We start from the raw sequence: 288358 nt of genomic DNA, 5'->3' as shown, positions 1-288358 counted from the left end.
TGATACAGACCCTCAAACTGATACAGACCCTCAAACTGATACAGACCCTCAAACTGATACAGACCCTCAAACTGATACAGACCCTCAAATTGATACAGTCCCTCAAACTGATACAGCCCCTCAAACTAATACCATCCCTCAAACTGATACAGTCCCTCAAACTGATACAGCCCCTCAAACTAATACCATCCCTCAAACTGATACAGTCCCTCAAACTGATACAGTCCCTCAAACTGATACAGTCCCTCAAACTGATACAGCCCCTCAAACTGACACACTCCCTCAAACTGACACACTCCCTCAACGTGACACACTCCCTCAACGTGACACACTCCCTCAACGTGACACACTCCCTCAACGTGACACACTCCCTCAACGTGACACACTCCCTCAACCTGACACACTCCCTCAACCTGACACACTCCCTCAAACTGACACACTCCCTCAAACTTATATAGTCGCTCAAGCTGATACAGCCCCTCAATCTGATACAGCCCATCAAACTGCTACAGTCCCTCAATCTAACACAACCCCTCAAACTGATACAGCCCCTCAAACTGATACTGTCCCTCAAACTGATACTGTCCCTCAAACTGATACTGTCCCTCAAACTGATACTGTCCCTCAAACTGATACAGACCCTCAAACTGATACAGACCCTCAAACTGAGACACACCCTCAAACTGATACAGACCCTCAAACTAATACACACCTCAGACGGATAAACCCCTCAAACTAATACCGTCCCTCAAACTGATACAGCCCCTGAAACTGATACCATCCCTGAAACTGATACCGTCCCTGAAAATGATACCGTCCCTGAAACTGATACCGTCCCTGAAACTGATACCGTCCCTGAAACTGATACCGTCCCTGAAACTGATACCGTTCCTGAAACTGATAGTCTCTCAAACTGATACAGTCTCTCAAACTGATAGAGTCTCTCAAACTGATACAGCCTCTCAAACTGATACAGCCCCTCAAACTGATACAGCCCCTCAAACTGATACAGCCCCTCAAACTGATACAGTCCCTTAAACTGATACAGCCCCTCAAACTAATACCATCCCTCAAACTGATACAGTCCCTCAAACTGATACAGACCCTCAAACTGATACAGACCCTCAAGCTGATACAGTCCCTAAAACTAATACCATCCCTCAAACTGATACAGCCTCTCAAACTGATACAGTTCCTCAAACTGATACTGTCCGTCAAACTGATACAGCCCCTCAAATTAATGCAATAATTCAAACTAATATATCCCCTCAAACTAATACATTCCCTCAATCTAGTAAAGCCCCTCAAACTGATAGAATTCCACGATCTAATACAGCCCCATAAAGTGATGAAGCCCATCAAACAGACACAGTCCCTCAAACTGACACAGTCCCTCAAACTGACACACTCCCTCAAACTGACACACTCCCTCAAACTGACACACTCCTTCAAACTGACACACCCCTTCAAACTGACACACTCCCTCAAACTGACACACTCCCTCAAACTGACACCCTCCCTCAAACTGACACACTCCCTCAACTAAAGACACTCCCTCAACGTGACACACTCCCTCAAACTGACACACTCCCTCAAACTGATATAGTCCCTCAAGCTTATACAGCCCCTCAATCTGATACAGCGCCTCAAACTGATACAGTCCCTCAATCTAACACAACCCCTCAAACTGATACAGCCCCTCAAACTGATACAGTCCCTCAAACTGATACAGTCCCTCAAACTGATACAACCCCTCAAACTAATTCACCCCTCAGACGGATAAACCCCTCAAACTAAAACCGTCCCTCAAACTGATACAGTCGCTCAAACTGATACAGCCCCTGAAGCTGATCCCGTCCCTGAAACTGATACCGTCCCTGATAATGATTCCTTCCCTCAAACTGATACCGTCCCTCAAACTGATACCGTACCTCAAACTGATACAGACCCTCAAACTGATACAGACCCTTCAACTGATACAGTCCCTCAAACTGATACAGTCCCTCAAACTGATACAGTCCCTCAAACTGATACAGTCCCTCAAACTGATACAGCCCCTCAAACTGATACAGCCCCTCAAACTGATACAGCCCCTCAAACTGATACAGCCCCTCAAACTGATACCATCCCTCAAACTGATACAGCCCCTCAAACTGATACAGTCCCTCAAACTGATACAGTCCCTCAAAGTGATACAGACCCTCAAACTGATAGAATCCCTCAAACTGATACAGGCCCTCAAAATAATACCATCCCTCAAACGGATACAGTCCCTTAAACTGATACAGCCCCTCAATCTAATACCTTCCCTCAAATTGATACAGTCCCTCAAACTGATACAGTCCCTCAAACTGATACAGCCCCTCAAAGTAATACCATCCCTCAAAGTGATACAGCCCCTCAATCTGATACTGTCCCTCAAACTGACACAAACCCTCAAACTGATACAGTCCCTCAAACTGATACAGCCCCTCAAACTAATACCATCCCTCAAACTGATACCATCCCTCAAACTGATAAAGCCCCTCAAAGTTTTACAGCCCCTCAAAATTAATCCCAGCCCTCAATCTGATACAGTCCCTCAAACTGATACAGTCCCTCAAACTGATACAGTCCCTCAAACTGATACTGTCCGTCAAACTGATACTGTCCGTCAAACTGATACAGGCCCTCAAAATAATGCACTCATTCAAACTAATATATCCCCTCAAACTAACACATTCCTTCAATCTAGTACAGCCCCTCAAACTGATACAATTCCACCATCTAATATAGCCCTTTAAAGTGATGAAGCCCATCAAACTGACACACTCCCTCAAACTGACGCATTCCCTCAAACTGACTCACTCCCTCAAACTGACTCACTCCCTCAAACTGACTCACTCCCTCAAACTGCCACACTCCCTCAAACTGCCACACTCCCTCAAACTGCCACACTCCCTCAACCTGACACACTCCCTCAACCTGACACACTCCCTCAACCTGACACAAACCTCAAACTGACACACTCCCTCAAACTGACACACTCCCTCAAACTGACACACTCCCTCAAACTGACACACTCCCTCAAGCTTATACAGCCACTCAATCTGATACAGCCCCTCAAACTTCTACAGACCCTCAATCTAACACAACCCCTCAAAATGATACAGCACTTAAAAACTGATACAGCCTCTCAAACTGATACAGCCCGTCAAACTGATAACATCCCTCAAACTGATAACATCCCTCAAACTGATAACATCCCTCAAACTGATACAGACCCTCAAACTGATACAGACCCTCAAACTGATACAGCCCCTCAAACTAATACCATCCCTCAAACTGATACAGCCCCTCAAACTAATACCATCCCTCAAACTGATACAGCCCCTCAAACTAATACCATCCCTCAAACTGATACAGTCCCTCAAACTGATACAGTCCCTCAAACTGATACAGCCCCTCAAACTAGTACCATCCCTCAAACTGATAGAGTCCCTTAAGCTGATACAGTCCCTCAAACTAATACCATCACTCAAACTGATACAGCCCCTCAAACTGATACAGTCCCTCAAACTGATACAGTCCCTCAAACTGATACTGTCCCTCAAATTGATACAGCCCCTCAATCTAATACCATCCCTCAAACTGATACAGTCCCTCAAACTGATACAGACCCTCAAACTGATACAGACCCTCAAGCTGATACAGCCCATAAAACTAATACCATCCCTCAAACTGATACAGCCTCTCAAACTGATACAGTCCCTCAAATTGATACAGCCCCTCAAACTAATACCATCCCTCAAACTGATACAGTCCCTCAAACTGATACAGTCCCTCAAACTGATACAGCCCCTCAAACTGATACAGCCCCTCAAACTGATACCATCCCTCAAACTGATACCATCCCTCAAACTGATACCATCCCTCAAACTGATACCATCCCTCAAACTGATACAGCCCCTCAAACTGATTCAGCCCCTCAAACTGATTCAGCCCCTCAAACTGATTCAGCCCCTCAAACTGATACCATCCCTCAAACTGATACAGCCCCTCAAAGTTTTACAGCCCCTCAAACTAATCCCGTCCCTCAATCTGATACAGTTCCTCAAACTGATACTGTCCGTCAAACTGATACAGCCCCTCAAATTAATGCAATAATTCAAACTAATATATCCCCTCAAACTAACACATTCCTTCAATCTAGTAAAGCCCCTCAAACTGATAGAATTCCACGATCTAATACAGCCCCATAAAGTGATGAAGCCCATCAAACAGACACAGTCCCTCAAACTGACACAGTCCCTCAAACTGACACACTCCCTCAAACTGACACACTCCCTCAAACTGACACACTCCCTCAAACTGACACACTCCTTCAAACTGACACACCCCTTCAAACTGACACACTCCCTCAACTAAAGACACTCCCTCAACGTGACACACTCCCTCAAACTGACACACTCCCTCAAACTGATATAGTCCCTCAAGCTTATACAGCCACTCAATCTGATACAGCGCCTCAAACTGCTACAGTCCCTTAATCTAACACAACCCCTCAAACTGATACAGCCCCTCAAACTGATACAGTCCCTCAAACTGATACAGTCCCTCAAACTAATACACCCCTCAGACGGATAAACCCCTCAAACTAAAACCGTCCCTCAAACTGATACAGTCGCTCAAACTGATACAGCCCCTGAAGCTGATCCCGTCCCTGAAACTGATAACGTCCCTGAAAATGATTCCTTCCCTCAAACTGATACCGTCCCTCAAACTGATACAGACCCTCAAACTGATACAGCCCCTCAAACTGATACAGCCCCTCAAACTGATACAGCCCCTCAAACTGATACAGCCCCTCAAACTGATACAGTCCCTCAAAGTGATACAGACCCTCAAACTGATAGAATCCCTCAAACTGATACAGGCCCTCAAAATAGTACCATCCCTCAAACGGATACAGTCCCTTAAACTGATACAGCCCCTCAATCTAATACCTTCCCTCAAATTGATACAGTCCCTCAAACTGATACAGTCCCTCAAACTGATACAGCCCCTCAAAGTAATACCATCCCTCAAAGTGACACAGCCCCTCAATCTGATACTGTCCCTCAAACTGACACAGACCCTCAAACTGATACAGTCCCTCAAACTGATACAGCCCCTCAAACTAATACCATCCCTCAAACTGATACAGTCCCACAAACTGATACAGTCCCTCAAACTAATACCATCCCTCAAACTGATACTGCCCCTCAAACTGATTCAGCCCCTCAAACTGATTCAGCCCCTCAAACTGATACCATCCCTCAAACTGATACCATCCCTCAAACTGATAAAGCCCCTCAAAGTTTTACAGCCCCTCAAAATTAATCCCAGCCCTCAATCTGATACAGTCCCTCAAACTGATACAATCCCTCAAACTGATACTGTCCGTGAAACTGATACTGTCCGTGAAACTGATACTGTCCGTCAAAATGATATAGGCCCTCAAAATAATGCACTCATTCAAACTAATATATCCCCTTAAAATAACACATTCCTTCAATCTAGTACAGCCCCTCAAACTGATACAATTCCACCATCTAATATAGCCCTTTGAAGTGATGAAGCCCATCAAACTGACACACTCCCTCAAACTGACACATTCCCTCAAACTGACTCACTCCCTCAAACTGACTCACTCCCTCAAACTGACTCACTCCCTCAACCTGACACACTCCCTCAACCTGACACACTCCCTCAAACTGACACAAACCTCAAACTGACACACTCCCTCAAACTGACACACTCCCTCAAGCTTATACAGCCACTCAATCTTATACAGACCCTCAAACTGATACCATCCCTCAAACTGATACCATCCCTCAAACTGATACCATCCCTCAAACTGATACAGTCCCACAAACTGATACAGTCCCACAAACTCATACAGCCCCTCAAACTGATACAGCCCCTCAAACTGATACAGCCCCACAAACTGATACAGCTCCACAAACTGATTCAGACCCTCAAAGTTTTACAGCCCCTCAAACTAATCCCGTCCCTCAATCTGATACAGTCCCTCAAACTGATACAGTTCCTCAAACTGATACTGTCCGTCAAACTGATACAGCCCCTCAAAATAATGCAATAATTCAAACGAATATATCCCCTCAAACTAATACATTCCCTCAATCTAGTAGAACCCCTCAAACTGATACCATTCCACCATCTAATACAGCCCCTTAAAGTGATGAAGCCCATCAAACAGACACAGTCCCTAAAACTGACACACTCCCTCAAACTGACATACTCCCTCAAACTGACTCACTCCCTCAAACTGACTCACTCCCTTAAACTGACTAACTCCCTCAAACTGACTAACTCCCTCAAACTGACACAGTCCCTCAAACTGACACAGTCCCTCAAACTGACACACTCCCTCAACGTGACACACTCCCTCAAACTGACACACTCCCTCAAACTGAAACACTCCCTCAAACTGACACACTCCCTCAAACTGATATAGTCGCTCAAGCTTATAATGCCCCTCAAACTGATACAGCCCCTCAAACTGATACAGCCCCTCAAACTGATACAGCCCCTCAAACTGATACAGACCCTCAAACTGATACAGACCCTCAAATTGATACAGTCCCTCAAACTGATACAGCCCCTCAAACTAATACCATCCCTCAAACTGATACAGTCCCTCAAACTGATACATTCCTTCAAACTTATACAGCCCCTGAAACTAATAGCATCCCTCAAACTGACACAGTCCCTCGAACTGACACACTCCCTCAACCTGACACACTCCCTCAAACTGATATAGTCCCTCAAGCTTATACAGCCCCTCAATCTGATGCAGCCCCTCAAACTGCTACAGTCCTTCAATCTAACACAACCACTCAAAACGATACTGCACTTCAAACTGATACAGCCCCTCAAACTGATACAGTCCCTCAAACTGATACAGTCCCTCAAACTGATACAGTCCCTCAAACTGATACAGTCCCTCAAACTAATACAGTCCCTCAAACTAATACAGTCCCTCAAAGTGATACAGCCCCTCAAACTGATAGAGTGCCTCAAACTGATACAGGCCCTCAAAATAATACCATCCCTCAAACTGATACAGTCCCTTAAACTGATACAGCCCTTCAATCTAATACCAACCCTGAAACTGATACAGTCCCTCAAACTGATACAGTCCCTCAAACTGATACAGTCCCTCAAACTGATACTGTCCCTCAAACTGATACAGCCAATCAAACTGATACAGCCCCTCAAACTGATACAGCCCCTCAAACTGATACAGTCCCTCAAACTGATACAGCCCCTCAAACTGATACAGCCCCTCAAACTGATACAGACCCTCAAATTGACACAGACCCTCAAACTGATACCATCCCTCAAACTGATACCATCCCTCAAACTGATACAGTCCCACAAACTGATACAGTCCCACAAACTCATACAGCCCCTCAAACTGATACAGCCCCTCAAACTGATACAGCCCCTCAAACTGATACAGCCCCACAAACTGATACAGCTCCACAAACTGATTCAGACCCTCAAAGTTTTACAGCCCCTCAAACTAATCCCGTCCCTCAATCTGATACAGTCCCTCAAACTGATACAGTTCCTCAAACTGATACTGTCCGTCAAACTGATACAGCCCCTCAAAATAATGCAATAATTCAAACGAATATATCCCCTCAAACTAATACATTCCCTCAATCTAGTAGAGCCCCTCAAACTGATACCATTCCACCATCTAATACAGCCCCTTAAAGTGATGAAGCCCATCAAACAGACACAGTCCCTAAAACTGACACACTCCCTCAAACTGACATACTCCCTCAAACTGACTCACTCCCTCAAACTGACACAGTCCCTCAAACTGACACACTCCCTCAACGTGACACACTCCCTCAAACTGAAACACTCCCTCAAACTGACACACTCCCTCAAACTGATATAGTCGCTCAAGCTTATAATGCCCCTCAAACTGATACAGCCCCTCAAACTGATACAGCCCCTCAAACTGATACAGCCCCTCAAACTGATACAGCCCCTCAAACTGATACAGCCCCTCAAACTGATACAGACCCTCAAACTGATACAGACCCTCAAATTGATACAGTCCCTCAAACTGATACAGCCCCTCAAACTAATACCATCCCTCAAACTGATACAGTCCCTCAAACTGATACATTCCTTCAAACTTATACAGCCCCTGAAACTAATACCATCCCTCAAACTGACACAGTCCCTCGAACTGACACACTCCCTCAACCTGACACACTCCCTCAAACTGATATAGTCCCTCAAGCTTATACAGCCCCTCAATCTGCTGCAGCCCCTCAAACTGCTACAGTCCTTCAATCTAACACAACCACTCAAAACGATACTGCACTTCAAACTGATACAGCCCCTCAAACTGATACAGTCCCTCAAACTGATACAGGCCCTCAAACTGATACAGGCCCTCAAACTGATACAGTCCCTCAAACTGATACAGTCCCTCAAACTAATACAGTCCCTCAAACTAATACAGTCCCTCAAAGTGATACAGCCCCTCAAACTGATAGAGTGCCTCAAACTGATACAGGCCCTCAAAATAATACCATCCCTCAAACTGATACAGTCCCTTAAACTGATACAGCCCTTCAATCTAATACCAACCCTGAAACTGATACAGTCCCTCAAACTGATACAGTCCCTCAAACTGATACAGTCCCTCAAACTGATACTGTCCCTCAAACTGATACTGTCCCTCAAACTGATACTGTCCCTCAAACTGATACAGCCAATCAAACTGATACTGTCCCTCAAACTGATAGTGTCCCTCACACTGATACTGTCCCTCACACTGATACTGTCCCTCACACTGATACAGACCCTCCACCTGATACAGACCCTCCGCCAGATACAGACCCTCCGCCAGATACAGACCCTCCGCCAGATACAGACCCTCCGCCAGATACAGACCCTCCACCTGATACAGACCCTCCACCTGATACAGACCCTCCACCTGATACAGACCCTCCAACTGATACAGACCCTCCAACTGATACAACCCCTCAAACTAATACCATCGCTCAAACTGATACAGTCCCTTAAACTGATACAGCCCCTCAGACTAGTACCATCTCTCAAACTGATAGAGTCCCTTAAGCTGATACAGTCCCTCAAACTGATACAGCCCCTCAAACTGATACAGCCCCTCAAACTGATACAGTCCCTCAAACTGACACACTCCCTCAAACTGACACACTCCCTCAAACTGATATAGTCGCTCAAGCTTATACAGCCCCTCAATCTGATACAGCCACTCAAACTGCTACAGTCCCTCAATCTAACACAACCCCTCAAACTGCTACAGTCCCTCAATCTAACACAACCCCTCAAACTGATACAGCCCCTCAAACTGATAATGTCCCTCAAACTGATACTGTCCCTCAAACTGATACAGACCCTCAAACTGATACAGACCCTCAAACTGATACAGACCCTCAAACTGATACACACCCTCAAACTGATACACACCCTCAAACTGATACACACCCTCAAACTGATACACACCCTCAAACTGATACACACCCTCAAACTGATACACACCTCAGACGGATAAACCCCTCAAACTAATACCGTCCCTGAAACTGATGTAGTCTCTCAAACTGATACAGTCCCTCAAACTGATACAGTCCCTCAAACTGATACAGTCCCTCAAACTGATACAGCCCCTCAAACTGATACAGCCCCTCAAACTGATACAGCCCCTCAAACTGATACAGCCCCTCAAACTGATACAGCCCCTCAAACTGATACAGACCCTCAAACTGATACAGACCCTCAAATTGATACAGACCCTCAAATTGATACAGTCCCTCAAACTGATACAGCCCCTCAAACTAATACCATCCCTCAAACTGATATAGCCCCTCAAACTAATACCATCCCTCAAACTGATACAGTCCCTCAAACTGATACATTCCTTCAAACTTATACAGCCCCTCAAACTAATACCATCCCTCAAACTGACACAGTCCCTCGAACTGACACAGCCCCTCAAAATTAATCCCGTCCCTCAGTCTGATACAGTCCCGCAAACTGACACACTCCCTCAAACTGACACACTCCCTCAAACTGACACACTCCCTCAAACTGACACACTCCCTCAACCTGACACACTCCCTCAAACTGATATAATCCCTCAAGCTTATACAGCCCCTCAATCTGATGCAGCCCCTCAAACTGCTACAGTCCTTCAATCTAACACAACCACTCAAAACGATACTGCACTTCAAACTGATACAGCCCCGAAAACTGATACAGTCCCTCAAACTGATACAGGCCCTCAAACTGATACAGTCCCTCAAACTGATACAGTCCCTCAAACTAATACAGTCCCTCAAAGTGATACAGCCCCTCAAACTGATAGAGTGCCTCAAACTGATACAGGCCCTCAAAATAATACCATCCCTCAAACTGATACAGTCCCTTAAACTGATACAGCCCTTCAATCTAATACCAACCCTGAAACTGATACAGTCCCTCAAACTGATACAGTCCCTCAAACTGATACAGTCCCTCAAACTGATACAGTCCCTCAAACTGATACAGCCAATCAAACTGATACTGTCCCTCAAACTGATAGTGTCCCTCACACTGATACTGTCCCTCACACTGATACTGTCCCTCACACTGATACTGTCCCTCACACTGATACAGACCCTCCACCTGATACAGACCCTCCACCTGATACAGACCCTCCACCTGATACAGACCCTCCACCTGATACAGACCCTCCAACTGATACAGACCCTCCAACTGATACAACCCCTCAAACTAATACCATCGCTCAAACTGATACAGTCCCTTAAACTGATACAGCCCCTCAGACTAGTACCATCTCTCAAACTGATAGAGTCCCTTAAGCTGATACAGTCCCTCAAACTGATACAGCCCCTCAAACTGATACAGCCCCTCAAACTGATACAGTCCCTCAAACTGATACAGTCCCTCAAACTGATACTGTCCCTCAAACTGATACTGTCCCTCAAACTGATACTGTCCCTCAAACTGATACAGCCCCTCAAACTGATACAGCACCTCAAACTGATACAGCCACTGAAACTAACACAATCCCTGAAAATGATGCAGTCCCTCAAAATGATACAGACCCTCAAACTGATACACCCCTCAAACGGATGCAAACCCTCAAACTAATACCGTCCCTCAAACTGATACAGTCCCTCAAACTGATACAGCCCCTCAAACCGATATAGCCCCTCAAACCGATACAGCCACTCAAACCGGTACAGCCCCTCAAACCGATACAGCCCCTCAAACCGATACAGCCCCTCAAACTGATACAGCCCCTCAAACTGATACAGTCCCTCAAACTGATACAGACCCTCAAACTGATACAGACCTTCAAACTGATACAGACCCTCAAACTGATACAGACCCTCAAACTGATACAGACCCTCAAATTGATACAGTCCCTCAAACTGATACATTCCCTCAAACTGATACCATCCCTCAAACTGATACAGCCTCTCAAACTAATACCATCCCTCAAACTGATACAGTCCCTCAAACTGATACAGTCCCTCAAACTGATACAGCCCCTCAAACTGATACAGCCCCTCAAACTGATACAGTCCCTCAAACTGACACACTCCCTCAAACTGACACACTCCCTCAAACTGATATAGTCGCTCAAGCTTATACAGCCCCTCAATCTGATACAGCCACTCAAACTGCTACAGTCCCTCAATCTAAAACAACCCCTCAAACTGCTACAGTCCCTCAATCTAACACAACCCCTCAAACTGATACAGCCCCTCAAACTGATAATGTCCCTCAAACTGATACTGTCCCTCAAACTGATACCGACCCTCAAACTGATACAGACCCTCAAACTGATACAGACCCTCAAACTGATACACACCCTCAAACTGATACAGTCCCTCAAACTGATACAGTCCCTCAAACTGATACAACCCCTCAAACTAATACACACCTCAGACGGATAAACCCCTCAAACTAATACCGTCCCTGAAACTGATACAGTCCCTCAAACTGATACAGTCCCTCAAACTGATACAGTCCCTCAAACTGATACAGTCCCTCAAACTGATACAGTCCCTCAAACTGATACAGCCCCTCAAACTGATACAGCCCCTCAAACTGATACAGCCCCTCAAACTGATACAGACCCTCAAACTGATACAGACCCTCAAACTGATACAGACCCTCAAATTGATACAGTCCCTCAAACTGATACAGCCCCTCAAACTAATACCATCCCTCAAACTGATATAGCCCCTCAAACTAATACCATCCCTCAAACTGATACAGTCCCTCAAACTGATACAGTCCCTCAAACTGATACAGTCCCTCAAACTGATACAGTCCCTCAAACTGATACATTCCTTCAAACTTATACAGCCCCTCAAACTAATACCATCCCTCAAACTGACACAGTCCCTCGAACTGACACAGCCCCTCAAAATTAATCCCGTCCCTCAGTCTGATACAGTCCCGCAAACTGACACACTCCCTCAAACTGACACACTCCCTCAAACTGACACACTCCCTCAAACTGACACACTCCCTCAACCTGACACACTCCCTCAAACTGACACACTCCCTCAAACTGACACACTCCCTCAAACTGACACACTCCCTCAAACTGATATAGTCCCTCAAGCTTATACAGCCCCTCAATCTGATGCAGCCCCTCAAACTGCTACAGTCCTTCAATCTAACACAACCACTCAAAACGATACTGCACTTCAAACTGATACAGCCCCTCAAACTGATACAGTCCCTCAAACTGATACAGGCCCTCAAACTGATACAGTCCCTCAAACTGATACAGTCCCTCAAACTGATACAGTCCCTCAAACTAATACAGTCCCTCAAAGTGATACAGCCCCTCAAAGTGATACAGCCCCTCAAACTGATAGAGTGCCTCAAACTGATACAGGCCCTCAAAATAATACCATCCCTCAAACTGATACAGTCCCTTAAACTGATACAGCCCTTCAATCTAATACCAACCCTGAAACTGATACAGTCCCTCAAACTGATACAGTCACTCAAACTGATACAGTCCCTCAAACTGATACAGTCCCTCAAACTGATACAGTCCCTCAAACTGATACAGCCAATCAAACTGATACTGTCCCTCAAACTGATAGTGTCCCTCACACTGATACTGTCCCTCACACTGATACTGTCCCTCACACTGATACAGACCCTCCACCTGATACAGACCCTCCACCTGATACAGACCCTCCACCTGATACAGACCCTCCAACTGATACAGACCCTCCAACTGATACAACCCCTCAAACTAATACCATCGCTCAAACTGATACAGTCCCTTAAACTGATACAGCCCCTCAGACTAGTACCATCTCTCAAACTGATAGAGTCCCTTAAGCTGATACAGTCCCTCAAACTGATACAGCCCCTCAAACTGATACAGCCCCTCAAACTGATACAGCCCCTCAAACTGATACTGTCCCTCAAACTGATACTGTCCCTCAAACTGATACTGTCCCTCAAACTGATACTGTCCCTCAAACTGATACTGTCCCTCAAACTGATACAGCCCCTCAAACTGATACAGCCCCTCAAACTGATACAGCCACTGAAACTAACACAATCCCTGAAAATGATGCAGTCCCTCAAAATGATACAGTCCCTCAAACTGATGCAGCCACTGCAACTAACACAATCCCTCAAACCGACACAGACCCTCAAACCGATAGAGCCCCTCAAACTGATACAGTCCCTCAAACTGATACAGTCCCTCAAACTGATACAGTCCCTCAAACTGATACACCCCTCAAACGGATGCAAACCCTCAAACTAATACCGTCCCTCAAACTGATACAGTCCCTCAAACTGATACAGCCCCTCAAACCGATACAGCCCCTCAAACCGATACAGCCCCTCAAACCGATACAGCCCCTCAAACCGGTACAGCCCCTCAAACCGATACAGCCCCTCAAACTGATACAGCCCCTCAAACTGATACAGTCCCTCAAACTGATACAGACCCTCAAACTGATACAGACCCTCAAACTGATACAGACCTTCAAACTGATACAGACCCTCAAACTGATACAGACCCTCAAACTGATACAGACCCTCAAATTGATACAGTCCCTCAAACTGATACAGTCCCTCAAACTGATATTGTCCCTCAAACTGATACATTCCCTCAAACTGATACCATCCCTCAAACTGATACAGCCTCTCAAACTGATACAGTCCCTCAAACTGATACAGTCCCTCAAACTGATACAGTCCCTCAAACTGATACAGTCCCTCAAACTGATACAGCCCCTCAAACTGATACAGGCCCTCAAACTGATACAGTCCCTCAAACTGATACAGTCCCTCAAACTAATACAGTCCCTCAAAGTGATACAGCCCCTCAAACTGATAGAGTGCCTCAAACTGATACAGGCCCTCAAAATAATACCATCCCTCAAACTGATACAGTCCCTTAAACTGATACAGCCCTTCAATCTAATACCAACCCTGAAACTGATACAGTCCCTCAAACTGATACAGCCCCTCAAACTGATACAGCCCCTCAAACTGATACAGTCCCTCAAACTGATACAGACCCTCAAACTGATACAGACCTTCAAACTGATACAGACCCTCAAACTGATACAGACCCTCAAACTGATACAGACCCTCAAATTGATACAGTCCCTCAAACTGATACAGTCCCTCAAACTGATACATTCCCTCAAACTGATACCATCCCTCAAACTGATACAGCCTCTCAAACTAATACCATCCCTCAAACTGATACAGTCCCTCAAACTGATACAGTCCCTCAAACTGATACAGTCCCTCAAACTGATACAGTCCCTCAAACTGATACAGCCCCTCAAACTGATACAGTCCCTCAAACTGACACACTCCCTCAAACTGACACACTCCCTCAAACTGATATAGTCGCTCAAGCTTATACAGCCCCTCAATCTGATACAGCCACTCAAACTGCTACAGTCCCTCAATCTAACACAACCCCTCAAACTGCTACAGTCCCTCAATCTAACACAACCCCTCAAACTGATACAGCCCCTCAAACTGATAATGTCCCTCAAACTGATACTGTCCCTCAAACTGATACAGACCCTCAAACTGATACAGACCCTCAAACTGATACAGACCCTCAAACTGATACACACCCTCAAACTGATACAGTCCCTCAAACTGATACAGTCCCTCAAACTGATACAGTCCCTCAAACTGATACAACCCCTCAAACTAATACACACCTCAGACGGATAAACCCCTCAAACTAATACCGTCCCTGAAACTGATACAGTCCCTCAAACTGATACAGTCCCTCAAACTGATACAGTCCCTCAAACTGATACAGCCCCTCAAACTGATACAGCCCCTCAAACTGATACAGACCCTCAAACTGATACAGACCCTCAAACTGATACAGACCCTCAAACTGATACAGACCCTCAAATTGATACAGTCCCTCAAACTGATACAGCCCCTCAAACTAATACCATCCCTCAAACTGATATAGCCCCTCAAACTAATACCATCCCTCAAACTGATACAGTCCCTCAAACTGATACAGTCCCTCAAACTGATACAGTCCCTCAAACTGATACAGTCCCTCAAACTGATACAGTCCCTCAAACTGATACAGTCCCTCAAACTGATACATTCCTTCAAACTTATACAGCCCCTCAAACTAATACCATCCCTCAAACTGACACAGTCCCTCGAACTGACACAGCCCCTCAAAATTAATCCCGTCCCTCAGTCTGATACAGTCCCGCAAACTGACACACTCCCTCAAACTGACACACTCCCTCAAACTGACACACTCCCTCAAACTGACACACTCCCTCAACCTGACACACTCCCTCAAACTGATATAGTCCCTCAAGCTTATACAGCCCCTCAATCTGATGCAGCCCCTCAAACTGCTACAGTCCTTCAATCTAACACAACCACTCAAAACGATACTGCACTTCAAACTGATACAGCCCCTCAAACTGATACAGTCCCTCAAACTGATACAGTCCCTCAAACTGATACAGCCCCTCAAACTGATACCATCCCTCAAACTGATACAGTCCCTCAAACTGATACAGTCCCTCAAACTGATACAGTCCCTCAAACTGATACATTCCTTCAAACTTATACAGCCCCTGAAACTAATACCATCCCTCAAACTGACACAGTCCCTCGAACTGACACACTCCCTCAACCTGACACACTCCCTCAAACTGATATAGTCCCTCAAGCTTATACAGCCCCTCAATCTGATGCAGCCCCTCAAACTGCTACAGTCCTTCAATCTAACACAACCACTCAAAACGATACTGCACTTCAAACTGATACAGCCCCTCAAACTGATACAGTCCCTCAAACTGATACAGGCCCTCAAACTGATACAGGCCCTCAAACTGATACAGTCCCTCAAACTGATACAGTCCCTCAAACTGATACAGTCCCTCAAACTGATACAGTCCCTCAAACTAATACAGTCCCTCAAAGTGATACAGCCCCTCAAACTGATAGAGTGCCTCAAACTGATACAGGCCCTCAAAATAATACCATCCCTCAAACTGATACAGTCCCTTAAACTGATACAGCCCTTCAATCTAATACCAACCCTGAAACTGATACAGTCCCTCAAACTGATACAGTCCCTCAAACTGATACAGTCCCTCAAACTGATACTGTCCCTCAAACTGATACTGTCCCTCAAACTGATACAGCCAATCAAACTGATACTGTCCCTCAAACTGATAGTGTCCCTCACACTGATACTGTCCCTCACACTGATACTGTCCCTCACACTGATACAGACCCTCCACCTGATACAGACCCTCCGCCAGATACAGACCCTCCGCCAGATACAGACCCTCCGCCAGATACAGACCCTCCACCTGATACAGACCCTCCACCTGATACAGACCCTCCACCTGATACAGACCCTCCACCTGATACAGACCCTCCACCTGATACAGACCCTCCACCTGATACAGACCCTCCAACTGATACAGACCCTCCAACTGATACAACCCCTCAAACTAATACCATCGCTCAAACTGATACAGTCCCTTAAACTGATACAGCCCCTCAGACTAGTACCATCTCTCAAACTGATAGAGTCCCTTAAGCTGATACAGTCCCTCAAACTGATACAGCCCCTCAAACTGATACAGCCCCTCAAACTGATACAGTCCCTCAAACTGACACACTCCCTCAAACTGACACACTCCCTCAAACTGATATAGTCGCTCAAGCTTATACAGCCCCTCAATCTGATACAGCCACTCAAACTGCTACAGTCCCTCAATCTAACACAACCCCTCAAACTGCTACAGTCCCTCAATCTAACACAACCCCTCAAACTGATACAGCCCCTCAAACTGATAATGTCCCTCAAACTGATACTGTCCCTCAAACTGATACAGACCCTCAAACTGATACAGACCCTCAAACTGATACAGACCCTCAAACTGATACACACCCTCAAACTGATACACACCCTCAAACTGATACACACCCTCAAACTGATACACACCCTCAAACTGATACACACCCTCAAACTGATACACACCTCAGACGGATAAACCCCTCAAACTAATACCGTCCCTGAAACTGATGTAGTCTCTCAAACTGATACAGTCCCTCAAACTGATACAGTCCCTCAAACTGATACAGTCCCTCAAACTGATACAGCCCCTCAAACTGATACAGCCCCTCAAACTGATACAGCCCCTCAAACTGATACAGACCCTCAAACTGATACAGACCCTCAAACTGATACAGACCCTCAAATTGATACAGTCCCTCAAACTGATACAGCCCCTCAAACTAATACCATCCCTCAAACTGATATAGCCCCTCAAACTAATACCATCCCTCAAACTGATACAGTCCCTCAAACTGATACATTCCTTCAAACTTATACAGCCCCTCAAACTAATACCATCCCTCAAACTGACACAGTCCCTCGAACTGACACAGCCCCTCAAAATTAATCCCGTCCCTCAGTCTGATACAGTCCCGCAAACTGACACACTCCCTCAAACTGACACACTCCCTCAAACTGACACACTCCCTCAAACTGACACACTCCCTCAACCTGACACACTCCCTCAAACTGATATAATCCCTCAAGCTTATACAGCCCCTCAATCTGATGCAGCCCCTCAAACTGCTACAGTCCTTCAATCTAACACAACCACTCAAAACGATACTGCACTTCAAACTGATACAGCCCCGAAAACTGATACAGTCCCTCAAACTGATACAGGCCCTCAAACTGATACAGTCCCTCAAACTGATACAGTCCCTCAAACTGATACAGTCCCTCAAACTAATACAGTCCCTCAAAGTGATACAGCCCCTCAAACTGATAGAGTGCCTCAAACTGATACAGGCCCTCAAAATAATACCATCCCTCAAACTGATACAGTCCCTTAAACTGATACAGCCCTTCAATCTAATACCAACCCTGAAACTGATACAGTCCCTCAAACTGATACAGTCCCTCAAACTGATACAGTCCCTCAAACTGATACTGTCCCTCAAACTGATACAGCCAATCAAACTGATACTGTCCCTCAAACTGATAGTGTCCCTCACACTGATACTGTCCCTCACACTGATACTGTCCCTCACACTGATACAGACCCTCCACCTGATACAGACCCTCCACCTGATACAGACCCTCCACCTGATACAGACCCTCCACCTGATACAGACCCTCCAACTGATACAGACCCTCCAACTGATACAACCCCTCAAACTAATACCATCGCTCAAACTGATACAGTCCCTTAAACTGATACAGCCCCTCAGACTAGTACCATCTCTCAAACTGATAGAGTCCCTTAAGCTGATACAGTCCCTCAAACTGATACAGCCCCTCAAACTGATACAGCCCCTCAAACTGATACAGTCCCTCAAACTGATACAGTCCCTCAAACTGATACTGTCCCTCAAACTGATACTGTCCCTCAAACTGATACTGTCCCTCAAACTGATACAGCCCCTCAAACTGATACAGACCCTCAAACTGATACAGCCACTGAAACTAACACAATCCCTGAAAATGATGCAGTCCCTCAAAATGATACAGACCCTCAAACTGATACACCCCTCAAACGGATGCAAACCCTCAAACTAATACCGTCCCTCAAACTGATACAGTCCCTCAAACTGATACAGCCCCTCAAACCGATACAGCCCCTCAAACCGATACAGCCACTCAAACCGATACAGCCCCTCAAACCGGTACAGCCCCTCAAACCGATACAGCCCCTCAAACTGATACAGCCCCTCAAACTGATACAGTCCCTCAAACTGATACAGACCCTCAAACTGATACAGACCTTCAAACTGATACAGACCCTCAAACTGATACATACCCTCAAACTGATACAGACCCTCAAATTGATACAGTCCCTCAAACTGATACATTCCCTCAAACTGATACCATCCCTCAAACTGATACAGCCTCTCAAACTAATACCATCCCTCAAACTGATACAGTCCCTCAAACTGATACAGTCCCTCAAACTGATACAGCCCCTCAAACTGATACAGCCCCTCAAACTGATACAGCCCCTCAAACTGATACAGCCCCTCAAACTGATACAGTCCCTCAAACTGACACACTCCCTCAAACTGACACACTCCCTCAAACTGATATAGTCGCTCAAGCTTATACAGCCCCTCAATCTGATACAGCCACTCAAACTGCTACAGTCCCTCAATCTAACACAACCCCTCAAACTGCTACAGTCCCTCAATCTAACACAACCCCTCAAACTGATACAGCCCCTCAAACTGATAATGTCCCTCAAACTGATACTGTCCCTCAAACTGATACCGACCCTCAAACTGATACAGACCCTCAAACTGATACAGACCCTCAAACTGATACAGACCCTCAAACTGATACACACCCTCAAACTGATACAGTCCCTCAAACTGATACAGTCCCTCAAACTGATACAACCCCTCAAACTAATACACACCTCAGACGGATAAACCCCTCAAACTAATACCGTCCCTGAAACTGATACAGTCCCTCAAACTGATACAGTCCCTCAAACTGATACAGTCCCTCAAACTGATACAGTCCCTCAAACTGATACAGTCCCTCAAACTGATACAGTCCCTCAAACTGATACAGCCCCTCAAACTGATACAGCCCCTCAAACTGATACAGCCCCTCAAACTGATACAGGCCCTCAAAATAATACCATCCCTCAAACTGATACAGTCCCTTAAACTGATACAGCCCTTCAATCTAATACCAACCCTGAAACTGATACAGTCCCTCAAACTGATACAGTCCCTCAAACTGATACAGTCCCTCAAACTGATACTGTCCCTCAAACTGATACAGCCAATCAAACTGATACTGTCCCTCAAACTGATAGTGTCCCTCACACTGATACTGTCCCTCACACTGATACTGTCCCTCACACTGATACAGACCCTCCACCTGATACAGACCCTCCACCTGATACAGACCCTCCACCTGATACAGACCCTCCACCTGATACAGACCCTCCAACTGATACAGACCCTCCAACTGATACAACCCCTCAAACTAATACCATCGCTCAAACTGATACAGTCCCTTAAACTGATACAGCCCCTCAGACTAGTACCATCTCTCAAACTGATAGAGTCCCTTAAGCTGATACAGTCCCTCAAACTGATACAGCCCCTCAAACTGATACAGCCCCTCAAACTGATACAGTCCCTCAAACTGATACAGTCCCTCAAACTGATACTGTCCCTCAAACTGATACTGTCCCTCAAACTGATACTGTCCCTCAAACTGATACAGCCCCTCAAACTGATACAGCACCTCAAACTGATACAGCCACTGAAACTAACACAATCCCTGAAAATGATGCAGTCCCTCAAAATGATACAGACCCTCAAACTGATACACCCCTCAAACGGATGCAAACCCTCAAACTAATACCGTCCCTCAAACTGATACAGTCCCTCAAACTGATACAGTCCCTCAAACTGATACAGCCCCTCAAACTGATACAGCCCCTCAAACCGATACAGCCCCTCAAACCGATACAGCCCCTCAAACCGATACAGCCACTCAAACCGATACAGCCACTCAAACCGATACAGCCCCTCAAACCGGTACAGCCCCTCAAACCGATACAGCCCCTCAAACTGATACAGCCCCTCAAACTGATACAGTCCCTCAAACTGATACAGACCCTCAAACTGATACAGACCTTCAAACTGATACAGACCCTCAAACTGATACAGACCCTCAAACTGATACAGACCCTCAAATTGATACAGTCCCTCAAACTGATACATTCCCTCAAACTGATACCATCCCTCAAACTGATACAGCCTCTCAAACTAATACCATCCCTCAAACTGATACAGTCCCTCAAACTGATACAGCCCCTCAAACTGATACAGCCCCTCAAACTGATACAGTCCCTCAAACTGACACACTCCCTCAAACTGACACACTCCCTCAAACTGATATAGTCGCTCAAGCTTATACAGCCCCTCAATCTGATACAGCCACTCAAACTGCTACAGTCCCTCAATCTAACACAACCCCTCAAACTGCTACAGTCCCTCAATCTAACACAACCCCTCAAACTGATACAGCCCCTCAAACTGATAATGTCCCTCAAACTGATACTGTCCCTCAAACTGATACCGACCCTCAAACTGATACAGACCCTCAAACTGATACAGACCCTCAAACTGATACACACCCTCAAACTGATACAGTCCCTCAAACTGATACAGTCCCTCAAACTGATACAACCCCTCAAACTAATACACACCTCAGACGGATAAACCCCTCAAACTAATACCGTCCCTGAAACTGATACAGTCCCTCAAACTGATACAGTCCCTCAAACTGATACAGTCCCTCAAACTGATACAGTCCCTCAAACTGATACAGCCCCTCAAACTGATACAGCCCCTCAAACTGATACAGCCCCTCAAACTGATACAGACCCTCAAACTGATACAGACCCTCAAATTGATACAGTCCCTCAAACTGATACAGCCCCTCAAACTAATACCATCCCTCAAACTGATATAGCCCCTCAAACTAATACCATCCCTCAAACTGATACAGTCCCTCAAACTGATACAGTCCCTCAAACTGATACAGTCCCTCAAACTGATACAGTCCCTCAAACTGATACATTCCTTCAAACTTATACAGCCCCTCAAACTAATACCATCCCTCAAACTGACACAGTCCCTCGAACTGACACAGCCCCTCAAAATTAATCCCGTCCCTCAGTCTGATACAGTCCCGCAAACTGACACACTCCCTCAAACTGACACACTCCCTCAAACTGACACACTCCCTCAAACTGACACACTCCCTCAAACTGACACACTCCCTCAACCTGACACACTCCCTCAAACTGACACACTCCCTCAAACTGACACACTCCCTCAAACTGATATAGTCCCTCAAGCTTATACAGCCCCTCAATCTGATGCAGCCCCTCAAACTGCTACAGTCCTTCAATCTAACACAACCACTCAAAACGATACTGCACTTCAAACTGATACAGCCCCTCAAACTGATACAGTCCCTCAAACTGATACAGGCCCTCAAACTGATACAGTCCCTCAAACTGATACAGTCCCTCAAACTGATACAGTCCCTCAAACTAATACAGTCCCTCAAAGTGATACAGCCCCTCAAAGTGATACAGCCCCTCAAACTGATAGAGTGCCTCAAACTGATACAGGCCCTCAAAATAATACCATCCCTCAAACTGATACAGTCCCTTAAACTGATACAGCCCTTCAATCTAATACCAACCCTGAAACTGATACAGTCCCTCAAACTGATACAGTCCCTCAAACTGATACAGTCCCTCAAACTGATACAGTCCCTCAAACTGATACAGTCCCTCAAACTGATACTGTCCCTCAAACTGATAGTGTCCCTCACACTGATACTGTCCCTCACACTGATACTGTCCCTCACACTGATACAGACCCTCCACCTGATACAGACCCTCCACCTGATACAGACCCTCCACCTGATACAGACCCTCCACCTGATACAGACCCTCCACCTGATACAGACCCTCCAACTGATACAACCCCTCAAACTAATACCATCGCTCAAACTGATACAGTCCCTTAAACTGATACAGCCCCTCAGACTAGTACCATCTCTCAAACTGATAGAGTCCCTTAAGCTGATACAGTCCCTCAAACTGATACAGCCCCTCAAACTGATACAGCCCCTCAAACTGATACAGCCCCTCAAACTGATACTGTCCCTCAAACTGATACTGTCCCTCAAACTGATACTGTCCCTCAAACTGATACTGTCCCTCAAACTGATACAGCCCCTCAAACTGATACAGCCCCTCAAACTGATACAGCCCCTCAAACTGATACAGCCACTGAAACTAACACAATCCCTGAAAATGATGCAGTCCCTCAAAATGATACAGTCCCTCAAACTGATGCAGCCACTGCAACTAACACAATCCCTCAAACCGACACAGACCCTCAAACCGATAGAGCCCCTCAAACTGATACAGTCCCTCAAACTGATACAGTCCCTCAAACTGATACACCCCTCAAACGGATGCAAACCCTCAAACTAATACCGTCCCTCAAACTGATACAGTCCCTCAAACTGATACAGCCCCTCAAACCGATACAGCCCCTCAAACCGATACAGCCCCTCAAACCGATACAGCCCCTCAAACCGGTACAGCCCCTCAAACCGATACAGCCCCTCAAACTGATACAGCCCCTCAAACTGATACAGTCCCTCAAACTGATACAGACCCTCAAACTGATACAGACCCTCAAACTGATACAGACCTTCAAACTGATACAGACCCTCAAACTGATACAGACCCTCAAACTGATACAGACCCTCAAATTGATACAGTCCCTCAAACTGATACAGTCCCTCAAACTGATATTGTCCCTCAAACTGATACATTCCCTCAAACTGATACCATCCCTCAAACTGATACAGCCTCTCAAACTAATACCATCCCTCAAACTGATACAGTCCCTCAAACTGATACAGTCCCTCAAACTGATACAGTCCCTCAAACTGATACAGTCCCTCAAACTGATACAGCCCCTCAAACTGATACAGGCCCTCAAATTGATACAGTCCCTCAAACTGATACAGTCCCTCAAACTAATACAGTCCCTCAAAGTGATACAGCCCCTCAAACTGATAGAGTGCCTCAAACTGATACAGGCCCTCAAAATAATACCATCCCTCAAACTGATACAGTCCCTTAAACTGATACAGCCCTTCAATCTAATACCAACCCTGAAACTGATACAGTCCCTCAAACTGATACAGCCCCTCAAACTGATACAGCCCCTCAAACTGATACAGTCCCTCAAACTGATACAGACCCTCAAACTGATACAGACCTTCAAACTGATACAGACCCTCAAACTGATACAGACCCTCAAACTGATACAGACCCTCAAATTGATACAGTCCCTCAAACTGATACAGTCCCTCAAACTGATACATTCCCTCAAACTGATACCATCCCTCAAACTGATACAGCCTCTCAAACTAATACCATCCCTCAAACTGATACAGTCCCTCAAACTGATACAGTCCCTCAAACTGATACAGTCCCTCAAACTGATACAGCCCCTCAAACTGATACAGTCCCTCAAACTGACACACTCCCTCAAACTGACACACTCCCTCAAACTGATATAGTCGCTCAAGCTTATACAGCCCCTCAATCTGATACAGCCACTCAAACTGCTACAGTCCCTCAATCTAACACAACCCCTCAAACTGCTACAGTCCCTCAATCTAACACAACCCCTCAAACTGATACAGCCCCTCAAACTGATAATGTCCCTCAAACTGATACTGTCCCTCAAACTGATACAGACCCTCAAACTGATACAGACCCTCAAACTGATACAGACCCTCAAACTGATACACACCCTCAAACTGATACAGTCCCTCAAACTGATACAACCCCTCAAACTAATACACACCTCAGACGGATAAACCCCTCAAACTAATACCGTCCCTGAAACTGATACAGTCCCTCAAACTGATACAGTCCCTCAAACTGATACAGTCCCTCAAACTGATACAGTCCCTCAAACTGATACAGTCCCTCAAACTGATACAGCCCCTCAAACTGATACAGCCCCTCAAACTGATACAGACCCTCAAACTGATACAGACCCTCAAACTGATACAGACCCTCAAACTGATACAGACCCTCAAACTGATACAGACCCTCAAATTGATACAGTCCCTCAAACTGATACAGCCCCTCAAACTAATACCATCCCTCAAACTGATATAGCCCCTCAAACTAATACCATCCCTCAAACTGATACAGTCCCTCAAACTGATACAGTCCCTCAAACTGATACAGTCCCTCAAACTGATACAGTCCCTCAAACTGATACAGTCCCTCAAACTGATACAGTCCCTCAAACTGATACATTCCTTCAAACTTATACAGCCCCTCAAACTAATACCATCCCTCAAACTGACACAGTCCCTCGAACTGACACAGCCCCTCAAAATTAATCCCGTCCCTCAGTCTGATACAGTCCCGCAAACTGACACACTCCCTCAAACTGACACACTCCCTCAAACTGACACACTCCCTCAAACTGACACACTCCCTCAACCTGACACACTCCCTCAAACTGATATAGTCCCTCAAGCTTATACAGCCCCTCAATCTGATGCAGCCCCTCAAACTGCTACAGTCCTTCAATCTAACACAACCACTCAAAACGATACTGCACTTCAAACTGATACAGCCCCTCAAACTGATACAGTCCCTCAAACTGATACAGGCCCTCAAACTGATACAGTCCCTCAAACTGATACAGTCCCTCAAACTGATACAGTCCCTCAAACTAATACAGTCCCTCAAAGTGATACAGCCCCTCAAACTGATAGAGTGCCTCAAACTGATACAGGCCCTCAAAATAATACCATCCCTCAAACTGATACAGTCCCTTAAACTGATACAGCCCTTCAATCTAATACCAACCCTGAAACTGATACAGTCCCTCAAACTGATACAGTCCCTCAAACTGATACAGTCCCTCAAACTGATACAGTCCCTCAAACTGATACAGCCAATCAAACTGATACTGTCCCTCAAACTGATAGTGTCCCTCACACTGATACTGTCCCTCACACTGATACTGTCCCTCACACTGATACAGACCCTCCACCTGATACAGACCCTCCACCTGATACAGACCCTCCACCTGATACAGACCCTCCACCTGATACAGACCCTCCAACTGATACAGACCCTCCAACTGATACAACCCCTCAAACTAATACCATCGCTCAAACTGATACAGTCCCTTAAACTGATACAGCCCCTCAGACTAGTACCATCTCTCAAACTGATAGAGTCCCTTAAGCTGATACAGTCCCTCAAACTGATACAGCCCCTCAAACTGATACAGCCCCTCAAACTGATACAGCCCCTCAAACTGATACTGTCCCTCAAACTGATACTGTCCCTCAAACTGATACTGTCCCTCAAACTGATACTGTCCCTCAAACTGATACTGTCCCTCAAACTGATACAGCCCCTCAAACTGATACAGCCCCTCAAACTGATACAGCCACTGAAACTAACACAATCCCTGAAAATGATGCAGTCCCTCAAAATGATACAGTCCCTCAAACTGATGCAGCCACTGCAACTAACACAATCCCTCAAACTGATACAGACCCTCAAACTGATACAGACCCTCAAATTGATACAGTCCCTCAAACTGATACAGTCCCTCAAACTGATATTGTCCCTCAAACTGATACATTCCCTCAAACTGATACCATCCCTCAAACTGATACAGCCTCTCAAACTAATACCATCCCTCAAACTGATACAGTCCCTCAAACTGATACAGTCCCTCAAACTGATACAGCCCCTCAAACTGATACAGCCCCTCAAACTGATACAGCCCCTCAAACTGATACAGCCCCTCAAACTGATACAGCCCCTCAAACTGATACAGCGCCTCAAACTGATACAGTCCCTCAAACTGACACACTCCCTCAAACTGACACACTCCCTCAAACTGATATAGTCGCTCAAGCTTATACAGCCCCTCAATCTGATACAGCCACTCAAACTGCTACAGTCCCTCAATCTAACACAACCCCTCAAACTGCTACAGTCCCTCAATCTAACACCCCCTCAAACTGATACAGCCCCTCAAACTGATAATGTCCCTCAAACTGATACTGTCCCTCAAACTGATACAGACCCTCAAACTGATACAGACCCTCAAACTGATACAGCACCTCAAACTGATACAGCCACTGAAACTAACACAATCCCTGAAAATGATGCAGTCCCTCAAAATGATACAGACCCTCAAACTGATACACCCCTCAAACGGATGCAAACCCTCAAACTAATACCGTCCCTCAAACTGATACAGTCCCTCAAACTGATACAGCCCCTCAAACCGATACAGCCCCTCAAACCGATACAGCCCCTCAAACCGATACAGCCCCTCAAACCGGTACAGCCCCTCAAACCGATACAGCCCCTCAAACCGATACAGCCCCTCAAACTGATACAGTCCCTCAAACTGATACAGACCCTCAAACTGATACAGACCTTCAAACTGATACAGACCCTCAAACTGATACAGACCCTCAAACTGATACAGACCCTCAAATTGATACAGTCCCTCAAACTGATACATTCCCTCAAACTGATACCATCCCTCAAACTGATACAGCCTCTCAAACTAATACCATCCCTCAAACTGATACAGTCCCTCAAACTGATACAGTCCCTCAAACTGATACAGCCCCTCAAACTGATACAGCCCCTCAAACTGATACAGCCCCTCAAACTGATACAGTCCCTCAAACTGACACACTCCCTCAAACTGACACACTCCCTCAAACTGATATAGTCGCTCAAGCTTATACAGCCCCTCAATCTGATACAGCCACTCAAACTGCTACAGTCCCTCAATCTAACACAACCCCTCAAACTGCTACAGTCCCTCAATCTAACACAACCCCTCAAACTGATACAGCCCCTCAAACTGATAATGTCCCTCAAACTGATACTGTCCCTCAAACTGATACCGACCCTCAAACTGATACAGACCCTCAAACTGATACAGACCCTCAAACTGATACACACCCTCAAACTGATACAGTCCCTCAAACTGATACAGTCCCTCAAACTGATACAACCCCTCAAACTAATACACACCTCAGACGGATAAACCCCTCAAACTAATACCGTCCCTGAAACTGATACAGTCCCTCAAACTGATACAGTCCCTCAAACTGATACAGTCCCTCAAACTGATACAGTCCCTCAAACTGATACAGCCCCTCAAACTGATACAGCCCCTCAAACTGATACAGCCCCTCAAACTGATACAGACCCTCAAACTGATACAGACCCTCAAACTGATACAGACCCTCAAATTGATACAGTCCCTCAAACTGATACAGCCCCTCAAACTAATACCATCCCTCAAACTGATATAGCCCCTCAAACTAATACCATCCCTCAAACTGATACAGTCCCTCAAACTGATACAGTCCCTCAAACTGATACAGTCCCTCAAACTGATACAGTCCCTCAAACTGATACATTCCTTCAAACTTATACAGCCCCTCAAACTAATACCATCCCTCAAACTGACACAGTCCCTCGAACTGACACAGCCCCTCAAAATTAATCCCGTCCCTCAGTCTGATACAGTCCCGCAAACTGACACACTCCCTCAAACTGACACACTCCCTCAAACTGACACACTCCCTCAAACTGACACACTCCCTCAAACTGACACACTCCCTCAACCTGACACACTCCCTCAAACTGACACACTCCCTCAAACTGACACACTCCCTCAAACTGATATAGTCCCTCAAGCTTATACAGCCCCTCAATCTGATGCAGCCCCTCAAACTGCTACAGTCCTTCAATCTAACACAACCACTCAAAACGATACTGCACTTCAAACTGATACAGCCCCTCAAACTGATACAGTCCCTCAAACTGATACAGGCCCTCAAACTGATACAGTCCCTCAAACTGATACAGTCCCTCAAACTGATACAGTCCCTCAAACTAATACAGTCCCTCAAAGTGATACAGCCCCTCAAAGTGATACAGCCCCTCAAACTGATAGAGTGCCTCAAACTGATACAGGCCCTCAAAATAATACCATCCCTCAAACTGATACAGTCCCTTAAACTGATACAGCCCTTCAATCTAATACCAACCCTGAAACTGATACAGTCCCTCAAACTGATACAGTCCCTCAAACTGATACAGTCCCTCAAACTGATACAGTCCCTCAAACTGATACAGTCCCTCAAACTGATACAGCCAATCAAACTGATACTGTCCCTCAAACTGATAGTGTCCCTCACACTGATACTGTCCCTCACACTGATACTGTCCCTCACACTGATACAGACCCTCCACCTGATACAGACCCTCCACCTGATACAGACCCTCCACCTGATACAGACCTCCACCTGATACAGACCCTCCAACTGATACAGACCCTCCAACTGATACAACCCCTCAAACTAATACCATCGCTCAAACTGATACAGTCCCTTAAACTGATACAACCCCTCAGACTAGTACCATCTCTCAAACTGATAGAGTCCCTTAAGCTGATACAGTCCCTCAAACTGATACAGCCCCTCAAACTGATACAGCCCCTCAAACTGATACAGCCCCTCAAACTGATACTGTCCCTCAAACTGATACTGTCCCTCAAACTGATACTGTCCCTCAAACTGATACAGCCCCTCAAACTGATACAGCCCCTCAAACTGATACAGCCCCTCAAACTGATACAGCCACTGAAACTAACACAATCCCTGAAAATGATGCAGTCCCTCAAAATGATACAGTCCCTCAAACTGATGCAGCCACTGCAACTAACACAATCCCTCAAACCGACACAGACCCTCAAACCGATAGAGCCCCTCAAACTGATACAGTCCCTCAAACTGATACAGTCCCTCAAACTGATACAGTCCCTCAAACTGATACACCCCTCAAACGGATGCAAACCCTCAAACTAATACCGTCCCTCAAACTGATACAGTCCCTCAAACTGATACAGCCCCTCAAACCGATACAGCCCCTCAAACCGATACAGCCCCTCAAACCGATACAGCCCCTCAAACCGGTACAGCCACTCAAACCGATACAGCCCCTCAAACTGATACAGCCCCTCAAACTGATACAGTCCCTCAAACTGATACAGACCCTCAAACTGATACAGACCCTCAAACTGATACAGACCTTCAAACTGATACAGACCCTCAAACTGATACAGACCCTCAAACTGATACAGACCCTCAAATTGATACAGTCCCTCAAACTGATACAGTCCCTCAAACTGATATTGTCCCTCAAACTGATACATTCCCTCAAACTGATACCATCCCTCAAACTGATACAGCCTCTCAAACTAATACCATCCCTCAAACTGATACAGTCCCTCAAACTGATACAGTCCCTCAAACTGATACAGTCCCTCAAACTGATACAGCCCCTCAAACTGATACAGGCCCTCAAACTGATACAGTCCCTCAAACTGATACAGTCCCTCAAACTAATACAGTCCCTCAAAGTGATACAGCCCCTCAAACTGATAGAGTGCCTCAAACTGATACAGGCCCTCAAAATAATACCATCCCTCAAACTGATACAGTCCCTTAAACTGATACAGCCCTTCAATCTAATACCAACCCTGAAACTGATACAGTCCCTCAAACTGATACAGCCCCTCAAACTGATACAGCCCCTCAAACTGATACAGCCCCTCAAACTGATACAGTCCCTCAAACTGATACAGTCCCTCAAACTGATACAGACCCTCAAACTGATACAGACCTTCAAACTGATACAGACCCTCAAACTGATACAGACCCTCAAACTGATACAGACCCTCAAATTGATACAGTCCCTCAAACTGATACAGTCCCTCAAACTGATACATTCCCTCAAACTGATACCATCCCTCAAACTGATACAGCCTCTCAAACTAATACCATCCCTCAAACTGATACTGTCCCTCAAACTGATACAGTCCCTCAAACTGATACAGTCCCTCAAACTGATACAGCCCCTCAAACTGATACAGTCCCTCAAACTGACACACTCCCTCAAACTGACACACTCCCTCAAACTGATATAGTCGCTCAAGCTTATACAGCCCCTCAATCTGATACAGCCACTCAAACTGCTACAGTCCCTCAATCTAACACAACCCCTCAAACTGCTACAGTCCCTCAATCTAACACAACCCCTCAAACTGATACAGCCCCTCAAACTGATAATGTCCCTCAAACTGATACTGTCCCTCAAACTGATACAGACCCTCAAACTGATACAGACCCTCAAACTGATACAGACCCTCAAACTGATACACACCCTCAAACTGATACAGTCCCTCAAACTGATACAGTCCCTCAAACTGATACAACCCCTCAAACTAATACACACCTCAGACGGATAAACCCCTCAAACTAATACCGTCCCTGAAACTGATACAGTCCCTGAAACTGATACAGTCCCTCAAACTGATACAGTCCCTCAAACTGATACAGTCCCTCAAACTGATACAGTCCCTCAAACTGATACAGTCCCTCAAACTGATACAGCCCCTCAAACTGATACAGACCCTCAAACTGATACAGACCCTCAAACTGATACAGACCCTCAAACTGATACAGACCCTCAAATTGATACAGTCCCTCAAACTGATACAGCCCCTCAAACTAATACCATCCCTCAAACTGATATAGCCCCTCAAACTAATACCATCCCTCAAACTGATACAGTCCCTCAAACTGATACAGTCCCTCAAACTGATACAGTCCCTCAAACTGATACATTCCTTCAAACTTATACAGCCCCTCAAACTAATACCATCCCTCAAACTGACACAGTCCCTCGAACTGACACAGCCCCTCAAAATTAATCCCGTCCCTCAGTCTGATACAGTCCCGCAAACTGACACACTCCCTCAAACTGACACACTCCCTCAAACTGACACACTCCCTCAAACTGACACACTCCCTCAACCTGACACACTCCCTCAAACTGATATAGTCCCTCAAGCTTATACAGCCCCTCAATCTGATGCAGCCCCTCAAACTGCTACAGTCCTTCAATCTAACACAACCACTCAAAACGATACTGCACTTCAAACTGATACAGCCCCTCAAACTGATACAGTCCCTCAAACTGATACAGGCCCTCAAACTGATACAGTCCCTCAAACTGATACAGTCCCTCAAACTGATACAGTCCCTCAAACTGATACAGTCCCTCAAACTAATACAGTCCCTCAAAGTGATACAGCCCCTCAAACTGATAGAGTGCCTCAAACTGATACAGGCCCTCAAAATAATACCATCCCTCAAACTGATACAGTCCCTTAAACTGATACAGCCCTTCAATCTAATACCAACCCTGAAACTGATACAGTCCCTCAAACTGATACAGTCCCTCAAACTGATACAGTCCCTCAAACTGATACAGTCCCTCAAACTGATACAGTCCCTCAAACTGATACAGCCAATCAAACTGATACTGTCCCTCAAACTGATAGTGTCCCTCACACTGATACTGTCCCTCACACTGATACTGTCCCTCACACTGATACAGACCCTCCACCTGATACAGACCCTCCACCTGATACAGACCCTCCACCTGATACAGACCCTCCACCTGATACAGACCCTCCAACTGATACAGACCCTCCAACTGATACAACCCCTCAAACTAATACCATCGCTCAAACTGATACAGTCCCTTAAACTGATACAGCCCCTCAGACTAGTACCATCTCTCAAACTGATAGAGTCCCTTAAGCTGATACAGTCCCTCAAACTGATACAGCCCCTCAAACTGATACAGCCCCTCAAACTGATACAGCCCCTCAAACTGATACAGCCCCTCAAACTGATACAGTCCCTCAAACTGATACTGTCCCTCAAACTGATACTGTCCCTCAAACTGATACTGTCCCTCAAACTGATACTGTCCCTCAAACTGATACTGTCCCTCAAACTGATACAGCCCCTCAAACTGATACAGCCCCTCAAACTGATACAGCCACTGAAACTAACACAATCCCTGAAAATGATGCAGTCCCTCAAAATGATACAGTCCCTCAAACTGATGCAGCCACTGCAACTAACACAATCCCTCAAACTGATACAGACCCTCAAACTGATACAGACCCTCAAATTGATACAGTCCCTCAAACTGATACAGTCCCTCAAACTGATATTGTCCCTCAAACTGATACATTCCCTCAAACTGATACCATCCCTCAAACTGATACAGCCTCTCAAACTAATACCATCCCTCAAACTGATACAGTCCCTCAAACTGATACAGTCCCTCAAACTGATACAGTCCCTCAAACTGATACAGCCCCTCAAACTGATACAGCCCCTCAAACTGATACAGCCCCTCAAACTGATACAGCCCCTCAAACTGATACAGTCCCTCAAACTGACACACTCCCTCAAACTGACACACTCCCTCAAACTGATATAGTCGCTCAAGCTTATACAGCCCCTCAATCTGATACAGCCACTCAAACTGCTACAGTCCCTCAATCTAACACAACCCCTCAAACTGCTACAGTCCCTCAATCTAACACCCCCTCAAACTGATACAGCCCCTCAAACTGATAATGTCCCTCAAACTGATACTGTCCCTCAAACTGATACAGACCCTCAAACTGATACAGACCCTCAAACTGATACAGACCCTCAAACTGATACACACCCTCAAACTGATACAGTCCCTCAAACTGATACAGTCCCTCAAACTGATACAACCCCTCAAACTAATACACACCTCAGACGGATAAACCCCTCAAACTAATACCGTCCCTGAAACTGATACAGTCCCTCAAACTGATACAGTCCCTCAAACTGATACAGTCCCTCAAACTGATACAGGCCCTCAAACTGATACAGGCCCTCAAACTGATACAGTCCCTCAAACTAATACAGTCCCTCAAAGTGATACAGCCCCTCAAACTGATAGAGTGCCTCAAACTGATACAGGCCCTCAAAATAATACCATCCCTCAAACTGATACAGTCCCTTAAACTGATACAGCCCTTCAATCTAATACCAACCCTGAAACTGATACAGTCCCTCAAACTGATACAGCCCCTCAAACTGATACAGCCCCTCAAACTGATACAGTCCCTCAAACTGATACAGACCCTCAAACTGATACAGACCTTCAAACTGATACAGACCCTCAAACTGATACAGACCCTCAAACTGATACAGACCCTCAAATTGATACAGCCCCTCAAACTGATACAGTCCCTCAAACTGATACATTCCCTCAAACTGATACCATCCCTCAAACTGATACAGCATCTCAAACTAATACCATCCCTCAAACTGATACAGTCCCTCAAACTGATACAGTCCCTCAAACTGATACAGTCCCTCAAACTGATACAGCCCCTCAAACTGATACAGCCCCTCAAACTGATACAGTCCCTCAAACTGACACACTCCCTCAAACTGACACACTCCCTCAAACTGACATAGTCGCTCAAGCTTATACAGCCCCTCAATCTGATACAGCCACTCAAACTGCTACAGTCCCTCAATCTAACACAACCCCTCAAACTGCTACAGTCCCTCAATCTAACACAACCCCTCAAACTGATACAGCCCCTCAAACTGATAATGTCCCTCAAACTGATACTGTCCCTCAAACTGATACAGACCCTCAAACTGATACAGACCCTCAAACTGATACAGACCCTCAAACTGATACACACCCTCAAACTGATACAGTCCCTCAAACTGATACAGTCCCTCAAACTGATACAACCCCTCAAACTAATACACACCTCAGACGGATAAACCCCTCAAACTAATACCGTCCCTGAAACTGATACAGTCCCTCAAACTGATACAGTCCCTCAAACTGATACAGTCCCTCAAACTGATACAGTCCCTCAAACTGATACAGTCCCTCAAACTGATACAGCCCCTCAAACTGATACAGCCCCTCAAACTGATACAGCCCCTCAAACTGATACAGACCCTCAAACTGATACAGACCCTCAAACTGATACAGACCCTCAAATTGATACAGTCCCTCAAACTGATACAGCCCCTCAAACTAATACCATCACTCAAACTGATATAGCCCCTCAAACTAATACCATCCCTCAAACTGATACACTCCCTCAAACTGATACAGTCCCTCAAACTGATACAGTCCCTCAAACTGATACATTCCTTCAAACTTATACAGCCCCTCAAACTAATACCATCCCTCAAACTGACACAGTCCCTCGAACTGACACAGCCCCTCAAAATTAATCCCGTCCCTCAGTCTGATACAGTCCCGCAAACTGACACACTCCCTCAAACTGACACACTCCCTCAAACTGACACACTCCCTCAAACTGACACACTCCCTCAACCTGACACACTCCCTCAAACTGATATAGTCCCTCAAGCTTATACAGCCCCTCAATCTGATGCAGCCCCTCAAACTGCTACAGTCCTTCAATCTAACACAACCACTCAAAACGATACTGCACTTCAAACTGATACAGCCCCTCAAACTGATACAGTCCCTCAAACTGATACAGGCCCTCAAACTGATACAGGCCCTCAAACTGATACAGGCCCTCAAACTGATACAGACCCTCAAACTGATACAGTCCTTCAAACTGATACAGTCCCTCAAACTAATACAGTCCCTCAAAGTGATACAGCCCCTCAAACTGATAGAGTGCCTCAAACTGATACAGGCCCTCAAAATAATACCATCCCTCAAACTGATACAGTCCCTTAAACTGATACAGCCCTTCAATCTAATACCAACCCTGAAACTGATACAGTCCCTCAAACTGATACAGTCCCTCAAACTGATACAGTCCCTCAAACTGATACTGTCCCTCAAACTGATACAGCCAATCAAACTGATACTGTCCCTCAAACTGATAGTGTCCCTCACACTGATATTGTCCCTCACACTGATACTGTCCCTCACACTGATACAGACCCTCCACCTGATACAGACCCTCCACCTGATACAGACCCTCCACCTGATACAGACCCTCCACCTGATACAGACCCTCCACCTGATACAGACCCTCCAACTGATACAGACCCTCCAACTGATACAACCCCTCAAACTAATACCATCGCTCAAACTGATACAGTCCCTTAAACTGATACAGCCCCTCAGACTAGTACCATCTCTCAAACTGATAGAGTCCCTTAAGCTGATACAGTCCCTCAAACTGATACAGCCCCTCAAACTGATACAGCCCCTCAAACTGATACAGCCCCTCAAACTGATACAGTCCCTCAAACTGATCCTGTCCCTCAAACTGATACTGTCCCTCAAACTGATACTGTCCCTCAAACTGATACAGCCCCTCAAACTGATACAGCCCCTCAAACTGATACAGCCCCTCAAACTGATACAGCCCCTCAAACTGATACAGCCACTGAAACTAACACAATCCCTGAAAATGATGCAGTCCCTCAAAATGATACAGTCCCTCAAATTGATGCAGCCACTGCAACTAACACAATCCCTCAAACCGACACAGACCCTCAAACCGATAGAGCCCCTCAAACTGATACAGTCCCTCAAACTGATACAGTCCCTCAAACTGATACAGTCCCTCAAACTGATACACCCCTCAAACGGATGCAAACCCTCAAACTAATACCGTCCCTCAAACTGATACAGTCCCTCAAACTGAAACAGCCCCTCAAACCGATACAGCCCCTCAAACCGATACAGCCCCTCAAACCGATACAGCCCCTCAAACCGATACAGCCCCTCAAACCGGTACAGCCCCTCAAACCGATACAGTCCCTCAAACTGATACAGCCCCTCAAACTGATACAGTCCCTCAAACTGATACAGACCCTCAAACTGATACAGACCCTCAAACTGATACAGACCTTCAAACTGATACAGACCCTCAAACTGATACAGACCCTCAAACTGATACAGACCCTCAAATTGATACAGTCCCTCAAACTGATACAGTCCCTCAAACTGATATTGTCCCTCAAACTGATACATTCCCTCAAACTGATACCATCCCTCAAACTGATACAGCCTCTCAAACTAATACCATCCCTCAAACTGATACAGTCCCTCAAACTGATACAGTCCCTCAAACTGATACAGCCCCTCAAACTGATACAGCCCCTCAAACTGATACAGTCCCTCAAACTGACACACTCCCTCAAACTGACACACTCCCTCAAACTGATATAGTCGCTCAAGCTTATACAGCCCCTCAATCTGATACAGCCACTCAAACTGCTACAGTCCCTCAATCTAACACAACCCCTCAAACTGCTACAGTCCCTCAATCTAACACCCCCTCAAACTGATACAGCCCCTCAAACTGATAATGTCCCTCAAACTGATACAGACCCTCAAACTGATACAGACCCTCAAACTGATACAGACCCTCAAACTGATACACACCCTCAAACTGATACACACCCTCAAACTGATACAGTCCCTCAAACTGATACAGTCCCTCAAACTGATACAACCCCTCAAACTAATACACACCTCAGACGGATAAACCCCTCAAACTAATACCGTCCCTGAAACTGATACAGTCCCTGAAACTGATACAGTCCCTCAAACTGATACAGTCCCTCAAACTGATACAGGCCCTCAAACTGATACAGGCCCTCAAACTGATACAGTCCCTCAAACTGATACAGTCCCTCAAACTAATACAGTCCCTCAAAGTGATACAGCCCCTCAAACTGATAGAGTGCCTCAAACTGATACAGGCCCTCAAAATAATACCATCCCTCAAACTGATACAGTCCCTTAAACTGATACAGCCCTTCAATCTAATACCAACCCTGAAACTGATACAGTCCCTCAAACTGATACAGTCCCTCAAACTGATACAGTCCCTCAAACTGATACTGTCCCTCAAACTGATACAGCCAATCAAACTGATACTGTCCCTCAAACTGATACTGTCCCTCACACTGATACTGTCCCTCACACTGATACTGTCCCTCACACTGATACAGACCCTCCACCTGATACAGACCCTCCACCTGATACAGACCCTCCACCTGATACAGACCCTCCACCTGATACAGACCCTCCAACTGATACAGACCCACCAACTGATACAGACCCTCCAACTGATACAGACCCTCCAACTGATACAACCCCTCAAACTAATACCATCGCTCAAACTGATACAGTCCCTTAAACTGATACAGCCCCTCAGACTAGTACCATCTCTCAAACTGATAGAGTCCCTTAAGCTGATACAGTCCCTCAAACTGATACAGCCCCTCAAACTGATACAGCCCCTCAAACTGATACAGCCCCTCAAACTGATACTGTCCCTCAAACTGATACTGTCCCTCAAACTGATACTGTCCCTCAAACTGATACTGTCCCTCAAACTGATACAGCCCCTCAAACTGATACAGCCCCTCAAACTGATACAGCCACTGAAACTAACACAATCCCTGAAAATGATGCAGTCCCTCAAAATGATACAGTCCCTCAAACTGATGCAGCCACTGCAACTAACACAATCCCTCAAACCGACACAGACCCTCAAACCGATAGAGCCCCTCAAACTGATACAGTCCCTCAAACTGATACACCCCTCAAACGGATGCAAACCCTCAAACTAATACCGTCCCTCAAATTGATACAGTCCCTCAAACTGATACAGCCCCTCAAACCGATACAGCCCCTCAAACCGATACAGCCCCGCAAACCGGTACAGCCCCTCAAACCGATACAGCCCCTCAAACTGATACAGCCCCTCAAACTGATACAGTCCCTCAAACTGATACAGACCCTCAAACTGATACAGACCTTCAAACTGATACAGACCCTCAAACTGATACAGTCCCTCAAACTGATACAGACCCTCAAACTGATACAGACCCTCAAATTGATACAGTCCCTCAAACTGATACAGTCCCTCAAACTGATATTGTCCCTCAAACTGATACATTCCCTCAAACTGATACCATCCCTCAAACTGATACAGCCTCTCAAACTAATACCATCCCTCAAACTGATACAGTCCCTCAAACTGATACAGTCCCTCAAACTGATACAGTCCCTCAAACGGATACAGCCCCTCAAACTTATACCATCCCTCAAACTGATACAGTCCCTCAAACTGATACAGCCCCTCAAACTAATACCATCCCTCAAACTGATACAGCCCCTCAAACTGATACAGTCCCTCAAACTGATACAGCCCCTCAACCTGATACAGCCCCTCAAACTGATACAGCCCCTCAAACTTATACCATCCCTCAAACTGATACAGTCCCACAAACTGATACAGCCCCTCAAACTGATACAGCCCCTCAAACTGATACAGCCCCTCAAACTGATACAGCCCCTCAAACTGATACAGCCGCTTAAACTGATTCAGCCCCTCAAAGTATTACAGCCCCTCAAACTAATCCCTTCCCTCAATCTGATTCAGTCCCTCAAACTGATACAGTTCCTCAAACTGATACTGTCCGTCAAACTGATACAACCCCTCAAAATAATGCAATAATTCAAACTAATATATCCCCTGAAACTAATACATTCCCTCAATCTAGTAGATCCCCTCAAACTGATACCATTCCACCATCTAATACAGCCCCTTAAAGTGATGAAACCCATCAAACAGACACAGTCCCTCAAACTGACACACTCCCTCAAACTGACACACTCCCTCAAACTGACACACTCCCTCAACGTGACACACTCCCTCAACGTGACACACTCCCTCAACGTGACACACTCCCTCAACGTGACACACTCCCCCAAACTGACACACTCCCTCAAACTGACACACTCCCTCAAACTGATATAGTCGCTCAAGCTTATACAGCCCCTCAATCTGATAAAGCCCCTCAAAATGCTACAGTCCCTCAATCTAACACAATCCCTCAAACTGATACAGCCCCTCAAACTGATACTGTCCCTCAAACTGATACTGTCCCTCAAACTGATACAGACCCTCAAACTGATACAGACCCTCAAACTGATACAGACCCTCAAACTGATACAGACCCTCAAACTGATACAGACCCTCAAACTGATAAACACCCTCAAACTGATACACACCCTCAAACTGATACACACCCTCAAACTGATACACACCCTCAAACTGATGCAGTCCCTCAAACTGGTGCAGCCCCTCAAACTGATGCAGCCCCTCAAACTGATACAGTCCCTCAAACTGATACAGCCCCTCAAACTGATACAGCCCCTCAAACTGATACAGACCCTCAAACTGATACAGACCCTCAAATTGATACAGTCCCTCAAACTGATACAGCCCCTCAAACTAATACCATCCCTCAAACTGATATAGCCCCTCAAACTAATACCATCCCTCAAACTGATACAGTCCCTCAAACTGATACATTCCTTCAAACTTATACAGCCCCTGAAACTAGTACCATCCCTCAAACTGACACAGTCCCTCGAACTGACACAGCCCCTCAAAATTAATCCCGTCCCTCAGTCTGATACAGTCCCGCAAACTGACACACTCCCTCAAACTGACACACTCCCTCAAACTGACACACTCCCTCAAACTGACACACTCCCTCAACCTGACACACTCCCTCAACCTGACACACTCCCTCAACCTGACACACTCCCTCAAACTGATATAGTCCCTCAAGCTTATACAGCCCCTCAATCTGATGCAGCCCCTCAAACTGCTACAGTCCTTCAATCTAACACAACCACTCAAAACGATACAGCACTTCAAACTGATACAGCCCCTCAAACTGATACAGTCCCTCAAACTGATACAGGCCCTCAAACTGATACAGGCCCTCAAACTGATACAGGCCCTCAAACTAATACTGTCCCTCAAAGTGATACAGCCCCTCAAACTGATACAGTGCCTCAAACTGATACAGGCCCTCAAAATAATACCATCCCTCAAACTGATACAGTCCCTTAAACTGATACAGCCCCTCAATCTAATACCAACCCTGAAACTGATACAGTCCCTCAAACTGATACAGTCCCTCAAACTGATACAGCCCCTCAAAGAAATACCATCCCTCAAACTGATACAGCCAATCAAACTGATACTGTCCCTCAAACTGATAGTGTCCCTCACACTGATACTGTCCCTCACACTGATACAGACCCTCCACCTGATACAGACCCACCACCTGATACAGACCCTCCAACTGATACAGACCCTCCAACTGATACAGCCCCTCCAACTGATACAGCCCCTCCAACTGATACAACCCCTCAAACTAATACCATCGCTCAAACTGATACAGTCCCTTAAACTGATACAGCCCCTCAGACTAGTACCATCTCTCAAACTGATAGAGTCCCTTAAGCTGATACAGTCCCTCAAACTGATACAGCCCCTCAAACTAATACCATCACTCAAACTGATACAGCCCCTCAAACTGATACTGTCCCTCAAACTGATACTGTCCCTCAAACTGATACTGTCCCTCAAACTGATACTGTCCCTCAAAATGATACAGTCCCTCAAACTGAAGCAGCCACTGCAATTAACACAATCCCTCAAACCGACACAGACCCTCAAACCGATAGAGCCCCTCAAACTGATACAGTCCCTCAAACTGATACAGTCCCTCAAACTGATACACCCCTCAAACTAATACCGTCCCTCAAACTGATACAGTCCCTCAAACTGATACAGCCCCTCAAACTGATACAGCCCCTCAAACCGATACAGCCCCTCAAACCGATACAGCCCCTCAAACAGATACAGCCCCTCAAACCGATACAGCCCCTCAAACTGATACAGCCCCTCAAACTAATACCGTCCCTGAAACTGATACAGTCTCTCAAACTGATACAGTCCCTCAAACTGATACAGTCCCTCAAACTGATACAGTCCCTCAAACTGATACAGCCCCTCAAGCTGATACAGCCCCTCAAACTGATACAGCCCCTCAAACTGATACAGCCCTTCAAACTGATACAGACCCTCAAACTGATACAGACCCTCAAACTGATACAGACCCTCAAATTGATACAGTCCCTCAAACTGATACAGCCCCTCAAACTAATTCCATCCCTCAAACTGATATAGCCCCTCAAACTAATACCATCCCTCAAACTGATACAGTCACTCAAACTGATACATTCCTTCAAACTTATACAGCCCCTCAAACTAATACCATCCCTCAAACTGACACAGTCCCTCGAACTGACACAGCCCCTCAAAATTAATCCCGTCCCTCAGTCTGATACAGTCCCGCAAACTGACACACTCCCTCAAACTGACACACTCCCTCAAACTGACACACTCCCTCAACCTGACACACTCCCTCAACCTGACACACTCCCTCAACCTGACACACTCCCTCAAACTGATATAGTCCCTCAAGCTTATACAGCCCCTCAATCTGATGCAGCCCCTCAAACTGCTACAGTCCTTCAATCTAACACAACCCCTCAAAACGATACAGCACTTCAAACTAATACAGCCCCTCAAACTGATACAGTCCCTCAAACTGATACAGGCCCTCAAACTGATACAGTCCCTCAAACTGATACAGTCCCTCAAACTGATACAGTCCCTCAAACTAATACAGTCCCTCAAAGTGATACAGCCCCTCAAACTGATACAGTGCCTCAAACTGATACAGGCCCTCAAAATAATACCATCCCTCAAACTGATACAGTCCCTCAAACTGATACAGCCCCTCAAAGAAATACCATCCCTCAAACTGATACAGCCAATCAAACTGATACTGTCCCTCAAACTGATAGTGTCCCTCACACTGATACTGTCCCTCACACTGATACAGACCCTCCACCTGATACAGACCCTCCACCTGATACAGACCCTCCACCTGATGCAGACCCTCCAACTGATACAGACCCTCCAACTGATACAGACCCTCAAACTGATACAGACCCTCAAACTGATACAGACCTTCAAACTGATACAACCCCTCAAACTAATACCATCGCTCAAACTGATACAGTCCCTTAAACTGATACAGCCCCTCAAACTAATACCATCCCTCAAACTGATACAGTCCCTCAAATTGATACAGCCCCTCAAACTAATATCATCCCTCAAACTGATACAGCCCCTCAAACTGATACTGCCCCTCAAACTTATACCATACCTCAAACTGATACCATCCCTCAAACTTATACCATCCCTCAAACTGATACAGCCCCTCAAACTGATTCAGCCCCTCAAACTGATTCAGCCCCTCAAACTGATACCATCCCTCAAACTGATACAGCCCCTCAAATTAATGCAATAATTCAAACTAATATATCCCCTCAAACTAATACATTCCCTCAATCTAGTAAATCCCCTCAAACTGATAGAATTCCACCATCTAATACAGCCCCATAAAGTGATGAAGCCCATCAAACAGACACAGTCCCTCAAACTGACACACTCCCTCAAACTGACACACTCCCTCAAACTGACACACTCCCTCAACTTAACACACTCCCTCAACGTGACACACTCCCTCAAACTGACACACTCCCTCAAACTGACACACTCCCTCAAACTGATATAGTCCCTCAATCTGATACAGCCCCTCAATCTGATACAGCACCTCAAACTGCTACAGTCCCTCAATCTAACACAACCACTCAAGCTGATACCATCCCTCAAACTGATACAGCCCCTCAAACTGATACAGCGCCTCAAACTGATACAGCGCCTCAAACTGATACAGCGCCTCAAACTGATACAGCGCCTCAAACTGATACAGCCCCTCAAACTGATACAGCCCCTCAAACTGATACAGCCCCTCAAACTGATACAGTCCCTCAAACTGATACAGTCCCTCAAACTGATACAACCCCTCAAACTAATACACCCCTCAGACGGATAAACCCTTCAAACTAAAACCGTCCCTCAAACTAATACAATCGCTCAAACTGATACAGCCCCTGAAATTGATACCGTCCCTGAAACTGATACCGTCCCTGAAACTGATACCGTCCCTGAAACTGATTCCGTCCCTCAAACTGATTCCGTCCCTCAAACTGATTCCGTCCTTCAAACTGATTCCGTCCCTCAAACTGATACCGTCCCTCAAACTGATACCGTCCCTCAAACTGATACAGACCCTCAAACTGATACAGACCATCAAACTGATACAGCCCCTCAAACTGATACAGTCCCTCAAACTGATACAGGCCCCCAAACTAATATCATCCCTCAAACTGATACAGCCCCTCAAACTGATACAGTCCCTCAAACTGATACAGTCCCTCAAACTAATACAGTCCCTCAAAGTGATACGGCCCCTCAAACTGATAGAATCCCTCAAACTGATACAGGCCCTCAAAATAATACCATCCCTCAAACTGATACAGTCCCTTAAACTGATACAGCCCCTCAATCTAATACGATCACTCAAACTGATACAGTCCCTCAAACTGATACAGTCCCTCAAACTGATACAGCCCCTCAAACTGAAACCATCCCTCAAAGTGATACAGCCCCTCAAAATGATACTGTCCCTCAAACTGACACAGACCCTCAAACTGATACAGTCCCTCAAACTGATACAGCCCCTCAAACTAATACCATCCCTCAAACTGATACAGTCCCACAAAGTGATACAGTCCCTCAAACTAATACCATCCCTCAAACTGATACAGCCCCTCAAACTGATTCAGCCCCTCAAACTGATTCAGCCCCTCAAAGTTTTACAGCCCCTCAAAATTAATGCCAGCCCTCAATCTGATACAGTCCCTCAAACTGATACAGTCCCTCAAACTGATACTGTCCGTCAAACTGATACTGTCCGTCAAACTGATATAGGCCCTCAAAATAATGCACTCATTCAAACTAATATATCCCCTCAAACTAACACATTCCTTCAATCTAGTACAGCCCCTCAAACTGATACAATTCCACCATCTAATACAGCCCTTTAAAGTGATGAAGCCCATCAAACTGACACACTCCCTCAAACTGACACACTCCCTGAAACTGACACACTCCCTCAAACTGACACACTCCCTCAAACTGACACACTCCCTCAAACTGACACACTCCCTCAAACTGACACACTCCCTCAAACTGACACACTCCCTCAAGCTTATACAGCCACTCAATCTGATACAGCCCCTCAAACTGCTACAGTCCCTCAATCTAACACAACCCCTCAAAATGATACAGCATTTAAAAACTGATACAGCATTTAAAAACTGATACAGCCTCTCAAACTGATACAGCCTCTCAAACTGATACAGCCTCTCAACCTGATACAGCCTCTCAACCTGATACAGCCCCTCAAACTGATAACATCCCTCAAACTGATACAGCCCATCAAACTAATAACATCCCTCAAACTGATACAGTCCCTTAAACTGATACAGCCCCTCAAACTAATACCATCCCTGAAACTGATACAGTCCCTCAAACTGATACAGTCCCTCAAACTGATACAGTCCCTCAAACTGATACAGCCCATCAAACTAATAACATCCCTCAAACTGATACAGTCCCTTAAACTGATACAGCCCCTCAAACTAATACCATCCCTCAAACTGATACCGTCCCTCAAACTGATACAGTCCCTCAAACTGATACAGTCCCTCAAACTGATACAGTCCCTCAAACTGATAACATCCCTCAAACTGATACAGCCCATCAAACTAATAACATCCCTCAAACTGATACAGTCCCTTAAACTGATACAGCCCCTCAAACTAATACCATCCCTGAAACTGATACAGTCCCTCAAACTGATACAGTCCCTCAAACTGATACAGTCCCTCAAACTGATACAGTCCCTCAAACTGATACAGTCCCTCAAACTGATACAGTCCCTCAAACTGATACAGTCCCTCAAACTGATACAGTCCCTCAAACTGATACAGTCCCTCAAACTGATACAGCCCCTCAAACTGATACAGCCCCTCAAAATGATACAGTCCCTCAAACTGATACAGTCCCTCAAACTGATACAGTCCCTCAAAATGATACAGTCCCTCAAACTGATACAGTCCCTCAAACTGATAAAGCCCCTCAAACTGATACAGCCCCTCAAACTGATACAGCCCCTCAAACTGATACAGCCCCTCAAACTGATACAGCCCCTCAAACTGATACAGTCCCTCAAAATAAAGCATTCCCTCAAACTACTACCATCCCTCCAACTAATATATCCCCTCAAACTAATAGAGTCCCTCAATCTAGTACAGCCCCTCAAACTGATACAATTCCCCCTTCTGATACAGTCCCTCAAACTGATACTGTCCCTCAAACTGATACAGTCCCTCAAACTGATACAGTCCCTCAAACTCTTACAACCCCTCAAAATGATACAGCCCCTCAAAATTTTACAGCCCCTCAAAATTTTACAGCCCCTCGAACTCATACAGTCCCTGAAACTGATATAGTCCCTGAAACACCTCAAACTGATACAACCCCTCAAACTGATACAACTCCTCAAACTAATGCCGTCCCTCAAACTGATACGGTCCCTCAAACTGATAAAACCCCTCAAACTGATAAAGCCCCTCAAACTGATAAAGCCCCTCAAACTGATACAGCCCCTCAAACTAATACCATCCCTCAAACTGATACATCCCCTCAAACTGTTACTGTCCCCCAAACTGATACTGTCCCTCAAACTGATACATCCCCTGAAACTGATACCGTCCCCGAAACTGATACAGCCCCTCAAACTGATACAGCCCCTCAAACTGATACAGCCCCTCAAACTGATACAGACCCTCAAACTGATACAGACCCTCAAACTGATACAGTCCCCCAAACTGATACAGACCCTCAAACTGATACAGCCCCTCAAACTGATACAGCCCCTCAAACTGATACAGCCCCTCAAACTGATACAGCCCCTCAAACTGATACAGCCCCTCAAACTGTTACAGTCCCTCAAACTGATGCAGCCCCTCAAACTGATGCAGCCCCTCAAACTGATGCAGCCCCTCAAACTGATGCAGCCCCTCAAACTGATGCAGCCCCTCAAACTGATACCATCCCTCAAACTGATACAGCCACTCAAAGTTTTACAGCCCCTCAAACTAATCCCGTCCCTCAAACTGATACAGTCCCTCAAACTGATACAGTCCCTCAAACTGATACAGTCCCTCAAACTGATACAGTCCCTCAAACTGATACAGCCCCTCACAATAATGCACTCATTCAAACGAATACATCCCCTCAAACTAATACATTCCCTCAATCTAGTACAGCCCCTCAAACTGATACAATTCCACCATCTAATTCAGCCCCCTAAAGTGATGAAGCCCATCAAACTGACACACTCCCTCAAAATGACTCACTCCCTCAAACTGACACTCCCTCAAACTGACACACTCCCTCAACCTGACACGCTCCCTCAAACTGACACACTCCCTCAAACTGACACGCTCCCTCAACCTGACACACTCCCTCAAACTGACACACTCCCTCAAACTGACACACACCCTCAACCTGACACACTCCCTCAAACTGATATTGTCCCTCAAGCTTATACATCCCCTCAATCTGATACAGCCCCTCAAACTGCTCCTGTACCTCAATCTAACACAACCCCTCAAAACGGGACATGAATTCAAACTGATACGGTCCCTCAGACTGATACCGTCCCTCAAAATTGCACACTCCCTCAAACTAACACCATCCCTCAAACTGATACAGCCCCTCAAACTGATACAGTCCCTCAAACTGATACAGTCCCTCAAAGTGATACAGCCCCTCAAACTGATAGAATCCCTCAAACTGATACAGACCCTCAAAATAATACCATCCCTCAAACTGATACAGTCCCTCAAACTGATACAGTCCCTCAAATTGATACAGCCCCTCAAAGTAATACCATCCCTCAAAGTGATACAGCCCCTCAATCTGATACTGTCCCTCAAACTGACACAGACCCTCAAACTGACACAGACCCTCAAACTGACACAGACCCTCAAACTGACACAGACCCTCAAACTGATACAGTCCCTCAAACTGATACAACCCCTCAAACTAATACCATCCCTCAAACTGATACAGTCCCACAAACTGATACAGTCCCTCAAACTAATACCATCCCTCAAACTGATACAGCTCCTCAAACTGATTCAGCATATCAAACTGATACAGCCTCTCAAACTGATACAGCCTCTCAAACTGATACAGCCCCTCAAACTGATACAGCCCCTCAAACTGATACAGCCTCTCAAACTGATACAGCCCCTCAAACTGATACAGCCTCTCAAACTGATACAGCCTCTCAAACTGATAACATCCCACAAACTGATAACATCCCTCAAACTGATACAGCCCCTCAAACTAATACCATCCCTCAAACTGATACAGTCCCTTAAACTGATACAGCCCCTCAAACTAATACCATCCCTCAAACTGATACAGTCCCTCAAACTGATACAGCCCCTCAAACTGATACAGTCCCTCAAAATGATACAGTCCCTCAAAATGATACAGTCCCTCCAACTGATACAGTCCCTCCAACTGATACAGTCCCTCAAACTGATACAGACCCTCAAAATAAAGCATTCCCTCAAACTACTACCATCCCTCCAACTAATATATCCCCTCAAACTAATAGAGTCCCTCAATCTAGTACAGCCCCTCAAACTGATACAATTCCCCCATCTGATACAGTCCCTCAAACTGATACAACCCCTCAAACTAATACAGTCCCTCAAACTGATACAGTCCCTCAAACTGATACAGTCCCTCAAACTAATACAGTCCCTCAAACTGATACAGTCCCTCAAACTGATACAGTCCCTCAAACTAATACAGTCCCTCAAAGTGATACAGCCCCTCAAACTGATAGAATCCCTCAAACTGATACAGGCCCTCAAAATAATACCATCCCTCAAACTGATACAGTCCCTCAAACTGATACAGTCCCTCAAATTGATACAGCCCCTCAAAGTAATACCATCCCTCAAACTGACACAGTCCCTCAAACTGATACAGTCCCTCAAACTGATACAGCCCCTCAAACTAATACCATCCCTCAAACTAATACCATCCCTCAAACTGATACAGTCCCACAAACTGATACAGTCCCACAAACTGATACAGTCCCTCAAACTAACCATCCCTCAAACTGATACAGCTCCTCAAACTGATACAGCCTCTCAAACTGATACAGCCTCTCAAACTGATACCGCCTCTCAAACTGATACAGCCCCTCAAACTGATACAGCCTCTCAAACTGATACAGCCTCTCAAACTGATACAGCCTCTCAAACTGATAACATCCCTCAAACTGATAACATCCCTCAAACTGATACAGCCCCTCAAACTAATACCATCCCTCAAACTGATACAGTCCCTTAAACTGATACAGCCCCTCAAACTAATACCATCCCTCAAACTGATACAGTCCCTCAAACTGATACAGTCCCTCAAACTGATACAGCCCCTCAAACTGATACAGTCCCTCAAAATGATACAGTCCCTCAAAATGATACAGTCCCTCAAAATGATACAGTCCCTCAAACTGATACAGTCCCTCAAACTGATACAGTCCCTCAAACTGATACAGACCCTCAAAATAAAGCATTCCCTCAAACTACTACCATCCCTCCAACTAATATATCCCCTCAAACTAATAGAGTCCCTCAAACTGATACAGCCCCTCAAACTGATAGAGCCCCTCAAACTGATACAGGCCCCCAAACTCATACCATCCCTCAAACTGATACAGCCCCTCAAACTGATACAGTCCCTCAAACTGATACAGTCCCTCAAACTAATACAGTCCCTCAAAGTGATACGGCCCCTCAAACTGATAGAATCCCTCAAATTGATACAGGCCCTCAAAATAATACCATCCCTCAAACTGATACAGTCCCTTAAACTGATACAGCCCCTCAATCTAATACGATCACTCAAACTGATACAGTCCCTCAAACTGATACAGTCCCACAAACTGATACAGTCCCTCAAACTGATACAGCCCCTCAAACTGATACCATCCCTCAAAGTGATACAGCCCCTCAAAATGATACTGTCCCTCAAACTGACACAGACCCTCAAACTGATACAGTCCCTCAAACTGATACAGCCCCTCAAACTAATACCATCCCTCAAACTGATTCAGCCCCTCAAACTGATACTATCCCTCAAACTGATACCATCCCTCAAACTGAAACCATCCCTCAAACTGATACAGCCCCTCAAAGATTTACAGCCCCTCAAAATTAATCCCAGCCCTCAATCTGATACAGTCCCTCAAACTGATACAGTCCCTCAAACTGATACAGTCCCTCAAACTGATACTGTCCGTCAAACTGATATAGGCCCTCAAAATAATGCACTCATTCAAACTAATATATCCCCTCAAACTAACACATTCCTTCAATCTAGTACAGCCCCTCAAACTGATACAATTCCACCATCTAATACAGCCCTTTAAAGTGATGAAGCCCATCAAACTGACACACTCCCTCAAAATGACACACTCCCTCAAAATGACACACTCCCTCAAACTGACACACTCCCTCAAACTGACACACTCCCTCAAACTGACACATTCCCTCAAACTGACACACTCCCTCAAACTGACACACTCCCTCAAACTGACACACTCCCTCAAGCTTATACAGCCACTCAATCTGATACAGCCCCTCAAACTGCTACAGTCCCTCAATCTAACACAACCCCTCAAAATGATACAGCACTTAAAAACTGATACAGCCTCTCTAACTGATACAGCCCGTCAAACTGATAACATCCCTCAAACTGATAACATCCATCAAACTGATAACATCCCTCAAACTGATAACATCCCTCAAACTGATACAGTCCCTTAAACTGATACAGCCCCTCAAACTGATACCATCCCTGAAACTGATACAGTCCCTCAAACTGATACAGCCCCTCAAACTGATACAGCCCCTCAAAATGATACAGTCCCTCAAAATGATTCAGTCCCTCAAAATGATACAGCCCCTCAAACTGATACAGCCCCTCAAACTGATACAGCCCCTCAAACTGATACAGCCCCTCAAACTGATACAGACCCTCAAAATAAAGCATTCCCTCAAACTACTACCATCCCTCCAACTAATATATCCCCTCAAACTAATAGAGTCCCTCAATCTAGTACAGCCCCTCAAACTGATACAATTCCCCCATCTGATACAGTCCCTCAAACTGATACAGTCCCTCAAACTGATACAGTCCCTCAAACTGATACAGTCCCTCAAACTCTTACAACCCCTCAAAATGATACAGCCCCTCAAAATTTTACAGCCCCTCGAACTCATAAAGTCCCTGAAACTGATATAGTCCCTGAAACTGATACAGCCCCTCAAACTGATACAGCCACTGCAACTAACACAGTCCCTCAAACTGATACAGCCCCTCAAACTGATACAGACCCTCAAAATAAAGGATTCCCTCAAACTACTACCATCCCTCAAACTAATATATCCCCTCAAACTAATAGAGTCCCTCAATCTAGTACAGCCCCTCAAACTGATACAATTCCACCACCTGATACAGCCCCTCAAACTGATACAGCCCCTCAAACTAATATCGTCCCTCAAACTGATACAGCCCCTCAAACTGATACAGCCCCTCAAACTGATACAGCCCCTCAAACTGATACAGCCCCTCAAACTGATACAGCCCCTCAAACTGATACAGCCCCTCAAACTGATACAACTCCTCAAACTAATGCCGTCCCTCAAACTGATATGGTCCCTCAAACTGATAAAACCCCTCAAACTGATAAAGCCCCTCAAACTGATACAGCCCCTCAAACTGATACAGCCCCTCAAACTAATACCATCCCTCAAACTGATACAGCCCCTCAAACTGTTACTGTCCCTCAAACTGATACTGTCCCTCAAACTGATACTGTCCCTCAAACTGATACATCCCCTGAAACTGATACCGTCCCTGAAACTGATACAGCCCCTCAAACTGATACAGACCCTCAAACTGATACAGACCCTCAAACTGATACAGACCCTCAAACTGATACAGACCCTCAAACTGATACAGAACCTCAAACTGATACAGACTCTCAAACTGATACAGACCCTCAAACTGATACAGTCCCTCAACCTGATACAGTCCCTCAACCTGATACAGACCCTCAAACTGATACAGCCCCTCAAACTGTTGCAGTCCCTCAAACTGATGGAGCCCCTCAAACTGATGCAGCCCCTCAAACTGATACCATCCCTCAAACTGATACAGCCCCTCAAAGTTTTACAGCCCCTCAAACTAATCCCGTCCCTCAAACTGATACAGTCCCTCAAACTGATACAGTCCCTCAAACTGATACAGCCCCTCACAATAATGCACTCATTCAAACTAATACATCCCCTCAAACTACTACATTCCCTCAATCTAGTACAGCCCCTCAAACTGATACAATTCCACCATCTAATACAGCCCCCTAAAGTGATGAAGCCCATCAAACTGACACACTCCCTCAAACTGACACACTCCCTCAACCTGACACACTCCCTCAAACTGACACACTCCCTCAAACTGACACACTCCCTCAACCTGACACACTCCCTCAAACTGACACACTCCCTCAAACTGACACACTCCCTCAAACTGACACACTCCCTCAACCTGACACACTCCCTCAACCTGACACACACCCTCAACCTGACACAATCCCTCAAACTGATATAGTCCCTCAAGCTTATACATCCCCTCAATCTGATACAGCCCCTCAAACTGCTCCTGTACCTCAATCTAACACAACCCCTCAAAACGGTACAGCACTTCAAACTGATACGGTCCCTCAGACTGATACAGTCCCTCAAAATTGCACACTTCCTCAAACTAATACCATCCCTCAAACTGATACAGCCCCTCAAACAGATACAGTCCCTCAAACTAATACAGTCCCTCAAAGCGATACAGCCCCTCAAAGTGATACAGCCCCTCAAACTGATAGAATCCCTCAATCTGATACAGCCCCTCAAACTGCTCCTGTACCTCAATCTAACACAACCCCTCAAAACGGTACAGCACTTCAAACTGATACGGTCCCTCAGACTGATACAGTCCCTCAAAATTGCACACTTCCTCAAACTAATACCATCCCTCAAACTGATACAGCCCCTCAAACAGATACAGTCCCTCAAACTAATACAGTCCCTCAAAGCGATACAGCCCCTCAAAGTGATACAGCCCCTCAAACTGATACCATCCCTCAAACTGATACAGTCCCTTAAACTGATACAGCCCCTCAAACTGATACAGTCCCTCAAACTGATACAGTCCCTCAAACTGATACAGTCCCTCAAACTGATACAGCCCCTCAAAGTAATACCATCCCTCAAAGTGATACAGCCCCTCAAACTGATACTGTCCCTCAAACTGACACAGACCCTCAAACTGATACACTCCCTCAAACTGACACACTCCCTCAACCTGCCACACTCCCTCAAACTGACACACTCCCTCAAACTGACACACTCCCTCAAGCTTATACAGCCACTCAATCTGATACAGCCCCTCAAACTGCTACAGTCCCTCAATCTAACACAACCCCTCAAAATGATACAGCCCCTCAAACTGATACAGCCTCTCAAACTGATACAGCCTCTCAAACTGATACAGCCTCTCAAACTGATACAGCCTCTCAAACTGATACAGCCCCTCAAACTGATACAGCCTCTCAAACTGATACAGCCTCTCAAACTGATACAGCTCCTCAAACTGATACAGCCTCTCAAACTGATAATATCCCACAAACTGATAACATCCCTCAAACTGATACAGCCCCTCAAACTAATACCATCCCTGAAACTGATACAGTCCCTAAAACTGATACAGTCCCTCAAACTGATACAGCCCCTCAAAATGATACAGTCCCTCAAAATGATACAGTCCCTCAAACTGATACAGCCCCTAAAACTGATACAGCCCCTAAAACTGATACAGCCCCTAAAACTGATACAGTCCCTCAAACTGATACAGTCCCTCAAACTGATACAGACCCTCAAAATAAAGCATTCCCTCAAACTACTACCATCCCTCCAACTAATATATCCCCTCAAACTAATAGAGTCCCTCAATCTAGTACAGCCTCTCAAACTGATACAATTTCCCCATCTGATACAGTCCCTCAAACTGATACAACCCCTCAAACTAATACAGTCCCTCAAACTGATACAGTCCCTCAAACTGATACAGTCTGTCAAACTGATACAGCCCCTCAAAATGATACAGCCCCTCAAAATGATACAGCCCCTCAAACTGATACAACCCCTCAAAGTGATACAACTCCTCAAACTAATGCCGTCCCTCAAACTGATACGGTCCCTCAAACTGATAAAAACCCTCAAACTGATAAAGCCCCTCAAACTGATAAAGCCCCTCAAACTGATAAAGCCCCTCAAACTGATACAGCATCTCAAACTGATACAGCCCCTCAAACTGATAACATCCCTCAAACTGATAACATCCCTCAAACTGATACAGTCCCTTAAACTGATACAGCCCCTCAAACTAATACCATCCCTCAAACTGATACAGTCCCTCAAACTGATACAGTCCCTCAAACTGATACAGTCCCTCAAAATGATACAGTCCCTCAAAATGATACAGTCCCTCAAAATGATACAGTCCCTCAAACTGATACAGTCCCTCAAACTGATACAGACCCTCAAAATAAAGCATTCCCTCAAACTACTACCATCCCTCCAACTAATATATCCCCTCAAACTAATAGAGTCCCTCAATCTAGTACAGCCCCTCAAACTGATACAATTCCCCCATCTGATACAGTCCCTCAAACTGATACAGTCCCTCAAACTGATACAGTCCCTCAAACTGATACAGTCCCTCAAACTGATACCGTCCCTCAAACTGATACCGTCCCTCAAACTGATACCGTCCCTCAAACTGATACAGACCCTCAAACTGATACAGACCCTCAAACTGATACAGACCCTCAAACTGATACAGACCCTCAAACTGATACAGACCCTCAAACTGATACAGACCCTCAAACTGATACAGTTCCTCAAACTGTTACAGTCCCTCAAACTGATACAGCCCCTCAAACTGATACAGCCCCTCAAACTGATACAGGCCCCCAAACTCATACCATCCCTCAAACTGATACAGCCCCTCAAACTGATACAGTCCCTCAAACTGATACAACCCCTCAAAGTGATACAACTCCTCAAACTAATGCCGTCCCTCAAACTGATACGGTCCCTCAAACTGATAAAAACCCTCAAACTGATAAAGCCCCTCAAACTGATAAAGCCCCTCAAACTGATAAAGCCCCTCAAACTGATAAAGCCCCTCAAACTGATAAAGCCCCTCAAACTGATAAAGCCCCTCAAACTGATACAGCCCCTCAAACTGATAACATCCCTCAAACTGATAACATCCCTCAAACTGATACAGTCCCTTAAACTGATACAGCCCCTCAAACTAATACCATCCCTCAAACTGATACAGTCCCTCAAACTGATACAGTCCCTCAAACTGATACAGTCCCTCAAAATGATACAGTCCCTCAAAATGATACAGTCCCTCAAAATGATACAGTCCCTCAAACTGATACAGTCCCTCAAACTGATACAGACCCTCAAAATAAAGCATTCCCTCAAACTACTACCATCCCTCCAACTAATATATCCCCTCAAACTAATAGAGTCCCTCAATCTAGTACAGCCCCTCAAACTGATACAATTCCCCCATCTGATACAGTCCCTCAAACTGATACAGTCCCTCAAACTGATACAGTCCCTCAAACTGATACAGTCCCTCAAACTGATACCGTCCCTCAAACTGATACCGTCCCTCAAACTGATACCGTCCCTCAAACTGATACAGACCCTCAAACTGATACAGACCCTCAAACTGATACAGACCCTCAAACTGATACAGACCCTCAAACTGATACAGACCCTCAAACTGATACAGTTCCTCAAACTGTTACAGTCCCTCAAACTGATACAGCCCCTCAAACTGATACAGCCCCTCAAACTGATACAGGCCCCCAAACTCATACCATCCCTCAAACTGATACAGCCCCTCAAACTGATACAGTCCCTCAAACTGATACAGTCCCTCAAACTAATACAGTCCCTCAAAGTGATACGGCCCCTCAAACTGATAGAATCCCTCAAACTGATACAGGCCCTCAAAATAATACCATCCCTCAAACTGATACAGTCCCTTAAACTGATACAGCCCCTCAATCTAATACGATCACTCAAACTGATACAGTCCCTCAAACTGATACAGTCCCTCAAACTGATACAGCCCCTCAAACTGATACCATCCCTCAAAGTGATACAGCCCCTCAAAATGATACTGTCCCTCAAACTGACACAGACCCTCAAACTGATACAGTCCCTCAAACTGATACAGCCCCTCAAACTAATACCATCCCTCAAACTGATTCAGCCCCTCAAACTGATAATATCCCTCAAACTGATACCATCCCTCAAACTGAAACCATCCCTCAAACTGATACAGCCCCTCAAAGTTTTACAGCCCCTCAAAATTAATCCCAGCCCTCAATCTGATACAGTCCCTCAAACTGATACAGTCCCTCAAACTGATACTGTCCGTCAAACTGATACTGTCCGTCAAACTGATATAGGCCCTCAAAATAATGCACTCATTCAAACTAATATATCCCCTCAAACTAACACATTCCTTCAATCTAGTACAGCCCCTCAAACTGATACAATTCCACCATCTAATACAGCCCTTTAAAGTGATGAAGCCCATCAAACTGACACACTCCCTCAAACTGACACACTCCCTCAAAATGACACACTCCCTCAAAATGACACACTCCCTCAAAATGACACACTCCCTCAAACTGACACACTCCCTCAAACTGACACATTCCCTCAAACTGACACACTCCCTCAAACTGACACACTCCCTCAAACTGACACACTCCCTCAAGCTTATACAGCAACTCAATCTGACACAGCCCCTCAAACTGCTACAGTCCCTCAATCTAACACAACCCCTCAAAATGATACAGCACTTAAAAACTGATACAGCCTCTCAAACTGATACACCCTCTCTAACTGATACAGCCCGTCAAACTGATAACATCCCTCAAACTGATAACATCCCTCAAACTGATACAGTCCCTCAAACTGATACAGTCCCTCAAACTGATACAGTCCCTCAAACTGATACAGTCCCTCAAACTGATACAGTCCCTCAAACTGATACAGTCCCTCAAACTGATACAGCCCCTCAAAATGATACAGCCCCTCAAAATGATTCAGTCCCTCAAACTGATACAGCCCCTCAAACTGATACAGCCCCTCAAACTGATACCATCCCTGAAACTGATACAGTCCCTCAAACTGATACAGTCCCTCAAACTGATACAGTCCCTCAAACTGATACAGTCCCTCAAACTGATACAGTCCCTCAAACTGATACAGTCCCTCAAACTGATACAGCCCCTCAAAATGATACAGCCCCTCAAAATGATTCAGTCCCTCAAACTGATACAGCCCCTCAAACTGATACAGCCCCTCAAACTGATACAGCCCCTCAAACTGATACAGTCCCTCAAACTGATACAGACCCTCAAAATAAAGCATTCTCTCAAACTACTACCATCCCTCCAACTAATATATCCCCTCAAACTAATAGAGTCCCTCAATCTAGTACAGCCCCTCAAACTGATACAATTCCCCCATCTGATACAGTCCCTCAAACTGATACAGTCCCTCAAACTGATACAGTCCCTCAAACTGATACAGTCCCTCAAACTCTTACAACCCCTCAAAATGATACAGCCCCTCAAAATTTTACAGCCCCTCGAACTCATAAAGTCCCTGAAACTGATATAGTCCCTGAAACTGATACAGCCCCTCAAACTGATACAGCCACTGCAACTAACACAGTCCCTCAAACTGATACAGCCCCTCAAACTGATACAGACCCTCAAAATAAAGGATTCCCTCAAACTACTACCATCCCTCAAACTAATATATCCCCTCAAACTAATAGAGTCCCTCAATCTAGTACAGCCCCTCAAACTGATACAATTCCACCACCTGATACAGCCCCTCAAACTAATGCAGCCCCTCAAACTGATACAGCCCCTCAAACTGATACAGCCCCTCAAACTAATATCGTCCCTCAAACTGATACAGCCCCTCAAACTGATACAGCCCCTCAAACTGATACAGCCCCTCAAACTAATGCCGTCCCTCAAACTGATACGGTCCCTCAAACTGATAAAACCCCTCAAACTGATAAAGCCCCTCAAACTGATACAGCCCCTCAAACTGATACAGCCCCTCAAACTAATACGATTCTTCAAACTGATACAGCCCCTCAAACTGTTACTGTCCCTCAAACTGATACTGTCCCTCAAACTGATACATCCCCTGAAACTGATACCGTCCCTGAAACTGATACAGCCCCTCAAATTGATACAGCCCCTCAAACTGATACAGACCCTCAAACTGATACAGACCCTCAAACTGATACAGACCCTCAAACTGATACAGAACCTCAAACTAATACAGACTCTCAAACTGATACAGACCCTCAAACTGATACAGACCCTCAAACTGATACAGACCCTCAAACTGATACAGCCCCTCAAACTGATACAGCCCCTCAAACTGTTACAGTCCCTCAAACTGATGCAGCCCCTCAAACTGATACCATCCCTCAAACTGATACAGCCCCTCAAAGTTTTACAGCCCCTCAAACTAATCCCGTCCCTCAAACTGATACAGTCCCTCAAACTGATACAGTCCCTCAAACTGATACAGCCCCTCACAATAATGCACTCATTCAAACTAATACATCCTCTCAAACTAATACATTCCCTCAATCTCGTACAGCCCCTCAAACTGATACAATTCCACCATCTAATACAGCCCCCTAAAGTGATGAAGCCCATCAAACTGACACACTCCCTCAAACTGACACACTCCCTCAACCTGACACACTCCCTCAAACTGACACACTCCCTCAAACTGACACACTCCCTCATACTGACACACTCCCTCATACTGACACACTCCCTCAAACTGACACACTCCCTCAACCTGACACACACCCTCAACCTGACACAATCCCTCAAACTGATATAGTCCCTCAAGCTTATACATCCCCTCAATCTGATACAGCCCCTCAAACTGCTCCTGTACCTCAATCTAACACAACCCCTCAAAACGGTACAGCACTTCAAACTGATACGGTCCCTCAGACTGATACAGTCCCTCAAAATTGCACACTCCCTCAAACTAATACCATCCCTCAAACTGATACAGCCCCTCAAACAGATACAGTCCCTCAAACAGATACAGTCCCTCAAACTAATACAGTCCCACAAAGTGATACAGCCCCTCAAACTGATAGAATCCCTCAAACTGATACAGGCCCTCAAAATAATACCATCCCTCAAACTGATACAGTCCCTTAAACTGATACAGCCCCTCAATCTAATACGATCCCTCAAACTGATACAGTCCCTCAAACTGATACAGTCCCTCAAACTGATACAGCCCCTCAAAGTAATACCATCCCTCAAAGTGATACAGCCCCTCAAACTGATACTGTCCCTCAAACTGACACAGACCCTCAAACTGATACAGTCCCTCAAACTGACACAGCCCCTCAAACTAATACCATCCCTCAACCTGCCACACTCCCTCAAACTGACACACTCCCTCAAACTGACACACTCCCTCAAACTGACACACTCCCTCAAGCTTATACAGCCACTCAATCTGATACAGCCCCTCAAACTGCTACAGTCCCTCAATCTAACACAACCCCTCAAAATGATACAGCCCCTCAAACTGATACAGCCTCTCAAACTGATACAGCCTCTCAAACTGATACAGCCCCTCAAACTGATACAGCCCCTCAAACTGATACAGCCTCTCAAACTGATACAGCCCCTCAAACTGATACAGCCTCTCAAACTGATAATATCCCACAAACTGATAACATCCCTCAAACTGATACAGCCCCTCAAACTAATACCATCCCTGAAACTGATACAGTCCCTAAAACTGACACAGTCCCTCAAACTGATACAGCCCCTCAAAATGATACAGTCCCTCAAAATGATACAGTCCCTCAAACTGATACAGTCCCTCAAAATGATACAGTCCCTCAAACTGATACAGTCCCTCAAACTGATACAGCCCCTAAAACTGATACAGCCCCTAAAACTGATACAGCCCCTAAAACTGATACAGTCCCTCAAACTGATACAGTCCCTCAAACTGATACAGACCCTCAAAATAAAGCATTCCCTCAAACTACTACCATCCCTCCAACTAATATATCCCCTCAAACTAATAGAGTCCCTCAATCTAGTACAGCCTCTCAAACTGATACAATTCCCCCATCTGATACAGTCCCTCAAACTGATACAACCCCTCAAACTAATACAGTCCCTCAAACTGATACAGTCCCTCAAACTGATACAGTCCCTCAAACTGATACAGTCTCTCAAACTGATACAGTCTCTCAAACTGATACAGTCCCTCAAAATGATACAGCCCCTCAAAATTTTACAGCCCCTCGAACTCATACAGTCCCTGAAACTGATATAGTCCCTGAAACTGATACAGCCCCTCAAACTGATACAAGCCACTGCAACTAACACAGTCCCTCAAACTGATACAGCCCCTCAAACTGATACAGACCCTCAAAATAAAGCATTCCCTCAAACTACTATCATCCCTCAAACTAATATATCCCCTCAAACTAATAGAGTCCCTCAGTCTAGTACAGCCTCTCAAACTGATACAATTCCACCACCTGATACAGCCCCTCAAACTAATGCAGCCCCTCAAACTGATGCAGCCCCTCAAACTAATATCGTCCGTCAAACTGATACAGTCCGTCAAACTGATACAGCCCCTCAAACTGATACAGCCCCTCAAACTGATACAGCCCCTCAAACTGATACAGCCCCTCAAACTGATACAGCCCCTCAAAGTGATACAACTCCTGAAACTAATGCCGTCCCTGAAACTGATACGGTCCCTCAAACTGATAAAAACCCTCAAACTGATAAAGCCCCTCAAACTGATACAGCCCCTCAAACTGATACAGCCCCTCAAACTAATACCATCCCTCAAACTGATACAGCCCCTCAAACTGATACTGTCCCTCAAACTGATACTGTCCCTCAAACTGATACTGTCCCTCAAACTGATACTGTCCCTCAAACTGATAAAGCCCCTGAAACTGATACCGTCCCTGAAACTGATACAGCCCCTCAAATTGATACAGCCCCTCAAATTGATACAGTCCCTCAAACTGATACAGACCCTCAAACTGATACAGATCCTCAAACTGATACAGACCCTCAAACTGATACAGACCCTCAAACTGATACAGACCCTCAAACTGTTACAGTCCCTCAAACTGATGCATCCCTCAAACTGATAACATCCCTCAAACTGATACAGCCCCTCAAACTAATACCATCCCTCAAACTGATACAGTCCCTTAAACTGATACAGCCCCTCAAACTAATACCATCCCTCAAACTGATACAGTCCCTCAAACTGATACAGTCCCTCAAACTGATACAGTCCCTCAAAATGATACAGTCCCTCAAAATGATACAGTCCCTCAAAATGATACAGTCCCTCAAACTGATACAGTCCCTCAAACTGATACAGACCCTCAAAATAAAGCATTCCCTCAAACTACTACCATCCCTCCAACTAATATATCCCCTCAAACTAATAGAGTCCCTCAATCTAGTACAGCCCCTCAAACTGATACAATTCCCCCATCTGATACAGTCCCTCAAACTGATACAGTCCCTCAAACTGATACAGTCCCTCAAACTGATACAGTCCCTCAAACTGATACAGTCCCTCAAACTGATACCGTCCCTCAAACTGATACCGTCCCTCAAACTGATACAGACCCTCAAACTGATACAGACCCTCAAACTGATACAGACCCTCAAACTGATACAGACCCTCAAACTGATACAGACCCTCAAACTGATACAGACCCTCAAACTGATACAGTTCCTCAAACTGTTACAGTCCCTCAAACTGATACAGCCCCTCAAACTGATACAGCCCCTCAAACTGATACAGGCCCCCAAACTCATACCATCCCTCAAACTGATACAGCCCCTCAAACTGATACAGTCCCTCAAACTGATACAGTCCCTCAAACTAATACAGTCCCTCAAAGTGATACGGCCCCTCAAACTGATAGAATCCCTCAAACTGATACAGGCCCTCAAAATAATACCATCCCTCAAACTGATACAGTCCCTTAAACTGATACAGCCCCTCAATCTAATACGATCACTCAAACTGATACAGTCCCTCAAACTGATACAGTCCCTCAAACTGATACAGCCCCTCAAACTGATACCATCCCTCAAAGTGATACAGCCCCTCAAAATGATACTGTCCCTCAAACTGACACAGACCCTCAAACTGATACAGTCCCTCAAACTGATACAGCCCCTCAAACTAATACCATCCCTCAAACTGATTCAGCCCCTCAAACTGATAATATCCCTCAAACTGATACCATCCCTCAAACTGAAACCATCCCTCAAACTGATACAGCCCCTCAAAGTTTTACAGCCCCTCAAAATTAATCCCAGCCCTCAATCTGATACAGTCCCTCAAACTGATACAGTCCCTCAAACTGATACTGTCCGTCAAACTGATACTGTCCGTCAAACTGATATAGGCCCTCAAAATAATGCACTCATTCAAACTAATATATCCCCTCAAACTAACACATTCCTTCAATCTAGTACAGCCCCTCAAACTGATACAATTCCACCATCTAATACAGCCCTTTAAAGTGATGAAGCCCATCAAACTGACACACTCCCTCAAACTGACACACTCCCTCAAAATGACACACTCCCTCAAAATGACACACTCCCTCAAAATGACACACTCCCTCAAACTGACACACTCCCTCAAACTGACACATTCCCTCAAACTGACACACTCCCTCAAACTGACACACTCCCTCAAACTGACACACTCCCTCAAGCTTATACAGCAACTCAATCTGACACAGCCCCTCAAACTGCTACAGTCCCTCAATCTAACACAACCCCTCAAAATGATACAGCACTTAAAAACTGATACAGCCTCTCAAACTGATACACCCTCTCTAACTGATACAGCCCGTCAAACTGATAACATCCCTCAAACTGATAACATCCCTCAAACTGATACAGTCCCTCAAACTGATACAGTCCCTCAAACTGATACAGTCCCTCAAACTGATACAGTCCCTCAAACTGATACAGTCCCTCAAACTGATACAGTCCCTCAAACTGCTACAGTCCCTCAAACTGATACAGCCCCTCAAAATGATACAGCCCCTCAAACTGATTCAGCCCCTCAAACTGATACAGCCCCTCAAACTGATACCAGCCCCTGAAACTGATACAGTCCCTCAAACTGATACAGTCCCTCAAACTGATACAGTCCCTCAAACTGATACAGTCCCTCAAACTGATACAGTCCCTCAAACTGATACAGCCCCTCAAAATGATTCAGTCCCTCAAACTGATACAGCCCCTCAAACTGATACAGCCCCTCAAACTGATACAGCCCCTCAAACTGATACAGCCCCTCAAACTGATACAGTCCCTCAAACTGATACAGACCCTCAAAATAAAGCATTCTCTCAAACTACTACCATCCCTCCAACTAATATATCCCCTCAAACTAATAGAGTCCCTCAATCTAGTACAGCCCCTCAAACTGATACAATTCCCCCATCTGATACAGTCCCTCAAACTGATACAGTCCCTCAAACTGATACAGTCCCTCAAACTGATACAGTCCCTCAAACTCTTACAACCCCTCAAAATGATACAGCCCCTCAAAATTTTACAGCCCCTCGAACTCATAAAGTCCCTGAAACTGATATAGTCCCTGAAACTGATACAGCCCCTCAAACTGATACAGCCACTGCAACTAACACAGTCCCTCAAACTGATACAGCCCCTCAAACTGATACAGACCCTCAAAATAAAGGATTCCCTCAAACTACTACCATCCCTCAAACTAATATATCCCCTCAAACTAATAGAGTCCCTCAATCTAGTACAGCCCCTCAAACTGATACAATTCCACCACCTGATACAGCCCCTCAAACTAATGCAGCCCCTCAAACTGATACAGCCCCTCAAACTGATACAGCCCCTCAAACTAATATCGTCCCTCAAACTGATACAGCCCCTCAAACTGATACAGCCCCTCAAACTGATACAGCCCCTCAAACTAATGCCGTCCCTCAAACTGATACGGTCCCTCAAACTGATAAAACCCCTCAAACTGATAAAGCCCCTCAAACTGATACAGCCCCTCAAACTGATACAGCCCCTCAAACTAATACGATTCTTCAAACTGATACAGCCCCTCAAACTGTTACTGTCCCTCAAACTGATACTGTCCCTCAAACTGATACATCCCCTGAAACTGATACCGTCCCTGAAACTGATACAGCCCCTCAAATTGATACAGCCCCTCAAACTGATACAGACCCTCAAACTGATACAGACCCTCAAACTGATACAGACCCTCAAACTGATACAGAACCTCAAACTAATACAGACTCTCAAACTGATACAGACCCTCAAACTGATACAGACCCTCAAACTGATACAGACCCTCAAACTGATACAGCCCCTCAAACTGATACAGCCCCTCAAACTGTTACAGTCCCTCAAACTGATGCAGCCCCTCAAACTGATACCATCCCTCAAACTGATACAGCCCCTCAAAGTTTTACAGCCCCTCAAACTAATCCCGTCCCTCAAACTGATACAGTCCCTCAAACTGATACAGTCCCTCAAACTGATACAGCCCCTCACAATAATGCACTCATTCAAACTAATACATCCTCTCAAACTAATACATTCCCTCAATCTCGTACAGCCCCTCAAACTGATACAATTCCACCATCTAATACAGCCCCCTAAAGTGATGAAGCCCATCAAACTGACACACTCCCTCAAACTGACACACTCCCTCAACCTGACACACTCCCTCAAACTGACACACTCCCTCAAACTGACACACTCCCTCATACTGACACACTCCCTCATACTGACACACTCCCTCAAACTGACACACTCCCTCAACCTGACACACACCCTCAACCTGACACAATCCCTCAAACTGATATAGTCCCTCAAGCTTATACATCCCCTCAATCTGATACAGCCCCTCAAACTGCTCCTGTACCTCAATCTAACACAACCCCTCAAAACGGTACAGCACTTCAAACTGATACGGTCCCTCAGACTGATACAGTCCCTCAAAATTGCACACTCCCTCAAACTAATACCATCCCTCAAACTGATACAGCCCCTCAAACAGATACAGTCCCTCAAACAGATACAGTCCCTCAAACTAATACAGTCCCACAAAGTGATACAGCCCCTCAAACTGATAGAATCCCTCAAACTGATACAGCCCCTCAATCTAATACGATCCCTCAAACTGATACAGTCCCTCAAACTGATACAGTCCCTCAAACTGATACAGCCCCTCAAAGTAATACCATCCCTCAAAGTGATACAGCCCCTCAAACTGATACTGTCCCTCAAACTGACACAGACCCTCAAACTGATACAGTCCCTCAAACTGACACAGCCCCTCAAACTAATACCATCCCTCAACCTGCCACACTCCCTCAAACTGACACACTCCCTCAAACTGACACACTCCCTCAAACTGACACACTCCCTCAAGCTTATACAGCCACTCAATCTGATACAGCCCCTCAAACTGCTACAGTCCCTCAATCTAACACAACCCCTCAAAATGATACAGCCCCTCAAACTGATACAGCCTCTCAAACTGATACAGCCTCTCAAACTGATACAGCCCCTCAAACTGATACAGCCCCTCAAACTGATACAGCCTCTCAAACTGATACAGCCCCTCAAACTGATACAGCCTCTCAAACTGATAATATCCCACAAACTGATAACATCCCTCAAACTGATACAGCCCCTCAAACTAATACCATCCCTGAAACTGATACAGTCCCTAAAACTGACACAGTCCCTCAAACTGATACAGCCCCTCAAAATGATACAGTCCCTCAAAATGATACAGTCCCTCAAACTGATACAGTCCCTCAAAATGATACAGTCCCTCAAACTGATACAGTCCCTCAAACTGATACAGCCCCTAAAACTGATACAGCCCCTAAAACTGATACAGCCCCTAAAACTGATACAGTCCCTCAAACTGATACAGTCCCTCAAACTGATACAGACCCTCAAAATAAAGCATTCCCTCAAACTACTACCATCCCTCCAACTAATATATCCCCTCAAACTAATAGAGTCCCTCAATCTAGTACAGCCTCTCAAACTGATACAATTCCCCCATCTGATACAGTCCCTCAAACTGATACAACCCCTCAAACTAATACAGTCCCTCAAACTGATACAGTCCCTCAAACTGATACAGTCCCTCAAACTGATACAGTCTCTCAAACTGATACAGTCTCTCAAACTGATACAGTCCCTCAAAATGATACAGCCCCTCAAAATTTTACAGCCCCTCGAACTCATACAGTCCCTGAAACTGATATAGTCCCTGAAACTGATACAGCCCCTCAAACTGATACAAGCCACTGCAACTAACACAGTCCCTCAAACTGATACAGCCCCTCAAACTGATACAGACCCTCAAAATAAAGCATTCCCTCAAACTACTATCATCCCTCAAACTAATATATCCCCTCAAACTAATAGAGTCCCTCAGTCTAGTACAGCCTCTCAAACTGATACAATTCCACCACCTGATACAGCCCCTCAAACTAATGCAGCCCCTCAAACTGATGCAGCCCCTCAAACTAATATCGTCCGTCAAACTGATACAGTCCGTCAAACTGATACAGCCCCTCAAACTGATACAGCCCCTCAAACTGATACAGCCCCTCAAACTGATACAGCCCCTCAAAGTGATACAACTCCTGAAACTAATGCCGTCCCTGAAACTGATACGGTCCCTCAAACTGATAAAAACCCTCAAACTGATAAAGCCCCTCAAACTGATACAGCCCCTCAAACTGATACAGCCCCTCAAACTAATACCATCCCTCAAACTGATACAGCCCCTCAAACTGATACTGTCCCTCAAACTGATACTGTCCCTCAAACTGATACTGTCCCTCAAACTGATAAAGCCCCTGAAACTGATACCGTCCCTGAAACTGATACAGCCCCTCAAATTGATACAGCCCCTCAAATTGATACAGTCCCTCAAACTGATACAGACCCTCAAACTGATACAGATCCTCAAACTGATACAGACCCTCAAACTGATACAGACCCTCAAACTGATACAGACCCTCAAACTGTTACAGTCCCTCAAACTGATGCAGCCCCTCAAACTGATGCAGCCCCTCAAACTGATGCAGCCCCTCAAACTGATACCATCCCTCAAACTGATACAGCCCCTCAAAGTTTTACAGCCCCTCAAACTAATCCCGTCCCTCAAACTGATACAGTCCCTCAAACTGATACAGTCCCTCAAACTGATACAGCCCCTCACAATAATGCACTCATTCAAACTAATACATCCCCTCAAACTAATACATTCCCTCAACCTGACACACTCCCTCAAACTGACTCACTCCCTCAAACTGACTCACTCCCTCAAACTGACACACTCCCTCAAACTGACACACTCCCTCAAACTGACACACTCCCTCAAACTGACACACTCCCTCAAACTGACACACTCCCTCAAACTGACACACTCCCTCAACCTGACACACTCCCTCAACCTGACACACTCCCTCAAACTGATATAGTCCCTCAAGCTTATACATCCCCTCAATCTGATACAGCCCCTCAAACTGCTACTGTACCTCAATCTAACACAACCCCTCAAAATGGCACTTCAAAATGATACGGTCTCTCAGACTGATACAGTCCCTCAAAATTGCACACTCCCTCAAACTAATACCATCTCTCAAACTAATATATCCCCTCAAAATCATAGAGTCCCTCAAATTGATACAGTCCCTCAAACTGATACAGACCCTCAAACTGATACAGACCCTCAAACTGATACAGTCCCTCAAACTGATACAGTCCCTCAAACTGATACAGTCCCTCAAACTGATACAGTCCCTCAAACTGATACAGTCCCTCAAACTGATACAGCCCCTCAAACTAATACCATCCCTCAAACTGATACAGCCTCTCAAACTAATACCATCCCTCAAACTAATACCGTCCCTCAAACTGATACAGTCCCTCAAACTGATACAGTCCCTCAAACTGATACAGCCCCTCAAACGGATACAGCCCCTCAAACTAATACCATCCCTCAAACTGATACAGTCTATCAAACTGATACAGTCTCTCAAACTGATACAGCCCCTCAAACTGATACAGTCCCTCAAACTGATACTGCCCCTCAAACTGATACAGCCCCTCAAACTGATACAGCCCCTCAAACTGATACAGCCCCTCAAACTGATACAGCCCCTCAAACTGATACAGTCCCTCAAACTAGTACAGTCCCTCAAAGTGATACAGCCCCTCAAACTGATAGAATCCCTCAAACTGATACAGGCCCTCAAAATAATACCATCCCTCAAACTGATACAGTCCCTTAAATTGATACAGCCCCTCAATCTAATACGATCCCTCAAACTGATACAGTCCCTCAAACTGATACAGTCCCTCAAACTGATACAGCCCCTCAAAGTAATACCATCCCTCAAACTGATACAGCCCCTCAAACTGATTCAGCCCCTCAAACTGATTCAGCCCCTCAAACTGATACTATCCCTCAAACTGATACCAACCCTCAAACTGATACCATCCCTCAAACTGATACCATCCCTCAAACTGATACAGCCCCTCAAAGTTTTACAGCCCTCAAAATTAATCCCAGCCCTCAATCTGATACAATCCCTCAAACTGATACAGTCCCTCAAACTGATACTGTCCGTCAAACTGATACTGTCCGTCAAACTGATATAGGCCCTCAAAATAATGCACTCATTCAAACTAATATATCCCCTCAAACTAACACATTCCTTCAATCTAGTACAGCCCCTCAAACTGATACAATTCCACCATCTAATACAGCCCTTTAAAGTGATGAAGCCCATCAAACTGACACACTCCCTCAAAATGACACACTCCCTCAAACTGACACACTCCCTCAAACTGACACACTCCCTCAAACTGACACACTCCCTCAAACTGACACACTCCCTCAAACTGACACACTCCCGCAAACTGCCACACTCCCTCAACCTGACACACTCCCTCAAACTGACACACTCCCTCAAACTGACACACTCCCTCAAACTGACACACTCCCTCAAGCTTATACAGCCAATCAATATGATTCAGCGCCTCAAACTGCTACAGTCCCTCAATCTAACACAACCCCTCAAAATGATACAGCCTCTCAAACTGATAACATCCCTCAAACTGATAACATCCCTCAAACTGATAACATCCCTCAAACTGATACAGCCCCTCAAACTAATACCATCCCTGAAACTGATACAGTCCCTCAAACTGATACAGTCCCTCAAACTGATACAGTCCCTCAAACTGATACAGTCCCTCAAACTGATACAGTCCCTCAAACTGATACAGCCCCTCAAAATGATACAGTCCCCCAAAATGATACAGTCCCTCAAAATGATACGGTCCCTCAAACTGATACAGTCCCTCAAACTGATACAGACCCTCAAAATAAAGCATTCCCTCAAACTACTACCATCCCTCCAACTAATATATCCCCTCAAACTAATAGAGTCCCTCAATCTAGTACAGCCCCTCAAACTGATTCAGCCACTCAAACTGATTCAGCCCCTCAAACTGATACTATCCCTCAAACTGATACCAACCCTCAAACTGATACCATCCCTCAAACTGATACAGCCCCTCAAAGTTTTACAGCCCCTCAAAATTAATCCCAGCCCTCAATCTGATACAGTCCCTCAAACTGATACAGTCCCTCAAACTGATACAGTCCCTCAAACTGATACTGTCCGTCAAACTGATACTGTCCGTCAAACTGATACTGTCCGTCAAACTGATACTGTCCGTCAAACTGATATAGGCCCTCAAAATAATGCACTCATTCAAACTAATATATCCCCTCAAACTAACACATTCCTTCAATCTAGTACAGCCCCTCAAACTGATACAATTCCACCATCTAATACAGCCCTTTAAAGTGATGAAGCCCATCAAACTGACACACTCCCTCAAACTGACACACTCCCTCAAAATGACACACTCCCTCAAACTGACACACTCCCTCAAACTGACACACTCCCTCAAACTGACACACTCCCTCAAGCTTATACAGCCACTCAATCTGATACAGCCCCTCAAACTGCTTCAGTCCCTCAATCTAACACAACCCCTCAAAATGATACAGCCCCTCAAACTGATACAGCCTCTCAAACTGATACAGCCTCTCAAACTGATACAGCCTCTCAAACTGATACAGCCTCTCAAACTGATACAGCCTCTCAAACTGATACAGACCCTCAAACTGATACAGCCTCTCAAACTGATACAGCCTCTCAAACTGATACAGCCCCGCAAACTGATACAGCCTCTCAAACTGGTACAGCCTCTCAAACTGATAACATCCCACAAACTGATAACATCCCTCAAACTGATACAGCCCCTCAAACTAATACCATCCCTGAAACTGATACAGTCCCTCAAACTGATACAGTCCCTCAAACTGATACAGTCCCTCAAACTGATACAGTCCCTCAAACTGATACAGCCCCTCAAAATGATACAGTCCCTCAAAATGATACAGTCCCTCAAACTGATACAGTCCCTCAAAATGATACAGTCCCTCAAACTGATACAGTCCCTCAAACTGATACAGTCCCTCAAACTGATACAGCGCCTAAAACTGATACAGTCCCTCAAACTGATACAGTCCCTCAAAATAAAGCATTCCCTCAAACTACTACCATCCCTCCAACTAATATATCCCCTCAAACTAATAGAGTCCCTCAATCTAGTACAGCCTCTCAAACTGATACAATTCCCCCATCTGATACAGTCCCTCAAACTGATACAACCCCTCAAACTGATACAGTCCCTCAAACTGATACAGTCCCTCAAAATGATACAGCCCCTCAAAATTTTACAGCCCCTCGAACTCATACAGTCCCTGAAACTGATATAGTCCCTGAAACTGATACAGCCCCTCAAACTGATACAGCCACTGCAACTAACACAGTCCCTCAAACTGATACAGCCCCTCAAACTGATACAGACCCTCAAAATAAAGCATTCCCTCAAACTACTATCATCCCTCAAACTAATATATCCCCTCAAACTAATAGAGTCCCTCAATCTAGTACAGCCCCTCAAACTGATACAATTCCACCACCTGATACAGCCCCTCAAACAAATGCAGCCCCTCAAACTGATACAGCGCCTCAAACTAATATCGTCCCTCAAACTGATACAGTCCGTCAAACTGATACAGGCCCTCAAACTGATACAGCCCCTCAAACTGATACAGCCCCTCAAACTGATACAACCCCTCAAAGTGATACAACTCCTCAAACTAATGCCGTCCCTCAAACTGATACGGTCCCTCAAACTGATAAAAACCCTCAAACTGATGAAGCCCCTCAAACTAATACAGCCCCTCAAACTGATACAGCCCCTCAAACTGATACAGCCCCTCAAAGTAATACCATCCCTCAAACTGATACAGCCCCTCAAACTGATACTGTCCCTCAAACTGATACTGTCCCTCAAACTAATAAAGCCCCTGAAACTGATACCGTCCCTGAAACTGATACCGTCCCTGAAACTGATACAGCCCCTCAAATTGATACAGCCCCTCAAACTGATACAGTCCCTCAAACTGATACAGCCCCTCAAACTGTTACAGCCCCTCAAACTGATGCAGCCCCTCAAACTGATGCAGCCCCTCAAACTGATACCATCCCTCAAACTGATACAGCCCCTCAAAGTTTTACAGCCCCTCAAACTAATCCCGTCCCTCAAACTGATACAGTCCCTCAAACTGATACAGTCCCTCAAACTGATACAGCCCCTCAAACTGATACAGCCCCTCAAACTGATTCAGACCCTCAAACTGATACAGACCCTCAAACTGATACAGACCCTCAAACTGATACCGTCCCTCAAACTGATACAGTCCCACAAACTGATACAGTCCCTCAAACTGATACAGTCCCTCAAACTGATACAGTCCCTCAAACTGATACAGTCCCTCAAACTGATACAGCCCCTCAAACTGATACAGCCCCTCAAACTGATACAGCCCCTCAAACTGATACAGCCCCTCAAACTGATACCGCCCCTCAAACTGATACAGCCCCTCAAACTGATACAGTCCCTCAAACTGTTACAGCCCCTCAAACTGATGCAGCCCCTCAAACTGATGCAGCCCCTCAAACTGATACCATCCCTCAAACTGATACAGCCCCTCAAAGTTTTACAGCCCCTCAAACTAATCCCGTCCCTCAAACTGATACAGTCCCTCAAACTGATACAGCCCCTCACAATAATGCACTCATTCAAACTAATACATCCCCTCAAACTAATACATTCCCTCAATCTAGTACAGCTCCTCAAACTGATACAATTCCACCATCTAATACAGCCCCTTAAAGTGATGAAGCCCATCAAACTGACACATTCCCTCAAAATGACTCACTCCCTCAAACTGACACTCCCTCAAACTGACACACTCCCTCAACCTGACACACTCCCTCAACCTGACACATTCCCTCAAACTGACTCACTCCCTCAAACTGACACACTCCCTCAAACTGACACACTCCCTCAAACTGACACACTCCCTCAAACTGACACACTCCCTCAAAATGACACACTCCCTCAAAATGACACACTCCCTCAACCTGACACACTCCCTCAACCTGACACACTCCCTCAAACTGATATAGTCCCTCAAGCTTATACATCCCCTCAATCTGATACAGCCCCTCAAACTGCTACTGTACCTCAATCTAACACAACCCCTCAAAACGGTACAGCACTTCAAACTGATACGGTCTCTCAGACTGATACAGTCCCTCAAAATTGCACACTCCCTCAATCTAATACCATCCCTCAAACTAATATATCCCCTCAAAATCATAGAGTCCCTCAAATTGATACAGTCCCTCAAACTGATACAGCCCCTCAAACTGATACAGTCCCTCAAACTGATACAGTCCCTCAAACTGATACAGTCCCTCAAACTGATAGAGCCCCTCAAAGTAATACCATCCCTCAAAGTGATACAGCCTCTCAAACTGATACTGTCCCTCAAATTGACACAGACCCTCAAACTGATACAGTCCCTCAAACTGATACAGACCCTCAAACTAATACCATCCCTCAAACTGATACAGTCCCACAAACTGATACAGTCCCACAAACTGATACAGTCCCTCAAACTGATTCAGCCCCTCAAACTGATACTATACCTCAAACTGATACCATCCCTCAAACTGATACAGCCCCTCAAACTGATACTGTCCCTCAAACTGATACTGTCCCTCAAACTAATAAAGCCCCTGAAACTGATACCGTCCCTGAAACTGATACCGTCCCTGAAACTGATACCGTCCCTGAAACTGATACAGCCCCTCAAATTGATACAGCCCCTCAAACTGATACAGTCCCTCAAACTGATACAGCCCCTCAAACTGTTACAGCCCCTCAAACTGATGCAGCCCCTCAAACTGATGCAGCCCCTCAAACTGATGCAGCCCCTCAAACTGATACCATCCCTCAAACTGATACAGCCCCTCAAAGTTTTACAGCCCCTCAAACTAATCCCGTCCCTCAAACTGATACAGTCCCTCAAACTGATACAGTCCCTCAAACTGATACTGCCCCTCACAATAATGCACTCATTCAAACTAATACATCCCCTCAAACTAATACATTCCCTCAATCTAGTACAGCTCCTCAAACTGATACAATTCCACCATCTAATACAGCCCCTTAAAGTGATGAAGCCCATCAAACTGACACATTCCCTCAAAATGACTCACTCCCTCAAACTGACACTCCCTCAAACTGACACACTCCCTCAAACTGACACACTCCCTCAAACTGACACATTCCCTCAAACTGACTCACTCCCTCAAACTGACACACTCCCTCAAACTGACACACTCCCTCAAACTGACACACTCCCTCAAACTGACACACTCCCTCAAACTGACACACTCCCTCAAACTGACACACTCCCTCAAAATGACACACTCCCTCAACCTGACACACTCCCTCAACCTGACACACTCCCTCAACCTGACACACTCCCTCAACCTGACACACTCCCTCAAACTGATATTGTCCCTCAAGCTTATACATCCCCTCAATCTGATACAGCCCCTCAAACTGCTACTGTACCTCAATCTAACACAACCCCTCAAAACGGTACGGCACTTCAAACTGATACGGTCTCTCAGACTGATACAGTCCCTCAAAATCGCACACTCCCTCAATCTAATACCATCCCTCAAACTAATATATCCCCTCAAAATCATAGAGTCCCTCAAATTGATACAGTCCCTCAAACTGATACAGCCCCTCAAACTGATACAGCCCCTCAAACTGATACAGTCCCTCAAACTGATACAGTCCCTCAAACTGATACAGTCCCTCAAACTGATACAGCCCCTCAAAGTAATACCATCCCTCAAAGTGATACAGCCTCTCAAACTGATACTGTCCCTCAAACTGACACAGACCCTCAAACTGATACAGTCCCTCAAACTGATACAGACCCTCAAACTAATACCATCCCTCAAAATGATACAGTCCCTCAAACTGATTCAGCCCCTCAAACTGATTCAGCCCCTCAAACTGATACTATACCTCAAACTGATACCATCCCTCAAACTGATACCATCCCTCAAACTGATACAGCCCCTCAAAGTTTTACAGCCCCTCAAAATTAATCCCAGCCCTCAATCTGATACAGTCCCTCAAACTGATACAGTCCCTCAATCTGATACTGTCCGTAAAACTGATACTGTCCGTCAAACTGATATAGGCCCTCAAAATAATGCACTCATTCCAACTAATATATCCCCTCAAGCTAACACATTCCTTCAATCTAGTACAGCCCCTCAAACTGATACAATTCCACCATCTAATACAGCCCTTTAAAGTGATGAAGCCCATCAAACTGACACACTCCCTCAAACTGACACACTCCCTCAAAATGACACACTCCCTCAAACTGACACACTCCCTCAAACTGACACATTCCCTCAAACTGACACACTCCCTCAAACTGACACACTCCCTCAAACTGACACACTCCCTCAAACTGACACACTCCCTCAACGTGACACACTCCCTCAAACTGACACACTCCCTCAAACTGACACACTCCCTCAAACTGATATAGTCGCTCAAGCTTATACAGCCCCTCAATCTGATACAGCCCCTCAAACTGCTACAGTCCCTCAATCTAACACAACCCCTCAAACTGATACAGCCCCTCAAACTGATACTGTCCCTCAAACTGATATTGTCCCTCAAACTGATACTGTCTCTCAAACTGATACAGACCCTCAAACTGATACAGACCCTCAAACTGATACAGACCCTCAAACTGATACAGTCCCTCAAACTGATACAGTCCCTCAAACTGATACAGTCCCTCAAACTGATACAGTCCCACAAACTAATACACACCTCAGACAGATAAACCCCTCAAACTAATACCGTCCCTCAAACTGATACAGCCCCTGAAACTGATACCGTCTCTCAAACTGATACACTCCCTCAAACTCATACAGTCCCTCAAACTGATACAGACCCTCAAACTGATACAGACCCTCAAACTGATACAGACCCTCAAATTGATACAGACCCTCAAATTGATACAGACCCTCAAATTGATACAGACCCTCAAATTGATACAGACCCTCAAATTGATACAGTCCCTCAAACTGATACAGCCCCTCAAACTAATACCATCCCTCAAACTGATACAGCCCCTCAAACTAATACCATCGCTCAAACTGATACAGTCCCTCAAACAGATACAGTCCCTCAAACAGATACAGTCCCTCAAACTGATACAGCCACTCAAACTAATACCATCCCCCAAACTGACACAGTCCCTCAAACTGACACAGCCCCTCAAAAGTAATCCCGTCCCTCAATCTGATACAGTCCCTCAAACTGACACACTCCCTCAAACTGACACACTCCCTCAACCTGACACACTCCCTCAACCTGAAACACTCCCTCAAACTGAAACACTCCCTCAAACTGATATAGTCCCTCAATCTTATACAGCCCCTCAATCTGATACAGCCCCTCAAACTGCTACAGTCCTTCAATCTAACACAACCCCTCAAAACGATACAGCACTTCAAACTGATACAGTCCCTCAAACTGATACAGTCCCTCAAACTGTTACAGTCCCTCAAACGGATACAGTCCCTTAAACTGATACAGTCCCTTAAACTGATACAGTCCCTCAAACTAATGCAGTCCCTCAAACTGATACAGCCCCTCAAACTGATACAGCCACTCAAACTAATACAGTCCCTCAAAGTGATACAGTCCCTCAAACTGATACAGGCCCTCAAAATAATACCATCCCTCAAACTGATACAGTCCCTTAAACTGATACAGCCCCTCAATCTAATACCATCCCTGAAACTGATACAGTCCCTCAAACTGATACAGTCCCTCAAACTGATACAGTCCCTCAAACTGATACAGCCCCTCAAAGAAATACCATCCCTCAAACTGATACAGCCACTCAAACTGATACTGTTGCTCAAACTGATACAGACCCTCCAACTGATACAGACCCTCCAACTGATGCAGACCCTCCAACTAATACAGCCCCTCCAACTAATACAGCCCCTCCAACTGATACAGCCCCTCCAACTGATACAGCCCCTCAAACTGATACAGCCCCTCAAACTGATACAGCCCCTCAAACTGATACAACCCCTCAAACTAATACCATCGCTCAAACTGATACAGTCCCTTAAACTGATACAGCCCCTCAGACTAGTACCATCCCTCAAACTGATAGAGTCCCTTAAGCTGATACAGACCCACAAACTGATAAAGCCCCTCAAACTAATAACATCACTCAAACTGATACAGCCCCTCAAACTGATACTGTCCCTCAAACTGACACTCTCCCTCAAACTGATACAGCCCCTCAAACTAATACCATCGCTCAAACTGATACAGTCCCTCAAACTGATACAGACCCTCAAGCTGATACAGCCCCTCAAACTAATACCATCCCTCAAACTGATACAGCCTCTCAAACTAATACCATCCCTCAAACTGATACAGCCTCTCATACTGATACAGTCCCTCAAATTGATACAGCCACTCAAACTAATACCATCCCTCAAACTGATACAGCCCCTCAAACTGATACAGCCCCTCAAACTTGTACCATCCCTCAAACTGATACCATCCCTCAAACTTATTCCATCCCTCAAACTGATACAGCCCCTCAAACTGATTCAGCCCCTCAAACTGATAACATCCCTCAAACTGATACAGCCCCTCAAAGTTTTACAGCCCCTCAAACTAATCCCGTCCCTCAATCTGATACAGTCCCTCAAACTGATACAGTTCCTCAAACTGATACTGTCCGTCAAACTGATACAGCCCCTCAAATTAATGCAATAATTCAAACTAATATATCCCCTCAAACTAATACATTCCCTCAATCTAGTAAAGCCCCTCAAACTGATAGAATTCCACCATCTAATACAGCCCCATAAAGTGATGAAGCCCATCAAACAGACACAGTCCCTCAAACTGACAGACTCCCTCAAACTGACACACTCCCTCAAACTGACACACTCCCTCAAACTGACACACTCACACAAACTGACACACTCCCTCAACGTGACACACTCCCTCAAACTGACACACTCGCTCAAACTGATATAGTACCTCAATCTAACACAACCCCTCAAACTGATACAGCCCCTCAAACTGATACCGTCCCTCAAACTGATACAGTCCCTCAAACTGATACAGTCCCTCAAACTGATACAACCCCTCAAACTAATACACCCCTCAGACGGATAAACCCCTCAAACTAAAACCGTCCCTCAAACTGATACAGTCGCTCAAACTGATACAGCCCCTGAAACTGATACCGTCCCTGAAACTGATACCTTACCTGAAACTGATACCGTCCCTGAAACTGATACCGTCCCTGAAACTGATACAACCCCTCAAACTGATACCGTCCCTCAAACTGATACCGTCCCTCAAACTGATACAGTCCCTCAAACTGATACAGACCCTCAAACTGATACAGACCCTCCAACTAATACAGAACCTCCAACTAATACAGACCCTCCAACTAATACAGACCCTCCAACTAATACAGACCCTCCAACTGATACAGCCCCTCAAACTGATACAGCCCCTCAAACTGATACAGCCCCTCAAACTGATACAACCCCTCAAACTAATACCATCGCTCAAACTGATACAGTCCCTTAAACTGATACAGCCCCTCAGACTAGTACCATCCCTCAAACTGATAGAGTCCCTTAAGCTGATACAGACCCTCAAACTGATAAAGCCCCTCAAACTAATACCATCACTCAAACTGATACAGCCCCTCAAACTGATACTGTCCCTCAAACTGACACGGTCCCTCAAACTGATACAGCCCCTCAAACTAATACCATCGCTCAAACTGATACAGTCCCTTAAACTGATACAGCCCCTCAAACTAATACCATCCCACAAACTGATACAGTCCCTCAAACTGATACAGTCCCTCAAATTGATACAGCCACTCAAACTAATACCATCCCTCAAACTGATACAGCCCCTCAAACTGATACAGCCCCTCAAACTGATACAGCCCCTCAAACTGATACAGCCCCTCAAACTTGTACCATCCCTCAAACTGATACCATCCCTCAAACTTATACCATCCCTCAAACTGATACAGCCCCTCAAACTGATTCAGCCCCTCAAACTGATTCAGCCCCTCAAACTGATAACATCCCTCAAACTGATACAGCCCCTCAAAGTTTTACAGCCCCTCAAACTAATCCCGTCCCTCAATCTGATACAGTCCCTCAAACTGATACAGTTCCTCAAACTGATACTGTCCGTCAAACTGATACAGCCCCTCAAATTAATGCAATAATTCAAACTAATATATCCCCTCAAACTAATACATTCCCTCAATCTAGTAAAGCCCCTCAAACTGATAGAATTCCACCATCTAATACAGCCCCATAAAGTGATGAAGCCCATCAAACAGACACAGTCCCTCAAACTGACAGACTCCCTCAAACTGACAGACTCCCTCAAACTGACACACTCCCTCAACGTGACACACTCCCTCAAACTGACACACTCCCTCAAACTGACACACTCCCTCAACGTGACACACTCCCTCAACGTGACACACTCCCTCAAACTGACACACTCGCTCAAACTGATATAGTACCTCAAGCTTATACAGCCCCTCAATCTGATACAGCGCCTCAAACTGCTACAGTCCCTCAATCTAACACAACCCCTCAAACTGATACAGCCCCTCAAACTGACACAGTCCCTCAAACTGACACAGTCCCTCAAACTGATACAACCCCTCAAACTAATACACCCCTCAGACGGATAAACCCCTCAAACTAAAACCGTCCCTCAAACTGATACAGTCGCTCAAACTGATACAGCCCCTGAAACTGATACCGTCCCTGAAACTGATACCGTCCCTGAAACTGATACCGTCCCTGAAACTGATACAACCCCTCAAACTGATACCGTCCCTCAAACTGATACCGTCCCGCAAACTGATACCGTCCCGCAAACTGATACCGTCCCGCAAACTGATACCGTCCCGCAAACTGATACCGTCCCGCAAACTGATACAGTCCCTCAAACTGATACAGACCCTCCAACTAATACAGACCCTCCAACTAATACAGACCCTCCAACTAATACAGACCCTCCAACTAATACAGACCCTCCAACTGATACAGCCCCTCCAACTGATACAGCCCCTCAAACTGATACAGCCCCTCAAACTGATACAACCCCTCAAACTAATACCATCGCTCAAACTGATACAGTCCCTTAAACTGATACAGCCCCTCAGACTAGTACCATCCCTCAAACTGATAGAGTCCCTTAAGCTGATACAGACCCTCAAACTGATAAAGCCCCTCAAACTAATACCATCACTCAAACTGATACAGCCCCTCAAACTGATACTGTCCCTCAAACTGACACTGTCCCTCAAACTGACACTGTCCCTCAAACTGATACAGCCCCTCAGACTAATACCATCGCTCAAACTGATACAGTCCCTTAAACTGATACAGCCCCTCAAACTAATACCATCCCACAAACTGATACAGTCCCTCAAACTGATACAGACCCTCAAGCTGATACAGCCCCTCAAACTAATACCATCCCTCAAACTGATACAGCCTCAAAAACTGATACAGTCCCTCAAATTGATACAGCCACTCAAACTAATACCATCCCTCAAACTGATACAGCCCCTCAAACTGATACAGCCCCTCAAACTTGTACCATCCCTCAAACTGATACCATCCCTCAAACTTATACCATCCCTCAAACTGATACAGCCCCTCAAACTGATTCAGCCCCTCAAACTGATTCAGCCCCTCAAACTGATTCAGCCCCTCAAACTGATTCAGCCCCTCAAACTGATAACATCCCTCAAACTGATACAGCCCCTCAAAGTTTTACAGCCCCTCAAACTAATCCCGTCCCTCAATCTGATACAGTCCCTCAAACTGATACAGTTCCTCAAACTGACACTGTCCGTCAAACTGATACAGCCCCTCAAATTTATGCAATAATTCAAACTAATATATCCCCTCAAACTAATACATTCCCTCAATCTAGTAAAGCCCCTCAAACTGATAGAATTCCACCATCTAATACAGCCCCATAAAGTGATGAAGCCCATCAAACAGACACAGTCCCTCAAACTGACAGACTACCTCAAACTGACAGACTCCCTCAAACTGACACACTCCCTCAAACTGACACATCCCTCAAACTGACACACTCCCTCAAACTGACACACTCCCTCAAACTGACACACTCCCTCAAACTGACACACTCCCTCAACGTGACACACTCCCTCAAACTGACACACTCCCTCAAACTGACACAATCGCTCAAACTGATATAGTACCTCAAGCTTATACAGCCCCTCAATCTGATACAGCGCCTCAAACTGCTACAGTCCCTCAATCTAACACAACCCCTCAAACTGATACAGCCCCTCAAACTGACACAGTCCCTCAAACTGATACAGTCCCTCAAACTGATACAGTCCCTCAAACTAATACAACCCCTCAAACTAATACACCCTTCAAACTAAAACCGTCCCTCAAACTGATACAGTCGCTCAAACTGATACAGCCCCTGAAACTGATACCGTCCCTGAAACTGATACCGTCCCTGAAACTGATACAACCCCTCAAACTGATACCGTCCCTCAAACTGATACCGTCCCTCAAACTGATACCGTCCCTCAAACTGATACAGTCCCTCAAACTGATACAGTCCCTCAAACTGATACAGCCCCTCAAACTGATACAACCCCTCAAACTAATACCATCGCTCAAACTGATACAGTCCCTTAAACTGATACAGCCCCTCAGACTAGTACCATCCCTCAAACTGATAGAGTCCCTTAAGCTGATACAGACCCTCAAACTGATAAAGCCCCTCAAACTAATACCATCACTCAAACTGATACAGCCCCTCAAACTGATACTGTCCCTCAAACTGACACTGTCCCTCAAACTGATACAGCCCCTCAAACTAATACCATCGCTCAAACTGATACAGTCCCTTAAACTGATACAGCCCCTCAAACTAATACCATCCCACAAACTGATACAGTCCCTCAAACTGATACAGACCCTCAAGCTGATACAGCCCCTCAAACTAATACCATCCCTCAAACTGATACAGACTCTCAAACTGATACATTCCCTTAAATTGATACAGCCACTCAAACTAATACCATCCCTCAAACTGATACAGCCCCTCAAACTGATACAGCCCCTCAAACTTGTACCATCCCTCAAACTGATACCATCCCTCAAACTTATACCATCCCTCAAACTGATACAGCCCCTCAAACTGATTCAGCCCCTCAAACTGATTCAGCCCCTCAAAGTTTTACAGCCCCTCAAACTAATCCCGTCCCTCAATCTGATACAGTCCCTCAAACTGATACAGTTCCTCAAACTGATACTGTCCGTCAAACTGATACAGCCCCTCAAATTAATGCAATAATTCAAACTAATATATCCCCTCATTCTAATACATTCCCTCAATCTAGTAAAGCCCCTCAAACTGATAGAATTCCACCATCTAATACAGCCCCATAAAGTGATGAAGCCCATCAAACAGACACAGTCCCTCAAACTGACAGACTCCCTCAAACTGACAGACTCCCTCAAACTGACACACTCCCTCAAACTGACACACTCCCTCAAACTGACACACTCCCTCAACGTGACACACTCCCTCAAACTGACACACTCGCTCAAACTGATATAGTACCTCAAGCTTATACAGCCCCTCAATCTGATACAGCGCCTCAAACTGCTACAGTCCCTCAATCTAACACAACCCCTCAAACTGATACAACCCCTCAAACTGATACAACCCCTCAAACTAATACACCCCTCAGACGGATAAACCCCTCAAACTAAAACCGTCCCTCAAACTGATACAGTCGCTCAAACTGATACAGCCCCTGAAACTGATACCGTCCCTGAAACTGATACCGTCCCTGAAACTGATACCGTCCCTGAAACTGATACAACCCCTCAAACTGATACCGTCCCTCAAACTGATACCGTCCCTCAAACTGATACCGTCCCTCAAACTGATACCGTCCCTCAAACTGATACATTCCCTCAAACTGATACAGTCCCTCAAACTGATACAGTCCCTCAAACTGATACAGTCCCTCAAACTGAAACAGTCCCTCAAACTGATAGAGTCCCTCAAACTAACACAGTCCCTCAAAGTGATACAGCCCCTCAAACCGATAGAATCCCTCAAACTGATTCAGCCCCTCAAATTGATACTATCCCTCAAACTGATACCAACCCTCAAACTGATACCATCCCTCAAACTGATACCATCCCTTAAACTGATACCATCCCTCAAACTGATACAGTCCCTCAAACAGATTCAGCCCCTCAAACTGATTCAGCCCCTCAAACTGATACTATCCCTCAAACTGATACCATCCCTCAAACTGATACCATCCCTCAAACTGATACAGCCCCTCAAAGTTTTACAGCCCCTCAAAATTAATCCCAGCCCTCAATCTGATACAGTCCCTCAAACTGATACAGTTCCTCAAACTGATACTGTCCGTCAAACTGATACTGTCCGTCAAACTGATATAGGCCCTCAAAATAATGCACTCATTCAAACTAATATATCCCCTCAAGCTAACACATTCCTTCAATCTAGTACAGCCCCTCAAACTGATACAATTCCACCATCTAATACAGCCCTTTAAAGTGATGAAGCCCATCAAACTGACACACTCCCTCAAACTGACACACTCCCTCAAAATGACACACTCCCTCAAAATGACACACTCCCTCAAAATGACACACTCCCTCAAAATGACACACTCCCTCAAACTGACACACTCCCTCAAACTGACTCACTCCCTCAAACTGACTCACTCCCTCAAACTGACTCACTCCCTCAACCTGACACACTCCCTCAACCTGACACACTCCCTCAAATTGACACACTCCCTCAAACTGACACACTCCCTCAAACTGATATAGTCCCTCAAGCTTATACAGCCACTCAATCTGATACAGCCCCTCAAACTGCTACAGTCCCTCAATCTAACACAACCCCTCAAAATGATACAGCACTTAAAAACTGATACAGCCTCTCAAACTGATACAGCCTCTCAAACTGATACAGCCCGTCAAATTGATAACATCCCTCAAACTGATAACATCCCTCAAACTGATAACATCCCTCAAACTGATAACATCCCTCAAACTGATAACATCCCTCAAACTGATAACATCCCTCAAACTGATACAGCCCCTCAAACTAATACCATCCCTGAAACTGATACAGTCCCTCAAACTGATACAGTCCCTCAAACTGATACAGCCCCTCAAACTGATACAGCCCCTCAAACTGATACAGCCCCTCAAACTGATACAGCCTCTCAAACTGATACAGCCCGTCAAACTGATAACATCCCTCAAACTGATACATCCCCTCAAACTAATACCATCCCTCAAACTGATACAGTCCCTTAAACTGATACAGCCCCTCAAACTGATAGCATCCCTGAAACTGATACAGTCCCTCAAACTGATACAGCCCCTCAAACTGATACAGCCCCTCAAACTGATACAGCCCCTCAAACTGATACAGTCCCTCAAAATGATACAGTCCCTCAAACTGATACAGTCCCTCAAACTGATGCAGTCCCTCAAACTGATACAGCCCCTCAAACTGATACAGCCCCTCAAACTGATACAGTCCCTCAAACTGATACAGTCCCTCAAAATGATACAGACCCTCAAAATGATACAGCCCCTCGAACTCATACAGTCCCTGAAACTGATATAGTCCCTCAAACTGATACAGCCCCTCAAACTGATACAGCTACTGCAACTAACACAGTCCCTCAAACTGATACAGCCCCTCAAACTGATACAGACCCTCAAAATAAAGCATTCCCTCAAACTACTATCATCCCTCAAACTAATATATCCCCTCAAACTAATAGAGTCCCTCAATCTAGTACAGCCCCTCAAACTGATACAATTCCACCATCTGATACAGCCCCTCAAACTAATGCAGCCCCTCAAACTGATACAGCCCCTCAAACTAATATCGTCCCTCAAACTGATACAGTCCCTCAAACTGATGCAGCCCCTCAAACTGATACAGCCCCTCAAACTGATACAGCCCCTCAAACTGATACAGCCCCTCAAACTGATACAACTCCTCAAACTAATGCCGTCCCTCAAACTGATACGGTCCCTCAAACTGATAAAGTCCCTCAAACTGATACAGCCCCTCAAACTGACACAGTCCCTCAAACTGACACACTCCCTCAAACTGACACATTCCCTCAAACTGACACACTCCCTCAAACTGACACTCTCCCTCAAACTGACTCACTCCCTAAAACTGACACAGTCCCTCAAACTGACTCGCTCCCTCAAACTGACACTCCCTCAAACTGACACTCCCTCAAACTGACACACTCCCTCAAACTGACACACTCCCTCAAACTGACACACTCCCTCAACCTGACACACTCCCTCAAACTGATATAGTCCCTCAAGCTTATACAGCCCCTCAATCTGATACAGCCCCTCAAACTGCTGCAGTCCCTCAAACTGACACAACCCCTCAAACTGACACAACCCCTCAAACTGACACAACCCCTCAAACTGATACATTCCCTCAAATTGATACAGTCCCTCAATCTAGTACAGCCCCTCATACCAATACAGTCCCTCAAACTGATACAGCCCCTGAAACCAACACAGACCCTCAAACTAATAAATCCCTCAACCTGATACAGTCCCTCCAAGTAATACAGTCCCTTAAACTTATTCAGGGAATCAGAAAATCATGTTTAAGAATTCTTTTATGAGAAGTTAACGTTGCTGGCTAGGCCCGCTTTTTTACCCCTCCCTAATTGCCCTTGAGAAAGTGCTCGTGAGTTCAGTTCTTAGACAGCTGCAGTCCATCTGGAGCAGGTATACCTACTGTACTCAGTGGGGCCCTGTGCTCAGCTTCATTTTTGGGCTCACCCACCGCACACCCATCCTTCCCCCTCTCCCAGAACGCAAATGCCGAAGTCAAGAAAATACACACATTGACCAGTGTGTCTTCACGTGTAAGAACCTGCCTGTGTGCAGCAATCGTGAACTAGTCCTAGCTCCACAAAAGGACACCCTGGGCATTGTCCGTGCTGAAATCTTGTTCCTGTACTGCGGCTCGGATCCCCAACTCGCTTTCCGCCTGTTTTATATCAACCTGGGCGATTAACATTGTATTAACCGCCCTGAGTATATTCTGCAATGAAAGCAAAATAACGCAGATGCTGGAAACCTGAAATAAAAATAAACCACCAGCCCTGGCCCTGCATTCGCTCCCTAACGACACCGTCCGAAAAACCTGCAGACCCAGGGAATCCACAACATCAAATGAAATGAGCGGAATTACTGAAACCTTGCTAAGTATAATGGAAACGTAATTTATTGGAAGGCTTGTTAATAATGTGGGAAGCGATTAAACACATACAGCTCCTTCTCATCTATACCGCCATTCTTACTATCCGGTCCCCAACATGCTTTGTAAGTGTTATTTTTAGTTTTAGTTCAACCACCAAGCGAGACTGCCACACAGGAACAACGACTGTCCAAAGCAGTGAATTAAGGAGTGTGACAGTAAACGTATCCGATGGGGGATGTGCAGGGAACAGGGATTTTAAAGCCAAATTCTTTTTCGGGAAACAATTGCCACCTCGGCACTGATGCAAACCGAAGGCAGCTGACAGCTAACGCCGGGAAACTGGCAGGGCTCAATCAGAACTGACCAAAGAGTCTGCAGAAGGAAGGGGTTTCAGGACAGTTTCTTTCACCTGAAGCGTTCTTGGTAAATCCAGCTTCAACTTGTTGAAAGGGACATTGGAATAAACATTTAGAATGTGGGAGAGTTCCAAAATTGAATAAACAAAATTACTTTTGGTTCGTGGAAAGGATGATGTGGGGGCGGATATAAACTATGGCGTTACTAATAACATATCAACTATAAAATTCACCACGCTTAACACATAGGGCAGAATTTTGAGTTTGAGGGGCTCTATCAGTTTGAGGGACTCTTTGTCCTTTAGCTCATGACAACTTTGTCTGTCCCCCTTTGTCCCCACCTATCACTGGCCTTCTATCCAGCTCCGTCTGCCACCCCCCACCCCCAACCCCCAACAGTATAAATTTCATCATATTTATATCTCTCTCCAGCTCTGATGAGGGATCATTCAGACTCTAAACATGAACTTTTGTTTCTCTCTCCGCAGATGCTGGAAATCTTGTTTTGTTGGTTGAATATGTTTGTAAATAAATATATACAGTGAAATGTATTGATATTGTTTAATCTCCACTCGAAATGACCAACAGAAACAGACCTTAACTATTTACTGACAGGTAAACAGCAGGACTTCACAGTTAATGTAGTCAAATCCTCCGTATAATGATTTCTCTTACTCTGACTATAGTTACTGAAGGCACTTTAGCTGTTTTGGTGCTGAGTGAACTCCCTCCTCCAGCGGAGTCCTGAGAATCTGTGTCACAAGTGTTGTATGTTTATGATCTACCTGTTACAGGGGCTGAATATTGGACTTTACAGTTTGAATCATCCACTTCGATAACTGATTAATGTTTGACAGACCAGTAATAAGCTATGATTCAGAGTCTCTACATATGTAGCCTACACCGACCTCTGGTCACAGCTCAGTGAGGTGGGTCCTCGCCGGGAAGGTTCATATAAATGAAAAACATTTGGTATAGATTTTCATAAAATGGAGATCAGCCTGAGGGCAGTAAAGTAATAACATTATTAAATTGTCACTAATGAAATAAACAGAGTACTGCCTCAAGAGATAAATCAATTCAATTTCTGAATGTTACAAAATAACTGGTGACTGTGATTCATTCTCAAGTTGCATAGAAACATAGAAACTAGGAGCAGGAGTAGGCCATTCGGCCCTTCGAGCCTGCTCCGCCATTCATTGTGATCATGACTGGTCATCCAACTCAATAGCTTTCTCCCCATAGCCTTTGATCCCTTTCGCCCCAAGAGCTCTATCTAACTCCTTCGTGAAAACATACAATGTTTTGGCCTCAATTACTTCGTGTGGTAGTGAATTCCACAGGCTCACTACTCGCTGGGTGAAGAACTCTCCCCTCATTTCAGTCCTAAGTGGTCTACCCCGTATCCTCAGACTGTGATCCCTGGTTCTGGACTCCCTCACCATCGGGAACATTCTTCTTGCATCTACCATGTCTAGTCCTGTTAGAATTTTATAGGTTTCAATGAGAACCCCCCTCATTCTTCTGAACTCTAGCGAATATAATCCTAACCAACTTAATCTCTCCTCATATGTCAGTCCCGCCATCCCAGGAATCAGTCTGGTAAACCTTCGCTGCACTCCCTCTATAGCAAGAACATCCTTCCTCAGATAAAGAGACCAAAACTGCACTCAAAATTCCAGGTGTGGTCTCACCAAGGCCCTGTATAATTGCAGCAAGACATCCCTGTTCCTGTACTCAAATCCTCTGGCTATGGAGGCCAATATACCATTTGCCTTCTTTACCACCTGCTGTACCTGCATGCTTACCTTCAGCGTCTGGTGTACAAGGACACCCAGGTCTTGTTGCACATTTTCCTCTCTCAATTTATAACCATTCAGATAATAATCTGCCTTCCTGTTTTTGCTACCAAAGTGGATAACCTCACATTTATCCACATTGTACTGCATCTGCCATGCATTTGCCCACTCACTCAGCCTGACCAAATCACACTGAAGCATCTCTGCATCCTCCTCACAACTCATCTCCCACCCAGCTTTGTGTCATCTGCAAATTTGGAGATATCACATTTAGTTCCCTCATCCAAATCATTAATGTATATTGTGAATAGCTGGGGTCCCAGCACTGATCCCTGTGGTGCCCCACTAGTCAGCTGCCTGTCATTCGGAAAAATATCCATTTATTCCTACTCTTTGTTTCTTGTCTGCCAACCAGTTTTCTATCCATCTCAAAACACTACCCACAATCCCATGTGCTTTAATTTTAGATGCTAATCTCTTATGTGGACTTTGTCGAAAGCCTTCTGAAAGTCCAAATAAACCACATCCACTGGCTCCCCCTCATCAACTCTACTAGTTTACGTCCTTGAAATATTACAGTAGATTTGTCAAGCATGGTTTCCCTTTCGTAAATCCATGCTGACTCTGTCTGATTCTACCACTGATTTCCAAGTGCTTAGCTATTAAATTTTTTATAATGGACTCCAGAATTTTCCCCACCACTGACATCAAGCTGACTGGTCTATAATTCCCTGCTTTCTCTTTACCTCCCTTTTTAAATAGTGGGGTTCCATTAGCTAGCTCCAATCTGTAGGAACTGTTGCAGAGTCTATAGAATCTCAGAAGATGACCACCAATGCATCCACTATTTCTAGGGCCACTTCATTAAGTACTCTGGGATGTAGATTGTCAGGCCCTGGGGATTTATAGGTCTTCAATCCCATCAATTTCCCCAACAACATTTCCCTACTAATACTGATTTCTTTCAGTCCCTCCCTCTCACTAAACCCTGTGTTCCCCAACATTTCTGGTATGTTATCTGTGTCCTCCTTTGTGAAGACAGAACCAAAATATGTATTTGGTTGATCAGCCATTTCTTTGTTCCCCATTATAAATTCCCCTGTTTCTGACTGTAACGGATCTACGTTTGCCTTCACCAATCTTTTTCTCTTCGCTTACCTATAGAAATTTTTAGTCAGTTTTTATGTTCCCCACAAGCTTACTCTCATACTCTATTTTCCCCTTCTTAATCAATCCCTTGTGCCTCCTTTGCTGAATTCTAAACTGCTCCCAATCCTCAGGTCTGTTGTTTTTTTCTGGCCAATTTGTGTATCTCTTCCTTGGATCTAATACTATCTCTAATTTCCCTTATGAATCATAGTTTGGCCACCTTTCCTGTTTTACTTTTGCACCAGACAGGAATAAACAATTATTGCAGTTCACCCTTGTGATCTTTGAAAGTTTGTCATTGCCTATCCATCATCATCCCTTTCAGTAACATTGCCCAATCCAACACAGCAAACTCGCCATCATACCATCGTGGTTTCCTTTATTAGGATTCAGGACCCTAGTCTCAGAATCAACGACGTCACTCTCCATCTTGATGAAGAATTCTATCATATTTTGGTTGATCATCCCCAAGGGGCCTCGCACAACTAGATTGCCAATTATTCCTTTCTCATTACACAATACCCAGTCTAGGATGGCCTGTTCTCTAGTTGGTTCCTCAACGTATTGGTCCAGAAAACTATCCCATATATATTCCAGGAATTCCTCCTCTACGGTATTGCTAGTAATTTGATTTGCCCAATCTATACGCAGATTAAAGTCACCCATCATTACAGATGTTCCTATATTGCATGCATCTCTAATTACATGTTTAATGCCATCCCAACATCGCCACTACAGTTTGGGGGTCTACATACGACCTCCAGTAATGTTTTATGCCCCTTAGTGTTTCTCAGCACTACCCATACAGATTCCACATTGTTGGAGCTAATGTCTTTCCTAACTATTGCGTTCATCTCCTCTTTAACCAGCAAAGCAACTCCACGGCCTTTTCCTTTTTGTCTGTCCATCCTAAATATACAACCCCCAGGAACGTTTTTTGCCCTAGTGTTTTTTGGTGTTACTTTGAGTTATCTAATGCCTGTAATGAAGTCAACTATTCGAAGGCATGTCACACAAGGAATAATCCAACATAATATCAAACTACATACTTGGTGACCAAAAACCTGGTAAAATTACTAGGTTTAGAGCTAGTCTTAAAGGAGGAGAAGGGAGGGAGAGACAGAAATGCTCACAGAGGGAATTCTGGAGATAAAAGCCCAGGCAGCTGAAGACACAGCCCAATCCTGTCCCTTTCAGAGGCACCTGAAAGAGCTTCTTTTCCAGTGCAGCATGTTTCATGATCTCAGAACGCTTGAAATCTTTTCAAATCAAATTTACTGGAACAGGCCGTTCAGCCCAACAGGTCTATGCCAGTGTTAATGCCCCACACCAGCCTCCTCCCACCCCCTTCATCTCATCCCATCACATATCCTTCATGGCATTCTATTCCTTTCTTCCTCATCCGTTTATCCAGCTTCCACTTGAATGGATCCACAATTTTCGACTCAATCACTCCCTGTGGTCGAGAGCTACAGCTCCTCATGTGCACAGCATGATCCCACAAACAGCAAAGGAGCGATGACTGGATAGGTTTGTTTTTAGGTGATGTATCTTGAGGGATAAATATTGGCCAGGAAACCTGGGAGAACTTCCTTCTGCACTGCTTCCAACAGTGGCCATGGGAGTTTTTATATCCAGTTGAGAGAGCAGATGGGAAGGTTTTAATGTTCCATCCTGAAAGATGTTTCAGTCTAGTAATCAACAACAACTCGCTAAACGTAGTAAACCTCCCCAAAATGACTCAATCAAGCGATTGTCAAACAAATATTGACACTGAGCCACAGATGGAGACATTAGGACCAGTAACTAAAAGCTTGGTCAGAGAGATTCATTTGAATCAAAGGAAGGAGGAAAGAGATGGAGAGGTTTAAGGCGAGAATTCAGAGCTCAGGGCCCAGCTAGCTGAAGGCACAGCCGCCAACAGAGGAGCGATTAAACTTCAAGAGGCCAGAACTAAAGCAGGACAGGAATCTGAGGGATGTAGGAGATGGAGGGTGTTGCAGGGATAGTGCAGGGTGTAGGGGCTGGAGGAGTTTACAGAGATAGGGAGGTGTATAGGAGCTGGAGGAGGTTACAGAGATAGGGAGGGATGTAGAGGCTGGAGGAGGTTGTAGAGATAGGGAGGCATGCAGGGGCTGGAGGTTACAGAGATGGGGAGAATGCAGGGGCTGGGGGAGATTACAGAGAAAATGGTGTAGGACCTGAGGAGGTTAGAGATACTGAGGGGTATAGGGGTTGGAGGCAGTTACAGACAGGAAGGAGTGTAGAGGCTAGAGGAGGCTACAGAGATATTGAGGGATGTAGGTGCTGGAGGAGTTTACAGAGATCGGGATGTATGACTGGAGGATGCTAGAGATAGGAAGGGGTGTCGGGGCTTGAAGAGGCTACAGAGATAGGGTGGGGTGCAGGGGCTCAAAATGGTTACAGTGGTCTGTGGGGAGGGGCTAACAGGCAGGGTGTAATGGGGACCTACTCACCAGGGATTGTGAAAGAATTTGAATAAACACTTGTGCTTTTTTCCCAAACATTTGCTCACAGTACAGATTGATTCACTGGAACTCCCCACCTAACAGCATTGTAGGTGCAGTTTACCACACAAACTGCAGCGTTTCAAGGAGAATGAGGAATGGGGAATAAATGCCAACCTTGCTACTGACATTCACATCAAGAAGCCGGTCACCACCAGCTTCTCAAGAGGAATCTGGGAGGAAGCAATAACTTACGGCGTTGCCAGTTTATTCCAGTGAATAAATCCCAGTGAGACTGTGTTGAGTTTTTACCATGTCATGGCCAGTACAGGTGTGTCATATTACAAACTTTCAGTCAATACCTGTTTAAAATTGTACACAAATAAGATATTAATCTCGCTGCAGCAAATCATGTGACTTTTTCCATGTGGACTACAGACAGTGCCAAGTCTCCAGAGAATACCTAATTTAATATGGACTTAAGTGTGGGTTCCTCACAGCCATTTATGGAATTCACACATCTCATTGTTTAAGGATGGAGCAACACTGAACACCTTTGGCATTTCCAGACTGCCTGTCTCCATGTTTCATACTAGACAAAAGGGAAGATCGAAACTCAATGGCATCTTTCAACTTCCTCTTGTCTCACAACGGCTTCCTCCATCCAAACTAGACTGAGTGGGCCTCTCGTAATTCAAAGGTCATGTGATCAAAGCTGGTTTCAGGTCTGCACCCTTATTAAGCCAGTGCCCAGTCATCAGCCTGTCTGCGAACCAGATTCTGAAACTAGCTGCAAGACAGCCAACGTAATTAACCTGTTCCATTTTCAAAGTTGACCTGAGAACCAACCTCCTAGATAGTTAACTGCAAAAAACTTGCAACCTGCTGTGAACCCTTCACTTTACAAGGCCCTCACTTCAACTTTAAATCATCAAATCTCTTCAACAAACTATAGGCCTGCCGTCTGAGAAACAGAAATCATAAATCAGAGACTGAATTAACTGTAATGTATAAAAATGCACTCTCTTTATCTGTGTCCAATTTTTGTGTGTGAATGTGCAGACACGATACCAAGTATGTGATGTTGCATTAATTTGATGTAAATGTGCAAGAATAAATGATGGTATTAATTTAAAACTTATGAAAGCTTGATGCTGAACATTTTAAATTGTACACACACTCCAAGAGTAAGAAAAGACACGTCACTTTCCATACAAACACACTGATTACAGGCAATAAGAAAGCAAATACATTCTGTCTGCGACATCTGTAAATGGGACAGAACAAATGTATATATAGACAAAACCATTACCCTGCCCACAAAAGCCCACACAATACCCCAGTCTCATTCCGCTGAACCCCTTACTCAATTCCACATTGCCCCCTCCCCACTTTCCCCTCTCCCACTTCCCATCTTATCAATCCTCCAAATTACACACCCTCCATTCCCCTCATTTCTCCTTGTCCATTCTCCCCTCCCGCAGTCCCTCTCCCCCTCTCACATTACCTCTTCCCAATTAGTTGAGGCATCAGCACTGATACCTGGAATTTCTCTCTATTTTTTACATCCTTTGCTGGTTTTTAAAGTTTTTACAATCTTCTGATCTACTACCACTAATCTTTGCAACATTAGACACATTTTCTTACAATTTGATACCATCCTTAACTTGCTTAGTTTGACATTGATGTGGACCCTCCTCCTAGAGTCTTTCCTTCTCAATGGAATATATCTTCCTTGAGAGTTGTGAGATACATCAATAGGTATCTCCCAGTGTCTTACCTTCAAACTACTCTCCCAGTCTACTTGTCCAAGTCTAGATTCATAAATTTATAATGATCTTTATTGAAGTTTAAAAGACTAGTTTTAGACCCAAGTTTCACAACTTCAAAGTAAATGTAATCTTTTACAGTACAGCACTCCCTCAGTCCTTCCGCTGTGACAGAGCAGCACACCCTTAGCACTTCCCTTCCAAAAGTGCAGCACTCACTCAGTACCACCTCTCCAACAAGGCTGCAGCTCCTCAGTACTGCCCACAGAGAGTGCAGCACTCCCTCAGAAGAACCAATCCAAAGATGCAGCAGTCTCTCAGTAGTGCCCCTCTGACAGTGCAGTATTCAGTCAAAGCTGCCCCTCTGACAGTGCAGCAATTCCATAATATTGACCCCCCCCCCCGCCCCGAGAGCATAGCACTCCTTCAGTACCGACCCTCACAGATGCAGCACTTCCTGGGCACACAACCTTCTGTTTCGGGGGGAGTGTGCTACCCACTTAGTCTAGCTGTTCTCAACTTGCCCTGTCACCTTCAGAGATTTGTGTACAAACCTTCCCAGGACTTTCTGTTCCTGCACCTAGTTTAAAATGGAACCATTGTGTTCATATTGTGTCCCATCATCCAAGTGGTTCACTACTACATGGAAGTACTGGAAATATGCCCCACACTCAGATCTATGGTGGGTATCAAAGGCAGGAATAACTACTTGGGGAGATGGAGCTGGACAGGTTACATGTTGTCAGCTTCTGGCATATTCCAGATCCTAATCTGGAATGAGGGGCTGACATGGAGCAAGATCTTTCTGATCCAGTTAAAACTTTCTCTGGACAAGAGACATCCAAAAGATTCATTTCATCTTCTCTGATAATTTCCCTTGTGGTAACTTGTCAAAGGTTTTCCTGAAGTCCATGTACACTGCATCCGCCACATTTCTCCATCACAGTGTATGTTACCAACACAAAGAATGCTCGGAGCTTTGACAAGCACCATCATCTCTTCTGAAATCTGTACTGGCTGCTAATTTGTTATAATTTTCTCTTGATGCAGATTTCTAATCATTTTATTCCTAAAAGTCTCAGATTGTTCCCCGACAGTGGCATATGTTTTGAACGGAGGGCTGTACAGGGACAGGAAAGTAGACAAAGAACCAAATTTCACTTAACAATTGGAGGAGTGTTAAAAATTGCAGAAACAGGTGCTGGTTTGCAAAGCACAAAACAAATAATCTGTGAGACACAGGGTCCCTGATCCACAGCAATTAATTCCTCCTAATCTGAGCCTGTGGTTTCAGTGCAACAACCCCTTCTCCTGCGCCACTGTAACTGCGAGCAACCCCCTGAACCCCCCAACCAACCGGGGAACAGACCCCTCACTAGACGCCCACTCCGCCTCACAGTGAAAGCAGTGAGTGAATTGGCTGTGAGTGAGTTGCATTCCGAGACTCTGTGCAGGTTAAACAGAGCGGATCAGAGTAGGTTAAAAATTGTGGCCTGAAGTAGAGAAACTGCAGACATTTACAGTTTTATTTACACAGTAACAATGTAGAGCCACCACGATTCACTCGATACAATCTCGAGGAAATCACATCTTCCAGGATTCATTCATCCACTCCTCCCACTGATCTCGGGAACTGATATCCCTGGATTAATGGTCAGGACCTGGGAGGACACTGGGGAAGAGAAAGAAATACATAGTTAGAGAAAGAGGAAAACCCAGCAGACCCACAACACCCTCAACAAAATCCATTAGACCCCCAACAAAACCCAGCAGACACCCGACACCTAAAACTGCAGAAACCTGGAAGAATACAGGAAGTCTAGGGGTGAAATTAAAAGGGAAATTTTGAAATCAAAGGGAGGGCATCAAAAAATAGATGCAAGTAAAATCAAGGAGCATCCAAAGATGCTTTACAAGTAGATAAAGAGCAAGAGGATAGCAAAGGAAAGAGTAGAGCCTATCAGAAGCCAACAAGATAACCTGTGTGAGGATGTGGTAAGGTTCTTAATGAAGACTTGGCAACTGTCTGTGGAAAACAGGGGACCTATGATGATACAAAGATGTGGTTCAGGAAGAAGAGTGTGAATGGTTGAATGAGATAAACATTGCGAGAGGGGAACTATTAATAGGGTTGATGTCTTTGAAAGTAGACAAATCACCAGGTTGTTAAAAGAAGCAAGGGAGGAAATTGAAGAGACTCTGACCATCATAATCATTCCTCCCTGACCACAGGAATGGTGGAAGAGGATTGAAGAACTGAGGAATTATAGACCATTTAGCTTAACATCGGTGGTGGGAAAATTACTGGAATGAATTTTGAGGAACCTTCATTTAGAAAGGCATAGGTGAATCAAGGAAAGTCAGCATGGATTTGTAAAGTGTACATCATCTCTGACTAAACTGATTGAATCTTTTGAAGGGGTAACAAGGAGGGATGATGAGGGCAGTGCAGCAGACGTGGTCAACACGGATTTGAACAATGCTTTAGACATGGTCTCATATGGCAGCCTGGGACCGACAGGGCAGTGGCAAATTGGATCCACAATTGCCTCAGTGACAGGAAGCAAAGGTTAAGGGTGCTTTTATGATTGGAAGGCTGTTGCAAGTGGAGGTTTCACAGGAGTCTGCACACGCTGCCTGCTTTTTGTAGTTTATATGAATAATTTCAATTCAAATGTAGGTGTAATGATAAAGAAGTTTGCAGATGTTACAAACATTGTCTGTGTGGTTGACAGTGAGAAAGAAAGCTTCAAACTGCAAGAAGATAGAAATGGTCTGGTCAGTTGGGGACAAAAATGGAAAATGGAATCCAACCTGGAAAAGTGAGAGGTAATGCATTTTGGGATGTGCAACAAGGCAAAGGGAACCCCCAGTAAATGGGGATAAATACTGAGTAATGTGGAGGAACAGAGAGACCTTGGAGTGTATATCCACAGACTGGTAAAGGTGCCAGGACACATCAAAAACGTGGGTAAGAAGATATATAGCTTGTTTCCTTTATTAGCTGAGTCATAGAGCAGAGTGGTTATGCTGGAACTGTATACAACATTAGATAGAGCCGAGTGGTTAAGCTACAGCTACAGACAACATGAGATAGACTAAAGCAGAAACTGCGAACAGTCTGGCCAGCACATTACAGGAAAAGATGTGACTGCACTGGAGGGATTGAAGAGGAGATTGTTTAATTGCTGCCGGGACTGGAGAATATTCACTTTGAGGAATGACTGGAGAGGACGGGGTGATTGTCTCTGGAACAGAGGAGGCCGAGGGAGATTTAATTGCACAAAATTATGACTGGCCATGATGGCGTTAATATGACGACCTATTTAGCTTAACAGAGGGGTCAAAAACCAGGGGGCACAGATTTAAAGTAATTGGTAGAAGCATCAAAGGAGAAATGAGGAAGCAGTTTTTCACCCAGAGGGTGGTAGGGACCTGGAACTCACTGTCTGAAAGGGCAGGAGAGGCAGAAACCCTCACCACATTTAATAAATTCTGGACATCAACGTGACGAGCTGTGATCTGCAGGGCTGGGCACCTAGTGCAGGAAGGTGAGATTGAGCTGGGGGGTTCCTTATTAATTGGCAGAGACACAATGGGCCAAATGGCCTTGTTCTGTGTGGTAAATTTTCTATGTTTCAATGACCCACCCAAGTAGCACCAGCAAAACCCAATCAGACCCCAAACACCAGAAAAACACATCAGACCACAAACACCAACAAAACCCATTAGACCCAAAACACCAGCAAAACCCATCAGACCCCAAACACCAGAAAAATCCATTAGACCCCAAACACCAGAAAAATCCATCAGACCCCAAACACCAGCAAAACCCATCAGACCTCAAACACCAGCAAAACCCATCAGACCCCAAACACCAGAAAAATCCATCAGACCCCAAACACCAGCAAAACCCAACAGACACCCAAACACCATCAAAACCCAACAGACACCCAAACACCATCAAAACCCATCAGACCCCCAAACACCAGAAAATCACAACAGTTCCCCAAAGACCAGCGAAGCCAACAGACCCCAAACACCAAAACCCATCAGACCCCCAAAAACTAACAAAACCTATCAGACCCCCCAAACACCAACAAAACCCATTAGACCCCAAACACCAACAAAACCCATCAGACACCCAAACACCAACAAAACCCATCAGACACCCAAACACCAACAAAACCCATCTGACACCCAAACACCAACAAAACCCATCAGACCCCTAAACACCAACAAAACCCATCAGACCCCAAACACCAAAAAAACTCATTAGACCCTAAACACCAACAAAACCTATCAGGTCCCAAACACCAGAAAAACCCATCAGAAACCAAACACCAGAAAAACCCATCAAACCCCAAACACCAGAGAAACCCATCAGACACCCAAACTCCAGAAATATCCATCAGACACCCAAACACCAACAAAACCCATCAGACCCCAAAACAACAACAAAACCCATCAGACCCCCAAACACCAACAAAACCTATCAGACCCCCAAACACCAACAAAACCCATCAGACCCCGAAAAACTAACAAAACCTATCAGAACCCCAAACACCAACAAAACCCATCAGACCCCCAAAAACTAACAAAACCCATCAGACCCCCAAACACCAACAAAACCCATCAGACCCCCAAACACCAACAAAACCCATCAGACCCCCAAACACCAACAAAACCCATCAGAGCCCCAAACACCAACAAAACCCATCAGAGCCCCAAACACCAACAAAACCCATCAGAGCCCCAAACACCGACAAAACCCATCAGACCCCCAAAAACTAACAAAACCCATCAGAGCCCCAAACACCAGAACAACCCATAAGACCCCAAACACCAGAAAAACCCATAAGACCACAAACACCAGAAAAACCCATCAGACTCCAAACTCCAGAAACCCCATCAGACCCCCAAAGACCAAAAAAATCCATCAGACCCCCAAAAACCAGCAAAACCCAAAAGACCCCCAAATAACAGAAAAGCACATCAGTTCCCCAAAGACCAGCGAAACCAACAGACCCCCAAACACCAACAAAACCCCATCAGACACCCAAACACCAACAAAACCCCATCGGACCCCAAACACCAACAAAACCCATCAGACCCCCAAACACCAACAAAACCCATCAGAGCCCCAAACACCAACAAAACCCATCAGAGCCCCAAACACCGACAAAACCCATCAGACCCCCAAAAACTAACAAAACCCATCAGAGCCCCAAACACCAACAAAACCCCATCAGACACCCAAACACCAACAAAACCCATCAGACCACCAAACACCAACAAAACCCCATCAGACCGCCAAACACCAACAAAACCCATCAGACCCCCAAACACCAACAAAACCCATCCGACCCCCAAACACCAACAAAACCCATCAGACCCCCAAACACCAACAAAACCCATCAGACCCCCAAACACCAACAAAACCCATCAGACCCCCAAACACCAACAAAACCCATCAGACCCCCAAACACCAACAAAACCCATCAGACCCCCAAACACCAACAAAACCCATCAGACCTCAAACACCGACAAAACCCATCAGACCCCAAACACCAGAAAAACCCATCAGACCCCAACACCAGCAAAACCCATCAGACCTCCAAACACCAACAAAACCCATCAGACCCCCAAACACCAACAAAACCCATCCAACCCCCAAACACCAACAAAACCCCATCGGACCCCAAACACCAACAAAACCCATCAGACCCCCATACACCAACAAAACCCATCAGACCTCAAACACCGACAAAACCCATCAGACCCCAAACACCAGAAAAACCCATCAGACCCCAACACCAGCAAAACCCATCAGACCTCCAAACACCAACAAAACCCATCAGACCCCCAAACACCAACAAAACCCATCCAACCCCCAAACACCAACAAAACCCCATCGGACCCCAAACACCAACAAAACCCATCAGACCCCCATACACCAACAAAACCCACCAGATCCCCAAACACCAACAAAACCCCATCGGATTCCAAACACCAACAAAACCCCATCAGACCCCAAACACCAACAAAAACCATCAGACCCCCAAACACCAGCAAAACCCATCAGACCCCCAAACACCAACAAAAACCATCAGGCCATCAAACACCAGCAAAACCCATCAGACCCCCAAACACCAACAAAACCCATCAGACCCCCAAACACCAACAAAACCCAGCAGACCCCCAAACACCAACAAAACCCAGCAGACCCCCAAACACCAACAAAACCCAGCAGACCCCCAAACACCAACAAAACCCAGCAGACCCATTCTCAAGAACCAGCAAACCCAATGTGCAAACATCAGCAAAAACTGGTCAAATCCATGTCCAAACATCAATGTAACCCATCAGACCCACTTCCGAAACACCGAAAACCTGTCAGACCCAGACATCGACAAAATATCAGAAGCACCGCACCCGCACCCCTCCCCCAAAGACCACAAAAACCCACCCCCCAAAACATAAGCAAAACCCAGCACACCAACATCCTAAATAGCAGCAAAATCCACAAGGGCACAGGAACTGGAGGAGGCTATTTCCTCGAGTCTGTTCCACCATTCAATGGGATCATGGCTGGTCTGTGGCCTAACTCCACATGGTCCCGTCTTGGTCCCATATCCCTTACTTTTGAGATTTAGAGATTTCTCTTAACCAACGGTATTAACAGTTGATTGAGCATCAGTCGCCTTTGGAGGAAGAGAGTTCCAAGCTTTTACCACCCTTAGAAGTGTTTCTAAGTTTCACTCTCAAGAGGCCTGGTTCTAATTTTTAGCCTGCAAACACCCAGCAATTCAGAATCCCATGAGAGTGACAACATTAAACCACAGTAACCAATTTCAGCAGAAACTCTGGGCACCTCAACTCCCTCAAAGGAAGTTGAGCAGCTGACATGAGGTCAAGGCCAGGATGAGATGTTTCCAGATGTTTCTACACACCAACCAACCCCATCCTTCACTCCCTACACGATAGCTCCACCCTCAGTACCATACACAAACAGCCATCTCCTGAAGCCCAGTCTCAAAGCTTGGTGTTGAATTGGATGAGCTGCTCTTTAGTGATTATACAGGGAGCAACAGACACTCAGGTCACATTCCAGCCACCAGATTGTACAGTTAACACCAGCTGTAATATCCCAGTTAGAAGGAATCTGCTCCCACTATTGACCAAACACTATTCATACCTCAGAAACTGGGCGAGGAATCCCCTGTACCAGAAGCTGTTAAAGGAAGGAGAGGCATTAAAAAACTGTTCATTATCAGAGAGACAGGGACAGAGCCAGTGCACGAGATACAAAGGCAGAGAGACAGAGACAGACAGAGGGAGAGGGTCAGAAAAATCACATAAACAGAGAAAGAATGGGTTATATATACAGATAAAAGTACACAGAAATGGACAGACACAAAGAGTCACGGAATGAGACAAATACAGAAAGCAAGATAAACAGAGGAGAGAGAGATTCAGAGAGGTGAGTGGTGGAGGGTGACAAACACACAAACAGAGAGAGAGAAACACAGGGAAAGGAATAGACACACACACACATGCAGACACACACACAGACACAGACACACACACACGCAGATAGCAATGAGCTATTAAGTTTATTTGACACAGAATGGAGAATGATTCACACAGTTACACACAGATCCAGAGGATGTTTGATGATCAGCTCTGTGTAGGATTGTAGCCGCTCTTCCCTCTCACTGTAAAACAAGGAATGTTCAGTGAGTGATGAGAGACTGACAGAAAATCAGAGAGAAGACAGACTGGAACTCTGAGTGAAAGGGAGAGATGGCCCCTCCCTCACACTGAGACCCTCACTCCCGCCCGGACCCGAGCCCCTCACCAATCCTGGGACCTCCCCCTCTATCATGAGCCCCTCACCACCCCGCACCCCGGGGCCCTTCCACCCACTCTCCCATCGACCTGTGACCTTACACAACGCACTGAGCCACTGAACCCCGAGACCCTTCACCTGACCCTGAGGAACAGCCCAGCAACCTGGGCCATTCCTTCATAAACTAAGATCCTCACTCCAACAGCCTGAGCCATCCCTACCCTGAGACCCTCCCCCAAACACGTAGGTTCCTCACCCACACTGAGCCCCTCACAATCCCCCACGAGACCTCCCACCCACCACCACACTGGGCGACCCTCTCTCGACCCCTCCAAAACCCTGAACCGCCAGTGAGGGGCTACCATTGTCTTTCCAATTCCTACCTTTCCTCTTATAGACAACAACAGCCACAACGGTGAGAGCGATGATCCCGATGATCCCGAGGATAATCCCAACCGGAACAGGAACCTGGGACTGAGACTTTGGTTCTGTGATATTAAAGTGAGAGTGAGTTAGGATGTGTGCGAGAGGGAGAGACGGAGAAGAAGAGAGAGAGAATGACAGAGAGAGAGTACGAGTGAGAGGGAATGAATGAGAGAAAGAGAGAATTAGTGAGAAAATCAGGATTTTGTCAGGTTATAAAGCACAAAAACAGGCCATTCAGCCCAACCAGTCCATGCTGGTGTTTACGCTCCATTCCAGCCTCCTCCCATCTTTCCTCATCTCTATCCATCATCGTAACCCTCTGTTCCCTTCTCCCTCATGTGGGTGTCCAGCTTCCCCTTAAACACGTCCACACTATCCGCTCCAACCACTCCCTGTGGTACTGAACTCCACATTCTCACTGCTCTCTAGGTAAAGGAGTTTCTTCTGAATTCCCTTTTAGATTTTGTGGTCACTATTTTATATCGATGGCTCCTAGAGGAAGAAAATCCTCTTTGTATCAACTTTATTGAAACATTTTCATCATTTTGAAGATATTAGGTCACGCTTCAGCCTGATTTTTCAAGAGAAAAGAGACCCAGCCTGTGAATCCTTTCCCAATATGTATACCCACGCATTTCTGGGATCATCATTGTGAATCTTCTCTGCACCCTCTCCAGTGCCTCGATATCATTGTTACAATATCATGACCAGAACTGCACACAGTACTATAAGGATGCTCTAACTAAGGTTCAACACAGGTTTAGCATCGCTTCCCTACTTTTCAATTCTATCCCTCCAGAATTAAAACTTAGTGCTGGATTGTTTTTATCTTATATGTCCTTCCTAACCTGCGGTGGAAATTCTAGTGATTGATGTATTTCTACCCTCAGATCCCTTTGTTCCTCTATCCCATCCAGACTCGCAGCTTCCAAGTAAGAATTCACATCCCTATTCTTCCTACCAAAATGTGCTTGCTCTCATCTGTGTTGAACTTCATTTGCCATTTATACAAGTTTATTACTGTCCTCCTGTAATGTGCAGCAGTCCTCCTCAGTATTGATTCTCCATCCCAATCTGGTGTCATCCATGAATTTAGAAATTTTGTTTTTATTTCCAAATGGTTTATGTAAATTGTGAACAGCAGTGGTCCCAGCACTGATCCATGTGGAACACCATTACCCACCTTCTGACACTCTGAATGACTATCCTTTACTCCCTCTCTCTGCTTTCTCTCTTGAACCCAGCTAGCAATCCATTCTGTCACTTATCCCCTGGCTCCACATTCTCTGACTCTATTATGGGGCAGCTTATCAGAGGTCTTTTAAAAATCCAGATAAATTAAAGTTACTGCATCATTCTTGTATACTCTCTCTCTCTCTCAAAAATAGAATAAGGTTGGCCAAAAATGATTTCCCTTTTTAAAATCCATGTTGACCATTCATATACATGTTCTTTCTTTCTAGATGTTCTTCTATTCTCTCCTTTAGGGGGGATTACATTATTTTTCCAATCGTCAGTGTTAAGCTGACTGATATTAAATTCCAGGTTACACTGGGCCCTATCACACTCTTATATCCCAGGATAGAATTAATCCTATCCCACTGTAACATTCCAGGATACACTGGATCCTGTCATACTGTACTTCCCTATATTTCACAGGGTCCTGCCATACTGTCCTATCCCAGGATTCACGGGGTCTGTCATACCAGCCTGTCCTGATTCACTGGCTTCTGTTATACTGTATTAACCTAGGAATCACAGGGTCCTGTCACCTACACTATCCCAGGATTCAGTGTTTTACATTATGCTGTACCATCCCAGGATTCACTGGTTTTTGTCATACTGTACTATGCATGGATTCACTGGTTCCTCTCATACTATATATCCCAGGATACACTGGTTGCTGTAATACTGCACTATCCCACAAATCAATGCTTTCTGATGTACCATACTATTCCAGGATTAACAGGGTCCGGTCAGATTGTATGGATTCAATGGTTACAATCATGTTGTACTATCCCACTATTCACTGCTTTCTGTCGTACTGTATGATCCCAGGATCACAAGGTCCTGTCATACTGTACTGTCCAAGGGATCACTGGTTTCTGTCATACTGTACAGTCCAAGGGTTCACTGGTTTCTGTCATACTGTATTATCCCAGGATTCACAGGTTTCTGTCATACTGTACTGTCCTACGGTTCACTGGTTTCTGTCATACTCTACTGTCCAAGAGTTCATTAGTTTCTGTCCTACTGTACTATCCTGTGATTCACAGCGTCCTGTCATACTGTACTATCTCAGGGTTCACTAGTTACTGTCATACTGTACTGTCCAAGGGTTAACTGGTTTCTGTCATGCTGTACTATCCCAGGATTCACTGGTTTCTGTCATACTGTACCATCCCAGGATTCACTGGTTTCTGTCATACTGTACTGCCCGAGGGTTCACTGGTTTCTGTCATACTGTACTGTCCAAGGGTTCACTCATTTATGTCATACTGTAGTGTCCAAGGGTTCACTGGGTTTCTGTCATACTGTACTGTCCAAGGGTTCACTGGTTTCTGTCATACTGTACTGTCCAAGGGTTCACAGCTTTCTGTCATACTGTACTATCCCAGGATTCACTGGTTTCTGTCATACTGTACTGTCCAAGGGTTCAGTGGTTTCTGTCATACTGTACTGTCCAAGGGTTCATTGTTTTCTGTCCTACTGTACTATCCTATAATTCACAGCGTCATGTCATACTGTACTATCCCAGGGTTCACTGGGTTCTGACATTCTGTACTAATTGGGATTCACTGGTTCCTGTCATGCTGTATTATCCCAAGTTTTAGAGGGTCCTATCATACTGCACTATACCAGTATTCTCAGATGTCTGTCATACTGAACTATCCCAGGATTCACTGGTTTCTGTAATACTGTACTGTCCAAGGGTTCATTGATTTCTGTCCTACTGTACTATCCTATAGTTCACAGCATCCTGTCATACTGTACTATCCCAGGGTTCACTAGGTTCTGCCATTCTGTACTGTCCCAGGATTCACTGGTTCCAGTCATGCTGTACTATCCCAGGAGTCAGAGGGTCCTATCATACTATACTATCCCAGTATTCTCTGATTTCTGTCATACTGAAGTATCTCAGGATTCACTGGGTCCTGTCATACTATACTATCTCAGGATTAACTGGTTGCTGTGATACTGGACTATCCCATGAATCACTGGTTTCTGATGTACTGTACTATTCCAGAATTCACAGGGTGCTGTCATAGTGTACTATCCCAGGATTCATTGCTTTCTGTCATACTGTACTACCCCCAGTTTCGCAGGGTCCTGTCATGTTGTACTATCGCACTCTTCATTGCTTTCTGTCATACTGTACTATCCCAGGGTTCACAAGGTCCTGTAATAATGTACTATCTCAGGCTTCACTCATTCCTGTCACACTGTATTAGCCCAGGATCAACAGGGTCCTGTCATACTGTACTGTCCCAGGATTCACTGGATTCTGTCATACTGTACCATCCTACTGTTCATGGTATCCTGCCAGACTGTACTCTCCCAGGATTCATTGGTTTATGTCATACTATACTATTGTATGATTCATGGTGTCCAGTAATACTGTAATATTCCAGGATTCACTGGGTCCTGTGTTCACTGTACTAGCCCAAGATTCATGCAGTCCTGTCATACTACACTAACCCAGGATTCTCAAGGTCCTGTCACATTGTATTATCCCAGGATTCACAGGGTCTTGTCATATTGGACTATCCCATGATTCACAGATTTCTATCATACTCTGTTTTCCCAGGATGCACAGGGTCCTGCCATACTTTACTCTCTCAGGATTCACTGGTTTCTGTCATACTGCACTATCATATGATTCACAGGGTCCTGTCATACTGTACTATCCCAGCATTCATTGGGTACTGTGTTTATTGCACCAGCCCAAGTTTCATGAGGTCCTGTCATTCTACACTACCCCAGGAATCACAGCGTCCTGTCATAATATACTATCGCAGGATTCACTGCTTTCTGCCATACTGTGCTATCTCAGGATTCCCAAGGTCCTGTCATTCTGTACTATCCCAGGATTCACTGGGTCCTGTCTTACTATACTATCTCGTGATTAACTGGTTGCTGTGATACTGTACTGTCCCAGGGTTCACTGGTTTCTGACATACTGTATTTTCCCAGGATACACAGGGTGCTGTAATACAGTATTGTTCCAAGGTCACTGGTTTTGGTCATACTGTACTACCCTTTTATTCATGGGGTCCTGTAATACTATACTCTTCCAGGATTCACTGGGTCCTGTGTTTTCTGCACTAGCCCAAAATTCATGAGGTCCTGTCATACTCCACTACCCCAGGATACTCAAGGTCCTGTCACACTACTATCCCAGGATTCATGTGGTCCTTTAATATTGTACTATCTTAGGATTAACTGTTTTATTGAGGAAGAAATATGTGCACAGATAATCTGTCTCCACTTGGAGAGGCAAGGTTTGATCAGTCTGCATGGCTGTGTCAGAGGGAGGCCATGCCTAACCAATTTGATTGAATTTTTTGAGGAAGTGACCAGAGTGGATAGGGAGCAGCTGTTCCCCTTAGTTGAAGGGTCAGTCACAAGTGGACATAAGTTCAAGGTGAGGGGCAGGAGGTTTAGGGGGGATGTGAGGGAAAATGTTTTTACCCAGAGGGTGGTGACGGTCTGAAATGCACTGCCTGCGAGGGCGGTGGAGGCGAGTTGCCTCACATCTTTTAAAAAGTACCTGGATGAGCACTTAGCACATCATAACATTCAAGGCTATGGGCCAAGTGCTAGTAAATGGGATTAGGTAAGTAGGTCAGGTGTTTCAGGTGCAGGCTCGATGGGCCGAAGGGACACTTATGCACTGTGTGATTCTGTGATACACTACTCCAGGATTCTCAAGGTCCTGTCACACTGTACGATCCCAGGATTCATGAGGTCCTTTAATACTGTACTATTCCAGGATTCACAGGGTCCTGCCATACTGCACTATCCCAGGGTTCACTGGTTTCTGTCATGCTGTAGTATTCCAGGATTCATTGATTTCTGCCATACTGTGCTATCCCAGGATTCTCAAGGTCACGTCATTCTGTACTATCCCAGGATTCATGGGGTGCTGTGTTTCCTGTACGAGCCCAGAATTCATGGTGTCCTATAATACTGTACTATCCCGGGATTGACGGGGTCCTGTCAAACTGTACTATCCGAGAATTCACTGCTTTCTGTCATATGGTACTATCCCAGGATTCACTGGTTTCTGTCATACTGCAGCAGCCCAGGATTCAGTGTCCTGACATACTATAAAATCCCAGGATTCACTGGTATCAGTCATACTGTACTATCCCCTAATTCACAGGGTCCTGTCATACTGTAGTATTCCAGGATTCACTGGTTTCTCTCTCACTGCACCATCCCAGGATTCACTGGTTCCTGTTATAATGTACTATCACAGGTTTCATCAGGTCCTGTCATGCTGTACTATCCCAGGATACTCTGTCTTGGTTACTCTAGCACAGGCGCAATGACTGTGACTCACTAAAAGTGAATATTAATTTCCCTCTCTTTGGATCCTGGGCCTCAGCTGGTCCTGGGCTGACAGCTCAGCACTGACCCTCCCTCCTGTGACCCTGGTCTGAGGCTGGGTTCTCTCTAACAGTGAGAAACAGTCTTACCGTAAATCACCACCTTCTCCTCCTCCAGCCCGCTGTGTTCCACCCGACAGGAATACTCAGCCTGATCCTCCGGATCAAACTCCATCCATTTCCGGATCTGGTAGGTCCTGTCGTGATTGGGTAAGATCCCAGTGGACAGGGTCTCCTCGATCAACACTCCGTCTCTCCACAGAGTCACCTCGATGGCTTGAGGGTAAAACCCGGTGACGACACAGGACAGCCGGTTAGAATCACCCAGACGGGTAAAGGACACGACGGGGGCAACTGAGAGATAAAGAAAGAGGAGTCAGTACAGGAACCTCGAGATAGAGTCCCAGGCAGCAACCCATTCACCGACTCCCACCCCTCACACACCCTCACTCACCGACCCTCAGACCCCCTCACTCACCGACCCTCACACCCCCTCACTCACCGACCCTCACACCCCCTCACTCACCACCCCTCACACCCCCTCACTCACCGACCCTCACACCCCCTCACTCACCGACCCTCACACCCCCTCACTCACCGACCCTCACACCCCCTCACTCACCGACCCTCACACCCCCTCACTCACCACCCCTCACACCCCCTCACTCACCACCCCTCACACCCCCTCACTCACCGACCCTCAGTCCCTCCCTCACTCACCAACCCTCACACCCCCTCACTCAACACCCCTCACACCTCCTCACTCACCACCCCTCACACACCCTCACTCACCACCCCTCACACCCCCTCACTCACCGACCCTCACACCCCCTCACTCACCGACCCTCACACCCCCTCACTCACCGACCTTCACACCCCCTCACTCACCGACCCTCAGTCCCCCTCACTCACCGACCCTCACACCTCCTCACTCACCGACCCTCACACCCCCTCACTCACCGAACCTCACACTCCCTCACTCACCGACCCTCACACCCCCACACTTACTGACCCTCACTCACAGACCCTCACACCCCCTCACTCACCGGCCCTCACACCCCCGCACTCACCGACCCTCACACCCCCTCACTCACTGACCCTCACACCCCCTCACTCACCGACCCTCAGATCCCCCTCACTCACTGACCATCACACCCCCTCACTCACCGACTCTCAGTCTCCCCTCACTCACCGACTCTCAGTCTCCCCTCACTCACCGACTCTCAGCTCCCCCCTCACTCACTGACTCTCAGTCCTCCCCTCACTCACTGACTCTCAGTCCCCCCCTCACTCACCGACTCTCAGAACCCCCCTTCACTCACCGACTTTCAGTGCCACCCTCACTCACCGACCCTCACAACCCCTCACTCACCGACCCTCACAACCCCTCACTCACCGACCCTCACAACCCCTCACTCACCGACCCTCACAACCCCTCACTCACCGACCCTCACACGCTCTCACTCACCGACCCTCACACCCCCTCACTCACCGACCCTCACACCCCCTCACTCACCGACCCTCACACCCCCTCACTCACCGACCCTCACACACCGATCCTCACACCCCCTCACTCACCGACCTCACACCCCCTCACTCACCGACCCTCACTCACCAACCATCAAAGCCCCTCACTCACCGACCCTCACACCCCCTCACTCACTGGACTCACAGCCACTCACTCACCGACCCTCACAGCCCCTCACTCACCGACCCTCACAGACCCTCACTCACCGACGCTCACAGCCCCTCACTCACCGACCCTCAGCCCCTCACTCACCGACCCTCACTCACCGACCCTCACAGACCCTCACTCACCGACCCTCACAGACCCTCACTCACCGACCCTCACAGACCCTCACTCACCGACCCTCACACCCCTTCACTCACCGACCCTCACACCCCCTCACTCACCACCCCTCACACCCGCCCGACCAACGGCCCTCACACCCCCTCACTCACCGACGCTCACACACCCTCACTCACAGACCCTAACACCTCGTCACTCACTGGCCCTCAAAACCCCTCACTCACTGACCCTCACTCACCGACTCCCAGTCAACCTGGCACTCATCGACCCTCAAACCCCCTCACTCACAGACCCTCAGACCGCCTCACTCACCGACACTCACACCCTCTCACTCACCGCACCTCACACCCCCTCACTCAACGACCCTCACACCCCCTCACTCAACGACCCTCACACCCCCTCACTCAACGACCCTCACACCCCCTCACTCAACGACCCTCACACCCCCTCACTCAACGACCCTCACACCCCCTCACTCACCGACCCTCACACCCCCTCACTCACCGACCCTCACTCACCGACCCTCACAGCCCCTCACTCACCGACCCTCACACCCCCTCACTCACTGGCCTCACAGCCTCTCACTCACCGACGCTCACAGACCCTCACTCAGCGACCCTCAGCCCCTCACGCACCGACCCTCACAGACCCTCACTCACTGACCCTCACACACTCTCAGTCACCGACCATCACACCTCGTCACTCACTGCCCCTCAAAACCCCTCACTCACTGACCCTCACTCACTGACTCCCAGTCAACCTGGCACTCACCGACCCTCAAACCCCCTCACTCTCAGACCCTCAGACCGCCTCACTCACCGACACTCACACCCTCTCACTCACCGACCCTCACACACCCTCACTCACCGACCCTCAGACCCCCTCACTCACCGACCCTCACACCCCCTCACTCACCGACCCTCACACCCCCTCACTCACCGACCCTCAGACCCCCTCACTCACCGACCCTCACACCCCTTCACTCACCGACCCTCAGAGCCCCTCACTCACCACCCCTCACACCCCCTCGACCATCGGCCCTCTTATCCCCTCACTCACTGACGCTCACACACCCTCACTCACGGACCCTCACACCTCGTCACTCACTGCCCCTCAAAACCCCTCACTCACTGACCATCACTCACCGACTCCCAGTCAAACTGGCACTCACCGACCCTCAAACCCCCTCACTCACAGACCCTCAGACCGCCTCACTCACCGACACTCACACCCTCTCACTCACCGACCCTCACACCCCCTCACTCACCGACCCTCACACCCCCTCACTCACCGACCCTCACACCCCCTCACTCACCGACCCTCACACCCCCTCACTCACCGACCCTCACACCCCCTCACTCACAGACCCTCAGACCGCCTCACTCACCGAAACTCACACCCTCTCACTCACCGACCCTCACACCCCCTCACTCACCAACCCTCACACCCCCTCACTCACCGACCCTCACACCCCCTCACTCACCGACCCTCACACCCCCTCACTCACCGACCCTCACACCCCCTCACTCACCGACACTCACACCCCCTCACTCACCGACCCTCACACCCCCTCACTCACCGACCCTCACACCCCCTCACTCACCGACCCTCACAACCCCTCACTCACCGACCCTCACAACCCCTCACTCACCGACCCTCACAACCCCTCACTCACCGAACCTCACAACCCCTCACTCACCGACCCTCACACGCTCTCACTCACCGACCCTCACATGCTCTCACTCACCGACCCTCACACCCCCTCACTCACCAACCCTCACACCCCCTCACTCACCGACTCTCACACCCCTTCACTCACCGACCCCCACACCCCCTCACTCACCAACCCTCACACCCCCACCCTCACCGACCCTCACACACCGATCCTAACACCCCCTCACTCACCGACCTCACACCCCCTCACTCACCGACCATCACAGACCCTCACTCTCCGACCCTCACACCCCCTCACTCACTGGACTGACAGCCACTCACTCACCGACCCTCACAGCCCATCACTCACCGACCCGCAGCCCCTCACTCACCGACCCTCACAGACCCTCACTCACCGACCCTGACACCCCCTCACTCACCGACCCTCACACCCCTTCACTCACCGACCCTCAGACCCCCTCAATCACCACCCCTCACACCCCCCCGACCAACGGCCCTCACACCCCCTCACTCACCGACGCTCACACACCCTCACTCACAGACACTAACACCTCGTCACTCACTGGCCCTCAAAACGCCTCACTCACTGACCCTCACTCACCGACTCCCAGTCAACCTGGCACACATCGACCCTCAAACCCCCTCACTCACAGACCCTCAGACCGCCTCACTCACCGACATTCACACCCTCTCACTAACCGACCCTCACACCCTCTCACTCACCACACCTCACACCCTCTCACTCACCGCACCTCACACCCTCTCACTCACGGACGCTCACACCCCCTCACTCACCGATCCTCACACCCCCTCACTCACCGACCCTCACACCCCCTCACTCATCGACCCTCACACCCCCTCACTCACCGACCCTCACACCCCCTCACTCACCGATCCTCACACCCCTTCACTCACCGACCCTCACACCCCCTCACGCACTGACCCTCACACCCCCTCACTCACCGACCCTCACACCCCCTCACTCACTGACACTCACACCCCTTCACTCACCGACCCACACAACCTCTCAATCACCGACCCTCACTCACCGCAACTCACACACCCTCACTCACAGACCCTCACACCCCCTCACTCACCGACCCTCACATCCCCTCACTCACCGACCATCACACACCCTCACTCAACGACCCTCACACCCCCTCACTCACCACACCTAACACCCCTTCACTCACCACATCTCACAGCCCCTCAGTCAAAGACCGTCACACCCCTTCACTCACCGACCCTCAGACCCCCTCACTTACCGACCCTAACACACCCTCACTCACCGACCCTCACACCGCCTCACTCACGGATCCTCACTCACTGACCCTCTCACCGACCCTGACACCCCCTCACACACAGACCAACACACCCTCTCACTCACCGACCCTCACTCCCTCTCACTCACCCCTCAGAAACCCGTCACACCCAAAATCTCACACCCCCTCACTCACCGACCCTCACACCCCCTCACTCACCGACCCTCAGACTCCCTCACTCACCGACCCTCAGACTCCCTCACTCACCGACCCTCAGACTCCCTCACTCACCGACCCTCAGACTCCCTCACTCACCGACCCTCAGACTCCCTCACTCACCGACCCTCAGACTCCCTCACTCATCGACCATCACACCCCCTCACTCACCGACCCTCACACCCCCTCACTCACTGACACTCACACCCCTTCACTCACCGACCCACACAACCTCTCAATCACCGACCCTCACTCACCGCAACTCACACACCCTCACTCACAGACCCTCACACCCCCTCACTCACCGACCCTCACATCCCCTCACTCACCGACCATCACACACCCTCACTCAACGACCCTCACACCCCCTCACTCACCACACCTAACACCCCTTCACTCACCACATCTCACAGCCCCTCAGTCAAAGACCGTCACACCCCTTCACTCACCGACCCTCAGACCCCCTCACTTACCGACCCTAACACACCCTCACTCACCGACCCTCACACCGCCTCACTCACGGATCCTCACTCACTGACCCTCTCACCGACCCTGACACCCCCTCACACACAGACCAACACACCCTCTCACTCACCGACCCTCACTCCCTCTCACTCACCCCTCAGAAACCCGTCACACCCAAAATCTCACACCCCCTCACTCACCGACCCTCACACCCCCTCACTCACCGACCCTCAGACTCCCTCACTCACCGACCCTCAGACTCCCTCACTCACCGACCCTCAGACTCCCTCACTCACCGACCCTCAGACTCCCTCACTCACCGACCCTCAGACTCCCTCACTCACCGACCCTCAGACTCCCTCACTCATCGACCATCACACCCCCTCACACACCGACCCTCACACCCCCTCACTCACCGACCCTCACACCCCCTTACTCACCGACCCTCACACCCCCTCACTGACCGACCCTCACACCCCTTCATTCCCCGACCCTCACACACCCTCACTCACCGAACTTCACACCGCCCTCACTCACCGACCCTCACACCCCCTCACTCACCGACCCCCACACCCCCTCACTCACCGACCCTCACACCCCCTAACTCACCGACCCTCACACCCCCTAACTCACCAACCCTCACACCCCCTCACACACGGACCCTCACACCCCTCACTCACCGACCCTCACACGCCCTCACTCACCGACCCCCACACCCCTTCACTCAAAGACCCTCACACCCCCTCACTCAACGACCCACACACCCCCTCACTCACCGGCCCTCACACCCCCTAACTCAACAACCCTCACACCCCCTAACTCACTGACCCGCACACCCCCTCACTCACTGACCCTCACAGCCACTCACTCACCGACCCTCACAGCCCCGCACTCACCGACCCTCACACCCCCTAACTCACCGACTCTCACACCCCCTCACTCACCGACCCTCACACCCCCTCACTCACCGACCCTCACTCACCGACCCTCAGACCCCCTCACTCACCGACCCTCACACCCCTTCACTCAACGAGCCTCAGAAACCCTCACTCACCACCCCTGACACCCCCTCGACCACCGGCCCTCACACACCCTCAATCACCAACGCTCACACCCACTCATTCATCAACCGTCACACCCCCTCACTCACCGACCCTCACACCGCCTCACTCACTGACCCTCAAAACCCCTCACTCAGTGACCCTCACTCAACGACTCCCAGTGAACCTGGCACTCACCGACCCTCAAACCCCCTCACTCACAGACCCTCAGTCTGCCTCACTCACCGACAATCACACCCTCTCACTCACCGACCCTCACACCCTCTCACTCACCGAACCTCACACCCTCTCACTCACCGAACCTCACACCCCCTCACTCAACGACCCTCACACCCCCTCACTCAACGACCCTCACACCTCCTCATTCATCGACCCTCACACCCCCTCACTCAACGACCCTCACACCCCCTCACTCACCGACCCTCACACCCCCTCACTCACCGACCCTCACACCCCCTCACTCACCGATCCTCACACCCCCTCACTCACCGACCCTCACACTCCCTCACTCACCGACCCTCACACCCCCTCACTCACCGACCCTCAAACCCACTCACTCGCCGACCCTCAAACCCTCTCACTCAACGACCCTCACACCCTCTCACTCAACGACCCTCACACCCCGTCACTCACCAACCCTGACAACCCCTCACTCACCGACCCTCACAGCCCCTCACAAACCGACCCTTACAGCCCCTCACTGATCTACCCTCACATCTCCTCACTCACTGACCCTCAGACCCACTCACTCACCGACACTCAGACTCCCTCACTCACCGACCCTCACACGCTCTCACTCACCGACCCTCACACCCCCTCACTCACCAACCCTCACACCACCTCACTCACAGACTCTCACACCCCCTCACTCACAAACCCGCAGACCGCCTCACTCATCGACACTCACACCCTCTCACTCACCGAGCCTCACACCCTCTCACTCATCGAACCTCACACCCTCTCACTCATCGAACCTCACACCCTCTCACTCAACGACCCTCACACCCCCTCACTCAACGACACTCACACCCCCTCACTCAACGACCCTCACACCCCCTCACTCAACGACCCTCACACCCCCTCATTCACCGACCCTCACACCCCCTAACTCAACGACACTCACACCCCCTCACTCACCGACCCACACACCCCCTCACTCACCGACCCTCACACACCCTCACTCACCGACCCTCACACCCCCTCACTCACCGACCCTCACAACCCCTCACTCACCGACCCTCACACCCCCTCACTCAATGACCCTCACACCCCCTCACTCACCGACCCACACAACCCCTCACTCACCGACCCTCACACACCGCACCTCACACAGCCTCAATCACCGACCCTCACATCCCCTCATTCATCGACCTTCACACCCCCTCACACAAGGACCCTCAGAACCCCTCACTCAACGACCCTCACACCCCCTCACTCAACGACCCTCACACACCCTCACTCAACGACCCTCACACCCCGTCATTCACCGACCCTCACACCCCCTCATTCACCGACCCTCACACCCCCTCACTCACCGACCCTCACACCCACTCACTCACTGACCATCACACCCCCTCACTCACTGACCATCACACCCCCTCACTCACCGACCCTCACGCCCCCTTACTCACCGACCCTCACACCCCCTCACACCCTCTCACTCACCGACCCTCACACCCCCTCACTCAATGACCCTCACACCCCCTCACTCAATGACCCTCACACCCCCTCACTCAATGACCCTCACACCCCCTCACTCAATGACCCTCACACCCCCTCACTCAACGACCCTCACACCCCCTCACTCACCGACCCTCACACCCCCTCACTCACCGACCCTCACACCCCCTCACTCACCGACCCTCACACCCCCTCACTCACCGACCCTCACACCCCCTCACTCACCGACCCTCACACCCCCTCACTCACCGACCCTCAAACCCACTCACTCGCCGACCCTCAAACCCTCTCACTCAACGACCCTCACACCCTCTCACTCAACGACCCTCACACCCCGTCACTCACCAACCCTGACAATCCCTCACTCACCGACCCTCACAGCCCCTCACAAACCGACCCTTACAGCCCCTCACTGATCTACCCTCACACCTCCGCACTCACTGACCCTCAGACCCACTCACTCACGGACACTCAGACTCCATCACTCACCGACCCTCACACGCTCTCACTCACCGACCCTCACACCCCCTCACTCACCAACCCTCACACCACCTCACTCACAGACTCTCACACCCCCTCACTCACAAACCCGCAGACCGCCTCACTCATCGACACTCACACCCTCTCACTCACCGAGCCTCACACCCTCTCACTCATCGAACCTCACACCCTCTCACTCATCGAACCTCACACCCTCTCACTCAACGACCCTCACACCCCCTCACTCAACGACACTCACACCCCCTCACTCAACGACACTCACACCCCCTCACTCAACGACCCTCACACCCCCTCATTCACCGACCCTCACACCCCCTAACTCAACGACCCTCACACCCCCTCACTCACCGACCCACACACCCCCTCACTCACCGACCCTCACACACCCTCACTCACCGACCCTCACACCCCCTCACTCACCGACCCTCACAACCCCTCACTCACCGACCCTCACACCCCCTCACTCAATGACCCTCACACCCCCTCACTCACAGACCCACACAACCCCTCACTCACCGACCCTCACACACCGCACCTCACACAGCCTCAATCACCGACCCTCACACCCCCTCATTCATCGACCTTCACACCCCCTCACACAACGACCCTCAGAACCCCTCACTCAACGACCCTCACACCCCCTCACTCAACGACCCTCACACACCCTCACTCAACGACCCTCACACCCCGTCATTCACCGACCCTCACACCCCCTCATTCACCGACCCTCACACCCCCTCACTCACCGACCCTCACACCCACTCACTCACTGACCATCACACCACCTCACTCACCGACCCTCACGCCCCCTCACTCACCGACCCTCACAAACCCTCACACCCTCTCACTCACCGACCCTCACACCCCCTCACTCAATGACCCTCACACCCCCTCACTCAATGACCCTCACACCCCCTCACTCAATGACCCTCACACCCACTCACTCAACGACCCTCACACCCCCTCACTCAACGACCCTCACATCCCCTCATTCACCGACCCTCACACCCCCTCACTCATCGACCCTCACAGCCCCTCACTCACCGACCCTCACACCCCCTCACTCACTGACGCTCACACCCCCTCACTCACCGACCCTCACACCCCCTCACTCACCGACCGTCACACTCCTTGACTCACCGATCCTCACACCCCCTCACTCACCGACCCTCACACTCCCTCACTCACCGACCCACACACCCCCTCACTCACCGATCCTCACACCACCTCACTCACCGACCCTCACACCACCTCACTCACCGACCCTCACACTCCCTCACTCACCGACCCTCACACCCCCACACTTACTGACCCTCACTCACAGACCCTCACACCCCCTCACTCACCGGCCCTCACACCCCCGCACTCACCGACCCTCACACCCCCTCACTCACCGACCCTCACACCCCCTCACTCACCGACCCTCAGATCCCCCTCACTCACTGACCATCACACCCCCTCACTCACCGACTCTCAGTCTCCCCTCACTCACCGACTCTCAGTCTCCCCTCACTCACCGACTCTCAGCTCCCCCCTCACTCACTGACTCTCAGTCCTCCCCTCACTCACTGACTCTCAGTCCCCCCCTCACTCACCGACTCTCAGAACCCCCCTTCACTCACCGACTTTCAGTGCCACCCTCACTCACCGACCCTCACAACCCCTCACTCACCGACCCTCACAACCCCTCACTCACCGACCCTCACAACCCCTCACTCACCGACCCTCACAACCCCTCACTCACCGACCCTCACACGCTCTCACTCACCGACCCTCACACCCCCTCACTCACCGACCCTCACACCCCCTCACTCACCGACCCTCACACCCCCTCACTCACCGACCCTCACACACCGATCCTCACACCCCCTCACTCACCGACCTCACACCCCCTCACTCACCGACCCTCACTCACCAACCATCAAAGCCCCTCACTCACCGACCCTCACACCCCCTCACTCACTGGACTCACAGCCACTCACTCACCGACCCTCACAGCCCCTCACTCACCGACCCTCACAGACCCTCACTCACCGACGCTCACAGCCCCTCACTCACCGACCCTCAGCCCCTCACTCACCGACCCTCACTCACCGACCCTCACAGACCCTCACTCACCGACCCTCACTCACCGACCCTCACAGACCCTCACTCACCGACCCTCACACCCCTTCACTCACCGACCCTCACACCCCCTCACTCACCACCCCTCACACCCGCCCGACCAACGGCCCTCACACCCCCTCACTCACCGACGCTCACACACCCTCACTCACAGACCCTAACACCTCGTCACTCACTGGCCCTCAAAACCCCTCACTCACTGACCCTCACTCACCGACTCCCAGTCAACCTGGCACTCATCGACCCTCAAACCCCCTCACTCACAGACCCTCAGACCGCCTCACTCACCGACACTCACACCCTCTCACTCACCGCACCTCACACCCCCTCACTCAACGACCCTCACACCCCCTCACTCAACGACCCTCACACCCCCTCACTCAACGACCCTCACACCCCCTCACTCAACGACCCTCACACCCCCTCACTCAACGACCCTCACACCCCCTCACTCACCGACCCTCACACCCCCTCACTCACCGACCCTCACTCACCGACCCTCACAGCCCCTCACTCACCGACCCTCACACCCCCTCACTCACTGGCCTCACAGCCACTCACTCACCGACGCTCACAGACCCTCACTCACCGACCCTCAGCCCCTCACGCACCGACCCTCACAGACCCTCACTCACTGACCCTCACACACTCTCAGTCACCGACCATCACACCTCGTCACTCACTGCCCCTCAAAACCCCTCACTCACTGACCCTCACTCACTGACTCCCAGTCAACCTGGCACTCACCGACCCTCAAACCCCCTCACTCTCAGACCCTCAGACCGCCTCACTCACCGACACTCACACCCTCTCACTCACCGACCCTCACACACCCTCACTCACCGACCCTCAGACCCCCTCACTCACCGACCCTCACACCCCCTCACTCACCGACCCTCACACCCCCTCACTCACCGACCCTCAGACCCCCTCACTCACCGACCCTCACACCCCTTCACTCACCGACCCTCAGAGCCCCTCACTCACCACCCCTCACACCCCCTCGACCATCGGCCCTCTTATCCCCTCACTCACTGACGCTCACACACCCTCACTCACGGACCCTCACACCTCGTCACTCACTGCCCCTCAAAACCCCTCACTCACTGACCATCACTCACCGACTCCCAGTCAAACTGGCACTCACCGACCCTCAAACCCCCTCACTCACAGACCCTCAGACCGCCTCACTCACCGACACTCACACCCTCTCACTCACCGACCCTCACACCCCCTCACTCACCGACCCTCACACCCCCTCACTCACCGACCCTCACACCCCCTCACTCACCGACCCTCACACCCCCTCACTCACCGACCCTCACACCCCCTCACTCACAGACCCTCAGACCGCCTCACTCACCGAAACTCACACCCTCTCACTCACCGACCCTCACACCCCCTCACTCACCAACCCTCACACCCCCTCACTCACCGACCCTCACACCCCCTCACTCACCGACCCTCACACCCCCTCACTCACCGACCCTCACACCCCCTCACTCACCGACACTCACACCCCCTCACTCACCGACCCTCACACCCCCTCACTCACCGACCCTCACACCCCCTCACTCACCGACCCTCACAACCCCTCACTCACCGACCCTCACAACCCCTCACTCACCGACCCTCACAACCCCTCACTCACCGAACCTCACAACCCCTCACTCACCGACCCTCACACGCTCTCACTCACCGACCCTCACATGCTCTCACTCACCGACCCTCACACCCCCTCACTCACCAACCCTCACACCCCCTCACTCACGACTCTCACACCCCTTCACTCACCGACCCCCACACCCCCTCACTCACCAACCCTCACACCCCCACCCTCACCGACCCTCACACACCGATCCTAACACCCCCTCACTCACCGACCTCACACCCCCTCACTCACCGACCATCACAGACCCTCACTCTCCGACCCTCACACCCCCTCACTCACTGGACTGACAGCCACTCACTCACCGACCCTCACAGCCCATCACTCACCGACCCGCAGCCCCTCACTCACCGACCCTCACAGACCCTCACTCACCGACCCTGACACCCCCTCACTCACCGACCCTCACACCCCTTCACTCACCGACCCTCAGACCCCCTCAATCACCACCCCTCACACCCCCCCGACCAACGGCCCTCACACCCCCTCACTCACCGACGCTCACACACCCTCACTCACAGACACTAACACCTCGTCACTCACTGGCCCTCAAAACGCCTCACTCACTGACCCTCACTCACCGACTCCCAGTCAACCTGGCACACATCGACCCTCAAACCCCCTCACTCACAGACCCTCAGACCGCCTCACTCACCGACATTCACACCCTCTCACTAACCGACCCTCACACCCTCTCACTCACCACACCTCACACCCTCTCACTCACCGCACCTCACACCCTCTCACTCACGGACGCTCACACCCCCTCACTCACCGATCCTCACACCCCCTCACTCACCGACCCTCACACCCCCTCACTCATCGACCCTCACACCCCCTCACTCACCGACCCTCACACCCCCTCACTCACCGATCCTCACACCCCTTCACTCACCGACCCTCACACCCCCTCACGCACTGACCCTCACACCCCCTCACTCACCGACCCTCACACCCCCTCACTCACTGACACTCACACCCCTTCACTCACCGACCCACACAACCTCTCAATCACCGACCCTCACTCACCGCAACTCACACACCCTCACTCACAGACCCTCACACCCCCTCACTCACCGACCCTCACATCCCCTCACTCACCGACCATCACACACCCTCACTCAACGACCCTCACACCCCCTCACTCACCACACCTAACACCCCTTCACTCACCACATCTCACAGCCCCTCAGTCAAAGACCGTCACACCCCTTCACTCACCGACCCTCAGACCCCCTCACTTACCGACCCTAACACACCCTCACTCACCGACCCTCACACCGCCTCACTCACGGATCCTCACTCACTGACCCTCTCACCGACCCTGACACCCCCTCACACACAGACCAACACACCCTCTCACTCACCGACCCTCACTCCCTCTCACTCACCCCTCAGAAACCCGTCACACCCAAAATCTCACACCCCCTCACTCACCGACCCTCACACCCCCTCACTCACCGACCCTCAGACTCCCTCACTCACCGACCCTCAGACTCCCTCACTCACCGACCCTCAGACTCCCTCACTCACCGACCCTCAGACTCCCTCACTCACCGACCCTCAGACTCCCTCACTCACCGACCCTCAGACTCCCTCACTCATCGACCATCACACCCCCTCACACACCGACCCTCACACCCCCTCACTCACCGACCCTCACACCCCCTTACTCACCGACCCTCACACCCCCTCACTGACCGACCCTCACACCCCTTCATTCCCCGACCCTCACACACCCTCACTCACCGAACTTCACACCGCCCTCACTCACCGACCCTCACACCCCCTCACTCACCGACCCCCACACCCCCTCACTCACCGACCCTCACACCCCCTAACTCACCGACCCTCACACCCCCTAACTCACCAACCCTCACACCCCCTCACACACGGACCCTCACACCCCTCACTCACCGACCCTCACACGCCCTCACTCACCGACCCCCACACCCCTTCACTCAAAGACCCTCACACCCCCTCACTCAACGACCCACACACCCCCTCACTCACCGGCCCTCACACCCCCTAACTCAACAACCCTCACACCCCCTAACTCACTGACCCGCACACCCCCTCACTCACTGACCCTCACAGCCACTCACTCACCGACCCTCACAGCCCCGCACTCACCGACCCTCACACCCCCTAACTCACCGACTCTCACACCCCCTCACTCACCGACCCTCACACCCCCTCACTCACCGACCCTCACTCACCGACCCTCAGACCCCCTCACTCACCGACCCTCACACCCCTTCACTCAACGAGCCTCAGAAACCCTCACTCACCACCCCTGACACCCCCTCGACCACCGGCCCTCACACACCCTCAATCACCAACGCTCACACCCACTCATTCATCAACCGTCACACCCCCTCACTCACCGACCCTCACACCTCCTCACTCACTGACCCTCAAAACCCCTCACTCAGTGACCCTCACTCAACGACTCCCAGTGAACCTGGCACTCACCGACCCTCAAACCCCCTCACTCACAGACCCTCAGTCTGCCTCACTCACCGACAATCACACCCTCTCACTCACCGACCCTCACACCCTCTCACTCACCGAACCTCACACCCTCTCACTCACCGAACCTCACACCCCCTCACTCACCGACCCTCACACCCCCTCACTCAACGACCCTCACACCTCCTCATTCATCGACCCTCACACCCCCTCACTCAACGACCCTTACACCCCCTCACTCAACGACCCTCACACCCCCTCACTCACCGACCCTCACACCCCCTCACTCACCGATCCTCACACCCCCTCACTCACCGACCCTCACACTCCCTCACTCACCGACCCTCACACCCCCTCACTCACCGACCCTCAAACCCACTCACTCGCCGACCCTCAAAGCCTCTCACTCAACGACCCTCACACCCTCTCACTCAACGACCCTCACACCCCGTCACTCACCAACCCTGACAACCCCTCACTCACCGACCCTCACAGCCCCTCACAAACCGACCCTTACAGCCCCTCACTGATCTACCCTCACACCTCCTCACTCACTGACCCTCAGACCCACTCACTCACCGACACTCAGACTCCCTCACTCACCGACCCTCACACGCTCTCACTCACCGACCCTCACACCCCCTCACTCACCAACCCTCACACCACCTCACTCACAGACTCTCACACCCCCTCACTCACAAACCCGCAGACCGCCTCACTCATCGACACTCACACCCTCTCACTCACCGAGCCTCACACCCTCTCACTCATCGAACCTCACACCCTCTCACTCATCGAACCTCACACCCTCTCACTCAACGACCCTCACACCCCCTCACTCAACGACACTCACACCCCCTCACTCAACGACCCTCACACCCCCTCACTCAACGACCCTCACACCCCCTCATTCACCGACCCTCACACCCCCTAACTCAACGACACTCACACCCCCTCACTCACCGACCCACACACCCCCTCACTCACCGACCCTCACACACCCTCACTCACCGACCCTCACACCCCCTCACTCACCGACCCTCACAACCCCTCACTCACCGACCCTCACACCCCCTCACTCAATGACCCTCACACCCCCTCACTCACCGACCCACACAACCCCTCACTCACCGACCCTCACACACCGCACCTCACACAGCCTCAATCACCGACCCTCACATCCCCTCATTCATCGACCTTCACACCCCCTCACACAAGGACCCTCAGAACCCCTCACTCAACGACCCTCACACCCCCTCACTCAACGACCCTCACACACCCTCACTCAACGACCCTCACACCCCGTCATTCACCGACCCTCACACCCCCTCATTCACCGACCCTCACACCCCCTCACTCACCGACCCTCACACCCACTCACTCACTGACCATCACACCCCCTCACTCACTGACCATCACACCCCCTCACTCACCGACCCTCACGCCCCCTTACTCACCGACCCTCACACCCCCTCACACCCTCTCACTCACCGACCCTCACACCCCCTCACTCAACGACCCTCACACCCCCTCACTCAATGACCCTCACACCCCCTCACTCAATGACCCTCACACCCCCTCACTCAATGACCCTCACACCCCCTCACTCAACGACCCTCACACCCCCTCACTCACCGACCCTCACACCCCCTCACTCACCGATCCTCACACCCCCTCACTCACCGACCCTCACACTCCCTCACTCACCGACCCTCACACCCCCTCACTCACCGACCCTCAAACCCACTCACTCGCCGACCCTCAAACCCTCTCACTCAACGACCCTCACACCCTCTCACTCAACGACCCTCACACCCCGTCACTCACCAACCCTGACAATCCCTCACTCACCGACCCTCACAGCCCCTCACAAACCGACCCTTACAGCCCCTCACTGATCTACCCTCACACCTCCGCACTCACTGACCCTCAGACCCACTCACTCACGGACACTCAGACTCCATCACTCACCGACCCTCACACGCTCTCACTCACCGACCCTCACACCCCCTCACTCACCAACCCTCACACCACCTCACTCACAGACTCTCACACCCCCTCACTCACAAACCCGCAGACCGCCTCACTCATCGACACTCACACCCTCTCACTCACCGAGCCTCACACCCTCTCACTCATCGAACCTCACACCCTCTCACTCATCGAACCTCACACCCTCTCACTCAACGACCCTCACACCCCCTCACTCAACGACACTCACACCCCCTCACTCAACGACACTCACACCCCCTCACTCAACGACCCTCACACCCCCTCATTCACCGACCCTCACACCCCCTAACTCAACGACCCTCACACCCCCTCACTCACCGACCCACACACCCCCTCACTCACCGACCCTCACACACCCTCACTCACCGACCCTCACACCCCCTCACTCACCGACCCTCACAACCCCTCACTCACCGACCCTCACACCCCCTCACTCAATGACCCTCACACCCCCTCACTCACAGACCCACACAACCCCTCACTCACCGACCCTCACACACCGCACCTCACACAGCCTCAATCACCGACCCTCACACCCCCTCATTCATCGACCTTCACACCCCCTCACACAACGACCCTCAGAACCCCTCACTCAACGACCCTCACACCCCCTCACTCAACGACCCTCACACACCCTCACTCAACGACCCTCACACCCCGTCATTCACCGACCCTCACACCCCCTCATTCACCGACCCTCACACCCCCTCACTCACCGACCCTCACACCCACTCACTCACTGACCATCACACCACCTCACTCACCGACCCTCACGCCCCCTCACTCACCGACCCTCACAAACCCTCACACCCTCTCACTCACCGACCCTCACACCCCCTCACTCAATGACCCTCACACCCCCTCACTCAATGACCCTCACACCCCCTCACTCAATGACCCTCACACCCACTCACTCAACGACCCTCACACCCCCTCACTCAACGACCCTCACATCCCCTCATTCACCGACCCTCACACCCCCTCACTCATCGACCCTCACAGCCCCTCACTCACCGACCCTCACACCCCCTCACTCACTGACGCTCACACCCCCTCACTCACCGACCCTCACACCCCCTCACTCACCGACCGTCACACTCCTTGACTCACCGATCCTCACACCCCCTCACTCACCGACCCTCACACTCCCTCACTCACCGACCCACACACCCCCTCACTCACCGATCCTCACACCACCTCACTCACCGACCCTCACACCACCTCACTCACCGACCCTCACACCCCCTCACTCACCGACCCTCACACCCACTCACTCAGCGACCCTCACACCCCCTCACTCACCGACCGTCACACTCTCTGACTCACCGACCCTCACACCCCCTCACTCACCGACCCTCACACCCCGTCACTCACCGACCCACACACCGCCTCACTCACCTACCATCACACCTTCTCAGTAACCGACCCTCACACCCCCTCACTCACCGACCCTCACACCCCCTCAGTCACCGACCCTCACACCCCCTCAGTCACCGACCCTCACACCCCCTCACTCACCACACCTCACAGTTCCTCAGTCAAAACCCCTCACACCCCCTCACTCACCGACCATCACACCGCCTCACTTACCGACCCTAACAACCCTCACTCACAGACACTCACACCGCCTCACTCACCGACCCTCACTCACTGACCCTCTCACCGACGCTGACACCCCCTCACAAACAGACCCACGCACCCTCTCACTCACCGACCCTCACACCCTCTCACTCATCGACCCTCACACCCCCTCACTCACCGACCCTCACACCCCCTCACTCACCGACACTCACACCCCCTCACTCACCGACACTCACACCCCCTCACTCACCGACCCTCACACACCCTCACTCACCGACCCTCACACCCCCTCACTCACCGACCCTCACACCCCCTCACTCACCGACCCTCACACCCCCTCACTCACCGACCCTCACACCCCCTCACTCACCGACCCTCACACCCCCTCACTCACCGAACCTCACACCCCCTCACTCACCGAACCTCACACCCCCTCACTCACCGAACCTCACACCCCCTCACTCACCGAACCTCACACCACCTCAATCACCGCACCTCAAACCACATCACTCACCGACCCTCACTCACCGCACCTCACACAGTCACTCACCGACCCTCACACCCCCTCACACACCGACCCTCACAACCCCTCACTCACCGAACCTCACAACCCCTCACTCACCGACCATCACTCACCGACCCACACACCCCCTCACTCACCGACCCTCACACCACCTCTCACCGACCCTCACACCACCTCACTCACCGACCCTCACACCCCCTAACTCACCGACCCTCACACTCCCTGACTCACCGATCCTCACACTCCCTCACTCACCGAACCTCACACCACCTCAGTCACCGACCCTCACACTCCCTCACTCACTGAACCTCACACCACCTCAGTCACCGACCCTCACAATCCCTCACTCACCGACCCTCACACCCCCTCACTCACCGACCCTTACACCCCCTCACTCACCGACCCACACACCCCCTCACTCACCGACCATCACACCTTCTGAGTCACCGAACCTCACACCACCTCACTCACCGACCCTCACACCCCCTCAGTCACCGACCATCACACCCCCTCATTCACCGACCATCACACCCCCTCAGTCACCACACCTCACACCCCTTCACTCATCGACCCTCACACCCCCCCACTCACCGACCCTCACACTCCCTCACTCACTGACGCTCACACACCCTCACTCACCGAGCCGCACACCCCCTCACTCACCGACCCTCACACTCCCTCACTCACCGACCCTCACACTCCCTCACTCACCGACCCTCACACGCCCTCACTCACCGACCCACAGAAACCCTCACTCACCGACCCTCACTCAGCGCACCTCACACAGCCTCACTCACCGATCCTCACACCCCCTCACTCACCGACCCTAACACCCACTCACTCACCGACCCTCACACCCCCTCACTCACCGACCCTCACACCCCCTCACTCACCGACCGTCACACTCCTTGACTCACCGATCCTCACAGCCCCTCACTCACCGACCCTCACACTCCCTCACTCACCGACCCACACACCCCCTCACTCACCGATCCTCACACCACCTCACTCACCGACCCTCACACCACCTCACTCACTGACCCCCACACCCCCTCACTCACCGACCCTCACACCCACTCACTCAGCGACCCTCACACCCCCTCACTCACCGACCGTCACACTCCCTCACTCACCGACCCTCACACCCCCTCACTCACCGACCCTCACACCCCGTCACTCACCGACCCACACACCGCCTCACTCACCGACCCACACACCGCCTCACTCACCGACCATCACACCTTCTCAGTAACCGACCCTCACATCCCCTCACTCACCGACCCTCACACCCCCTCACTCACCGACCCTCACACCCCCTCACTCACCGACCCTCACACCCCCTCACTCACCACACCTCACAGCTCCTCAGTCAAAACCCCTCACACCCCCTCACCCACCGACCATCACACCCCCTCACTTACCGACCCTAACAACCCTCACTCACCGACACTCACACCGCCTCACTCACCGACCCTCACTCACTGACCCTCTCACCGACGCTGACACCCCCTCACAAACAGACCCACACACCCTCTCACTCACTGACCCTCACACCCTCTCACTCACCGACCCTCACACCCCCTCACTCACCGACACTCACACCCCCTCACTCACCGACACTCACACCCCCTCACTCACCGACCCTCACACCCCCTCCCTCACCGACCCTCACACCCCCTCCCTCACCGACCCTCACACCCCCTCACTCACCGAACCTAACACCCCCTCACTCACCGAACCTCACACCCCCTCACTCACCGAACCTCACACCACCTCAATCACCGCACCTCAAACCACATCACTCACCGACCCTCACTCACCGCTCCTCACACAGTCACTCACCGACCCTCACACCCCCTCACTCACCGACCCTCACACCCCCTCACTCACTGACCTTCACACACCCTCATTCATCGTCCCTCACACCCCCTCACTCAAAGACCCTCACACCCCCTCACTCAAAGACCATCACTCACCGACCCACACACCCCCTCACTCACCGACCCTCACACCACCTCACTCACCGACCCTCACACCCCCTAACTCACCGACCCTCACACTCCCTGACTCACCGATCCTCACACTCACTCACTCACCGAACCTCACACCACCTCAGTCACCGACCCTCACACTCCCTCACTCACCGAACCTCACACCACCTCAGTCACCGACCCTCACAATCCCTCACTCACCGACCCTCACACCCCCTCACTCACCGACCCTTACACCCCGTCACTCACCGACCCACACACCCCCTCACTCACCGACCCTCACACCCCCTCACTCACTGACCTTCACACACCCTCATTCATCGTCCCTCACAACCCCTCACTCAAAGACCCTCACACCCCCTCACTCAAAGACCCTCACACCTCCTCACTCAAAGACCCTCACACACCCTCACTCACCGACACTCACAGCCCCTCACTCACCGACCCTCACAGCCCCTCACTCACCGACCCTCACAGCCCCTCACTCACTGACCCTCACTCAACGCACGTCACACAGCCTCACTCACCGACCCTCACACCCCCTCACTCACCGACCCTCACACCCCCTCACTCACCGACCCTCACACCCCCTCACTCACCGACTCCACAACCTCTCACTCACCGACCCTCACTCAACGCACCTCTCACAGCCACACTCACCGACACTCACACCCCTCACTCACCGACCTCCTCACTCACTGACCCTCACACCCCCTCACTCACCGAACCTCACACCACCTCACTCACCGACGCACACACCGCTGCACTCACCGACACTCACACCCCCTCACTCACCGACCCTCACACCCCCTCACTCACCGACCCTCACACCCCCTCACTCACCGACCCTCACACCCCCTCACTCACCGACCCTCACACCCACTCACTCACCGACCCTCACATCCCCTCACTCAACAACCCTCACATCCGCTCACTCACCGACCGTCACAATCAATGACTCACCGACCCTCACACCCCCTCACACCCCCTCACCCACCGACCCTCACACCCCCTCACTCACCGACCCTCACATCCCCTCACTCAACAACCCTCACATCCGCTCACTCACCGACCGTCACACTCAATGACTCACCGACCCTCACACCCCCTCACTCACCGACCCTCACACCCCCTCACTCACCGACCCTCACACCCCCTCACTCACCGACCCTCACACCCCCTCACTCACCGACCCTCACACCCCCTCACTAACTGACCATCACACCTTCTCAGTCACCGACCCACACACACCCCTCACTCACCGAACCTCACACCCCCTCACTCACCGAACCTCACACCCCCTCACTCACCGAACCTCACACCCCCTCACTCATCGAACCTCACACCCCCTCACTCACCGAACCTCACACCCCCTCACTCACCGAACCTCACACCCCCTCACTCACCGAACCTCATACCCCCTCACTCACCGAACCTCACACCCCCTCACTCACCGACCCTCACAACCCTTCACTCACAGACCCTCACAACCCCTCAATCACCGACCCTCACGCACCGCACCTCACACAGTCACTCACCGACCCTCACACCCCCTCACTCACCGACCCTCACACCCCCTCACTCAAAGACCCTCACACCTCCTCACTCACTGACCCTCACACCCCCTCACTCACCGACCCTCACACCCCCTCACTCACCGACCCTCAAACCCACTCACTCGCCGACCCTCAAACCCTCTCACTCAACGACCCTCACACCCTCGCACTCAACGACCCTCACACCCCGTCACTCACCAACCCTGACAAACCCTCACTCACCGACCCTCACAGCCCCTCACAAACCGACCCTTACAGCCCCTCACTGATCTACCCTCACACGTCCTCACTCACTGACCCTCAGACCCACTCACTCACCGACACTCAGACTCCCTCACTCACCGACCCTCAAACGCTCTCACTCACCGACCCTCACACCCCCTCACTCACCAACCCTCACACCACCTCACTCACAGACTCTCACACCCCCTCACTCACAAACCCGCAGACCGCCTCACTCATCGACACTCACACCCTCTCACTCACCGAGCCTCACACCCTCTCACTCATCGAACCTCACACCCTCTCACTCAACGACACTCACACCCCCTCACTCAACGACCCTCACACCCCCTCACTCAACGACCCTCACACCCCCTCATTCACCGACCCTCACACCCCCTAACTCAACGACCCTCACACCCCCTCACTCACCGACCCACACACCCCCTCACTCACCGACCCTCACACACCCTCACTCACCGACCCTCACACCCCCTCACTCACCGACCCTCACAACCCCTCACTCACCGACCCTCACACCCCTTCACTCAATGACCCTCACACCCCCTCACTCACCGACCCACACAACCCCTCACTCACCGACCCTCACACACCGCACCTCACACAGCCTCAATCACCGACCCTCACACCCCCTCAATCATTGACCTTCACACCCCCTCACACAACGACCCTCAGAACCCCTCACTCAACGACCCTCACACCCCCTCACTCAACGACCCTCACACACCCTCACTCAACGACCCTCACACCCCGTCATTCACCGACCCTCACACCCCCTCATTCACCGACCCTCACACCCCCTCACTCACCGACCCTCACACCCACTCACTCACTGACCATCACACCCCCTCACTCACCGACCCTCACGCCCCCTCACTCACCGACCCTCACACCCCCTCAAACCCTCTCACTCACCGACCCTCACACCCCCTCACTCAATGACCCTCACACCCCCTCACTCAATGACCCTCACACCCCCTCACTCAATGACCCTCACACCCCCTCACACAACGACCCTCACACCCCCTCACTCAACGACCCTCACATCCCCTCATTCACCGACCCTCACACCCCCTCACTCGACCCTCACACCCCCTCACTCACCGACCCTCACACTCCCTCACTCACTGACGCTCACACACCCTCACTCACCGACCCTCACACACCCTCACTCACCGACCGTCACACTCCTTGACTCACCGATCCTCACACCACCTCACTCACCGCCCCTCACACCCCCTCACTCACCGACCCTCACACCCACTCACTCAGCGACCCTCACACCCCCTCACTCACCGACCGTCACACTCTCTGACTCACCGACCCTCACACCCCGTCACTCACCGACCCACACACCGCCTCACTCACCGACCCACACACCGCCTCACTCACCGACCATCACACCTTCTCAGTAACCGACCCTCACACCCCCTCACTCACCGACCCTCACACCCCCTCACTCACCGACCCTCACACCCCCTCACTCACCGACCCTCACACCCCCTCACTCACCACACCTCACAGCTCCTGTCAAAACCCCTCACACCCCCTCACTCACCGACCATCACACCGCCTCACTTACCGACCCTAACAACCCTCACTCACCGACCCTCACTCACTGACCCTCTCACCGACGCTGACACCCCCTCACAAACAGACCCACACACCCTCTCACTCACCGACCCTCACACCCTCTCACTCACCGACCCTCACACCCCCTCACTCACCGACCCTCACACCCCCTCACTCACCGACCCTCACACCCCCTCACTCACCGACACTCACACCCCCTCACTCACCGACCCTCACACCACCTCACTCACCGACCCTCACACCCCCTAACTCACCGACCCTCACACTCCCTGACTCACCGATCCTCACACTCACTCACCGAACCTCACACCACCTCAGTCACCGACCCTCACACTCCCTCACTCACCGAACCTCACACCACCTCAGTCACCGACCCTCACAATCCCTCACTCACCGACCCTCACACCCCCTCACTCACCGACCCTTACACCCCGTCACTCACCGACCCACACACCCCCTCACTCACCGACCATCACACCTTCTGAGTCACCGAACCTCACACCACCTCACTCACCGACCCTCACACCCCCTCAGTCACCGACCATCACACCCCCTCAGTCACCACACCTCACACCCCTTCACTCATCGACCCTCACACCCCCCCACTCACCGACCCTCACACTCCCTCACTCACTGACGCTCACACACCCTCACTCACCGAGCCGCACACCCCCTCACTCACCGACCCTCACACCCCCTCACTCACCGACCCTCACACTCCCTCACTCACCGACCCTCACACGCCCTCACTCACCGACCCACAGAAACCCTCACTCACCGACCCTCACTCAGCGCACCTCACACAGCCTCACTCACCGATCCTCACAACCCCTCACTCACCAACCCTAACACCCCCTCACTCACCGAACCTCACACACCCTCACTCACCGAACATCACACCCCCTCACTCACCGAACCTCACACCACCTCAATCACCGCACCTCAAACCACATCACTCACCGACCCTCACTCACCGCACCTCACACAGTCACTCACCGACCCTCACACCCCCTCACACACCGACCCTCACACCCCCTCACACACCGACCCTCACACCCCCTCAATCACCGACCCTCACAACCCCTCACTCACCGACCCTCACACCCCCTCACTCACCGACCATCACTCACCGACCCACACACCCCCTCACTCACCGACCCTCACACAACCTCACTCACCGACCCTCACACCCCCTAACTCACCGACCCTCACACTCCCTGACTCACCGATCCTCACACTCCCTCACTCACCGATCCTCACACTCCCTCACTCACCGAACCTCACACCACCTCAGTCACCGACCCTCACACTCCCTCACTCACCGAACCTCACACCACCTCAGTCACCGACCCTCACAATCCCTCACTCACCGACCCTCACACCCCCTCACTCACCGACCCTTACACCCCGTCACTCACCGACCCACACACCCCCTCACTCACCGACCATCACACCTTCTGAGTCACCGAACCTCACACCACCTCACTCACCGACCATCACACCCCCTCAGTCACCACACCTCACACCCCCTCACTCACTGACGCTCACACACCCTCACTCACCGAGCCGCACACCCCCTCACTCACCGACCCTCACACTCCCTCACTCACCGACCCTCACACTCCCTCACTCACCGACCCTCACGCCCTCACTCACCGACCCACAGAAACCCTCACTCACCGACCCTTACTCAGCGCACCTCACACAGCCTCACTCACCGATCCTCACACCCCCTCACTCACCGACCCTAACACCCCCTCACTCACCGACCCTCACACCCCCTCACTCACAGACCCTCACACCCCCTCACTCACCGACCGTCACACTCCTTGACTCACCGATCCTCACACCCCCTCACTCACCGACCCTCACACTCACTCACTCACCGACCCACACACCCCCTCACTCACCGATCCTCACACCACCTCACTCACCGACCCTCACACCACCTCACTCACCGACCCTCACACCCCCTCACTCACCGACCCTCACACCCACTCACTCACCGACCCTCACACCCCCTCACTCACCGACCGTCACATTCCCTCACTCACCGACCCTCACACCCCGTCACTCACCGACCCACACACCCCGTCACTCAGCGACCCACACACCGCCTCACTCACCGACCCACACACCGCCTCACTCACCGACCATCACACCTTCTCAGTAACCGACCCTCACACCCCCTCACTCACCGACCCTCACACCCCCTCACTCACCGACCCTCACACCCCCTCACTCACCGACCCTCACACCCCCTCACTCACCACACCTCACAGCTCCTCAGTCAAAACCCCTCACACCCCCTCACCCACCGACCATCACACCCCCTCACTTACCGACCCTAACAACCCTCACTCACCGACACTCACACCGCCTCACTCACCGACCCTCACTCACTGACCCTCTCACCGACGCTGACACCCCCTCACAAACAGACCCACACACCCTCTCACTCACCGACCCTCACACCCTCTCACTCACCGACGCTCACACCCCCTCACTCACCGACACTCACACCCCCTCACTCACCGACACTCACACCCCCTCACTCACCGACACTCACACCCCCTCACTCACCGACCCTCACACCCTCTCACTCACCGACCCTCACACCCCCTCACTCACCGACCCTCACACCCCCTCACTCACCGACCCTCACACCCCCTCCCTCACCGACCCTCACACCCCCTCACTCACCGACCCTCACACCCCCTCACTCACCGACCCTCACACCCCCTCACTCACCGACCCTCACACCCCCTCACTCACCGACCCTCACACCCCCTCACTCACCGAACCTCACACCCCCTCACTCACCGAACCTCACACCCCCTCACTCACCGAACCTCACACCCCCTCACTCACCGAACCTCACACCCCCTCACTCACCGAACCTCACACCCCCTCACTCACCGAACCTCACACCCCCTCACTCACCGAACCTCACACCACCTCAATCACCGCACCTCACACCACCTCAATCACCGCACCTCAAACCACATCACTCACCGACCCTCAATCACCGCACCTCACACAGTCACTCACTGACCCTCACACCCCCTCACACACCGACCCTCACACCCCCTCACACACCGACCCTCACACCCCCTCAATCACCGACCCTCACAACCCCTCACTCACCGACCCTCACACCCCCTCACTCACCGACCATCACTCACCGACCCACACACCCCCTCACTCACCGACCCTCACACCACCTCACTCACCGACCCTCACACCCCCTAACTCACCGACCCTCACACTCCCTGACTCACCGATCCTCACACTCACTCACTCACCGAACCTCACACCACCTCAGTCACCGACCCTCACACTCCCTCACTCACCGAACCTCACACCACCTCAGTCACCGACCCTCACAATCCCTCACTCACCGACCCTCACACCCCCTCACTCACCGACCCTTACACCCCGTCACTCACCGACCCACACACCCCCATACTCACCGACCATCACACCTTCTGAGTCACCGAACCTCACACCCCTTCACTCATCGACCCTCACACCCCCTCAGTCACCGACCATCACACCCCCTCACCCACCGACCCTCACACCCCCTCACTCACCGACCATCACACCTTCTGAGTCACCGAACCTCACACCACCTCACTCACCGACCCTCACACCCCCTCAGTCACCGACCATCACACCCCCTCAGTCACCGACCATCACACCCCCTCAGTCACCACACCTCACACCCCTTCACTCATCGACCCTCACACCCCCCCACTCACCGACCCTCACACTCCCTCACTCACTGACGCTCACACACCCTCACTCACCGAGCCGCACACCCCCTCACTCACCGACCCTCACACTCCCTCACTCACCGACCCTCACACTCCCTCACTCACCGACCCTCACACGCCCTCACTCACCGACCCACAGAAACCCTCACTCACCGACCCTCACTCAGCGCACCTCACACAGCCTCACTCACCGATCCTCACAACCCCTCACTCACCAACCCTAACACCCCCTCACTCACCGAACCTCACACACCCTCACTCACCGAACCTCACACCCCCTCACTCACCGAACCTCACACCACCTCAATCACCGCACCTCAAACCACATCACTCACCGACCCTCACTCACCGCACCTCACACAGTCACTCACCGACCCTCACACCCCCTCACACACCGACCCTCACACCCCCTCACACACCGACCCTCACACCCCCTCAATCACCGACCCTCACAACCCCTCACTCACCGACCCTCACACCCCCTCACTCACCGACCATCACTCACCGACCCACACACCCCCTCACTCACCGACCCTCACACCACCTCACTCACCGACCCTCACACCCCCTAACTCACCGACCCTCACACTCCCTGACTCACCGATCCTCACACTCCCTCATCACCGAACCTCACACCACCTCAGTCACCGACCCTCACACTCCCTCACTCACCGAACCTCACACCACCTCAGTCACCGACCCTCACAATCCCTCACTCACCGACCCTCACACCCCCTCACTCACCGACCCTTACACCCCGTCACTCACCGACCCACACACCCCCTCACTCACCGACCATCACACCTTCTGAGTCACCGAACCTCACACCATCTCACTCACCGACCCTCACACCCCCTCAGTCACCACACCTCACACCCCTTCACTCATCGACCCTCACACCCCCCCAATCACCGACCCTCACACTCCCTCACTCACTGACGCTCACACACCCTCACTCACCGAGCCGCACACCCCCTCACTCACCGACCCTCACACTCCCTCACTCACCGACCCTCACACTCCCTCACTCACCGACCCTCACACGACCTCACTCACCGACCCACAGAAACCCTCACTCACCGACCCTTACTCAGCGCACCTCACACAGCCTCACTCACCGATCCTCACACCCCCTCACTCACCGACCCTAACACCCCCTCACTCACCGACCCTCACACCCCCTCACTCACCGACCCTCACACCCCCTCACTCACCGACCGTCACACTCCTTGACTCACCGATCCTCACACCCCCTCACTCACCGACCCTCACACTCACTCACTCACCGACCCACACACCCCCTCACTCACCGATCCTCACACCACCTCACTCACCGACCCTCACACCACCTCACTCACCGACCCCCACACCCCCTCACTCACCGACCCTCACACCCACTCACTCACCGACCCTCACACCCCCTCACTCACCGACCGTCACACTCCCTCACTCACCGACCCTCACACCGCCTCACTCACCGACCCTCACACCCCGTCACTCACCGACCCACACACCGCCTCACTCACCGCCTCACTCACCGACCCACACACCGCCTCACTCACCGACCATCACACCTTCTCAGTAACCGACCCTCACACCCCCTCACTCACCGACCCTCACACCCCCTCACTCACCGACCCTCACACCCCCTCACTCACTGACCCTCACACCCCCTCACTCACTGACCCTCACACCCCCTCACTCACCACACCTCACAGCTCCTCAGTCAAAACCCCTCACACCCCCTCACCCACCGACCATCACACCCCCTCACTTACCGACCCTAACAACCCTCACTCACCGACACTCACACCGCCTCACTCACCGACCCTCACTCACTGACCCTCTCACCGACGCTGACACCCCCTCACAAACAGACCCACACACCCTCTCACTCACCGACCCTCACACCCTCTCACTCACCGACCCTCACACCCCCTCACTCACCGACACTCACACCCCCTCACTCACCGACACTCACACCCCCTCACTCACCGACACTCACACCCCCTCACTCACCGACCCTCACACCCTATAACTCACCGACCCTCACACCCCCTCACTCACCGACCCTCACACCCCCTCACTCACCGACCCTCACACCCCCTCCCTCACCGACCCTCACACCCCCTCACTCACCGACCCTCACACCCCCTCACTCACCGACCCTCACACCCCCTCACTCACCGACCCTCACACCCCCTCACTCACCGACCCTCACACCCCCTCACTCACCGAACCTCACACCCCCTCACTCACCGAACCTCACACCCCCTCACTCACCGAACCTCACACCCCCTCACTCACCGAACCTCACACCCCCTCACTCACCGAACCTCACACCCCCTCACTCACCGAACCTCACACCCCCTCACTCACCGAACCTCACACCCCCTCACTCACCGAACCTCACACCCCCTCACTCACCGAACCTCACACCACCTCAATCACCGCACCTCACACCACCTCAATCACCGCACCTCAAACCACATCACTCACCGACCCTCACTCACCGCACCTCACACAGTCACTCACCGACCCTCACACCCCCTCACACACCGACCCTCACACCCCCTCACACACCGACCCTCACACCCCCTCAATCACCGACCCTCACAACCCCTCACTCACCGACCCTCACACCCCCTCACTCACCGACCATCACTCACCGACCCACACACCCCCTCACTCACCGACCCTCACACCACCTCACTCACCGACCCTCACACCCCCTAACTCACCGACCCTCACACTCCCTGACTCACCGATCCTCACACTCACTCACTCACCGAACCTCACACCACCTCAGTCACCGACCCTCACACTCCCTCACTCACCGAACCTCACACCACCTCAGTCACCGACCCTCACAATCCCTCACTCACCGACCCTCACACCCCCTCACTCACCGACCCTTACACCCCGTCACTCACCGACCCACACACCCCCTCACTCACCGACCATCACACCTTCTGAGTCACCGAACCTCACACCACCTCACTCACCGACCCTCACACCCCCTCAGTCACCGACCATCACACCCCCTCAGTCACCACACCTCACACCCCTTCACTCATCGACCCTCACACCCCCCCCACTCACCGACCCTCACACTCCCTCACTCACTGACGCTCACACACCCTCACTCACCGAGCCGCACACCCCCTCACTCACCGACCCTCACACTCCCTCACTCACCGACCCTCACACTCCCTCACTCACCGACCCTCACACGCCCTCACTCACCGACCCACAGAAACCCTCACTCACCGACCCTCACTCAGCGCACCTCACACAGCCTCACTCACCGATCCTCACAACCCCTCACTCACCAACCCTAACACCCCCTCACTCACCGAACCTCACACACCCTCACTCACCGAACCTCACACCCCCTCACTCACCGAACCTCACACCACCTCAATCACCGCACCTCAAACCACATCACTCACCGACCCTCACTCACCGCACCTCACACAGTCACTCACCGACCCTCACACCCCCTCACACACCGACCCTCACACCCCCTCACACACCGACCCTCACACCCCCTCACACACCGACCCTCACACCCCCTCAATCACCGACCCTCACAACCCCTCACTCACCGACCCTCACACCCCCTCACTCACCTACCATCACTCACCGACCCACACACCCCCTCACTCACCGACCCTCACACCACCTCACTCACCGACCCTCACACTCCCTGACTCACCGATCCTCACACTCCCTCACTCACCGAACCTCACACCACCTCAGTCACCGACCCTCACACTCCCTCACTCACCGAACCTCACACCACCTCAGTCACCGACCCTCACAATCCCTCACTCACCGACCCTCACACCCCCTCACTCACCGACCCTTACACCCCGTCACTCACCGACCCACACACCCCCTCACTCACCGACCATCACACCTTCTGAGTCACCGAACCTCACACCACCTCACTCACCGACCATCACACCCCCTCAGTCACCGACCATCACACCCCCTCAGTCACCACACCTCACACCCCTTCACTCATCGACCCTCACACCCCCCCACTCACCGACCCTCACACTCCCTCACTCACTGACGCTCACACACCCTCACTCACCGAGCCGCACACCCCCTCACTCACCGACCCTCACACTCCCTCACTCACCGGCCCTCACACTCCCTCACTCACCGACCCTCACACGCCCTCACTCACCGACCCACAGAAACCCTCACTCACCGACCCTCACTCAGCGCACCTCACACAGCCTCACTCACCGATCCTCACACCCCCTCACTCACCGACCCTAACACCCCCTCACTCACCGACCCTCACACCCCCTCACTCACCGACCCTCACACCCCCTCACTCACCGACCGTCACACTCCTTGACTCACCGATCCTCACACCCCCTCACTCACCGACGCTCACACTCACTCATTCACCGACCCACACACCCCCTCACTCACCGATCCTCACACCACCTCACTCACCGACCCTCACACCACCTCACTCACCGACCCCCACACCCCCTCACTCACCGACCCTCACACCCACTCACTCACCGACCCTCACACCCCCTCACTCACCGACCGTCACACTCCCTCACTCACCGACCCTCACACCGCCTCACTCACCGACCCTCACACCCCGTCACTCACCGACCCACACACCGCCTCACTCACCGACCCACACACCGCCTCACTCACCGACCATCACACCTTCTCAGTAACCGACCCTCACACCCCCTCACTCACCGACCCTCACACCCCCTCACTCACCGACCCTCACACCCCCTCACTCACCGACCCTCACACCCCCTCACTCACCACACCTCACAGCTCCTCAGTCAAAACCCCTCACACCCCCTCACCCACCGACCATCACACCCCCTCACTTACCGACCCTAACAACCCTCACTCACCGACACTCACACCGCCTCACTCACCGACCCTCACTCACTGACCCTCTCACCGACGCTGACACCCCCTCACAAACAGACCCACACACCCTCTCACTCACCGACCCTCACACCCTCTCACTCACCGACCCTCACACCCCCTCACTCACCGACACTCACACCCCCTCACTCACCGACACTCACACCCCCTCACTCACCGAACCTCACACCCCCTCACTCACCGACCCTCACACCCTCTCACTCACCGACCCTCACACCCCCTCCCTCACCGACCCTCACACCCCCTCACTCACCGAACCTCACACCCCCTCACTCACCGAACCTCACACCCCCTCACTCACCGAACCTCACACCCCCTCACTCACCGAACTTCACACCCCCTCACTCACCAAACCTCACACCCCCTCACTCACCAAACCTCACACCGCCTCACTCACCGAACCTCACACCACCTCAATCACCGACCCTCAAACCACATCATTCACCGACCCTCACTCACCGCACCTCACACAGTCACTCACCGACCCTCACACCCCCTCACTCAACGACCCTCACACCCCCTCACTCACTGACCTTCACACACCCTCATTCATCGTCCCTCACACCCCCTCACTCAAAGACCCTCACACCCCCTCACTCAAAGACCCTCACACCGCCTCACTCAAAGACCCTCACACCCCCTCACTCACCGACCCTCACAGCCCCTCACTCACCGACCCTCACAGCCCCTCACTCACCGACCCTCACAGCCCCTCACTCACCGACCCTCACGCCCCCTCACTCACCGACCCTCACGCCCCCTCACTCACCGACCCTCACGCCCCCTCACTCACCGACCCTCACGCCCCCTCACTCACCGACCCTCACGCCCCCTCACTCACCGACCCTCACGCCCCCTCACTCATCGACCCTCACGCCCCCTCACTCACCGACCCTCACGTACCCTCACTCACCGACCCTCACTCCCCCTCACTCACCGACCCTCACACCCCCTCACTCACCGACCCTCCCACGCTCTCACTCACCGACACTCACACCCCCTCACCCACCGACCCACACACCCCCTCACCCACCGACCCTCACACCCCCTCACTCACCGACCCTCACACCCCCTCACTCACCGACCCTCACACCCCAGACAACCCCTCACTCACCGACCCTCACACGCCCTCACTCACCGACCCTCACACCCCCTCACTCACCGACACTCACTCACCGACCCTCAGACTCCATCACTCACCGACCCTCACATCCCTTCACTCACCAACCCACAGAACCCCTCACTCACCACCCCTCACACCCCCTCACTCACCGACGCTCACACCTCCTCATTCACCACCCGTCACACCCCCTCACTCACCGACCCTCACGCCTCCTCACTCACTGACCCTCAAAATCCCTCACACACTGACCCTCACTCACCGACTCCCGGTCAACCTGGCATTCTCCGACCCTCACGCCCCCTCACTCACCGACCCAAACGCCCCCTCACTCACCGACCCTCACGCCCCCTCACTCACCGACCCTCACGCCCCCTCACTCACCGACCCTCACGCCCCCTCACTCACCGACCCTCACGCCCCCTCACTCACCGACCCTCACGCCCCCTCACTCCCCGACCCTCAAGCCCCCTCACTCCCCGACCCTCACGCCCCCTCACTCACCGACCCTCACGCCCCCTCACTCCCCGACCCTCACGCCCCCTCAATCCCCGACCCTCACGCCCCCTCACTCACCGACCCGCACGCCCCCTCACTCAACGACCCTCACGCCCCCTCACTCACCGACCCTCACGCCCCCTCACTCACCGACCCTCACGCCCCCTCACTCACCAAACCTCACGCCCCCTCACTCACCGACCCTCACGCCCCCTCACTCACCGACCCTCACGCCCCCTCACTCACCGACCCTCACGCCCGCTCACTCATCGTCCCTCACACCCCCTCACTCAACGACCCTCACACCCCCTCACTCAACGGCCCTCACACCCCCTCACTCACCGACCCTCACACCCCCTCACTCACCGACCCTCACACCCCCTCACACACCGACCGTCACACCCCCTCACTCACCGACCGTCACACCCCCTCAGTCACCGACCCTCACACGCCCTCAATAACCGACACTCACACCCCCTCACCCACCGACCCTGACACCCCCTCAGTCACCGACCCTCAAACCCCCTCACTCACCGACGCTCACACCCCACACAACCCCTCACTCACTGACCGTCACTCACCGGGACTCACACAGCCTCACTCCCCGACCCTCACACCCCCTCACTCACCGATCCTCACACCCCCTCACTCACCGACCCTCACACCCCCTCACGCACCAACCCTAACACCCCCTCACTCACCGAACCTCACACACCCTCACTCACCGAACCTCACACCCCCTCACTCACCGAACCTCACACCACCTCAATCACCGCACCTCAAACCACATCACTCACCGACCCTCACTCACCGCACCTCACACAGTCACTCACCGACCCTCACACCCCCTCACACACCGACCCTCACACCCCCTCACTCACCGACCCTCACACCCCCTCAATCACCGACCCTCACAACCCCTCACTCACCGACCCTCACACCCCCTCACTCACCGACCATCACTCACCGACCCACACACCCCCTCACTCACCGACCCTCACACCACCTCACTCACCGACCCTCACACCCCCTAACTCACCGACCCTCACACTCCCTGACTCACCGATCCTCACACTCCCTCATCACCGAACCTCACACCACCTCAGTCACCGACCCTCACACTCCCTCACTCACCGAACCTCACACCACCTCAGTCACCGACCCTCACAATCCCTCACTCACCGACCCTCACACCCCCTCACTCACCGACCCTTACACCCCGTCACTCACCGACCCACACACCCCCTCACTCACCGACCATCACACCTTCTGAGTCACCGAACCTCACACCATCTCACTCACCGACCCTCACACCCCCTCAGTCACCACACCTCACACCCCTTCACTCATCGACCCTCACACCCCCCCAATCACCGACCCTCACACTCCCTCACTCACTGACGCTCACACACCCTCACTCACCGAGCCGCACACCCCCTCACTCACCGACCCTCACACTCCCTCACTCACCGACCCTCACACTCCCTCACTCACCGACCCTCACACGACCTCACTCACCGACCCACAGAAACCCTCACTCACCGACCCTTACTCAGCGCACCTCACACAGCCTCACTCACCGATCCTCACACCCCCTCACTCACCGACCCTAACACCCCCTCACTCACCGACCCTCACACCCCCTCACTCACCGACCCTCACACCCCCTCACTCACCGACCGTCACACTCCTTGACTCACCGATCCTCACACCCCCTCACTCACCGACCCTCACACTCACTCACTCACCGACCCACACACCCCCTCACTCACCGATCCTCACACCACCTCACTCACCGACCCTCACACCACCTCACTCACCGACCCCCACACCCCCTCACTCACCGACCCTCACACCCACTCACTCACCGACCCTCACACCCCCTCACTCACCGACCGTCACACTCCCTCACTCACCGACCCTCACACCGCCTCACTCACCGACCCTCACACCCCGTCACTCACCGACCCACACACCGCCTCACTCACCGCCTCACTCACCGACCCACACACCGCCTCACTCACCGACCATCACACCTTCTCAGTAACCGACCCTCACACCCCCTCACTCACCGACCCTCACACCCCCTCACTCACCGACCCTCACACCCCCTCACTCACTGACCCTCACACCCCCTCACTCACTGACCCTCACACCCCCTCACTCACCACACCTCACAGCTCCTCAGTCAAAACCCCTCACACCCCCTCACCCACCGACCATCACACCCCCTCACTTACCGACCCTAACAACCCTCACTCACCGACACTCACACCGCCTCACTCACCGACCCTCACTCACTGACCCTCTCACCGACGCTGACACCCCCTCACAAACAGACCCACACACCCTCTCACTCACCGACCCTCACACCCTCTCACTCACCGACCCTCACACCCCCTCACTCACCGACACTCACACCCCCTCACTCACCGACACTCACACCCCCTCACTCACCGACACTCACACCCCCTCACTCACCGACCCTCACACCCTATAACTCACCGACCCTCACACCCCCTCACTCACCGACCCTCACACCCCCTCACTCACCGACCCTCACACCCCCTCCCTCACCGACCCTCACACCCCCTCACTCACCGACCCTCACACCCCCTCACTCACCGACCCTCACACCCCCTCACTCACCGACCCTCACACCCCCTCACTCACCGACCCTCACACCCCCTCACTCACCGAACCTCACACCCCCTCACTCACCGAACCTCACACCCCCTCACTCACCGAACCTCACACCCCCTCACTCACCGAACCTCACACCCCCTCACTCACCGAACCTCACACCCCCTCACTCACCGAACCTCACACCCCCTCACTCACCGAACCTCACACCCCCTCACTCACCGAACCTCACACCCCCTCACTCACCGAACCTCACACCACCTCAATCACCGCACCTCACACCACCTCAATCACCGCACCTCAAACCACATCACTCACCGACCCTCACTCACCGCACCTCACACAGTCACTCACCGACCCTCACACCCCCTCACACACCGACCCTCACACCCCCTCACACACCGACCCTCACACCCCCTCAATCACCGACCCTCACAACCCCTCACTCACCGACCCTCACACCCCCTCACTCACCGACCATCACTCACCGACCCACACACCCCCTCACTCACCGACCCTCACACCACCTCACTCACCGACCCTCACACCCCCTAACTCACCGACCCTCACACTCCCTGACTCACCGATCCTCACACTCACTCACTCACCGAACCTCACACCACCTCAGTCACCGACCCTCACACTCCCTCACTCACCGAACCTCACACCACCTCAGTCACCGACCCTCACAATCCCTCACTCACCGACCCTCACACCCCCTCACTCACCGACCCTTACACCCCGTCACTCACCGACCCACACACCCCCTCACTCACCGACCATCACACCTTCTGAGTCACCGAACCTCACACCACCTCACTCACCGACCCTCACACCCCCTCAGTCACCGACCATCACACCCCCTCAGTCACCACACCTCACACCCCTTCACTCATCGACCCTCACACCCCCCCCACTCACCGACCCTCACACTCCCTCACTCACTGACGCTCACACACCCTCACTCACCGAGCCGCACACCCCCTCACTCACCGACCCTCACACTCCCTCACTCACCGACCCTCACACTCCCTCACTCACCGACCCTCACACGCCCTCACTCACCGACCCACAGAAACCCTCACTCACCGACCCTCACTCAGCGCACCTCACACAGCCTCACTCACCGATCCTCACAACCCCTCACTCACCAACCCTAACACCCCCTCACTCACCGAACCTCACACACCCTCACTCACCGAACCTCACACCCCCTCACTCACCGAACCTCACACCACCTCAATCACCGCACCTCAAACCACATCACTCACCGACCCTCACTCACCGCACCTCACACAGTCACTCACCGACCCTCACACCCCCTCACACACCGACCCTCACACCCCCTCACACACCGACCCTCACACCCCCTCAATCACCGACCCTCACAACCCCTCACTCACCGACCCTCACACCCCCTCACTCACCTACCATCACTCACCGACCCACACACCCCCTCACTCACCGACCCTCACACCACCTCACTCACCGACCCTCACACTCCCTGACTCACCGATCCTCACACTCCCTCACTCACCGAACCTCACACCACCTCAGTCACCGACCCTCACACTCCCTCACTCACCGAACCTCACACCACCTCAGTCACCGACCCTCACAATCCCTCACTCACCGACCCTCACACCCCCTCACTCACCGACCCTTACACCCCGTCACTCACCGACCCACACACCCCCTCACTCACCGACCATCACACCTTCTGAGTCACCGAACCTCACACCACCTCACTCACCGACCATCACACCCCCTCAGTCACCGACCATCACACCCCCTCAGTCACCACACCTCACACCCCTTCACTCATCGACCCTCACACCCCCCCACTCACCGACCCTCACACTCCCTCACTCACTGACGCTCACACACCCTCACTCACCGAGCCGCACACCCCCTCACTCACCGACCCTCACACTCCCTCACTCACCGGCCCTCACACTCCCTCACTCACCGACCCTCACACGCCCTCACTCACCGACCCACAGAAACCCTCACTCACCGACCCTCACTCAGCGCACCTCACACAGCCTCACTCACCGATCCTCACACCCCCTCACTCACCGACCCTAACACCCCCTCACTCACCGACCCTCACACCCCCTCACTCACCGACCCTCACACCCCCTCACTCACCGACCGTCACACTCCTTGACTCACCGATCCTCACACCCCCTCACTCACCGACGCTCACACTCACTCATTCACCGACCCACACACCCCCTCACTCACCGATCCTCACACCACCTCACTCACCGACCCTCACACCACCTCACTCACCGACCCCCACACCCCCTCACTCACCGACCCTCACACCCACTCACTCACCGACCCTCACACCCCCTCACTCACCGACCGTCACACTCCCTCACTCACCGACCCTCACACCGCCTCACTCACCGACCCTCACACCCCGTCACTCACCGACCCACACACCGCCTCACTCACCGACCCACACACCGCCTCACTCACCGACCATCACACCTTCTCAGTAACCGACCCTCACACCCCCTCACTCACCGACCCTCACACCCCCTCACTCACCGACCCTCACACCCCCTCACTCACCGACCCTCACACCCCCTCACTCACCACACCTCACAGCTCCTCAGTCAAAACCCCTCACACCCCCTCACCCACCGACCATCACACCCCCTCACTTACCGACCCTAACAACCCTCACTCACCGACACTCACACCGCCTCACTCACCGACCCTCACTCACTGACCCTCTCACCGACGCTGACACCCCCTCACAAACAGACCCACACACCCTCTCACTCACCGACCCTCACACCCTCTCACTCACCGACCCTCACACCCCCTCACTCACCGACACTCACACCCCCTCACTCACCGACACTCACACCCCCTCACTCACCGAACCTCACACCCCCTCACTCACCGACCCTCACACCCTCTCACTCACCGACCCTCACACCCCCTCCCTCACCGACCCTCACACCCCCTCACTCACCGAACCTCACACCCCCTCACTCACCGAACCTCACACCCCCTCACTCACCGAACCTCACACCCCCTCACTCACCGAACTTCACACCCCCTCACTCACCAAACCTCACACCCCCTCACTCACCAAACCTCACACCGCCTCACTCACCGAACCTCACACCACCTCAATCACCGACCCTCAAACCACATCATTCACCGACCCTCACTCACCGCACCTCACACAGTCACTCACCGACCCTCACACCCCCTCACTCAACGACCCTCACACCCCCTCACTCACTGACCTTCACACACCCTCATTCATCGTCCCTCACACCCCCTCACTCAAAGACCCTCACACCCCCTCACTCAAAGACCCTCACACCGCCTCACTCAAAGACCCTCACACCCCCTCACTCACCGACCCTCACAGCCCCTCACTCACCGACCCTCACAGCCCCTCACTCACCGACCCTCACAGCCCCTCACTCACCGACCCTCACGCCCCCTCACTCACCGACCCTCACGCCCCCTCACTCACCGACCCTCACGCCCCCTCACTCACCGACCCTCACGCCCCCTCACTCACCGACCCTCACGCCCCCTCACTCACCGACCCTCACGCCCCCTCACTCATCGACCCTCACGCCCCCTCACTCACCGACCCTCACGTACCCTCACTCACCGACCCTCACTCCCCCTCACTCACCGACCCTCACACCCCCTCACTCACCGACCCTCCCACGCTCTCACTCACCGACACTCACACCCCCCTCACCCACCGACCCACACACCCCCTCACCCACCGACCCTCACACCCCCTCACTCACCGACCCTCACACCCCCTCACTCACCGACCCTCACACCCCAGACAACCCCTCACTCACCGACCCTCACACGCCCTCACTCACCGACCCTCACACCCCCTCACTCACCGACACTCACTCACCGACCCTCAGACTCCATCACTCACCGACCCTCACATCCCTTCACTCACCAACCCACAGAACCCCTCACTCACCACCCCTCACACCCCCTCACTCACCGACGCTCACACCTCCTCATTCACCACCCGTCACACCCCCTCACTCACCGACCCTCACGCCACCTCACTCACTGACCCTCAAAATCCCTCACACACTGACCCTCACTCACCGACTCCCGGTCAACCTGGCATTCTCCGACCCTCACGCCCCCTCACTCACCGACCCAAACGCCCCCTCACTCACCGACCCTCACGCCCCCTCACTCACCGACCCTCACGCCCCCTCACTCATCGACCCTCACGCCCCCTCACTCACCGACCCTCACGCCCCCTCACTCACCGACCCTCACGCCCCCTCACTCCCCGACCCTCAAGCCCCCTCACTCCCCGACCCTCAGGCCCCCTCACTCACCGACCCTCACGCCCCCTCACTCCCCGACCCTCACGCCCCCTCACTCCCCGACCCTCACGCCCCCTCACTCACCGACCCGCACGCCCCCTCACTCAACGACCCTCACGCCCCCTCACTCACCGACCCTCACGCCCCCTCACTCACCGACCCTCACGCCCCCTCACTCACCAAACCTCACGCCCCCTCACTCACCGACCCTCACGCCCCCTCACTCACCGACCCTCACGCCCCCTCACTCACCGACCCTCACGCCCGCTCACTCATCGTCCCTCACACCCCCTCACTCAACGACCCTCACACCCCCTCACTCAACGGCCCTCACACCCCCTCACTCACCGACCCTCACACCCCCCTCACTCACCGACCCTCACACCCCCTCACACACCGACCGTCACACCCCCTCACTCACCGACCGTCACACCCCCTCAGTCACCGACCCTCACACGCCCTCAATAACCGACACTCACACCCCCTCACCCACCGACCCTGACACCCCCTCAGTCACCGACCCTCAAACCCCCTCACTCACCGACGCTCACACCCCACACAACCCCTCACTCACTGACCGTCACTCACCGGGACTCACACAGCCTCACTCCCCGACCCTCACACCCCCTCACTCACCGATCCTCACACCCCCTCACTCACCGACCCTCACACCCCCTCACGCACCGACCCTCACACCCCCTCACTCACCGACCCTCACACACCCTCACTCACCGACCCTCACACCCCCTCACTCACCGACGCTCACACCCCCTCACTCACCGACGCTCACACCCCCTCACTCACCAACCCTCACACCGCCTCACTCACCGACCCTCACAACCCCTCACTCACCGACCCTCACACCCCCTCACTCACCGACCCTCACACCCTCTCACTCACCGACCATCACACCCCCTCACTCACCGACCCTCACTCACTGACCCTCTCACCGACCCTGACACCCCCTCACACAATGACCCTCACACCCTCTCACTCACCGACCCTCACACCCTCTCACTCACCGACCCTCAAACCCACTCAATCACCGACCCTCACACCCCCTCAGTCAACAACCCTCACGCCCCCTCACTCAACGACCCTCACGCCCCCTCAATAACCGAAACTCAAACACCCTCACTGACCGACCCTCACCCCCTCACTCACCGACCCTCACCCCCTCACTCACCGACCCTCACAGCCCCTCACTCACCGACACTCACACCCCTCACTCACCGACCCTCACACCCCCTCACTCACCGACCGTCACCCCCTCACTCACCGACCCACACCCCCTCACTCACCGACCCTCACATCCCCTCACTCACCGACCTTCATACCCCTCACTCACCGACACTCACACCCCCTCACTCACCGAACCTCACACCCCCTCACTCACCGACCTTCACACCCCCTCACTCACCGACCCTCACACCCCCTCACTCACCGACCCTCACACCACCTCACTCACCGACCCTCACACCACCTCACTCAACGACCCTCACACCACCTCACTCAACGACCCTCACACCACCTCACTCACCGACCCTCACACCCCCTCACTCACCGACCCTCACACCACCTCACACACCGACCCTCACACCCCCTCACTCAACGACCCTCACATTCCCTCACTCACTGAACCACACACCCCCTCACTCACCGACCCTCACACCCCCTCACTCACCGACCCTCACACACCCTCACTCACTGACCCTCACATCCACTCACTCACAGACCCTCAGACCCTCTCACTCACCCACCCTCACATCCTCTCACTCACCCACCCTCACACCCTCTCACTCACCCACCCTCACACCCTCTCACTCACCCACCCTCACACCCTCTCACTCACCCACCCTCACACCCTCTCACTCACCCACCCTCACACCCTCTCACTCACCCACCCTCACACTCACCCACCCTCACACCCTCTCACTCACCCACCCTCACACCCTCTCACTCACCCACCCTCACACCCTCTCACTCACCGACCCTCACAACCCCTCACTCACCGACCCTCACACCCCCTCACTCACCGACCCTCACACCCCCTCACACACCGACCCTCACACCCCCTCACTCAACAACCCTCACATTCACTCACTCAATGAACCACACACCCCCTCACTCACCGACCCTCACACCCCTTCACTCACCGACCCTCACACACCCTCACTCACTGACCCTCACACCCCCTCACACACCGACCGTCACACCCCCTCACTCACCGACCGTCACACCCCCTCACTCACCGACCCTCACGCCCTCAATAACCGACACTCACACCCCCTCACCCACCGACCCTGACACCCCCTCACTCACCGACCCTCAAACCCCCTCACTCACCGACGCTCACACCCCACACAACCCCTCACTCACTGACCGTCACTCACCGGGACTCACACAGCCTCACTCCCCGACCCTCACACCCCCTCACTCACCGATCCTCACACCCCCTCACTCACCGACCCTCACACCCCCTCACGCACCGACCCTCACACCCCCTCACTCACCGACCCTCACACACCCTCACTCACCGACCCTCACACCCCCTCACTCACCGACGCTCACACCCCCTCACTCACCAACCCTCACACCGCCTCACTCACCGACCCTCACACCCCCTCACTCACCGACCCTCACACCCTCTCACTCACCGACCATCACACCCCCTCACTCACCGACCCTCACTCACTGACCCTCTCACCGACCCTGACACCCCCTCACACAATGACCCTCACACCCTCTCACTCACCGACCCTCACACCCTCTCACTCACCGACCCTCAAACCCACTCAATCACCGACCCTCACACCCCCTCAGTCAACAACCCTCACGCCCCCTCACTCAACGACCCTCACGCCCCCTCAATAACCGAAACTCAAACACCCTCACTGACCGACCCTCACCCCCTCACTCACCGACCCTCACCCCCTCACTCACCGACCCTCACAGCCCCTCACTCACCGACACTCACACCCCTCACTCACCGACCCTCACACCCCCTCACTCACCGACCGTCACCCCCTCACTCACCGACCCACACCCCCTCACTCACCGACCCTCACATCCCCTCACTCACCGACCTTCATACCCCTCACTCACCGACACTCACACCCCCTCACTCACCGAACCTCACACCCCCTCACTCACCGACCTTCACACCCCCTCACTCACCGACCCTCACACCCCCTCACTCACCGACCCTCACACCACCTCACTCACCGACCCTCACACCACCTCACTCAACGACCCTCACACCACCTCACTCAACGAACCTCACACCACCTCACTCACCGACCCTCACACCCCCTCACTCACCGACCCTCACACCACCTCACACACCGACCCTCACACCCCCTCACTCAACGACCCTCACATTCCCTCACTCACTGAACCACACACCCCCTCACTCACCGACCCTCACACCCCCTCACTCACCGACCCTCACACACCCTCACTCACTGACCCTCACATCCACTCACTCACAGACCCTCAGACCCTCTCACTCACCCACCCTCACATCCTCTCACTCACCCACCCTCACACCCTCTCACTCACCCCCCCTCACACCCTCTCACTCACCCACCCTCACACCCTCTCACTCACCCACCCTCACACCCTCTCACTCACCCACCCTCACACCCTCTCACTCACCCACCCTCACACCCTCTCACTCACCCACCCTCACACTCACCCACCCTCACACCCTCTCACTCACCCACCCTCACACCCTCTCACTCACCCACCCTCACACCCTCTCACTCACCGACCCTCACAACCCCTCACTCACCGACCCTCACACCCCCTCACTCACCGACCCTCACACCCCCTCACACACCGACCCTCACACCCCCTCACTCAACAACCCTCACATTCACTCACTCAATGAACCACACACCCCCTCACTCACCGACCCTCACACCCCTTCACTCACCGACCCTCACACACCCTCACTCACTGACCCTCACACACCCTCACTCACTGACCCTCACATCCACTCACTCACAGACCCTCAGACCCTCTCACTCACCCACCCTCACACCTTCTCACTCACCCACCCTCACACCCTCTCACTCACCGACCCTCACACCCTCTCACTCACCGACCCTCACACCCCCTCATTCACCAACCCTCACACCCCGTCACTCACCGACCCTCACACCCCTTCATTCATCGACCCTCACACCCCCTCAGTCAACAACCATCACACCCCCTCACTCAACGACCCTCACGCCCCCTCCCTCACTGACCCTCACACCCCCTCACTGAACGACCCTCACCCCCTCACTCACCGAGCCTCACATCCCCTCACTCACCGACCCTCACACACCTCACTCACCGACCCTCACACCCCCTCACTCACCGACCCTCACCCCCTCACTCACCGACCCTCACCCCCTCACTCACCGACCCTCTCATCCCCTCACTCACCGACCCTCAAACCCCTCACTCACCGACACTCACACCCCCTCACTCACCGACCCTCATACCCCCTCACTCACCGACCCTCACACCCCCTTACTCACCGACCCTCACACACCCTCACTCACCCACCCTCACACCACCTCACTCACCGACCCTCACACCACCTCAATCAATGACCCTCACACAACCTCACTCAACGACACTCACACCACCTCACTCAACGACCCTCACACCACCTCACTCAACGACCCTCACACCACCTCACTCAACGACCCTCACACCAGCTCACTCAACGACCCTCACACCCCCTCACTCACCGACCCTCACAACCCCTCACTCACCGACACTCACACCCCCTCACACACCGACCCTCACACCCCCTCACTCAACGACCCTCACATTCCCTCACTCACTGACCCACACACCCCCTCACTCACCGACCCTCACACACCCTCACTCACCGACCCTCACATCCCCTCACTCACAGACCCTCAGACCGCCTCACTTACCGACCATCACACCCTCTCAATCACCGACCCTCACACCCTCTCACTCACCCACCCTCACACCCTCTCACTCACCCACCCTCACACCCTCTCACTCACCCACCCTCACACACTCTCACTCACCCACCCTCACACCCTCTCACTCACCCACCCTCACGCCCTCTCACTCACCCACCCTCACACCCTCTCACTCACCGTCCCTCACACCCTCTTACTCACCGACCCTCACACCGCCTCATTCACCGACCCTCACAACCCGTCACTAACCGACCCTCACACCCCTTCATTCATCGACCCTCACATCCCCTCACTCAACGACCCTCACGCCCGCTCTCCCACCGACCCACACGCCCCCTCCCTCACCGACCCTCACGCCCCCTCAATCACCGACGCTCAAACACCCTCACTGACCGCCCCTCACCCCCTCACTCACCGACCCTCACCCCCTCACTCACCGACCCTCACATCCCCTCACTCACCGACACTCACACCCCTCACTCACCGACCCTCACAACCCTAACTCACCGACCCTCACACCCCCTCACTCACCGACCCTCACACCCCCTCACTCACCGACCCTCACCCCCTCGCTCACCGACCCTCACCCCCTCACTCACCGACCCTCACATCAACTCACTCACCGACCCTCACACCCCCTCACTCAACGATCCTCACACCCCCTCCCTCACCGACCCTCACGCCCCCTCCCTCACCGACCCTCACGCCCCCTCAATCACCGACCCTCACGCCCCCTCACTGACCGACCCTCACCCCCTCACTGACCGACCCTCACCCCCTCACTCACCGACCCTCACCCCCTCACTCACCGACCCTCACATAGCCTCACTCACCGACCCTCACTCACCGACCCTCACACCCCCTCACTCACCGACCCTCACCCCCTCACCGACCCTCACATCCCCTCACTCACCGACCCTCACATCCCCTCACTCACCGAACCTCACATCCCCTCACTCACCGACCCTCACATCCCCTCACTCACCGACCCTCACCCCCCTCACTCACCGACCCTCACAGCCCGTCACTCACCGAACCTCACAACCCCTCACTCACCGACCCTCACACACCCTCACTCAACGACCCTCACAGCACCTCACTCAACGACCCTCACACCACCTCACTCACCGACCCTCACATCCCCTCACTCACCGACCCTCACATCCCCTCACTCACCGACCCTCACATCCCCTCACTCACCGACCCTCACATCCCCTCACTCACCGACCCTCACACCCCCTCACTCACCGAACCTCACAACCCCTCACTCACCGACCCTCACACACCCTCACTCAACGACCCTCACACCACCTCACTCAACGACCCTCACACCACCTCACTCAACGACCCTCACACCACCTCACTCAACGACCCTCACACCGCCTCACTCAACGACCCTCACACCGCCTCACTCACCGACCCTCACACCACCTCACTCACCGATCCTCACACCCCCTCACACACCGACCCTCACACCCCCTCACTCAACGACCCTCACATTCCCTCACTCACTGACCCACACACCCCCTCACTCACCGACCCTCACACCCCCTCACTCACTGACCTTCACACACCCTCACTCACCGACCCTCACATCCCCTCACTCACAGACCCTCAGACCGCCTCACTTACCGACCATCACACCCTCTCAATCACCGACCCTCACACCCTCTAACTCACCCACCCTCACACCCTCTCACTCACCGACCCTCACACCCTCTCACTCACCGACCCTCACACCCTCTCACTCACCGACCCTCACACCCTCTCACTCACCGACCCTCACACCCTCTCACTCACCGACCCTCACACCCTCTCACTCACCGACCCTCACACCCTCTCACTCACCCACCCTCACACCCACTCACTCACCGACCCTCACACCCTCTCACTCACCGACCCTCACACCCCCTCATTCACAGACCCTCACACCCCGTCACTCACCGACCCTCACACCCCTTCATTCATCGACCCTCACACCCCCTCAGTCAACGACCCTTACACCCCCTCACTCAACGACCCTCACACCCACTCACTCAACGACACTTACGCCCCCTCCCTCACCGACCCTCACGCCCCCTCAATCACCGACCCTCAAACACCCTCACTGACCGACCCTCACAACTCCTCACTCAACGACTCTCACACCCCCTCACTCACCGACCCTCACCCCCTCACTCACCGACCCTCACCCCCTCACTCACCGACCCTCAACCCCCTCACTCACCGACCCTCACCCCCTCACTCCGATGCTCACATCCCCTCACTCACCGACCATAACGCCCCCTCAATCACCGACCCTCAAACACCCTCACTGACCGACCCTCACACCTCCTCACTCAACGACCCTCACACCCCCTCACTCACCGACCCTCACCACCTCACTCACCGACCCTCACCCCCTCACTCACCGACCCTCACCCCCTCACTCCGACCCTCACCCCCTCACCGACCCTCACATCCCCTCACTCGCCGACCCTCACATCCCCTCACTCGCCGACCCTCACATCCCCTCACTCGCCGACCCTCACATCCCCTCACTCACTGACCCTCACATCCCCTCACTCACCGACCCTCATCCCCTGATTCACCGACCCTCACACACCCCTCACTCACCGACCCTCACACACCCCTCACTCACCGACCCTCACACCCCCTCACTCACCGACCCTCACACCCCCTCACTCACCGACCCTCACACCCCCTCACTCACCGACCCTCACACCCCCTCACTCACCGACCCTCACACCCCCTCACTCACCGACCCTCACACCCCCTCACTCACCGACCCTCACACCCCCTCACTCAACGACGCTCACACCACCTCACTCAACGACACTCACACCACCTCACTCAACGACCCTCACAACACCTCACTCAACGACCCTCACATCACCTCACTCAACGTCCCTCACACCACCTCACTCAACGACCCTCACACCCCCTCACTCACCGACCCTCACACCGCCTCACTCACCGACCCTCACACCGCCTCACTCACCGACCCTCACACCCCCTCACACACCGACCCGGACACCCCCTCACTCAACGACCCTCACATTCCCTCACTCACCGACCCACACACCACCTCACTCACCGACCCTCACTCACCGCACCTCACACCACCTCACTCACCGACCCTCACACCCCCTCACTCACCGACCCTCACACCCACTCACTCAACGACACTCACACCCTCTCACTCACCGACACTCACACCCCCTCACTCACCGACCCTCACACGCCCTCACTCAACGACCCTCACACCACCTCACTCCATGACCCTCACACCACCTCACTCAACGACCCTCACACCACCTCACTCAACGACCCTCACACCACCTCACTCAACGAACCTCACACCACCTCACTCAACGAACCTCACACCACCTCACTCAACGACCCTCACACCACCTCACTCAACGACCCTCACACCCCCTCACTCACCGACCCTCACACCCCCTCACACACTGACCCTCACACCCCCTCACTCAACGACCCTCACATTCCCTCACTCACTGACCCACACACCCCCTCACTCACCGACCCTCACTCACCGCACCTCACACCACCTCACCGCACCTCACACCACCTCACTCACCGCACCTCACACACCCTCACTCACCGACCCTCACACACCCTCACTCACCGACCCTCACACACCCTCACTCACCGACCCTCACACACCCTCACTCACCGACCCTCACACCCTCACTCACCGACCCTCACACACCCTCACTCAACGACCCTCACACACCCTCACTCACCGCCCCTCACTCACCGACCCTCACACACGCTCACTCACCGACCCTCACACCCCCTCACTCACCGACACTCACACCACCTCACTCACCGACACTCACCACCTCACTCACCGACCCTCACACCACCACACTCACCAATCCTCACACCCCCTCACACACCGACCCTCACACCCCCTCACTCAACGACCCTCACATTCCCTCACTCACTGACCCACACACCCCCTCACTCACCGACCCTCACACCCCCTCACTCACCGACCCTCACACCCCCTCACTCACCGACCTTCACACCCCCTCACTCACCGACCCTCACATCCCCTCACTCACAGACCCTCAGACCGCCTCACTTACCGACCATCACACCCTCTCAATCACCGACCCTCACACCCTCTCACTCACCCACCCTCACACCCTCTCACTCACCGACCCTCACACCCTCTCACTCACCGACCCTCACACCCTCTCACTCACCCACCCTCACACCCTCTCACCCACCCACCCTCACACCCTCTCACTCACCGACCATCACACCCCCACATTCACAGACCGTCACACCCCGTCACTCACCGACCCTCACACCCCTTCATTCATCGACCCTCACACCCCCTCAGTCAACAACCCTTACACCCCCTCACTCACCGACCCTCACATCCCCTCACTCCCCGACCTTCATACCCCTCACTCACCGACCCTCACACCCCCTCACTCACCGAACCTCACACCCCCTCACTCACCGAACCTCACACCCCCTCACTCACCGACACTCACACCCCCTCACTCACCGACACTCACACCCCCTCACTCACCGACACTCACACCCCCTCACTCACCGACCCTCACACCCCCTCACTCACCGACCCTCACACCCCCTCACTCACCGACACTCACACCCCCTCACTCACCGACACTCACACCCCCTCACTCACCGACACTCACACCCCCTCACTCACCGACACTCACACCCCCTCACTCACCGACACTCACACCCCCTCACTCACCGACACTCACACCCCCTCACTCACCGACACTCACACCCCCTCACTCACCGACACTCACACCCCCTCACTCACCGACACTCACACCCCCTCACTCACCGACACTCACACCCCCTCACTCACCGACACTCACACCCCCTCACTCACCGACACTCACACCCCCTCACTCACCGACAATCACACCCCCTCACACACCGACCGTCACACTCCCTGACTCACCGACCGTCACACTCCCTGACTCACCGACCCTCACACCGCCTCACTCACCGACCCTCACACCCCCTCAATCACCGACGCACACACCCCCGCACTCACCGACACTCACACCCCCTCACTCACCGACCCTCACACCCCCTCACTCACCGACCCTCACACCCCCTCTCTCACCGACCCTCACATCCCCTCACTCACCGACCGTCACACTCCCTGACTCACCGACCATCACACCCCCACACTCACCGACTCTCACACCCCCTCAGTCACCGACGCTCACACCCCCTCACTCACCAACCCTCACACCTCCTCACTCACCGATCCTCACACCCCCTCACTCACCGAACCTCACACCCCCTCACTCACCGACCCTCACACCCTCTCACTCACCGACCATCACACCCCCTCACTCACCGACCCTCACTCACTGACCCTCTCACCGACCCTGACACCCCCTCACACAATGACCCTCACACCCTCTCACTCACCGACCCTCACACCCTCTCACTCACCGACCCTCAAACCCTCTCAATCACCGACCCTCACACCCCCTCAGTCAACAACCCTCACGCCCCCTCACTCAACGACCCTCACGCCCCCTCCCTCACCGACCCTCACGCCCCCTCAATAACCGACCCTCAAACACCCTCACTGACCGACCCTCACACCCGCACTCACCGACCCTCACCCCCTCACTCACCGACCCTCACAGCCCCTCACTCACCGAACCTCACAGCCCCTCACTCACTGACCCTCAAACCCCCTCACTCACCGACCCTCACACCCTCACTCACCGACCCTCACCCCCTCACTCACCGACCCTCACATCCCCTCACTCCCCGACCTTCATACCCCTCACTCACCGACCCTCTCCCCCTCACTGACCGACCCTCACCCCCTCACTCACCGACCCTCACATCCCCTCACTCACCGACCCTCACACCCCCTCACTCACCGACCCTCACACCCCCTCACTCACCGACCTTCACACCCCCTCACTCACCGACCCTCACATCCCCTCACTCACAGACCCTCAGACCGCCTCACTTACCGACCATCACACCCTCTCAATCACCGACCCTCACACCCTCTCACTCACCCACCCTCACACCCTCTCACTCACCGACCCTCACACCCTCTCACTCACCGACCCTCACACCCTCTCACTCACCCACCCTCACACCCTCTCACCCACCCACCCTCACACCCTCTCACTCACCGACCATCACACCCCCACATTCACAGACCGTCACACCCCGTCACTCACCGACCCTCACACCCCTTCATTCATCGACCCTCACACCCCCTCAGTCAACAACCCTTACACCCCCTCACTCACCGACCCTCACATCCCCTCACTCCCCGACCTTCATACCCCTCACTCACCGACCCTCACACCCCCTCACTCACCGAACCTCACACCCCCTCACTCACCGAACCTCACACCCCCTCACTCACCGACACTCACACCCCCTCACTCACCGACACTCACACCCCCTCACTCACCGACACTCACACCCCCTCACTCACCGACCCTCACACCCCCTCACTCACCGACCCTCACACCCCCTCACTCACCGACACTCACACCCCCTCACTCACCGACACTCACACCCCCTCACTCACCGACACTCACACCCCCTCACTCACCGACACTCACACCCCCTCACTCACCGACACTCACACCCCCTCACTCACCGACACTCACACCCCCTCACTCACCGACACTCACACCCCCTCACTCACCGACACTCACACCCCCTCACTCACCGACACTCACACCCCCTCACTCACCGACACTCACACCCCCTCACTCACCGACACTCACACCCCCTCACTCACCGACACTCACACCCCCTCACTCACCGACAATCACACCCCCTCACACACCGACCGTCACACTCCCTGACTCACCGACCGTCACACTCCCTGACTCACCGACCCTCACACCGCCTCACTCACCGACCCTCACACCCCCTCAATCACCGACGCACACACCCCCGCACTCACCGACACTCACACCCCCTCACTCACCGACCCTCACACCCCCTCACTCACCGACCCTCACACCCCCTCTCTCACCGACCCTCACATCCCCTCACTCACCGACCGTCACACTCCCTGACTCACCGACCATCACACCCCCACACTCACCGACTCTCACACCCCCTCAGTCACCGACGCTCACACCCCCTCACTCACCAACCCTCACACCTCCTCACTCACCGATCCTCACACCCCCTCACTCACCGAACCTCACACCCCCTCACTCACCGACCCTCACACCCTCTCACTCACCGACCATCACACCCCCTCACTCACCGACCCTCACTCACTGACCCTCTCACCGACCCTGACACCCCCTCACACAATGACCCTCACACCCTCTCACTCACCGACCCTCACACCCTCTCACTCACCGACCCTCAAACCCTCTCAATCACCGACCCTCACACCCCCTCAGTCAACAACCCTCACGCCCCCTCACTCAACGACCCTCACGCCCCCTCCCTCACCGACCCTCACGCCCCCTCAATAACCGACCCTCAAACACCCTCACTGACCGACCCTCACCCCCTCACTCACCGACCCTCACCCCCTCACTCACCGACCCTCACAGCCCCTCACTCACCGAACCTCACAGCCCCTCACTCACTGACCCTCAAACCCCCTCACTCACCGACCCTCACACCCTCACTCACCGACCCTCACCCCCTCACTCACCGACCCTCACATCCCCTCACTCCCCGACCTTCATACCCCTCACTCACCGACCCTCTCCCCCTCACTGACCGACCCTCACCCCCTCACTCACCGACCCTCACATCCCCTCACTCACCGACCCTCACACCCCTCACTCACCGACCCTCACACCCCCTCACTCACCGACCCTCACCCCCTCACTCACCGACCCTCACATCCCCTCACTCACCGACCCTCACATCCCCTCACTCACCGACCCTCACATCCCCTCACTCACCGACCCTCACATCCCCTCACTCACCGACCCTCACATCCCCTCACTCACCGACCCTCACACTCCCTCACTCACCGAACCTCAAAACCCCTCACTCACCGACCCTCACACACCCTCACTCAACGACCCTCACACCACCTCACTCAACGACCCTCACACCACCTCACTCAACGACCCTCACACCACCTCACTCAACGACCCTCACACCACCTCACTCAACGACCCTCACACCACCTCACTCAACGACCCTCACACCACCTCACTCACCGACCCTCACATCCCCTCACTCACCGACTCTCACATCCCCTCACTCACCGACCCTCACATCCCCTCACTCACCGACCCTCACCCCCCTCACTCACCGACCCTCACACCCCCTCACTCACCGAACCTCACAACCCCTCACTCACCGACCCTCACACACCCTCACTCACCGACCCTCACCCCCCTCACTCACCGACCCTCACACCCCCTCACTCACCGAACCTCACAACCCCTCACTCACCGACCCTCACACACCCTCACTCAACGACCCTCACACCACCTCACTCAACGACCCTCACACCACCTCACTCAACGACCCTCACACCACCTCACTCAACGACCCTCACACCACCTCACTCAACGACCCTCACACCACCTCACTCAACGACACTCACACCACCTCACTCAACGACCCTCACACCACCTCACTCAACGACCCTCACACCACCTCACTCAACGACCCTCACACCACCTCACTCAACGACCCTCACACCACCTCACTCAACGACCCTCACACCCCCTCACTCACCGACCCTCACACCCCCTCACTCACCGATCCTCACACCCCCTCACACACCGACCCTCACATCCCCTCACTCAACGACCCTCACATTCCCTCACTCACTGACCCACACACCCCCTCACTCACCGACCCTCACACCCCCTCACTCACTGACCTTCACACACCCTCACTCACCGACCCTCACATCCCCTCACTCACAGACCCTCAGACCGCCTCACTTACCGACCATCACACCCTCTCAATCACCGACCCTCACACCCTCTCACTCACCCACCCTCACACCCTCTCACTCACCGACCCTCACACCCTCTCACTCACCGACCCTCACACCCTCTCACTCACCGACCCTCACACCCCCTCATTCACAGACCCTCACACCCCGTCACTCACCGACCCTCACACCCCTTCATTCATCGACCCTCACACCCCCTCAGTCAACGACCCTTACACCCCCTCACTCAACGACCCTCACACCCACTCACTCAACGACCCTCAAACACCCTCACTGACCGACCCTCACAACTCCTCACTCAACGACTCTCACACCCCCTCACTCACCGACCCTCACCCACTCACTCACCGACCCTCACCCCCTCACTCACCGACCCTCATCCTCTCACTCACCGACCCTCACCCCCTCACTCACCGATGCTCACATCCCCTCACTCACCGACCCTAACGCACCCTCAATCACCGACCCTCAAACACCCTCACTGACCGACCCTCACACCTCCTCACTCAACGACCCTCACACCCTCTCACTCAACGACCCTCACACCCTCTCACTCAACGACCCTCACACCCTCTCACTCACCGACCCTCACCCCCTCACTCACCGACCCTCACCCCCTCACTCACCGACCCTCACCCCCTCACTCACCGACACTCACCCCCTCACCGAACCTCACATCCCCTCACTCACCGACCCTCACATCGCCTCACTCGCCGACCCTCACATCCCCTCACTCACCGACCCTCACATACCCTCACTCACCGACCCTCACATCCCCTGATTCACCGACCCTCACACACCCCTCACTCACCGACCCTCACACCCCCTCACTCACCGACCCTCACACCCCCTCACTCACCGACCCTCACACACCCTCACTCACCGACCCTCACACCCCCTCACTCACCGACCCTCACACCACCTCACTCAACGACCCTCACACCACCTCACTCAACGACCCTCACACCACCTCACTCAACGACCCTCACACCACCTCACTCAACGACCCTCACACCCCCTCACTCACCGACCCTCACACCGCCTCACTCACCGACCCTCACACCGCCTCACTCACCGACCCTCACACCCCCTCACACACCGACCCGCACACCCCCTCACTCAACGACCCTCACATTCCCTCACTCACCGACCCACACACCACCTCACTCACCGACCCTCACTCACCGCACCTCACACCACCTCACTCACCGACCCTCACACCCCCTCACTCACCGACCCTCACACCCCCTCACTCACCGACCCTCACACCCCCTCACTCACCGACACTCACACCCTATCACTCACCGACACTCACACCCTCTCACTCACCGACACTCACACCCTCTCACTCACCGACCCTCACACGCCCTCACTCAACGACCCTCACACCACCTCACTCAATGACCCTCACACCACCTCACTCAACGACCCTCACACCACCTCACTCAACGACCCTCACACCCCCTCACTCAACGACCCTCACACCACCTCACACACTGACCCTCACACCCCCTCACTCAACGACCCTCACATTCCCTCACTCACTGACCCACACACCCCCTCACTCACCGACCCTCACTCACCGCACCTCACACCACCTCACCGCACCTCACACCACCTCACTCACCGCACCTCACACACCGACCCTCACACACCCTCACACACCGATCCTCACACCCCCTCAATCACCGACCCTCACACACCCTCACTCACCGACCCTCACACACCCTCACTCACCGACCCTCACACCCTCACTCACCGACCCTCACACAACCTCACTCACCGACCCTCACACACCCTCACTCACCGACCCTCACACACGCTCACTCACCGACCCTCACACCACCTCACTCACCGACCCTCACACCACCTCACTCAACGACCCTCACACCACCTCACTCAACGACCCTCACACCCCCTCACTCACTGACCCTCACACACGCTCACTCACCGACCCTCACACCCCCTCACTCAGCGACCCTCACACCACCTCACTCAACGACCCTCACACCACCTCACTCAACGACCCTCAGACCACCTCACTCAATGACTCTCACACCCCCTCACTCACCGACCCTCACACCCCCACACTCACCGATCCTCACACCCCCTCACACACCGACCCTCACACCCCCTCACTCAACGACCCTCACATTCCCTCACTCACTGACCCACACACCCCCTCACTCACCGACCCTCACACCCCCTCACTCACCGACCTTCACACACCCTCACTCACCGACCCTTACATCCCCTCACTCACAGACCCTCAGACCGCCTCACTTACCGACCATCACACCCTCTCAATCACCGACCCTCACACCCTCTCACTCACCCACCCTCACACCCTCTCACTCACCGACCCTCACACCCTCTCACTCACCCACCCTCACACCCTCTCACCAACCCACCCTCACACCCTCTCACTCACCGACCCTCACACCCCCACATTCACTGACCCTCACACCCCGTCACTCACCGACCCTCACACCCCTTCATTCATCGACACTCACACCCCCTCAGTCAACAACCCTTACACCCCCTCACTCAACGACCCTCACACCCACTCACTCAACGAAACTTACGCCCCCTCCCTCACCGACCCTCACGCCCCCTCAATCACCGACCCTCAAACACCCTCACTGACCGACCCTCACACCTCTTCGCTCAATGACCCTCACACCCTCTCACTCACCGACCCTCACCCCCTCATTCACCGACCCTCACCCCCTCACTCACCGACCCTCAGCCCCCACTCACCGACCCTCACCCCCTCACTCACCGACCCTCACCCCCTCACTCACCGACCCTCACCCCCTCACTCACTGACCCTCACCCCCTCACTCACCGACCCTCACCCTCTCACTCACCGACCCTCACCCCCTCACTCACCGACCCTCATCCTCTCACTCACCGACCCACACCCCCTCACTCACCGATGCTCACATCCCCTCACTCACCGACCCTAACGCACCCTCAATCACCGACACTCAAACACCCTCACTGACCGACCCTCACACCTCCTCACTCAACGACCCTCACACCCTCTCACTCACCGACCCTCACCCCCTCACTCACCGACCCTCACCCCCTCACTCACCGACCCTCACCCCCTCACCGAACCTCACATCCCCTCACTCACCGACCCTCACATCGCCTCACTCACCGACCCTCACATCCCCTCACTCACCGACCCTCACATACCCTCACTCACCGACCCCTCACATCCCCTGATTCACCGACACTCACACACCCCTCACTCACCGACCCTCACACCCCCTCACTCACCGACCCTCACACCCCCTCACTCACCGACCCTCACACCCCCTCACTCACCGACCCTCACACACCCTCACTCAGCGACCCTCACACCCCCTCACTCACCGACCCTCACACCACCTCACTCAACGACCCTCACCCCCCCTCACTCACCGACCCTCACACCGCCTCACTCACCGACCCTCACACCGCCTCACTCACCGACCCTCACACCCCCTCACACACCGACCCCGCACACCCCTCACTCAACGACCCTCACATTCCCTCACTCACCGACCCACACACACCTCACTCACCGACCCTCACACCCCCTCACTCACCGACCCTCACACCCCCTCACTCACCGACCCTCACACCCCCTCACTCACCGACCCTCACACCCCCTCACTCACCGACCCTCACACCCCTCACTCACCGACCCTCACACCCCTCACTCACCGACCCTCACACCCCTCACTCACCGACCCTCACACCCCTCACTCACCGACCCTCACACCCCCTCACTCACCGACCCTCACACCCCTCACTCACCGACCCTCACACCCCCTCACTCACCGACCCTCACACCCCCTCACTCACCGACCCTCACACCCCCTCACTCACCGACCCTCACACCCCCTCACTCACCGACCCTCACACCCCCTCACTCACCGACCCTCACACCCCCTCACTCACCGACCCTCACACCCCCTCACTCACCGACCCTCACACCCCCTCACTCACCGACCCTCACACCCCACTCACCTCACTCACCCCCCTCACTCACCGACCTCACACCCCCTCACTCACCGACCTCACACCCCCTCACTCACCGACCCTCACACCCCCTCACTCACCGACCCTCACACCCCCTCACTCACCGACCCTCACACCCCCTCACTCACCGACCCTCACACCCCTCACTCACCGACCCTCACACCCCCTCACTCACCGACCCTCACACCCCCCTCACCACCCCTCACACCCCTCACTCACCGACCTCACACCCCCTCACTCACCGACCCTCACACCCCCTCACTCACCGACCCTCACACCCCCTCACTCACCGACCCTCACACCCCCTCACTCACCGACCCTCACACCCCCTCACTCACCGACCCTCACACCCCTCACTCACCGACCCTCACACCCCCTCACTCACCGACCCTCACACCCCCTCACTCACCGACCCTCACACCCCCTCACTCACCGACCCTCACACCCCTCACTCACCGACCCTCACACCCCCTCACTCACCGACCCTCACACCCCCTCACACACCGACCCTCACACCCCCTCACTCAACGACCCTCACATTCCCTCACTCACCGACCCACACACCACCTCACTCACCGACACTCACACCCCCTCACTCACCGACCCTCACACCCCCTCACTCACCGACCCTCACACCCCCTCACTCACCGACACTCACACCCTCTCACTCACCGACACTCACACCCTCTCACTCACCGACACTCACACCCTCTCACTCACCGACCCTCACACGGCCTCACTCAACGACCCTCACACCACCTCACTCAACGACCCTCACACCACCTCACTCAACGACCCTCACACCCCCTCACTCAACGACCCTCACACCACCTCACTCAACGACCCACACACCACCTCACTCAACGACCCTCACACCCCCTCACTCACCGACCCTCACACCCCCTCACTCACCGACCCTCACACCCCCTCACACACTGACCCTCACACCCCCTCACTCAACGACCCTCACATTCCCTCACTCACTGACCCACAAAACCCCCTCACTCAACGACCCTCACATTCCCTCACTCACTGACCCACACACCCCCTCACTCACCGACCCTCACTCACCGCACCTCACACCACCTCACCGACACTCACACCCCCTCACTCACCGACACTCACACCCCCTCACTCACCGACACTCACACCCCCTCACTCACCGACACTCACACCCCCTCACTCACCGACACTCACACCCCCTCACTCACCGACACTCACACCCCCTCACTCACCGACACTCACACCCCCTCACTCACCGACACTCACACCCCCTCACTCACCGACACTCACACCCCCTCACTCACCGACACTCACACCCCCTCACTCACCGACACTCACACCCCCTCACTCACCGACACTCACACCCCCTCACTCACCGACACTCACACCCCCTCACTCACCGACACCCCACCCCCTCACTCACCGACACTCACACCCCCTCACTCACCGACACTCACACCCCCTCACTCACCGACACTCACATCCCCTCACTCACCGACACTCACACCCCCTCACTCACCGACCCTCACATCCCCTCACTCACCAACCCTCACATCCCCTCACTCACCGACCCTCACCCCCCTCACTCACCGACTCTCACACTCCCTCACTCACCGAACCTCAAAACCCCTCACTCACCGACCATCACACACCCTCACTCAACGACCCTCACAACACCTCACTCAACGACCCTCACACCACCTCACTCAACGACCCTCACACCACCTCACTCAACGACCCTCACACCACCTCACTCAACGACCCTCACACTACCTCACTCAACGACCCTCACACCACCTCACTCAACGACCCTCACACTACCTCACTCAACGACCCTCACACCACCTCACTCACCGACCCTCACATCCCCTCACTCACCGACCCTCACATCCCCTCACTCACCGACCCTCACATCCCCTCACTCACCGACCCTCACCCCCCTCACTCACCGACCCTCACACCCCCTCACTCACCGAACCTCACAACCCCTCACTCACCGACCCTCACAACCCCTCACTCAACGACCCTCACACCACCTCACTCAACGACCCTCACACCACCTCACTCAACGACCCTCACACCACCTCACTCAACGACCCTCACACCACCTCACTCAACGACCCTCACACCACCTCACTCAACGACCCTCACACCACCTCACTCAACGACCCTCACACCACCTCACTCAACGACCCTCACACCACCTCACTCAACGACCCTCACACCACCTCACTCAACGACCCTCACACCCCCTCACTCACCGACCCTCACACCCCCTCACTCACCGATCCTCACACCCCCTCACACACCGACCCTCACACCCCCTCACTCAACGACCCTCACATTCCCTCACTCACTGACCCACACATCCCCTCACTCACCGACCCTCACACCCCCTCACTCACTGACCTTCACACACCCTCACTCACCAACCCTCACATCCCCTCACTCACAGACCCTCAGACCGCCTCACTTACCGACCATCACACCCTCTGAATCACCGACCCTCACACCCTCTCACTCACCCACCCTCACACCCTCTCACTCACCGACCCTCACACCCTCTCACTCACCGACCCTCACACCCTCTCACTCACCCACCCTCACACCCTCTCACTCACCCACCCTCACACCCTCTCACTCACCGACCCTCACACCCCCTCATTCACAGACCCTCACACCCCGTCACTCACCGACCCTCACACCCCTTCATTCATCGACCCTCACACCCCTTCATTCATCGACCCTCACACCCCCTCAGTCAACGACCCTTACACCCCCTCACTCAACGACCCTCACACCCACTCACTCAACGACCCTCAAACACCCTCACTGACCGACCCTCACAACTCCTCACTCAACGACTCTCACACCCCCTCACTCACCGACCCTCACCCCCTCACTCACCGACCCTCACCCCCTCACTCACCGACCCTCATCCTCTCACTCACCGACCCTCACCCCCTCACTCACCGATGCTCACATCCCCTCACTCACCGACCCTAACGCCCCCTCAATCACCGACCCTCAAACACCCTCACTGACCGACCCTCACACCTCCTCACTCAACGACCCTCACACCCTCTCACTCACCGACCCTCACCCCCTCACTCACCGACCCTCACCCCCTCACTCACCGACCCTCACCCCCTCACCGACCCTCACATCCCCTCACTCGCCGACCCTCACATCGCCTCACTCGCCGACCCTCACATCCCCTCACTCACCGACCCTCACATACCCTCACTCACCGACCCTCACATCCCCTGATTCACCGACCCTCACACACCCCTCACTCACCGACCCTCACACCCCCTCACTCACCGACCCTCACACCCCCTCACTCACCGACCCTCACACCCCCTCACTCACCGACCCTCACACCCCCTCACTCACCGACCCTCACACCCCCTCACTCACCGACCCTCACACACCCTCACTCACCGACCCTCACACCCCCTCACTCACCGACCCTCACACCCCCTCACTCACCGACCCTCACACCACCTCACTCAACGACCCTCACACCACCTCACTCAACGACCCTCACACCACCTCACTCAACGACCCTCACACCACCTCACTCAACGACCCTCACACCCCCTCACTCACCGACCCTCACACCGCCTCACTCACCGACCCTCACACCGCCTCACTCACCGACCCTCACACCCCCTCACACACCGACCCGCACACCCCCTCACTCAACGACCCTCACATTCCCTCACTCACCGACCCACACACCACCTCACTCACCGACCCTCACTCACCGCACCTCACACCACCTCACTCACCGACCCTCACACCCCCTCACTCACCGACCCTCACACCCCCTCACTCACCGACCCTCACACCCCCTCACTCACCGACACTCACACCCTCTCACTCACCGACACTCACACACCCTCACTCACCGACCCTCACACACCCTCACTCAACGACCCTCACACACCCTCACTCAACGACCCTCACACCACCTCACTCAACGACCCTCACACCACCTCACTCAACGACCCTCACACCACCTCACTCAACGACCCTCACACCCCCTCACTCAACGACCCTCACACCACCTCACTCAACGACCCTCACACCACCTCACTCAACGACCCTCACACCCCCTCACTCACCGACACTCACACCCCCTCACTCACCGACACTCACACCCCCTCACTCACCGACTCACACCCCCTCACTCACCGACACTCACACCCCCTCACTCACCGACACTCACACCCCCTCACTCACCGACACTCACACCCCCTCACTCACCGACACTCACACCGCCTCACTCACCGACACTCACACCCCCTCACTCACCGACACTCACACCCCCTCACTCACCGACACTCACACCCCCTCACTCACCGACACTCACACCCCCTCACTCACCGACACTCACACCCCCTCACTCACCGACACTCACACCCCCTCACTCACCGACACTCACACCCCCTCACTCACCGACACACACCCCCTCACTCACCGACCCTCACACCCCCTCACTCACCGACACTCACATCCCCTCACTCACCAACCCTCACATCCCCTCACTCACCGACCCTCACCCCCCTCACTCACCGACTCTCACACTCCCTCACTCACCGAACCTCAAAACCCCTCACTCACCGACCATCACACACCCTCACTCAACGACCCTCACAACACCTCACTCAACGACCCTCACACCACCTCACTCAACGACCCTCACACCACCTCACTCAACGACCCTCACACCACCTCACTCAACGACCCTCACACTACCTCACTCAACGACCCTCACACCACCTCACTCAACGACCCTCACACTACCTCACTCAACGACCCTCACACCACCTCACTCACCGACCCTCACATCCCCTCACTCACCGACCCTCACATCCCCTCACTCACCGACCCTCACATCCCCTCACTCACCGACCCTCACCCCCCTCACTCACCGACCCTCACACCCCCTCACTCACCGAACCTCACAACCCCTCACTCACCGACCCTCACACCACCTCACTCAACGACCCTCACACCACCTCACTCAACGACCCTCACACCACCTCACTCAACGACCCTCACACCACCTCACTCAACGACCCTCACACCACCTCACTCAACGACCCTCACACCACCTCACTCAACGACCCTCACACCACCTCACTCAACGACCCTCACACCACCTCACTCAACGACCCTCACACCACCTCACTCAACGACCCTCACACCACCTCACTCAACGACCCTCACACCCCCTCACTCACCGACCCTCACACCCCCTCACTCACCGATCCTCACACCCCCTCACACACCGACCCTCACACCCCCTCACTCAATGACCCTCACATTCCCTCACTCACTGACCCACACACCCCCTCACTCACCGACCCTCACACCCCCTCACTCACTGACCTTCACACACCCTCACTCACCAACCCTCACATCCCCTCACTCACAGACCCTCAGACCGCCTCACTTACCGACCATCACACCCTCTGAATCACCGACCCTCACACCCTCTCACTCACCCACCCTCACACCCTCTCACTCACCGACCCTCACACCCTCTCACTCACCGACCCTCACACCCTCTCACTCACCCACCCTCACACCCTCTCACTCACCCACCCTCACACCCTCTCACTCACCGACCCTCACACCCCCTCATTCACAGACCCTCACACCCCGTCACTCACCGACCCTCACACCCCTTCATTCATCGACCCTCACACCCCCTCAGTCAACGACCCTTACACCCCCTCACTCAACGACCCTCACACCCACTCACTCAACGACCCTCAAACACCCTCACTGACCGACCCTCACAACTCCTCACTCAACGACTCTCACACCCCCTCACTCACCGACCCTCACCCCCTCACTCACCGACCCTCACCCCCTCACTCACCGACCCTCATCCTCTCACTCACCGACACTCACCCCCTCACTCACCGATGCTCACATCCCCTCACTCACCGACCCTAACGCCCCCTCAATCACCGACCCTCAAACACCCTCACTGACCGACCCTCACACCTCCTCACTCAACGACCCTCACACCCTCTCACTCACCGACCCTCACCCCCTCACTCACCGACCCTCACCCCCTCACTCACCGACCCTCACCCCCTCACCGACCCTCACATCCCCTCACTCGCCGACCCTCACATCGCCTCACTCGCCGACCCTCACATCCCCTCACTCACCGACCCTCACATACCCTCACTCACCGACCCTCACATCCCCTGATTCACCGACCCTCACACACCCCTCACTCACCGACCCTCACACCCCCTCACTCACCGACCCTCACACCCCCTCACTCACCGACCCTCACACCCCCTCACTCACCGACCCTCACACCCCCTCACTCACCGACCCTCACACCCCCTCACTCACCGACCCTCACACACCCTCACTCACCGACCCTCACACCCCCTCACTCACCGACCCTCACACCACCTCACTCAACGACCCTCACACCACCTCACTCAACGACCCTCACACCACCTCACTCAACGACCCTCACACCACCTCACTCAACGACCCTCACACCCCCTCACTCACCGACCCTCACACCGCCACACTCACCGACCCTCACACCGCCACACTCACCGACCCTCACACCCCCTCACACACCGACCCGCACACCCCCTCACTCAACGACCCTCACATTCCCTCACTCACCGACCCACACACCACCTCACTCACCGACCCTCACTCACCGCACCTCACACCACCTCACTCACCGACCCTCACACCCCCTCACTCACCGACCCTCACACCCCCTCACTCACCGACCCTCACACCCCCTCACTCACCGACACTCACACCCTCTCACTCACCGACACTCACACACCCTCACTCACCGACCCTCACACACCCTCACTCAACGACCCTCACACCACCTCACTCAACGACCCTCACACCACCTCACTCAACGACCCTCACACCACCTCACTCAACGACCCTCACACCCCCTCACTCAACGACCCTCACACCACCTCACTCAACGACCCTCACACCACCTCACTCAACGACCCTCACACCCCCTCACTCACCGACACTCACACCCCCTCACTCACCGACACTCACACCCCCTCACTCACCGACTCACACCCCCTCACTCACCGACACTCACACCCCCTCACTCACCGACACTCACACCCCCTCACTCACCGACACTCACACCCCCTCACTCACCGACACTCACACCGCCTCACTCACCGACACTCACACCCCCTCACTCACCGACACTCACACCCCCTCACTCACCGACACTCACACCCCCTCACTCACCGACACTCACACCCCCTCACTCACCGACACTCACACCCCCTCACTCACCGACACTCACACCCCCTCACTCACTGACACTCACACCCCCTCACTCACCGACACTCACACCCCCTCACTCACCGACCCCCCAAACCGCCTCACTCACCGACCCTCACACCACCTCACTCACCGAATCACACACCCCCTCACTCACCGACCCTCACACCCCATCACTCACCGACCCTCACACCCCATCACTCACCGACCCTCACACCCCCTCACTCACCGAACCCCACACCCCCTCACTCACCGACCCTCACCCCCTCACTCACCGACCCTCACATCCCCTCACTCACCGACCCTCACATCCCCTCACTCACCGACCCTCACACGCCCTCACTCACCGACCCTCACACCCCCTCACTCACCGACCCTCACACCCTCTCACTCACCCACCCTCACACCCTCTCACTCATCCACCCTCACACCCTCTCACTCATCCACCCTCACACCCTCTCACTCATCCACCCTCACACCCTCTCATCCACCCTCACACCCTCTCACTCATCCACCCTCACACCCTCTCACACACCCACCCTCACACCCTCTCACTCACCCACCCTCACAGCCTCTCACTCACCGACCCTCACACCCCCCCATTCACAGACCCTCACACCGTCACTCACCGAGCTTCACACCCCTTCATTCATCGACCCTCACACCCCCTCAGTCAACGACCCTTACACCACCTCACTCAACGACCCTCACACCCACTCAGTCAACGACACTCACGCCCCCTCCCTCAACGACCCTCACGCCCCCTCAATCACCGACCCTCAAACACCCTCACTGACCGACCCTCACAACTCTTCACTCAACGACCCTCACACCCCCTCACTCACCGACCCTCACCCCCTCACTCACCGACCCTCACCCCGTCACTCACCGACCCTCACCACCTCACTCAACGACCCTCACCCCCTCACTCACCGATCCTCACATCCCCTCACTCACCGACCCTCACACTCCCCTCACTCACCGACCCTCACACTCTCCTCACTCACCGACCCTCACACCCCCTCACTCACCGACCCTCACACCCCCTCACTCACCGACCCTCACACACCGACCCTCACACCACCTCACTCAACGACCCTCACACCACCTCACTCAACGACCATCACACCCCCTCACTCCCCGACCCTAACACACCAACCCTCACACACCGACCCTCACACCCCCTCACTCTCCGACCCTCACACCCCCTCACTCACCGACCTTCACACCCCCTCACTCACCGACCTTCACACCCCCTCACTCACCGACTCTCACAGCCCCTCACTCACCGACCCTCACAGCCCCTCACTCACCGACCCTCACAGCCCCTCACTCACCGACCCTCACAGCCCCTCACTCATCGACCCTCACACCCCCTCACTCACCGACCCTCACACACCGACCCTCACAGCCCCTTAGTCAACGACCCTCACAGCCCCTCACTCACCGACCCTCACACCCCCTTAGTCAACGACCCTCACACCCTCTCAATCAACGACACTCACACCCCCTCATTCACCACACCTCACACCCCCTCACTCACCACACCTCACACCCCATCACTAACCACAGCTCAAACCCCCTCACTCACCGACCCTCACACACCCTCACTCACCGACACTCACACCCCCTCACTCACCGACACTCACACCCCCTCACTCACCGACACTCACACCCCCTCACTCACCGACACTCACACCCCCTCACTCACCGACCCCCCAAACCGCCTCACTCACCGACACTCACACCCCTCACTCACCGACCCTCACACCCCCTCACTCACCGACCCTCACACCCCTCACTGATCGATCCTCACTCACTGACCCTCTCACCGACCCTCACACCCTCTCACTCACCTGCCCTCCCACCATCTCACTCACCTGCCCTCACACCCCCTCACTCACCCACCCTCACACCCCCTCACTCACCGACCCTCACACCCCCGACTGATCGATCCTCACTCACTGACCCTCTCACCGACCCTCACATCCTCTCACTCACCTGCCCTCCCACCATCTCACTCACCCGCCCTCACACCCCCTCACTCACCCACCCTCACACCCCCTCACTCACCCACCCTCACACCCCCTCACTCACCCACCCTCACACCCCCTCACTCGCCCACCCTCACACCGCCTCACTCGCCGACCCTCACACCCCCTCTCTCACCGACCGACACACGCCCTGACTCACCGACCTTCACACGCCCTCACTCACCGACCCTCACACCCACTCACTCACCGACCCTCACACCCCCTCACTCACCGACCCTCACACCCCCTCACTCACCGACCCTCACACCCCCTCACTCACCGACCCTCACACCCCCTCACTCACCGACACTCACATCCCCTCACTCACCGACCCTCACAGCCCCTCACTCACCGACCCTCACAGCCCCTCACTCACCGACCCTCACAGCCCCTCACTCACCGACCCTCACAGCCCCTCACTCACCGACCCTCACAACCCCTCACTCACTGACCCTCACAGCCCCTCACTCACCGACCCTCACAGCCCCTCACTCACCGACCCTCACAGCCCTTCACTCACCGACCCTCACAGCCCCTCACTCACCGACCCTCACAGCCCCTCACTCACCGACCCTCACAGCCCCTCACTCACCGACCCTCACAGCCCCTCACTCACCGATCATCACAGCCCCTTCGTCAACGACCCTCACAGCCCCTCACTCACCGACCCTCACACCCCCTTAGTCAACGACCCTCACACGCTCTCAATCACCGATACTCACACCCCCTCACTCACCACACCTCACACCCCCTCACTCACCACACCCCACACCCCATCACTAACCACAGCTCAAACCCCCTCACTCACCGACCCTCACACCCCCTCACTCACCACCCCTCACACCCTCTCACTTACCGACCCTAACACCCCCTCACTAACCCACCCTCATTCACTGACCCTCTCACCGACACTGACACCACCTCACTCACCGACCCACACACCCTCTCACTCACCGACACTCACACCCTCTAACTCCACCCTCAGAACCCCGTCACTCCCTAACCCTCAAATCCCCTCACTCACCGACTCTCACACCCCCTCAGTCACCGACCCTCACAATACCTCACTCACTAGCCCTCACACTCCCTCACTCACCGACCCACACACTCCCTCACTCACCGACACTCACACCCCCTCACTCACCGACACTCACACCCCCTCACTCACCGACACTCACACCCCCTCACTCACCGACACTCACACCCCCTCACTCACCGACACTCACACCCCCTCACTCACCGACACTCACACCCCCTCACTCACCGACACTCACACCCCCTCACTCACCGACACTCACACCCCCTCACTCACCGACACTCACACCCCCTCACTCACCGACACTCACACCCCCTCACTCACCGACACTCACACCCCCTCACTCACCGACACTCACACCCCCTCACTCACCGACACTCACACCCCCTCACTCACCGACACTCACACCCCCTCACTCACCGACACACACACCCCCTCACTCACCGACACACACACCCCCTCACTCACCGACACACACACCCACTCACTCACCGACACTCACACCCCCTCACTCACCGACACTCACACCCCCTCACTCACCGACACTCACACCCCCTCACTCACCGACACTCACACCCCCTCACTCACCGACACGCACACCCCCTCACTCACCGACTCTCACACCCCCTCACTCACCGACACTCACACACCCTCACTCACCGACACTCGCACCCCCTCACTCACCGACACTCGCACCCCCTCACTCACCGACACTCACACCGCCTCACTCACCGACACTCACACCCCCTCACTCACCGACACTCACACCCCCTCACTCACCGACACTCACACCCCCTCACTCACCGACACTCACACCCCCTCACTCACCGACACTCACACCCCTTCACTCACCGACACTCACACCCCCTCACTCACCGACACTCACACCCCCTCACTCACCGACACACACCCCCTCACTCACCGACACTCACACCCCCTCACTCACCGACACTCACACCCCCTCACTCACCGACACTCACACCCCCTCACTCACCGACACTCACACCCCCGCACTCACCGACACTCACACCCCCTCACTCACCGACACTCACACCCCCTCACTCACCGACACTCACACCCCCTCACTCACCGACACTCACACCCCCTCACTCACCGACACTCACACCCCCTCACTCACCGACACTCACACCCCCTCACTCACCGACACTCACACCCCCTCACTCACCGACACTCACACCCCCTCACTCACCGACACTCACACCCCCTCACTCACCGACACACACCCCCTCACTCACCGACACTCACACCCCCTCACTCACCGACACTCACACCCCCTCACTCACCGACACTCACACCCCCTCACTCACCGACACTCACACCCCCTCACTCACCGACACTCACACCCCCGCACTCACCGACACTCACACCCCCTCACTCACCGACACTCACACCCCCTCACTCACCGACACTCACACCCCCTCACTCACCGACACTCACACCCCCTCACTCACCGACACTCACACCCCCTCACTCACCGACACTCACACCCCCTCACTCACCGACACTCACACCCCCTCACTCACCGACACTCACACCCCCTCACTCACCGACACTCACACCCCCTCACTCACCGACACTCACACCCCCTCACTCACCGACACTCACACCCCCTCACTCACCGACACTCACACCCCCTCACTCACCGACACTCACACCCCCTCACTCACCGACACTCACACCCCCTCACTCACCGACACTCACACCCCCTCACTCACCGACACTCACACCCCCTCACTCACCGACACTCACACCCCCTCACTCACCGACACTCACACCCTCTCACTCACCTACCCTCACAACGCCTCACTCACTGACCCTCACTCACCGACTCCCAGTCAACCGGGCAATCACCGACCCTCAAATCCCCTCAATCACAGACCCTCAGACCGCCTCACTCACCGACCCTCACACCCTCTCACTCAACGACCCTCACACCCTCTCACTCAACGACCCTCATACCCTCTCGCTCACCGACCATCACACCCCCTCACTCGCCGACCCTCACATCCCCTCACTCGCCGACCCTCACACCACCTCACTCGCCGACCCTCACACCCCCTCACTCGCCGACCCTCACAACCCCTCACTCGCCGAACGTCACAACCCCTCACTCACCGACCATAACACCCCCTCACCCCCGACCCTAACACACCAACACTCACACACCCTCTATCACCCACCCTCGGACCCCCTCACTCACCCACCCTCGGACCCCCTCACTCACCCACCCTCGGACCCCCTCACTCACCCACCCTCGGACCCCCTCACTCACCCACCCTCGGACCCCCTCACTCACCCACCCTCGGACCCCCTCACTCACCCACCCTCGGACCCCCTCACTCACCCACCCTCGGACCCCCTCACTCACCCACCCTCGGACCCCCTCACTCACCCACCCTCGGACCCCCTCACTCACCCACGCCTCAGACCCCCTCACTCACCCACCCACGGACCCCCTCACTCACCGACCCTCGGACCCCCTCACTCACCGACACTCACACCGCCTCACTCACCGACACTCACACCCCTTCACTCACCGACACTCACACCCCCTCACTCACCGACACTCACACCCCCTCACTCACCGACACACACCCCCTCACTCACCGACACTCACACCCCCTCACTCACCGACACTCACACCCCCTCACTCACCGACACTCACACCCCCTCACTCACCGACACACACACCCCCGCACTCACCGACACTCACACCCCCTCACTCACCGACACTCACACCCCCTCACTCACCGACACTCACACCCCCTCACTCACCGACACTCACACCCCCTCACTCACCGACACTCACACCCCCTCACTCACCGACACTCACACCCCCTCACTCACCGACACTCACACCCCCTCACTCACCGACACTCACACCCCCTCACTCACCGACACTCACACCCCCTCACTCACCGACACTCACACCCCCTCACTCACCGACACTCACACCCCCTCACTCACCGACACTCACACCCCCTCACTCACCGACACTCACACCCCCTCACTCACCGACACTCACACCCCCTCACTCACCGACACTAACACCCCCTCACTCACCGACACTCACACCCTCTCACTCACCTACCCTCACAACGCCTCACTCACTGACCCTCACTCACCGACTCCCAGTCAACCGGGCAATCACCGACCCTCAAATCCCCTCAATCACAGACCCTCAGACCGCCTCACTCACCGACCCTCACACCCTCTCACTCAACGACCCTCACACCCTCTCACTCAACGACCCTCATACCCTCTCGCTCACCGACCATCACACCCCCTCACTCGCCGACCCTCACATCCCCTCACTCGCCGACCCTCACACCACCTCACTCGCCGACCCTCACACCCCCTCACTCGCCGACCCTCACAACCCCTCACTCGCCGAACGTCACAACCCCTCACTCGCCGACCATAACACCCCCTCACCCCCGACCCTAACACACCAACACTCACACACCCTCTATCACCCACCCTCGGACCCCCTCACTCACCCACCCTCGGACCCCCTCACTCACCCACCCTCGGACCCCCTCACTCACCCACCCTCGGACCCCCTCACTCACCCACCCTCGGACCCCCTCACTCACCCACCCTCGGACCCCCTCACTCACCCACCCTCGGACCCCCTCACTCACCCACCCTCAGACCCCCTCACTCACCCACCCTCGGACCCCCTCACTCACCCACCCTCGGACCCCCTCACTCACCCACCCTCGGACCCCCTCACTCACCCACGCCTCAGACCCCCTCACTCACCCACCCACGGACCCCCTCACTCACCGACCCTCGGACCCCCTCACTCACCGACCCTCGGACCCCCTCACTCACCGACCCTCGGACCACCTCACTCACCGAACCTCGGACTCCATCACTCACCGACCCTCACGCCCCCTCACACAACGACCCTCACGCCCCCTCACACTCCGACCCTCACGCCCCCTCACTCGCCGACCCTCACGCCCCCTCACTCGCCGACCCTCACGCCCCCTCACTCACCGACCCTCACGCCCCCTCACTCACCGACCCTCACGCCCCCTCACTCACCGACCCTCACGCCCCCTCACTCACCGACCCTCACGCCCCCTCACTCACCGACCCTCACGCCCCCTCACTCACCGACCCTCACGCCCCCTCACTCACCGACCCTCACGCCCCCTCACTCACCGACCCTCACGCCCCCTCACTCACCGACCCTCACGCCCCCTCACTCACCGACCCTCACGCCCCCTCACTCACCGACCCTCACGCCCCCTCACTCACCGACCCTCACGCCCCCTCACTCACCGACCCTCACGCCCCCTCACTCACCGACCCTCACGCCCCCTCACTCACCGACCCTCACGCCCCCTCACTCACCGACCCTCACGCCCCCTCACTCACCGACCCGCACTCCTCCTCACTCACCGACCCGCACGGCCCCTCACTCACATACCCTCACGCCGCCTCACTCACCGACCCTCACGCCGCCTCACTCACCGACCCTCACGCCGCCTCGCTCACCGACCCTCACGCCCCCTCGCTCACCGACCCTCACGCCCCCTCGCTCACCGACCCTCACGCCCCCTCGCTCACCGACCCTCACGCCCCCTCGCTCACCGACCCTCACGCCCCCTCGCTCACCGACCCTCACGCCCCCTCGCTCACCGACCCTCACGCCCCCTCGCTCACCGACCCTCACGCCCCCTCGCTCACCGACCCTCACGCCCCCTCGCTCACCGACCCTCACGCCCCCTCGCTCACCGACCCTCACGCCCCCTCGCTCACCGACCCTCAGGCCCCCTCGCTCACCGACCCTCACGCCCCCTCACTCACCGACCCTCACGCCCCCTCACTCACCGACCCTCACGCCCCCTCACTCACCGACCATCACGACCCCTCACTCACCGACCCTCACGCCCCCTCACTCACCGACCCTCACGCCCCCTCACTCACCGACCCTCACGCCCCCTCACTCACCGACCCTCACGCCCCCTCACTCACCGACCCTCACGCCCCCTCACTCACCGACCCTCACGCCCCCTCACTCACCGACCCTCACGCCCCCTCACTCACCGACCCTCACGCCCCCTCACTCACCGACCCTCACGCCCCCTTACTCACCGACCCTCACGCCCCCTCACTCACCGACCCTCACGCCCCCTCACTCACCGACACTCACGCCCCCTCTCTCACCGACACTCACAACCCCTCACTCACCGACACTCACACCCCCTCACTCACCGACACTCACACCCCCTCACTCACCGACACTCACACCCCCTCACTCACCGACACTCACACCCCCTCACTCACCGACACTCACACCCCCTCACTCACCGACACTCACACCCCCTCACTCACCGACACTCACACCCCCTCACTCACCGACACTCACACCCCCTCACTCACCGACACACACACCCCCTCACTCACCGACACTCACACCCCCTCACTCACCGACACTCACACCCCCTCACTCACCGACACTCACACCCCCTCACTCACCGACACTCACACCCCCTCACTCACCGACACTCACACCCCCTCACTCACCGACACTCACACCCCCTCACTCACCGACACTCACACCCCCTCACTCACCGACACTCACACCCCCTCACTCACCGACACTCACACCCCCTCACTCACCGACACTCACACCCCCTCACTCACCGACACTCACACCCCCTCACTCACCGACACTCACACCCCCTCACTCACCGACACTCACACCCCCTCACTCACCGACACTCACACCCCCTCACTCACCGACACTCACACCCCCTCACTCACCGACTCTCACACCCCCTCACTCACCGACACTCACACCCCCTCACTCACCGACACTCACACCCCCTCACTCACCGACACTCACACCGCCTCACTCACCGACACTCACACCGCCTCACTCACCGACACTCACACCCCCTCACTCACCGACACTCACACCCCCTCACTCACCGACACTCACACCCCCTCACTCACCGACACTCACACCCCTTCACTCACCGACACTCACACCCCCTCACTCACCGACACTCACACCCCCTCACTCACCGACACACACCCCCTCACTCACCGACACTCACACCCCCTCACTCACCGACACTCACACCCCCTCACTCACCGACACACACACTCCCGCACTCACCGACACTCACACCCCCTCACTCACCGACACTCACACCCCCTCACTCACCGACACTCACACCCCCTCACTCACCGACACTCACACCCCCTCACTCACCGACACTCACACCCCCTCACTCACCGACACTCACACCCCCTCACTCACCGACACTCACACCCCCTCACTCACCGACACTCACACCCCCTCACTCACCGACACTCACACCCCCTCACTCACCGACACTCACACCCCCTCACTCACCGACACTCACACCCCCTCACTCACCGACACTCACACCCCCTCACTCACCGACACTCACACCCCCTCACTCACCGACACTCACACCCCCTCACTCACCGACACTCACACCCCCTCACTCACCGACACTCACACCCCCTCACTCACCGACACTCACACCCTCTCACTCACCTACCCTCACAACGCCTCACTCACTGACCCTCACTCACCGACTCCCAGTCAACCGGGCAATCACCGACCCTCAAATCCCCTCAATCACAGACCCTCAGACCGCCTCACTCACCGACCCTCACACCCTCTCACTCAACGACCCTCACACCCTCTCACTCAACGACCCTCACACCCTCTCGCTCACCGACCCTCACACCCCCTCACTCGCCGACCCTCACATCCCCTCACTCGCCGACCCTCACACCACCTCACTCGCCGACCCTCACACCCCCTCACTCGCCGACCCTCACAACCCCTCACTCGCCGAACGTCACAACCCCTCACTCACCGACCATAACTCCCCCTCACCCCCGACCCTAACACACCAACACTCACACACCCTCTATCACCCACCCTCGGACCCCCTCACTCACCCACCCTCGGACCCCCTCACTCACCCACCCTCGGACCCCCTCACTCACCCACCCTCGGACCCCCTCACTCACCCACCCTCGGACCCCCTCACTCACCCACCCTCGGACCCCCTCACTCACCCACCCTCAGACCCCCTTACTCACCCACCCTCGGACCCCCTCACTCACCCACCCTCGGACCCCCTCACTCACCCACGCCTCAGACCCCCTCACTCACCCACCCACGGACCCCCTCACTCACCGACCCTCGGACCCCCTCACTCACCGACCCTCGGACCCCCTCACTCACCGACCCTCGGACCACCTCACTCACCGAACCTCGGACTCCATCACTCACCGACCCTCACGCCCCCTCACACAACGACCCTCACGCCCCCTCACACGCCGACCCTCACGCCCCCTCACTCGCCGACCCTCACGCCCCCTCACTCGCCGACCCTCACGCCCCCTCACTCGCCGACCCTCACGCCCCCTCACTCGCCGACCCTCACGCCCCCTCACTCACCGACCCTCACGCCCCCTCACTCACCGACCCTCACGCCCCCTCACTCACCGACCCTCACGCCCCCTCACTCACCGACCCTCACGCCCCCTCACTCACCGACCCTCACGCCCCCTCACTCACCGACCCTCACGCCCCCTCACTCACCGACCCTCACGCCCCCTCACTCACCGACCCTCACGCCCCCTCACTCACCGACCCTCACGCCCCCTCACTCACCGACCCTCACGCCCCCTCACTCACCGACCCTCACGCCCCCTCACTCACCGACCCTCACGCCCCCTCACTCACCGACCCTCACGCCCCCTCACTCACCGACCCTCACGCCCCCTCACTCACCGACCCTCACGCCCCCTCACTCACCGACCCTCACGCCCCCTCACTCACCGACCCGCACTCCTCCTCACTCACCGACCCGCACTCCTCCTCACTCACCGACCCTCACGCCGCCTCACTCACCGACCCTCACGCCGCCTCACTCACCGACCCTCACGCCGCCTCACTCACCGACCCTCACGCCGCCTCACTCACCGACCCTCACGCCGCCTCACTCACCGACCCTCACGCCCCCTCACTCACCGACCCTCACGCCCCCTCACTCACCGACCCTCACGCCCCCTCACTCACCGACCCTCACGCCCCCTCACTCACCGACCCTCACGCCCCCTCACTCACCGACCCTCACGCCCCCTCACTCACCGACCCTCACGCCCCCTCACTCACCGACCCTCACGCCCCCTCACTCACCGACCCTCACGCCCCCTCACTCACCGACCCTCACGCCCCCTCACTCACCGACCCTCACGCCCCCTCACTCACCGACCCTCACGCCCCCTCACTCACCGACCCTCACGCCCCCTCACTCACCGACCCTCACGCCCCCTCACTCACCGACCCTCACGCCCCCTCACTCACCGACCCTCACGCCCCCTCACTCACCGACCCTCACGCCCCCTCACTCACCCACCCTCACGCCCCCTCACTCACCGACCCTCACGCCCCCTCACTCACCGACCCTCACGCCCCCTCACTCACCGACCCTCACGCCCCCTCACTCACCGACCCTCACGCCCCCTCACTCACCGACCCTCACGCCCCCTCACTCACCGACCCTCACGCCCCCTCACTCACCGACCCTCACGCCCCCTCACTCACCGACCCTCACGCCCCCTCACTCACCGACCCTCACGCCCCATCACTCACCGACCCTCACGCCCCCTCACTCACCGACCCTCACGCCCCCTCACTCACCGACCCTCACGCCCCCTCACTCACCGACCCTCACGCCCCCTCACTCACCGAACCTCACACTACCTCACTCACCGACCCTCACGCCCCCTCACTCACCGACCCTCACGCCCCCTCACTCACCGACCCACACATCCCCCTCACTCACCGACCCACACATCCCCTCACTCACCGACCCACACATCCCCTCACTCACCGACCCACACATCCCCTCACTCACCGACCCACACATCCCCTCACTCACCGACCCACACATCTCCTCACTCACCGACCCTCACTCGCCGACCCTCACACCCCCTCACTCGCCGACCCTCACACCCCCTCACTCGCCGACCCTCACACCCCCTCACTCGCCGACCCTCACACCCCCTCACTCGCCGACCCTCACACCCCCTCACTCGCCGACCCTCACACCCCCTCACTCGCCGACCCTCACACCCCCTCACTCGCCGACCTTCACACCCCCTCACTCGCCGACCCTCACACCCCCTCACTCGCCGACCCTCACACCCCCTCACTCGCCGACCCTCACACCCCCGCACTCGCCGACCCTCACACCCCCGCACTCGCCGACCCTCACACCCCCGCACTCGCCGACCCTCACACCCCCTCACTCGCCGACCCTCACAGCCCCCTCACTCGCCGGCCCTTACACCCCCTCATTCGCCGACCCTCACAACCCCTCACTCGCCCACCCTAACACCCCCTCCCTCACCGACCTACACACTCCCTGACTCAAAGACCGTCACACTCCCTGACTCACCGATTCTCACATCCCTCAGTCACCGACCCTCACACCCACTCACTCACCGACCCTCACACCCCCTCACTCACCGACCCTCACACCCCCTCACTCACCGACCCTCACACCCCCTCACTCACCGACCCTCACACCCCCTCACTCACCGACCCTCACACCCCCTCACTCACCCACCCTCACACCCCCTCACTCACCGACTCTCACACCCCCTCACTCACCGACCCTCACACCCCCTCACTCACCACACCTCACACCCCCTCACTCACCGACCCTCTCACCCCCTCACTCACCACCCCTCACAGCTCCTCACTTACTGACCCTAACACCACCTCACTCACCGACCCTCACACCCCCTCACTAACCGACCCTCATTCACTGACCCTCTCACCGACCCTGATAACCCCTCACTCACCGACCCACACACCCTCTCACACACCGACACTCACACCCTCTAACTCACCCCTGAGACCCCCGTCACTCCCTAATGCTCACATCCCCTCACTCACCGCCCCTCACACCCCCTCAGTCACCGAACCTCACACAACCTCACTCACCGACCCTCATGCTCCCTCACTCACCCACCCTCACGCCCCCTCACTCACCCACCCTCACGCCCCCTCACTCACCAACCCACACGCCCCCTCACTCACCCACCCACACGCCCCCTCACTCACCGACCCTCACGCCCCCTCACTCACCGACCCTCACGCCCCCTCACTCACCGACCCTCACGCCCCCTCACTCACCGACCCTCACGCCCCCTCACTCACCGACCCTCACGCCCCCTCACTCACCGACCCTCACGCCCCCTCACTCACCGACCCTCACGCCCCCTCACTCACCGACCCTCACGCCCCCTCACTCACCGACCCTCACGCCCCCTCACTCACCGACCCTCACGCCCCCTCACTCACCGAACCTCACGCCCCCTCACACACCGACCCTCACGCCCCCTCACACACCGACCCTCACGCCCCCTCACACACCGACCCTCACACCCCCTCACTCACCGACCCTCACACCCCCTCACTCACCGACCCTCACACCCCCTCACTCACCGACCCTCACACCCCCTCACTCACCCACCCTCACACCCCCTCACTCACCGACCCTCACACCCCCTCACTCACCGACCCTCACACCCCCTCACTCACCACACATCACACCCCCTCACTCACCGACCCTCTCACCCCCTCACTCACCACCCCTCACAGCTCCTCACTTACTGACCCTAACACCACCTCACTCACCGACCCTCACACCCCCTCACTAACCGACCCTCATTCACTGACCCTCTCACCGACCCTGATAACCCCTCACTCACCGACCCACACACCCTCTCACACACCGACACTCACACCCTCTAACTCACCCCTGAGACCCCCGTCACTCCCTAATGCTCACATCCCCTCACTCACCGCCCCTCACACCCCCTCAGTCACCGAACCTCACACTACCTCACTCACCGACCCTCACGCCCCCTCACTCACCCACCCTCACGCCCCCTCACTCACCCACCCTCACGCCCCCTCACTCACCCACCCACACGCCCCCTCACTCACCGACCCTCACGCCCCCTCACTCACCGACCCTCACGCCCCCTCACTCACCGACCCTCACACACTCTCACTCACCGACCCTCACACCCCCTCACTCGCCGACCCTCACACCCCCGCACTCGCCGACCCTCACACCCCCGCACTCGCCGACCCTCACACCCCCTCACTCGCCGACCCTCACACCCCCTCACTCGCCGACCCTCACACCCCCTCATTCGCCGACCCTCACACCCCCTCACTCGCAGACCCTCACACCCCCTCACTCGCCGACCCTCACACCCCCTCACTCGCCGACCCTCACACCCCCTCACTCGCCGACCCTCACAACCCCTCACTCGCCCACCCTCACACCCCCTCCCTCACCGACCTACACACTCCCTGACTCACAGACCGTCACACTCCCTGACTCACCGATCCTCACATCCCTCACTCACCGACCATCACACCCACTCACTCACCGACCCTCACACCCCCTCACTCACCGACCCTCACACCCCCTCACTCACCGACCCTCACACCCCCTCACTCACCGACCCTCACACCCCCTCACTCACCCACCCTCACACCCCCTCACTCACCGACCCTCACACCCCCTCACTCACCGACCCTCACACCCCCTCACTCACCACACCTCACACCCCCTCACTCACCACACCTCACACCCCCTCACTCACCACCCCTCACAGCTCCTCACTTACTGACCCTAACACCACCTCACTCACCGACCCTCACACCCCCTCACTAACCGACCCTCATTCACTGACCCTCTCACCGACCCTGATAACCCATAACTCACCGACCCACACACCCTCTCACACACCGACACTCACACCCTCTAACTCACCCCTGAGACCCCCGTCACTCCCTAACGCTCACATCCCCTCACTCACCGCCCCTCACACCCCCTCAGTCACCGACCCTCACACTCCCTCACTCACCGACCCTCACACTCCCTCACTCACCGACCCTCACACTCCCTCACTCACCGACGCTCACACCCCCTCACTCACCGACGCTCACACCCCCTCACTCACCGACCCTCACACCCCATCACTCACCGACGTTCACACCTCCTCACTCACCGACCTTCACACCCCCTCACTCACCGACACTCACACCCCCTCACTCACCGACCCTCACACCCCCTCACTCACCGACCCTCACACCCCCTCACTCACCGACCCCCACACCCCCTCACTCACCGACCCCCACACCCCCTCACTCACCGACCATCACAACCCCTCACTCACCGACCATCACACCCCCTCACTCACCGACCCGCACATGCCCGCACTCACCGACCCTCACACCCCTCACTGAACGAACCTCACGCCACCTCACTCACCGACCCTCACGCCCCCTCACTCACCGACCCACACATCCCCTCACTCACCGACCCACACATCCCCTCACTCACCGACCCACACAAACCCTCACTCACCGACCCACACATCCCCTCACTCACCGACCCACACATCCCCTCACTCACCGACCCACACATCCCCTCACTCACCGACCCACACATCCCCTCACTCACCGACCCACACATCCCCTCACTCACCGACCCACACATCCCCTCACTCACCGACCCTCACTCGCCGACCCTCACACCCCCTCACTCGCCGACCCTCACACCCCCTCACTCGCCGACCCTCACACCCCCTCACTCGCCGACCCTCACACCCCCTCACTCGCCGACCCTCACACCCCCTCACTCGCCGACCCTCACACCCCCTCACTCGCCGACCCTCACGCCCCCTCACTCGCCGACCCTCACGCCCCCTCACTCGCCGACCCTCACGCCCCCTCACTCGCCGACCCTCACGCCCCCAACACTCGCCGACCCTCACACCCCCTCACTCGCCGACCCTCACACCCCCTCACTCGCCGACCCTCACACCCCCTCACTCGCCGACCTTCACACCCCCTCACTCGCCGACCCTCACACCCCCTCACTCGCCGACCCTCACACCCCCTCACTCGCCGACCCTCACACCCCCTCACTCGCCGACCCTCACAGCCCCCTCACTCGCCGGCCCTCACACCCCCTCATTCGCCGACACTCACACCCCCTCACTCGCCGACACTCACACCCCCTCACTCGCCGACCCTCACACCCCCTCACTCGCCGACCCTCACACCCCCTCACTCGCCGACCCTCACACCCCCTCACTCGCCGACCCTCACAGCCCCCTCACTCGCCGACCCTCACACCCCCTCACTCGCCGACCCTCACACCACCTCACTCGCCGACCCTCACACCCCCTCACTCGCCGACCCTCACACCCCCTCACTCGCCGACCCTCACACCCCCTCACTCGCCGACCCTCACACCCCCGCACTCGCCGACCCTCACACCCCCGCACTCGCCGACCCTCACACCCCCTCACTCGCCGACCCTCACACCCCCTCACTCGCCGACCCTCACACCCCCTCATTCGCCGACCCTCACACCCCCTCACTCGCCGACCCTCACACCCCCTCACTCGCCGACCCTCACACCCCCTCACTCGCCGACCCTCACACCCCCTCACTCGCCGACCCTCACAACCCCTCACTCGCCCACCCTCACACCCCCTCCCTCACCGACCTACACACTCCCTGACTCACAGACCGTCACACTCCCTGACTCACCGATCCTCACATCCCTCACTCACCGACCCTCACACCCACTCACTCACCGACCCTCACACCCCCTCACTCACCGACCCTCACACCCCCTCACTCACCGACCCTCACACCCCCTCACTCACCGACCCTCACACCCCCTCACTCACCCACCCTCACACACCCTCACTCACCGACCCTCACACCCCCTCACTCACCGACCCTCACACCCCCTCACTCACCACACCTCACACCCCCTCACTCACCACACCTCACACCCCCTCACTCACCACACCTCACACCCCCTCACTCACCACCCCTCACAGCTCCTCACTTACTGACCCTAACACCACCTCACTCACCGACCCTCACACCCCCTCACTAACCGACCCTCATTCACTGACCCTCTCACCGACCCTGATAACCCATAACTCACCGACCCACACACCCTCTCACACACCGACACTCACACCCTCTAACTCACCCCTGAGACCCCCGTCACTCCCTAACGCTCACATCCCCTCACTCACCGCCCCTCACACCCCCTCAGTCACCGACCCTCACACTCCCTCACTCACCGACCCTCACACTCCCTCACTCACCGACCCTCACACTCCCTCACTCACCGACGCTCACACCCCCTCACTCACCGACGCTCACACCCCCTCACTCACCGACCCTCACACCCCATCACTCACCGACGTTCACACCTCCTCACTCACCGACCTTCACACCCCCTCACTCACCGACCCTCACACCCCCTCACTCACCGACCCTCACACCCCCTCACTCACCGACCCTCACACCCCCTCACTCACCGACCCCCACACCCCCTCACTCACCGACCCCCACACCCCCTCACTCACCGACCATCACAACCCCTCACTCACCGACCATCACACCCCCTCACTCACCGACCCGCACATGCCCGCACTCACCGACCCTCACACCCCTCACTGAACGAACCTCACGCCACCTCACTCACCGACCCTCACGCCCCCTCACTCACCGACCCACACATCCCCTCACTCACCGACCCACACATCCCCTCACTCACCGACCCACACATCCCCTCACTCACCGACCCACACATCCCCTCACTCACCGACCCACACATCCCCTCACTCACCGACCCACACATCCCCTCACTCACCGACCCACACATCCCCTCACTCACCGACCCACACATCCCCTCACTCACCGACCCACACATCCCCTCACTCACCGACCCACACATCCCCTCACTCACCGACCCACACATCCCCTCACTCACCGACCCTCACTCGCCGACCCTCACACCCCCTCACTCGCCGACCCTCACACCCCCTCACTCGCCGACCCTCACACCCCCTCACTCGCCGACCCTCACACCCCCTCACTCGCCGACCCTCACACCCCCTCACTCGCCGACCCTCACACCCCCTCACTCGCCGACCCTCACGCCCCCTCACTCGCCGACCCTCACGCCCCCTCACTCGCCGACCCTCACGCCCCCTCACTCGCCGACCCTCACGCCCCCAACACTCGCCGACCCTCACGCCCCCTCACTCGCCGACCCTCACGCCCCCTCACTCGCCGACCCTCACACCCCCTCACTCGCCGACCCTCACACCCCCTCACTCGCCGACCCTCACACCCCCTCACTCGCCGACCCTCACACCCCCTCACTCGCCGACCCTCACACCCCCTCACTCGCCGACCCTCACAGCCCCCTCACTCGCCGGCCCTCACACCCCCTCATTCGCCGACACTCACACCCCCTCACTCGCCGACACTCACACCCCCTCACTCGCCGACCCTCACACCCCCTCACTCGCCGACCCTCACACCCCCTCACTCGCCGACCCTCACACCCCCTCACTCGCCGACCCTCACAGCCCCCTCACTCGCCGACCCTCACACCCCCTCACTCGCCGACCCTCACACCACCTCACTCGCCGACCCTCACACCCCCTCACTCGCCGACCCTCACACCCCCTCACTCGCCGACCCTCACACCCCCTCACTCGCCGACCCTCACACCCCCGCACTCGCCGACCCTCACACCCCCGCACTCGCCGACCCTCACACCCCCTCACTCGCCGACCCTCACACCCCCTCACTCGCCGACCCTCACACCCCCTCATTCGCCGACCCTCACACCCCCTCACTCGCCGACCCTCACACCCCCTCACTCGCCGACCCTCACACCCCCTCACTCGCCGACCCTCACACCCCCTCACTCGCCGACCCTCACAACCCCTCACTCGCCCACCCTCACACCCCCTCCCTCACCGACCTACACACTCCCTGACTCACAGACCGTCACACTCCCTGACTCACCGATCCTCACATCCCTCACTCACCGACCCTCACACCCACTCACTCACCGACCCTCACACCCCCTCACTCACCGACCCTCACACCCCCTCACTCGCCGACCCTCACACCCCCTCACTCGCCGACCCTCACAGCCCCCTCACTCGCCGACCCTCACACCCCCTCACTCGCCGACCCTCACACCACCTCACTCGCCGACCCTCACACCCCCTCACTCGCCGACCCTCACACCCCCTCACTCGCCGACCCTCACACCCCCTCACTCGCCGACCCTCACACCCCCGCACTCGCCGACCCTCACACCCCCGCACTCGCCGACCCTCACACCCCCTCACTCGCCGACCCTCACACCCCCTCACTCGCCGACCCTCACACCCCCTCATTCGCCGACCCTCACACCCCCTCACTCGCCGACCCTCACACCCCCTCACTCGCCGACCCTCACACCCCCTCACTCGCCGACCCTCACACCCCCTCACTCGCCGACCCTCACAACCCCTCACTCGCCCACCCTCACACCCCCTCCCTCACCGACCTACACACTCCCTGACTCACAGACCGTCACACTCCCTGACTCACCGATCCTCACATCCCTCACTCACCGACCCTCACACCCACTCACTCACCGACCCTCACACCCCCTCACTCACCGACCCTCACACCCCCTCACTCACCGACCCTCACACCCCCTCACTCACCGACCCTCACACCCCCTCACTCACCCACCCTCACACACCCTCACTCACCGACCCTCACACCCCCTCACTCACCGACCCTCACACCCCCTCACTCACCACACCTCACACCCCCTCACTCACCACACCTCACACCCCCTCACTCACCACACCTCACACCCCCTCACTCACCACCCCTCACAGCTCCTCACTTACTGACCCTAACACCACCTCACTCACCGACCCTCACACCCCCTCACTAACCGACCCTCATTCACTGACCCTCTCACCGACCCTGATAACCCATAACTCACCGACCCACACACCCTCTCACACACCGACACTCACACCCTCTAACTCACCCCTGAGACCCCCGTCACTCCCTAACGCTCACATCCCCTCACTCACCGCCCCTCACACCCCCTCAGTCACCGACCCTCACACACCCTCACTCACCGACCCTCACACACCCTCACTCACCGACCCTCACACTCCCTCACTCACCGACGCTCACACCCCCTCACTCACCGACGCTCACACCCCCTCACTCACCGACCCTCACACCCCATCACTCACCGACGTTCACACCTCCTCACTCACCGACCTTCACACCCCCTCACTCACCGACCCTCACACCCCCTCACTCACCGACCCTCACACCCCCTCACTCACCGACCCTCACACCCCCTCACTCACCGACCCTCACACCCCCTCACTCACCGACCCCCACACCCCCTCACTCACCGACCCCCACACCCCCTCACTCACCGACCATCACAACCCCTCACTCACCGACCATCACACCCCCTCACTCACCGACCCGCACATGCCCGCACTCACCGACCCTCACACCCCTCACTGAACGAACCTCACGCCACCTCACTCACCGACCCTCACGCCCCCTCACTCACCGACCCACACATCCCCTCACTCACCGACCCACACATCCCCTCACTCACCGACCCACACATCCCCTCACTCACCGACCCACACATCCCCTCACTCACCGACCCACACATCCCCTCACTCACCGACCCACACATCCCCTCACTCACCGACCCACACATCCCCTCACTCACCGACCCACACATCCCCTCACTCACCGACCCACACATCCCCTCACTCACCGACCCACACATCCCCTCACTCACCGACCCACACATCCCCTCACTCACCGACCCTCACTCGCCGACCCTCACACCCCCTCACTCGCCGACCCTCACACCCCCTCACTCGCCGACCCTCACACCCCCTCACTCGCCGACCCTCACACCCCCTCACTCGCCGACCCTCACACCCCCTCACTCGCCGACCCTCACACCCCCTCACTCGCCGACCCTCACGCCCCCTCACTCGCCGACCCTCACGCCCCCTCACTCGCCGACCCTCACGCCCCCTCACTCGCCGACCCTCACGCCCCCAACACTCGCCGACCCTCACGCCCCCTCACTCGCCGACCCTCACGCCCCCTCACTCGCCGACCCTCACACCCCCTCACTCGCCGACCCTCACACCCCCTCACTCGCCGACCCTCACACCCCCTCACTCGCCGACCCTCACACCCCCTCACTCGCCGACCCTCACACCCCCTCACTCGCCGACCCTCACAGCCCCCTCACTCGCCGGCCCTCACACCCCCTCATTCGCCGACACTCACACCCCCTCACTCGCCGACACTCACACCCCCTCACTCGCCGACCCTCACACCCCCTCACTCGCCGACCCTCACACCCCCTCACTCGCCGACCCTCACACCCCCTCACTCGCCGACCCTCACAGCCCCCTCACTCGCCGACCCTCACACCCCCTCACTCGCCGACCCTCACACCACCTCACTCGCCGACCCTCACACCCCCTCACTCGCCGACCCTCACACCCCCTCACTCGCCGACCCTCACACCCCCTCACTCGCCGACCCTCACACCCCCGCACTCGCCGACCCTCACACCCCCGCACTCGCCGACCCTCACACCCCCTCACTCGCCGACCCTCACACCCCCTCACTCGCCGACCCTCACACCCCCTCATTCGCCGACCCTCACACCCCCTCACTCGCCGACCCTCACACCCCCTCACTCGCCGACCCTCACACCCCCTCACTCGCCGACCCTCACACCCCCTCACTCGCCGACCCTCACAACCCCTCACTCGCCCACCCTCACACCCCCTCCCTCACCGACCTACACACTCCCTGACTCACAGACCGTCACACTCCCTGACTCACCGATCCTCACATCCCTCACTCACCGACCCTCACACCCACTCACTCACCGACCCTCACACCCCCTCACTCACCGACCCTCACACCCCCTCACTCACCGACCCTCACACCCCCTCACTCACCGACCCTCACACCCCCTCACTCACCGACCCTCACACCCCCTCACTCACCCACCCTCACACCCCCTCACTCACCGACCCTCACACCCCCTCACTCACCGACCCTCACACCCCCTCACTCACCACACCTCACACCCCCTCACTCACCACACCTCACACCCCCTCACTCACCACACCTCACACCCCCTCACTCACCACCCCTCACAGCTCCTCACTTACTGACCCTAACACCACCTCACTCACCGACCCTCACACCCCCTCACTAACCGACCCTCATTCACTGACCCTCTCACCGACCCTGATAACCCATAACTCACCGACCCACACACCCTCTCACACACCGACACTCACACCCTCTAACTCACCCCTGAGACCCCCGTCACTCCCTAACGCTCACATCCCCTCACTCACCGCCCCTCACACCCCCTCAGTCACCGACCCTCACACTCCCTCACTCACCGACCCTCACACTCCCTCACTCACCGACCCTCACACTCCCTCACTCACCGACGCTCACACCCCCTCACTCACCGACGCTCACACCCCCTCACTCACCGACCCTCACACCCCATCACTCACCGACGTTCACACCTCCTCACTCACCGACCTTCACACCCCCTCACTCACCGACCCTCACACCCCCTCACTCACCGACCCTCACACCCCCTCACTCACCGACCCTCACACCCCCTCACTCACCGACCCCCACACCCCCTCACTCACCGACCCCCACACCCCCTCACTCACCGACCATCACAACCCCTCACTCACCGACCATCACACCCCCTCACTCACCGACCCGCACATGCCCGCACTCACCGACCCTCACACCCCTCACTGAACGATCCTCACGCCACCTCACTCACCGACCCTCACGCCCCCTCACTCGCCGACCCTCACACCCCCTCACTCACCGACCCACACATCCCCTCACTCACCGACCCACACATCCCCTCACTCACCGACCCACACATCCCCTCACTCACCGACCCACACATCCCCTCACTCACCGACCCACACATCCCCTCACTCACCGACCCACACATCCCCTCACTCACCGACCCACACATCCCCTCACTCACCGACCCACACATCCCCTCACTCACCGACCCACACATCCCCTCACTCACCGACCCTCACTCGCCGACCCTCACACCCCCTCACTCGCCGACCCTCACACCCCCTCACTCGCCGACCCTCACACCCCCTCACTCGCCGACCCTCACACCCCCTCACTCGCCGACCCTCACACACCCTCACTCGCCGACCCTCACACCCCCTCACTCGCCGACCCTCACACCCCCTCACTCGCCGACCCTCACACCCCCTCACTCGCCGACCCTCACACCCCCTCACTCGCCGACCCTCACACCCCCTCACTCGCCGACCCTCACACCCCCTCACTCGCCGACCCTCACACCCCCTCACTCGCCGACCCTCACACCCCCTCACTCGCCGACCCTCACACCCCCTCACTCGCCGACCCTCACACCCCCTCACTCGCCGACCCTCACACCCCCTCACTCGCCGACCCTCACACCCCCTCACTCGCCGACCCTCACACCCCCTCACTCGCCGACCCTCACACCCCCTCACTCGCCGACCCTCACACCACCTCACTCGCCGACCCTCACACCCCCTCACTCGCCGACCCTCACAGCCCCTCACTCGCCGACCCTCACAGCCCCCTCACTCGCCGACCCTCACACCCCCTCACTCACCGACCCTCACACCCCCTCACTCGCCGACCCTCACACCCCCTCACTCGCCGACCCTCACAACCCCTCACTCGCCGACCCTCACAACCCCTCACTCGCCCACCCTAACACCCCCTCCCTCACCGACCTACACACTCCCTGACTCACAGACCGTCACACTCCCTGACTCACCGATCCTCACATCCCTCACTCACCGACCCTCACACCCACTCACTCACCGAACCTCACACCCCCTCACTCACCGACCCTCACACCCCCTCACTCACCGACCCTCACACCCCCTCACTCACCGACCCTCACACCCCCTCACTCACCAACCCTCACACCCCCTCACTCACCGACCCTCACACCCCCTCACTCACCGACCCTCACACCCCCTCACTCACCGACCCTCACACTCCCTCACTCACCGACCCTCACACCCCCTCACTCACCACACCTCACACCCCCTCACTCACCGACCCTCTCACCCCCTCACTCACCACCCCTCACAGCTCCTCACTTACTGACCCTAACACCACCACACTCACCGACCCTCACACCCCCTCACTAACCGACCCTCATTCACTGACCCTCTCACCGACCCTGATAACCCCTCACTCACCGACCCACACACCCTCTCACACACCGACACTCACACCCTCTAACTCACCCCTGAGACCCCCGTCACTCCCTAATGCTCACATCCCCTCACTCACCGACCCTCACGCCCCCTCACTCACCGACCCTCACGCCCCCTCACTCACCCACCCTCACGCCCCCTCACTCACCGACCCTCACGCCCCCTCACTCACCGACCCTCACGCCCCCTCACTCACCGACCCTCACGCCCCCTCACTCACCGACCCTCACGCCCCCTCACTCACCGACCCTCACGCCCCCTCACTCACCGACCCTCACGCCCCCTCACTCACCGACCCTCACGCCCCCTCACTCACCGACCCTCACGCCCCCTCACTCACCGACCCTCACGCCCCCTCACTCACCGACCCTCACGCCCCCTCACTCACCGACCCTCACGCCCCCTCACTCACCGACCCTCACGCCCCCTCACTCACCGACCCTCACGCCCCCTCACTCACCGACCCTCACGCCCCCTCACTCACCGACCCTCACGCCCCCTCACTCACCGACCCTCACGCCCCCTCACTCACCGACCCTCACGCCCCCTCACTCACCGACCCTCACGCCCCCTCACTCACCGACCCTCACGCCCCCTCACTCACCGACCCTCACGCCCCCTCACTCACCCACCCTCACGCCCCCTCACTCACCGACCCTCACGCCCCCTCACTCACCGACCCTCACGCCCCCTCACTCACCGACCCTCACGCCCCCTCACTCACCGACCCTCAGGCCCCATCACTCACCGACCCTCACGCCCCCTCACTCACCGACCCTCACGCCCCCTCACTCACCGACCCTCACGCCCCCTCACTCACCGACCCTCACGCCCCCTCACTCACCGACCCTCACGCCCCCTCACTCACCGACCCTCACGCCCCCTCACTCACCGACCCTCACGCCCCCTCACTCACCGACCCTCACGCCCCCTCACTCACCGACCCTCACGCCCCCTCACTCACCGACCCTCACGCCCCCTCACTCACCGACCCTCACGCCCCCTCACTCACCGACCCTCACGCCCCCTCACTCACCGACCCTCACGCCCCCTCACTCACCGACCCTCACGCCCCCTCACTCACCGACCCTCACGCCCCCTCACTCACCGACCCTCACGCCCCCTCACTCACCGACCCTCACGCCCCCTCACTCACCGACCCTCACGCCCCCTCACTCACCGACCCTCACGCCCCCTCACTCACCGACCCTCACGCCCCATCACTCACCGACCCTCACGCCCCCTCACTCACCGACCCTCACGCCCCCTAACTCACCGACCCTCACGCCCCCTCACTCACCGACCCTCACTCACCGACCCACACACTCCCTCACTCACCGACCCACACATCCCCTCACTCACCGACCCACACATCCCCTCACTCACCGACCCACACATCCCCTCACTCACCGACCCACACATCCCCTCACTCACCGACCCACACATCCCCTCACTCACCGACCCACACATCCCCTCACTCACCGACCCACACATCTCCTCACTCACCGACCCTCACTCGCCGACCCTCACACCCCCTCACTCGCCGACCCTCACACCCCCTCACTCGCCGACCCTCACACCCCCTCACTCGCCGACCCTCACACCCCCTCACTCGCCGACCCTCACACCCCCTCACTCGCCGACCTTCACACCCCCTCACTCGCCGACCCTCACACCCCCTCACTCGCCGACCCTCACACCCCCTCACTCGCCGACCCTCACACCCCCGCACTCGCCGACCCTCACACCCCCTCACTCGCCGACCCTCACAGCCCCCTCACTCGCCGACCCTCACGCCCCCTCACTCGCCGACCCTCACGCCCCCTCACTCACCGACCCTCACGCCCCCTCACTCACCGACCCTCACGACCCCTCACTCACCGACCCTCACGCCCCCTCACTCACCGACCCTCACGCCCCCTCACTCACCGACCCTCACGGCCCCTCACTCACCGACCCTCACGCCCCCTCACTCACCGACCCTCACGCCCCCTCACTCACCCGACCCTCACGCCCCCTCACTCACCCACCCTCACGCCCCCTCACTCACCCACCCTCACGCCCCCTCACTCACCGACCCTCACGCCCCCTCACTCACCGACCCTCACGCCCCCTCACTCACCGACCCTCACGCCCCCTCACTCACCGACCCTCACGCCCCCTCACTCACCGACCCTCACGCCCCCTCACTCACCGACCCTCACGCCCCCTCACTCACCGACCCTCACGCCCCCTCACTCACCGACCCTCACGCCCCCTCACTCACCGACCCTCACGCCCCCTCACTCACCGACCCTCACGCCCCCTCACTCACCGACCCTCACGCCCCCTCACTCACCGACCCTCACGCCCCCTCACTCACCGACTCTCACGCCCCCTCACTCACCGACCCTCACGCCCCCTCACTCACCGACCCTCACGCCCCCTCACTCACCGACCCTCACGACCCCTCACTCACCGACCCTCACGCCCCCTCACTCACCGACCCTCACGCCCCCTCACTCACCGACCCACACGCCCCCTCACTCACCGACCCTCACGCCCCCTCACTCACCGACCCTCACGCCCCCTCACTCACCGACCCTCACGCCCCCTCACTCACCGACCCTCACGCCCCCTCACTCACCGACCCTCACGCCCCCTCACTCACCGACCCTCACGCCCCCTCACTCACCGACCCTCACGCCCCCTCACTCACCGACCCTCACGCCCCCTCACTCACCGACCCTCACGCCCCCTCACTCACCGACCCTCACGCCCCCTCACTCACCGACCCTCACGCCCCCTCACTCACCGACCCTCACGCCCCCTCACTCACCGACCCTCACGCCCCCTCACTCACCGACCCTCACGCCCCATCACTCACCGACCCTCACGCCCCCTCACTCACCGACCCTCACGCCCCCTCACTCACCGACCCTCACTCACCGACCCACACACTCCCTCACTCACCGACCCACACATCCCCTCACTCACCGACCCACACATCCCCTCACTCACCGACCCACACATCCCCTCACTCACCGACCCACACATCCCCTCACTCACCGACCCACACATCCCCTCACTCACCGAACACAAATCCCCTCACTCACCGACCCACACATCTCCTCACTCACCGACCCTCACTCGCCGACCCTCACACCCCCTCACTCGCCGACCCTCACACCCCCTCACTCGCCGACCCTCACACCCCCTCACTCGCCGACCCTCACACCCCCTCACTCGCCGACCCTCACACCCCCTCACTCGCCGACCCTCACACCCCCTCACACGCCGACCCTCACACCCCCTCACTCGCCGACCCTCACACCCCCGCACTCGCCGACCCACACACCCCCTCACTCACCGACCCTCACAGCCCCCTCACTCGCCGACCCTCACACCCCCTCATTCACCGACCCTCACTCCCCCTCACTCGCCGACCCTCACACCCCCTCACTCGCCGACCCTCACACCCCCTCACTCGCTGACCCTCACACCCCCTCACTCGCCGACCCTCACAACCTCTCACTCACCGACCCTCACAACCCCTCACTCGCCCACCCTCACACCCCCTCCCTCACCGACCTACACACTCCCTGACTCACAGACCGTCACACTCCCTGACTCACCGATCCTCACATCCCTCACTCACCGACCCTCACACCCCCTCACTCACCGACCCTCACACCCCCTCACTCACCGACCCTCACACCCCCTCACTCACCGACCCTCACACCCCCTCACTCACCCACCCTCACACCCCCTCACTCACCGACCCTCACACCCCCTCACTCACCGACCCTCACACCCCCTCACTCACCACACCTCACACCCCCTCACTCACCGACCCTCTCACCCCCTCACTCACCGACCCTCTCACCCCCTCACTCACCACCCCTCACAGCTCCTCACTTACTGACCCTAACACCACCTCACTCACCGACCCTCACACCCCCTCACTAACCGACCCTCATTCACTGACCCTCTCACCGACCCTGATAACCCCTCACTCACCGACCCACACACCCTCTCACACACCGACACTCACACCCTCTAACTCACCCGAGACCCCCGTCACTCCCTAACGCTCACATCCCCTCACTGACCGCCCCTCACACCCCCTCAGTCACCGACCCTCACACTCCCTCACTCACCGACCCTCACACTCCCTCACTCACCGACCCTCACACTCCCTCACTCACCGACCCTCACACTCCCTCACTCACCGACCCTCACACTCCCTCACTCACCGACCCTCACACTCCCTCACTCACCGACCCTCACACCCCCTCACTCACCGACCCTCACACCCCCTCACTCACCGACCCTCACACCCCCTCACTCACCGACCCTCACACCCCCTCACTCACCGACCTTCACACCCCCTCACTCACCGACCCTCACACCCCCTCACTCACCGACCCTCACACACCCTCACTCACCGACCATCACAACCCCTCACGCACCGACCATCACAACCCCTCACGCACCGACCATCACACCCCCTCACTCACCGACCCGCACATGCCCGCACTCACCGACCCTCACACCCCTCACTGAACGATCCTCACTCACTGACCCTCTCACCGACCCTCACACCCTCTCACTCACCGACCCTAACACCCCCTCACTCACCGACCCTAACACCCCCTCACTCACCCGCCCTCACACCCCCTCACTCACCCGCCCTCACACCCCCTCACTCACCCGCCCTCACACCCCCTCACTCACCCGCCCTCACACCCCCTCACTCACCCACCCTCACACCCCCTCACTCACCCACCCTCACACCCCCTCACTCACCCACCCTCACACCCCCTCACTCACCCACCCTCACACCCCCTCACTCACCCACCCTCACACCCCCTCACTCACCGACCCTCACACCCCCTCACTAACCGACCCTCATTCACTGACCCTCTCACCGACCCTGATAACCCCTCACTCACCGACCCACACACCCTCTCACACACCGACACTCACACCCTCTAACTCACCCCTGAGACCCCCGTCACTCCCTAATGCTCACATCCCCTCACTCACCGCCCCTCACACCCCCTCAGTCACCGAACCTCACACTACCTCACTCACCGACCCTCACGCCCCCTCACTCACCCACCCTCACGTCCCCTCACTCACCGACCCACACATCTCCTCACTCACCGACCCTCACTCGCCGACCCTCACACCCCCTCACTCGCCGACCCTCACACCCCCTCACTCGCCGACCCTCACACCCCCTCACTCGCCGACCCTCACACCCCCTCACTCGCCGACCCTCACACCCCCTCACTCGCCGACCCTCACACCCCCTCACACGCCGACCCTCACACCCCCTCACTCGCCGACCCTCACACCCCCGCACTCGCCGACCCTCACACCCCCTCACTCACCGACCCTCACAGCCCCCTCACTCGCCGACCCTCACACCCCCTCATTCACCGACCCTCACTCCCCCTCACTCGCCGACCCTCACACCCCCTCACTCGCCGACCCTCACACCCCCTCACTCGCCGACCCTCACACCCCCTCACTCGCCGACCCTCACAACCTCTCACTCACCGACCCTCACAACCCCTCACTCGCCCACCCTCACACCCCCTCCCTCACCGACCTACACACTCCCTGACTCACAGACCGTCACACTCCCTGACTCACCGATCCTCACATCCCTCACTCACCGACCCTCACACCCCCTCACTCACCGACCCTCACACCCCCTCACTCACCGACCCTCACACCCCCTCACTCACCCACCCTCACACCCCCTCACTCACCCACCCTCACACCCCCTCACTCACCCACCCTCACACCCCCTCACTCACCGACCCTCACACCCCCTCACTCACCGACCCTCACACCCCCTCACTCACCACACCTCACACCCCCTCACTCACCGACCCTCTCACCCCCTCACTCACCGACCCTCTCACCCCCTCACTCACCACCCCTCACAGCTCCTCACTTACTGACCCTAACACCACCTCACTCACCGACCCTCACACCCCCTCACTAACCGACCCTCATTCACTGACCCTCTCACCGACCCTGATAACCCCTCACTCACCGACCCACACACCCTCTCACACACCGACACTCACACCCTCTAACTCACCCCTGAGACCCCCGTCACTCCCTAACGCTCACATCCCCTCACTGACCGCCCCTCACACCCCCTCACTCACCGACCCTCACACTCCCTCACTCACCGACCCTCACACTCCCTCACTCACCGACCCTCACACTCCCTCACTCACCGACCCTCACACTCCCTCACTCACCGACCCTCACACTCCCTCACTCACCGACCCTCACACTCCCTCACTCACCGACCCTCACACCCCCTCACTCACCGACCCTCACACCCCCTCACTCACCGACCCTCACACCCCCTCACTCACCGACCCTCACACCCCCTCACTCACCGACCTTCACACCCCCTCACTCACCGACCCTCACACCCCCTCACTCACCGACCCTCACACACCCTCACTCACCGACCCCCATACCCCCTCACTCACCGACCATCACAACCCCTCACGCACCGACCATCACACCCCCTCACTCACCGACCCGCACATGCCCGCACTCACCGACCCTCACACCCCTCACTGAACGATCCTCACTCACTGACCCTCTCACCGACCCTCACACCCTCTCACTCACCGACCCTAACACCCCCTCACTCACCGACCCTAACACCCCCTCACTCACCCGCCCTCACACCCCCTCACTCACCCGCCCTCACACCCCCTCACTCACCCGCCCTCACACCCCCTCACTCACCCACCCTCACACCCCCTCACTCACCCACCCTCACACCCCCTCACTCACCCACCCTCACACCCCCTCACTCACCGACCCTCACACCCCCTCACTCACCGACCCTCACACCCCCTCACTAACCGACCCTCATTCACTGACCCTCTCACCGACCCTGATAACCCCTCACTCACCGACCCACACACCCTCTCACACACCGACACTCACACCCTCTAACTCACCCCTGAGACCCCCGTCACTCCCTAATGCTCACATCCCCTCACTCACCGCCCCTCACACCCCCTCAGTCACCGAACCTCACACTACCTCACTCACCGACCCTCACGCCCCCTCACTCACCCACCCTCACGCCCCCTCACTCACCCACCCTCACGCCCCCTCACTCACCCACCCTCACGCCCCCTCACTCACCCACCCTCACGCCCCCTCACTCACCCACCCTCACGCCCCCTCACTCACCCACCCTCACGCCCCCTCACTCACCGACCCTCACGCCCCCTCACTCACCGACCCTCACGCCCCCTCACTCACCCACCCTCACGCCCCCTCACTCACCCACCCTCACGCCCCCTCACTCACCCACCCTCACGCCCCCTCACTCACCCACCCTCACGCCCCCTCACTCACCCACCCTCACGCCCCCTCACTCACCCACCCTCACGCCCCCTCACTCACCCACCCTCACGCCCCCTCACTCACCCACCCTCACGCCCCCTCACTCACCCACCCTCACGCCCCCTCACTCACCCACCCTCACGCCCCCTCACTCACCCACCCTCACGCCCCCTCACTCACCCACCCTCACGCCCCCTCACTCACCCACCCTCACGCCCCCTCACTCACCCACCCTCACGCCCCCTCACTCACCCACCCTCACGCCCCCTCACTCACCCACCCTCACGCCCCCTCACTCACCCACCCTCACGCCCCCTCACTCACCCACCCTCACGCCCCCTCACTCACCCACCCTCACGCCCCCTCACTCACCCACCCTCACGCCCCCTCACTCACCCACCCTCACGCCCCCTCACTCACCCACCCTCACGCCCCCTCACTCACCCACCCTCACGCCCCCTCACTCACCCACCCTCACGCCCCCTCACTCACCCACCCTCACGCCCCCTCACTCACCCACCCTCACGCCCCCTCACTCACCCACCCTCACGCCCCCTCACTCACCCACCCTCACGCCCCCTCACTCACCCACCCTCACGCCCCCTCACTCACCCACCCTCACGCCCCCTCACTCACCCACCCTCACGCCCCCTCACTCACCCACCCTCACGCCCCCTCACTCACCCACCCTCACGCCCCCTCACTCACCCACCCTCACGCCCCCTCACTCACCCACCCTCACGCCCCCTCACTCACCCACCCTCACGCCCCCTCACTCACCCACCCTCACGCCCCCTCACTCACCCACCCTCACGCCCCCTCACTCACCCACCCTCACGCCCCCTCACTCACCCACCCTCACGCCCCCTCACTCACCCACCCTCACGCCCCCTCACTCACCCACCCTCACGCCCCCTCACTCACCCACCCTCACGCCCCCTCACTCACCCACCCTCACGCCCCCTCACTCACCCACCCTCACGCCCCCTCACTCACCCACCCTCACGCCCCCTCACTCACCCACCCTCACGCGCCCTCACTCACCCACCCTCACGCGCCCTCACTCACCCACCCTCACGCCCCCTCACTCACCCACCCTCACGCCCCCTCACTCACCCACCCTCACGCCCCCTCACTCACCCACCCTCACGCCCCCTCACTCACCCACCCTCACGCCCCCTCACTCACCGACCCACACGCCCCCTCACTCACCGACCCTCACGCCCCCTCACTCACCGACCCTCACGCCCCCTCACTCACCGACCCTCACGCCCCCTAACTCACCGACCCTCACGCCCCCTCACTCACCGACCCTCACGCCCCCTCACTCACCGACCCTCACGCCCCCTCACTCACCGACCCTCACGCCCCCTCACTCACCGACCCTCACGCCCCCTCACTCACCGACCCTCACGCCCCCTCACTCACCGACCCTCACGCCCCCTCACTCACCGACCCTCACGCCCCCTCACTCACCGACCCTCACGGCCCCTCACTCACCGACCCTCACGCCCCCTCACTCACCGACCCTCACGCCCCCTCACTCACCGACCCTCACGCCCCCTCACTCACCGACCCTCACGCCCCCTCACTCACCGACCCTCACGCCCCCTCACTCACAGACCCTCACGCCCCCTCACTCACCCACCCTCACGCCCCCTCACTCACCCACCCTCACGCCCCCTCACTCACCCACCCTCACGCCCCCTCACACACCCACCCTCACGCCCCCTCACTCACCCACCCTCACGCCCCCTCACTCACCGACCCTCACGCCCCCTCACTCACCGACCCTCACGCCCCCTCACTCACCGACCCTCACGCCCCCTCACTCACCGACCCTCACGCCCCCTCACTCACCGACCCTCACGCCCCCTCACTCACCGACCCTCACGCCCCCTCACTCACCGACCCTCACGCCCCCTCACTCACCGACCCTCACGCCCCCTCACTCACCGACCCTCACGCCCCCTCACTCACCGACCCTCACGCCCCCTCACTCACCGACCCTCACGCCCCCTCACTCACCCACCCTCACGCCCCCTCACTCACCGACCCTCACCCCCCCTCACTCACCGACCCTCACGCCCCCTCACTCACCGACCCTCACGCCCCCTCACTCACCGACCCTCACGCCCCCTCACTCACCGACCCTCACGCCCCCTCACTCACCGACCCTCACGCCCCCTCACTCACCGACCCTCACGCCCCCTCACTCACCGACCCTCACGCCCCCTCACTCACCGACCCTCACGCCCCCTCACTCACCGACCCTCACGCCCCCTCACTCACCGACCCTCACGCCCCCTCACTCACCGACCCTCACGCCCCCTCACTCACCGACCCTCACGCCCCCTCACTCACCGACCCTCACGCCCCCTCACTCACCGACCCTCACGCCCCCTCACTCACCGACCCTCACGCCCCCTCACTCACCGACCCTCACGCCCCCTCACTCACCGACCCTCACGCCCCCTCACTCACCGACCCTCACGCCCCCTCACTCACCGACCCTCACGCCCCCTCACACACCGACCCTCACGCCCCCTCACTCACCGACCCTCACGCCCCCTCACTCACCGACCCTCACGCCCCCTCACTCACCGACCCTCACGCCCCCTCACTCACCGACCCTCACGCCCCCTCACTCACCGACCCTCACGCCCCCTCACACACCGACCCTCACGCCCCCTCACTCACCGACCCTCACGCCCCCTCACTCACCGACCCTCACGCCCCCTCACTCACCGACCCTCACGCCCCCTCACTCACCGACCCTCACGCCCCCTCACTCACCGACCCTCACGCCCCCTCACTCACCGACCCTCACGCCCCCTCACTCACCGACCCTCACGCCCCCTCACTCACCGACCCTCACGCCCCCTCACTCACCGACCCTCACGCTCCCTCACTCACCGACCCTCACGCCCCCTCACTCACCGACCCTCACGCCCCCTCACTCACCGACCCTCACTCACCGACCCACACATCCCCTCACTCACCGACCCACACATCCCCTCACTCACCGACCCACACATCCCCTCACTCACCGACCCACACATCCCCTCACTCACCGACCCACACATCCCCTCACTCACCGACCCACACATCCCCTCACTCACCGACCCACACATCCCCTCACACACCGACCCACACATCCCCTCACTCACCGACCCACACATCCCCTCACTCACCGACCCACACATCTCCTCACTCACCGACCCTCACTCGCCGACCCTCACACCCCCTCACTCGCCGACCCTCACACCCCCTCACTCGCCGACCCTCACACCCCCTCACTCGCCGACCCTCACACCCCCTCACTCGCCGACCCTCACACCCCCTCACTCGCCGACCCTCACACCCCCTCACTCGCCGACCCTCACACCCCCTCACTCGCCGACCCTCACACCCCCTCACTCGCTGACCCTCACACCCCCTCACTCGCCGACCCTCACACCCCCTCACTCGCCGACCCTCACACCCCCGCACTCGCCGACCCTCACACCCCCTCACTCGCCGACCCTCACAGCCCCCTCACTCGCCGACCCTCACACCCCCTCATTCGCCGACCCACACATCCCCTCACTCACCGACCCACACATCCCCTCACTCACCGACCCACACATCCCCTCACTCACCGACCCACACATCCCCTCACTCACCGACCCACACATCTCCTCACTCACCGACCCTCACTCGCCGACCCTCACACCCCCTCACTCGCCGACCCTCACAGCCCCTCACTCGCCGACCCTCACACCCCCTCACTCGCCGACCCTCACACCCCCTCACTCGCCGACCCTCACACCCCCTCACTCGCCGACCCTCACACCCCCGCACTCGCCGACCCTCACACCCCCGCACTCGCCGACCCTCACACCCCCTCACTCGCCGACCCTCACAGCCCCCTCACTCGCCGACCCTCACACCCCCTCATTCGCCGACCCTCACACCCCCTCACTCGCCGACCCTCACACCCCCTCACTCGCCGACCCTCACACCCCTCACTCGCCGACCCTCACACCCCCTCACTCGCCGACCCTCACACCCCCTCACTCGCCGACCCTCACAACCCCTCACTCGCCGACCCTCACAACCCCTCACTCGCCCTCCCTCACACCCCCTCCCTCACCGACCTAAACACTCCCTGACTCACAGACCGTCACACTCCCTGACTCACCGATCCTCACATCCCTCACTCACCGACCCTCACACCCCCTCACTCACCGACCCTCACACCCCCTCACTCACCGACCCTCACACCCCCTCACTCACCGACCCTCACACCCCCTCACTCACCGACCCTCACACCCCCTCACTCACCCACCCTCACACCCCCTCACTCACCCACCCTCACACCCCCTCACTCACCCACCCTCACACCCCCTCACTCACCCACCCTCACACCCCCTCACTCACCGACCCTCACACCCCCTCACTCACCGACCCTCACACCCCCTCACTCACCACACCTCACACCCCCTCACTCACCAACCCTCTCACCAACTCACTCACCACCCCTCACAGCTCCTCACTTGCTGACCCTAACACCACCTCACTCACCGACCCTCACACCCCCTCACTAACCGACCCTCATTCACTGACCCTCTCACCGACCCTGATAACCCCTCACTCACCGACCCACACACCCTCTCACACACCGACACTCACACCCTCTAACTCACCCCTGAGACCCCCGTCACTCCCTAACGCTCACATCCCCTCACTGACCGCCCCTCACACCCCCTCAGTCACCGACCCTCTCACTCCCTCACTCACCGACCCTCACACTCCCTCACTCACCGACCCTCACACTCCCTCACTCACCGACCCTCACACTCCCTCACTCACCGACCCTCACACTCCCTCACTCACCGACCCTCACACTCCCTCACTCACCGACCCTCACACTCCCTCACTCACCGACCCTCACACCCCCTCACTCACCGACCCTCACACCCCCTCACTCACCGACGTTCACACCCCCTTACTCACCGACCTTCACACCCCCTCACTCACCGACCCTCACACCCCCTCGCTCACCGACCCTCACACCCCCTCACTCACCGACCCCCACACCCCCTCACTCACCGACCATCACAACCCCTCACTCACCGACCATCACACCCCCTCACTCACCGACCCGCACATGCCCGCACTCACCGACCCTCACACCCCTCACTGAACGATCCTCACTCACTGACCCTCTCACCGACCCTCACACCCTCTCACTCACCGACCCTAACACCCCCTCACTCACCCGCCCTCTCACCCCCTCACTCACCCACCCTCACACCCCCTCACTCACCCACCCTCACACCCCCTCACTCACCCACCCTCACACCCCCTCACTCACCCACCCTCACACCACCTCACTCACCCACCCTCACACCCCCGCACTCACCCACCCTCACACCCCCGCACTCACCCACCCTCACACCCCCGCACTCACCCACCCTCACACCCCCGCACTCACCCACCCTCACACCCCCGCACTCACCCACCCTCACACCCCCGCACTCACTGACCCTCACACACCAGCACTCACCGAACCTCAGACTCCCTGACTCACCGACCCTCACACCCCCTCACGCCCCCTCACTCACCGACCCTCACGCCCCCTCACTCACCGACCCTCACGCCCCCTCACTCACCGACCCTCACGCCCCCTCACTCACCGACCCTCACGCCCCCTCACTCACCGACCCTCACGCCCCCTCACTCACCGACCCTCACGCCCCCTCACTCACCGACCCTCACGCCCCCTCACTCACCGACCCTCACGCACCCTCACTCACCGACCATCACGCACCCTCACTCACCGACCATCACGCACCCTCACTCACCGACCATCACGCACCCTCACTCACCGACCATCACGCACCCTCACTCACCGACCATCACGCACCCTCACTCACCGACCCTCACACCCCCTCACTCACCGACGTTCACACCCCCTTACTCACCGACCTTCACACCCCCTCACTCACCGACCCTCACACCCCCTCGCTCACCGACCCTCACACCCCCTCACTCACCGACCCCCACACCCCCTCACTCACCGACCATCACAACCCCTCACTCACCGACCATCACACCCCCTCACTCACCGACCCGCACATGCCCGCACTCACCGACCCTCACACCCCTCACTGAACGATCCTCACTCACTGACCCTCTCACCGACCCTCACACCCTCTCACTCACCGACCCTAACACCCCCTCACTCACCCGCCCTCTCACCCCCTCACTCACCCACCCTCACACCCCCTCACTCACCCACCCTCACACCCCCTCACTCACCCACCCTCACACCCCCTCACTCACCCACCCTCACACCCCCTCACTCACCCACCCTCACACCACCTCACTCACCCACCCTCACACCCCCTCACTCACCCACCCTCACACCCCCGCACTCACCCACCTTCACACCCCCGCACTCACCCACCCTCACACCCACGCACTCACCCACCCTCACACCCCCGCACTCACCCACCCTCACACCCCCGCACTCACTGACCCTCACACACCAGCACTCACCGAACCTCAGACTCCCTGACTCACCGACCCTCACACCCCCTCACGCCCCCTCACTCACCGACCCTCACGCCCCCTCACTCACCGACCCTCACGCCCCCTCACTCACCGACCCTCACGCCCCCTCACTCACCGACCCTCACGCCCCCTCACTCACCGACCCTCACGCCCCCTCACTCACCGACCATCACGCACCCTCACTCACCGACCATCACGCACCCTCACTCACCGACCATCACGCACCCTCACTCACCGACCATCACGCACCCTCACTCACCGACCATCACGCACCCTCACTCACCGACCATCACGCACCCTCACTCACCGACCATCACACACCCTCACTCACCGACCATCAAACACCCTCACTCACCGACCCGCACACCCTCACTCACCGACCCTCACACCCCCTCACTCACCGACCCTCACAACCCCACACTCACCGACTCTCACAACCCACACTCACCGACCCTCACACCTCCTCACTCACGGACACTCACACCCCCTCACTCACGGACCCTCACACCCCCTCACTCACCGACCCTCACACCCCCTCACTCACCGACCCTCACACCCCCTCACTCACCGACCCTCACACCCCCTCACTCACCGACCCTCACACCCCCTCACTCACCGACCCTCACTCAATTACCATCACACAGACCCTCAGACCCCCTCACTAACCGACCCACACACCCTCTCACTCACCGACACTCACACCCTCTCACTCACCCCTCAGACCCCCGTCACTCACTAACCCTCACACTCCGACAATCAAGGACCCTCACACCCCCTCACTCACCGAACCTCACACTCCCTCAATCACCGACCCTCACACTCCCTCAATCACCGACACTCACACTCCCTCACTCACCGACACTCACACTCCCTCACTCACCGACACTCACGCTCCCTCACTCATCGACACTCAGGCCCTCTCACTCAACGACCCTCACGCCCCCTCACTCAACGACCCTCACGCCCCCTCACTCAACGACCCTCACGCCCCCTCACTCAACGACCCTCACGCCCCCTCACTCAACGACCCTCACGCCCCCTCACTCAACGACCCTCACGCCCCCTCACTCAACGACCCTCACGCCCCCTCACTCAACGACCCTCACGCCCCCTCACTCAACGACCCTCACGCCCCCTCACTCAACGACCCTCACGCCCGCTCACTCAACGACACTCACGCCCCCTCACTCAACGACCCTCACGCCCCCTCACTCAACGACCCTCACGCCCCCTCACTCAACGACCCTCACGCCCCCTCACTCAATGACCCTCACGCCCCCTCACTCAACGACCCTCACGCCCCCTCACTCAACGACCCTCACGCCCCCTCACTCAACGACCCTCACGCCCCCTCACTCAACGACCCTCATGCCCTCTCACATACCTCTCAGACCCCCGTCACTCACTAACCCTCACACTCCGACACTCACCGACCCTCACACCCCCTCACTCACCGACCCTGACACCCTCTCACTCACCGACCCTCAATCCCCCTCACTCACCGACCCCCACACCCCCTCACTCACCGACCCTGACACCCTCTCACTCACCGACCCTCAATCCCCCTCACTCACCGACCCCCACACCCCCTCACTCACCGACCCTCACACTCCCTCACTCACCGACCCTCACACCCCTTCACTCACCGACCCTCAGACTCCCTCACTCACAGACACTCAGACCCCCTCACTCACCAAACCTCACACCCCCTCACTCACCACACCTCACACCCCCTCACACACCGACCCTCTCACCCCCTCACTCACCACCCCTCACAGCTCCTCACTTACTGTCCCTAACACCACCTCACTCACCGACTCTCACACCCCCTCACTCACCGACCCTCACGCCCCCTCACTCACCGACCCTCACACCCCCTCACTCACCGACCCTCACACCCCCTCACTCACCGACCCTCACACCCCCTCACTCACCGACCCTCACACCCCCTCACTCACCGACCCTCACGCCCCCTCACTCAACGACCCTCATGCCCTCTCACATACCTCTCAGACCCCCGTCACTCACTAACCCTCACACTCCGACACTCACCGACCCTCACACCCCCTCACTCACTGAACCTCACGCTCCCTCAATCACCGACCCTCACGCTCTCTCACTCACCGACACTCACGCCCCCTCACTCAACGACCCTCACACCCCCTCACTCACCGACCCTGACACCCTCTCACTCACCGACCCTCAATCCCCCTCACTCACCGACCCCCACACCCCCTCACTCACCGACACTCACACTCCCTCACTCACCGACCCTCACACCCCTTCACTCACCGACCCTCAGACTCCCTCACTCACAGACACTCAGACCCCCTCACTCACCAAACCTCACACCCCCTCACTCACCACACCTCACACCCCCTCACACACCGACCCTCTCACCCCCTCACTCACCACCCCTCACAGCTCCTCACTTACTGTCCCTAACACCACCTCACTCACCGACTCTCACACCCCCTCACTCACCGACCCTCACACCCCCTCACTCACCGACCCTCACACCCCCTCACTCACCGACCCTCACACCCCCTCACTCACCGACCCTCACACCCCCTCACTCACCGACCCTCACACCCCCTCACTCACCGACCCTCACACCCCCTCACTCACCGACCCTCACACCCCCTCACTCACCGACCCTCACACCCCCTCACTCACCGACCCTCACACCCCCTCACTCACCGACCCTCACACCCCCTCACTCACCGACCCTCACACCCCCTCACTCACCGACCCTCACACCCCCTCACTCACCGACCCTCACACCCCCTCACTCACCGACCCTCACACCCCCTCACTCACCGACCCTCACACCCCCTCACTCACCGACCCTCACACCCCCTCACTCACCGACCCTCACTCCCACTCACTCACCGACCCTCACACCCCCTCACTCACCGACCCTCACACCCCCTCACTCACCGACCCTCACTCAGTGACCCTCTCACCGACCCTCACAGACCCTCACTCACCGACCCTCACACCTCCTCACTCACCGACCCTCACACCCCCTCGCTCACCGACCCTCACACCCCCTCGCTCACCGACCCTCACACCCCCTCGCTCACCGACCCTCACACCCCCTCGCTCACCGACCCTCACACCCCCTCACTCACCGACCCTCACACCCCCTCACTCACCGACCCTCACACCCTCTCACTCACCGACCCTCACACCCTCTCACTCACCAACCCTCACACCCTCTCACTCACCAACCCTCACACCCTCTCACTCTTCCCTCAGACCCCCTCACTCATTGACCCTCACACCCCCTCACTCACCGACCCTGACACCCTCTCACTCACCGACCCTCACACCCCCTCACTCACCGACCCTCACACCCCCTCACTCACCGACCCTCACACCCCCTCACTCACCGACCCTCACACCCCCTCACTTAACGATCCTCACTCAGTGACCCTCTCACCGACCCTCACAGTCCCTCACTCACCGAACCTCACACCTCCTCACTCACCGACCCTCACACCCCCTCACTCACCGACCCTCACAACCCCTCACTCACCGACCCTCACAACCCCTCACTCACCGACCCTCACAACCCCTCACTCACCGACCCTCACAACCCCTCACTCACCGACCCTCACACCCCCTCACTCACCGACCCTCACACCCTCTCACTCACCGACCCTCACACCCTCACTCACCAACCCTCACATCCTCTCACTTTTCCCTCAGACCCCCTCACTCATTGACCCCCACACTCCCTCACTCACCGACCCTCACACCCTCTCACTCACCGACCCTCACCCCCCCTCACTCACCGACCCTCACACCCCCTCACTCACCGAACCTCACACCCCCTCTCTCACCGACCCTCACACCCCCTCACTCACCGACCCTCACACCCCCTCACTCACCGACCCTCAGTTCTCTCTGTCCATACTCCAGGTATTTCCTCAGCCATTCGATACATTCCACCTCCAGGTAATGTTTCCATCGCTGTTTGTCAAACTTGAACTGGTCCCAGGTGGTTTTGAAGTTCTCTCCCCATGGGACCGGTGTCACCCACACCATGTGCTGCGGGTCAAAGCTGATAAAATCTCCTCCGTCCCATCCCCTCTGGTGGATCCCCCTCCTGGTTCCATCATCGTTCAGGTCACAGCCGATCAACATCTGGTGTGTGTGGATTCCTGTCAATCAAACACATGGAGCCAATCAGTCACTGTCCTACAGGGAGACTCCACCCATCGCACACTCAGCCAATCAGCCTCTGGCTCCCATATCCCAATCCACTCCTGGTTTCTCCCCATCCCAGACACTCTCAATCCACAGGAAGAGACCGAGCGGTGGGACAACAAGGACTCACCTCCCGACTGGTTGGTCCGGGCCATGAGGATCGGAAGATACTTTTTGATATGCTGCTCCTGCTCCTGAGCCAGCATCGTCTTCCGCTCCCAGGCCTCACGCCCCTCACTCTCCACCATCCACTGCTCCCGGGGGATCAACGCATTCCCATCGCTGTCGTACATAACAAACTGAACGCCATCCACATAACCAACAGCTACAAACTCCGGAATACCAGGAATCGGAGTCACGCCGGTGAGGAAATACCGGAGAGTGTGAGAGCCTGGATCACAGAGAGAGAGAGAGAAAAACATCAGGACATGAACCCCTAACACCAACCCCAAAACCCCAACTCAACAGAAAGGTAGACCCAGCCCACCCTGATTTCCTTCTCCAATTTCCCACAGTTGACCTGAAGCCTGTGATCTCCCATCCTGACACTTCACTGATCCGCGCTTCCCAGTATCCAGCCGTTGGTTCTTTTGCCAAACATTTTAAATCAGTGCCCTCTGGTTCTCAATCCTTCCTCCAGTCGGAACAGCTTCTCTCGATCTACTCTGTTAAGACCCTAATGATTCTGAACACAGCCATCAAATCTCCTCTCAACCTCCTCCCCCAAGAGAAAATCCCCAGCTTCTACAGTCTGTTAAAGTAATTAATGTTCCTCATTCCAGAAACGATTCTGGTAAATCTTTTCTGCATCCTCTCTAATGCCTTCACATCCTTCCTAAAGTGTGGTGCTGAGAGCTGGAGACAGTACTCTAGTTGCAGCTAAACCAGTGTTTTACACTGATTTATCATAACTTCCTTACGCTGCACTCTATGTCTCTATATATAAAGTCCAGAATCCCAGGTGCTTTTTTAACCACTTTCTCTACCTGCCCTGCCACCTTCAATTTGTGCACATGTAGCCCCAGCTCCCTCTGTTCCTGCACACCCTTTAGAATTGCACCCTTTAATTCTCATTAAAATGGATCACTTCACATCTATCAGCATTAAATTTTATCAGCCGCTTGTCAGCCCATTTCACAAACCCCTCTATGTCCTGTTGAAGTCTATCACTGTCCTCCTCATAGTTTACAACACTTCCAACTGCTATGTCATCCGCAAATTGTGTCCTGTATGGAAAAGTCTGGCTCATATCTGTATAATATATATTTATTACACATATATATAGACTGCAGGTACTGACACTTGGGGTGGTTAGGATCTGGGATGCAATGTCTGAGACCATGATGGAGATTTAATGTAGGATCGCAAGGGAGAATTGGATAATTATCTGAAGAGATAAGAAGTGAAAAAAAATGGGAAAAAGGTGAGGGAATGGGTCTAGCTGAGTGGCGCTGGCAGAGAGCCAGCAGAGACACAACCTGCCAAATATCCTTCTCCTGTTCTGTAATGGTTCCATAATTCTATTGAGAGGGCAAATAAGCGGCAAAACTGTAGCAAATGGAACTCAACAGGGGCAAATGTGAGGTTATACACTTAGATTTAATGAATAATATTGGAATATTTTCGATATTTCTAAACTTCTATATTGTTGTGTTTGTTTACTACACAGGAAAGAAAGTGGAAAGAATAGGAAAGCAGAATGAGAGAATACTATGCTACAGAGGGATCTGGGTGTCCTTGTACGTGAGTCACTAAAAGTCAGCATGCAGGTACAGCAAGTGATGAGGAAGGCAAATGGAATAGCAGCCTTTATTGCAAGGGGGATCGAAAATGAAAATAGGAAAGTCTTGCTAGAAATGTACAGGACATCGGTGTGACTGCATTTCGATCCTATGTACAGTTTTGGTATCCTTATTAGGAGGAATATACTTGCATTGGAGACATTCAAAGAAGGTTCTTTAAGCTGGTTCCTGGGATATAGGGAAAGGACTGAGGAAAAGGTAAAGCAGGTTAGGTCTACACTTGTAGTTTAAAGAATGAGAGATGACCTTATTGAAATGAATAAGATTGTGAAGGGTGCTGACAGAGTAGATGCTGAGGGGGTGTTTCCTCCCATGGGAGAATCTAGAACTAAGGGACACAGTTTGAAAATTGGGATCTGCCATTTAAGATAGAGATGAGGGGTAAGGTCCTCTCTCAGAAGGTCAGTAATTTTTGTACTTCACCACCCCAGAGAGCAGTAGAGGCTGGGTCAGTGAATATATTCAAGTGTTGACTTAGAGGGATTTTTGATCTATCGGGGAGTCAATGGGGTGGGGGCGAGTAGGCAGGAAAGTGGAGTTAAGGCCACAATCAGATTAGCTGTGATCTCACTGAATGGTGGAGCAGACTCGAGGGGATAAATAGACGACACCTGCTCCTATTTCCTCTATGTTCTACTGTTGGAAATTAAGACCAGGGGCAACTGGTAAAGATCAGTGAACAGCTATAATAAGGATTTGGAAAGACTGATGGAACGTTGACCTTTATCTCAAGGACTGGAATACAAAGGGTTAGGATTAAGTTATGTACCAGTTTATAGAAAGTTCTGGTTAGACTCCATCTGGAGTAATTGTGTTCAGTTCTGGGCACCGCACCTCAGGAAAGATGGATTGGCTTTGGAGGGGGTGCAGCACAGATTCACGAGAATGATACCCGGGCTAAAAAAGTTACAACATGAGAACAGGTTGGATAAACTAGCATTGTATTTCCTTGAGTTTTGAAGATGGAAGGATGATTTAATTGAAGTGTTTGAGATGTAACAAGGATTTCATAGAATCAGTACTGAGAAACTATTTCCCTGGTGGGGAATCGAGAACAAGGGGATATTATCTTCTAATTAGAGCCAGGCTGTTCCAGGTTAATATCAGGAAGCACTTCTTCACACAAAGGGCAAGAGAAATCTGGAACATTCTCCCTCTAAAAGTTACTGATGCTGGGGCTCAATCAGAGCTTTCAAACTCAGATGGATTTTTGTTGGGAAAGGGTGCAGAGTAATATGGGGTACAGGTGGGAAAATGAAGTTGAAATACAAAATAACCACGACCTAATCAAATGGTGGAACAGACTCAAGGAGCTACACGCTCCTCCTGTCCCGATCACCCAATATTAATCACCCTCCCCGCTCTCCCTCTCCAGCCATATGTCGCTGTGTTTCACTTTCACCACCCACCCATGGTCTTTCTCACTCTCCAGCCACAGTACCCACTCTAGCACAAACCCTCTCACACCCTATCATTCACTTACCCAGGGTTAATTCCCCAGTACCCAGACAGGCATTGCCCCTCACAGACCTCATTACGCACTGACCATGGGTTAATGCCCCAGTACCCAGACAGGCATTGCCCCTCTCAGACCCCAATACTCACCTGCAGACACCTCTCCACACAGAAGGACCAGCACTATCAGTCCAATCATTGTTGCTTTGCTCAGGCTGGAAGAAACATTTGGAGGGAAATCCTTCTCCAAGAAAACAAATCTCCCCAAAACTAGAGCTGTTTCCTGGGCCTGTTTCATCAGCTTCAATCTGATTGGTTCAATGATATTTCCGGGCCAATCATAATAAAAGCAGAATATGAGTCATCCGTCTCCGGCAGAATAGGCTCAAAGCAGTTTGCAGCAATAAACGGGAAAAGCGAAAGTAAAATACAGCGGATGCTGGAAATCAGAAATAAAAACAGAAAATGCTGGAAAAACTCAGCGGCTCTGACAGCTTCTGTGCAGAGAGAAACAGAGTTAACGTTTCGAGTCCGTATGACTCTCCTGCACAAGAGTTTTTATTTCAGAGACAAACTATCAGAAACAAGAACATGGAGAGAGAGTATAAGATAAAGGGTGATGTTCTAAAGGGTCTGCAGGAGCAGAGAGACCTGGGTGTACATGTACATAAGTCATTCATGGTGGAACAGGTAGAGAGAGCTGTTTCTAAAGCATACAATATTCTAGGCTTCATTAATAGGGGCATAGCGTACAAGAGCAGGGAGGTTATGATGAACTTATATAAGACACTGGTTAGACCTCAGCTGGAGTAGTGTGTACAGTTCTGGGAGCCACACTATATGAAACATGTGAATGCATTGGGGAGAGTGCGGAAGATGTTTATAAGAATGGTTCCAGGGATGAGACACTAATTCTGAGGAAATCCTCGACATCAACTCCAGACCCCATGAAGTCTCATGCCATCAGGTCAAAAATGGGCAAGGAAACCGACTGATTACCACGTAACGCCCTCCCTCAGCTGATGCATCAGTGCTCCTCCATGTTGAGCACCACTTGGGTGAAGCACTGAGGGTGGCAAGCGCGCAGAATGTACTCTGAGTGGAGAACTTCAATGTCCATCACCAAGAGACACTCGGTAGCGCATCACTCTTGACCGAGCTGGCTGAGTCCTAATGGACATAGCTGTTAGGCTGGGTCTGCAGCAGGTGGTGAGGAACCAACAAGAGGGAAAAACATACTTGACCTCACCTTCACCAACCTGCCTGCTGCAGAAGCAACTGTCCATGACAGTATCAGTAGGGGTGATGACCGCACAGTCGTTGTGGAGACAAAGTCCTGGCTTCACATTAAGAATACCCTCCATCGTGTTGTGTGGTACTACCAGCGTGGTAAATGGGAGAGACTTAGAACAGAACTCGCAACTCAAGAGGCGCTGTGGGCCATCAGCAGCAGCAGAATTGTACTCAAACACATCTGTAACCTCCTGGCCTGGCACATACCCTACTCTACCAGTACCATCAAGCCACGGGATCAATCCTGGTTCAATGAAGAGTGCAGGAGGGCATGCCAGGAGCAGCACTAGGCATACCTAAAAATGAAGTGTCAACCTGGTGAAGCTATAACCCAGGACTACTTGCCTGCCAAACAGCATAAACAACAAGTGATAGACAGGGCTAAGTGACCCAAAGCCAGCGCATCTTATCTAAGCATTGCAGTCCTGCCACATCTAGTCGTGAATGGTGGTGGACAATTAAACAACTCACTGGAGGAGGAGGCTCCAGCAAATATCCCCATCCTCAATAATGGGGGAGCCCAGTACATCAGTGCAAAAGATAAGGCTGAAGCATTTGCTACAATCTTCAGCCAGAAGTGCTGAGTGGATGATCTATCTCGGCCTCCTCTGGAGGTCCCCAGCATTATAGATGCCAGTCTTCAGCCAATTTGACTCACTCCATGTGATATCAAGAAATGGCTGAAGGCACTGGATTCTGCAAAGTCTGTTGGCCCTGACAATATTCTGGCAAATAGTATTGAAGACTTGTGCTCCAGAACTTGCCGCCTCCCTAGCCGAGCTGTTCTAGTACAGCTACAACACTGGCATCTACCCAGCTATGTGAAAAATTGCCCACATATGACCTGTTCACAAAAAAGCAGGACACATCCAACCCAGCCAATTACCACCCCATCAGTCTGCTCTCCATCATCAGAAAAGCTATGGAAGGGGTCATCAACAGTGCTGTCAAGCAGCAGTTGCTTATTAATAACCTGCTCACCGATGCCCAGTTTGGGTTCCGTCAGGGCCACTCAGCTTCTGACCTCATTACAATCTTGGTTCAAACATGGACAAAAGAGCTGGATTCCTGAGCTGAGGTGAGAGTGACTGCCCTTGACATCAAGGCAGCATTTGCCAGAGAGTGGCATCAAGGAGCCCGAGCAAAACTTGAGTCAATGGGAATCAGGGGGAAAACTCTCTGCTGGTTGGAGTCATACCAAGCACAAAGGAAGATGGTTATGGTTGTTGGAGCTCAATCATCTCAGCTCCAGGATATCACTGCAGGAGTTCCTCAGAGTAGTGTCCTCAGCCCATCCATCTTCAGCTGCTTCATCAATCACCTTCCTTCCATCCTAAGGTCAGAAGTGGGGATGTTCGCTGATGATTGCACAATGTTCAGCACCTTTTGCGACTCCTCAGATACTGAAGCAGTCCATGTCTAAATGCAGCAAGACCTGGACAATATCCAGACTTGGAGTGACAAGTGGCAAGTAACATTCGCACCACATAAGTGTCAGGCAATGACCATCTCCCACAAAAGAGAACATAACCATCGCCTCTTGATGTTCAATGGCATTACCATCACTGAATCCCCACTATCAACATCCTGGGGGTTACCATTGATCAGAAACTGAAATTGACTGGCCATATAAATACAGTAGCTACAAGAGCAGGTCAGAGGTGAGGAATCATGCGACAAGTAACTCACCTCCTGACTCCCCAAAGCCTGTCCACCATCTACAAGGCACAAGTCAGGAGTGCGATGGAATACTTCCCAATTGCCTGGGTGACTGTAGCTCCCACAACACTCAAGAAGCTTGACACCATCCAGGACAGATCAACCCGCATGATTGGCATCGCATCCACAAACACTCACTCCCTCCACAAATACACAGTAACAGTAGTGTGTACCATCTACAAGATGTACTGCAGGAATTCACAAAGGTTTCTTAACAGCACCTTCCAAACCCATTACCAGTACCATCTAGAAGCACAAGGGCAGCAGATAGATGGGACGCCACCACCTAGAACTTCCCCTCTAAGTCACTCACCATCCTGACTTGGAAATATATCACCGTTCCTTCACAGTCACTGGGTCAAAATCCTGGAACTCCCTCCCTAACAGCACTGTGGGTGTACCTACAGCACATGGACTGCAGCGGTTCAAGAAGGCAGCTCACCACCACCTTCCTGAGAGCTAGGGATGGGTAATAAATGCTGGCCAAGCTAGGGAAGCCTACATCCCATGAATAAATAAGAACAAAAAACGTTGGGATTGTTTTCCTTGGAGAGGAGAAGCCTAAGAGGTGACTTGATAGAAGTTTTCAAAATCATGAGGGGTCTGGAGAGAGTACATAGGAAGAAACTGTTCCCACTCATAAATACATTGAGAACAAGAAGACACAATTTTAAAGCAAAAAGCAAAAGAAGGAAAAGCTTTTTCACACAACAAAACGTTTGGGTCTGGAATGCACTGCCTGGAAGTGTGGGGGAGGCAGGTTCAATTGAAGCATTCAAGAGGGCATTGGATGATTATTTAAATAGAAACAGTGTGCAGGGTTACGGGAAAATGGCAGGAGGAGGTTGGCACTAAGGAAAAATGCTCAGAAATCTGCGACAGACTTAATGGGCCGAATGACCTCCTTCGAAACCATAAAAATTCGATCATTCTGTGATTCCATCCACACTCAGAAACACCACCCCCAATATTGTGAACTTTCCAATCAGATAAAGACAACTGGTGACATCATCAGTTGCTGGGGAGTTTGGCCTAGTAAGTGACCTTTTCAAGGACATTCACTTTGGTAGTAAGAATAGAAAAGCAGAATATGTTGTTAAAGGTGTGAGGTTTGTGAATGTTGATGTTCAGAGAGATTTGTGTATATTTATACAAGAAGCTCAGAAATTCAGCATCTAGGACAACAAACAACTAGGAAGGCAAATGGCTTGTTGGCCTTTATTGCAAGGGGATTGGAGTCCACGAATAAATACGTCTTGTTACAATTATATAGGATATTGGTGACACCACACCTGGAATGCTGTGTGCAGTTTTGCTCTCTATATTTACGGAAGGATATACTTGTGTTGGAGACAGCGCAGCGAAGGTTTACTAGGTTAGTTTCTGGTGTGAGAGATTGAGTGAACTGGGCCTATATTCTCTGGAGTTTAGAAGAATGAGAAGGGATCTCACTGAACCAGACAAGATTCTGTTTCAGGGTAGAGGCTGAGTGATTGTTTCTGTTGGTCAGGGAATCTAAAATATGGAGGGCACAATCTCAGGATAAGGGGCTGATCATTTAGGACTGTGAGGGGAATTTTGTTTACTCAAAGTGTTGTGAACCTTTGGGATTCTCTATGCCAGAGAATTGTTGATGCTTCATTGTTAAATATATTTAAGGCTGGGATAGACAGATTTTTAGCCTCTCAGGGAATCCAGGGACATGGAGTGCAAGTGGGAAATGGAGTTGAGACAGGAGATCAGCCATGATCATATTGGATGACAGAGCAGACTCAAGAGGTTGAATGGTCTCTTCCGACTGTTATCCCTTGTGCTTTTACATTTTTAACCCATTACCCACTGACTGAGGGTGAATGCCCCTGTATCCAGAGTGGCACTGCTCCACTCAGATCACATTGCAGAGACCCGAGCACAAATCGGGGAAAGGGTGAATGCGTGTGCAGTGTGCCAAAAGTACAGTAAGTCACAACAAGAAGAATCATACAGTGTTCCATAGAGGCCCTGGCAGAAAATTGGAGTGGACTTGTTTACTTTTGAAAACAGTGAGAACCTCTGAGCAGTAGATTATTACTCAAGGTTTTTGAGCCTGTGCTGCTGAGAAATGATATTAAGAACATCACTGTAATAAATCATTTCCAAACAATTTTTTGCTCACCATAGCATACCTAAAGTGCTCATCTCAGAGCAGGTCTATAACGCAGACAGAATAGGCTGTTCTGGAAGAAAATACCAAATGGGACTTACAAATCCAAACAGAAAGGACAGCTCCTGGTTTTAAAACCACAGAGGACAGGCTAACCCTCTTACTATTTGCTAATGTGGCTGGTTTTGTGTGTAAACCATTGCTGCTTTATAGGTCAGAAAACCCTCCAGCTCTGAAGGGTAACAGGGAAATCTCAGCTAGCAGCTTTTTGGAAAGCTAACAGCAGTACCTGGGTTAGAGCAACAGTGTTTGAAGGCTGGTCTAAAGTTGCTTTCTGCATCAGGTCAGGATTTATTTGTCCATCAAGGTCCTTCTTACCTTTGCTAATGATCCTGGACAGAAGAGGTCTGACCAAGACATTGGTTCCAAGTAACCTTCACTTTATCTCGTGGCACCTGGAATACACAGACCAACATCCCATTGGAAGAGGCTGATGAAATGGGCAGAAACATGACAGATAAAATCAATGCAGGCAAGTATTTTAAGTGATGCATTTCAGAAGGAAGGATGAGATGAGGTAATAAACCGATTGAAAGGGAGCGCAGGAACAGAGAGATCCGAGGGTGAGTGTAAACAGATCTCTGAAGGTGACAGGACAGTTTGAGAAGTCTGTGAAAGGAGCAGACCGAATCCTTGGCTTCATAAATAGAGGCACAGAGTTCAAAAGCAAGGAAGCTATGCTAAACATGAATAAAACCCAGCTGGAGGAGTATGTCCGCTTCTAGTTACAACACTTCAGGAAGGATGCCAAAGCCTTGGAGAGGGTGTAGAGGAGATTTGCTGGAATACTATCGGGAATGAGGGATTTCCTTCTTACGATGGAACTGCCCGTGATCAGCTCAGCACCGCGATTCCACACAAGCTGGTAAATTAAGGCCCGCCCAGCATGGATCGCGATTGGTAGAAGTGCTAGCTGTGTGGGCGGGGGCAATAGGGAGAGTCAGGCCCAGCGCTCATTCACACATGAGCTTGAATGACCGCTTCAATCTCCCTGAGGGAAGGAGCTTCAGTAATTTAATAATTTAAAGAAATTGTTAAAAACATTAAAAATTAATGAACCATGTCCCCCCATGTGACTGTGTCACATGAGAAGGGACATGATTTTCAAAATAAAGTTCTTACATAATCAGTATTAGCTTTAGGAAACCTCGTACTCGGCTTGTCTAGTGTTCTCACAACTGGGATCAGAGCTATAGCTGAAGTATCACCGCTTATAGTAGCTGCTGGTACTGGGGTTTCCCACTGGGGCAGCCACCCCACACTGGTGGCTGGTGGATTCTCTTTTCACTTGGAGACAATAGTGTTGATTTCAAAACCTTTTTTAAGAACTCGCGGTTTGTAGCAATGAGATCATCAGGTGGGTTTCCAAGCCACAAATGGCTCAGTTTTAAGGAGAGAGGTTTCAGAAGAGAGAGTGGGTAAGGCTTCTGCCCCCTTCTGTCTCTGTAGAAGACTCTGTGATTGCTAGTTTAAATCCAACATATTTTACACCAAAAAGCTGGGTCAAATGACATCTCTCTGGTTTCAATCTGGGTTTATTTTAGCCAATGTCCACAGTCTCTGAGAGATCCATAGATCCTGTTTCTCCATAAAGCAGCTTTTGTCCTTTGCAGCATAATATTGCTGTGAGCCAGTGTCCTTTGTTTAGCAAAAGTGTTCTTTTCAAAAAGTTCAATATATTATATATCTATATAATGTCCAGCTGATGACATTATGAAGTACAATATGTCCAGGAGATGACGTTATAAATTAACATACTATATAACACATTTCCATAACAAGATGCACTCAGTGGTAAAGGGGCGGATTTTTGCTGTTGGTTGATGATATTTCCTTATACCTGATAAAGTGAAAGGTTGTTATTGTTATCTTTCCTATTGCTGTTACCTTTCCTGCTAAACTGCAGGAAAACACTGCGTTCAAACTGCTCCAGCTGATGATGTTTCTCACTCTAAGTATGGTGATTGCAAATACTTTCTTGTGTTGATTAATCCCCTTCCCGTGAAACTGTGGATCATGGGGAGGATTTTTTCCTTGTCGGATGGGCTCGGTGGGGATGTGTGGGGACAGTCGGGAAGCCGACCGCTGCTGGTGATTGGGGCCGGACCGTGATTTCACTCTGGCAGCTAATTAATGCCCACCCAGTGTGAAACGCGAGTGGCAGCGCTCAACAGTGGGCGGGGGGCAGTGGGGGGGAGGGGGAGGAGGGGGAGGGTGAACTTCACACATGCGTGTGGGTGCACACTGGAAACGCTCCCTGAGGCACAGAGCTGCCTGAGGGAGATGAACATTTTTCAAAAGAAAAATAAAGGTTTCTAAAATGTCATAAAACATGTCCCCTCATTTGACTCTGTCACATGAGCAGGGACATGTTATTAATTACATTTTAAAATTTTAATTTTATTTTTATTTGCTGTTGGAAACCCCATCCTGCCCGTGGATGAGATTTCCTAAAAAATGCAAAGGCCGCTTGGTCTTTTCGTATTTGTTGCATTCTTCCTCTTATCAAATGTACTCTCATTTTGGACTTGTCTGCCTGGACTTAGACAAGGAGGATGTTCGATCAGTAATTTCCAATCTCTTTTCAACTTCTCTCTCTGATACAGTTAATTTAGTGGTGATTGTGATCCTCTCCCAGAGAAAGTGTGGCCTCTCCACCTGTTCAACTCACTACCTGGTGGCTACGGCAATGGCAGGTCTGTTGTTCATTATCACTGCACTCATAGTGTTCTGGCTCAGTTCTTGTTACTTCCCAAGAACTTTCCTGGAAATCACCTTTGTGTGGAGTGTGGTCATGGTCCTGCTTTATGCAGCTGGAGAATGTTCTGTCTGGTTCACCATCACTTTCTCCTTTGATCGATTTGTGGCCATTTGTTACCAGAATCTGAAAACAAAATATTGCACCGAGAAAACTGCAGCTGTCGTTCTAGTAACAACCTGAACTCTGCCCTGTTTCAAAAACATTCCCATGTACTTTACATTTGAAACAAAAACAGAATTACCTGGAAAAACTCAGCAGGTCTGGCAGCATCGGCGGAGAAGAAAAGAGTTGACGTTTCGAGTCCTCATGACCCTTCGACAGAACTTGAGTTCGAGTCCAGGAAAGAGCTGAAATATAAGCTGGTTTAAGGTGTGTGTGTGGGGGGCGGAGAGATAGAGAGACAGAGAGGTGGAGGGGGTTGGTGTGGTCTCTATCTCTCCGCCCCCCACACACACACCTTAAACCAGCTTATATTTCAGCTCTTTCCTGGACTCGAACTCAAGTTCTGTCGAAGGGTCATGAGGACTCGAAACGTCAACTCTTTTCTTCTCCGCCGATGCTGCCAGACCTGCTGAGTTTTTCCAGGTAATTCTGTTTTTGTTTTGGATTTCCAGCATCCGCAGTTTTTTTGTTTTTTACTTTACATTTGAACCTGGAGAGATAATCGACAATGTTCCCTGTTCCTGTTATTTAAAGCCAAGCTATTATACTGATCCTGCATGGGTGGCATCTGACTTATTTGATAAAATTTTATCTCCATTGTTCCCATATGTTTTAATTCTGTTGCTCAACGCTCTGACAGTCAGATACATTTTAGTGACCAGTCGAGTCCGTAAGGGACTGAGGGGTCAGAGCAAGGGAGAGAATCGCAGTGACCCAAAGATGGAGAGCAGAAGGAAGTCTGTGATTTTACTCTTCACCATATCCGGCAGCTTCATACTCCTGTGGCTTTTATATGTTGTAAAGTTCTAATATTGTATCCTTAAGAGGAATTAATACCAAATATTTACAATTATTCTTCATACTTTTTTGAGAAGCTGGAATTATGCTGGTGAAGTTAAATTGCTGTACAAACACATTTATTTATGGAGTGACTCAGTCCAAGTTCAGGGAGCAGATCAACAGCGTGGTGAAACATCTGGTTACATCAATTATTCATTTAATGAATAAACAAAACAATCACTTGATTGAGTCATTTTGGGGAGTTTTACTACGTTTAGCAAGTTGTTGTTGATTTCTAGACTGAAACATCTTTCGGGATGGCTTCTTTCTCTCCCTGTGGGGTTGGCAAGGCAGGGGTGTGGTTCAGAGGATGGATTCATGTCTGGACAAGCCCAGCCGTGGAGATGGAACCCAGGGTGAGGTAGCGAAGTCGGACTTGGCACAGGAGCTGACAGACCTGAGGTCGCAGCTTGGATGATCAGGGCCTGGTCCCCTCCTGGACCCCATGTTAGCTGATACTGTTAATGATTCTGTTCTCTCTCCTAAGGTTCTGTCCGTCTCTCCTCTAAATATGCTATGGTCACCGTTTTCCTCATAAACCAACCCTTGACCCCTCTGGCCTTGGAAACAAAGGAAATCTATGAAGGAAATCGAGGAATATGGAGAAAGGGTGAATGTGCAGTTGAGCCATGATTTTATTGAATGGTGGAGCAGGCTCAAGGGGCCAATGGCCTCCACTAGTTCCTTTTGAGACCACAAGTAGCATTCCAGAAATAGCTGTAAATCAGAAAATGTAAGGGAGGGAGGAGCTTGGGAAAATTACAATCACCAGGAAGTGGTACTGAGCAAATTGTTGGAGCTGCGGGCTGACAAGTACCCAGGGCCTGATGAACTTCACCTTAGGGTCTTAAAAGAAATGGCTAGTGAGATAGTTGATGCGTTTATTTTCCCAAAATTCCTGAGATTTGGGGACGGTTCCATTAATGTGAAAAATAACGTATGTAATTCCTTTATTCACAAAGGGAGGGAGGCAGAAAGCAGGAGGCTACAGGCCAGTGAGCTTAACATCTGTCACAGGGAAAATGTTAGAAGCTATTATTAAAGAAGTTATAATAGGGCACTTAGATAAATTCAGAGTAATAAGGCAGAATCAACATGATTTTGTGAAAGGGAAGTCATGTTTAAAGAATTTACTGGAGTTCTTTGATGGAGTAACATGTGCTGTGGATAAAGGGGAACCAGTGGATGTCCTGTACTTAGATTTCCAGTAGGCATTTGATAAGATGCCACATCAAAGGTTATTGCAAAAAATAAAGGCTCATGGTGTAGAGGGTAACATATTGGCAAGGATAGAAGGTTGGCTAGCTAACAGCAAATAGATGGCAGGCATAAGTGCGTCTTTCTCTGACTGTAAGGATGTAAAGAGTGGTGTGCCACAGGGATCAATGCTGGGGCCTCAACTTCTTAAAACTTAAATAAATGACTTTGATGAAGGGACTGAAGGTATGATTGCGAACTTCGCTGATGACACAAATATAGGTAGGATAGTAAGATCTGAAGATTGCAGAGCTCTGAGATGCAGAGGGATCTGGGTGTCCTGGTGCATGGATCACGAAAGGTACAGCAAATCATTAGGAAAGCTAATAGAATGTTATCCTTTATTTCAAAGAGAATTGAATCCAAACTAGGGAGGTTGTGCATCATTTATATGGGGTATTGGTGAGATCACACATGGAGTACCGTGTACAGTTCTGGTCTCATTTTGGGAAGGATGTAAGTACCTGGATTGGACAGGCCTGACTTGTACCAGCTGGAGTTTAGAAGAGTAAGAGGTGACCTGATTGAAACATATAAGATTCTAAGGGGTCTTGACAGGGTCAATGTGGAGAGGATGTTTCCTTGTGTGGGAGAATTTAATACTAGGGACCACGGTTTAAAAATGAGGGATCGCCCATTTAAGACGGAGATGAGGAGAATGCTTTTCTCTCAGAGGGCCGAGATTTTTTGGAACTCTCTTCTTCAAAAGGCAGTGGAAGCTGAGTCTTCAAACATTTTTAAGGCAGAGGTAGATAGATTGTTGATAAGCAAGGAGGTTAAAAATTATTGGGGTAGGCGGGAACGTGTTGAGGCTACAATCAGATCAGCCATGATCTCATTGAATGACAGAGCAGCTCGAAGAGCCGAATGGCCTACTCCTGCTCCTAATTGATATGTTCTTATATATGTTCTTTTTATAACAATCTGACAGCTTTGTGATCACTTATATTGAAATCAGCTTTTATTTTATTTCTAGATTATTTTCTTCAACTGAATTCTATTTTTAAACTGCCATAATAGAATTGGAACTTAAGTTCTCTGGATTACCGATGCATTGATGTGGCCACTACACAACTGTACCTGAGTATGCATTTCGAGAGCAGATTTAATATTGAGATGCTTTGCAGGGAGTTGAGGGAAGTGGACATCAAGTTGAAGAGGAGGAAATTAGGTGGGCTGATGGAAAGTTTGATTAAAGTGGAGCATCCTAAAGCACTGGAGTTGAAATAGAGAGGAGGAGAAGGTTTAGGGAGAGCTTTTTGGAGAAAAGAGAATGGGCCTGAGGCATTGAAATCACAGCTGGACTTTATCAAGGAATAAAGCGCGAAGGATTGGGGATCAAGATATGAGAATGAGGGAAACAGAGGATGTACAAGATGATGCCATTCGGCCCATCATGTCTATGCCAGCTGGAGAAATTCATATTAATGTGGGGGTGGAATGTGGTGGCTGAGGCCATTGAGAGATTTAAAGCCTTCAAGATTTAAAGGGGGTGGAGTATAAAATAGGGAAGTCTTGCTACAACTTTACAGAGCTTGGTGAGAACACTCCTAGTTTATTGTGCACAGGTTTTGGTCATTTTACTGAAGGAGGAACATACTTGCCTTGGAGGCAGTTCAGAGAAGGTTCACGAGGCTGATTTCTGGGATGAAGGGATTTGTCTTATAAGGAAAAGTTGAGAAGGTTGGGCCTATACTCAATTGAGTTTAGACCAATGAGAGGTAATATTATTGAAACTTGAAAGATTCTGAGGCAGGCTCGTCAGGGTAGATGCTGAGAGGATGTTTCCCCTTGTGGGGTAATCTAGAACCAGGGGGCACAGGTTAAACATGAAGGGTCTCCCATTTAAGCGATCCTTAGTGCTTGAATCTGACAGATTTTTGGTTGACAAGGGAGTCAAGGTTTATGGAGGGCAGACACTAAAGTGGAAATAAGTTCATAGTCAGATCAGCCATGATCGTATTGAATGGCAGAGCAGGCTCAAGGGGCCAAATGGCTTACTCCTGCTCCTATAACTTATCTTCTTATTTCTTATGTTTTTAACTTTTAATTATCCAATGCCTTTAATGTAGTGAGCTATTCGAAGGCATGTCACACAAGGAATAAACCAACATAATATCAAACTACATATTTGGTGACCGAAAGCCTGGTAAAATTACTAGGTTTAAAGCTAGTCTTAGAGGGAGAGAGAGGTAGAAAGGCTCACAGAGGGAATTCTGGAGATAAAAGCCCAGGTAGCTGAAGACACAGTCCAATCCTGTCCCTTTTCAGAGGCACCTGAAAGAGCTTCTTTTCCAGTGCAGCACGTTTCATGATCTCAGAACGCTTGAAATCTTTTCAAATCAAATTTACTGGAACAGGCCGTTCAGCCCAACAGGTCTATGCCAGTGTTAATGCCCCACACCAGCCTCCTCCCACCCCCTTCATCTCATCCCATCACATATCCTTCATGGCATTCTATTCCTTTCTTCCTCATCCGTTTATCCAGCTTCCACTTGAATGGATCCACAATTTTCGACTCAATCACTCCCTGTGGTCGAGAGTTACACCTCCTCATGTGCACAGCATGATCCCACAAACAGCAAAGAGGTGATGACTGGATAGGTTTGTTTTTAGACGATATATCTTGAGGGATAAATATTGGCCAGGAAACCAGGGAGAACTCCCCTCTGCACTTCTTCAAACAGTGGCCATGGGAGTTTTTATATCCAGTTGGGAGAGCAGATGGTTTTAATGTTTCATCCTGCAAGATGTTTCAGTCTAGAAATCAACAACAACTTGCTAAACGTAGTAAAACTCCCCAAAATGACTCAATCAAGTGATTGTCAAACAAATATTGACACCGAGTCACAGATAGAGATTCTAGGACCAGTAACTAAAAGCATGGTCAGAGAGATTCATTTGAATCAAAGGAAGGAGGAAAGAGGTGGAGAGGTTTAAGGAGAGAATTCAGAGCTAAGGACCCAGCTAGCTGAAGGTACAGCTGCCAACAGAGGAGCAATTAAACTTCAAGAGGCCAGAACTAAAGCAGGACAGAAATCTTGGATGGGTGTAGGAGATGGAGGTTATTGAAGAGATAGGGAGGGTTGGAGGAACTGGAGGAGGTTACAGAGACAGGGAGGGATGTAGGGGCTGGAGGAGGTGATAGATACAGGGAGGGGTGTAGGGGCTGGAGGAGGTTATACTGATTGGGATGGGTGTAGGAGCTGGAGGAGGTTACAGAGATAGGGAGGTGTGCAGGTGCTGGAGGAGGTGAGAGCCATAGGAAGGGGTGTTGGGGCTTGAAGAGGTTACAGAGATAGGGTGGGATGTCGGGGCTCAAGGAGGTTACAGTGGGCTGTAGTTGGGGCTAACAGGCAGGGTGAAATGGGGACCCACTCACCAGGGACTATGAAAGGCTCTGAGTAAACACTTGTGCTTTTTTCCCAAACATTGGTTCACAGTACAGACTGATGTACTGGAAGTCCCCACCTAACAGCACTGTAGGTGTAAGTTCACCACACAAACTGCAGCAGTTCAAGGGGAATTAGGGATGGGAAATAAACGCTAACCTTGCTACTGACATTCACATCAAGAAGCCGGTCACCACCACCTTCTCAAGAGGAATCTGGGAGTGAGCAATAATTTCCAGCTTCGCTACTGATGCTCAAACATCCAGCAATTAAACCCCAGTGAGTCTGTGTTGAGTTTTTTATCATGTCATGGCCAGTACAGGTGTGTCATATTACAAACTTTCAGTCAATACCTGTTTAAAATTGTACACAAATAAGATGTCAATCTGGCTGCAGCAAATCATGTGACTATTTGCATTTGGACTACAGACAGTGCCAAGTCTCCAGTGAATACCTAATTTAATATGGACATAAGTCTGGGTACCTCACAGCCATTTATGGAATTCACACCTCTCATTGTTTAAGGATGGAGCAACACTCAAAACCTTTGGCATTTCCAGACTGCCTGTCTCCATGTTTCATACTGGACAAAAGGGAAGATCGAAACTCAATGCCTCTTTCAACTTCCCATTGTATCACTTTGGCCTCCTCCATCCAAACTAGACTGAGTGGGCCTCTGTTAACGCAAAGGTCATGTGATCAAAGCCGGTTTTAGAGTCTGCACCCTTATTACGCCAGTACCCAGTAAATCCATCAGAATCACCCAGTCATCAGATTCTGAAACTAGCTGCAAGTCATCAAACAGCCAAAGTAATTAACCTGTCCCATTTTCAAAGTTCACCTGAGAACCAACCTCCTAGATATTCAACTGCAAAAAACTTGCAACCTGCTGTGAACACTTCACTTTACAAGGCCCTCACTTCAACTTTAAATCATCAAATCTCTTCAAGGAACCACAGGCCTGTCATGTGAGAAACAGAAATCATAAATCAGAGACTGAATTAACTGTAATGTATAAATGTGCATTATCTTTATCTGTATCCAATCTTTGTGTGTGAATCTGCAGATACGAGACCAGTTGTGTGATGTTGCATTAATTCAATGTAAATGTGCAGGAATAAATTATGGTATTTATTTAAAACTCATAAAAGCTTGCTGCTGAATATTTTAAATTGTATACGCACTCTAAGAGTAAGAAAAGACACGCCACTTTTCATACAAAACATACTGATTACAGACAGGAAGAAAGCAAATGCATTCTGTCTGTGACCTCTGTAAATGGGACAGACCATAAATATATATATAGACAAAACCATTACCCTGCCCACAAAAACCCACACAATAACCCAGTCGCATTATGCTGACCCCCTTACTCAATTCAACATTTCCCCCTCCCCACTTCCATTTCCATCACTCCTCCCAATTACACATCCTCCATTCCCCTCATTTCTCCTTGCCCATTATCCCCTCCCGCAGTCCCTCTCCCCCTCTCGCAGTCCCTCTCCCCCTCTCACAGTACCTCTCCCAAATTAGTTGAGGCATCAGCACCGATACCTGTAATCTCTCCCTCTATTTTTTTTCACAACCTTTGCTGGTTTCTAAAATTTTCCCAATCTTCTGATCTACCACTAATCTTTGCAACATTAGACACATTTTCTTACAATTTGATACCAATCTTAACTTGCTTAGTTTGACATGGATAGTGCCCCTTCTCCTCGAGTCTTTCCTTCTCCATGGAATATATTTTCCTTGAGAGTTATGGGATACATCAATAGGTATCTCCCAGTGCTTATTATCTGTCTTAACTTTAAACTGCTTTCCCAGTCTACTTGTACAAGTCTAGATTCATCAATTTGTAATTACATTTATTGAAGTTTAAAACACTAGTTTTAGACCCAAGTTTCACACCTTCAAACTGAACGTAACCTTTAACAGTACAGCACTCCCTCAGTCCTTCTGCTGTGACTGAGCAGCACACCCTTAGCACTTCCCTTCCAAAAGTGCAGCACTCACTCAGTACCACCTCTCCAACAAGGCTGCAGCTCCTCAGTACTGCCCACAGAGGGTGCAGCACTCCCTCAGAAGAACCAATCCAAAGATGCAGCACTCCCTCAGGAGTGCCCCTCTAACAGTGCAGTAGTTGGTCAAAACTGCCCCTATGACAGTGCAGCACTCCAACAATACTGACACCCCTGAGAGTGCAGCACTCCTTCAGTACCGACCCTCACACAGTGCAGCACTTCCTGGGCTGTGTCAAGAAGCCCCAACCTTCCGTTTCAGAGGGGAGGGTGCTACCCACTTGGTTTAGCTGTTCTCAACTTGCCCTGTCACCTTCAGAGATTTATGTACATACCTTCCCAGGACTATCTGTTCCTGCACCCAGTTTAAAATGGAACCATTATGTTCATATTGTGTCCCATCATCCAAGCGTGCAGAGTGATTCACTCCTACATAGAAGTACTGGAAATATGCCCTGCACCCAGATCAAAGGCAAGAATAACTACTTGGGGAGATGGAGCTGGACAGGTTACATGTCATCAACTTCTGGCATATTCCAGGTCCTAATCTGGAATGAGGGGCTGACATGGTGCACGATCTTTGTGATCCAGTTAAACCTTGTTTGGACAAGAGACGTCCAAAAGATTCATTTAATCTTCTCTAATAATTTCCCTTGTGGTAACTTGTCAAAGGTTTTCCTGAAGTCCATGTACACTGCATCCACCAGATTTCTCCATCACAGTGTATGTTACCAACACTTAAGAATGCTTGGAGCTTTGAGAAGCACCATTTTCTCTTCTGAAATCTCTGCTGGCTGCTAATTTATTGCTATACTTTCTCTTGATACAGATTCCTGATCATTTTATTCCTAAAAGTCTCAAATTATTCCCCACCAGTGGCATTTGTTTTGAACGGAGGGCTGTACAGAGACAGGAAAGCGGAGAAAGAACCTAATTTCTCATAGGAATTGGAGAAGCGTTAAAAATTGCAGGAGCAGGTTCTGGTTTGTAAAGCACAAAACAAATAATCTCACAGCACCAAAAAATCTGTGAGACACAGGCTCCCTGATCCCCAGCAATTAATTCCTCCTGATCTCAGCCTGTGGTTTCAGTGCAACAACCCCTTCTCCTACACCACTGTAACTGCGAGCAACCCCATGGCCCCGAACTAACCGGGGAACAGACCCCTCACTAGACGCCCACTCTGCCTCACAGTGAAAGCAGTGAGTGAATTGGCCGTGAGTGAGTTGCATTCCGAGACTCTGTGCAAGTTAAACAGAGCGGATCAGAGTAGGTTCAAAATTCAAGCCTGAAATAGAGAAACAGCAGACATTTACAGTTCTATTTATACAGTAACAATGTAGAGCCACCACGATTCACTCGCTGTCATCTCGAGGAAATCACGTCCTCCAGGATTCACTCATCCACTCCTCCCACTGATATCGGGAACCGATATCCCTGGATTAATGGTCAGGACCTGGGAGGACACTGGGGAAGAGAAAGAAATACATAGTTAGAGAAAGAGGAAAACCCAGCAGACCCACAACACCCTCAACAAAATCCATTAGACCCACAACAAAACCCAGCAGACACCTGACACCTAAAACTGCAGAAACCTGGAAGAATACAGAAAGTCTAGGGGTGAAATTAAAAGGGAAATTTCAAAATCAAAGGGAGGGCATCAAAAAATAGATGCAAGTAAAATCAAGGAGCATCCAAAGATGTTTTATAAGTACATAAAGAGTATGAGGGTAACAAAGGAAAGAGTAGAGCCTATCGGAGGAGGCCAACAAGATAACCTGTGTGAGGATGTGGTAAGGTTCTTAATGAAGACTTGGCAACTGTCTGTGGAAAACAGGGGACCTATGATGATACAAAGATGTGGTTCAGGAAGAAGAGTGTGAATGGTTAAATGGGATAAACATTGCAAGAGAGGAACTATTAATAGGATTGATGTCTTTGAAAGTAGACAAATCACCAGGTTGTTAAAAGAAGCAAGGGAGGAAATTGTAGAGACTCTGACCATCATAATCATTCCTCCCTGACCACAGGAGTGGGGGAAGAGGATTGAAGAACTGAGGAATTATAGACCATTTAGCTTAACATCGGTGGTGGGAAAATTATTGGAATTAATTTTGAGGAACTTTCATTCAGAAAGTTGTAGTTTAATCAAGGAAAGTCAGCATGGATTTGTAAAGGGAAGGTGATCTCTGACTAAACTGATTGAATCTTTTCAAGAGGTAACAAGGCGGGTTGATGAGAGCAGTGCAGTGGATGTGGTCAACATGGATTTGAACAATGCTTTAGACATGCTCCAACATGGCAGCCTGGGACCCAAGGGGCAGTGACAAATTGGCTCAGTGACAGGAAGCAAGGGTTAAGGTTGGTTTTGTGATTGGAAGGCTGTTACCAGTGGGGCTTTTACAAGGCTGTGCACTTGCTGCCCAGCTTTTTGTAGTTTATATGAATAATTTCAATTCAAATGTAGGGATAATGATAAAGAAGTTTGCAGATGATACAAACATTATCCATGTGGTTGACAGTGAGGAGGAAAGCTTCAGACTGCAGGGACCTGGAACTCACTGCCTGAAAGATCAGGAGAGGCAGAAACTCTCACCACATTTAAGAAATTCTTGGATGTCAACTTGAAGAGCTGTGATCTGCAGGGCTGCGGGCCAAGTGCAAGTAGGTGAGATTGCACTGGGGAGCTCCTCATTACTCGGCAGGGACAAAATGGGCTGAAAGGCCTTGTTCTGTGTGGTCAATTTTCTTATGATTCAATGACCCACCCAAGTAGCACCAGCAAAACCCCATCAGACCCCCAAACACCAACAAAACCCATCAGACCCCCAAACACCAACAACTCACATCAGAACCCCAAACACCAACAAAACCCATCAGACCCCCAAACACCAGCAAAACACATCAGAACCCGAAACACCAACAAAACTCATCAGACCCCCACAAACGCCAACAAAACCCCATTGGACCCCAAACACCAACAAAACCCATCAGACCCCCAAACACCAACAAAACTCATCAGATCCCCAAACACCAACAAAACCCATCGGACCCCCAAACACCAACCAAACCCCATCAGACCCCCAAACACCAACAAAACTCATCAGGCCCCCAAACACCAACAAAACCCATCAGACCCCAAACACCAACAAAACCCCATCAGACCACAAAACACCAACAAAACCCATCAGACACCAAAAGACCAACAAAACCCATCAGACACCGAAAGACCAACAAAACCCATCAGACCCCCAAACACCAACAAAACCCATCAGACCCCCAAACACCAACAAAACCCATCAGACCCCCAAACACCAACAAAACCCCTCAGACCCTCAAACACGAACAAAACCCACCAGACCCCCAAACACCAACAAAACCCATCAGACCCCCAAACACCAACAAAACCCATCAGACCCCCAAACACCAACAAAACCCATCAGACCCCCAAACACCAACAAAACCCATCAGACCCCCAAACACCAACAAAACCCATCAGACCCCCAAACACCAACAAAACCCATCAGACCCCCAAACACCAACAAAACCCATCAGACACCGAAAGACCAACAAAACCCATCAGACCCCCAAACACCAACAAAACCCATCAGACCCCCAAACACCAACAAAACCCATCAGACCCCCAAACACCAACAAAACCCCTCAGACCCTCAAACACGAACAAAACCCACCAGACCCCCAAACACCAACAAAACCCATCAGACCCCCAAACACCAACAAAACCCATCAGACCCCCAAACACCAACAAAACCCATCAGACCCCCAAACACCAACAAAACCCATCAGACCCCAAACACCATCAAAACCTACCAGACCCCAAACACCAACAAAACCCATCAGACCCCCAAACACCAACAAAACCCCATCAGACCCCAAACACCAACAAAACCCACCAGATCCCCAAACACCAACAAAACCCATCAGACCCCAAACACCAACAAAACCCATCAGACTCCAAACACCAACAAAACCCATCAGACCCCAAACACCAACAAAACCCATCAGACCCCAAAAGACCAACAAAACCCATCAGACCCCCAAACACCAACAAAACCCATCAGACCCCCAAACACCAACAAAACCCAGCGGACCCACAAACACCAGCAAAACCCATCAGACCCATTCTCAAGAACCAGCAAGCCCAACGTGCAAACATCAGCAAAACTGGTCAAACCCACATCAAACATCAGTGTAACCCATCAGACCCACTTCCGAAACACCGAAAACCCGTCAGACCCAGACATCGACAAAATATCAGAACCACCGCACCCGTACCCCTCCCCCAAACACCACAAAAACCCACCCCCCAAAACATTAGCAAAACCCAGCACACCAACATCCTAAATAGCAGCAAAATCCACAAGGGCACAGGAACTGGAGGAGGCTATTTCCTCGAGTCTGTTCCACCATTCAATGGGATCATGTCTGGTCTGTGGCCTAACTCCACATGGACCCGTCTTGGTCCCATATCCCTTACTTTTGAGATTTAGAGATTTCTCTTAACCAACGGTATTAACAGTTGATTGAGCATCAGTCGCCTTTGGAGGAAGAGAGTTCCAAGCTTTTACCACCCTTAGAAGTGTTTCCAAGTTTCACTCTCAAGAGGCCTGGTTCTAATTTTTAGCCTGCAAACACCCAGCAATTCAGAATCCCATGAGAGTGACAACATTAAACCCCAGTAACCAATTTCAGCAGATACTCTGGACACCTCGAATCCCTCAAAGGAAGTTAAGCAGCTGGCAGGAGGCCAAGGCCAGGATGAAATGTTTCCAGATGTTTCTACACACCAACCACCCCCATCCTTCACTCCCCACACGATAGCTCCACCCTCAGTACCGTACACAAACAGCCATCTCCTGAAGCCCAGTCTCAAAGCTCGGTGTTGAATTGGATGAGCTGCTCTTTAGTGATTATACAGGGAGCAACAGACACTCAGGTCACATTCCACCCACCAGATTGTACAGTTAACACCAGCTGTAATATCCCAGTTAGAAGGAATCTGCTCCCACTATTGATCAAACACTATTCATACCTCAGGAGCTGGGCGAGGAATCCCCTGTACCAGAAGCTGTTAAAGGAAGGAGAGGCATTAAAAAACTGTTCATTATCAGAGAGACAGGGACCGAGCCAGTGCACGAGATACAAAGGCAGAGAGACAGAGAGAGGGAGAGAGTCAGAAAAAACACAGAAAGAAATGGGTGATATATACACATAAAAAGACACAGAAATGGACAGACACAAACAGACAGTCAAGGAATGAGACAAGTACAGAAAGCAAGATAGAGGAGAGAGAGATTCACAGAGAGGTGAGAAGTGGAGGGTGACAAACACACAAAGAGAGAGAGAGAGACACAGGGAAAGGAATAAACACACACACACACACACACACACACACACAGATACCAATGAGATAAAAACAAAAAACTGCAGATGTGTAAATCTAAAACAAAAACAGAAATACCTGGAAAAACTCAGCAGGTGTTTTGCAAAGCGGTTGCCCAGTCTGCGTTTGATCTCTCCAATGTAGAGGAAATGTCAGTCCGCAAGCATTACCCAGACCTTCCTGTCGCTTGCCATTTTAACACTCCACCCTGCTCTCATGCCCATGTCTGTCCTTGGCTTGCTGCATTGTTCCAGTGAAGCTCAATGCAAACTGGAGGAACAGCACCTCATCTTCTGACTAGGCACTTTACAGCCTTCTGGACTGAATATTGAGTTCAACAACTTTAGATCTTGAACTCCCTCCTCCATCCCCAACCCCTATCCGTTTCTTCCCCCTTCCTTTTGTTTTTTCCAATAATTTATATAGATTTTTCTTTTCCCACCTATTTCCATTATTTTTAAATCTTTTATGCCCCCCCACCCCCCACTAGAGCTATCTGTACCTTGAGTGCCCTACCATCCATTCTTAATTAGCACATTCGCTTAGATAATATCACCACCTTCAACACCTCTTTGTCCTTTTGTCTGTGACATCTTTTGATTATCTGCTCCTATCACTGCTTGCTTGTCCCTACAACCACCCCCCCCGCCCACCTTAAACCAGCTTATATTTCACCCCTCTCCAATTTTTACTCAGTTCTGTCGAAGGGTCATGAGGACTCGAAACGTCAACTTTGTTCTTCTCCACCGATGCTGCCAGACCTGCTGAGTTTATCCAGATACCAATGAGCTATTCAGTTTACTTGACACAGAGTGGAGAATGATTCACACAGTTACACAGAAACCCAGAGGATGTTTGATGATCAGCTTACTCTGTGTAGGATTGTAGCCGCTCTTCCCTCTCACTGTAAAACAAGAAATGTTCAGTGAGTGATGAGAGACTGACAGAAAATCAGAGAGAAGACAGACTGGAACTCTGAGTGAAAGGGAGAGATAGACCCTCCCTCATACTGAGCCTGGGCAACGAACCGTGAGTCCCGCACCCCCACCCAGACCAAAGCTCCTGGCTCCCTCCCTGACCCGGGCCCCTCTCTTCCACCCTGACCTGAGCCCCTCATTCCAGGCCTGACCCGTCCCCCTCATTCCCGCCCTGACCCGAGCCCCTCGCTCCCGCCCTGACCTGAGCCCCTCATTCCAGGCCTGACCCGTCCCCCTCATTCCCGCCCGGACCCGGGCCCCTCGCTCCCGCCCTGACCCGAGCCCCTCGCTCCCGCCCTGACCCGAGCCCCTCGCTCCCGCCCTGACCCGAGCCCCTCGCCACCGCCCGGACCCGGGCCCCTCACTCCTGCCCGGACCCGAGCCCCTCGCTCCCGCCCAGACCCGGGCCCCTCACTCCTGCCCGGACCCGGGCCCCTCACTCCCGCCCAGAACCAATTCTGGGGCATCCCCTTCTACCATGAGACCCTCACCACCTCCCACCCTGGGGCCCTTCCACCCACTCTCCCATCGATCTGTGACCTTACACAACGCCCTGAGCCACTGAACCCCGAGACCCTTCACCCGACCCTGAGGAACAGCCCAGCAACCTGGGCCATTCCTTCATAAACTAAGATCCTTACTCCAACAGCCTGAGCCATCCCTACCCTGAGACCCTCCCCCAAACACGTAGGTTCCTCCCCCTACACTGAGCCCCTCACAATCCCCCACGAGACCTCCCACCCACCCCCACACTGGGCTACCCTCTCTCAACCCCTCCAAAACCCTGAACCGCCAGTGAGGGGCTACCATTGTCTCTCCAATTCCTACCTTTCTTCTTATAGACGACAATAGCCACAACGGTGAGAGCGATGATCCCGATGATCCCGAGTATAATCCCAATCGGAACAGGAACCTGGGACCGAGACTTTGATTCTGTGATATTAAAGTGAGAGCGAGTGAGGATGTGTGCGAGAGAGAGGGAGAGATGGAGAAGAAGAGAGAGAGAGAATGAGAGAGAGGGAATGAACGAGAGAGAGAGAATCAGTGAGAAAATCAGGATTATGTAGGCTTTTAAAGCACAGAAACAGGCCATTCGGCCCACCAGTCCATGGTAGTGATTATGCTCCACTCCAGCCTCCTATCTTTCCTCATCTCTATCCATCATCGTAACCCTCTATTCCCTTCATTTTTGTAAATTGTGAACAGCAGTGGTCCCAGCACTGATCCATGTGGAACACCATTTCCACCTTCTGACACTTTGAATAACTATCCTTTACTCTCTCTGCTTTCTCTCTTGAACCCAGCTAGCAATCCATTCTGTCACTTATCCCCTGGCTCCACATTCTCTGACTCTATCATGGGGCAGCTTATCAGAGGACTTTTAAAAATCCAGATAAATTAAAGTTACTGCATCATTCTTGTGTACTCTCTCTCTCTCTCTCACTCTGTCTCCTCCTCAAAAATAGAATAAGTTTGGCCAAAAAAGATTTTCCCTTTTAATATCCATGTTGACCATTCATATACATGTTATTTCTTTCCAGATGCTCCTCTATTCTCTCCTTTAGGAGAGATTACATTATTTTTCCTATCACCGATGTTAAGCTGACTGATATTAAAGTCCAGGAAATACTGGGCCCTATCTCACTCTTATATCACAGGATACAACTAATCCTATCCCATTGTAACATTCCAGGATACACTGGGTCCTGTCGTACTGTACTTTCCTGTATTTCACAGGGCTCTGCCATACTGTACTATCTGAGGATTCACTGGTTTCTCTCATATTGCATTATCCCAGGATTCACAGGGTCCTGACATACTGTACTATGCCAGAATTCACCAGTTTCCATCATGCTGTACTATCCCAGGATCCACGGGGCCCTACCATACTGTACTATCCCAGGATTCACTGGTTTCTGTCCGACTGTACTATCCTAGGATTCACTGGTTCCTGTCATCCTGTACTGCCCCAGTATTCACTGGTTTCTGTCAGACTGAACGATCCAGGATTCATAGGTCCTTGTCATCCTGTACTATCCAGGATTCACTGGTTTCTGTCCTACTGTACTATCCTAGGGTTCATAGGGTCCTGTCATCCCTTACTACCCAGGATTCACTGGTTCCTGCCTTACTGTACTATCCCAGGATTCACTGGTTTCTGTCAGACTGAACTATCCAGGATTCATAGGTCCTTGTCATCCTGTACTATCCAGGATTCACTGGTTTCTGTCCTACTGTACTATCCTAGGATTCATAGGGTCCTGTCATCCCTTACTATCCCAGGATTCACTGGTTCCTGCCTTACTGTACTATCCCAGGATTCGCCAGTTTCTGTCATCCTGTACTATCCAAGGATTCACTGATTTCTATCGTACTGTATTACCCCAGGACTCACAGGGTGTTGTCATAGTGTACTATTCCAGGTTTCATTACTTTGTCATAATATACTATCCCACAATTCATTAGTTCCTGTCATACTGTACTATCCCAGGATTTGCAAGGTCCTGTCATACTGTACTGTCCCAGAGTTCACTGGTTTCTGTTATACTGTGCTATGCCAGAATTCACTGGCTTCTGTCATACAGTACTATCCCAGGATTTGCTGTTTTCTGTTATACTGTTTTATCCTAAGATTCACAGGGTCCTGTCATCCTACATTAACCCAGGATTCACTGTATGCTGTCATACTGTATTATCCCAGGATTCAGTGCTACATGACATGATGTGGTATCCCAGGATTCATTGTTTTCTGTCATACTGCACTATCCCCAGATTCACAGGGTCCTGTCATACTGTACTATCCCAGGATCCACAGCGTCCTGTCATATTTTGCTATCCCGATTCTCTGGTTTCTGTCATACTGTACTATTCCAGGATTCACAGAGCACAGTTGTATTGTACTATCACAAGATAAATTGCTTTCTGTCATACTGTACTACCCTTAGATTCACAGTGTCCTGTCATACTGTATTATCCCAGGATTCACAGTGTCCTGTCATACTGTACTCTCTCAGGTTTCCCTGGTTCTTTTTATACTGTACCACCTCAGGATTCATTGGATTTTGTCATATTGCACTGTCCCAAGATTCACTGGTTCCTATCATACTGTACCATCTGAGGATTCACTGGATTTTGTCATACTGTACTAACCCAGTGTTCACTGGTTCCAGTCATACTGTACTATCCCAGGATTCATTGCCTTTTGTCCTACTGTACTATCCCATGATTCACTGCCTTTTGTCATACTGTACTATCACAGGTTTCATCAGGTGCTGTCATGCTGTACTATCCCAGCATTTACTGGTTCCTGTCATGCTGTACTTTCCTAGCATTTACTGGTTCCTGTCATGCTGTACTATCCCAGCATTTACTGGTTCCTGTCATGCTGTACTATCCCAGGATACTCTGTCTTGGTTACTCTAGCACGGGCATGATGACTGTGACTCACTGAAAGTGAATATTAATTTCCATCTCTCTGGGTCCTGGAACTCAGCCTGTCTTGGGCTGACAGCTCAGCACTGACCCTCCCTCCTGTGACCCTGGTCTGAGGCTGGGTTCTCTCTAACAGTGAGAAACAGTCTTACCGTAAATCACCATCTTCTCCTCCTCCAGCCCGCTGTGTTCCACCCGACAGGAATACTCAGCCTGATCCTCCGGATCAAACTCCATCCATTTCCGGATCTGGTAGGTCCTGTCGTGATTGGGTAAGATCCCAGTGGACAGGGTCTCCTCGATCAACACTCCGTCTCTCCACAGAGTCACCTCGATGGCTTGAGGGTAAAACCCGGTGACGACACAGGACAGCCGGTTAGAGTCACCCAGACGGGTAAAGGACACGACGGGGGCAACTGAGAGATAAAGAAAGAGGAGTCAGTACAGGAACCTCGAGATAGAGTCCCAGGCAGCAACCCATTCACCGACTCCCAGTCAACCCGGCACTCACCGACCCTCACACCACCTCACTCACCGACCCTCACACCCCCTCACTCACCGACCCTCACACCCCCTCACTCACCGACCCTCACACCCCCTCACTCACCGACCCTCACACCCCCTCACTCACCGACCCTCACACGCCCTCACTCACCGACCCTCACACCCCCTCACTCACCGACCCTCACACCCACTTACTCACCACCCCTCACACCCACTTACTCACCACCCCTCACACCCTCTCACTCACCGACCCTCACACACCCTCACTCACTGACCCCCACACCCCTTCACTCACCGACCCTCACACCCACTCACTCACCGACCCTCAAACCCATTCACTCACCGACCCTCACACCCCCTCACTCACCGACCCTCACACCCCCTCACTCACCGACCCTCACACCCCCTCACTCACCGACCCTCACACCCCCTCACTCACCGACCCTCACACCCCCTCACTCACCGACCCTCACACCCCCTCACTCACCGACCCTCACACCCCCTCACTCACCGACCCTCACACCCCCTCACTCACCGACCCTCACACCCCCTCACTCACCGACCCTCACACCCCCTCACTCACCGACCCTCACACCCACTTACTCACCACCCCTCACACCCTCTCACTCACCGACCCTCACACACCCTCACTCACTGACCCCCACACCCCTTCACTCACCGACCCTCACACCCACTCACTCACCGACCCTCAAACCCATTCACTCACCGACCCTCACACCCCCTCACTCACCGACCCTCACACCCCCTCACTCACCGACCCTCACACCCCCTCACTCACCGACCCTCACACCCCCTCACTCACCGACCCTCACACCCCCTCACTCACCGACCCTCACAACCCCTCACTCACCGAACCTCAAACCCCCTCACTCACCGAACCTCAAACCCCTTCACTCACCGACCCTCAAATCCCCTCACTCACCGACCCTCACACCCCCTCACTCACCGACCCTCACACCCCTCACTTAACGACTCTCACTCACGAACCCTCTCACCGACCCTCACACCCCCTCACTCACCGAACCTCACACCCCCTCACTGACCCTCAGAACCCCTCACTCACCGACCCTCACACCCCCTCACTCACCGACCATCACAACCGCTCACTCAACGACCCTCACACCCTCACCCTCACTCACCGACCCTCACTCACTTACCCTCACTCACCGACCCTCACTCACCGACCCTCAATCAGTGACCCTCGTTCACCGACCTTCATTAATCGACACTCACTCACACCCCCTTACTCACCAACCCTCACACCCCCTCAATCACCGTCCCTCACACCCCCTCACTCACCGACCCTCACAGCCACTCACGCACCGACTCACACCCCCTCACTCACCGACCCTCACAACCACCGAAACTCACACCCCCTCATTCACCGACACTCACACCCCCTCACTCACCTACCCTCACACCCCCTCACTCACAAACCCTTGCACCCCCTCGCTCACCGACCCTCGTGCCCCCTCACTCACCGACCCTCGCGCCCCCTCACTCACCGACCCTCGCACCCCCTCACTCAACGACCATCACAGACCCTCACTAAACGACCCTCAAACATCCTCACTCACCGACCCTCACACCCCCTCACTCACCGACCCTCACACCCCCTCACTCACCGACACTCACACCCCCTCACTCACCGACACTCACACCCCCTCACTCACCGACACTCACACCCCCTCACACACCGACCCTCACACCCCCTCACTCAACGACCCTCACATTCCCTCACTCACTGACCCACACACCCCCTCACTCACCGACCCTCACACCCCCTCACTCACCGACCCTCACACACCCTCACTCACCGACCCTCACACACCCTCACTCACCGACCCTCACACACCCTCACTCACAGACCCTCAGACCGCCTCACTTACCGACCATCACACCCTCTCAATCACCGACCCTCACACCCTCTCACTCACCCACCCTCACACCCTCTCACTCACCCACCCTCACACCCTCTCACTCACAGACCATCACACCCTCTCACTCACCCACCCTCACACACTCTCACTCACCCACCCTCACACCCTCTCACTCACCCACCCTCACACCCTCTCACTCACCCACCCTCACGCCCTCTCAAACACCCACCCTCACACCCTCTCACTCACCATCCCTCACACCCTCTCACTCACCGACCGTCACACCCCCTCATTCACCGACCCTCACAACCCGTCACTAACCGACCCTCACACCCCTTCATTCATCGACCTTCACACCCCCTCAGTCAAAAAACCTCACACACCCTCACTCAACGACCCTCACGCCCGCTCCCTCAATGACCCTCACGCCCCCTCCCTCACCGACCCTCACGCCCCCTCAATCACCGACCCTCAAACACCCTCACTGACCGCCCCTCACCTCCTCACTCACCGACCCTCACCCCCTCACTCACCGACCCTCACATCCCCTCACTCACCGACCCTCACATCCCCTCACTCACCGACCCTCACACCCCTCACTCACCGACCCTCACAACCCTCACTCACCGACCCTCACCCTCTCACTCACCGACCCTCACCCCCTCGCTCACCGACCCTCACCCCCTCACTCACCGACCCTCACATCCCCTCACTCACCGACCCTCACACCCCCTCACTCAACGACCCTCACGCCCCCTCCCTCACCGACCCTCACGCCCCCTCCCTCACCAACCCTCACGCCCCCTCAATCACCGACCCTCAAACACCCTCACTGACCGACCCTCTCCCCCTCACTCACCGACCCTCACCCCCTCATTCACCGACCCTCACCCCCTCACTCACCGACCCTCACATCCCCTCACTCAACGACCCTCACACCCCTCACTCACCGACCCTCACACCCCCTCACTCACCGACCCTCACCCCCTCACTCACCGACCCTCACATCCCCTCACTCACCGACCCTCACATCCCCTCACTCACCGACCCTCACATCCCCTCACTCACCGACCCTCACATCCCCTCACTCACCGACCCTCACATCCCCTCACTCACCGACCCTCACATCCCCTCACTCACCGACCCTCACCCCCCTCACTCACCGACCCTCACAACCCCTCACTCACCGACCCTCACACACCCTCACTCAACGACCCTCACACCACCTCACTCAACGACCCTCACACCACCTCACTCAACGACCCTCACACCACCTCACTCAACGACCCTCACACCACCTCACTCAACGACACTCACACCACCTCACTCAACGGCCCTCACACCACCTCACTCAACGGCCCTCACACCACCTCACTCAACGACCCTCACACCACCTCACTCAACGACCCTCACACCACCTCACTCAACGACCCTTACACCCCCTCACTCACCGACCCTCACACACCCTCACTCACCGATCCTCACACCCCCTCACACACCGACCCTCACACCCCCTCACTCAACGACCCTCACATTCCCTCACTCAACGACCCTCACATTCCCTCACTCACTGACCCACACACCCCCTCACTCACCGACCCTCACACCCCCTCACTCACCGACCTTCACACACCCTCACTCACCGACCCTCACATCCCCTCACTCACAGACCCTCAGACCGCCTCACTTACCGACCATCACACCCTCTCAATCACCGACCCTCACACCCTCTCACTCACCCACCCTCACACCCTCTCACTCACCGACCCTCACACCCTCTCACTCACCGACCCTCACACCCTCTCACTCACCCACCCTCACACCCTCTCACTCACCCACCCTCAAACCCTCTCACTCACCGACCCTCACACCCCCTCATTCACAGACCCTCACACCCCGTCACTCACCGAACCTCACACCCCTTCATTCATCGACCCTCACACCCCCTCAGTCAACGACCCTTACACCCCCTCACTCAACGACCCTCACACCCACTCACTCAACGACACTTACGCCCCCTCCCTCACCGACCCTCACGCCCACTCAATCACCGACCCGCAAACACCCTCACTGACCGACCCTCACAACTCCTCACTCAACGACTCTCACACCCCCTCACTCACCGACCCTCACCCCCTCACTCACCGACCCTCACCCCCTCACTCACCGACCCTCACCCCCTCACTCACCGACCCTCACCCCCTCACTCACCGACCCTCACCCCCTCACTCACCGATGCTCACATCCCCTCACTCACCGACCCTCACACCCCCCTCCCTCACCGACCCTCACGACCCATCAATCACCGACTCTCAAACACCCTCACTGACCGACCTTCACACCTCCTCACTCAACGACCCTCACACCCCCTCACTCACCGACCCTCACCCCCTCAATCACCGACCCTCACCCCCTCACTCACCGACCCTCACCCCCTCACTCACCGACCCTCACATCCCCTCACTCACCGACCCTCACATCCCCTCACTCACCGACCCTCACAAACCCTCACTCACCGACCCTCACATCCCCTGACTCACCGACCCTCACACACCCCTCACTCACCGACCCTCACGCCTCCTCACTCACCGAACCTCACGCCCCCTCACTCACCGACCCTCACGCCCCCTCACTCACCGACCCTCACGCCCCCTCACTCACCGACCCTCACGCCGCCTCACTCACCGACCCTCACACCCCCTCACTCAACGACCCTCACACCACCTCACTCAACGACCCTCACACCACCTCACTCAACGACCCTCACACCACCTCACTCAACGACCCTCACCACCTCACTCAACGACCCTCACCACCTCACTCAACGACCCTCACACCGCCTCACTCAACGACCCTCACACCGCCTCACTCAACGACCGTCACACCGCCTCACTCACCGACCCTCACACCGCCTCACTCACCGACCCTCACACACCGACCCGCACACCCCCTCACTCAACGACCCTCACATTCCCTCACTCACCGACCCACACACCACCTCACTCACCGACCCTCACTCACCGCACCTCACACTACCTCACTCACCGACCCTCACACCCCCTCACTCACCGACCCTCACACCCCCTCACTCACCGACACTCACACCCCCTCACTCACCGACACTCACACCCTCTCACTCACCGACACTCACACCCCCTCACTCACCGACACTCACACCCCCTCACTCACCGACCCTCACACCCCCTCACTCACCGAACCTCACAACCCCTCACTCACCGAACCTCACAACCCCTCACTCACCGACCCTCACACACCCTCACTCACCGACCCTCACTCACTGACCCTCTCACCGACCCTGACACCCCCTCACACAATGACCCTCACACCCTCTCACTCACCGACCCTCACACCCTCTCACTCACCGACCCTCAAACCCTCTCAATCACCGACCCTCACCCCCACTCAGTCAACAACCCTCACACCCCCTCACGCAACGACCCTCACGCCCCCTCCCTCACCGACCCTCACGCCCCCTCCCTCACCGACCCTCACGCCCCCTCAATAACCGACCCTCAAACACCCTCACTGACCGACCCTCACCCCCTCACTCACCGACCCTCACCCCCTCACTCACCGACCCTCACCCCCTCACTCACCGACCCTCACCCCCTCACTCACCGACCCTCACAGCCCCTCACTCACCGACCCTCACACCCCTCACTCACCGACCCTCACACCCCCTCACTCACCGACACTCACCCCCTCACTCACCGACCCTCACATCCCCTCACTCACCGACCTTCATACCCCTCACTCACCGACCCTCACACCCCCTCACTCACCGAACCTCACACCCCCTCACTCACCGACCCTCACACCCCCTCACTCACCGACCCTCACACCCCCTCACTCACCGACCCTCACACCCCTTCACTCACCGACCCTCACACACCCTCACTCACTGACCCTCACATCCACTCACTCACAGACCCTCAGACCGCCACACTTAACGACCATCACACCCTCTCAATCACCGACCCTCACACCCTCTCACTCACCCACCCTCACACCCTCTCACTCACCCACCCTCACACCCTCTCACTCACCCACCCTCACACCCTCTCTCACCCACCCTCACACCCTCTCACTCACCCACCCTCACACCCTCTCACTCACCCACCCTCACACCCTCTCACTCACCCACCCTCACACCCTCTCACTCACCCACCCTCACACCTTCTCACTCACCCACCCTCACACCCTCTCACTCACCCACCCTCACACACTCACTCACCCACCCTCACAGCCTCTCACTCACCCACCCTCACACCCTCTCACTCACCCACCCTCACACCCTCTCACTCACCCACCCTCACACCCTCTCACTCACCGACCCTCACAACCCCTCACTCACCGACCCTCACACCCCCTCACTCACTGACACTCACACCCCCTCACACACCGACCCTCACACCCCCTCACTCAACAACCCTCACATTCCCTCACTCAATGAACCACACACCCCCTCACTCACCGACCCTCACACCCCTTCACTCACCGACCCTCACACACCCTCACTCACTGACCCTCACATCCACTCACTCACAGACCCTCAGACCGCCTCACTTACCGACCATCACACCCTCTCAATCACCGACTCTCACACCCTCTCACTCACCCACCCTCACACCCTCTCACTCACCCACCCTCACACCCTCTCACTCACCCACCCTCACACCCTCTCACTCACCCACCCTCACACCCTCTCACTCACCCACCCTCACACCCTCTCACTCACCCACCTTCACACCCTCTCACTCACCCACCCTCACACCCTCTCACTCACCCACCCTCACACCCTCTCACTCACCGACCCTCACACCCCCTCATTCACCGGCCCTCACACCCCGTCACTCACCGACCCTCACACCCCTTCATTCATCGACCCTCACACCCCCTCAGTCAACAACCATCACACCCCCTCACTCAACGACCCTCACGCCCCCTCCCTCACCGACCCTCACACCCCCTCCCTCACCGACCCTCACACCCCCTCCCTCACCGACCCTCACGCCCCCTCAATCACCGACCCTCAAACACACTCACTGACCGACCCTCACCCCCTCACTCACCGACCCTCACATCCCCTCACTCACCGACCCTCACACCCCTCACTCACCAACCCTCACACCCCCTCACTCACCGACCCTCACCCCCTCACTCACCGACCCTCACCCCCTCACTCACCGACCCTCACATCCCCTTACTCACCGACACTTAAACCCCTCACTCACCGACCCTCACACCCCCTCACTCACCGACCCTCACACCCCCTCACTCACCGACGCTCACACCCCCTCACTCACCGACCCTCACACCCCCTCACTCGCCCACCCTCACACCACCTCATTCACCGACCCTCACACCACCTCAATCAACGACCCTCACACAACCTCACTCAACGACCCTCACACCACCTCACTCAACGACCCTCACACCCCCTCACTCAACGACCCTCACACCAGCTCACTCAACGAGCCTCACACCCCCTCACTCACCGACCCTCACACCCCCTCACTCACCGGCACTCACACCCCCTCACACACCGACCCTCACACCCCCTCACTCAACGACCCTCACATTCCCTCACTCACTGACCCACACACCCCCTCACTCACCGACCCTCACACCCCCTCACTCACCGACCCTCACACACCCTCACTCACCGACCCTCACAACCCCTCACTCACAGACCCTCAGACCGCCTCACATACCGACCATCACACCCTCTCAATCACCGACCCTCACACCCTCTCACTCACCCACCCTCACACGCTCTCACTCACAGACCATCACACCCTCTCACTCACCCACCCTCACACACTCTCACTCACCCAACCTCACACCCTCTCACTCACCCACCCTCAGCCCTCTCACTCACCCACCCTCACACCCTCTCACTCACCGTCCCTCACACCCTCTCACTCACCGACCCTCACACCCCTTCATTCATCGACCTTCACACCCCCTCAGTCAACAACCCTCACACACCCTGACTCAACGACCCTCACGCCCGCTCCCTCACCGACCCTCACGCCCCCTCCCTCACCGACCCTCACGCCCCCTCAATCACCGTCCCTCAAACACCCTCACTGACCGCCCCTCACCTCCTCACTCACCGAACCTCACCCCCTCACTCACCGACCCTCACATCCCCCCTCACTCACCGACCCTCACAACCCTCACTCACCGACCCTCACAACCCTCACTCACCGACCCTCACACCCCCTCACTCACCGACCCTCACATCCCCTCACTCATCGACCCTCACATCCCCTCACTCACCGACCCTCACATCCCCTCACTCACTGACCCTCACCCCCCTCACTCACCGACCCTCACACCCCCTCACTCACCGAACCTCACAACCCCTCACTCACCGACCCTCACACACCCTCACTCAACGACCCTCACACCACCTCACTCAACGACCCTCACACCACCTCACTCAACGACCCTCACACCACCTCACTCAATGACCCTCACACCACCTCACTCAACGACCCTCACACCACCTCACTCAACGACCCTCACACCACCTCACTCAACGACCCTCACACCACCTCACTCAAGGGCCCTCACACCCCCTCACTCGCCCACCCTCACACCACCTCAATCAACGACCCTCACACAACCTCACTCAACGACCCTCACACCACCTCACTCAACGACCCTCACACCACCTCACTCAACGAACCTCACACCACCTCACTCAACGACCCTCACACCACCTCACTCAACGACCCTCACACCACCTCACTCAACGAGCCTCACACCCCCTCACTCACCGACCCTCACACCCCCTCACTCACCGACACTCACACCCCCTCACACACCGACCCTCACACCCCCTCACTCAACGACCCTCACATTCCCTCACTCACTGACCCACACACCCCCTCACTCACCGACCCTCACACCCCCTCACTCACCGACCCTCACACACCCTCACTCACCGACCCTCACATCCCCTCACTCACAGACCCTCAGACCGCCTCACTTACCGACCATCACACCCTCTCAATCACCGGCCCTCACACCCTCTCACTCACCCACCCTCACACCCTCTCACTCACAGACCATCACACCCTCTCACTCACCCACCCTCACACACTCTCACTCACCCACCCTCACACCCTCTCACTCACCCACCCTCACGCCCTCACTCACCCACCCTCACACCCTCTCACTCACCGACCCTCACGCCCCCTCCCTCACCGACCCTCACGCCCCCTCAATCACCGACCCTCAAACACCCTCACTGACCGCCCCTCACCTCCTCACTCACCGACCCTCACCCCCTCACTCACCGACCCTCACATCCCCTCACTCACCGACCCTCACACCCCTCACTCACCGACCCTCACACCCCTCACTCACCGACCCTCACAACCCTCACTCACCGAGCCTCACAACCCTCACTCACCGACCCTCACACCCCCTCACTCACCGACCCTCACCCCCTCGCTCACCGACCCTCACCCCCTCACTCACCGACCCTCACATCCCCTCACTCACCGACCCTCACACCCCCTCACTCAACGACCCTCACGCCCCCTCCCTCACCGACCCTCACGCCCCCTCCCTCACCAACCCTCACGCCCCCTCAATCACCGTCCCTCAAACACCCTCACTGACCGACCCTCTCCCCTCACTGACCGACCCTCACCCCCTATTTCACCGACCCTCACCCCCTCACTCACCGACCCTCACATCCCCTCATTCAACGACCCTCACACCCCTCACTCACCGACCCTCACACCCCCTCACTCACCGACCCTCACACCCCCTCACTCACCGACCCTCACACCCCCTCACTCACCGACCCTCACATCCCCTCACTCACCGACCCTCACACCCCCTCACTCAACGACCCTCACACCACCTCACTCAACGACCCTCACACCACCTCACTCAACGACCCTCACACCACCTCACTCAACGACCCTCACACCACCTCACTCAACGACCCTCACACCACCTCACTCAACGACCCTCACACCGCCTCACTCAACGACCCTCACACCGCCTCACTCAACGACCCTCACACCGCCTCACTCACCGACCCTCACACCGCCTCACTCACCGACCCTCACACACCGACCCGCACACCCCCTCACTCAACGACCCTCACATTCCCTCACTCACCGACCCACACACCACCTCACTCACCGACCCTCACTCACCGCACCTCACACCGCCTCACTCACCGACCCTCACACCGCCTCACTCACCGACACTCACACCCTCTCACTCACCGACACTCACACCCTCTCACTCACCGACACTCACACCCTCTCACTCACCGACACTCACACCCCCTCACTCACCGACCCTCACACCCCCTCACTCACCGACCCTCACACCCCCTCACTCACCGAACCTCACAACCCCTCACTCACCGACCCTCACACACCCTCACTCAACGGCCCTCACACCACCTCATTCAACGACCCTCACACCACCTCACTCAACGACCCTCACATCACCTCACTCAACGACCCTCACACCACCTCACTCAACGACCCTCACACCCCCTCACTCACCGACCCTCACGCCCCCTCAATAACCGACCCTCAAACACCCTCACTGACCGACCCTCACCCCGTCACTCACCGACCCTCACCCCCTCACTCACCGACCCTCACCCCCTCACTCACCGACCCTCACCCCCTCACTCACCGACCCTCACAGCCCCTCACTCACCGACCCTCACACCCCTCACTCACCGACCCTCACACCCCCTCACTCACCGACCCTCACCCCCTCACTCACCGACCCTCACATCCCCTCACTCACCGACCTTCATACCCCTCACTCACCGACCCTCACACCCCCTCACTCACTGACACTCACACCCCCTCACACACCGACCCTCACACCCCCTCACTCAACAACCCTCACATTCCCTCACTCAATGAACCACACACCCCCTCACTCACCGACCCTCACACCCCTTCACTCACCGACCCTCACACACCCTCACTCACTGACCCTCACATCCACTCACTCACAGACCCTCAGACCGCCTCACTTACCGACCATCACACCCTCTCAATCACCGACTCTCACACCCTCTCACTCACCCACCCTCACACCCTCTCACTCACCCACCCTCACACCCTCTCACTCACCCACCCTCACACCCTCTCACTCACCCACCCTCACACCCTCTCACTCACCCACCCTCACACCCTCTCACTCACCCACCCTCACACCCTCTCACTCACCCACCCTCACACCCTCTCACTCACCCACCCTCACACCCTCTCACTCACCCACCCTCACACCCTCTCACTCACCGACCCTCACACCCCCTCATTCACCGACCCTCACACCCCGTCACTCACCGACCCTCACACCCCTTCGTTCATCGACCCTCACACCCCCTCAGTCAACAAACATCACACCCCCTCACTCAACGACCCTCACGCCCCCTCCCTCACCGACCCTCACACCCCCTCCCTCACCGACCCTCACACCCCCTCCCTCACCGACCCTCACACCCCCTCCCTCACCGACCCTCACACCCCCTCCCTCACCGACCCTCACGCCCCCTCAATCACCGACCCTCAAACACACTCACTGACCGACCCTCACCCCCTCACTCACCGACCCTCACCCCCTCACTCACCGACCCTCACATCCCCTCACTCACCGACCCTCACACCCCTCACTCACCAACCCTCACACCCCCTCACTCACCGACCCTCACCCCCTCACTCACCGACCCTCACCCCCTCACTCACCGACCCTCACATCCCCTTACTCACCGACCCTCAAACCCCTCACTCACCGACCCTCACACCCCCTCACTCACTGACCCTCACACCCCCTCACTCACCGACGCTCACACCCCCTCACTCACCGACCCTCACACCCCCTCACTCGCCCACCCTCACACCACCTCATTCACCGACCCTCACACCACCTCAATCAACGACCCTCACACAACCTCACTCAACGACCCTCACACCACCTCACTCAACGACCCTCACACCACCTCACTCAACGACCCCCACACCAGCTCACTCAACGAGCCTCACACCCCCTCACTCACCGACCCTCACACCCCCTCACTCACCGACACTCACACCCCCTCACACACCGACCCTCACACCCCCTCACTCAACGACCCTCACATTCCCTCACTCACTGACCCACACACCCCCTCACTCACCGACCCTCACACCCCCTCACTCACCGACCCTCACACACCCTCACTCACCGACCCTCACATCCCCTCACTCACAGACCCTCAGACCGCCTCACATACCGACCATCACACCCTCTCAATCACCGACCCTCACACACTCTCACTCACCCACCCTCACACGCTCTCACTCACAGACCATCACACCCTCTCACTCACCCACCCTCACACACTCTCACTCACCCAACCTCACACCCTCTCACTCACCCACCCTCAGCCCTCTCACTCACCCACCCTCACACCCTCTCACTCACCGTCCCTCACACCCTCTCACTCACTGACCCTCACACCCCCTCATTCACCGACCCTCACAACCCGTCACTAACCGACCCTCACACCCCTTCATTCATCGACCTTCACACCCCCTCAGTCAACAACCCTCACACACCCTCACTCAACGACCCTCACGCCCGCTCCCTCACCGACCCTCACGCCCCCTCCCTCACCGACCCTCACGCCCCCTCAATCACCGACCCTCAAACACCCTCACTGACCGCCCCTCACCTCCTCACTCACCGAACCTCACCCCCTCACTCACCGACCCTCACATCCCCTCACTCACCGACCCTCACAACCCTCACTCACCGACCCTCACAACCCTCACTCACCGACCCTCACACCCCCTCACTCACCGACCCTCACATCCCCTCACTCATCGACCCTCACATCCCCTCACTCACCGACCCTCACATCCCCTCACTCACTGACCCTCACCCCGCTCACTCACCGACCCTCACACCCCCTCACTCACCGAACCTCACAACCCCTCACTCACCGACCCTCACACACCCTCACTCAACGACCCTCACACCACCTCACTCAACGACCCTCACACCACCTCACTCAACGACCCTCACACCACCTCACTCAATGACCCTCACACCACCTCACTCAACGACCCTCACACCACCTCACTCAACGACCCTCACACCACCTCACTCAACGACCCTCACACCACCTCACTCAACGACCCTCACACCACCTCACTCAACGACCCTCACACCACCTCACTCAATGACCCTCTCACCACCTCACTCAACGACCCTTACACCCCCTCACTCACCGACCCTCACACACCCTCACTCACCGATCCTCACACCCCCTCACACACCGACCCTCACACCCCCTCACTCAACGACCCTCACATTCCCTCACTCACTGACCCACACACCCCCTCACTCACCGACCCTCACACCCCCTCACTCACTGACCTTCACACACCCTCACTCACCGACCCTCACATCCCCTCACTCACAGACCCTCAGACCGCCTCACTTACCGACCATCACACCCTCTCAATCACCGACCCTCACACCCTCTCACTCACCCACCCTCACACCCTCTCACTCACCGACCCTCACACCCTCTCACTCACCGACCCTCACACCCTCTCACTCACCGACCCTCACACCCTCTCACTCACCCACCCTCACACCCTCTCACTCACCCACCCTCAAACCCTCTCACTCACCGACCCTCACACCCCCTCATTCACAGACCGTCACACCCCGTCACTCACCGACCCTCACACCCCTTCATTCATCGACCCTCACACCCCCTCACTCACCGACGCTCACACCCCCTCACTCACCGACCCTCACACCCCCTCACTCGCCCACCCTCACACCACCTCACTCACCGGCCCTCACACCACCTCAATCAACGACCCTCACACAACCTCACTCAACGACCCTCACACCACCTCACTCAACGACCCTCACACCACCTCACTCAACGACCCTCACACCACCTCACTCAACGACCCTCACACCACCTCACTCAACGACCCTCACACCACCTCACTCAACGAGCCTCACACCCCCTCACTCACCGACCCTCACACCCCCTCACTCACCGACACTCACACCCCCTCACACACCGACCCTCACACCCCCTCACTCAACGACCCTCACATTCCCTCACTCACTGACCCACACACCCCCTCACTCACTGACCCTCACACCCCCTCACTCACCGACCCTCACACACCCTCACTCACCGACCCTCACATCCCCTCACTCACAGACCCTCAGACCGCCTCACTTACCGACCATCACACCCTCTCAATCACCGGCCCTCACACCCTCTCACTCACCCACCCTCACACCCTCTCACTCACAGACCATCACACCCTCTCACTCACCCACCCTCACACACTCTCACTCACCCACCCTCACACCCTCTCACTCACCCACCCTCACGCCCTCTCACTCACCCACCCTCACGCCCTCTCACTCACCGACCCTCACGCCCCCTCCCTCACCGACCCTCACGCCCCCTCAATCACCGACCCTCAAACACCCTCACTGACCGCCCCTCACCTCCTCACTCACCGACCCTCACCCCCTCACTCACCGACCCTCACATCCCCTCACTCACCGACCCTCACTCACCGACCCTCACAACCCTCACTCACCCAGCCTCACAACCCTCACTCACCGACCCTCACACCCCCTCACTCACCGACCCTCACCCCCTCGCTCACCGACCCTCACCCCCTCACTCACCGACCCTCACATCCCCTCACTCACCGACCCTCACACCCCCTCACTCAACGACCCTCACGCCCCCTCCCTCACCGACCCTCACGCCCCCTCCCTCACCAACCCTCACGCCCCCTCAATCACCGTCCCTCAAACACCCTCACTGACCGACCCTCTCCCCCTCACTGACCGACCCTCACCCCCTCATTCACCGACCCTCACCCCCTCACTCACCGACCCTCACATCCCCTCATTCAACGACCCTCACACCCCTCACTCACCGACCCTCACACCCCCTCACTCACCGACCCTCACCCCCTCACTCACCGACCCTCACATCCCCTCACTCACCGACCCTCACACCCCCTCAATCACCGACCCTCACATCCCCTCACTCACCGACCCTCACATCCCCTCACTCACCGACCCTCACACCCTCTCACTCACCGACCCTCATACCCTCTCACTCACCGACCCTCACACCCTCTCACTCACCCACCCTCACACCCTCTCACTCACCCACCCTCACACCCTCTCACTCACCCACCCTCAAACCCTCTCACTCACCGACCCTTACCCCCCCTCATTCACAGACCCTCACACCCCGTCACTCACCGACCCTCACACCCCTTCATTCATCGACCCTCACACCCCCTCAGTCAACGACCCTTACACCCCCTCACTCAACGACCCTCACACCCACTCACTCAACGACACTTACGCCCCCTCCCTCACCGACCCTCACGCCCCCTCAATCACCGACCCTCAAACACCCTCACTGACCGACCCTCACAACTCCTCACTCAACGACTCTCACACCCCCTCACTCACCGACCCTCACCCCCTCACTCACCGACCCTCACCCCCTCACTCACCGACCCTCACATCCCCTCACTCACCGACCCTCACATCCCCTCACTCACCGACCCTCACATCCCCTCACTCAACGACCCTCACACCCCCCTCCCTCACCGACCCTCACGCCCCCTCAATCACCGACCCTCAAACACCCTCACTGACCGACCTTCACACCTCCTCACTCAACGACCCTCACACCCCCTCACTCACCGACCCTCAACCCCTCACTCACCGACCCTCAACCCCTCACTCACCGACCCTCACCCCCTCTCACCGACCCTCACCCCCTCACTCACCGACCCTCACCCCCTGACGCACCGACCCTCACCCCCTCACTCACCGACCCTCACCCCCTCACTCACCGACCCTCACATCCCCTCACTCACCGACCCTCACATTCCCTCACTCACCGACCCTCACATCCCCTCACTCACCGACCCTCACAAACCCTCACTCACCGACCCTCACATCCCCTGACTCACCGACCCTCACACACCCCTCACTCACCGACCCTCACACCCCCTCACTCACCGACCCTCACGCCCCCTAACTCACCGACCCTCATGCCCCCTCACTCACCGACCCTCACGCCCCCTCACTCACCGACCCTCACACCCCCTCACTCAACGACCCTCACACCACCTCACTCAACGACCCTCACACCACCTCACTCAACGACCTTCACACCACCTCACTCAACGACCCTCACACCGCCTCACTCAACGACCCTCACACCGCCTCACTCAACGACCCTCACACCGCCTCACTCAACGACCCTCACACCGCCTCACTCAACGACCCTCACACCGCCTCACTCACCGACCCTCACACCGCCTCACTCACCGACCCTCACACACCGACCCGCACACCCCCTCACTCAACGACCCTCACATTCCCTCACTCACCGACCCACACACCACCTCACTCACCGACCCTCACTCACCGCACCTCACACCACCTCACTCACCGACCCTCACACCCCCTCACTCACCGACCCTCACACCCCCTCACTCACCGACACTCACACCCTCTCACTCACCGACACTCACACCCTCTCACTCACCGACACTCACACCCCCTCACTCACCGACCCTCACACCCCCTCACTCACCGAACCTCACAACCCCTCACTCACCGAACCTCACAACCCCTCACTCACCGACCCTCACACACCCTCACTCACCGACCCTCACTCACTGACCCTCTCACCGACCCTGACACCCCCTCACACAATGACCCTCACACCCTCTCACTCACCGACCCTCACACCCTCTCACTCACCGACCCTCAAACCCTCTCAATCACCGACCCTCACCCCCACTCAGTCAACAACCCTCACACCCCCTCACGCAACGACCCTCACGCCCCCTCCCTCACCGACCCTCACGCCCCCTCCCTCACCGACCCTCACGCCCCCTCAATAACCGACCCTCAAACACCCTCACTGACCGACCCTCACCCCCTCACTCACCGACCCTCACCCCCTCACTCACCGACCCTCACCCCCTCACTCACCGACCCTCACAGCCCCTCACTCACCGACCCTCACACCCCTCACTCACCGACCCTCACACCCCCTCACTCACCGACCCTCACCCCCTCACTCACCGACCCTCACATCCCCTCACTCACCGACCTTCATACCCCTCACTCACCGACCCTCACACCCCCTCACTCACCGAACCTCACACCCCCTCACTCACCGACCCTCACACCCCCTCACTCACCGACCCTCACACCCCCTCACTCACCGACCCTCACACCCCCTCACTCACCGACCCTCACACACCCTCACTCACTGACCCTCACATCCACTCACTCACAGACCCTCAGACCGCCACACTTAACGACCATCACACCCTCTCAATCACCGACCCTCACACCCTCTCACTCACCCACCCTCACACCCTCTCACTCACCCACCCTCACACCCTCTCACTCACCCACCCTCACACCCTCTCTCACCCACCCTCACACCCTCTCACTCACCCACCCTCACACCCTCTCACTCACCCACCCTCACACCCTCTCACTCACCCACCCTCACACCTTCTCACTCACCCACCCTCACACCCTCTCACTCACCCACCCTCACACACTCTCACTCACCCACCCTCACAGCCTCTCACTCACCCACCCTCACACCCTCTCACTCACCCACCCTCACACCCTCTCACTCACCCACCCTCACACCCTCTCACTCACCGACCCTCACAACCCCTCACTCACCGACCCTCACACCCCCTCACTCACTGACACTCACACCCCCTCACACACCGACCCTCACACCCCCTCACTCAACAACCCTCACATTCCCTCACTCAATGAACCACACACCCCCTCACTCACCGACCCTCACACCCCTTCACTCACCGACCCTCACACACCCTCACTCACTGACCCTCACATCCACTCACTCACAGACCCTCAGACCGCCTCACTTACCGACCATCACACCCTCTCAATCACCGACTCTCACACCCTCTCACTCACCCACCCTCACACCCTCTCACTCACCCACCCTCACACCCTCTCACTCACCCACCCTCACACCCTCTCACTCACCCACCCTCACACCCTCTCACTCACCCACCCTCACACCCTCTCACTCACCCACCCTCACACCCTCTCACTCACCCACCCTCACACCCTCTCACTCACCCACCCTCACACCCTCTCACTCACCGACCCTCACACCCCCTCATTCACCGGCCCTCACACCCCGTCACTCACCGACCCTCACACCCCTTCATTCATCGACCCTCACACCCCCTCAGTCAACAACCATCACACCCCCTCACTCAACGACCCTCACGCCCCCTCCCTCACCGACCCTCACACCCCCTCCCTCACCGACCCTCACACCCCCTCCCTCACCGACCCTCACGCCCCCTCAATCACCGACCCTCAAACACACTCACTGACCGACCCTCACCCCCTCACTCACCGACCCTCACATCCCCTCACTCACCGACCCTCACACCCCTCACTCACCAACCCTCACACCCCCTCACTCACCGACCCTCACCCCCTCACTCACCGACCCTCACCCCCTCACTCACCGACCCTCACATCCCCTTACTCACCGACACTTAAACCCCTCACTCACCGAACCTCACACCCCCTCACTCACCGACCCTCACACCCCCTCACTCACCGACGCTCACACCCCCTCACTCACCGACCCTCACACCCCCTCACTCGCCCACCCTCACACCACCTCATTCACCGACCCTCACACCACCTCAATCAACGACCCTCACACAACCTCACTCAACGACCCTCACACCACCTCACTCAACGACCCTCACACCACCTCACTCAACGACCCTCACACCAGCTCACTCAACGAGCCTCACACCCCCTCACTCACCGACCCTCACACCCCCTCACTCACCGGCACTCACACCCCCTCACACACCGACCCTCACACCCCCTCACTCAACGACCCTCACATTCCCTCACTCACTGACCCACACACCCCCTCACTCACCGACCCTCACACCCCCTCACTCACCGACCCTCACACACCCTCACTCACCGACCCTCACATCCCCTCACTCACAGACCCTCAGACCGCCTCACATACCGACCATCACACCCTCTCAATCACCGACCCTCACACCCTCTCACTCACCCACCCTCACACGCTCTCACTCACAGACCATCACACCCTCTCACTCACCCACCCTCACACACTCTCACTCACCCAACCTCACACCCTCTCACTCACCCACCCTCAGCCCTCTCACTCACCCACCCTCACACCCTCTCACTCACCGTCCCTCACACCCTCTCACTCACCGACCCTCACACCCCTTCATTCATCGACCTTCACACCCCCTCAGTCAACAACCCTCACACACCCTCACTCAACGACCCTCACGCCCGCTCCCTCACCGACCCTCACGCCCCCTCCCTCACCGACCCTCACGCCCCCTCAATCACCGTCCCTCAAACACCCTCACTGACCGCCCCTCACCTCCTCACTCACCGAACCTCACCCCCTCACTCACCGACCCTCACATCCCCCCTCACTCACCGACCCTCACAACCCTCACTCACCGACCCTCACAACCCTCACTCACCGACCCTCACACCCCCTCACTCACCGACCCTCACATCCCCTCACTCATCGACCCTCACATCCCCTCACTCACCGACCCTCACATCCCCTCACTCACTGACCCTCACCCCCCTCACTCACCGACCCTCACACCCCCTCACTCACCGAACCTCACAACCCCTCACTCACCGACCCTCATACACCCTCACTCAACGACCCTCACACCACCTCACTCAACGACCCTCACACCACCTCACTCAACGACCCTCACACCACCTCACTCAATGACCCTCACACCACCTCACTCAACGACCCTCACACCACCTCACTCAACGACCCTCACACCACCTCACTCAACGACCCTCACACCACCTCACTCAAGGGCCCTCACACCCCCTCACTCGCCCACCCTCACACCACCTCAATCAACGACCCTCACACAACCTCACTCAACGACCCTCACACCACCTCACTCAACGACCCTCACACCACCTCACTCAACGAACCTCACACCACCTCACTCAACGACCCTCACACCACCTCACTCAACGACCCTCACACCACTTCACTCAACGAGCCTCACACCCCCTCACTCACCGACCCTCACACCCCCTCACTCACCGACACTCACACCCCCTCACACACCGACCCTCACACCCCCTCACTCAACGACCCTCACATTCCCTCACTCACTGACCCACACACCCCCTCACTCACCGACCCTCACACCCCCTCACTCACCGACCCTCACACACCCTCACTCACCGACCCTCACATCCCCTCACTCACAGACCCTCAGACCGCCTCACTTACCGACCATCACACCCTCTCAATCACCGGCCCTCACACCCTCTCACTCACCCACCCTCACACCCTCTCACTCACAGACCATCACACCCTCTCACTCACCCACCCTCACACACTCTCACTCACCCACCCTCACACCCTCTCACTCACCCACCCTCACGCCCTCACTCACCCACCCTCACACCCTCTCACTCACCGACCCTCACGCCCCCTCCCTCACCGACCCTCACGCCCCCTCAATCACCGACCCTCAAACACCCTCACTGACCGCCCCTCACCTCCTCACTCACCGACCCTCACCCCCTCACTCACCGACCCTCACATCCCCTCACTCACCGACCCTCACACCCCTCACTCACCGACCCTCACACCCCTCACTCACCGACCCTCACAACCCTCACTCACCGAGCCTCACAACCCTCACTCACCGACCCTCACACCCCCTCACTCACCGACCCTCACCCCCTCGCTCACCGACCCTCACCCCCTCACTCACCGACCCTCACATCCCCTCACTCACCGACCCTCACACCCCCTCACTCAACGACCCTCACGCCCCCTCCCTCACCGACCCTCACGCCCCCTCCCTCACCAACCCTCACGCCCCCTCAATCACCGTCCCTCAAACACCCTCACTGACCGACCCTCTCCCCTCACTGACCGACCCTCACCCCCTATTTCACCGACCCTCACCCCCTCACTCACCGACCCTCACATCCCCTCATTCAACGAACCTCACACCCCTCACTCACCGACCCTCACACCCCCTCACTCACCGACCCTCACACCCCCTCACTCACCGACCCTCACACCCCCTCACTCACCGACCCTCACATCCCCTCACTCACCGACCCTCACACCCCCTCACTCAACGACCCTCACACCACCTCACTCAACGACCCTCACACCACCTCACTCAACGACCCTCACACCACCTCACTCAACGACCCTCACACCGCCTCACTCAACGACCCTCACACCGCCTCACTCAACGACCCTCACACCGCCTCACTCAACGACCCTCACACCGCCTCACTCAACGACCCTCACACCGCCTCACTCACCGACCCTCACACCGCCTCACTCACCGACCCTCACACACCGACCCGCACACCCCCTCACTCAACGACCCTCACATTCCCTCACTCACCGACCCACACACCACCTCACTCACCGACCCTCACTCACCGCACCTCACACCGCCTCACTCACCGACCCTCACACCGCCTCACTCACCGACACTCACACCCTCTCACTCACCGACACTCACACCCTCTCACTCACCGACACTCACACCCTCTCACTCACCGACCCTCACACCCCCTCACTCACCGACCCTCACACCCCCTCACTCACCGAACCTCACAACCCCTCACTCACCGACCCTCACACACCCTCACTCAACGGCCCTCACACCACCTCATTCAACGACCCTCACACCACCTCACTCAACGACCCTCACATCACCTCACTCAACGACCCTCACACCACCTCACTCAACGACCCTCACACCCCCTCACTCACCGACCCTCACGCCCCCTCAATAACCGACCCTCAAACACCCTCACTGACCGACCCTCACCCCGTCACTCACCGACCCTCACCCCCTCACTCACCGACCCTCACCCCCTCACTCACCGACCCTCACCCCCTCACTCACCGACCCTCACAGCCCCTCACTCACCGACCCTCACACCCCTCACTCACCGACCCTCACACCCCCTCACTCACCGACCCTCACCCCCTCACTCACCGACCCTCACATCCCCTCACTCACCGACCTTCATACCCCTCACTCACCGACCCTCACACCCCCTCACTCACTGACACTCACACCCCCTCACACACCGACCCTCACACCCCCTCACTCAACAACCCTCACATTCCCTCACTCAATGAACCACACACCCCCTCACTCACCGACCCTCACACCCCTTCACTCACCGACCCTCACACACCCTCACTCACTGACCCTCACATCCACTCACTCACAGACCCTCAGACCGCCTCACTTACCGACCATCACACCCTCTCAATCACCGACTCTCACACCCTCTCACTCACCCACCCTCACACCCTCTCACTCACCCACCCTCACACCCTCTCACTCACCCACCCTCACACCCTCTCACTCACCCACCCTCACACCCTCTCACTCACCCACCCTCACACCCTCTCACTCACCCACCCTCACACCCTCTCACTCACCCACCCTCACACCCTCTCACTCACCCACCCTCACACCCTCTCACTCACCCACCCTCACACCCTCTCACTCACCGACCCTCACACCCCCTCATTCACCGACCCTCACACCCCGTCACTCACCGACCCTCACACCCCTTCGTTCATCGACCCTCACACCCCCTCAGTCAACAAACATCACACCCCCTCACTCAACGACCCTCACGCCCCCTCCCTCACCGACCCTCACACCGCCTCCCTCACCGACCCTCACACCCCCTCCCTCACCGACCCTCACACCCCCTCCCTCACCGACCCTCACGCCCCCTCAATCACCGACCCTCAAACACACTCACTGACCGACCCTCACCCCCTCACTCACCGACCCTCACCCCCTCACTCACCGACCCTCACATCCCCTCACTCACCGACCCTCACACCCCTCACTCACCAACCCTCACACCCCCTCACTCACCGACCCTCACCCCCTCACTCACCGACCCTCACCCCCTCACTCACCGACCCTCACATCCCCTTACTCACCGACCCTCAAACCCCTCACTCACCGACCCTCACACCCCCTCACTCACTGACCCTCACACCCCCTCACTCACCGACGCTCACACCCCCTCACTCACCGACCCTCACACCCCCTCACTCGCCCACCCTCACACCACCTCATTCACCGACCCTCACACCACCTCAATCAACGACCCTCACACAACCTCACTCAACGACCCTCACACCACCTCACTCAACGACCCTCACACCACCTCACTCAACGACCCCCACACCAGCTCACTCAACGAGCCTCACACCCCCTCACTCACCGACCCTCACACCCCCTCACTCACCGACACTCACACCCCCTCACACACCGACCCTCACACCCCCTCACTCAACGACCCTCACATTCCCTCACTCACTGACCCACACACGCCCTCACTCACCGACCCTCACACCCCCTCACTCACCGACCCTCACACACCCTCACTCACCGACCCTCACATCCCCTCACTCACAGACCCTCAGACCGCCTCACATACCGACCATCACACCCTCTCAATCACCGACCCTCACACACTCTCACTCACCCACCCTCACACGCTCTCACTCACAGACCATCACACCCTCTCACTCACCCACCCTCACACACTCTCACTCACCCAACCTCACACCCTCTCACTCACCCACCCTCAGCCCTCTCACTCACCCACCCTCACACCCTCTCACTCACCGTCCCTCACACCCTCTCACTCACCGACCCTCACACCCCCTCATTCACCGACCCTCACAACCCGTCACTAACCGACCCTCACACCCCTTCATTCATCGACCTTCACACCCCCTCAGTCAACAACCCTCACACACCCTCACTCAACGACCCTCACGCCCGCTCCCTCACCGACCCTCACGCCCCCTCCCTCACCGACCCTCACGCCCCCTCAATCAACGACCCTCAAACACCCTCACTGTCCGCCCCTCACCTCCTCACTCACCGAACCTCACCCCCTCACTCACCGACCCTCACATCCCCTCACTCACCGACCCTCACAACCCTCACTCACCGACCCTCACACCCCCTCACTCACCGACCCTCACATCCCCTCACTCATCGACCCTCACATCCCCTCACTCACCGACCCTCACATCCCCTCACTCACCGAACCTCACAACCCCTCACTCACCGACCCTCACACACCCTCACTCAACGACCCTCACACCACCTCACTCAACGACCCTCACACCACCTCACTCAACGACCCTCACACCACCTCACTCAATGACCCTCACACCACCTCACTCAACAACCCTCACACCACCTCACTCAACGACCCTCACACCACCTCACTCAACGACCCTCACACCACCTCACTCAACGGCCCTCACACCACCTCACTCAACGACCCTCACACCACCTCACTCAATGACCCTCTCACCACCTCACTCAACGACCCTTACACCCCCTCACTCACCGACCCTCACACACCCTCACTCACCGATCCTCACACCCCCTCACACACCGACCCTCACACCCCCTCACTCAACGACCCTCACATTCCCTCACTCACTGACCCACACACCCCCTCACTCACCGACCCTCACACCCCCTCACTCACTGACCTTCACACACCCTCACTCACCGACCCTCACACCCCCTCACTCACCGACCCTCACACACCCTCACTCACCGACCCTCACACACCCTCACTCACAGACCCTCAGACCGCCTCACTTACCGACCATCACACCCTCTCAATCACCGACCCTCACACCCTCTCACTCACCCACCCTCACACCCTCTCACTCACCGACCCTCACACCCTCTCACTCACCGACCCTCACACCCTCTCACTCACCGACCCTCACACCCTCTCACTCACCCACCCTCACACCCTCTCACTCACCCACCCTCAAACCCTCTCACTCACCGACCCTCACACCCCCTCATTCACAGACCCTCACACCCCGTCACTCACCGACCCTCACACCCCTTCATTCATCGACCCTCACATCCCCTCACTCACCGACGCTCACACCCCCTCACTCACCGACCCTCACACCCCCTCACTCGCCCACCCTCACACCACCTCACTCACCGGCCCTCACACCACCTCAATCAACGACCCTCACACAACCTCACTCAACGACCCTCACACCACCTCACTCAACGACCCTCACACCACCTCACTCAACGACCCTCACACCACCTCACTCAACGACCCTCACACCACCTCACTCAACGACCCTCACACCACCTCACTCAACGAGCCTCACACCCCCTCACTCACCGACCCTCACACCCCCTCACTCACCGACACTCACACCCCCTCACACACCGACCCTCACACCCCCTCACTCAACGACCCTCACATTCCCTCACTCACTGACCCACACACCCCCTCACTCACCGACCCTCACACCCCCTCACTCACCGACCCTCACACACCCTCACTCACCGACCCTCACATCCCCTCACTCACAGACCCTCAGACCGCCTCACTTACCGACCATCACACCCGCTCAATCACCGGCCCTCACACCCTCTCACTCACCCACCCTCACACCCTCTCACTCACAGACCATCACACCCTCTCACTCACCCACCCTCACACACTCTCACTCACCCACCCTCACACCCTCTCACTCACCCACCCTCACGCCCTCTCACTCACCCACCCTCACGCCCTCTCACTCACCGACCCTCACGCCCCCTCCCTCACCGACCCTCACGCCCCCTCAATCACCGACCCTCAAACACCCTCACTGACCGCCCCTCACCTCCTCACTCACCGACCCTCACCCCCTCACTCACCGACCCTCACATCCCCTCACTCACCGACCCTCACTCACCGACCCTCACAACCCTCACTCACCAAGCCTCACAACCCTCACTCACCGACCCTCACACCCCCTCACTCACCGACCCTCACCCCCTCGCTCACCGACCCTCACCCCCTCACTCACCGACCCTCACATCCCCTCACTCACCGACCCTCACACCCCCTCACTCAACGACCCTCACGCCCCCTCCCTCACCGACCCTCACGCCCCCTCCCTCACCAACCCTCACGCCCCCTCAATCACCGTCCCTCAAACACCCTCACTGACCGACCCTCTCCCCCTCACTGACCGACCCTCACCCCCTCATTCACCGACCCTCACCCCCTCACTCACCGACCCTCACATCCCCTCATTCAACGACCCTCACACCCCTCACTCACCGACCCTCACACCCCCTCACTCACCGACCCTCACCCCCTCACTCACCGACCCTCACATCCCCTCACTCACCGACCCTCACACCCCCTCAATCACCGACCCTCACATCCCCTCACTCACCGACCCTCACATCCCCTCACTCACCGACCCTCACACCCTCTCACTCACCGACCCTCATACCCTCTCACTCACCGACCCTCACACCCTCTCACTCACCCACCCTCACACCCTCTCACTCACCCACCCTCACACCCTCTCACTCACCCACCCTCAAACCCTCTCACTCACCGACCCTCACCCCCCCTCATTCACAGACCCTCACACCCCGTCACTCACCGACCCTCACACCCCTTCATTCATCGACCCTCACACCCCCTCAGTCAACGACCCTTACACCCCCTCACTCAACGACCCTCACACCCACTCACTCAACGACACTTACGCCCCCTCCCTCACCGACCCTCACGCCCCCTCAATCACCGACCCTCAAACACCCTCACTGACCGACCCTCACAACTCCTCACTCAACGACTCTCACACCCCCTCACTCACCGACCCTCACCCCCTCACTCACCGACCCTCACCCCCTCACTCACCGACCCTCACATCCCCTCACTCACCGACCCTCACATCCCCTCACTCACCGACCCTCACATCCCCTCACTCAACGACCCTCACACCCCCCTCCCTCACCGACCCTCACGCCCCCTCAATCACCGACCCTCAAACACCCTCACTGACCGACCTTCACACCTCCTCACTCAACGACCCTCACACCCCCTCACTCACCGACCCTCAACCCCTCACTCACCGACCCTCAACCCCTCACTCACCGACCCTCAACCCCTCACTCACCGACCCTCACCCCCTCTCACCGACCCTCACCCCCTCACTCACCGACCCTCACCCCCTGACGCACCGACCCTCACCCCCTCACTCACCGACCCTCACCCCCTCACTCACCGACCCTCACATCCCCTCACTCACCGACCCTCACATTCCCTCACTCACCGACCCTCACATCCCCTCACTCACCGACCCTCACAAACCCTCACTCACCGACCCTCACATCCCCTGACTCACCGACCCTCACACACCCCTCACTCACCGACCCTCACACCCCCTCACTCACCGACCCTCACGCCCCCTCACTCACCGACCCTCATGCCCCCTCACTCACCGACCCTCACGCCCCCTCACTCACCGACCCTCACACCCCCTCACTCACCGACCCTCACACCCCCTCACTCAACGACCCTCACACCACCTCACTCAACGACCCTCACACCACCTCACTCAACGACCTTCACACCACCTCACTCAACGACCCTCACACCGCCTCACTCAACGACCCTCACACCGCCTCACTCAACGACCCTCACACCGCCTCACTCAACGACCCTCACACCGCCTCACTCACCGACCCTCACACCGCCTCACTCACCGACCCTCACACACCGACCCGCACACCCCCTCACTCAACGACCCTCACATTCCCTCACTCACCGACCCACACACCACCTCACTCACCGACCCTCACTCACCGCACCTCACACCACCTCACTCACCGACCCTCACACCCCCTCACTCACCGACCCTCACACCCCCTCACTCACCGACCCTCACACCCCCTCACTCACCGACACTCACACCCTCTCACTCACCGACACTCACACCCCCTCACTCACCGACCCTCACACCCCCTCACTCACCGACCCTCACACCCCCTCACTCACCGAACCTCACAACCCCTCACTCACCGACCCTCACACACCCTCACTCAACGGCCCTCACACCACCTCACTCAACGACCCTCACACCACCTCACTCAACGACCCTCACACCACCTCACTCAACGACCCTCACACCACCTCACTCAACGACCCTCACACCACCTCACTCAACGACCCTCACACCACCTCACTCAACGACCCTCACACCACCTCACTCAACGACCCTCACACCACCTCACTCAACGACCCTCACACCACCTCACTCAACGACCCTTACACCCCCTCACTCACCGACCCTCACACCCCCTCACTCACCGATCCTCACACCCCCTCACACACCGACCCTCACACCCCCTCACTCAACGACCCTCACATTCCCTCACTCACTGACCCACACACCCCCTCACTCACCGACCCTCACACCCACTCACTCACTGACCTTCACACACCCTCACTCACCGACCCTCACATCCCCTTACTCACAGACCCTCAGACCGCCTCACTTACCGACCATCACACCCTCTCAATCACCGACCCTCACACCCTCTCACTCACCCACCCTCACACCCTCTCACTCACCGACCCTCACACCCTCTCACTCACCGAAACTCACACCCTCTCACTCACCCACCCTCACACCCTCTCACGCACCCACCCTCAAACCCTCTCACTCACCGACCCTCACACCCCCTCATTCACAGACCCTCACACCCCGTCACTCACCGACCCTCACACCCCTTCATTCATCGACCCTCACACCCCCTCAGTCAACGACCCTAAAAAACCCCTCACTCAACGACCCTCACACCCACTCACTCAACGACACTTACGCCCCCTCCCTCACCGACCCTCACGCTCCCTCAATCACCGACCCTCAAACACCCTCACTGACCGACCCTCACAACTCCTCACTCAACGACTCTCACACCCACTCACTCACCGACCGTCACCCCCTCACTCACCGACCCTCACCCCCTCACTCACCGACCCTCACCCCCTCACTCACCGACCATCACCCCCTCACTCACCGACCCTCACCCCCTCACTCACCGACGCTCACATCCCCTCACTCACCGACCCTCACACCCCCCTCCCTCACCGACCCTCACGCGCCCTCAATCACCGACCCTCAAACACCCTCACTGACCGACCCTCACAACTCCTCACTCAACGACCCTCACACCCCCTCACTCACCGACCCTCACCCCCTCACTCACCGACCCTCACCCCCTCACTCACCGACCCTCACCCCCTCACTCACCGACCCTCACCCCCTCACTCACCGACCCTCACCCCCTCACTCACCGACCCTCACCCCCTCACTCACCGACCCTCACATCCCCTCACTCACCGACCCTCACATCCCCTCACTCACCGACCCTCACATCCCCTCACTCACCGACCCTCACATCCCCTCACTCACCGACCCTCACATCCCCTGACTCACCGACCCTCACACACCCCTCACTCACCGACCCTCACACACCCCTCACTCACCGACCCTCACACCCCCTCACTCACCGACCCTCACACCCCCTCACTCACCGACCCTCACACCCCCTCACTCACCGACCCTCACACCCCCTCACTCACCGACCCTCACACCCCCTCACTCAACGACCCTCACACCACTTCACTCAACGACCCTCACACCACCTCACTCAACGACCCTCACACCACCTCACTCAACGACCCTCACACCACCTCACTCAACGACCCTCACACCACCTCACTCAACGACCCTCACACCCCCTCACTCACCGAACCTCACACCGCCACACTCACCGACCCTCACACCGCCACACTCACCGACCCTCACACCCCCTCACACACCGACCCGCACACCCCCTCACTCAACGACCCTCACATTCCCTCACTCACCGACCCACACACCACCTCACTCACCGACCCTCACTCACCGCACCTCACACCACCTCACTCACCGACCCTCACACCCCCTCACTCACCGACCCTCACACCCCCTCACTCACCGACACTCACACCCTCTCACTCACCGACACTCACACCCTCTCACTCACCGACACTCACACCCCCTCACTCACCGACCCTCACACCCCCTCACTCAACGACCCTCACACCACCTCACTCAACGACCCTCACACCACCTCACTCAACGACCCTCACACCACCTCACTCAACGACCCTCACACCCCCTCACTCAACGACCCTCACACCACCTCACTCAACGACCCTCACACCACCTCACTCAACGACCCTCACACCCCCTCACTCACCGACCCTCACACCCCCTCACACACTGACCCTCACAACCCCTCACTCACCGACCCTCACATTCCCTCACTCACTGACCCACACACCCCCTCACTCACCGACCCTCACTCACCGCACCTCACACCACCTCACTCACCGCACCTCACACCACCTCACTCACCGACTCTCACACACCCTCACTCACCGACCCTCACACACCCTCACTCACCGACCCTCACACACCCTCACTCACCTACCCTCACACACCCTCACTCACCGACCCTCACACCCTCACTCACCGACCCTCACACAACCTCACTCACCGACCCTCACACACCCTCACTCACCGACCCTCACACACGCTCACTCACCGACCCTCACACCACCTCACTCACCGACCCTCACACCACCTCACTCACCGACCCTCACACCACCTCACTCAACGACCCTCACACCACATCACTCAACGACCCTCACACCACCTCACTCAACGACCCTCACACCCCCACACTCACCGATCCTCACACCCCCTCACACACCGACCCTCACACCCCCTCACTCAACGACCCTCACATTCCCTCACTCACTGACCCACACACCCCCTCACTCACCGACCCTCACACCCCCTCACTCACCGACCTTCACAAACCCTCACTCACCTACCCACACATCCCCTCACTCACAGACCCTCAGACCGCCTCACTTACCGACCATCACACCCTCTCAATCACCGACCCTCACACCCTCTCACTCACCCACCCTCACACCCTCTCACTCACCGACCCTCACACCCTCTCACTCACCCACCCTCACACCCTCTCACTCACCCACCCTCACACCCTCTCACTCACCCACCCTCACACCCTCTCACTCACCGACCCTCACACCCTCTCACCCACCCACCCTCACACCCTCTCACTCACCGACCCTCACACCCCCTCATTCACAGACCCTCACACCCTGCCACTCACCGACCCTCACACCCCTTCATTCATCGACCCTCACACCCCCTCAGTCAACAACCCTTACACCCCCTCACTCAACGACCCTCACACCCACACACTCAACGACACTTACGCCCCCTCCCTCACCGACCCTCACGCCCCCTCAATCACCGACCCTCAAACACCCTCACTGACCGACCCTCACACCTCCTCGCTCAACGACCCTCACACACCCTCACTCACCGACCCTCACCCCCTCACTCACCGACCCTCACCCCCTCACTCACCGACCCTCACCCCCTCACTCACCGACCCTCACCCCCTCACCGACCCTCACCCCCTCACTCACCGACCCTCACCCCCTCACTCACCGACCCTCACCCCCTCACTCACCGACCCTCACCCCCTCACTCACCGACCCTCACCCCCTCACTCACCGACCCTCAACCCCTCACTCACTGAGCCTCAACCCCTCACTCACCGACCCTCACATGCCCTCATTCACCGACCCTCACGCCCCCTCCCTCACTGACCCTCACGCCCCCTCAATCACCGACCCTCACATTCCCTCACTCACTGACCCTCACTCACCGCACCTCACACCACCTCACTCACCGCACCTCACACCACCTCACTCACCGATCCTCACACACCCTCACTCACCGACCCTCACACACCCTCACTCACCGACCCTCACACACCCTCACTCACCGACCCTCACACACCCTCACTCACTGACCCTCACACCCTCACTCACCGACCCTCACACCCTCACTCACCGACCCTCACACCCTCACTCACCGACCCTCACACCCTCACTCACCGACCCACACACCCTCTCAATCACCGACCCACACACCCCCTCACTCACCGACCCACAGACCCGCTCACTCACCGACCATCACACCCCCTCACTCACCGAGCCTCACCCCCTCACTCACCGACCCTCACCCCCTCACTCACCGACCCTCACCCCCTCACTCATCGACCCTCACCCCCTCACTCACCGACCCTCACCCCCTCACTCACCGACCCTCACCCCCTCACTCACCGACACTCAGCCCTCACTCACCGACCCTCACCCCCTCACTCACCGACCCTCACATGCCCTCATTCACCGACCCTCACGCCCCCCTCCCTCACCGACCCTCACGCCCCCTCAATCACCGACCCTCACATTCCCTCACTCACTGACCCACACACCCCCTCACTCACCGACCCTCACTCACCGCACCTCACACCACCTCACTCACCGCACCTCACACCACCTCACTCACCGATCCTCACACACCCTCACTCACCGACCCTCACACACCCTCACTCACCGACCCTCACACACCCTCACTCACCGACCCTCACACACCCTCACTCACTGACCCTCACCCCCTCACTCACCGACCCTCACACCCTCACTCACCGACCCCCACACACCCTCACTCACCGACCCTCACACCCTCACTCACCGACCCACACACCCTCTCAATCACCGACCCACACACCCCCTCACTCACCGACCCACAGACCCGCTCACTCACCGACCCACAGACCCGCTCACTCACCGACCCTCACACCCCCTCACTCACCGACCCTCACACCCCCTCACTAACCACACCACACACCCCTCACTCACCACACCTCACACCCCCTCACTAACCACACCTCACACCCCCTCACTCACCACACCTCACACCCCCTCACTCACCACACCTCACAGCCCATCCATCAAAGACCCTCACAGCCCCTCACTCAACGACCCTCACACCCCCTCACTCAACACCCCTCACACCCCCTCACTTAACGACCCTAAAACCCCCTCACTCACTGAGCCTCACACCGCCTCACTCACCGACCCTCTCACCAACCCTGACACCCCCTCACATAGCGACCCACACACCCTCTCACTCACCGACCCTCACACCCTCTCACTCACCGACCCTCACACCCTCTCACTCACCGACCCTCACACCCACCGACCCTCACACCCTCTCACTCACCGACCCTCACACCCTCTCACTCACCGACCCTCACACCCTCTCACTCACCGACCCTCACACCCTCTCCCTTACCGACCCTCACACCCTCTCACTCACCGACCCTCACACCCTCTCACTCACCGAGCCTCACACCCTCTCACTCACCGACCCTCACACAGTCTCACTCACCGACCCTCACACAGTCTCACTCACCGACCCACACACCCTCTCACTCACCGACCCTCACACCCTCTCACTCACCGACCCTCACACCCGCTCACTCACCGACCCTCACACCCTCTCACTCACCGACCCTCACACCCTCGCTCTCATCGACCCTCACACCCTCTCACTCACCGACCCTCACACCACCTCACTTACCGAATCACACACCCCCTCACTCACCGACCCTCACACCCCATCACTCACCGACCCTCACACCCCATCACTCACCGACCCTCACACCCCATCACTCACCGACCCTCACACCCCCTCACTCACCGAACCTCACACCCCCTCACTCACCGACCCTCACTCACCGACCCTCACATCCCCTCACTCACCGACCCTCACATCCCCTCACTCACCGACCCTCACACGCCCTCACTCACCGACCCTCACACCCCCTCACTCACCGACCCTCACACCCTCTCACTCACCCACCCTCACACCCTCTCACTCATCCACCCTCACACCCTCTCACTCATCCACCCTCACACCCTCTCACTCATCCACCCTCACACCCTCTCACTCATCCACCCTCACACCCTCTCACTCATCCACCCTCACACCCTCTCACTCATCCACCCTCACACCCTCTCACACACCCACCCTCACACCCTCTCACTCACCCACCCTCACAGCCTCTCACTCACCGACCCTCACACCCCCCCATTCACAGACCCTCACACCGTCACTCACCGAGCTTCACACCCCTTCATTCATCGACCCTCACATCCCCTCAGTCAACGACCCTTACACCACCTCACTCAACGACCCTCACACCCACTCAGTCAACGACACTCACGCCCCCTCCCTCAACGACCCTCACGCCCCCTCAATCACCGACCCTCAAACACCCTCACTGACCGACCCTCACAACTCTTCACTCAACGACCCTCACACCCCCTCACTCACCGACCCTCACCCCCTCACTCACCGACCCTCACCCCGTCACTCACCGACCCTCACCACCTCACTCAACGACCCTCACCCCCTCACTCACCGATCCTCACATCCCCTCACTCACCGACCCTCACACTCCCCTCACTCACCGACCCTCACACTCTCCTCACTCACCGACCCTCACACCCCCTCACTCACCGACCCTCACACCCCCTCACTCACCGACCCTCACACACCGACCCTCACACCACCTCACTCAACGACCCTCACACCACCTCACTCAACGACCATCACACCCCCTCACTCCCCGACCCTAACACACCAACCCTCACACACCGACCCTCACACCCCCTCACTCTCCGACCCTCACACCCCCTCACTCACCGACCTTCACACCCCCTCACTCACCGACCTTCACACCCCCTCACTCACCGACTCTCACAGCCCCTCACTCACCGACCCTCACAGCCCCTCACTCACCGACCCTCACAGCCCCTCACTCACCGACCCTCACAGCCCCTCACTCATCGACCCTCACACCCCCTCACTCACCGACCCTCACACACCGACCCTCACAGCCCCTTAGTCAACGACCCTCACAGCCCCTCACTCACCGACCCTCACACCCCCTTAGTCAACGACCCTCACACCCTCTCAATCAACGACACTCACACCCCCTCATTCACCACACCTCACACCCCCTCACTCACCACACCTCACACCCCATCACTAACCACAGCTCAAACCCCCTCACTCACCGACCCTCACACACCCTCACTCACCGACACTCACACCCCCTCACTCACCGACACTCACACCCCCTCACTCACCGACACTCACACCCCCTCACTCACCGACACTCACACCCCCTCACTCACCGACACTCACACCCCCTCACTCACCGACACTCACACCCCCTCACTCACCGACCCTCACACCCCCTCACTCACCGACCCTCACACACCGACCCTCACACCACCTCACTCAACGACCCTCACACCACCTCACTCAACGACCATCACACCCCCTCACTCCCCGACCCTAACACACCAACCCTCACACACCGACCCTCACACCCCCTCACTCTCCGACCCTCACACCCCCTCACTCACCGACCTTCACACCCCCTCACTCACCGACCTTCACACCCCCTCACTCACCGACTCTCACAGCCCCTCACTCACCGACCCTCACAGCCCCTCACTCACCGATCCTCACACCCTCTCACTCACCGACCCTCACACAGTCTCACTCACCGACCCTCACACAGTCTCACTCACCGACCCTCACACCCTCTCACTCACCGACCCTCACACCCTCTCACTCACCGACCCTCACACCCGCTCACTCACCGACCCTCACACCCTCTCACTCACCGACCCTCACACCCTCGCTCTCATCGACCCTCACACCCTCTCACTCACCGACCCTCACACCACCTCACTTACCGAATCACACACCCCCTCACTCACCGACCCTCACACCCCATCACTCACCGACCCTCACACCCCATCACTCACCGACCCTCACACCCCATCACTCACCGACCCTCACACCCCCTCACTCACCGAACCTCACACCCCCTCACTCACCGACCCTCACTCACCGACCCTCACATCCCCTCACTCACCGACCCTCACATCCCCTCACTCACCGACCCTCACACGCCCTCACTCACCGACCCTCACACCCCCTCACTCACCGACCCTCACACCCTCTCACTCACCCACCCTCACACCCTCTCACTCATCCACCCTCACACCCTCTCACTCATCCACCCTCACACCCTCTCACTCATCCACCCTCACACCCTCTCACTCATCCACCCTCACACCCTCTCACTCAACCACCCTCACACCCTCTCACTCAACCACCCTCACACCCTCTCACACACCCACCCTCACACCCTCTCACTCACCCACCCTCACAGCCTCTCACTCACCGACCCTCACACCCCCCCATTCACAGACCCTCACACCGTCACTCACCGAGCTTCACACCCCTTCATTCATCGACCCTCACACCCCCTCAGTCAACGACCCTTACACCACCTCACTCAACGACCCTCACACCCACTCAGTCAACGACACTCACGCCCCCTCCCTCAACGACCCTCACGCCCCCTCAATCACCGACCCTCAAACACCCTCACTGACCGACCCTCACAACTCTTCACTCAACGACCCTCACACCCCCTCACTCACCGACCCTCACCCCCTCACTCACCGACCCTCACCCCGTCACTCACCGACCCTCACCACCTCACTCAACGACCCTCACCCCCTCACTCACCGATCCTCACATCCCCTCACTCACCGACCCTCACACTCCCCTCACTCACCGACCCTCACACTCTCCTCACTCACCGACCCTCACACCCCCTCACTCACCGACCCTCACACCCCCTCACTCACCGACCCTCACACACCGACCCTCACACCACCTCACTCAACGACCCTCACACCACCTCACTCAACGACCATCACACCCCCTCACTCCCCGACCCTAACACACCAACCCTCACACACCGACCCTCACACCCCCTCACTCTCCGACCCTCACACCCCCTCACTCACCGACCTTCACACCCCCTCACTCACCGACCTTCACACCCCCTCACTCACCGACTCTCACAGCCCCTCACTCACCGACCCTCACAGCCCCTCACTCACCGACCCTCACAGCCCCTCACTCACCGACCCTCACAGCCCCTCACTCATCGACCCTCACACCCCCTCACTCACCGACCCTCACACACCGACCCTCACAGCCCCTTAGTCAACGACCCTCACAGCCCCTCACTCACCGACCCTCACACCCCCTTAGTCAACGACCCTCACACCCTCTCAATCAACGACACTCACACCCCCTCATTCACCACACCTCACACCCCCTCACTCACCACACCTCACACCCCATCACTAACCACAGCTCAAACCCCCTCACTCACCGACCCTCACACACCCTCACTCACCGACACTCACACCCCCTCACTCACCGACACTCACACCCCCTCACTCACCGACACTCACACCCCCTCACTCACTGACACTCACACCCCCTCACTCACCGACACTCACACCCCCTCACTCACCGACACTCACACCCCCTCACTCACCGACCCTCACACCCCCTCACTCACCGACCCTCACACACCGACCCTCACACCACCTCACTCAACGACCCTCACACCACCTCACTCAACGACCATCACACCCCCTCACTCCCCGACCCTAACACACCAACCCTCACACACCGACCCTCACACCCCCTCACTCTCCGACCCTCACACCCCCTCACTCACCGACCTTCACACCCCCTCACTCACCGACCTTCACACCCCCTCACTCACCGACTCTCACAGCCCCTCACTCACCGACCCTCACAGCCCCTCACTCACCGACCCTCACAGCCCCTCACTCACCGACCCTCACAGCCCCTCACTCATCGACCCTCACACCCCCTCACTCACCGACCCTCACACACCGACCCTCACAGCCCCTTAGTCAACGACCCTCACAGCCCCTCACTCACCGACCCTCACACCCCCTTAGTCAACGACCCTCACACCCTCTCAATCAACGACACTCACACCCCCTCATTCACCACACCTCACACCCCCTCACTCACCACACCTCACACCCCATCACTAACCACAGCTCAAACCCCCTCACTCACCGACCCTCACACACCCTCACTCACCGACACTCACACCCCCTCACTCACCGACACTCACACCCCCTCACTCACCGACACTCACACCCCCTCACTCACCGACACTCACACCCCCTCACTCACCGACACTCACACCCCCTCACTCACCGACACTCACACCCCCTCACTCACCGACACTCACACCCCCTCACTCACCGACACTCACACCCCCTCACTCACCGACACTCACACCCGCTCACTCACCGACCCACACACCCTCTCACTCACCGACACTCACACCCTCTAACTCCACCCTCAGAACCCCGTCACTCCCTAACCCTCAAATCCCCTCACTCACCAACTCTCACACCCCCTCAGTCACCGACCCTCACAATACCTCACGCACTAGACCTCACACTCCCTCACTCACCGACCCACACACTCCCTCACTCACCGACCCTCACACCCCCTCACTCACCGACCCTCACACCGCCTCACTCACCGACCCTCACGCCCCCTCACTCACCGACCCTCACGCCCCCTCACTCAACGACCCTCACGCCCCCTCACTCAACGACCCTCACGCCCCCTCACTCACCGACCCTCACGCCCCCTCACTCACCGACCCTCACGCCCCCTCACTCACCGACCCTCACACCCCCTCACTCACCGACCCTCACGCCCCCTCACTCGCCGACCCTCACGCCCCCTCACTCGCCGACCCTCACGCCCCCTCACTCGCCGACCCTCACAACCCCTCACTCGCCGACCCTCACAACCCCTCACTCGCCGACCCTCACAACCCCTCACTCGCCGACCCTCACAACCCCTCACTCGCCGACCCTCACAACCCCTCACTCGCCGACCCTCACAACCTCTCAGTCGCCGACCCTCACAACCCCTCACTCGCCGACACTCACACCCCCTCACTCGCCGACCCTCACACCCCCTCACTCGCCGACACTCACACCCCCTCACTCGCCGACCCTCACACCCCCTCACTCGCCGACACTCACACCGCCTCACTCACCGACACTCACACCGCCTCACTCACCGACACTCACACCGCCTCACTCACCGACACTCACACCCCCTCACTCACCGACACTCACACCCCCTCACTCACCGACCCTCACACCACCTCACTCACCAACACTCACACCCTCTCACTCACCTACCCTCACAATGCCTCACTCACTGACCCTCACTCACCGACTCCCAGTCAACCGGGCAATCACCGACCCTCAAATCCCCTCAATCACCGACCCTCAGACCGCCTCACTCACCGACCCTCACACCCTCTCACTCAACGACCCTCACACCCTTTCACTCACCGACCCTCACACCCTCTCACTCACCGACCCTCACACCCCCTCACTCACCGACCCTCACACCCTCTCACTCACCGACCCTCACACCCTCTCACTCACCGACCCTCACACCCTCTCACTCACCGACCCTCACACCCTCTCACTCACCGACCCTCACACCCTCTCAATCACCGACCCTCACACCCTCTCACTCACCGACCCGCACACCCTCTCACTCACCGAACCTCACACCCTCTCACTCACCGACCCTCACACCCTCTCACTCACCGACCCTCACACCCTCTCACTCACCGACCCTCACACCCTCTCACTCACCGACCCTCACACCCTCTCACTCACCGACCCTCACACCCTCTCACTCACCGACCCTCACACCCTCTCACTCACCGACACTCACACCCTCTCACTCACCAACCCTCACACCCCCTCATTCACCGACCCTCACACCCCCTCACTCACCGACCCTCACACCCCCTCCCTCAGCGACCCTCACACCCCCTCAATCACCGAACCTCAAACCCCCTCACTCAACGACCCGCACACCCCCTCACTCAACTACCCTCACACCCCCTCACTCGCCGACCCTCACACCCCCTCACTCGCCGACCCTCACACCACCTCACTCGCCGACCCTCACACCACCTCACTCGCCGACCTTCACAAACCCTCACTCACCTACCCTCACATCCCCTCACTCACAGACCCTCAGACCGCCTCACTTACCGACCATCACACCCTCTCAATCACCGACCCTCACACCCTCTCACTCACCCACCCTCACACCCTCTCACTCACCGACCCTCACACCCTCTCACTCACCCACCCTCACACCCTCTCACTCACCCACCCTCACACCCTCTCACTCACCCACCCTCACACCCTCTAACTCACCGACCCTCACACCCTCTCACCCACCCACCCTCACACCCTCTCACTCACCGACCCTCACACCCCCTCATTCACAGACCCTCACACCCCGCCACTCACCGACCCTCACACCCCTTCATTCATCGACCCTCACACCCCCTCAGTCAACAACCCTTACACCCCCTCACTCAACGACCCTCACACCCACACACTCAACGACACTTACGCCCCCTCCCGCACCGACCCTCACGCCCCCTCAATCACCGACCCTCAAACACCCTCACTGACCGACCCTCACACCTCCTCGCTCAACGACCCTCACACACCCTCACTCACCGACCCTCACCCCCTCACTCACCGACCCTCACCCCCTCACTCACCGACCCTCACCCCCTCACTCACCGACCCTCACCCCCTCACTCACCGACCCTCACCCCCTCACTCACCGACCCTCACCCCCTCACTCACCGACCCTCAACCCCTCACTCACCGAGCCTCAACCCCTCACTCACTGAGCCTCAACCCCTCACTCACCGACCCTCACATGCCCTCATTCACCGACCCTCACGCCCCCTCCCTCACTGACCCTCACGCCCCCTCAATCACCGACCCTCACATTCCCTCACTCACTGACCCTCACTCACCGCACCTCACACCACCTCACTCACCGCACCTCACACCACCTCACTCACCGATCCTCACACACCCTCACTCACCGACCCTCACACACCCTCACTCACCGACCCTCACACACCCTCACTCACCGACCCTCACACCCTCACTCACCGACCCTCACACCCTCACTCACCGACCCTCACACCCTCACTCACCGACCCTCACACCCTCACTCACCGACCCTCACACCCTCACTCACCGACCCTCACACACCCTCACTCACCGACCCTCAGACCCTCACTCACCGACCCACACACCCTCTCAATCACCGACCCACACACCCCCTCACTCACCGACCCACAGACCCGCTCACTCACCGACCATCACACCCCCTCACTCACCGACCCTCACCCCCTCACTCACCGACCCTCACCCCCTCACTCACCGACCCTCACCCCCTCACTCATCGACCCTCACCCCCTCACTCACCGACCCTCACCCCCTCACTCACCGACCCTCACCCCCTCACTCACCGACACTCAGCCCTCACTCACCGACCCTCACCCCCTCACTCACCGACCCTCACATGCCCTCATTCACCGACCCTCACGCCCCCCTCCCTCACCGACCCTCACGCCCCCTCAATCACCGACCCTCACATTCCCTCACTCACTGACCCACACACCCCCTCACTCACCGACCCTCACTCACCGCACCTCACACCACCTCACTCACCGCACCTCACACCACCTCACTCACCGCACCTCACACCACCTCACTCACCGATCCTCACACACCCTCACTCACCGACCCTCACACACCCTCACTCACCGACCCTCACACACCCTCACTCACCGACCCTCACACACCCTCACTCACTGACCCTCACCCCCTCACTCACCGACCCTCACACCCTCACTCACCGACCCCCACACACCCTCACTCACCGACCCTCACACCCTCACTCACCGACCCACACA

The 288358-nt window shown here is 54.8% G+C and overlaps 2 protein-coding genes across 3 annotated transcripts; both read right to left on the bottom strand.

Annotated features, from left to right (window-relative positions):
* Positions 1–95441: 95441 nt before the first annotated feature.
* Positions 95442–221002, bottom strand: LOC121291455 (class I histocompatibility antigen, F10 alpha chain-like). Of its 2 annotated transcripts, XR_005946006.1 has the most exons (8): positions 220837–221002; positions 217560–217820; positions 217111–217383; positions 107914–108177; positions 102169–102273; positions 101592–101651; positions 101132–101167; positions 95442–95605 (listed from the first exon to the last, which is right to left on the bottom strand). XR_005946006.1 is itself a non-coding variant. In XM_041212644.1 (6 exons), the coding sequence occupies exons 1-6, from the start codon at positions 220982–220984 to the stop codon at positions 95538–95540; spliced, it is 1119 nt and encodes a 372-aa protein (XP_041068578.1). In that variant the 5' UTR covers positions 220985–221002; the 3' UTR covers positions 95442–95537. The 2 variants fall into 2 exon arrangements, 1 of the variants encoding a protein (XP_041068578.1); XM_041212644.1 differs by lacking the exons at positions 101132–101167; positions 101592–101651.
* Positions 221003–235430: 14428 nt separating this feature from the next.
* LOC121291267 (beta-2-microglobulin-like) lies at positions 235431–248565 on the bottom strand. The gene is made up of 6 exons (XM_041212337.1): positions 248559–248565; positions 246297–246560; positions 243541–243645; positions 242607–242639; positions 241385–241420; positions 235431–237798 (listed from the first exon to the last, which is right to left on the bottom strand). The coding sequence occupies exons 1-5, from the start codon at positions 248563–248565 to the stop codon at positions 241386–241388; spliced, it is 444 nt and encodes a 147-aa protein (XP_041068271.1). The 3' UTR covers positions 235431–237798; position 241385.
* Between the last annotated feature and the right edge of the window lie 39793 nt (positions 248566–288358).

This window comes from Carcharodon carcharias, chromosome 19 (assembly GCF_017639515.1).
Source record: "Carcharodon carcharias isolate sCarCar2 chromosome 19, sCarCar2.pri, whole genome shotgun sequence".
NCBI lineage: Eukaryota > Metazoa > Chordata > Chondrichthyes > Lamniformes > Lamnidae > Carcharodon > Carcharodon carcharias.
This window is presented reverse-complemented; position numbering and strand designations above follow the sequence as displayed.

Coding starts and splice junctions, on each gene's coding strand:
- LOC121291455 (XM_041212644.1), bottom strand. CDS start 220,984: ATGAAACAGGCCCAGGAAACAGCTCTAGTTTTGGGGAGATTTGTTTTC. Junction 217,384..217,559: donor CCGGACCAACCAGTCGGGAG/GTGAGTCCTTGT, acceptor TTTGATTGACAG/GAATCCACACACACCAGATG. Junction 102,274..107,913: donor GGAGAAGGTGGTGATTTACG/GTAAGACTGTTT, acceptor TTAATATCACAG/AACCAAAGTCTCAGTCCCAG.
- LOC121291267 (XM_041212337.1), bottom strand. Junction 242,640..243,540: donor TGTCGTCTATAAGAAGAAAG/GTAGGAATTGGA, acceptor CTTGTTTTACAG/TGAGAGGGAAGAGCGGCTAC. Junction 241,421..242,606: donor CGGCTACAATCCTACACAGA/GTAAGCTGATCA, acceptor TTCCTTTAACAG/CTTCTGGTACAGGGGATTCC.